The sequence below is a fragment of the Haliotis rufescens genome, unplaced genomic scaffold (genome assembly GCF_023055435.1).
Source record: "Haliotis rufescens isolate VD_foot unplaced genomic scaffold, xgHalRufe1.0.p SCAF_79, whole genome shotgun sequence".
Taxonomy (NCBI): domain Eukaryota; kingdom Metazoa; phylum Mollusca; class Gastropoda; order Lepetellida; family Haliotidae; genus Haliotis; species Haliotis rufescens.
Genome location: NW_025964371.1, coordinates 583,118 through 871,475, shown reverse-complemented (window position 1 = coordinate 871,475; position 288,358 = coordinate 583,118). Strand labels below are relative to the sequence as shown.

General features: G+C 44.2%; 6 protein-coding genes across 24 annotated transcripts; 3 read left to right on the top strand and 3 right to left on the bottom strand.

Moving 5' to 3' along the window:
- Nucleotides 1-34,922: 34,922 nt before the first annotated feature.
- On the bottom strand, nt 34,923-47,837 carry LOC124121269 (protein PML-like). The gene is made up of 6 exons (XM_048388769.1): nt 47,818-47,837; nt 44,229-45,286; nt 44,034-44,092; nt 43,687-43,768; nt 42,539-42,607; nt 34,923-37,039 (listed from the first exon to the last, which is right to left on the bottom strand). The coding sequence occupies exons 2-6, from the start codon at nt 45,283-45,285 to the stop codon at nt 36,381-36,383; spliced, it is 1,926 nt and encodes a 641-aa protein (XP_048244726.1). The 5' UTR covers nt 45,286; nt 47,818-47,837; the 3' UTR covers nt 34,923-36,380.
- Nucleotides 47,838-58,225: 10,388 nt separating this feature from the next.
- LOC124121275 lies at nt 58,226-89,674 on the top strand. The gene is made up of 7 exons (XM_048388767.1): nt 58,226-58,255; nt 61,420-62,477; nt 62,622-62,680; nt 62,970-63,074; nt 63,386-63,455; nt 64,483-64,551; nt 88,939-89,674. Exons 2-7 carry the CDS (start codon nt 61,421-61,423, stop codon nt 89,598-89,600), a joined length of 2,022 nt encoding a protein of 673 aa, XP_048244724.1. The 5' UTR covers nt 58,226-58,255; nt 61,420; the 3' UTR covers nt 89,601-89,674.
- A 23,049-nt stretch (nt 89,675-112,723) lies between these two features.
- Nucleotides 112,724-219,192, top strand: LOC124121278 (transcription intermediary factor 1-alpha-like). 15 transcript variants are annotated; one of them, XM_048388749.1, is made up of 8 exons: nt 135,796-135,833; nt 140,383-141,440; nt 141,749-141,807; nt 142,094-142,198; nt 191,318-191,422; nt 191,729-191,801; nt 193,129-193,197; nt 204,763-205,611. In XM_048388749.1, the coding sequence occupies exons 1-8, from the start codon at nt 135,811-135,813 to the stop codon at nt 205,428-205,430; spliced, it is 2,160 nt and encodes a 719-aa protein (XP_048244706.1). In that variant the 5' UTR covers nt 135,796-135,810; the 3' UTR covers nt 205,431-205,611. The 15 variants fall into 15 exon arrangements, with proteins under 15 accessions (XP_048244717.1, XP_048244712.1, XP_048244711.1 ...); XM_048388750.1 differs by lacking the exon at nt 135,796-135,833 and adding an exon at nt 139,356-139,376; XM_048388760.1 differs by lacking the exons at nt 135,796-135,833; nt 140,383-141,440; nt 141,749-141,807; ... (2 more) ...; nt 191,729-191,801; nt 193,129-193,197 and adding exons at nt 112,724-112,837; nt 115,468-116,525; nt 116,834-116,892; ... (1 more) ...; nt 117,608-117,677; nt 119,545-119,613 and having other exon boundaries at nt 204,763-205,613.
- LOC124123805 (transcription intermediary factor 1-alpha-like) lies at nt 165,388-179,319 on the bottom strand. Of its 3 annotated transcripts, none has more exons than XM_048388764.1 (7): nt 179,218-179,319; nt 172,489-173,546; nt 172,286-172,344; nt 171,900-172,004; nt 171,522-171,594; nt 169,977-170,045; nt 165,388-166,253 (listed from the first exon to the last, which is right to left on the bottom strand). In XM_048388764.1, exons 2-7 carry the CDS (start codon nt 173,543-173,545, stop codon nt 165,595-165,597), a joined length of 2,022 nt encoding a protein of 673 aa, XP_048244721.1. In that variant the 5' UTR covers nt 173,546; nt 179,218-179,319; the 3' UTR covers nt 165,388-165,594. The 3 variants fall into 3 exon arrangements, with proteins under 3 accessions (XP_048244721.1, XP_048244723.1, XP_048244722.1); XM_048388766.1 differs by having other exon boundaries at nt 169,977-170,048; nt 171,534-171,594; XM_048388765.1 differs by lacking the exon at nt 179,218-179,319 and adding an exon at nt 178,843-179,179.
- An 11,189-nt stretch (nt 219,193-230,381) lies between the features above and the next one.
- Nucleotides 230,382-271,794, top strand: LOC124121271. Its single transcript, XM_048388813.1, has 33 exons — nt 230,382-230,438; nt 232,287-232,412; nt 233,074-233,191; nt 233,935-234,082; nt 235,558-235,621; nt 237,083-237,188; nt 238,172-238,260; nt 241,123-241,246; nt 241,539-241,676; nt 242,631-242,903; nt 243,294-243,509; nt 244,342-244,461; nt 244,643-244,752; nt 245,317-245,438; nt 248,162-248,283; nt 249,761-249,893; nt 250,285-250,409; nt 250,940-251,065; nt 252,160-252,333; nt 252,890-253,046; nt 253,765-253,868; nt 255,236-255,361; nt 255,637-255,777; nt 256,721-256,903; nt 260,860-261,067; nt 261,767-262,070; nt 262,515-262,698; nt 263,494-263,695; nt 264,476-264,779; nt 267,394-267,593; nt 268,665-268,897; nt 270,994-271,058; nt 271,729-271,794. Exons 1-33 carry the CDS (start codon nt 230,382-230,384, stop codon nt 271,735-271,737), a joined length of 4,911 nt encoding a protein of 1,636 aa, XP_048244770.1. The 3' UTR covers nt 271,738-271,794.
- Nucleotides 271,795-274,665: 2,871 nt separating this feature from the next.
- LOC124121272 (monocarboxylate transporter 14-like) lies at nt 274,666-284,999 on the bottom strand. Of its 3 annotated transcripts, XM_048388800.1 has the most exons (6): nt 284,640-284,828; nt 280,507-280,637; nt 279,538-279,801; nt 278,223-278,612; nt 276,315-276,440; nt 274,666-275,271 (listed from the first exon to the last, which is right to left on the bottom strand). In XM_048388800.1, exons 1-6 carry the CDS (start codon nt 284,678-284,680, stop codon nt 275,120-275,122), a joined length of 1,104 nt encoding a protein of 367 aa, XP_048244757.1. In that variant the 5' UTR covers nt 284,681-284,828; the 3' UTR covers nt 274,666-275,119. The 3 variants fall into 3 exon arrangements, with proteins under 3 accessions (XP_048244757.1, XP_048244755.1, XP_048244756.1); XM_048388798.1 differs by lacking the exon at nt 280,507-280,637 and having other exon boundaries at nt 284,640-284,997; XM_048388799.1 differs by lacking the exons at nt 276,315-276,440; nt 280,507-280,637 and having other exon boundaries at nt 284,640-284,999.
- Nucleotides 285,000-288,358: the final 3,359 nt, after the last annotated feature.

Here is a 288,358-nt window from a genome sequence, read left to right as displayed (position 1 = left end):
TACACAGGCACATACACGTACAGCACAGGTACATCACACGTACAACGCAGGTACAACACAGGTAAAACTCAGGTACAGCACAGGTACAACACAGATAGAACAAAGGTACAGCAAAGGTACAGCACAGGTAAAACACAGGTACATCACACGTACAAAGCAGGTACAGCACATGAATAACACAGGTACAACACAGGTACCTCACAGGTACATCACACGTACAACGCAGGTACAATACAAGTACAACACAGGTACAACACAGGTACAACACAGGTACAAGACAGATACAACACACGTACAACACACGTACATCACACGTACAACGCAGGTACAACACATGAATAACACATGTACAACACATGTACAACACAGATACAACACAGGTTCAACACAGGTACAGCACAGGTACAGCACAGTTACAACACAGGTACATCACACGTACAAAGCAGGTACAACACAGGAATAACACAGGTACAACACAGGTACCTCACAGGTACATCACACGTACAACGCAGGTACAACACAGGTACAACACAGGTACAACGCAGGTACATCACACGTACAACGCAGGTACAACACATGTACAACACAGGTACATCACAGGTACAACACAGGTACAACACAGGCACAACACAGGTACAACACAGATACAACACAGGTACAACACAGGTACAACACAGATATAACACAGATACAACATAGGTACAACTCAGGTACAACACAGGTACAACACAGGTACAACACAGGTACAACACATGTAGAACACAGGTACATCACACGTACAACGCAGGTACAACGCAGGTACAACACAGGTACAACACAGGTACAGCACAGGTACAACACAGGTACAACACAGGTACAACACAGGTACAACACAGGTACAGCAGGAGTACACTGACTGACGGACTTGTAAAGGAACGTCGTATCATGTCGGGATGCTGGAGGGTCCTGCTGCTGGTCGCGTGTCTTTGTGAGTAACTGCAACGTCTTTGCCTGCATCTACGACCTACATAGAGAGGGGAGAGGGACCTGGAGTTGGGATGGCAGACTGTAGGGGATCTGTGGACGTCAGGTAGGTGTTTGGGTAAAGGGCGGAGCCTTGTGACTAGGTTTCTCTGGGTTCGGTACTCGTGACGGGTGGGTAGGATTTGTTTGTTTGTTTGTTGTTTAACGACGCACTCACCAATATTCCAGCTTCATGACAGCGATCAGTAGATAGTCGATTGACATCTTGTGATTGACATTTTTAAAAACCTTATCCCGACGCCTCTCTGTTTTATCCCGCGGAAGCAGGTTTTAAATATCATAAACATCCACGGACGTGCTTTATCCTACACATGGAGTGTAATTATTCACCTTTATTCTAAATAAATCTAACTTTGATCAAAGTGATTCTCTCTATTTCCTGTATTTCCTCAGCCCGGCTTGAAACAAGAGTAGGAATTATATAAGAGTAGCTGAACCCACAAAGTCAGTCAAGGTGGATCGGGGACTCTTGTTTAACGTGGAAACAACGCCACCATCTCCACTACCGCACATGGAGCACTATTATAAGTTTTCTTTTTGTTTTATTAAAGTCCTTACTGAATAGCACTAAAACAGCTGGTCCACGGAGGAGGCCAAGTCGTCTAGTGAGTGAGTGAGTTGGGTTTTACGCAGCTTTTAACAATAATCCAGTTATATCGCGGCGTGTCATCTCAATGTGGGAGGAAAGCCCGAAGTGATGCAGGTCTCAGACGTTTACCACTTCGGTGAAACCCACGAGCACGGGTATGGTGCTGACAAACCTAGAAACATAATCGGGGGCCGAACCGGGATTCGAACCCTTAATTATTGGTTTCTGGCGTGCCCAAGGGACGCAACTCTGCACAGCGAATCGCGGCTCCTCAGACGGCTGGGCCACCCTTGCCCCCGCGATTCTCTGTGTAGAGTTGCACCTTGCTGCCAATAGTAGTGGGTTCGAATCGCAACTTTCGCTGCAGTTATAATCCTTTGTTTGTCAGCATATACCCTGTTCGGGGGTTTCACCATATATACTGCTGAAAGCTGCGTAACAATCTCACTCACACAAAACCAGGGAGTCTGGTTACTTCACTGAATTGTCTCCCTTTGTCCACAGCATCCCCTCCCACCATCTCCTCCACGACATGGCATGACGTCAGCTGCAGCACTGACGTCGACCTCCTCTTCCGCGAAGCAGATGACTACATTAGGGTTAAGATGTGGTGAGGTGATATTGGGTTTAACGTCGCGTCCAAGATTATTGTACTTATATAGCAACGTGCATGGACGTTTTAGCCCCTTAATGCTGAGCGCCAGACAGGGTAACAACAATTACCATATTTTGACGTCTTTTGGTATGACGCGGCCGGGGATCGAACCCCGGACCTTTCGCTCTCCGGGCGGACGCTTTACCCCTAGACAACGGAGGCGGTACATTTTGGTTAAGACGAAATGCAGCTGCGAGTTGGTACATGATAGTGTGTGTTTATCTGAATACACCGGTTGCATTACAACTGTAGTCTTGATACTACCTGTAGTAATGATTGTAAACATTTCGCTTCTGACAAGGTTTCTACAGTGTTCAAACGAGATCAAAACGCGAGGGGAACGGGTGGCCCAGTCGTCTTAGGCGCCGCGATTCGCTGTGCGTAGTGACGTCCCTTGAACATGCCAGAAACCTATGATTGTGGGTTCGAATACCGGTTCGCCCCGATTATGTTTCTAGGTTTGTCAGCACCATACCCGTGCTCGTGGGTTTCACTGTACACAGGTGTCCCGACACTGCCCACAAGTACACAGGTGTCCTGACACTGCCCGAAAGTACACAGGTGTCCTGACACTGCCCGCAAGTACACAGGTGTCCCGACACTGCCCACAAGTACACATGTGTCCCGACACTGCCAACAAGTACACAGGTGTCCTGACACAACCCGTAAGTACACAGTTGTACTGACACTGCCCGCAAGTACACAGGTGTCCTGACACTGCCCGCAAGTGCATAGGTGTCCTGACACAACCCGTAAGTACACAGGTGTCCCGATATTGCCCGCAAGTACACAGGTGTCCTGACACTGCCCGCAAGTGCATAGGTGTCCTGACACAACCCGTAAGTACACAGGTGTCCCGACATTGCCCGCAAGTACACAGGTGTCCTGACACTGCCCGCAAGTACAAAGGTGTCCCGACACTGCCTGCAAGTACACAGGTGTCCCGACATTGCCCGCAAGTACAACGGTGTCCCCACACTGCCCACAAGTGCAAAGGTGTCCCCACACTGCCCGCAAGTACACAGGTGTCCTGACATTTCCCGCAAGTACAAAGGTGTCCCCACACTGCCCACAAGTACACAAGTGTCCCGACATTGCATGTAAGTACACAGGTTTCCCGACACAGACCACAAGAACACAGGTGTCCCGACACTGCCCACAAGTAGACAGGTGTCCTGACACTGCCCACAAGTACACAGGTGTCCCAACACTGCCTGTAAGTACACAGGTGTCTTGACACTGCCCACAAGTACGCAGGTGTCCCAACACTGCGCACAAGTACACAGGTGTCCCGACATTGCCTGTAAGTACACAGGTTTCCCGACACAGCCCACAAGAACACAGGTGTCCCGACACTGCCCACAAGTACACAGGTGTCCCGATACTGCCAACAAGTACACAGGTGTCCCGACACTGCCCACAAGTACACAGGTGTCCCGATACTGCGCACAAGTACACAGGTGTCCCGACATTGCCTGTAAGTACACAGGTTTCCCGACACAGCCCACAAGAACACAGGTGTCCCGACACTGCCCACAAGTACACAGGTGTCCCAACACTGCCCGTAAGTACACAGGTGTCCTGACATTGCCCGCAAGTACACAGGTGTCCGGACATTGCCAGCAAGTACACAGGTGTCCCGACATTACTCACAAGTACTTAGGTGTCCTGACACTGCCCGCAAGTACACAGGTGTCCTGACATTGCCAGCAAGTACACAGGTGTCCCGACATTGCCCACAAGTACTCAGGTGTCCTGACACTGCCCGCAAGTACACAGGTATCCTGACACTGCCCACAAGTACACAGGTGTTCCGACATTGCATGTAAGTACACAGGTGTACCAACACTGCCCGCAAGTAGACAGGTGACCTGACACTGCCCACAAGTACACAGGTGTCCCAACACTGCCCACAAGTACACAGGTGTCCTGACACTGCCCACAAGTACACAGGTGTCCTGACATTGCCTGTAAGTACACAGGTGTCTTGACACTGCCCACAAGTACAAAGGTGTCCCCACACTGCCTGTAAGTACACAGGTGTCCACACACTGCCTGTAAGTACACAGGTGTCCTGACATTGCCTGCAAGCATACAGGTGTCTCGACATTGCCCGCAAGTACACATGTGTCCCGACACTGCCCACAAGTACACAGGTGTCCCCACACTGCCCGCAAGTACACAGGTGTTACCCACACTGCCTGTAAGTACACAGGTGTCCTTACATTGCCCGCAAGTACACAGGTGCCCCCACACTGCCAACAAGTACACAGGAGTCCCGACACTGCCCGCATGTACACAAGTGCCTCGACACTGCCCACCAGTACACAGGTGTCCCGACACTGCCCACAAGTACACAGGTGTCCCGATACTGCCAACAAGTACACAGGTGTCCTCACATTGCCCGCAAGTACACAGTTGTCCTCACACTGCCCGCAAGTACACAGGTGTCCTGACACTGCCCGCAAGTACAAAGTTGTCCCCACACTGCCCACAAGTACATAGGTGTCCTGACACAACCCGTAAGTACACAGGTGTCCTGACATTGCCCGCAAGTACACAGGTCTCCTGACACAGCCCTTAAGTACACAGGTGTACCCACACTGCCCGCAAGTACACATGTGTCCAGACACTGCCTGTAAGTACACAGGTGTCCTGACATTGCCTGCAAGCATACAGGTGTCCGGACATTGCCCGCAAGTACACAGGTGTCCCGACGAAGCCCGCAAATACACAGGTATCCCGCGACTGCCCGTAAGTACACCGGTGTCCCGACACTGCCCGCAAGGACAGAGGCGTTCCGACACTACCCGCAAGGACACAAGTGTCCCGAAACTGCCCACAAGTACACAGGTGACCTGACACTGCCCACAAGTACACAGGTGTCCCAACACTGCCCACAAGTACACAGGTGTCCTGACACTGCCCACAAGTACACAGGTGTCCTGACATTGCCCGTAAGTACACAGGTGTCCCAACACTGCTCACAAGTACACAGGTGTCCTGACACTGCCCACAAGTACACAGGTGTCCTGACATTGCCCGTAAGTACACAGGTGTCCTGACATTCCCCGCAAGTACACAGGTGTCCTGACACAGCCCTTAAGTACACAGATGTACCCACACTGCCCGCAAGTACACAGGTGTCCAGACACTGCCTGTAAGTACACAGGTGTCCTGACATTGCCTGCAAGCATACAGGTGTCCCGACATTGCCCGCAAGTACACAGGTGTCCTGACATTGCCCGCAAGTACACAGGTGTCCGGACATTGCCAGCAAGTACACAGGTGTCCCGACATTGCCCACAAGTACTCAGGTGTCCTGACACTGCCCGCAAGTACACAGGTGTCCTGACATTGCCAGCAAGTACACAGGTGTCCCGACATTGCCCACAAGTACTCAGGTGTCCTGACACTGCCCGCAAGTACACAGGTATCCTGTCATTGCCAACAAGTACACAGGTGTCCCGACATTGCATGTAAGTACACAGGTGTACCAACACTGCCCGCAAGTACACAGGTGACCTGACACTGCCCACAAGTACACAGGTGTCCCGACATTGCCTGTAAGTACACAGGTGTCCCGACACTGCCCACAAGTACACAGGTGTCCCAACACTGCCCGTAAGTACACAGGTGTCCTGACATTGCCCGCAAGTACACAGGTGTCCGGACATTGCCCGCAAGTACACAGGTGTCCTGACATTGCCCGCAAGTACACAGGTGTCCGGACATTGCCAGCAAGTACACAGGTGTCCCGACATTGCCCACAAGTACTCAGGTGTCCTGACACTGCCCGCAAGTACACAGGTGTCCTGACATTGCCAGCAAGTACACAGGTGTCCCGACATTGCCCACAAGTACTCAGGTGTCCTGACACTGCCCGCAAGTACACAGGTATCCTGTCATTGCCAACAAGTACACAGGTGTCCCGACATTGCATGTAAGTACACAGGTGTACCAACACTGCCCGCAAGTACACAGGTGACCTGACACTGCCCACAAGTACACAGGTGTCCCGACATTGCCTGTAAGTACACAGGTGTCCCGACACTGCCCACAAGTACACAGGTGTCCCAACACTGCCCGTAAGTACACAGGTGTCCTGACATTGCCCGCAAGTACACATGTGTCCGGACATTGCCAGCAAGTACACAGGCGTCCCGACATTGCCCACAAGTACTCAGGTGTCCTAACACTGCCCGCAAGTACACAGGTATCCTGACATTGCCAACAAGTACACAGGTGTCCCGACACTGCCCGCATGTACACAGGTGCCTCGACACTGCCCACCAGTACACAGGTGTCCCGACACTGCCCACAAGTACACAGGTGTCCCGATACTGCCCACAAGTACACAGGTGTCCTCACATTGCCCGCAAGTACACAGGTGTCCTGACACTGCCCGCAAGTACAAAGTTGTCCCCACACTGCCCACAAGTACATAGGTGTCCTGACACAACCCGTAAGTACACAGGTGTCCTGACATTGCCCGCAAGTACACAGGTCTCCTGACACAGCCCTTAAGTACACAGGTGTACCCACACTGCCCGCAAGTACACATGTGTCCAGACACTGCCTGTAAGTACACAGGTGTCCTGACATTGCCTGCAAGCATACAGGTGTCCGGACATTGCCCGCAAGTACACAGGTGTCCCGACGAAGCCCGCAAATACACAGGTATCCCGCGACTGCCCGTAAGTACACCGGTGTCCCGACACTGCCCGCAAGGACAGAGGCGTTCCGACACTACCCGCAAGGACACAAGTGTCCCGAAACTGCCCACAAGTACACAGGTGACCTGACACTGCCCACAAGTACACAGGTGTCCCAACACTGCCCACAAGTACACAGGTGTCCTGACACTGCCCACAAGTACACAGGTGTCCTGACATTGCCCGTAAGTACACAGGTGTCCCAACACTGCCCACAAGTACACAGGTGTCCTGACACTGCCCACAAGTACACAGGTGTCCTGACATTGCCCGTAAGTACACAGGTGTCCTGACATTCCCCGCAAGTACACAGGTGTCCTGGATCAGCCCTTAAGTACACAGATGTACCCACACTGCCCGCAAGTACACAGGTGTCCAGACACTGCCTGTAAGTACACAGGTGTCCTGACATTGCCTGCAAGCATACAGGTGTCCGGACATTGCCCGCAAGTACACAGGTATCCTGACATTGCCCGCAAGTACACAGGTGTCCGGACATTGCCAGCAAGTACACAGGTGTCCCGACATTGCCCACAAGTACTCAGGTGTCCTGACACTGCCCGCAAGTACACAGGTGTCCTGACATTGCCAGCAAGTACACAGGTGTCCCGACATTGCCCACAAGTACTCAGGTGTCCTGACACTGCCCGCAAGTACACAGGTATCCTGTCATTGCCAACAAGTACACAGGTGTCCCGACATTGCATGTAAGGACAGAGGCGTTCCGACACTACCCGCAAGGACACAAGTGTCCCGAAACTGCCCACAAGTACACAGGTGACCTGACACTGCCCACAAGTACACAGGTGTCCCAACACTGCCCACAAGTACACAGGTGTCCTGACACTGCTCACAAGTACACAGGTGTCCTGACATTGCCCGTAAGTACACAGGTGTCCCAACACTGCCCACAAGTACACAGGTGTCCTGACACTGCCCACAAGTACACAGGTGTCCTGACATTGCCCGTAAGTACACAGGTGTCCTGACATTTCCCGCAAGTACACAGGTGTCCTGACACAGCCCTTAAGTACACAGATGTACCCACACTGCCCGCAAGTACACAGGTGTCCAGACACTGCCTGTAAGTACACAGGTGTCCTGACATTGCCTGCAAGCATACAGGTGTCCGGACATTGCCCGCAAGTACACAGGTATCCTGACATTGCCCGCAAGTACACAGGTGTCCGGACATTGCCAGCAAGTACACAGGTGTCCCGACATTGCCCACAAGTACTCAGGTGTCCTGACACTGCCCGCAAGTACACAGGTGTCCTGACATTGCCAGCAAGTACACAGGTGTCCCGACATTGCCCACAAGTACTCAGGTGTCCTGACACTGCCCGCAAGTACACAGGTATCCTGTCATTGCCAACAAGTACACAGGTGTCCCGACATTGCATGTAAGTACACAGGTGTACCAACACTACCCGCAAGTACACAGGTGACCTGACACTGCCCACAAGTACACAGGTGTCCCGACACTGCCCACAAGTACACAGGTGTCCCAACACTGCCCGTAAGTACACAGGTGTCCTGACATTGCCCGCAAGTACACATGTGTCCGGACATTGCCAGCAAGTACACAGGCGTCCCGACATTGCCCACAAGTACTCAGGTGTCCTAACACTGCCCGCAAGTACACAGGTATCCTGACATTGCCAACAAGTACACAGGTGTCCCGACACTGCCCGCAAGTACACAGGTGTCCCAACATTGCCCACAAGTACACAGGTGTCCTGACATTGCATGTAAGTACACAGGTGACCTGACACTGCCCACAAGTACACAGGTGACCTGACACTGCCCACAAGTACACAGGTGTCCTGACATTGCCTGTAAGTACACAGGTGTCTTGACACTGCCCACAAGTACAAAGGTGTCCCCACACTGCCTGTAAGTACACAGGTGTCCACACACTGCTTGTAAGTACACATGTGTCCACACACTGCCTGTAAGTCCACAGGTGTCCTGACATTGCCCGCAAGTACACAGGTGTCCCCACACTGCCCGCAAGTACACAGGTGTCCCCACACTGCCTGTAAGTACACAGGTGTCCTGACATTGCCCCCAAGTACACAGGTGTCCCCACACTGCCAACAAGTACACAGGTGTCCTGACATTGCCTGCAAGCATACAGGTGTCCGGACACTGCCCGCAAGTACACATGTGTCCCGGCACTGCCCGCAAGTACACAGGTGTCCCGACATTGCCCGCAAGTACACAGGGGTCCAGACACTGCCAAAAAGTACACATGTGTCCCGACACTGCCCGCAAGTACACAGGAGTCACGACACTGCCCACAAGTACACAGGTGTCCTGACATTGCCCGCAAGTACACAGGTGTCCGGACATTGCCCGCAAGTACACAGGTGTCCCGACATTGCCCACAAGTACTCAGGTGTCCTGACACTGCCCGCAAGTACACAGGTGTCCTGACATTGCCAGCAAGTACACAGGTGTCCCGACATTGCCCACAAGTACTCAGGTGTCCTGACACTGCCCGCAAGTACACAGGTATCCTGTCATTGCCAACAAGTACACAGGTGTCCCGACATTGCATGTAAGGACAGAGGCGTTCCGACACTACCCGCAAGGACACAAGTGTCCCGAAACTGCCCACAAGTACACAGGTGACCTGACACTGCCCACAAGTACACAGGTGTCCCAACACTGCCCACAAGTACACAGGTGTCCTGACACTGCTCACAAGTACACAGGTGTCCTGACATTGCCCGTAAGTACACAGGTGTCCCAACACTGCCCACAAGTACACAGGTGTCCTGACACTGCCCACAAGTACACAGGTGTCCTGACATTGCCCGTAAGTACACAGGTGTCCTGACATTTCCCGCAAGTACACAGGTGTCCTGACACAGCCCTTAAGTACACAGATGTACCCACACTGCCCGCAAGTACACAGGTGTCCAGACACTGCCTGTAAGTACACAGGTGTCCTGACATTGCCTGCAAGCATACAGGTGTCCGGACATTGCCCGCAAGTACACAGGTATCCTGACATTGCCCGCAAGTACACAGGTGTCCGGACATTGCCAGCAAGTACACAGGTGTCCCGACATTGCCCACAAGTACTCAGGTGCCCTGACACTGCCCGCAAGTACACAGGTGTCCTGACATTGCCAGCAAGTACACAGGTGTCCCGACATTGCCCACAAGTACTCAGGTGTCCTGACACTGCCCGCAAGTACACAGGTATCCTGTCATTGCCAACAAGTACACAGGTGTCCCGACATTGCATGTAAGTACACAGGTGTACCAACACTACCCGCAAGTACACAGGTGACCTGACACTGCCCACAAGTACACAGGTGTCCCGACACTGCCCACAAGTACACAGGTGTCCCAACACTGCCCGTAAGTACACAGGTGTCCTGACATTGCCCGCAAGTACACATGTGTCCGGACATTGCCAGCAAGTACACAGGCGTCCCGACATTGCCCACAAGTACTCAGGTGTCCTAACACTGCCCGCAAGTACACAGGTATCCTGACATTGCCAACAAGTACACAGGTGTCCCGACATTGCCCGCAAGTACACAGGGGTCCAGACACTGCCAAAAAGTACACATGTGTCCCGACACTGCCCGCAAGTACACAGGTGTCACGACACTGCCCACAAGTACACAGGTGTCCTGACATTGCCCGCAAGTACACAGGTGTCCGGACATTGCCCGCAAGTACACAGGTGTCCCGACATTGCCCACAAGTACTCAGGTGTCCTGACACTGCCCGCAAGTACACAGGTGTCCTGACATTGCCAGCAAGTACACAGGTGTCCCGACATTGCCCACAAGTACTCAGGTGTCCTGACACTGCCCGCAAGTACACAGGTGTCCTGTCATCGCGAACAAGTACACAGGTGTCCCGACATTGCATGTAAGTACACAGGTGTACCAACACTGCCCGCAAGTACACAGGTGACCTGACACTGCCCACAAGTACACAGGTGTCCCGACATTGCCTGTAAGTACACAGGTGTCCCGACACTGCCCGTAAGTACACAGGTGTCCCAACACTGCCCGTAAGTACACAGGTGTCCTGACATTGCCCGCAAGTACACATGTGTCCGGACATTGCCAGCAAGAACAAAGGCGTCCCGACATTGCCCACAAGTACTCAGGTGTCCTAACACTGCCCGCAAGTACACAGGTATCCTGACATTGCCAACAAGTACACAGGTGTCCCGACACTGCCCGCAAGTACACAGGTGTCCCAACATTGCCCACAAGTACACAGGTGTCCTGACATTGCATGTAAGTACACAGGTGTACCAACACTGCCCGCAAGTACACAGGTGACCTGACACTGCCCACAAGTACACAGGTGTCCTGACATTGCCTGTAAGTACACAGGTGTCTTGACACTGCCCACAAGTACAAAGGTGTCCCCACACTGCCTGTAAGTACACAGGTGTCCACACACTGCCTGTAAGTACACATGTGTCCACACACTGCCTGTAAGTCCACAGGTGTCCTGACATTGCCCGCAAGTACACAGGTGTCCCCACACTGCCCGCAAGTACACAGGTGTCCCCACACTGCCTGTAAGTACACAGGTGTCCTGACATTGCCCGCAAGTACACAGGTGTCCCCACACTGCCAACAAGTACACAGGTGTCCTGACATTGCCTGCAAGCATACAGGTGTCCGGACATTGCCCGCAAGTACACATGTGTCCCGGCACTGCCCGCAAGTACACAGGTGTCCCGACATTGCCCGCAAGTACACAGGTGTCCAGACACTGCCAAAAAGTACACATGTGTCCCGACACTGCCCGCAAGTACACAGGTGTCACGACACTGCCCACAAGTACACAGGTGTCCTGACATTGCCCGCAAGTACACAGGTGTCCGGACATTGCCAGCAAGTACACAGGTGTCCCGATATTGCCCACAAGTACTCAGGTGTCCTGACACTGCCCGCAAGTACACAGGTGTCCTGACATTGCCAGCAAGTAAACAGGTGTCCCGACATTGCCCACAAGTACTCAGGTGTCCTGACACTGCCCGCAAGTACACAGGTATCCTGTCATTGCCAACAAGTACACAGGTGTCCCGACATTGCATGTAAGTACACAGGTGTACCAACACTGCCCACAAGTACACAGGTGTCCCAACAATGCCCGCAAGTACACAGGTTTCCCGACAATACCTGCAAGGACACAGGTCTCCCGACACTGCCCGCAAGTACACAGGTGTCCCGACATTGCCCACAAGTACACATGTGTCCCGACATTGCAAAAAAGTACACATGTGTCCCGACACTGCCCGCAAGTACACATGTGTCCCGACACTGCCCACAAGTACACAGGTGTCTCGACATTGCCAGCAAGTACACAGGTGTCCCGACATTGCCCGCAAGTACACAGGAGTCCTGACACTGCCCGCAAGTACACAGGTGTCCTAACACAGCCTGTAAATACACGGGTGTCCTCACATTGCCCTCAATTACACAGGTGTCCCGACAATGCCCGCAAGAACACAGGTGTCCGGACATTGCCCGGAAGTACACAGGTGTTCCGGCACTGCCCGCAAGTACAGAGGTGTCCCGACATTGCCCGCAAGTACACAGGTGTCCAGACACTGCGAAAAAGTACACATGTGTCCCGACACTGCCCGCAAGTACACAGGTGTCACGACAATGCCCACAAGTACACAGGTGTCCCGACATTGCCCGCAAGTACATTGTGTCCCGACACTGCCCACACGTACACAGGTGTCCCGACACTGCCAACAAGTACACAGGTGTCCTGACACAACCCGTAAGTACACAGTTGTCCTGACACTGCCCGCAAGTACAACGGTGTCCCCACACTGCCAACAAGTGCAAAGGTGTCCCCACAATGCCCACAAGTGCACAAGTGTCCCGACATTGCATGTAAGTACACAGGTTTCCCGACACAGCCCACAAGAACACAGGTGTCCCGACACTGCCCACAAGTACACAGGTGTCCGGACACTGCCCACAAATACACAGGTGTCCCAACACTGCCTGTAAGTACACAGGTGTCTTGACACTGCGCACAAGTACACAGGAGTCCCGACACTGCTCGCATGTACACAGGTGCCTCGACACTGCCCACCAGTACACAGGTGTCCCGATACTGCCAACAAGTACACATGTGTCCTCACATTGCCCGCAAGTACACAGTTGTCCCCACACTGCCCGCAAGTACACAGGTGTCCTGACACTGCCCGCAAGTACAAAGTTGTCCCCACACTGCCCACAAGTACATAGGTGTCCTGACACAACCCGTAAGTACACAGGTGTCCTGACATTGCCCGCAAGTACACAGGTGTCCTGACACAGCCCTTAAGTACACAGGTGTACCCACACTGCCCGCAAGTACACAGGTGTCCAGACACTGCCTGTAAGTACACAGGTGTCCTGACATTGCCTGCAAGCATACAGGTGTCCGGACATTGCCCGCAAGTACACAGGTGTCCAGACACTGCCCACAAGTACACAGGTGTCCCTACACTGCCCACAAGTACACAGGTGTCCCGACACTGCCTGTGAGTACACAGGTGTCCCGAAACTGCCCGCAAGTACACAGGTGTCCCGACACTACCCGCAAGTACACAGGTGCCCTGACACTGCCCGCAAGTACACAGGTGTCTCGACAGTGCCCACAAGTACACAGTTGTCCCGACACTGCCGGGAAGTACACCTGTGTCCTGACAAAGTCCATAAGTACACAGGTGTCCCGACACTGTTTGTAAGTACACAGGTGTCCAGACACAGCCCACAAGTACACAGGTGTCCTGACGAAGCCCGCAAATACACAGGTGTCCCGCGACTTCCCGAAAGTACACAGGTGTCCCGACACTGCCCGCAAGGACAGAGGCGTTCCGACACTACCCGCAAGGACACAGGTGTCCCGAAACTGTCCGCAAGTACACAGGTGTCCCGACATTGCCCACAATTACACAGATGTCCCGACAATGCCCGCAAGTACACAGGTGTCCCGACACTGCCCTCAGGGACACAGGTTTCCCGACAATACCTGCAAGGACAAAGGTCTCCCGACACTGCCCACAAGTACACAGGTGTCCCGACATTGCCCACAAGTACACATGTGTCGAAACATTGCAAAAAAGTACACATGTGTCCCGACACTGCGCGCAAGTACACATGTGTCCCGACACTGCCCACAAGTACACAGGTGTCCCGACATTGCCAGCAAGTACACAGGTGTCCCGACACTGCCCAGAAGTACACAGGTGTCCTGACACAGCCTGTAAATACACGGGTGTCCCGACATTGCCCACAATTACACAGGTGTCCCGACAATGCCCGCAAGAACACAGGTGTCCTGACATTGCCCGGAAGTAGACAGGTGTTCCGGCACTGCCCGCAAGTACTCAGGTGTCCCGACATTGCCCGCAAGTACACAGGTGTCCAGACACTGCCAAAAAGTACACATGTGTCCCGACACTGCCCGCAAGTACACAGGTGTCCTGACATTGCCCGCAAGTACACTGTGTCCCGACACTGCCCACAAGTACACAGGTGTCCCGACACTGCCAACAAGTACACAGGTGTCCTGACACAACCCGTAAGTACACAGTTGTCCTGACACTGCCCGCAAGTACAAAGGTGTCCCGACACTGCCTGCAAGTACACAGGTGTCCAGACACTGCCCGCAAGTACAACGGTGTCCCCACACTGCCCACAAGTGCAAAGGTGTCCCCACACTGCCCGCAAGTACACAGGTGTCCTGACATTTCCCGCAAGTACAAAGGTGTCCCCACACTGCCCACAAGTGCACAAGTGTCCCGACATTGCATGCAAGTACACAGGTTTCCCGACACTGCCCTCAAGAACACAGGTGTCCCGACACTGCCCACAAGTACACAGGTGTCCTGACACTGCCCACGAATTCACAGGTGTCCCAACACTGCCTGTAAGTACACAGGTGTCTTGACACTGCGGACAAGTACACAGGAGTCCCGACACTGCCCGCATGAACACAGGTGTCTCGACACTGCCCACCAGTACACAGGTGTCCCGACACTGCCCAGAAGTAAACAGGTGTCCCGATACTGCCAACAAGTACACAGGTGTCCTCACATTGCCCTCAAGTACACAGTTGTCCCCACACTGCCCGCAAGTACACAGGTGTCCTGACACTGCCCGCAAGTACAAAGTTGTCCCAACACTGCCCACAAGTACATAGGTGTCTTGACACAACCCGTAAGTACACAGGTGTTCTGACATTGCCCGCAAGTACACAGGTGTCCTGACACAGCCCTTAAGTACACAGGTGTACCCACACTGCCCGCAAGTACACAGGTGTCCAGACACTGCCTGTAAGTACACAGGTGTCCGGACATTGCCTGCAAGCATACAGGTGTCCGGACATTGCCCTCAAGTACACAGGTGTCCTGACATTGCCCGCAAGTACACAGGTGTCCGGACATTTCCAGCAAGTACTCAGGTGTCCCGACATTGCCCACAAGTACTCAGGTGTCCTGACACTGCCCGCAAGTACACAGGTGTCCTGACATTGCCAGCAAGTACACAGGTGTCCCGACATTGCCCACAAGTACTCAGGTGTCCTGACACTGCCCGCAAGTACACAGGTATCCTGGCATTGCCAACAAGTACACAGGTGTCCCGACATTGCATGTAAGTACACAGGTGTACCAACACTGCCCGCAAGTACACAGGTGACCTGACACTGCCTGTAAGTACACAGGGTGTCCGGACATTGCCAGCAAGTACAGAGGCGTCCCGACACTGCCCACAAGTACACAGGTGTCCCCAGACTGCCCGCAAGTACACAGGTGTCCTAACACTGCCTGTAAGTACACAGGTGTCCTGACATTGCCCGCAAGTACACAGGTGTCCCCACACTGCCACCAAGTACACAGGAGTCACGACACTGCCCGAATGTACACAGGTGCCTCGAAACTGCCCACCAGTACACAGGTGTCCCGACGCTGCCCACAAGTACACAGGTGTCCCGACACTGCCAACAAGTACAAAGGTGTCCTCACATTGCCCGCAAGTACACAGTTGTCCCCACACTGCCCGGAAGTACACAGGTGTCCGGACACTGCCCGCAAGTACAAAGTTGTCCCCACACTGCCCACAAGTACACAGGTGTCCTGACATTGCCCGCTAGTACAGAGGTGTCCTGACACAGCCCTTAAGTACACAGGTGTACCCACACTGCCCACAAGTACACAGGTGTCCCGACATTGCCCGCAAGTACACAGGTGTCCTGACACTGCCCTCAAGGACAAAGGTGTCCCGACAATGCCTATAAGTACACAGTTGTCCCGACACTGCCCGCAAGTACAACGGTGTCCCCACACTGCCCACAAGTGCAAAGGTGTCCCCAAACTGCACGCAAGTACACAGGTGTCCTGACATTGCCTGTAAGTACACAGGTGTCCCGACACTGCCCACAAGTACACAGGTGTCCCAACACTGCCCGTAAGTACACAGGTGTCCTGACATTGCCCGCAAGAACACGGGCGTCCGGACATTGCCAGCAAGTACATAGGTGTCCCGACATTGCCCACAAGTACTCAGGTGTCCTGACACTGCCCGCAAGTACACAGGTATCCTGACATTGTCAACAAGTACACAGGTGTCCTGACACTGCTCGCAAATACACAGGTGTCCAAACATTGCCCACAAGTACACAGGTGTCCTGACATTGCATGTAAGTACACAGGTGTACCAAAACTGCCCGCAAGTACACAGGTGACCTGACTCTGCCCACAAGTACACAGGTGTCCTGACACTGCCCACACGTACACAGGTGTCCTGACACTGCCCACAAATACACGGGTGTCTTCACTTTGCCTGTAAGTACACAGGTGTCTTGACACTGCCCACATGTACAAAGGTGTCCCCACACTGTCTGTAAGTACACAGGTGTCCACATACTGCCTGTAAGTACACAGGTGTCCTGACATTGCCTGCAAGCATACAGGTGTCCTGACATTGCCCGCAAGTACACAGGTGTCCCCACACTGCCAACAAGTACACAGGAGTCCCGACACTGCCCGCATGTACACAGGTGCCTCGACACTGCCCACCAGTACATAGGTGTCCCGACACTGCCCACAAGTACACAGGTGTCCCGACACTGCCAACAAGTACACAGGTGTCCTCACATTGCCCGCAAGTACACAGTTGTCCCCACACTGCCCGCAAGTACACAGGAGCCTCGACACTGCCCACCAGTACACAGGTGTCCCGACACTGCCCACAAGTACACAGGTGTCCCGACAATGCCAACAAGTACACAGGTGTCCTCACATTGCCCGCAAGTACACAGTTGTCCCCACACTGCCCGCAAGTACACAGGTGTCCTGACACTGCCCGCAAGTAACAAAGTTGTCCCCACACTGCCCACAAGTACACAGGTGACCTGACATTGCCCGCAAGTACACAGGTGTCCTGACACAGCCCTTAAGTACACAGGTGAACCCACACTGCCCACAAGTACACAGGTGTCCCGACATTGCCCGCAAGTACACAGGTGTCCTGACACTGCGCGCAAGTACAAAGGTGTCCCGACAGTGCCTACAAGTACACAGTTGTCCCGACACTGCCCGCAAGTACAACGGTGTCCCCACACTGCGCACAAGTGCAAAGGTGTCCCCACACTGCCCGCAAGTACACAGGTGTCCTGACATTTCCCGCAAGTACAAAGTTGTCCCCACACTGCCCACAAGTACACAAGTGTCCCGACATTGCATGTAAGTACACAGGTTTCCAGACACATCCCACAAGAACACAGGTGTCCCGACACTGCCCACAAGTACACAGGTGTCCTGACACTGCCCACAAGTACACAGGTGTCCTGACATTTCCCGCAAGTACAAAGGTGTCCCCACACTGCCCACAAGTGCACAAGTGTCCCGACATTGCATGCAAGTACACAGGTTTCCCGACACTGCCCTCAAGAACACAGGTGTCCCGACACTGCCCACAAGTACACAGGTGTCCTGACACTGCCCACGAATTCACAGGTGTCCCAACACTGCCTGTAAGTACACAGGTGTCTTGACACTGCGGACAAGTACACAGGAGTCCCGACACTGCCCGCATGAACACAGGTGCCTCGACACTGCCCACCAGTACACAGGTGTCCCGACACTGCCCAGAAGTACACAGGTGTCCCGATACTGCCAACAAGTACACAGGTGTCCTCACATTGCCCTCAAGTACACAGTTGTCCCCACACTGCCCGCAAGTACACAGGTGTCCTGACACTGCCCGCAAGTACAAAGTTGTCCCAACACTGCCCACAAGTACATAGGTGTCTTGACACAACCCGTAAGTACACAGGTGTTCTGACATTGCCCGCAAGTACACAGGTGTCCTGACACAGCCCTTAAGTACACAGGTGTACCCACACTGCCCGCAAGTACACAGGTGTCCAGACACTGCCTGTAAGTACACAGGTGTCCGGACATTGCCTGCAAGCATACAGGTGTCCGGACATTGCCCTCAAGTACACAGGTGTCCTGACATTGCCCGCAAGTACACAGGTGTCCGGACATTTCCAGCAAGTACTCAGGTGTCCCGACATTGCCCACAAGTACTCAGGTGTCCTGACACTGCCCGCAAGTACACAGGTGTCCTGACATTGCCAGCAAGTACACAGGTGTCCCGACATTGCCCACAAGTACTCAGGTGTCCTGACACTGCCCGCAAGTACACAGGTATCCTGGCATTGCCAACAAGTACACAGGTGTCCCGACATTGCATGTAAGTACACAGGTGTACCAACACTGCCCGCAAGTACACAGGTGACCTGACACTGCCTGTAAGTACACAGGGTGTCCGGACATTGCCAGCAAGTACAGAGGCGTCCCGACACTGCCCACAAGTACACAGGTGTCCCCACACTGCCCGCAAGTACACAGGTGTCCTAACACTGCCTGTAAGTACACAGGTGTCCTGACATTGCCCGCAAGTACACAGGTGTCCCCACACTGCCACCAAGTACACAGGAGTCACGACACTGCCCGAATGTACACAGGTGCCTCGAAACTGCCCACCAGTACACAGGTGTCCCGACGCTGCCCACAAGTACACAGGTGTCCCGACACTGCCAACAAGTACAAAGGTGTCCTCACATTGCCCGCAAGTACACAGTTGTCCCGACACTGCCCGCAAGTACACAGGTGTCCGGACACTGCCCGCAAGTACAAAGTTGTCCCCACACTGCCCACAAGTACACAGGTGTCCTGACATTGCCCGCTAGTACAGAGGTGTCCTGACACAGCCCTTAAGTACACAGGTGTACACACACTGCCCACAAGTACACAGGTGTCCCGACATTGCCCGCAAGTACACAGGTGTCCTGACACTGCCCTCAAGGACAAAGGTGTCCCGACAATGCCTATAAGTACACAGTTGTCCCCACACTGCCCACAAGTGCAAAGGTGTCCCCAAACTGCACGCAAGTACACAGGTGTCCTGACATTGCCTGTAAGTACACAGGTGTCCCGACACTGCCCACAAGTACACAGGTGTCCCAACACTGCCCGTAAGTACACAGGTGTCCTGACATTGCCCGCAAGAACACGGGCGTCCGGACATTGCCAGCAAGTACATAGGTGTCCCGACATTGCCCACAAGTACTCAGGTGTCCTGACACTGCCCGCAAGTACACAGGTATCCTGACATTGTCAACAAGTACACAGGTGTCCTGACACTGCCCGCAAATACACAGGTGTCCAAACATTGCCCACAAGTACACAGGTGTCCTGACATTGCATGTAAGTACACAGGTGTACCAAAACTGCCCGCAAGTACACAGGTGACCTGACTCTGCCCACAAGTACACAGGTGTCCTGACACTGCCCACACGTACACAGGTGTCCTGACACTGCCCACAAATACACGGGTGTCTTCACTTTGCCTGTAAGTACACAGGTGTCTTGACACTGCCCACATGTACAAAGGTGTCCCCACACTGTCTGTAAGTACACAGGTGTCCACATACTGCCTGTAAGTACACAGGTGTCCTGACATTGCCTGCAAGCATACAGGTGTCCTGACATTGCCCGCAAGTACACAGGTGTCCCCACACTGCCAACAAGTACACAGGAGTCCCGACACTGCCCGCATGTACACAGGTGCCTCGACACTGCCCACCAGTACATAGGTGTCCCGACACTGCCCACAAGTACACAGGTGTCCCGACACTGCCAACAAGTACACAGTTGTCCCCACACTGCCCGCAAGTACACAGGAGCCTCGACACTGCCCACCAGTACACAGGTGTCCCGACACTGCCCACAAGTACACAGGTGTCCCGACACTGCCAACAAGTACACAGGTGTCCTCACATTGCCCGCAAGTACACAGTTGTCCCCACACTGCCCGCAAGTACACAGGTGTCCTGACACTGCCCGCAAGTAACAAAGTTGTCCCCACACTGCCCACAAGTACACAGGTGACCTGACATTGCCCGCAAGTACACAGGTGTCCTGACACAGCCCTTAAGTACACAGGTGAACCCACACTGCCCACAAGTACACAGGTGTCCCGACATTGCCCGCAAGTACACAGGTGTCCTGACACTGCGCGCAAGTACAAAGGTGTCCCGACAGTGCCTACAAGTACACAGTTGTCCCGACACTGCCCGCAAGTACAACGGTGTCCCCACACTGCGCACAAGTGCAAAGGTGTCCCCACACTGCCCGCAAGTACACAGGTGTCCTGACATTTCCCGCAAGTACAAAGTTGTCCCCACACTGCCCACAAGTACACAAGTGTCCCGACATTGCATGTAAGTACACAGGTTTCCAGACACATCCCACAAGAACACAGGTGTCCTGACACTGCCCACAAGTACACAGGTGTCCTGACACTGCCCACAAGTACACAGGTGTCCCAACACTGCCTGTAAGTACACAGGTGTCCCAACACTGCGCACAAGTACACAGGTGTCTCGACATTGCCTGTAAGTACACAGGTGTCCCGACACTGCCCACAAGTACACAGGTGCCCCACCACTGCCCGTAAGTACACAGGTGTCCTGACATTGCCCGCAAGAACACAGGTGTCCGGACATTGCCAGCAAGTACACAGGTGTCCCGACATTGCCAACAAGTACGCAGGTGTCCTGACACTGCCCGCAAGTACACAGGTATCCTGACATTGCCAACAAGTACACAAGTGTCCTGACACTGCCCGCAAGTACACAGGTGTCCTGACATTGCATGTAAGTACACAGGTGTACTAACACTGTCCGCAAGTACACAGGTGACCTGACACTGCCCACAAGTACACACGTGTCCCGACACTGCCCACAAGTACACAGGTGTCCTGACACTGCCCACAAGTACACAGGTGTCCTGACATTGCCTGTAAGTACACAGGTGTCTTGACGCTGCCCACATGTACAAAGGTGTCCCCACACTGCATGTAAGTACACAGGTGTCCACACACTGCCTGTAAGTACACAGGTGTCCTGACATTGCCTGCAAGCATACAGGTGTCCGGACATTGCCCGCAAGTACACAGGTGTCCCGACACTGCCCACAAGTACACAGGTGTCTTGACACTGCCCGCAAGTACAAAGTTGTCCCCACACTGCCCACAAGTACATAGGTGTCCTGACACAACCCGTAAGTACACAGGTGTCCTGACATTGCCCGCAAGTACACAGGTGTCCTGACACAGCCCTTAAGTACACAGGTGTACTGACAATGCCCGCAAGTACACAGGTGTCCCGACATTGCCTGCAAGCATACAGGTGTCCGGACATTGCCCGCAAGTACACAGGTGTCCCGACACTGCCCACAAGTACACAGGTGTCCCCACACTGCGCGCAAGTACACAGGTGTCCCGACACTGCCTGTAAGTACACAGGTGTCCTGACACTGCCCGCAAGTACACAGGTGTCCCCACAATGCCAACAAGTACACAGGAGTCACGACACTGCCCGCATGTACACAGGTGTCCCGACACTGCCCACCAGTACACAGATGTCCCGACACTGCCCACAAGTACACAGGTGTCCCGACACTGCCTGTAAGTACACAGGTGTCCTGACACTGCCCGCAAGTACACAGGTGTCCCCACAATGCCAACAAGTACACAGGAGTCACGACACTGCCCGCATGTACACAGGTGCCTCGACACTGCCCACCAGTACACAGATGTCCCGACACTGCCCACAAGTACACAGGTGTCCCGACACTGCCAACAAGTACACAGGTGTCCTCACATTGCCCGCAAGTACACAGTTGTCCCCACACTGCCCGCAAGTACACAGGTGTCCTGACACTGCCCGCAAGTACAAAGTTGTCCCCACACTGCCCACAAGTACACAGGTGTCCTGACATTGCCCGCAAGTACACAGGTGTCCTGACACAGCCCTTAAGTACACAGGTGTACCCACACTGCCCACAAGCACACAGGTGTCCCGACACTGCCTGTAAGTACACAGGTGTCCCAACACGGTCCTTTACTTTGTAATCAGGTGTCCCGACACAGGCGAGCCTCCTGTCGTCCAGAGGTCATCACAGTCAAGTAATCAGCCATGACACAAGGACTTCAGCCTGCAGAGGCCTGCAAAAAGCAGTGATTACTCAGGTAAATTAAAACCACTTTTGAGATATATAAATATACATTTGAGTGGGTAATGCGTCACTACCTTGGTTGAGATTATATTATATTTGTTTCAGGGGATCAGACCTCAAGCTGAAGTTCAGTGTCAAAACAGCATAGTAGTAGGTCACAGCTTGATGTTTCACCCGTAGACAAAGTCAAACCTGAAACCAGAGGCATGTTGTCCACCGGTTTCTGGAAGCTGAAGAACAGTTAAGTTCATACAGCCCTTATGGATGTAGGAGGACAGATGCCAGATTTAGTTCTCAAGCCTAAGGCCCCAGAGACAGTCAATAAGTATGATAGATCTTATGACAGGTATAAACAATGGAGTTCAAAATTTAGAAAGATTACATGTTTGCCTGCTCATCCATTTCATGTTGCTTTGTATCTTACATCACTTGTTCAGGGAGCTCCATCTGTCATGGAAGCTTGCATGTCATGTGCAAACATGATTTGATTCTGAACATCAGAGAAGCGGCTTTAAGAACTTGTAGAACTCCAAACAAGAAAAAAGAACCTGTTAATTGTGACATGTTGAAGAAGTTGGGTGTTATATTTGGTAAAACTCCCTCTACTTGATTTAAGGTTTTTAACAGTGTCACTTTTATCTTTCGCTAGGTTTTTCAGAGTTTCTGAAGTGGTAAATATCAGACGGTCCAACAAGGATGGCTTCATGAGTATTTTTGTTGAAAACAGTAAAACTGACGTTTATAGGAATGGGCGTCATGTTTTGATCGCTGCTACAGGCTCAGATCTGTGTCCTGTAAATATGCCTAACAGGCACCTGATTGCTGGGAATGTTACTGCAATTTCCAAGAATATATTTTACGTCAACTTTCCTTCAGTAAATATGTAAAAAGTATGTTCTTAAATGTCATAAACCTTATCATGTACCAGAGCGAGGGAAATCTTTGTTGAGAAATTCAAACTAACTGTTAGTAACAAAAGTGGGTTTTCACAGTTTTCAATCAGGTGGAGCGACTGCTGCAGCTAAGGCCAAAGGCCAAAGACGGTTATGTCAAAGACAATATATCTGAACTGTTGTGTGTGTCATCAATGTTGGTATAGTAAATAGTTGAAATAAATCTGCTGCATGGACCCGTTCTTTTAATTCGAGCAGCGGTAGGTATTACCCATGACCGGAGTATGTTGTCATAGTAAATATTTTATGTTCGTTTGAAGATAGTGAATTAGAACAAAAATGTATTTACAATGGGGTAAATATGGTGACGAATGTAATTTGAAGATGCTGTGCACGTGAAAGTGGTGGCGTCACGTGCTTAAGGTGCAGAGGAGAGGGAAAGGTGTATGAAACACCACTCGAGGCCTTCGCGCCTCACAGGCGAGCTGTCTTTGTCTTTCTTAAAATGTATTCATACAAAGGTAATCAGTCTTTTGGTGTAAAGCTCGACTGTGTTGGACCGGCTGTTATTGCAGTGTTGCCGAATGGCAGGAAAAACCTTATGGAAAATTGCCGCAGGGCATTGAGTGCTGTTTAGCACGGAGAAGGGTGTTGCTTTCTTTCAGTGAGTGATCCCACAGAGGTGATTCAGGAGTCGGGACATGGATTTGGATACACAAGAAGACCCAGCGGCCAGATTAAGTTATCTTTATATTTTCCAAAAGTAGATTTCGCAGTAATTTTTCAAATCAATAGTTCAAGCGAGATATTACACTGATATTGCAGTATTATTTCGTAACGATTTAATGTGCCCAAAATATTATAACGTAGTTTTTGTTACAGAAAGAATACCATAGAGAATACGAAGTGTGGGTGTTTGACATGGAATATAACATTACAGTCGCGTGTCTACATGTATGATTCTGTAAATAAACACGCTCGCCTCTCACCAGCGATAGGCATTTTCCATGAGTGGAGTATGTTGTCATAGTAAATGTTTTATGTTCGTTTGAACATAGTGATTTAAGACATAAGTCCACAGGTGTCCCGATATTGCCCTCAAGTTCATAGGTATCCTGACACTATCTTAAGGTATACAGGTGACAGTCACACCGTAAGTGTGATATTTTGAACACTAACTTGTATCATATTTATACACTGGTATCGAGCTTTAACCTCAGGGAACATCGATTCACACAGTCGGGGTGAATGACGAACGTAGAAAATGAGAATGAATTAGCTGCTGATAACAAGTGAATGTTCCGTGGTTTGTTTCAGTCAGATGGACAGTGTTCTCACCTGTATGAGGCAGCGACTACTGAGGTGCCCAGATGATGACTATGTACAGACCAAGGTCGCGGGGGTCAGAGTGTGGCTAATCCAACTTGGGAAAGATTGTCAGTTGTGGAGGTATGGGTGTGGCGACTCCAGCTTGGGGAACACTGAGTTGTGGGGGTCAGGGTGTGCCGACACCAGCTTCGGGAACACTGTGAGTTGTGGAGGTCAGGATGTGGCGACTATAACTAGGGGAACACTATGATTTGTGGGGATCAGGGTGTGGCGACTGCAGCTTGGGGAACACGCTGAGTTATGGGGGTCAGGGTGTGGCGACTATAACTTGAGGAACATTGTGAGTTGTGGGGATCAGGGTGTGGCGACTGCAGCTTGGGGAACACTGTGAGTTATGGGGGTCAGGATGTGGTGACTATAAGTTGGGGAACATTGTGAGCTGTGGGGGTGAGGGTCTTACGACTATAACTTGGGGAACACTATGATTTGTGGGGGTCGGGATGTTTCGACTCCAGCTTGGGGAACACTGTGAGTTGTTGGGGTCAGGGTCCTGCGACTATAACATTGGGAACACAGTGAGTTGAGGAGGTCAGGGTGTGGCGATTATAACTTGGGGAACACTGTGAGTTGTGGGGGTCAAGGTGTGGCGACTATAACTGAGGGAACATTGTGAGTTGTGGGGATCAGGGTGTGGCGACTGCAGCTTGGGGAACACGGTGAGTTGTGGGGGTCAGCATGTGTCGACTATAACTTGGGGAACACTGTGAGTTGTGAGGGTCAGGGTGTTGCGGCTCCAGCATTGGGAACACTGTGAGGTGTGGAGGTCAGGGTGTGGCGATTATAACTTGGGGAACACTGTGAATTGTGAGGGTCAGGGTGCGGCGACTGCAGCTTGGGGAACACTGTGAGTTGTGGGGGTCAGGATGTGGCGACTATAACTTGGGGAATACTTTGGGTTGTGGGGGTCAGGGCGTGGCGACTACAGCTTTGGAAACACTGTGAGTTGTGGGGGTCAGGATGTGGCGACTATAACTTGGGGAACACTGTGGGTTGTGGGGGTCAGGGTGTGGCGACTGCAGCTTGGGGAACACTGTGAGTTGTGGGGGTCAGGGTGTGGCGACTATAACTTGGGGAACACTGTGAGTTGTGGGGGTCAGGATGTGGCGACTATAACTTGGGGAACACTGTGAGTTGTGGGGGTCAGGATGTGGCGACTATAACTTGGGGAACACTGTGAGTTGTGTGGGTCAGGGTCAGACGACTATAACTTGGGGAACACTGTTGGTTGTGGGGGTCAGGATGTGGCGACTACAGCTTCGGAAACACTGTGAGTTGTGTGGGTCAGGATTTGGCGAAACCAGCTTGGGGAACACTGTGAGCTGTGGGGGTCAGGGTGTGGCGACTATAAATTTGGGAACACCGTGAGGTGTGGAGGTCAGGGTGTGGCAGCTATAACTTGGGGAACACCGTGAGTTGTGGGGGTCAGGGTGTGGCGACTCAAGCTTGGGGAACACCGTGAGTTGTGGGGGTCAGGGTGTGGCGACTCCAGCTTGGGAAACACTGTGAGTTGTGTGGGTCAGGGTGTGGCGACTCCAGCTTGGGGAACACTGTGAGTTGTGGGGGTCAGGGTGTGGTAACTCCAGCTTGGGAAACATTCAGAGTTGTGGGAGTCAGGGTGTTGCGACTATAACTTTGGGAACACTGTGAGTTGTGGGGGTCAGGATGTGGCGACTATAACTTGGGGAACACTGTGAGTTGTGGGGGTCAGGATGTGGCGACTATAACTTGGGGAACACTGTGAGTTGTGGGGGTCAGGATGTGGCGACTATAACTTGGGGAACACTGTGAGTTGTGGGGGTCAGGATGTGGCGACTATAACTTGGGGAACACTGTGAGTTGTGGGGGTCAGGATGTGGCGACTATAACTTGGGGAACACTGTGAGTTGTGGGGGTCAGGATGTGACGACTATAGCTTGGTGAACACTGTGAGTTGTGGGGGTCAGGATGTGGCGACTATAACTTGGGGAACACTGTGAGTTGTGTGGGTCAGGGTCAGACGACTATAACTTGGGGAACACTGTTGGTTGTGGGGGTCAGGATGTGGCGACTACAGCTTGTGAAACACTGTGAGTTGTGTGGGTCAGGATTTGGCGAAACCAGCTTGGGGAACACTGTGAGCTGTGGGGGTCAGGGTGTGGCGACTATAAATTTGGGAACACCGTGAGGTGTGGAGGTCAGGGTGTGGCAGCTATAACTTGGGAAACACCGTGAGTTGTGGGGGTCAGGGTGTGGCGACTCAAGCTTGGGGAACACCGTGAGTTGTGGGGGTCAGGGTGTGGCGACTCCAGCTTGGGGAACACTGTGAGTTGTGTGGGTCAGGGTGTGGCGACTCCAGCTTGGGGAACACTGTGAGTTGTGGGTGTCAGGGTGTGGCAACTCCAGCTTGGGAAACATTGTGAGTTGTGGGAGTCAGGGTGTTGCGACTATAACTTGGGGAACACTGTGAGTTATGGGGGTCAGGATGTGGCGACTATAACTTGGGGAACCCGCCATGTTGAGCGAACCACCCAGGAGGTATATAGACGCAGCCAGGTAGAAGGACGCGACATACCTGCCTGTTAAGTCAAACGGGGAACCTGGAAACAAGTAAACGTTGAAAATATACGCGACAGGCAAGACATATTCACAAGGAACCTGTTACATTTAAAACATAAACATGAAAGTCGGGATAGAGTTAAGTTATAATTCGGTTAACCGGAAGTCATCTGGATCTGGATCACTATGCTGAGTTGCGTCCCCTAGGCGTACACGGATCTTCTAATGTAGTATAAAGTTTCAATGTGTTAACACACCGTATTCATGGCTTTTCCCATGCTGGTAAATGTTTACGAGTCGATTAAAGAAACAAGATCCATAACCATGTAGCCAGAACAATATATTGACAACGAATCCCATCGAAACAAACTGAAATATGTTATAAAATTTCACGGAAAGGCACATTTTATAGATTTTGTGGCTTTTCAATCACACCCTGACCCCTCAATCCACATTGTTCCCCAAGAAAAAGTCGCCACACCCTGACCCCAACAACTCACAGTTTTTCCCATGTTATAGTCGCCACACCCTGACCCCCACAAGCCACAGTGTTCCCAATGCTGGAGTTGCCACACCCTGACCCCCACAACGCAGAGTGTTTCCAAAGTAATAGTCACCACACCCTGACCCCCATAACTCACAGTGTTCCCAATACTGGAGTCGCAGCACCCTGACCCCCACAAATTACAGTGTTCCCCAAGTTATAGTCGCCGCACCCTGACCACCACAAATCACAGTGTTCCCCTAGTTATAGTTGCCACACCCTGACCCCCACAACTCACTCTGTTTCCCAAGCTGGAGTCGCCACACCCTGACTCCAACAACACACAGTGTTTCCGAAGTTATAGTCGCCGCACCCTGACCCACACAACTCACAGTGTTCCCCAAGTTATAGTCGCCAGACCCTGATCCCAACAACTCACAGTGTTCCCTACGTTATAGTTGCCACACCCTGACCCCCGCAACTCACAGTGTTCCCCAAGCTTGAGTCGCCTCACCCTGATCCCCACAACTCACAGTGTTCCCGTAGTTATAGTCGCCACACCCTGACCTCCACAACTCACAGTTTTCACTAAGGTATAGTCGCGGCAACCTGATCTCGACAAACCACAGTGCTCCCCAATCTCGAGTCGCCAAACCCTGACCTCCACAACTCACAGTGCTCCCGAAGTTATAGTCGCCACACCCTGACATCCACAACTCACAGTGTTTCCGAAGTAATAGTCGCCACACGATGACCACCACAACTCACTGTGTTCCCCAAGCTGGAGTCGCCACACCCTGACCTCCACAACTCACAGTGCTACCGAAGTTATAGTCGCCACACCCTGACCTCCACAACTCACAGTGCTCTCGAAGTTATATTCGCCACACCCTGACCTCCACAACTCACAGTGCACTCGAAGTTATATTCGCCACACCCTGACCTCCACAACTCACAGTGCTCACCAAGCTGGAGTCGCCACACCCTGACCTCCATAACTCACAGTGTTCCCCAAGCTGGTGTTGCCACACCCTGACCCCCACAACTCACAGCATTGCCCAAGCTTGAGTCGCCACACCATGACCCCAACTCACAGTGCTCCCCAAGCTGGAATCGCCACACCCTGACCTCCACAACTGACAATGTTCCCCAAGCTGGAGTCGCAACACCCTGATCCCCGCTGTACGTAGTCATCATCTGGGCACCTCAATAGTCGCTGCCTCATTGTTGGTTTGGAAGTGGTGTTTTCCAAGGTTGAAAACAAAAGGGCTGGTTCTGCTGAACCCGAGGAGCCTGCTTAGGTAATTCGCTGTTAGGGTTGGGGGAAGTTGCAGAATAAGGACTATGGCCTCCACCACGAGAGTTGAAAGAAGTAGGGCGGTTTCTGCGCTGTGCCTTAATTTCTGCTCTCTCAAAACGTCTCTCTTCATCCGAGTTTGAAGCCAGCTCATCCCCTTCCAACTCCGAGACTACTGCCTAAACGACTGGAGATCTGTCTGCAAGTCTGATGTGCTTGTTTATTTTACTTATCTTAGAGCTAATTTCTCTCAAGACATGCACACAATCACCTGTGTTATCCCGATTAAGAAATCGAATAGCAGAGTCAACCTGATCCAAAATAACCTGCTTTCATGTGGTATGTTTCTATTTACCCAATTTTCAAATCTCAAAAGCAGGAGGTGTTTAAAGGCTTACTTAGAACAGATGATGACGTCATCCCTCTGCACCTATTTGGGTCAGACTTGATCTTATCATGGCCCTCCTGAACTGGTAAGATCCTACCTGATGAGAAGATGGTAAGCATTCATATTAAATTGTAGCGTTGAACATTTTGGTTAAATGGCCAAATACTGATTTACCAGCTTGTTTAAGGTGCTCGTTAGTTAGGCAATCTGGGGCAGGAAATTTCCAGATTTCTATGATTTTACAGTGCACCAAATATCCCGGGAGGTAAAAGGAACACCTAGAGGTGAATCAAGCATGCCCGAAACAGAAGTTATATTAAAAAAACCGAAAATCTTTTCTTTTCACCAGTAGCACACTATTTGTCAAAACAATCAGACATTTAAGGCGTAGCCGAATCAGTAAAATAATGACAAACAATGAGCAGTTATTCTCTGGTATGGTTGAAGTAATCCCATTAAAAGGTCGTTTTGACATTTGTCCGCCATTATCCGTTGTCCACTTCGTTAATTTACACTTCACCAGCTTTCAAAATTCAAGAGAGCAATGTTTTGATCTGTCATGTTGTTTGTGGAATTCGCGTCTTGCTTTGTTCTTTCTCTTGTGTTCATCGTCGATGTTGTGAGATTTTCCCTAGTGACGCCAGAGTCTACGACATCTTCTCATTATGGAGAGGTTTTAATCCGTCTTTTTACCAATATTGTTTAAGGTACGAGGGATATCTGGAGCACAGTATTCTGTTGTTTGAGGAGTCTCTCAGTTGTAAGAGTTTATCTGTTCTTCAAGAAGCACCTCAACACATGTCTCCCGAAGACGGTTCTCGATCTCATACCGGTATAGCATCAAGTCAAGGTCGCTTGCTTTGTTTCAGGTTATCTTGTCACCAGTGTGTTTACTGGACGCGGCGACGTTAAGATACACTACTATAGGCAAGTGATCAGAGTCCATCATATGGTCAGTTACACAAGGAGGTAATCTACATGTCCAAGCACATCATCAGTGAGCGTTCTTGAAGTATTAAACTTTGTTAAGAACGTATATTGAGTCTGCTCGTCTAAGGTGAGGTGAAATGGGGTTTAACGTCGCGTCCAAGATTATTGCACTTCTATAGCGACGTGCATGCACGTGTGTGTGTGGCTGCTTGTACTAGTCCGGACTAATGCCGATTTATAGTGCTAGCACACTGAGATACCATGCCGCAGTTTAACATGAATACCCCACTCAGACACAGTATACTGACTCCGAGCCGACCAGTCCTTGTTTTAACCCCTTAATGCCGAGCACCAGACAGGGTAGCAACATGTACCATCTTTTAACGTCTCCGGGCGGACGCTCTACTAGACCGCGGAGGCGATCTACTGCTCGTCTAAAGGAAGAACATAAATGATATTTCTTTCATGGAGTGATCTCTGTAAACATGACGTACGTTTTCTAGTGAGTTGAAGATGGGTACGCAGATCTGCATTGCAATCTCCCAGGTGAATAGTGTCACCTCCATGTGAATATAAGTCATGCGTCGCCATGGTAAAGTCCTGAGCTTCTATACACACACACTGTCCAGAACATTTGAAGATGGCAGATGTGTTCCCAGGATCGGTTCTTGATAGTGAATGTTCAGTCCTGATATACGGTCCTTGGCATTTGTTCCCAGTTGTGTGACATCGGACTGTTTAGATTTTCTGACGAATATCGCCACGCCTCCTACACTTCTGGGACCTGGCGGGTGTCTTGGCATAAACGGGGCGTCACCGGGGCAAAATCACCGGTCATTGATATAGCCAGTGGTATGTGATGTGAATGGGGAATAATTGGTGTAGATACGAGATAACTTTATACGAATAGAGACCAGCTTGTGAAAACTTGTTTTATGCTAATATTTCTACTGAATCCGCTATTCACAACTTACGACTTGAATGTTTTCGCGTCATTTAACAAAACTGTGTGTAGACAATACCCTGGATGGTATTGCCAGAATGTCCAAACTAAACCACACACAGACATTACGTAGTAAAACCAATGTTAGCGCGAACTTATCTTTGTAACTGAACGTAACTATTAGTACCTTACTATCACGAAGGACAGTATTAACCTATCCCTGATTAAAGAAAGCATTTCATGTTTTAATTCACTGTCCAACTCAGCTTATCAAGATGTAACTCAAAAGGATGTTTTCAGTTGTTGAAGGAGAAGCTTTGATAGAGTTCTGCGATGCGCTAAATCCCCAGAACAATGTCCCCAGCCATGCGACGATACAAATGTTGCTGATGCCGATGTGTGATGAAAATAAGTGAGAGTTTAAGACATTCTTACCAGATTTACACCCGAGACCAGTTGCACTTCAATGGATAAACTGTAACATGCTACTTTCTGAACCACGCATGGCATTTTTGCAGCAGGGTCCTTGTGATAAACATTCACCTCTGGTGGCACTCACTGGCGTTAAAAACCCCATCTGACACTATTGTTTAAATTAACGACCCCTTCCTGTCAAAGGCAATCTGTTGATTATATTACAACTATGTTGGTTTTCCCTCATCCAGTGGTCATAATATTTAACAAATGAGACAAATATTCAGAAATACTGATTATGCAAACATTTATCATTGTAAAGGGAAAAGTTAACCTGATATACATGTACCAAGCGGTCATTGTAAATCGAAATGAGTCATGTAAAGTTAAACTCACACCTTAACCCAAATGACTACGTCCGAACTTTGGAGTCGCCACGCCCTGACCCTCACAACTCACATTGTGCCCCAGTCCTGCATCTGGACGCCATGCCCCGACCCTCACAACTCACACTGTGCCCCAGTCCTGCATCTTGACGCCACGCCCTGACCCTCACAACTCACATATTGCCCAAGTCCTGCATCTGGACGCCATGCCCCGACCCTTACAACTCAAATTGTGCACCAGTACTGCATCTGGACGCCACGCCCTGACCCTCACAACTCACATTCTGCCCCGATACTGCATCTGGACGCCATGTCCCGACCCTCACAACTCACATTGTGCCCAAGTCCTGCATCTGGACGCCACGCCCTGATCCTTACAACTCACATTGTGCCCCAATACTGCATCTGGACGCCATGCCCTGACCCTCACAACTCACATTGTGCCCCCACACTGCATCTGGACGCCACGCTCTGACCCTTACAACTTCCATTGTGCCCCAGTACTGCATCTGGACGCCACGCCCTGACCCTCACAACTCACATTGTGCCCCCACACTGCATCTGGACACCACGCCCTGACCCTTACAACTCACATAGTGCCCCCACACTGCCTCTGGACGCCATGCCCTGACCCTCACAACTCACATTCTGCCCTAATACTGTATCTGGACGCCATGCCCCGACCCTCACACCTCACATTGTGCCCAAGTATGGATCTGGACGCCACGCCCTGATCCTCACAACTCACATTGTGCCCCAGTACTGCATCTGGACGCCATGCCCTGTCCCTCACAACTCACATTGTGCCCCAGTACTGCATCTGGACGCCATGCCCTGACCCTTACAACTCACATAGTGCTCCCACACTGCATCTGGACGCCACTGCCTGACCCTAACAACTCACATAGTGCTCCCACACTGTATCTGGACGCCACGGCCTGACCCTTACAACTCACATAGTGCCCCCACACTGCATCTGGACGCCACGCCCTGACCCTTACAATTCTTATAGTGCTCCCACACTGCATCTAGACGCCACGCCCTGACCCTTACAACTCACATAGTGCTCCCACACTGCATCTAGACGCCACGCCCTGACCCTCACAACTCACATTGTGCTCCCACACTGCATCTAGACGCCATGCCCTGAACCTCACAACTCACATAGTGCTCCCACACTGCATCTGGACGCCACGCCCTGACCCTCACAACTCACATAGTGCTCCCACACTGCATCTAGACGCCATTCCCTGACCCTCACAACTCACATAGTGCTCCCACACTGCACCTAGACGCCATTCCCTGACCCTCACAACTCACATAGTGCTCCCACACTGCATCTGGACGCCACGCCCTGACCCTTACAATTCACATAGTGCTCCCACACTGCATCTAGACGCCACGTCCTGACCCTTACAAATCATATAGTGCTCCCACACTGCATCTAGACGCCAATCCCTGACCCTCACAATTCACATAGTGCTCCCACACTGCATCTAGACGCCACGCCCTGACCCTTACAAATCACATAGTGCTCCCACACTGCATCTAGACGCCATGCCCTGACCCTCACAACTCACATAGTGCTCCCACACTGCATCTGGACGCCACGCCCTGACCCTTACAATTCTTATAGTGCTCCCACACTGCATCTAGACGCCACGCCCTGACCCTTACAATTCACATAGTGCTCCCACACTGCATCTGGACGCCACGCCCTGACCCTCACAACTCACATAGCGCAACAAATGTTATAAGTGGGATAACACTTTCTGTGTTAAGTACAGGTTCGTCTAATCGTGGAGGCCTGCGTCATTCTGCACATTTTGATTCCTATGCGATGCCCCACCAACAAATCATCCCCGGTTCACGGCAAACACACATGATGTGTACAATATTAGGGGTCCCAATCAAGACAGCACTGCGGCAACGAAACAGGGGGAGTTCCTGAAGTTGCACTTCCACTCCGCAGCTGGTTCGGTGCCCTGCTGCTACTGTGACATGACATGAACAATTGGCAAACACATCTACAAGGATCTTCACGAGTCTGACCCTCATGTGTCTTGTGGAAAGATAAAATTGTCACATTGTCTGTGACGTATGCTGGAGTTTTCCCTGAGTATCACGGCGGGGGTCACCAGAAAGGGGCTTCACACATTGTACCCATGTTGGGAATCGAACACGGGTCTTCGGCGTGACGAGCGAACGCTTTAACCACTAGGCTTGCTATTTATCGATGCACTCAGCAATATTCTAGCTTTATGATAGGGGTCTGTTAATGATCGAGTCTGGATCAGACAATACAGTGATTGTCATCATGAGCATCAATCCACGCAATTGGTACATGATGACATGCATCAACCAAGTCAGCGAGCCTGACCACCTGATCCCGTTAGTCGCCTCTTACGACAAGCATAATCGCCTGGTACGACTAACGGGATCAGGTGGTCAGGCTCGCAGACGTTGTTGAACCAAATGTGAGAACAGCTTTGCCGGTAATAATCCAGTGATGACATGCATGCACTGCACACAAGTTGATGGTGATGCACATCATCGACATCTAACCGCTCATAATTCGGTATACTTTTGCCAGGAACACAGCAGAAGTAGCAAAACAGTCGTTGTGGACTTAAGGTTAATAAAACTCGACCTTTACAAACGATGCTGTCTAAATCCGTGGAAAATGAAAGTGAAGTGAATTGGTTAAATTTATTCATTAACAGGCACTTTACTAGGTTCATCTGTATACGCAAATGGCGAAGGAGTTTGATATATATGTACAAGTCCTTCTAAAGCAGTTATACATAAGAATATATACCTGTATAGATGACTCACATTTAAATCTAAGCTGAGATCTAACAAATAAAGGTATAAACGAATTGATCTTAATTTGCTATGAGAAAGACTGAAAGGTTTATAACCTCGGTATGGAACACGATCCATGCCTTCCGTCAGTTAACAACAGTGTATTAAGTATACAACTTGCCACAAGTCAATAAATATAAAACAACTATTGAGTTATTCAACCCTACAATTCCATTTCAAGTCTGTTGCCATGGAGACAAACGATTTCAACATTAAGAATATAATATTGTAATAAAATCATAGATTTTCGTAGAGCTATAGGTGATGTTTGTTGTTTAACGCCCCACACAGCAATATTCCACCTATATGACGGCGGTCTGTAAATAAGCGATTCTTGACCAGACAATCTAGTGATTTACAACTCGAGCGTCCATCCACGCAATTGGGATCGATGACATGCAACAACCAAGTCAGCAGGCCTGACCACCCGATCCCGTTAGTCGCCTTTCACGACAGCATAGTCGCCGTTCACGGCAAGCCTATTCTACCCCGGATCTTCACAGGTCAGGTATGTGCATACATGTTATACAATCGCTGTGCATTCATAAGTCTTATAAGGAACAGGTGTAGAACATTACAGGAAAGTTAACCATTATTTCCACAATAACTAGGGGTGGTGGGGTGGTTTAATGGTAAGAACATTCACTCGTCAGGCCACTGACCCTGGTTCGATTCCACACATGCATGGGTAAAATCTTGGAAGTAAATTTCTGGTGTTCCCTGGTGTGATTTTGCGGAAATGTTGTTTCAAGACGCGTAAAACTACACTCGCAGACACATCAGTAATCATTGAAGCATGGTTAAACTATGTTCGGGAGTTTCCTCCGTGGAAGCGAATGCAAGGAAACAAAGTCTCAATCTCCCTGTTGTTGCAAAGTGCCCTAAAGAAATGCTGAAGGCGTCTTTAAACATACATTCGATGTTTTTCCTAAATACACGCATTGCATACAACATATTTTATATATAAAAAAAAAGACCTCGCTCAATTACCCGCAGTTCAAAAGTGAGTGAGTGAGTGAGTGAGTGAGTGAGTGAGTGAGTGAGTGAGTGAGTGAGTGAGTGAATGGGTGAGTGAGTGAGTGAGTGAGTGAGTGAGTGAGTGAGTGAGTGAGTGGTCTTCGGCCACCATCAATGTCACCATCACGACAATGCCTTGACTATTATTGTTACCATCACGACAGTGTCTTGACAACCATTGTCACCATAACGACAGTGCGTTGGCAATCAGTGTCGCCACAATGCCTTAACAATCATTGTCACCATGACGACAGTGCCTTGACAATCATTGTCACCATGACGACAGTGCCTTGACAATCATTGCTTTCTTCTCCTCTGTCATGTTTATGTCTCTGCCCACTACAAGTGTCATGATGACAGTGGGGCCAGGTTGGCTATACACCCCCAACATCGGCCACAGTGGCTGACTGGAGTCTACATTGCCTAACGTCGACATCACTTTATTCTCCTTTACATCAATGAAGACAATCTTCTTCCTAGCGTCATCATAGACGACACCGTAATGTAGTGTGTGTGATGCCCCTGCTGTGTTGGGGAGAGTGTCAGGCTGATGCAGTACACACTCCCACTCCTTCCATGTCATCCTGCATATCCCGCCGTGTGTAGGACAGTGGGCGACGGTCAAGCTGTAGGAGCCGGGACGTCCACCTATCCAATACACGTCCCTCTGCTCCTCCCTGCACACACCAACCTCCAGGATGACCCAGCCCCACGGGAGTGTTTCATCCAGGCTGACCCTAGATTTCATCTCCCAGTACTGGGGACAGCCAGCCCGGGGGAGGGGGGCAGTGCTACATGTGCCACTGTACTTCTTCAGTCTCCCCTCCCCTGCAGGTCTGGTGTCCGACTTCCTGTTGACCAGGTCTCCTTCTGTGTTGATGTGGACCCAGGCGAGATTGGCTCTGTCTTTGTCATACTTTAGGTGTACACCTACAAAATACGAATGTAGTTTACATGCGAATAAACATGAGACAAATATAGTGACAGTTTGGGTCTATAATGATATTTACATGCTCGGAATTCACAGCTAAGTACGTTGTCCTAATATATATAAATAGTGTTATATAATCACATTGCAGTTGTACGAAAATAAAACTTTATGTGTGTTATATTTGGATCAATGATTTGTGTTTATATTGGACTAACTGACACTACTTTTAACCCGAATGTAAATGTAGTTCTTAATGGGTCTGGTGTATTCTTGTTTGTTTGTTTGTTTGTTGTTTAACGCCTCACTCCGCAATATTGCAGCTATATGATGGTGGTCTGTAAAAAAATCGATTGCGGGCCAGACAATCCACTGATTGACATCATGAGCATCAATCCACGCAATTGCGATTTGATGATGTGTATCAATCAAGTCAGAGAGCCTGACCACCAAGTCGCCTCTCACGACAAGCATATTCGCCTTTTACGGCAAGCATGGGTGTGTTGCTGAAGACCTATTCTTCCCCGAGATTTAGTGAATGGTTCGTAAGTTATTAAATGAATCAGAGCGGTAGACACAAGACATCAACATTCAGTGATCAGACTTGATATAAATCTGAAAAAATCAACAACTAAAAAAACAGGGATAAACAGACACGATAAACATTCAGAGGTCGAATAATCGCAATCACAGGCTTATACCGTCTTATACGAGTCAACGTGGTATAACGAGGGACATGTAGATTGCATGTCAAACAATGATAAGATTACAGTGTCACGTGACCTGGTGTCGCAATGTCGGAGCTGGTGAACCCACGTGTCTCGGCGGGTTGACGTTGGGAGATATGTAGTAGACAGGCAGCATTATCAGTACAGGACTCAACCCATAACACAATAAACAAGGGACATTCTGTTAATTATGAGGAAGATCAGCTCTACACTAAAATGAAAACAATGTCATCACTCCCTGCCATAGGCCACAATAGAATTGTGTTTGTTCATACAGTAGTAGTGACTATTTAGCATAAGAAGACACATAAAGCCTAAAGAAGACAGAGCCACTTAAGCCGCTATATGTCATCAGAAAAATGAATTAAATGTGAAATTAATATACGCAAAAGACCCCTCTAGAAAAAAATAACCCGGCCAGCACATATGTCTTGTACTTTACTGTTTTCTTATACAGCCGAATTTTCTCCATGAGTTGAACTTTCGTTTCATTTGGTCTGAAGTCGACAATGTCATATATTCCTGTATGGTCGTCTTCAGACTATTCAAGGTTTGGGCGACAGTATCTAATTCCCGGACGCTATATTAACTGGCGTTATCCATGACAATGACACTGAAGTTGTTGTTTAAAATTGGCAATAGCTGAAGATCCAACCAGTCTATGAACACATAACCACCTATAATTTCCTTATGAAAATCTCCAGAAAATTAGCACACATCCACCAATAAGCCCCATATCATGGGTTGTGGCTAGCAAACAATGACACGGTTACTTTACCTGATGGCACTATGAGGGCTTTTTGTCCATCTGCCAATAGCCACATGTAGTCAGTGGAATGATTCATCAAGGTAAATTATCTTGACATCCTGACTGTGATAGTTATGAATGATCCGGAGATAGCAGGGACAGGTCGGTAATTCACACTATCTAAATTCGTAAATGTTTTTTCTCCATCTCTCTAAAGTGTAAAGAACTTGTGTACATTTCCCAGTACATACTCCACACCCTGTACCTTGGCTGTGGCTATGCAAGTGTAATGTAACATGCATCATGGGATCAACGAAACACAGCATCATTTTGTCACATCTAGAAGTTTATCCAAATGATTTGTGTGTGGGGGTGTTTTAGGAAGAATACATTATTATCATTATAACGGAGTCACTTGCATATAATTCTACTGTCCGTTTATCCTGTTTTCGTTTGAATTTGTCTCCTGTTAACTTGTCGATAGGGCGGATTCCTTATGACTAAAATACTTCAAACTACTTCGTGGCGGTGGATAATAAACCTCTGTGACATCATCCTATCGTCAATGTTCAGGAAAGCCTGCACGTAGCTAGGTTTGCATTTGCTAGTGAGACCCCCTGGGTTTTTTATGAAAATATATGATCAATAGATTTATTTAAAAATACATGTCTTCTTAATACCATCTTTACCTCTTCTGAAAACAGGGGCACGGGAGGCCCAGTCGGCTAAGGCGCCACGATTCACTGTACAGAGTTGCTTCCCCTGGGAATGCCAGAAACCTATGGGTGTGGGTTCGAATCCCTGTTCGCCCCGATTATGTTTCTAGGTTTGACAACACCATACCCGTGCTCACGGGTTTCATCGAAGTGGTAAACGTCTGAGACCTGCATCACTTCAGGCTTTCCTCCCACATTAGGCTGACACGCCGCGATATAACTGGAATACTGTTAAAAGCGGCATTAAACCCAACTCACTCACTCTTCTGAAACATTGATCCTTATTTTGTATTCGAACCCTCATATGACGAGACAATGTCTAACTCTGCTTGTCATGGTAACCCGATGCACGTTAGTTGCCCCATTTCCACCCAGATCGGATAACATTCATTCGTTATTGAATTGCTACCACATGTCAAGATTGACAAGAAATCAGAGAAACGAAGCCCTTGGACGATTGCAGGATGGACAAACCACCCGGCAAGTAGCCAATGCCTTTCAAGTCCAAGTAAGTACCAGTTACAGGCTCCAGCAACGGTACCAGACCACCAACACTACAGATGACCAACCACGTATTTGAAGATCAAGGGTCACCACCCTACGTCAGGAATGTCAGATTGTGCGACAGCATCTTAAGATCGCTTTGTAACTGCTGCGGAAACTGCCCGACAGACCATCGGGACACATCAGCAACACATTAGTGCGGACACCGTGCGTCGACGATTGACGAGCAGACACCTCCACTGGCGACGGCGTGGGGAACGTTATTCGGATGCTTGTGTTGTTGAGAGAGACTCATTGGCTGATCCGAGCATCATGGTGTGGGATGGAATTGGTCTTCCAAAACATCGGTCCAGGGAAAGGGAATGGGAGAGGCAATGGTGTCACAGCAGCTCGGTACATTGTTCAAATCTTGAGACCACATGCCATACCTCATTTGGCACGTCGCCGCAACCACGAGTTTCAGCATGATAACGCCCGTGCCCACACTGCGAGAGCAACGAGATACCTCCTCCGGCAGAATGGCATCAGAACCATGCAGTGGCCTGGCCTCAGTCTCGATTTAAATCCCATTGAGCACCTGTGGGACGAGAATCCAAAGACGGCTGAATGACAAGGCCGACAACTGCAGCTGAACAGCGTCAGGCGTTCCTCAGAGTGTGGGCTCAAGTGCCTATGGCCTTTATCAACCGCCTCATCCATTCCATGTATCAACGTTGCACGGCAGTCATCAATGCACATGGCGGACACACGAGATACTGATTTGTGATGCCATTTTCTCAGAGACTAGAGTTGTGTTTCACTTTGAGAACATTTGACACTTTCATTTCAACATTGATGATCAGTCTTGCCAAGTTTCATCTTTTTAATATGTCTCAAAGTATGTTTACAGTGTTTGGTCAAATAAAGTTTCTCATAATAGTCTATCATGGTGACGTTTCTTTTGCGGCTCAGTATATATGACTGCTGTCATTTAGTACCTTATGTGATTTTTTGAAATTTTGCTGCTCATTTCGCTATGTGTAGAAATTGCGTACCTGAGAATTTGCTTGCTATATTTAAAATGTTATGTATATATTTAGATTTATTTGGAACACACAGGCTCCCATACAAGCAGTTAACATTAAAAACTAAAATGTAATATTATAATTGGAATACATGTATGTTTCGAAATGTCTTTTTGTTGTTTGTTATGACAGGAAGCTTCGTGCTACACATGCTAAATATATTAAACGATTGTCTCGCACGTGTAACTCGTGGTCGTTTGGAAAGCAGATGCGAGCGGGCGACCAGTTGTTGAAAATTTCATTCAAGTCATTGCTGAAAGTTATTTTCGAAAATTATCAGTTTTGTGAAAGTTGGATCCGATGTGCTCATGTCATGACGTGGACATTTTTTTTGTTCGATTTCGATTTTGTCAATGAGAACATCAACAAGCTGTAGTATGTCCAGTCGTGCTACCGCATGTATCCTCAGTTATTCCAACACACTTTGCAGTGTCACTGGTGTCGGCATAATGTTTTTATAATAATTATGTTGAATATAATAAGTAAGAAATGTTTTGAACAGTCCCTTCCAATGGCATCTTCCTGAGGCAAGGGAGTTCACTGATTGAAAAGTCCAGTTTCCACCCTTGCCGAACCAGGCTGGAATCTCTGGGCCTGATGTAGCGCCACCAGTGGCTATAACGAGTTATGTCCCGTCTATGTCCCTCCTATTGACCAATCGGATTCCACCTCTCATAGCACTTACATTTGCTTCAAACAAAATGGCGGCACCCAGTCAAGACCATCAGATCGATAATCAAGATCTACGTTGTAATAAAACGTGTCTTACTTTGCAAAGTGCATCAAATCACGTGTGCACCTTGATTAAAGACATGAAAGATTTGGAAAATTTCTGTTGACGGGAAAGTTGACGGTACACATGTTTTGCCAATCCTGCAATCCACAGAAATCTGCACTACAGTATGGGAACTGGATGTCGATTTTGTAACGCGATTTTGATTGGACGATGCATAGACTCGTTAGTCCAGCCATTTTATGAGTCCATAATTCCTGTCTTGTTTGGCAAGGATGGAAACTGGACTTATAAAAGTCCGCCAACTCCCTTGCATCGGGAAGATGAAGCAAACAAGAAATAGCTAAATATAATCATTAAATGCTTACAAATAACACTATGAACTGTGGTTTCACGACATGCACAGGCTATGAATATTGAAGAAGTGATAAAATATTAAGCGGTCGCTAGAGAAGGTTTTTTGTAAGAAATCAAAGAAAGATTGTACATATAATCTGGTCCTCCGCCCCACATCATGAGACCACGACCTTCGTGGGGATCTTGAATACAGCCAGGAGTCATTCTTTTCCCCCTGTGGCGATAAATACGGAATAGGTTGAACCTGCTCTCATCGGTAAACAAGACACCTTGCCATTCGCGCCGCTGCCAACGCTGTAGACGTCGGTCCGACCGTAGTCAATCTTGGCGATGTTGTGGACCCAACACCATCCCGGGGAGCGCTCTGTATGAGGTGTTTTTGGTTCATGTGAATGTGTCTGACACTTTCGGTCGACTTTTATACAGGTACCACCTGCACGGATGCTCAATGCAGAACCGAAAATCCTGTTTGTCTTTTTGTCAGAGCAGGTGCATCGACAGCTGCATGGTTTTGGTTCTTTGGAAGCGAGTGTGCTGCGTTTGGGGCAATTGTTTACATCATGTTACAAACATTTGACTGCATGCATTTTGGGGGGTCATTCAACATTTTCTTATGTGAACTTTCTTTTGATCTTTGCTTTAGGTACTCACAATGCAGGACCATGCGTCTGTCTGCTACACCTGTCTTCAGCAGATGAACACAGCCTCCAGTTGTGAATCCTGCAAGACAACAACAGCTTAGAGTTAGTGGAATTGTCCTTGTGTGTAGACTCGGTCCAGGGGTCGCATACCAGGTCACATACATCTTCCCGAGGCAAGGGTAGAAACTGGACTTTTTACATTCATTTAACTCCCTTGCCTCGGAAAGATGGGTCACATACTGCTGGGTCCTTTTATTTGGAGCGAAAGATATAATTGGTATATTTAGGCAATTGTCTAAAGTGTGCGTCATAATGTTCCACAGACAGGAAGTCAAACAAGACTATATCAAGGAACAGACCACTAACAGGGTGTGAAAACGGAACCAGTACCAGGAACAAACCACAGACAGAAAGTGAAAACAGGACCAGAACCTGGAACAGACCACAGACAGGAAGTGAAAACAGGACCAGTACCAGGAACAGACCACAGACTGGAAGATAAAACAGGACCAGTGCCAGGATGAGACCACACACAGGAAGTGAAAACAGGACCAGTACCAGGAACAGACAGACCACCGACAGGAAGTGAAAACAGGACCAGTACCAGAAACAGACAGACCACAGACAAGAAGTGAAAACATGACTAGTACAAGGAACAGACAACAGACAGGAAGTGAAAACAGGACCAGCACCAGGAACAGACAACAGACAGGAAGTGAAAACAGGGCCAGTACAAGGAACAGACCACAAACAGGAAGTGAAAACAAGACCAGTACCTGGAACAGACCACAGACAGGAAATGAAAACAGGACCAGTACCTGGAACAGACCACAAACCGGGATTGAAACCAGGACCAGTACCAGGAACAGACCACAGATAAAAAGTGAAAACAGGACCAGTACCAGAAACAGACCACAAACAGGAAGTGAAAACAAGACCAGTACCTGGAACAGACCACAGACAGGAAATGAAAACAAGACCTTAACCCGGAACAGACCACAGACAGGAAGTGAAAACAGGACCAGTACCAGGAACAGACCACAGACAGGAAGTGAAAAGAGGACCATAACCCGGAACAGACCACAAACAGGAAGTGAAAACAGGACCATAACCAGGAACAGACCACAAACAGGAAGTGAATACAGACAGTGTACATACCAATCAGGGTTTGTAGACGATCAATGGTTTCTAAGGCGACCTGGCAGTTTTTGTCTTTCTTTGACTCCAGCTTTGCAAGCTCCTGAAAGGTAAAATATATTTTACCTTTGGGTCGGAGTTGGAGGCTGTACATGAACTCTTATTAATCAAACAGTATCAATATATTCTATCAATCATATCATTATTGTGAGACTAAGATACATCAGTTGACTGGACCTGCAAAGTCTTTGTGGTACTACTTTGATCAGTTCAGTTGTTCTGATATTGACTTCTAAGATATTTAGACAATATGAATGAAATATAAAACAATTGATTTGGTAAATGTATCCCTATATAACTAGACTTACCATTTCGTGTTTCTGTTCAAGGTCCGCCAAATAGTCATCATCAGTTTGTGTTTGCTTATCTGTAATTGTAGAAGCAAATTGTGAATCCCGAGTGACAGAACACTGCTTTAATTGAAATAACACCACGAAACACGTGAATTAGGTTTTTGGGCACATATCATCAATAAAACACAATAGCTGTTTTGATATGCATACCCTCAGATGTTCCCCCTTCTGAATCTTCTTTCAAGGTAGTGATGTTCCCAAATCCAGACATATCTGATTTCAGTTTGGACAAGCCATTGATGTTGAAGACAGCTTCAGGTACATCATGTGTTTCAGGTGAAGCAGTTTCTAGGCAGATCCGAGTCATCCCCTCAACAGTAGTCTCCAGCTGCACGAGGACCGATGTTGAAGCATAGAGAAAACATTTTCGGATGTAACCTGAAATGTCGGTGCATCTTGCATGATGCTCTTCGCATGAGGTTTCAAGAGCATGTAGAGTTGCCTTGGTTTCCCTCGTCTGACTTTCAAGATCAATCAGGAGTTCCTTCTCCCTTTGGTCAAGGTGTGATCTTAAAGACCGGAAAGTATGTTCTATTGTCTTCCTCAATGTGTCCTGTGTCCTGTTGGTCAACTGAGTTTCTTGTCTGATGCTCTGAAGGTGTGTTTGCTGACGAGACAGTAACGCTGACAGATCTTTCCCGTGTTGTTCAATCCGCTGTGTCACTCCTTCAGCAGCTTCATCCAGGTAACAAACCTCGTGATCCGCGTGCTCTCCTCTCCTACATTGGCAACAGATACACATGTTGCAGCTTTTGTCGAACAAATCAAGTGGATACCGTTCGTGAATACTGCAATTGGTTTTATTTTCAAGTTTTGTGGGGGTTATATCCCCAAAGTTGTGCACAGCATGATTTCTGGAAACTTTGACGCTGCTGTGCATGTTCTGGCAGTATTCACAGAGGAACTCTTCACACTCCTGACACCAACACACAGCCTGGTTCCCGTCATCGTCATTTGTACAGAGGGGCTCTGTGGTGCGATGTTTGACGGTCAGGTGGAATATTTCCTTCTGTCTGACTGCATCCTTCTGGAGACTTGTTTCTGTGAGGTTGACCTCCCTCTGACATGTGGAGCATGATATCACACCGCCAGCCGGAGATGTCACACACGTCCCACACAGAGCGTGTAGACAGGGCAGTAAGTAGGGGACTGGACCTTTTAGTGTCAACTCCTGATGACAGACGGAACACTTCGGGAAGGTGTCCATTCTGAAAGACACAAATCAATACTGAGATACACATGTCAAGTGTATGTGTGTAAGATCCATAACCATGCGACGTTTGTGGTGTGAAGCATCCACTTGAGTGTCTCTGAATATGTAGTATTTTTATCAAATTGCCTAAAAACAGGTTTTCTGAGACCATCTGTGCAACAAGGAACAATATTTTAATTATGTGGCCACTTGCTGATCCAAAAGACAAGCATTTGATTTCTGTTGAGCTATTCATCCTCACTCTAGTAGACTTGTTTCTCGGTCATTTATAGACAATTTTATTATTGATAAAAATACAAATTGTTACCTTAAATAAAAACATCTACTTTTTAATTAAATTTCTCCTGTCACAATCAACCCAAATCACATGTTCATATCAATCCAATATCACACATAATTAAGGCCAGTGAAAATACATATCGTTTTTCAAAGGAACAGGAAGGGATTTTAAGATGTTATTTTTTATAAGTTTACACATATAAAGCAAATATGAACTTGATTGATAAATGCTTCAGTTAATTTGAATTGAGTGAACAATGAATGAGTAAACATGCGTGAGTAAACAGTGCCAACATGTTGCTCGCAAGAGTGAGTGAGTATGGTATTACAACGCTTTAAGCAATATTCCAGCTATATCAAGGTGGGGGGACACTGGAAAATGGGCTTCACACATTTCATCACGTTGGAAATCGAACCGGATCTTCGGCGTGACGAGCCAACGATTTAACCACTAGGCTACTCCTACGCCCCTTCTCGCACAAGATGACGTCATGTAGGACAAATGTTAAATGTAGCACACAACTACTTTAATCCGTGTCAAGCGTAGAATTAAACCCACATAATGATCATGCGTCCATAGAACAATGTCTGTATACTAGATGGTTACCCCTGACTACATACTCGACGATTTAACACGAACATTTATATCCAATACAAATATAAAAAAAAAATCCAACTACATCAAACATCGCACTATTGTACTTAGCATATTTGACATATTCTTGATCACTGCTCAATAAGCTCCTACTAACCAGAAATGCGTACAAGCCAGGTGAGGGGAAATTGGGTTAAACATCGCGTCCAAGATTATTGCACTTATATAGCGACGTGCATGTACGTGTGTGTGTGTGGCTGCTTGTACTAGTCTGAACTGATGCCGATTTATAGTGCTAGCACACTGAGATACTATGCCGCAGTTTGACATGACCCCACTCAGACACAGTATACTGACTCCGAGCCGACCAGTCCTTGTTTTAACCCCTTAATGCCGAGCGCCAGACAGGGCAACAACAAGTACCATCTTTTAACGTCTTTTGGTATGACGCGGCCGGGGATCGAACCCCAGATCTTCTCCTCTCCAGGGGGACGCTCTACCTCTAGAGCACGGAGGCGATGTACAGTTCCAGAAACCCTCACTATACATGTACATTCAGATACAACATAAACCAATATTCCTGATAAAGCAGCACTAATTCTTTCAGCATGCATTTGTGATCACAATAATAGGATTTTATAAATTATATTCAACTATGTAGTGGCCCCTGTGGTCTTGTGGTAGAGCGTCCGCTCCGGGGGCGGAAGGTCGTGGGTTTCATTCCCGTCATTCATACCAAAAGGCGTTAAAAATGGTATTTGTTGTTACACTGCCTGGCGCTCGGCATTAAGGGGGCAAAACAATTAGTCGAGTAAGTGGAGTATTCGTGTTTAACTTTGTCATGGTATCTCAGTTGGTGAGAACTATAAAATCGGCATAAGTATAAGCACACACACACCACACCACACCACACCACACCACACCACACCACACCACACACACACACACACACACACACACACACACACACACACACACACACACACACACACACACACACGTGCATGCACGCGACGTTTAACCTCTTCTCCCCTCACCACACCCAATATTAACAAAATAATTCAACACTCTTTTTGTACTCCTGGATACACAACGACAATGTATACAGTACACGGGCCATTAATTACATACATACAGTAACCCTACCCTACCACTGAGAGATCACTATACCTGTACTATCAGCAGCAACATTACACCAGTAAGTGTCTTCTTGATAAGCATCACAACTTCATGACTCACGATAACAAAGTGACAAAAGACCTTACTCCTATCTCACACAGTAGGTTCGGGGAACCGGTGTTTGTCGTGTAGTGTTGAACGTTGCGTTCAAGATTATTGCACTCATATAACGACTGGCATGCACATGTTCTACCTCTATCACACACGGCGACACCATATTTTTCTATACATTATTGAAGGCGTTTCATGACTTGTATGAATGAAGCCCGACCTCGTTGTAAAACGAAATTAGGTATGTGTGTCAGTCAGCTAACACTAATATCATGTCTATAACTTGTAGAATAAAGGTACATGTACAACCTTCAGCATCCTGGTAGTATCTTGACATATACATGTACGTTTTGACCTGAATATCAAACAGTTTTCTGTGTGTAGAAGGACAGAGAGAGCGAGAGAGACGAGAGACAACACACCCACCTGGACTGTAGACTTCCATCACTGTTGACACGCAGGTCACTTCCGGGCGATAACGCAGGAAAACTCACTTATTACAAGCGTGTTAGAACTGATAGAAATATTTGAGTTCACAATAATAATGAGAGTGTCCATTTGTTTTACTTGTGATTACTGTGCATGTAGTAACGTGGGGAACATGTACAAAGTTTACAAATGTTTTATCACGTTACATTCCACATGTTAAGGATTGGAAATTGTGAAATAAATATAGAATACTGAACTCGCTCCCATGTTATGCCGATGTTTTTCAAACCAGTGAACAGTTCTCATATCTGACCTATTCCGGAGTTTCATAAGATTGGTCTGAGACGGGAGCGAGTTTAGTATTTTAATTATTTAACTTGCGCTTATATCTTATTTTTTTAATTTTCACGGTCGTTTGTGAATAGGCAGACATCTTCGCGTTCCAGATCATATTGTTTGTTTGTTGTTTAGTGAGTGAGTGAGTCAGTTGGGTTTACCGCCGCTTTCAACATGGATATAATGTGTGAAGCCCATTTCTGGTGTCCCCCGCCGTGATATAGCTGGAATATTGCTAAAAGCGGTGTAAAACTATACTCACTCACTCACTCATGAGATGATCTTTATTATATGAGTGTTCATATCACATGAAGAGGAGGTCGACGTCAGAGCCGCAGCTGTCCAACATGACGTCATGCCATGTCGTGGAGGAGATGGTTGGAAGGGATGGTGTAGACAGAGAGAGACAATCAGTAAAGTAACCAGCATCCCTGTTTTATGTGAGTGAGTTTGTGCCAGGCGACTTTGAACAGTATATCAGTTATATCAAGACGGTTCAGCTGTATATTTGGAGAAAAGCCCAAAGTAATGCAGGTCTTATATTTACTACTTTGGTGAAACCCCCGAGTACGGGGTGCGCTGAAAAACCAAGGATCATAACTGCAGCGAAAGTTGGGATTCGAACCCACTACTATTGGTATCAAGGTGCAACTCTTCACAGAGAGTCGCGGCGCCTTAGACGACTTAGCCTTCTCCAAGGTCCAGCTGATTGAGTGCTATTCAGTAACGACTAATAAAACAAAATGAAAACTTATAATAGGGCTCCATGTGCGGTAGTGGAGATGATGGCGTTGTTTCCACGTTAAACATGAGTCCCCGATCACACCTTGACTGACTTTGTGGGTTCAGCTACTGGCATATAATTCTTACTCTTGTTGCAAGCCGGGCTGAGGAAATACAGGAAACAGAGTGAATCACTTTGATCAAAGTTAGATTTATTTAGAATAAATGTGAATAATTACACTCCATGTGTAGGATAAAGCACGTCCGTGGATGATTAGGATATTTAAAACCTGCTTCCGCGGGAAAAAACACAGAGGCGTCAGTAAGGGTTTTAAAAATGTCAATCACTAGATTTGTCTGGTCCAGACTCGAGTAGTTACAGATCACCGTCATTTTGCTAGAATATTGCTGTTTGTGTTGTCAAACAGCAAACAAACAAAACACTTGCAGACACTAACATTTAAATATAGTAACTTCCATACTCCTGCTTACATCAAATAGTACTACACTTTTGACAACTGGTTATTCTCAAAACACAATTCTATGAACTTCTACTGAATCTCAGCAGAAACAATGTTTAACAACAAATTACATTGCCATATAACAGTAGTAAGCTATTTTCGGATGCGTGTGCTGTACGTGTGTTGTACCTGTGTTGTACGTGTGTTGTACCTCTGTTGTACCTGTGTTGTACCTGTGTTGTACCTGTGCTGTACCTGTGTTGTACCTGTGTTGTACGTGTGTTGTACCTGTGTTGTACCTATGTTGTACCCGTTAAGTATCTGTGTTGTACATGTGTTGTACGCGTGTTGTACGTGTGTTGTACGTGTGTTGTACGTGTGTTGTACCTGTGTTGTACCCGTGAAGTATCTGTGTTGTACGAGTGTTGTACGTGTGTTTTACGTGTGTTGTACCTGTGGCGTACCTGTGTTGTACCTGTGTTGTACCTGTGTTGTATGTGTATTGTACGTGTGTTGTACGTGTGTTGTACGTGTGTTGTACGTGTGTTGTACCTGTGTTCTGCGTGTGTTGCATATGTGGTGTTCGTGTGTTGTACGTGAGTTGTGCGTGTGTTGTACCCGTGTTGTAAGTGTATGTACCTGTGTAGTATCTGAGTTGTACGTGTGTTGTACGTGTGTTGTACGTAAGTTGTACCTGTGTTGTACGTATGCTGTACGTGTGTTGTACGTGTGCTGTTCGTGTGTTGCACTGTGCTGTACGTGTGTTGTATCTGTGTTGTACCTGTGCTGTACGTGTGCTGTACGTGTGCTGTACCTTTGTTGTACGTGTGTTGTACCTGTGTTGTATCTATGTTGTACCTGTGTTGTACGTGTTGTACGTGTGTTGAACCTGTGTTGTACGTATGTTGTACGTGTGCTGTACGTGTGTTGTACGTGTGTTGTAAGTGTGTTGTACGTGTGTTGTACCTGTGTTTACGTATGTTGTACCTGTGTTGTACCTGTGTTGTACCCGTTAAGTATCTGTGTTGTACGTGTGTTGTACCTGTGTTGTACGTGTGTTTTACGTGTGTTGTACATGTGTTGTACCTGTGTTGTACCTGTGTTGTACGTGTGTTGTACATGTGTTGTACCTGTGTAGTATCTGTGTTGTACGTGTGTTGTACCTGCGTTGTACCTGCGTTGAACCTGCGTTGTACGTATGTTGTACCTGCGTTGTACGTGTGTTGTACGTAAGTTGTACCCGTATTGCACTGTGCTGTACGTGTGTTGTACCTGTGCTGTACGTGTGCTGTGCCTGTGTTGTACCTGTGTTGAACGTGTGCTGTGTGTGTGTTGTACGTGTGTTGTACGTGTGTTGAACGTGTGTTGTACCTGTGTTGTACCTGCGTTGTACCTGCGTTCAACCTGCGTTGTACGTATGTTGTACGTGTGTTGTACCTGTGTTGTACCTGTGATATACCTGCATTGTACCTGCGTTGTACCTGTGTTGTACCTCCTTTGTACCTGTGTTGTACGTGTGTTGTACGTATGTTGTACGTATGTTGTACCTGTGATGTACGTGTGTTGTACCTGTGTTGAACCTGTGCTGTACGTGTGTTGTACCTGTGATGTACGTGTGTTGCACTGTGTTGTACCTGTGTTCTACCTGTACTGTACGTGTGCTGTACCTGTGTTGTACCTATGTTGAACGTGTCCTGTATGTGTGTTGGACGTGTGTTGTACGTGTGTTGCACTGTGTTGTACCTGTGTTCTACCTGTACTGTACGTGTGCTGTACCTGTGTTGTACCTATGTTGAACGTGTCCTGTATGTGTGTTGGACGTGTGTTGTACGTGTGTTGTACGTGTTTTGTACATGTGTTGTACGTGTTTTGTACGTGTGTTGTACGTGTGTTGTACATGTGTTGTACGTGTTTTGTACGTGTGTTGTACGTGTGTTGTACCTATGTTGAACGTGTCCTGTATGTGTGTTGTACGTGTTTTGTACGTGTGTTGTACGTGTGTTGTACCTATGTTGAACGTGTCCTGTATGTGTGTTGTACGTGTTTTGTACGTGTGTTGTACGTGTGTTGTACCTATGTTGAACGTGTCCTGTATGTGTGTTGTACGTGTTTTGTACGTGTGTTGTACGTGTGTTGTACCTATGTTGAACGTGTCCTGTATGTGTGTTGTACGTGCTTTGTACGTGTGTTGTACGTGTGTTGTACCTATGTTGAATGTGTCCTGTATGTGTGTTGTACGTGTGTTGTATGTGTGTTGGACGTGTGTTGTACGTGTGTTGTACATGTGTTGTACGTGTGTTGTACGTGTGTTGTACCTGTGTTGTACGTGTTTTGTACGTGTGTTGTACGTGTGTTGTACCTATGTTGAACGTGTCCTGTATGTGTGTTGTACGTGTTTTGTACGTGTGTTGTACGTGTGTTGTACCTATGTTGAACGTGTCCTGTATGTGTGTTGTACGTGTGTTGTATGTGTGTTGGACATGTGTTGTACGTGTGTTGTACATGTGTTGTACGTGTTTTGTACGTGTGTTGTACGTGTGTTGTACCTGTGTTGAACGTGTCCTGTATGTGTGTTGTACGTGTGTTTTACGTGTGTTGTACCTGTGGCGTACCTGTGTTGTACCTGTGTTGTACCTGTGTTGTATGTGTATTGTACGTGTGTTGTACGTGTGTTGTACGTGTGTTGTACGTGTGTTGTACCTGTGTTCAGCGTGTGTTGCATATGTGGTGTTCGTGTGTTGTACGTGAGTTGTGCGTGTGTTGTACCCGTGTTGTAAGTGTATGTACCTGTGTAGTATCTGAGTTGTACGTGTGTTGTACGTGTGTTGTACGTAAGTTGTACCTGTGTTGTACGTATGCTGTACGTGTGTTGTACGTGTGCTGTTCGTGTGTTGCACTGTGCTGTACGTGTGTTGTATCTGTGTTGTACCTGTGCTGTACGTGTGCTGTACGTGTGCTGTACCTGTGTTGTACGTGTGTTGTACCTGTGTTGTATCTATGTTGTACCTGTGTTGTACGTGTTGTACGTGTGTTGAACCTGTGTTGTACGTATGTTGTACGTGTGCTGTACGTGTGTTGTACGTGTGTTGTAAGTGTGTTGTACGTGTGTTGTACCTGTGTTTACGTATGTTGTACCTGTGTTGTACCTGTGTTGTACCCGTTAAGTATCTGTGTTGTACGTGTGTTGTACCTGTGTTGTACGTGTGTTTTACGTGTGTTGTACATGTGTTGTACCTGTGTTGTACGTGTGTTGTACATGTGTTGTACCTGTGTAGTATCTGTGTTGTACGTGTGTTGTACCTGCGTTGTACCTGCGTTGAACCTGCGTTGTACGTATGTTGTACCTGCGTTGTACGTGTGTTGTACGTAAGTTGTACCCGTATTGCACTGTGCTGTACGTGTGTTGTACCTGTGCTGTACGTGTGCTGTGCCTGTGTTGTACCTGTGTTGAACGTGTGCTGTGTGTGTGTTGTACGTGTGTTGTACGTGTGTTGAACGTGTGTTGTACCTGTGTTGTACCTGCGTTGTACCTGCGTTCAACCTGCGTTGTACATATGTTGTACGTGTGTTGTACCTGTGTTGTACCTGTGATATACCTGCATTGTACCTGCGTTGTACCTGTGTTGTACCTCCTTTGTACCTGTGTTGTACGTGTGTTGTACGTATGTTGTACGTATGTTGTACCTGTGATGTACGTGTGTTGTACCTGTGTTGAACCTGTGCTGTACGTGTGTTGTACCTGTGATGTACGTGTGTTGCACTGTGTTGTACCTGTGTTCTACCTGTACTGTACGTGTGCTGTACCTGTGTTGTACCTATGTTGAACGTGTCCTGTATGTGTGTTGGACGTATGTTGTACGTGTGTTGCACTGTGTTGTACCTGTGTTCTACCTGTACTGTACGTGTGCTGTACCTGTGTTGTACCTATGTTGAACGTGTCTTGTATGTGTGTTGGACGTGTGTTGTACGTGTGTTGTACGTGTTTTGTACATGTGTTGTACGTGTTTTGTACGTGTGTTGTACGTGTGTTGTACCTATGTTGAACGTGTCCTGTATGTGTGTTGTACGTGTTTTGTACGTGTGTTGTACGTGTGTTGTACCTATGTTGAACGTGTCCTGTATGTGTGTTGTACGTGTTTTGTACGTGTGTTGTACGTGTGTTGTACCTATGTTGAACGTGTCCTGTATGTGTGTTGTACGTGTTTTGTACGTGTGTTGTACGTGTGTTGTACCTATGTTGAACGTGTCCTGTATGTGTGTTGTACGTGTGTTGTACCTATGTTGAACGTGTCCTGTATGTGTGTTGTACGTGTTTTGTACGTGTGTTGTACGTGTGTTGTACCTATGTTGAACGTGTCCTGTATGTGTGTTGGACGTGTGTTGTACGTGTGTTGTACATGTGTTGTACGTGTGTTGTACGTGTGTTGTACCTGTGTTGTACGTGTTTTGTACGTGTGTTGTACGTGTGTTGTACCTATGTTGAACGTGTCCTGTATGTTTGTTGTACGTGTTTTGTACGTGTGTTGTTCGTGTGTTGAACCTATGTTGAACGTGTCCTGTATGTGTGTTGTACGTGTGTTGTATGTGTGTTGGACATGTGTTGTACGTGTGTTGTACATGTGTTGTACGTGTTTTGTACGTGTGTTGTACGTGTGTTGTACCTATGTTGAACGTGTCCTGTATGTGTGTTGTACGTGTGTTGTATGTGTGTTGTACGTGTGTTGTATGTGTGTTGGACGTGTGTTGTACGTGTGTTGTACTTGTTTTGTACATGTGTTGTACGTGTTTTGTACGTGTGTTGTACGTGTGTTGTACCTATGTTGAACGTGTCCTGTATGTGTGTTGTACGTGTTTTGTACGTGTGTTGTACGTGTGTTGTACCTATGTTGAACGTGTCCTGTATGTGTGTTGTATGTGTGTTGGACGTGTGTTGTACGTGTGTTGTACGTGTTTTGTACATGTGTTGTACGTGTTTTGTACGTGTGTTGTACGTGTGTTGTACCTATGTTGAACGTGTCCTGTATGTGTGTTGTACGTGTGTTGTACCTATGTTGAACGTGTCCTGTATGTGTGTTGTACGTGTGTTGTATGTGTGTTGGACATGTGTTGTACGTGTGTTGTACATGTGTTGTACGTGTTTTGTACGTGTGTTGTACGTGTGTTGTACCTATGTTGAACGTGTCCTGTATGTGTGTTGTACGTGTGTTGTATGTGTGTTGTACGTGTGTTGTATGTGTGTTGGACGTGTGTTGTACGTGTGTTGTACTTGTTTTGTACATGTGTTGTACGTGTTTTGTACGTGTGTTGTACGTGTGTTGTACCTATGTTGAACGTGTCCTGTATGTGTGTTGTACGTGTTTTGTACGTGTGTTGTACGTGTGTTGTACCTATGTTGAACGTGTCCTGTATGTGTGTTGTATGTGTGTTGGACGTGTGTTGTACGTGTGTTGTACGTGTTTTGTACATGTGTTGTACGTGTTTTGTACGTGTGTTGTACGTGTGTTGTACCTATGTTGAACGTGTCCTGTATGTGTGTTGTACGTGTTTTGTATGTGTGTTGTACGTGTGTTGTACGTGTGTTGTACGTGTTTTGTACATGTGTTGTACGTGTTTTGTACGTGTGTTGGACGTGTGTTGTACCTATGTTGAACGTGTCCTGTATGTGTGTTGTACGTGTTTTGTACGTGTGTTGTACGTGTGTTGTACCTATGATGAAGGTGTCCTGTATGTGTGTTGTACGTGTGTTGTATGTGTGTTGTACGTGTGTTGTACCTATGTTGAACGTGTCCTGTATGTGTGTTGTACGTGTTTTGTACGTGTGTTGTACGTGTTTTGTACCTATGTTGAACGTGTCCTGTATGTGTGTTGTACGTGTTTTGTACGTGTGTTGTACGTGTGTTGTACCTATGTTGAACGTGTCCTGTATGTGTGTTGTACGTGTGTTGTATGTGTGTTGGACGTGTGTTGTACGTGTGTTGTACATGTGTTGTACGTGTTTTGTACGTGTGTTGTACGTGTGTTGTACCTATGTTGAACGTGTCCTGTATGTGTTTTGTACGTGTGTTGTATGTGTGTTGTACGTGTGTTGTATGTGTGTTGGACGTGTGTTGTACGTGTGTTGTGCGTGTTTTGTACATGTGTTGTACGTGTGTTGTACGTGTACTGTACCTGTGTTGTACCTATGTTGAACGTCTCCTGTATATGTGTTCTACGTGTGTTGTATGTGTGTTAAACGTGTGTTGTACGTGTGTTATATGTGTTTTGTACGTGTGTTGTACGTGTTTTGTACGTGTGTTGTACGTGTGTTGTACCTGTGATATACCGGCATTGTACCTGCGTTGTACCTGTGTTGTACCTGTGTTGTACCTGTGTTCTACATGTGTCGTACCTGTGATCTACCTGTGCTGTACCTGTGTTTTACCTGTGTTGTACCTGCTTTGTAGCTGTGTTGTACATGTGTTGTACGTGTGTTGTACCTGCGTTGCACCTGTTTTGTACGTGTGTTGAACCTGTGTTGTACCTGCGTTGTACCTGTGTTGTACCTGTGTTGTACCTGCGTTGTACCTGCGTTGTACCCGTGTAGTACCTGCGTTGTACCTGTGTTGTACGTGTGTTAGACCTGCGTTGTACCTGTGTTGTACCTGCGTTGTACCTGTGTTGTACGTGTACCTGTGTTGTAGTTGTGTTGTATATGTGTTGTACCTGTCTTGTACGTGTGTTGTACATAAACCTGTGTTGTACCTGTGTTGTACGTGTGTTGTACCTTTGCTGTACCTGTGTTGAACCTGTTTAGTACCTGTGTTGTACCTGTGTAGTACCTGCGTTGGACCTGTGTTGTACGTGTGTTGTACCTGTGTTGTAGATGTTCCTGCGTCGTACCTGTGTTGTACTTGTGTTCTACCTCTGTTGTACCTGTGTTGAACCTGTTTAGTACCTGTGTTGTACCTGCCTGTACCTACTTGCAACTACACCTGCCTCAGGTAGGTGTCTGTGTGTTCAGATTGGTTGACAGATTACCGTAGTTACCTGAAATGATTCAACCCACAACAGGTTGTTGGTGCAGATTGTGTTCTTTGTTCTATACGACTGGTGCTGTAAACATGTAAGCAAATAAAGTCACACCATCCTATTCTCATATCCCCCAATGATGCAGGGAGCCGCGAATCGTTGTCACTCTTTTCCTGACTGACGGATAAGACGAAAGTTTAGCTGAAAGAGTACGGTAGATAGTGTTGTTGACAAAACTGTCAACTTCCTGGTAGAGGGGTTGCGATAAGTCGGGAAGGTGTACCTCAGAAATAGTTCTTTATTGAGTAATACGCGCACTTCATTCTTCCGTGACATGCGTTTCCAGTCTATTTAGCAGGTCAGTTTTATACACTGACGAATCTAGAGAGGGTTTAGGGGTGCACACCCAACCCCATCCCACTCGACTTCACCCCACCCCACCTCATCCTGCACCACCACATTTCACTCCACCCCAACCCACACCACACCATTTCATTCCACCCCACCCCACCCCAACCCACACCACACGATTTCATTCCACCCCACCCCATTTCACTGCAAAGTGCTTCGAAAGACCTGCACATTTACGCCAAAAACGAAGGTTGCCACGTTTCTCAAACACACAATGCCAAACTCACTTACTTATTCCGAGTCATGTACATGCCTCAGGTTGTGAGTTGGTGTTCATTTCCAGTATAAGCCTGATTTTTGCGGAAAGCATTTTATTGCTTACATTCTATTTTTTTTCTAAAATAACTAAATATTGAAGGCAACTGTGTACTACTGTCGAAGAGTGCGATTCACATGCATCATGTGTGTTCAGTAGGGCCACGTGTGTGGAGTATTTCATCAAGTAAAGAAAGTAGGAACGCACATATTAGCGATATTTCTAATTCTATGAACTTGGAGGCAACTAAATAATGTAAGGCGGGATGTTTTGTTGTCAGAGGGAGCGGATAAAATCTATTACTTAATTTTATGTGGCCTCAAGTAGCGAATATGGTGTCGTGTAAAACATCGGACAAGCTAATTTTAGCCAAATATTAATTTTGCTCCAAATGAATATGCTAGCCGTGTATTATATTATTTATGGAGAAACTCACTGGCCTGGTTTTATTTCTGTAACTGACGGTGTAGCCGCGAATAGCTGCAATCCTGCTGATGCGTCTACAAGCAATAGTTTTGGACCCGTGAAGATCCGGGATAGAATAGGTCTTCAGCAACCCATGCTTGCCGTAAAAGGTGACTATGCTTGTTGTAAGAGGCGACTAACGGGATCGTGTGGTCAGGCTCGCTGACTTGGTTGATGCATATCATTATGTCCCAATTGCGTGAATCGATGCTCATGATGTCAATCACTGGATTGTCTGGTCCAGACTAGATTATTTACAGACGGCCGTCATATCGCTGAAATATTGCTGAGTGCGGCGTTACACAACAAACAAACAATATGATTTAGAACGCGAAGATGTCTGCCTATTCACAAATGACCTTGAAATTATTTTTCAAAAAAGATATAAGCGCAAGTAATAAATAAAATACTAAAATCGCTCCCGTCTCAGACCAATCTTATGAAACTCGTGAATAGGTCAGATATGATAACTCTTCCCTGGTTTTAAACAAATTGGCATAACACGGGCGCTCGTTTAGTATTCTATATTTATTTCACAATTTCCAATCCTTAATATGTGGAATGTAACGTGATAAAACATTTGTAATCTGTGTACATTTTCACCACGTTACTACATGCACAGTAATCACAAGTAAAACAAATGGACACTGTCATTATCATTGTGAACGTAAATAGTTATATCAGTTCTAACACGCTTGTAATAAGAGAGTTTTCTACGTCATCGCCCGGAAGTAACCTGCGTGTCAACAGTGAAGGAAGTCGACAGTCCAGGTAAGGGTGTGTTGTCTCTCGTCTCTCTCACTCTCTTTGTCCTTCTACACACAGAAAACTGTTTGATATTCAGGTCAAAACGTACATGTATATGTCAAGATACTACCAGGATGCTGAAGGTTGTACCTGTACCTTTATTCGACAAGGTATAGACATGATATTAGTGTTAGCTAACTGACACACATACCTAGTTTCGTTTTACAACGAGGTCGGGCTGAAACGCCTTTTCTGTCATGAGTATTGTATAGAAATCGCTCGGTCGTGTCGCCGTGTGTAATAGAGGTAGAGTACGTGCAGACATGTACTTGCTCACACCACACCGACAAGTTTGTTTGTTTGTTTTTGTGTTTAACGCCGCACTCAGCAGTATTCCAGCTATATGACGGCGGTCTGTAAATAATCGAGTCTCAGGTCTTTTTGTCACTTTTTTATTGTGTTTCTTTGTTGGGTTGTTGTTTAACGCCGCATTCAGCAATATTCCAGCTTTATGACTTGGTCTGTAAATAATCAAGTCTGGGCCAGACAATCCAGTGATTGACACCATATGCATCGATTCACGCAATTGGGATACGATGACATTCATGAACCAAGTCAGCGTGCCTGACCACCCGATCCCGTTAGTCGCCTCTTACGACAAGCATAGTCGCACACTTATATAACGATGTGCGTGTGTGCGTGCGTGCGTGCGTGCGTGCGTGCGTGCGTGCGTGCGTGCGTGCGTGTGTGTGTGTGTGTGTGTATGTGTGTGTGTGTGTGTGTGTGTGTGCTGAAAGTACAGTTATAGTGAACTGGTGTGTGTGTGTGTGTGTGTGTGTGTGTGTGTGCGTGCGTGCGTGCGTGCGTGCGTGCGTGCGTGCGTGTGTGTGTGTGTGCTGAAAGTACAGTTATAGTGAATTGGTAGGGTGGGGTTACTGCCTGTGTGCTATTTGGCTTGTGTGATGCAAAGATTGTCGTTGTTTATCTGGTAGTACATAAAGTGAGGTGAATTATTTTGTTGATATTAGAGGTGAGCCGAGGTTAAACGTCGCGTTCAAGATGATTGCACTTATATAACGACGTGTGTGTATTTGTGTGTGTCTGTGTGTTTGTGTGTTTGTGTGTGTGTGTGTGTGTGTGTGTGCGTGCGTGCGTGCGTGCGTACGTGCGTGCGTGCGTGTGTGTGTGTGTGTGTGTGTGTGTGTGTGTGTGTGTGTGTGTGTGTGTGTGTGTGTGTGTGTGTGTGTGCTTGTACTCGTCCGAACAAATGCCGATTTAATAGTCCTAGCCAACTGAGAGACCATGCCGCAGTTTAACATGAAAACCCCACTTGGAAACAGTATACTGACTCCGAGCCGACTAATTGATTTGGTCCCTAAATGCCGAGCACCAGACAGGGTAATAACAAGTACCATCTCTTAACGTATGACAAGACCGGGAATAGAACCCCGACGGTCCCCCGATCGCGGAGGCGGTCCTAATATTAGGTTCTACATAGTGGAATATAGTGCGATCCTGCGATGATGATAATAAAATATGGCTTTATTATTGTGATCACAAATGCATGCTGAAAGAATTAGTGCTGCTTTATCAAGAGTAAATGTTTCAGGGCTTGTGTGCATTAATGGGTTCCTTAAGGTGAATAGGTGAATAGGAGTTCATCGAGCAGTAGATCAAGAATATGTCAAATATGCTGCGTAATATACTGCGATGTTTGATGTATTTGGATTTTGGTTGTTTGATTTTGTGGTTATTTGTAGTGTAATTTAAATGTAGTTGTTAAATCGACGAGCAACCATTTCACAAAGAATGTGTATTGGTTGTAGGTTGTATCTGAATGTACATGTATGGGGAATGTTTCTGGACCTGTGCGCACCATGTGGGCTTGTGTGCATTAATGGGTTTCATAAGGTGAATATGTGCTTATTAAGCAGTAGATCAAGAATATGTAAAATATGCTGCGTAAAATAGTGCGATGTTTGATGTATTTGGATTTTGGTTGTTTTATTTTGTGGATATTTGTATTGAATGTACGTGTTAAATCATCCAGTTTGTAGTCAGGGATAACCATTTTAGAACATCTGTTCGTATACACACATTGTTCCATGGACGCATGATCATTATGTGGGTTTAATGTCACACTCGACACAGATCAAATTGGTTGTGTTCTACATTAAAACATTTGTCCTATGTGTCGTTGTCATCAATATTGTGTAGATGAGTGGACTTCACACAGTGATTCCATGTTGGAAATCGAAACCGGGTCATGAACCCAACGTCATTAGCGAACGCTTTAACCACAGGACCATCTCACCACCCCAGTGTGGATAAGACGTCTTATAGAGAATATTTTTATTGACCCGCCCCCACTAGTATGTGACCCTTATTTTCTAATCACTGTTAAGGAGAACCTTTCTAAACTCAAATTTGAAACATATTCGCATTGTGTACCCACGCATTACAACTAAAGCATTTATCAATCAAGTTCATATTTGTTTTATATTTGTTAGCTAATAAAAAATACAATCTTAAAATCCCTTCCTGTTTGTTTTGAAAAACGATATGTATTTTAACTGGCCTTAATTATTTGTAAGTGAGTGAGTTTGGCTTAACGCCGCTTTTAATAGTATTCAAGTTATATCGCGGCGTGTCAACTTAATGTGGGAGGAAAGCCCGAAGTGATGGAGGTTTTAGACGTTAACCACTAAGGTGAAACCCACGAGCATGGGTATGGTGCTGACAAACCTTGAAACATAATCGGCGCGAACAGAGATTCGAACCCACAATCATAGGTTTCTGCCGTGCCCAAGGGATGCAACTTTGCACAACGAATCGCGGCCACCCGTGCCCCTAATTATGTGTGACATAGGATTGATATGATTTGGGTTGATTGTGATAGGAGAAACTTACAAAGTAGATGTTTTCAGGCAACAGTTTGTGTTTTAATCAATAATAGAACCAAAATGATAGCCTTCCAGATGAACGCATCAAGTGGCCATATAATTTAAATATTGTTCCTTGTACTGCACAGATGGTCTCAGAAAAACATGTTTTAAGCCAATTCGATAAAAATACTACATATTCAGAGACACTCAATTGGATGCTTCACTATACAAACGTCGCATGGTTATGCATCTTACACACATACAATTGACATGTGTATCTCAGTATTATTTTGTTTCTTTTAGAATGGACACCTTCCCGAAGTGTTCCGTCTGTCATCAGGAGTTTACACTAAAAGGTCCAGTCCCCTACCTACTGCCCTGTCTACACGCCGTGTGTGAGAAGTGTGTGACATCTGCGGCTGGCGGTGTGATATCATGCTCCATGTGTCAGAGGGAGGTCAACCTCACAGACACAAGTCTCCAGAAGGATGCAGTCAGACAGAAGGAAATATTCTACCTGACCGTCAAAGAACGCCCCACAGAGCTCCTCTGTACATATGAAAATGACGGGAACCAGGCTGTGTGTTGGTGTCAGGAGTGTGAAGAGTTACTCTGTGAATACTGCCAGAACATGCACAGCAGCGTCAAACTTTTCAGAAATCATGCTGTGCACAACTTTTGGGATATAACCCCGCAAAACCTTGAAAATGAAACCAATTGCAATATTCACGAACGGTATCCACTTGATTTGTTTGACAAAAGCTGCAACATGTGTATCTGTTCCCAATGTAGGAGAGGAGAGCACGCGGATCACGAGGTTGGTTACCTGGATGAAGCTGCTGAAGGAGTTACACAGCGGATTGAACAACACGGGAAAGATCTGTCTGCGTTACTGTCTCGTCAGCAAACACACCTTCAGAGTATCAGACAAGAAACACAGTTGACCAACAAGACACAGGACACATTGAGGAAGACAATAGAACATACTTTCCGGTCTTTAAGATCACACCTTGACCAAAGGGAGAAGGAACTCCTGATTGATCTTGAAAGTCAGACGAGGGAAACCAAGGCAACTCTACATGCTCTTGAAACCTCATGTGAAGATCATCATGCAAGATGCACCGACATTTCAGGTTATATCAGGAACTGTCTTCTCTATGCTTCAAAATCGGTCCTCCTGCAGCTGGAGAACACTGTTGAGGGGATGACTCGGACTTGCCTAGAAACTGTTTCACCTGAAACACATGATGTACCTGAAGCTGTCTTCAACACCAATGGCTTGTCCAAACTGAAATCAGATATGTCTGGATTTGGTAACATCACTGCCTTGAAAGAAGATTCAGAAGGGGGAACACCTGAGGGTATGCATAGTAAAACAGTTATTGTGCTTTATTGATGATATGTGCCCAAATTCCTCTAAACCTAATTCATGTGTTTCATGGTGTTATTTTAATTAAAGCAGTGTTCTGTCACTCGGGATTCACAATTTGCTTCTACAATTACAGATAAGCAAACACAAACTGATGATGACTATTTGGCGGACCTTGAACAGAAACACGAAATGGTATGTCTAATTATATAGGGATACACGTAGGCATCGGCCCTCAGTCATTCATCCCATCAATTGTTTTATATTTCATTCATATTGTCTAAATATCTAAGAAGTCAATATCAGAACAACTGAACTGATCAAAGTATAGTACCACAAGGACTTTGCAGGTCAAGTCAACTGATGTATCTTGGTCACACAATAATGATATGATTGATAAAATATATTGATACTGTTTGATTAATAAGAGTTCATGTACAGCCTCCAACTCCGACCCAATGGTAAAATATATTTTACCTTTCAGGAGCTTGCAAAGCTGGAGTCAAATATTGCTTCACACAATGAAAGAACTGAACAACTTCAGCAGCTAACAGACAAGCTGAATGCCGAAGCAAACAACATGAAATTGGTTTGTATATCATTTTGTCACACTTATTGAGAAGAGAATGGTGAGATTATATAGTTGTTGATACTTTAGATTTGTCAGATAGAGAAAAGAAAGATAGAGAAGGGATTGGTTTAAGTACATCATAAAGACATTACCAGCTATTACCCTATTGCTTGTCTTGTCCAGATTTGATATTGTTGAAGTTCCTGTCACAAGTTGAAGAAGTTTGCAACGTCAACACAACTATTTTGCATGTATGCTTACTACAAATAAACAATCTTATTTGGCCTATATTTATTACATGAGCAGCTATCCCCTTTACTTATTTGTAGATGCTAGATGAGAAAGACAAAAGCTGCCAGGATGCCTTAGAAACCATTGATCGTCTACAAACCCTGATTGGTATGTACACTGTCTGTGGTCTGTTCCGGGTTATGGTCCTGTTTTCACTTCCTGTTTGTGGTCTGTTCCTGGTACTGGTCCTGTTTTCACTTCCTGTCTGTTGTCTGTTCCTGGTACTGGTTCTGTTTTCTCTTCCTGTCTGTGGCCTGGCTGTTCCTGGTACTGGTCCTGTTTTCACTTCCTGTCTGTGGTCTGTTCCTGGTACTGGTCCTGTTTTTACGTTCTGTCTGTGGTCTGTTCCTGGTACTGGTCCTGTTTTCATTTTCTGTCTGTGATCCGTTCCTGGTACTAGTTCTGTTTTCACTGCCTGTCTGTTGCCTGTCTGTTCCTGGTACTGGTCCTGTTTTCGCCTCCTGTCTGTGGCCTGTTCCTGGTGCTGGTCCTGTTTCAACTTCCTGTCTGTGGCCTTTATGTTCCTGGTACTGGTCCTGTTTTCACTTTCTGTCTGTGGTCTGTTCCTGATACTGTTCTTCTTTTCACTTCCTGTATGTGGTCTGTTCCTTGTACTGGTCCTGTTTTCACTTCCTGTCTGTGGTCTGTTCCTAGTACTGGTCCTGTTTTCTCTTCCTGTTTGTGGTCTGTTCCTGGCACTGGTCCTGTTTTCACTTTCTGTCTGTGGTCTGTTCCTGGTACTGGTCCTGTTTTCACTTCCTGTCTGTGGGCTGTCTGTTCCAGGTTCTGGTCCTGTTTTTACTTTCTGTCTGTGGTTTGTTCCTGGTACTGGTTCTGTTTCCACACCCTGTTTGTGGTCTGTTGCTTGATATAGTCTCGTTTGACTTCCTGTTTGTGGAACATTATGACGCACACTTTAGACAATTGCCTAAATATACCAATTTTATCTTTCGCTCCAAATAAAAGTACCCAGCAGTATGTGACCTATCCTTCCGAGGCAAGGCAGTTAAATGAATGTAAAAAGTCCAGTTTCCACCCTTGCTTGGGAAGATGTATGTTACCTGGTATGTGACCCCTGTACCGAGTCTACACACAAGGACAATTCCACTAACTCTAAGCTGTTGTTGTCTTGCAGGATTCACAACTGAAGGCTGTGTTCATCTGCTGAAGACAGGTGTAACAGACAGACGCATGGTCCTGCATTGTGAGTACCTAAACTGAAGATCAAAAGAAAGTTCAGGAAAAGGAAATGTTGAATAACCCCCCAAAATGCATGCAGTCAAATGTTTGTAACATGATGTAAACAATTGCCCCAAACGCAGCACACTCGCTTCCAAAGAACCCAAACCATGCAGCTGTTGGTGCACGTGCTCCGACAAAAAACCCCAGGTTTTTCGGTTCTGCATTGAACATCCGTGCAGGTACCTGTAAAAAAGTCGACCGAAAGTGTCAGACACAATCACATGAACCAAAAACACCTCATACAGACCGGTCCCCGGGATGGTGTTGGGTCCACAACGTCGCCAAGATTGACTACGGTCGGACCGACGTCTACAACGTTGTCAGCGGCGCGAATGGCAACTTGTCTTGTTTACCGATGAGAGCAGGTTCAACCTATTCCGTATTTATCGCCACAGGGGGAAAGAATGACTCCTGGCTGTATTCAAGGTCCCCACGAAGGTCGTGGTCTCATGGTGTGGGGCGGAGGACCAGATTTCATGTACAATCTTTCTTTGATTTCTTACTAAAAACCTTCTCTCGCAACCGTTTAATATTTTATCACTTCTTCAATATTCATAGCGTGTGGAAGTCTTGAAACCACAGTACATAGTGTTATTTGTAAGCATTTAATGATTATATTTAGCTATTTCTTGTTTGCTTCATCTTCTCGATGGAAGGGAGTTGGCGGACTGTTATAAGTCCAGTTTCCATCCTTGCCAAACAAGACAGGAATTATGGACTTATAAAATGGCTGGATCAACGAGTCTATGCATCTTCCAATCAAAATCGCGTAACAAAATCGACATCCAGTTCCCATACTGCAGTGCAGATTTCTGTCGATTGCAGGATTGGCAAAACATGTGTACCGTCAACTTGCCATCAAGAGAAATTTTCCAAATCTTTCATGTCTTTAATCAAGGTGCACACGTGATTTGATAAATAACACCTGTTTTATTACAATATAGATCTTGATTATCAATATGTTGGTCTTGACTGGGCGCCGCCATTTTGTTTGAAGCAAATGTAAGTGCTATGAGAGGTCGAATCCGATTGGTCAATAGGAGGGACATAGACGGGACATAACTCGTAATAGCCACTGGTGGCGCTACATCAGGCCCAGAGATTCCAGCCTAGTTCGGCAAGGGTGGAAACTGGACTTTTCAATCAGTTAACTCCCTTGCCTCAGGATGATGCATTGGTAGGGACTGTTCAAAACATTTCTTAATTATTATATTCAATATAATTAATATAAAAACATTATGCGAACACCAGTGACACTGCAAAGTGTGTTGGAATAACCCAGGATACATGCGTGATCACGACTGGACATGCTACAGCTTGTTGATGTTCTCATTGACAAAATAGAAATCGAACAAAACTTTTTTCCACGTCATGACATGAGCACATCGGATCCGACTTTCACACACGTAAGATACTAAATGATACAGCAGTCATATATGCTGAACCGCAAAAGAAACGTGACCATGATAGACATATTATGAGAAACCTTATTTGACCAAACATATTTTGAGACATATTAAAAAGATGAGACTTGGCAAGACTGATCATCAATGTTGAAATGAAAGTGTCAAATGTTCTTAAAGTGAAACACAACTTTAGTCTCTGAGAAAATGGCATCACAAGTCAATATCTCGTGTGTCCGCCACGTGTGCATTGATGACTGCCGTGCAACGTCGATACATGGAATAGATGAGGCGGTTGATAAAGGCCATAGGCACTTGAGCCCACACTCTGAGAAACGCCGAACGCAGTTCAGCTGCAGTTGTGGGCCTTGGCCGGACGTCATTCAGCCGTCTTTGAATTCTCGTCCCACAGGTGCTCAATGGGATTTAAATCGGGACCGAGGCCAGGCCAGTGCATGGTTCTGATGCCATTCTGCTGGAGGAAGTCTCTCGTTGCTCTCGCAGCGTTGGCACGGGCGTTATCATGTTGAAACTCGTGGTTGCGGCGACGTGCCAAATGAGGTATGACGTGTGATCTCAAGATTTGATCAATGTACCGAGCTGCTGTGACACCATTGCCTCTCCCTGGACCGATGTTCTGGAAGACCACAGGGCCAACCCTCTGTGCAAGACCAATTCCACCCCACACCATGATGCTCGGAAAACCCCACGAGTCTCTCTCAACAACACACGCATCCGAATAACGTTCCCCATGGCGTCGCTAGACGGTCCCGGCGATGACGTGGTGTCAGAATGGGTACTCGATGTGGCCTGTAACAGTGGACGTATCTGCTCGTCAATCGTCGACGCACGGTGTCCTCACTAAAGTGTGGCTGGTATGTCCCCATGGTCTGTCGGGCAGTTTCCGCAACAGTAACAAAGCGATCTTAAGATGCTGTTGCACAATCGGGTGGTGAACTTCCAACACGTGTGCGGTCATCTGTAGTGTTTGTGGTCTGGTACCGTTGCTGGAGCCTGTATATGGTCCTGACGTTGACTTGAAATGCATTGGCTACTTGCCGGGCGGTTTGTCCAGCTTGCAATCGTCTAAGGGCTTGGTGTCGCTGATTTCTTGTCAATCTTGACATGAGGTAGCAATTCAAAAACGAATGAATGTTATCCAATCTGGGAGGAAATGGGGCAAGTTACGTGCATCGGGTTACCATGGCCGTTGCCGTGGTGCGTTTGGGCGATCGGTTTTATTGTCATCTGCTTTGTTTTTTTAAATTTCATTTTTCCGGACAAAGTAATGTCAAATTTTAGAAACTTTGCCAAAAATTACCCAGATATTTAAATGACAACTGTTTATGCAATGTTACTTGGGGTGACGTTTCTTTTGCGGTTCAGCATACTTCATTCTGAATATCAGTTTCTACCTTCTGGCTGTCGACTGCGCATGCCTATGGTGAAAACAAACAGGACCCGGAAATCATTCATGCCAGCCAGTATTAGTCTTTTAAATGATTATCTGTTCAATACTGTTAAACAGTTCGCTGAACACAAATCTTATCCTGTCATTATCCCTTTTTTCAAAGTTTCCTTTTGCTGTCATATGCATGTAAATACAAATAATATAAAATACCATTACTTGTCGTCACATTGATAGTGATTTACTTTCTACATGTTTTTACTTGTGGTTATATTACTTAGTGTCTTATTTTCTTATGTACATATTTTAATATTGTAATAAAAAAACAATTAATCTATCCCGGACTGCACTAACTATAAGTATCCAAGAGATGGGATTTCGATACACTGCGCGTAGCGATGACAAGGCAGTTTTCAAGGGAAAATATTTCATCCTGTCTATGAGGTCACAGTATCTCCGGACCATTCATAACTATCACAGTCAGGGCGTCCAGATATTTTACCTTGATGAATCATTCCACTGACTACATGTGGCTATCGGCAGATGGTCAAAAAACACTCATGGCACCATCAGGTAAAGTTAATCGTGTGATTGTTTTGCCCGCTGCAACCCATGATATGGGGCTTATTGATGGATGTGTGCTAGTTTTCGAGGCGAAAAAGAAAACTGGTGATTTTCATACGGAAATTATAGAAGGTGATGTGTTCATAGACTGGTTTGAACTTCAGCTATTGCCCATTTTAAACAACTTCAGTTTCATTGTCATAAATAACGCCAGTTAACATAACGTCCGGGAAAATAAACTCCTGGAGAAATTCCTGGAGAGGAGGGGTCTTTTGCTTATATTAATTTAACATTTAATTATTTTTTTCTGATGACATAAAGCGGCTTAAGTGGCTCTGTCTTCTTTAGGCTTTATGAGACTTTTTATGCTAAATATTATGCTAAATATTATGCTAAACAAACAAAATTCCATGGGGGGGGGGGGGGGGGGGGGGAGAGAGTGATGACACTGTTTTCATTTTAGTGTAGAGGTTACCTTCCTCATAATTAACAGATATCCCTTGTTTATTATGTTATGGTTTGTGTCCTGCACTAATAATACTGCCCGTCTACTATCTCCCAACGTCAACCCGCCGAGACACGTGGGTTCGCCAGCTCAGACATTGAAACACCAGGTCACGTGACACTGTGATCTAATCATTGTTTGACATGCAATCTACATGTCCCTCGTTATACCACGTTGACTCGTATAAGACGGTATACGCCTGTGATTGTTTTTTTCGACCCCTGAATGTTTATCGTGTCTGTTTATCCCTGTTTTTTTAGTTGTTGTTATTTCAGATTTTTATGAAGTCTGATTACTGAATGTTGATGTCTTGTATCTACCGCTCTGATTCATTTAATAACTTACGAACGATTCACTAGATCCCGGGGAAGAATAGGTCTTCAGCAACCCATGCTTGCCGTAAAAGGTTACTATGCTTGTCGTGAGAGGCGATTTACGGGATCGCGTGGTCAGGCTCGCTGACTTGATTGATGCATGTCATCGAATCGCAATTGCGTGGATTGATGCTCATGATGTCAATCACTGGATTGTCTGGCCCTAAATCGACTTTATTACGGACCACCGTCATATAGCTGCAATATTGCGGAGTGAGGCGTTAAACAACAAACAAACAAGAATATACCAGCCCATTAAGAACTACATTTACATTCGGGTTAAAGTGTTATCGGTTAGTCCAATGTAAACACAAATCATTGATTCAAATGTAATACACATAAGGTTATATTTACGTACAACTCCAATGGATTATATTAAGCTAGTCATATATCAGGACAGCGTACTTAGCTGTCAATTCCAAGCATGTGAATACCATTATAGACCGAAACTGTCACTATATTTGTCTCATATTTTATTCGCATGTAAACTACATTCATATTTTGTAGGTTTACATCTAAAGTATGACAAAGACAGAGTCAATCTCGACAGGGTCCACATCAACACAGAAGGAGACCTGGTCAACAGTGAGTCGGACACCAGACCTGCAGGGGAGGGGAGACTGAAATACTACATTGGCACATGTAGCACTGCCCCCCTCCCCAGGGCTGGCTGTCCCCAGTACTGGGAGATGAAATCTAGGGTCTGCCTGGATGAAACACTCACATGGGACATGCTCATCCTGGAGGTTGGTGTGTGCAGGGAGGAACAGAGGGACGTGTACTGGCTAGGTGGAAGTGCCTGCTCCTACAGCATGTCCGTCTCCCACTGTACTACACACGGCAGAATATGCAGGACGACATGGAAGGAGGGGAAGTATGTGCGGTGTCTGCCTGACACTTTCCCCAACACAGCAGGGACATCACACACACTACATTACGGTGTCGTCTATGATGACGCCAGGAAGAAGATTGTCTTCATTGATGTGAAGTTGAATAAAGTGATATCGATGTTAGACAATGTAGACACGAGTCAGCCACTGTGGCCGATGTTCGGGGTGTATAACCCAGATGACGTCACTGTCAGCATGACACTTGTAGTGGGCAGCGACATCAACATGACAGAGGAGAAGAAAGCAATGATTGTCAAGGCACTGTCGTGATGGTGACAATGATTGTCGAGGCACTGTCGTCATGGTGACAAGGATGGTGATTATGAACACATTGTGAATGTCAAGGAGTTGTTTTTTTTAATGATAGTTATCAAACTGAATAAAATAAACTCAGTAAATAAAATATCTCGGAATTGATACAAGTGATTATTTAGAGAATTTCTGAAAATAGTTGGGCCGTGGGGTAGCCTAGTGGTAAATGTGTTCGCTCGTCACGCCGAAGACCTTGGTTTGATTCCCCACATGGGTACAATGTATGATGCCCATTTCTGTGTCCCCCCTCCGTGATATTGCTGGAATATTGCGGCGTAAAACCATACTCACTCACTCACTGAAAATAGTGCCACAATCAACAGTGCCACGCCATGTGTATTAAGAGCCTTTGGCGTTGATAATTTTAAACTACAGGTAAATGAGTGAGGTCTTTTTTGTTTGATATGAAATATGTTGTATTCATTGACTGTATTTAGGAAAAAACATCGAATGTATGTTTAAAGACGCCTTCAGCATTTTTTTAGGGCATTTCGCAACAACATTGAGAGTGAGACTTTGTTTCCTTGGATTCGCTTCCACGGAGAAAATTCCTGATCATAGTTGAAGCATGCTTCAATAATTACTGATGTGTCTGCGAGTGTAGTTTTACGCGTCTTGAAACAACATTTTCGCAAAATCACACCAGGGAACACCAGAAATTTACTTCCAAGATTTTACCCATGCATGTGTGGAATCCAACCGGGGTCACTGGTCTGACGAGTGAATGCTCTCACCACTGAACCACCCCACCGCCCCTGGTTATTGTGGAAATAATGATAAACTATCCTGGAATGTTGTACACCTGTTCCTTATAAGACTTATGAATGCACAGCGCTTGTATAACATGTATGCACATATCTGACCTGTGAAGATCCGGGGTAGAATAGGTCTTCAGCAACCGATGCTTGCCGTAAAAGGCGGCTATGCTGTCGTATGAGGCGACTAACGGGATCGGGTGGTCAGACTCGCTGACTTGGTTGATACATGACATCGATCCAAATTGCGTGGATCGATGCTCATGATGTCAATCACTGGATTGTCTGGTCCAGACTCGCATATTTACAGACCGCCGTCATATAGGTGGAATATTGCTGAGTGCAGCGTTGAATACCAAATATCAGATATACATCTACGGTTTTCTATGATTATATTACAATATTATTTTCTTAATGTTGAAATCGTTTGTCTCCATGACAAAAGGCTTGAAATGGAATTGGAGGGTGGAATAACCCAATAGTTGTTTTATATTTATTGACTTCTTGTGAAAAGTTGTGTAATAATTAAACTGTTGTAAGCTGACGGAAGGCATGGATCCTGTTCCATGCCGAGGTTATAAACCTTTCAGTCTTTCTTTTAGAAAATTAAGATCAATTCGTTTATACCTTTATTTGTTAGGTCTCGGGTTAGATTTAAATGTGAGTCATGTATACAGGTATCTATTCTTATGTATAACTGCTTTAGAAGGACTTGTACATAAATATCAAACTCTTTCGCCATTTGCGTATACAGATGAACCTAGTAAAGTGCCTGTTAATAAATAAATTTAACCAATTCACTTCAATTTCATTTTCAACTAGACGACTTGGCCTCCTCCGTGGACCAGCTGTTTTAGTGCTATTTAGTAAGGACTTTAATAAAACAAAAAGAAAACTTATAATAGTGCTCCATGTGCGGTAGTGGAGATGGTCCCCGATCACACCTTGACTGACTTTGTGGGTTCAGCTACTCTTATATAATTCCTACTCTTGTTGCAAGCCGGGCTGAGGAAATACAGGGAATAGAGAGAATCACTTTGATCAAAGTTAGATTTATTTATAATAAAGGTGAATAATTACACTCCATGTGTAGGATAAAGCACGTCCGAGGATGTTTATGATATTTAAAACTGCTTCCGCGGGATAAAACAGAGAGGCGTCAGGATAAGGTTTTCAAAAATGTCAATCACAAGATTTCAATCGACTATCTACTGATCGCTGTCATGAAGCTGGAATATTGCTGAGTGCGTTGTTAAACAACAAACAAACAAACAAATCCTACCAACCCGTCACGAGTATCTGTGTTGTACCTGTGTTGTATCATTGTTGTATCTATGTTGTACCTGGATTGAACCTGTGTTGTACGTGTGTTGTACGTGTGTTGTACGTGTGTTGTACCTCTGTTGTACGTGTGTTGTACCTCTTTTGTACCTCTGTTGTTCCTCTCCAGTACCTGTGTTGTACGTGTGTTATAACTGTGTTGTACGTGTTTTGTACCTGTGTTGTACCTGTGTTGTAACTGTGTTGTACCTGTGTCGTACCTGTGTCGTACCTATGTTGTACGTGTATGTACCTGTGCTGTACGTGTGTTGTATCTGTGCTGTACGTGTGTTGTACCTGTGTTGTTCCTATGTTGTACGTGTGTTGTATCTATGTTGTACCTGTGTTGTACCAGTGTTGTACCTCTGTTGTACCTGTGTAGTACCTGTGTTATACCTGTGCTCTACGTGTGCTGTACCTGTCCTGTACGTGTGTTGTATCTGTGTTGTTCCTGTGTTGTACCTGTTTTGTACCTGTGTTGTCTCTGTGTGGTATCTGTGTTGTACGTGTGTTGTACCTGTGCTGTACGTGTGTTGTACCTGTGTTGTCCCTGTATTGTACCAGTGATGTACCTGTGTTGTACCTGTGCTGTACGTGTGTTGTACGTGTGCTGTACCTGTGTTGTACCTTTGTTATATATGTGCTGTACGTGTGTTGTACCTATGTCGTACCTGTTTTGTACCTTTGTTTTACCCGTGTTGTACCTGTGTTGTACGTGTGTTGTACATGTGTTGTACCCGGGCTGTACGTGTGTTGTACCTGTGTTGTACTTGTGTTGTACCTGTGTTGTACCTGTGTTGTACCTGTGTTGTACCTGCGTTGTACCTGTGCTGTACGTGTGTGTTGTACCTTTGTTATATATGTGTTGTACGTGTGCTGTACGTGTGCTGTACCTGTGTTGTACCTGTGTTGTACCTGTGTTGTACCTGTGTTGTACCTGTGGCGTATCTGTGTTGTACCTGTGTTGTACCTGTGTTGTATCTATGTTGTACATGTGTTGTACATGTGATGTACCTGTTGTATATGTGTTGTGTATGTGTTGTACCTGTGTTGTACCTATGTTGTACCTGTGCTGTACGTGTGTGTTGTACCTTTGTTATATATGTGCTGTACGTGTGTTGTACGTGTGCTGTACCTGTGTTGTACCTGTGTTGTACCTGTGTTGTACCTGTGTTGTACCCGTGCTGTACCTGTGTTGTACCTGTGTTGTACCTGTGTTGTACCTGTGTTGTACCTGTGCTGTACGTGTGTGTTGTACCTTTGTTATATATGTGCTGTACGTATGTTGTACGTGTGCTGTACCTGTGTTGTACCTGTGTTGTACCTGTGTTGTACCTGTGTTGTACCTGTGTTGTACCTGTTGTGTATCTGTGTTGTACCTGTGTTGTACCTGTGTTGTACCTGTGTTGTACCTGTGTTGTACCTGTGTTGTACCTATGTTGTACCTGTGTTCTACCTGTTATGTACATGTTGTATATGTGTTGCATATGTGTTGTACCTGTGTTGTACCTGTGTTGTACGTGTGTTGTACCTGTGTTGTACCTGTGTTGCATCTGTGTTGTACCTGTGTTGTACCTGTGTTGTACCTGTGTTGCATCTGTGTTGTACCTGAACTGACTGGCAACACAAGTTATGTAACTATACGTGACTCCGGTATGTATCAGTGTGTTCAGATTGGTTGACAGATTACCGTAGTTACCTGAAATGATTCAACCCACAATGCCTAGAAACTGGTGAAACTAGGACTGGTGCTGTAAACATGTAAGCAAACAAAGTCACACCAACCTTCCCTCATGCCCCCGATTGATACAGGGAATCGTTGTCACTCTTTTCCCGACTAATGGATAAGACGAAAGATTAGCTGAAAGAGTACGGTAGATAGTGTTGTTGACAAAACTGTCGTAATCCCTGGTAGAGCAGTTGCAGGTAGGTGTATCTCAGAAATAATTCTTTATTGAGTAATACATGCACTTCATTCTGAAGTTTTATACACTGGCGAATCTGGAGAGGGTGCAGGGGATGCACCCTACCCCATCCAAATCGAGTTCACCCCACCCATCACACGCCACTCCATTTCAATCTACCCACCCCATTTCAAAACACCCCACACAACCCTATTTCACACCACACCACACCACACCACACCACACCACACCACACCACACCACACCACACCACACCACACCACACCACACCACACCACACCACACCACGCCACGCCACGCGACGCCACGCCACGCCACGCCACACCACACCACACCGACCCATTTTACTCCAACCGACACCATACCACACCACACCATTTCACTCCACACCACAACATCCCATTCCACCCCACCCAACACCACACCATTTCACTCAAATCGACACCCCACCGCACGACACCATATCACTCCACCCCATTTCACTCCACCCGACCCCACACCACACCATTTCACTCCAGCTCACCCCACCCCACACCACACCACCCCACCCCATTTCACTACAACCCACCCACCCCACCCCGCACCACACGACACCATTTCACTTGACACCACAACATCCCACGCCACATCACACCACAACATCCCACGCCACATCACACCACACCATTTTGCTCCACCCTACACCAAACCCCACACCACACAACCGACCCCATTTCACCCCGTCCCACCCCACACCAAACCACACCACCACAAAATCCTACGCCACATCACACCACACCATTTAACTCCACAGCACCCAACACCACACCACCGAATTTTACTCCACCACACACCACACCCCACACCACACCACCCCATTTCACTCCACCCCACACCACACCACACAAAACACACTATTTCACACCACACCACACCACACTACACCACCCCAGCCCATTTCACTCCCCCCACCCTACCCCACACCACAACATTTCACTCTACCCCACCCCACCCTACACCACACCACCCAATTTCACTCCACCCCACCCAACAGCACATCACATCCCACCAACCCACACAACACCACACCACGCCACACAACGCCACACCACATAACCCCACACAACCCTACAACACACCACACAACACCACGCCACACCACACCTTTTCAATCCACCCCACACCACGCCACATCACACCATTTCACTCGACCCCAACCCACACCACACCACACCACACCCATTTCACTCCAACCCCCCCCACACCACACCACACCACACCACACCATTTCACTCTACACCATCCCTTACCACAAGACACCACACCACACCACACCACACCACACCACACCACACCATTTCACTCCTCCCCACATCACAGCATTTCACAACACCCCAACTCGCTTTCACTCGTTAGATATGTTTTGAAACAAAAAGTTCCAGGACAAAAAGGATCATAAATTATAGCTCATAAAATATTATAAATTTAACATCTTTTTGTGCACTCAAAAGCGCGACATTCACATAAACATAATATGAGTATCATTTCCATGTTGTATTAATAAAAAATCTTAATGGAATGTAAGGTGATAAAACTTTTGTAAACTTTGTACATTTTCACCACGTTAATACATGCACAGCAATCACAAGTAAAACAAATGGACACTGTCATTATTATTGTCAACGTAAATATTTATATCAGTTCTAACACGCTTGTAATAAGTGGGTTTTCCTACGTTATCGCCCGGAAGTGACCTTCGTGTCAACAGTGATGGAAGTCTACAGTCCAGGTGGGTGTGTTGTCTCTCGTCTCTCTGTCCTTCTACACACAGAAAACTGTTTGATATTCAGGTCAAAACGTACATGTATATGTCAAGACACTACCAGGATGCTGAAGGTTGTACCTGTACCTTCATTCTACAAGATACAGACATGATATTAGTGTAAGCTGACTGACACACATTCCTATTTTCCTTTTACACTGGCGAATCCCAACCCATCCCACTCGATTTTACCCAACCCCAACCCACGCCACTCCATTTCAATCCAACTCACCCCACTCAACCCCACCCCACACCACCCTATTTCCCTCAACCCCACCCCCAACCCACCCCACACCACACCACATCATTCCACTCCACACAACCCCACACCACACCATCTCACTCAACACCACCCCACCCCACACCAAGCACACCACACCATTTCAATCCACACCACCCACACCACACCACACCACACAATCTCACTCCACACCACCCCACCAAACACCCAGCACACCACACCATTTCACTCCACAGCACAGCACACCACGCCACACCACACCACACCATCTCACTCCGAACCACCCCACACCCACACCCACCACACCACACCATTTCACTCCACACCACACCACACCACACCACACCACGCCATCTCACTCCACACCACCCCACCCCACACCCACCACACCACACCATTTCACTTCACACCATCCCACATCATCCCATACCAAAACACACCAGACCACGCCATCTTACGCCACCCCTTTTCACTCCATCCCACCCCACCCGAAACCACACCACACCACACCACACCACACCATTTCACTCCACACCACCCGACCCCACACCACTTCACACCACACCCAACACCACACCACACCCACCACACCACACCATTTCACTCCACACCATCCCACATCATCCCATACCAAAACACACCACACCACCCAAAATACACAATACCAGACCGCACCATCCCAGGCCTCCCCTTTTCACTCCACCTCACCCCACCCGACACCACACCATTTCACTACACCCCAACCCACCCCACCCCACCCCACCCCTTTCCGCCCCACACCACCCCACCCCACACCACACCACCCCTCCCAACCCCACCCCATCCCACACCACACCACCCCATTTTACACCACCCCACACCACACCACACCACACCACACCACACCACACCACACCACACCACACCACACCACACCACACCACACCACACCACACCACACCACACCACACCACACCACACCACACCACACCACACCACACTATTTCACTCCACACCATCCCACCCCACACAACACCTTTTCACTCCACACCACACCACACCACTCCACCCCACATCACACCACACCACACCAAACCACACCACACCACAACATTTCACCACACACCACACCACACCACACCATTTCACTCCTCCCCACACCACACCATTTCACCACACCCCAACTCGCTTTCACTCGTCAGATACGTTTTGAAACAGCTAGTTCCAAGATGAATGGAATCTGACAGACACACCTGTGGTAATCTCTATAGGACAAAAAGGATTATAAATTATAGCTCATACAATATTATAAACTTAACATCTTTTTGTGCACACACAAAAGCGCGACATTCACACAAGCAGTATTAGAGCATCATTTCCATGTTGTATTAATAAAAAATCTTAATGGAATGTAACGTGATAAAACATTTGTAAACTTTGTACCCTTTTCCCCAAGTTAATACATGCACAGTAATCACAAGTAAAACAAGTGGACACTGTCTTTATTATTGTGAACGAAAATATTTATATCAGTTCTAACAGGCATGTATTAAGAGAGTTTTCCTACGTTATCGCCCGGAAGTGATCTGCGTGTCACCAGTGATGGAAGTCTACAGTCCAGGTGGGTGTGTTGTCTCTCGTCTCTCTCACTCTCTCTGTCCTTCTACACACAGAAAACTGTTTGATATTCAGGTCAAAACGTACATGCATATGTCAAGACACTACCAGGATGCTGAAGGTTGTACCTGTACCTTTATTCTACAAGTTATAGACGTGATATTAGTGTAAGCTGACTGAAACACATTCGTATTTTCGTTTTACACTTACGAATCTGGAGAGGGTGCAGGGGATGCACACCCTACCCCATCCCACTCGATTTCACCCAACCCAATCCCTCGCCACTCCATTGCAAGCTACCCCACCCCCTCAAAACCACCCCACACCACCCTATTTCACTCAACCCCAACCAACCACCACACCACACCACACCACACCACACCACACCACACCACACCACACCACACCACACCACACCACACCACACCAAACACACCACACCTCACCACACCACACCACACCACACCACACCACACCACACCACACCACACCACACCACACCACACCACACCACACCACCACACCACACCACCACACCACACCACACCACACCACACCACACCACACCACACCACACCACACCACACCACACCACACCACACCACACCACACCACACCACACCACACCGCCCAACCCCTTTTCCCTCCAAAACACCACACCCTACACCACACCACACTTTTTCACTCCACACATCCCACCCCACCCGATTTAACTCCAACCCACACGACCCCATCCAACACCACACCACCCCACCCCATCCCACACTACACCATTTCACTTCACCCCACCCCACCCAATCACACCCTACCCCACCCTACCCAACCCAACACCACACCATCCCATTTCACTCCACTCACACCAGACCACACCAGACCACACCACACCACACCACACCACACCACACCACACCACACCACACCACACCACACCACACCACACACACCACAACACACCACACCACACCATTTCACTCAACACCACCCCACCCCACCCAACAACACACCATTTCAGTCCACCGCACCCCTCCCGGCCCCACCCCACACAACACCATCCCATTTCACTCCACCTCACCCTACACCACACGACACCACACCTCATCATTTCACTCCAAACCACACCACACAAAAAACAACCCAACAGAACAGCACACTTTTTCACTCAACACCAAACCACCCCACACCACAGCACACCACACCACACCACAGGGCACCACACCACACCACACCACACCACACCACACCGCCATGTCATTCCGTCCCGCACCACATCACATCACACCACACCATCCCTTTCACTCCACCACACACCACACCATAACACACCATTTCACTCCAAACAACCCCACACCACACCACACCATTTACCACAGCATTTAACACCTACCTACCCCACCCCACATAGCACTACACCACGCCATTTCACTCCACCCCACCCCACACCACACCACACCACCTCATTTCACTCCACCCAAACCCCACCCCACCCCATCCCACCCCACCCCACACCACCCCACCCCACCATTTCACACCACACCACACCGCACGATTTCACTCCAGACCACACCACCCTACCCCACACCACACCACACCACACCACACCATTTCACTCCACACCACCCAACACCACACCGCACGATTTCACTCCAGACCACCCCACCCTACCCCACACCACACCACACTAAACCATTTCACTCCACACCACACCACACCACACCAGACCATTTCACTCCACACCACCCTACACCACCAAACAACACACCGCACCATTTCACTTCATAACCACACCACAACACAACACAACACAACACAAACACCTGAACATACTGTGTGAGATAGGAGTAAGGTATTTTTGTCACTTTGTTATCGTGAGTCATGAAGTTGTTATGCTTATCAAGATGACACTTACTGGCGTAATGTTGCTTCTATATGTACAGGTATAGTGATCTCTCACTGGTAGGGTAGGGTTACTGCATGCATGCAATTAATGGCCCGTGTACTGTTTAAATTGTCGTTGTTTATCCTGTGTGTGTGTGTGTGTGTGTGAGTGTGTGTGAGTGTGTGTGTGTGTGTGTGTGTGTGTGTGTGTGTGTGTGTGTGTGTGTGTGTGTGTGTGTGTGTGTGTGTGTGTGTGTGTGTGTGTGTGTGTGTGTGTGTGTGTGTGTGTGTGTGTGTGTGTGTGTGTCTGTGTGTCTGTGTGTGCTTGTACTAATGCCGATTTTATAGTTCTGGCCAACTGAGATACCATGCCACAGTTAAACACGAATAGCCCACTTAGGAACAATATACTGACTCCGAGCCAACTAAATGTTTTGGCCCCTTAATGACGAACGCCAGGCAGGGTAACAACAAATACCGTTTTTAACGCCTTTTGGTATGAAACAGTAATGAAACCCACGACCTTAAGCCCCCGGAGCGGACGCTCTACCACAAGACCACAGAGGCCACTACATAGTTGAATATCATTTATAAAATCCTATTAATGTGATCACAAATGCATGCTGAAAGAATTAGTGCTGCTTTATCAGGAATATTGGTTTATGTTGTATCTGAATGTACATGTATAGTGAGGGCTTCTGGAACTGTACATCGCCTCCGTGGTCTAGAGGTAGAGCCTGCGCACGGAGAGCGGAAGATCCGGGGTTCGATCCCCGGCCGTGTCATACCAAAAGACGTTATAAGATGGTACTTGTTGTTACCCTGTCTGGCGCTCGGCATTAAGGGGCTAAAACAAGGACTGAGTGGGTCTGGGTGGGGTAGTCATGTTAAACTGCGGCATGGTATCTCAGTGTGCTAGCACTATACATCGGCATCAGTTTGGACTAGTACAAGCAGACACACACACACACACGTGCATGCACGTCGCTATATAAGTGCAGTAATCTTGGACGCGACGTTTAACCCAATTTCATCTCACTTGGCTTGTACGCATTTCTGGTGAGTAGGAGTTTATCAAGTAGAACAGTAGATCAAGAATATGTCAAATATGCTAAGAACAATAGTGCGATGTTTGATGTAGTAAATGTTCGTGTTAAATCGTCGAGTATGTAGTCATTTGTCCTACATGACGTCATCTTGTGCGAGAAGGGGCGTAGGAGTAGCCTAATGGTTAAATCGTTGGCTCGTCACGCCGAAGACCCGGTACAATCTGTGAAGCCCATTTTCCAGTGTCACCCGCCTTGATATTGTTCATATTCATTGTTCACTCAATTCAAATAAACTTAAGCATTTATCAATCAAGTTCATATTTGCTTTATATGTGTAATCTTATAAACAATAACATCTTAAAATCCCTTTCCTGTTCGTTTTGAAAAACGATATGTTTTTTCACTGGCCTTAATTATGTGTAATATTGAATTGATATGAATATGTGATTTGGGTTGATTGTGACAGGAGAAATTTCATTAAAAAGTAGATGTTTTTATTTAAGGTAACAATTTGTATTTTTATCAATAATAAAATTGTCTATAAATGACCGAGAAACAAGTCTACTAGAGTGAGGATGAATAGCCCAACGGAAACTAAATACTTTTCTTTTAGATCAGCAAGTGGCCACATAATTAAAATATTATTCCTTGTATTGCACAGATGGTCTCGGAAAAACATGTGTTTAGCCAATTTGATAAAAATACTACATATTCAGAGACTCTAGTGGATGCTTCACACCACAAACGTCGCATGGTTATGGATCTTACACACATACAATGGACATATGTATCTCAGTATTGTTTTGTGTCTTTCAGAATGGACACCTTCCCGAAGTGTTCCGTCTGTCATCAGGAGTTCACACTAAAAGGTCCTGTCTACACGCTGTGTGTGAGAAGTGTGTGACATCTGTAGCTGGCGGTGTGATATCATGCTCCAAATGTCAGAGGGAGGTCAACCTCACAGACACAAGTCTCCAGAAGGATGCAGTCAGACAGAAGGAAATATTCTACCTGACCGTCAAACATCGCCCCACAGAGCTCCTCTGTACATATGAAGATGACGGGAACCAGGCTGTGTGTTGGTGTCAGGAATGTAAAGAGTCCCTCTGTGAATACTGCCAGAACATGCACAGCAGCGTCAAACTTTTCAGAAATCATGCTGTGCACAACTTTGGGGATATAACACCGCAAAACCTTGAAAATAAAACCAATTGCAGTATTCACGAACGGTATCCACTTGATTTGTTTGACAAAAGCTGCAACATGTGTATCTGTTGCCAATGTAGGAGAGGGGAGCACGCGGATCACGAGGTTAGTCACCTGGATGAAGCTGCTGAAGGAGTTACACAGCGGATTGAACAACACGGGAAAGATCTGGCAGCGTTACTGTCTCGTCAGCAAACACACCTTCAGAGTATCAGACAAGAAACACAGTTGACCAACAGGACGCAGGACACATTGAGGAAGACAATAGAACATACTTTCCGGTCTTTAAAATCACAACTTGACCAAAGGGAGAAGGAACTCCTGATTGATCTTGAAAGTCAGACGAGGGAAACCAAAGGCAACTCTACATGCTTTTGAAACCTCATGTGAAGATCATCACGCAAGATGCACCGACATTTCAGGTTATATCCGAAAATGTCTTCTCCATGCTTCAACATCGGTCCTCCTGCAGCTGGAGAACACTGTTGAGGGGATGACTCGGACCTGCCGAGAAACTGCTTCACCTGAAACACATGATATACCTGAAGCTCTCTTCAACACCAATGGTTTGTCCAAACTGAAATCAGATATGTCTGGATTTGGTAATATCACTACCTTGAAAGAAGATTCAGAAGGGGGAACACCTGATGGTATGCATATCAAAACAGTTATTGTGCTTTATTGATGATATGTGCCTATATTCTGCTTAAACTTTATTCATGTGTTTCCTTTTTTGTTTGTTTGTTTGTTGTTTAACGCCATACTCAGCAATATATTTCAGCTATATGACGGCGGTCTGTAAATAATCAAGTCTGGACCAGACTATCCAGTGATTGACATCATGAGCATCGATCCACGCAATTGGGATTGATGACATGCATCTGATATGTTTCGTGGTGTTATTTTAATTAAGCATTGTTCTGTCACTCGGGATTCACAATTTGCTTCTACAATTACAGACAAGCAAAGACAAACTGATGATGACTATTTGGCGGACCTGGAACAGAAACACGAAATGGTATGTCTAATTATAAAGGGATACACGTAGGCATCGGCCCTCAGTCATTCATCCCATCAATTGTTATATATTTCATTCATATTGTCTAACTATTTAAGAAGTAAATATCAGAACAACTGAACAGATCAAATTATAGTACCACAAGGACTTTGCAGGTCCAGTCAACTGATGTATCTTGGTCACACAATAATGATATGATTGAAAGAATATCTTGATACTGTTTGATTAATAAGAGTTCATGTACAGCCTCCAACTCCGACCCAAAGGTAAAATATATTTTAACTTTAAGGAGCTTGCAAAGATGGAGTCAAATATTGCTTCACACAATGAAAGAACTGAACAACTTCAGCAGCTAACAGACAAGCTGAATGCCGAAGCAAACAACATGAAATTGGTTTGTATATCATTTTGTCACACTCATTGAGGAGAGAATGGTGAGATTGTATAGTTGTTGATACTTCAGAATTGTCAGATAGAGAAGGGATTGGTTAAAATACCACATACATGTGCAACCCGTAGAGACATCTAAAACCTATTTCCCTATTGCTTGACTTGTCCAGACTTGATATTGTTGAAGTTCCTGTCACAAGTTGAAGGAGTTTACAACGTCAACACAACTATTTGCATGTTTCCTTACTATGAATAATAAAATCGTATTTTGCTAATATTAATTTTATGAGCTATTCCATTTACTTATTTGTAGATGCTAGCTGAGAAAGATCAAACCTGCCAGGTCGCCATTGATTGTCTATAAACATCCTTGATAGGTATGTACACTGTCTGTATTCTGTTCCTGGTACTGGTCCTGTTGTCACTTCTTGTCTGTGGTGCGTTCCTTGTACTGGTCCTGTTGTCACTTCCTGTCTGTATTCTGTTCATGGTACTGGTCCTGTTTTCACTTCCTGTTTGTGGTCTGTTCCTGGTACTTGTCTGTTTTCACTTCCTGTCTGTGATCCGTTCCTGGTACTGGTCCTGTTTTCACTTCCTGTCTGTTGTCTGTTCCTTTTACTGGCCCTTTTTCACTTCCTGTCTGTTGTCTGTTCCTTGTACTGGCCCTGTTTTCACTTCATGTCTGTGGTCTGTTCCTAATACTGCTCCTGTTTTCACTTCCTGTCTGTAGTCTGTTCCTGGTACTGGTCCTGTTTTCAATTCCTGTCTGTGGTCTGTTCCTAATACTGCTCCTGTTTTCACCTCCTGTCTGTGGTCTGTTCCTGGTACTGGTCCTGTTTTCACTTCCTGTCTGTGGTCTGTTCCTTGTACTGGTCCTGTTTTCACTTCCTGTCTGTGCTCTGTTCCTGGTAATGGTCTTACCTCCTATAGGACGTACATTTTAGACAATGGCCTAAATGTACCAGTTATATTTTTCGCTCCAAATAAGAGGACCCAGCAGTATGTGACCCACCTTCACGAGGCAAAAGCATTAACTGAATGTAAAAGTCCAGTTTCCATCCTTGCCGAACTAAGCTGGAAATTCTTGGCTCGATCGTAGCGCCACCAGCGGCTTTTACGGGTTATATCCCCTCTATGTCCCTGGCCTCCTTCTGACCAATCGGATTTAACATATCACTACATTTGCTTTAAAAATGGCGGCGCCAAATCAAGACGATTTGATCGATAACCAAGATCTTTCTTGTAATAAAAAGGGTCTTACTTTGCGAAGTGCTTCAAATCACGTGAGCACCTGAACAACATGAAACGATTTGGAATATTTCTGTTGACGGCATGTTGACAGTACACATGCTTTGTTTATGAACTGGATGTTGATGTTGTTACGTAATTTGATTAGATTTTGCGTAGACGTAGTTAGTACAGTTATTTCATAACTCCATAATTCCAACCTAGTTCGGCAAGGGTGGAAACTGGACGTATATAGTCCGTTAACTCCCTTGCCTCGGGAAGATGTATGTGACCCAGTATGACACGGTATGTGACCCAGTATGGGACCCGGTATGTGAGTCTCCTCACAAGGACAACTCTAAGCTGTTGTTGTCTTGCAGGTTTCCCAACTGGAGGCTGTAGTTATCTGCTGAAGACAGGGGTTGCAGACAGACGCATGGTCCTGCATTGTGAGTACCTAAACTGAAGATCAAAAGAAAGTTCACAGAAGAAAATGATGAATAACCCCCTATAAATGCATGCAGTCAAATGTTTGTAACATGATGTAAACAGTTGACCCAAACGCAGCACACTCGCTTCCAAAGTACCAAAACCATGCAGCCATCGATGCACGAGTTGCGACCAAAAAAAACGTAAACATGTTTTTTGTTGCTGTATGGTACCTGTGTAAAAGTCGACCGAAAGTGTCGACACACTCACATGAATCAAAAACACACCGAACAGATGCCACGTTTAAATGCAGAACTGAGAGAGAGAGAGAGAGGGGGGGTCATTGGTATGGCCATGGTGGGGACTCAACAAGGTCAGGTTGGCAACACTCGGTTGCTCACGTCAGACCATCAACAAACTGATCACACAGTACAACAAGACTGGCCACACCACCGACAGGCCTCGGAGTAGCAGACCACGTGTAACCACGCCCTTAGAAGATGTATATCTGCAAAGCTTGCATCCACGCCATCGGCAGCAACGGCGTATGGCCACCGTGTCAGCCCCCACACTGTGAGAAGACGACTGCTTGCTGTTGGCATTAGGGCATACAGACCGCTCCGTGGGATGGTGTTGGGTCCACAACATCGCCAAGATAGACCACGGTGGGCCCGACGTGTACGACGATGGCTGCGGCACGAATGGCAACGTGTCTTGCTCACCGATGAGAGTAGGTTAAACCTATTCCATGCAGACGGGAGGGTCCGTATCTATCGCCGTAAGGAGGAAGGGCTGGCTCCTGGCTATATACAAGATGTCCATCCCCATGGAGGTCGTAGTCTTATAGTGGTGGGCGGAATGTGTGACGACCAGAAGACACCAATCGTTGTTATCCATGGCAACCTCAATGCACAACAGTACGTTGACGAAGTCCTGAGGCGAGTAGTGGTGCCATTTCTGCAGCGACATAATCAACCAAGCGATGGGGGAGGGGTCCTGCTGCAACAGGACAAGGCCCGACCACACACCGCCCGGTTCACGCAGGACTTTCTAAACAACGTCAACGTGCCTGTACTGAGTGAGTGAGTGAGTGAGCTTGATTTAACGCCGCTTTTAGCAATATGCCAGCAATATCACGGCGGGGGACACCAGAAATGGGCTTTATTGTATTGTACCCATGTCTGGAATCGAACCCGAGTCTTCTGCGTGACGAGCGAACCCTTTAACCACTAGGCTACCAGACAAATGTCATCTTTTTTTATCTTCAGTTTACATCATCCGTTAAGTGGATATATACCCACACATTCAGTCTACTGAATCACTGCACAGGCACAAGTTACCAAGGATACATCGTAGTAACAATCATTGAGGAAGTGGCATTGCTGTCATCATCACAAACACCTTTGACACACATTTAGAAATATATCTTCCCTTAAGGAAAATGTGAAACAGGCACCTTATAACTGTCCATGTCTATTTTGTTTTTAACTTGGGTAGACAAATCTCACACCCAAATAATTCATAAGAGCCTCAGTTCAGACATTGCTTAAAATCGTTCAATGGACTCTGCTTTTATGATTATGGAAAGGGTTTGTGGCTTTTATTTACATTCTTTCATTGATTTTTTACTGCAAATCCTCTCTCGCGACCGCTTAATATTATACCACTGGAAACAAACAGGGCCCGGAAATCATTCACACCAGCCAGTATTAGTCTTTCAAATGATTATATGTTTAATACTTTTGAACAGTTTGCTGTACACAAATCTTATTCTGTTATTATCCCTTTTATTAAAGTTTACTATTGCTGTGTTATAAATACATATACTTTAAAAAAACAATTATTGTCGTCACATTGAGAGCGAATAATTTTCTACATGTTTTTACTCGTGGTTATATTAGTAAGTGTCTTATTTTCTTATGTACATACTAGTATTGTAATATCATATATTTTCTTTTTTGCATATTTAGGACTAATCAACTGTGCAAAACAGATTTCCCTTGGGATAATGAAGTCTTATCTTATCTTGTCTTATAATATGCTGGAAAACTTAAGTTGTTTCTGATATGTTGACAAATAATACAAGCAGAGTAAGACATTGTCTCGTCATATGAGGGTTCGAATACAAAATAAGGATCAATGTTTTCAGAAGGGGTAAAGCTGGTACGAGGAAGGGTAGGGTGGGGGATATTGGAACGGAGCCCGTCCGTCCGTACGCTTCTCAAAGGGGACACAGTTTCTCAAAAACCATTTAAGACAGAGAAAAGAAATTTATACACTGATTATACTGGTCATAACCTCAGATGGTTTCAAAAATTGGTGCCGTAAATTCATTTTTTACAAAGTTATGGCCCTTGCTCCAAGCTTTTCAACTTTGTGCATACTGCGTGAATTGGGACACGTTTTCTCAGAAACTACAGACCTTATATGAATGAAACTTTGCAAGTGTCTAAAGACTGAGTTCGAAAATGTGTCTACTCATTAATACTTTTAGAGAGTCATGGCCCAAGCTCCGTGTTTTGTTCAACTAAGTGCATACTTAGTGCAATGGGGAAAAATTTTCACAGACACTTCTGAAGTCACTCGAATGAAAGATTGCAGCCTTATCTAAAGGAAACTTGTCAAGGCTGAGTTCGAAAGTTGGTCCCATAAATTATCTGTTTACAGACTTCTGGCCCTTGATCCAGGTTATTTTACTTGGTGCACAGTGCGTGCTATGGAGACATGTTTTCTCAGAAAATACTGGAGTTAGCTTATTTGTTGCTTAACGCTGCACTCAACAATATTCCAGCTATGTGACGGCAGTCTGTAAAGAATCGAGTCTGGATCAGACAATCCACTGATTGACATCATGAGCCTCGATCCACACAACGGAGATACGATGACATGCATCAACCAAGTCAGGGAGCCTGAATCCCCGGTCCCGTTAGTCGGGTCCAAAGATATACTTATCAAGACCGAGTTATGTTTTCTAGAGATGTGGCCTTTTGTGTGTATCAATTTCACATGTAATAAATATTCTGATGACATAAAGCGGCGTCAGTGACCATCTCTTCTTGAGGCTTCATGTGACTTTTTTATACTTAATATTTACTACTGTATGAACAAACAAAATTCTATTGTGCCCCATGGCGAGGAGTGATGACATTGTTTTCATTTTAGTGTAGAGGTGATCTTCCTCATAATTAACAGAATGTCCCTTGTTTATTGTGTTATGGTTTGTGTCCTGTACTGAAAATGCTGCCTGTCTACTATCTCCCTACGTCAACCCGCCGAGACACGTGGGTACACAAGCCCCGACATTGCGACACCAGGTCACGTGACACTGTGATCTTTTCATTGTTTGACATGAAATCTACATGTCCCTCGTTATACCACGTTGACTCGTATACGACGGTATACGCCTGTGATTGCGATTATTCGACCTCTGAATATTTATCGTGTATGTTTATCCCTGTTTTTTTAGTTGGTATTTTTTTTTAGATTTATATGAAGTCTGATCACTGAATGTTGATGTCTTGTGTCTACCGCTCTGATTCATTGAATAACTTACGAACCATTCACTAGATCTCGGGGAAGAATAGGTCTTCAGCAACCCATGCTTGCCGTAAAAGGCGACTATGCTTCTCGTGAGAGGCGACTTACGGGATCGGGTGGTCAGGCTCGCTTACTTGATTGATGCATGTCATCGAATCGCAATTGCGTGGATTGATGCTCATGATGTCAATCAGTGGATTGTCTGGCCCTGAATCGATTTTTTTACAGACCACCGTCATAAAACTGCAATATTAAACAACAAACAAACAAACATATACCAGACCCATTAAGAACTACATTTACATTCGGGTTAAAGTGTTGTCAGTTAGTCCAATGTAAACACAAATCATAAATAAGGTTTTATTTTCGTACAACTGCAATGTGATTATATTACGCTATTTATATATCAGGACAGCGTACTTAGCTGTCAATTACAAGCATGTAAATACCATTATATCTCGCGAAACTGTCACTATAGTTGTCTCATGTTTCGTTCGCATGTAAACTGCATTCATATTTTGTAGGTTTACACCTAAAGTATGACAAAGACAGAGTCAATCTCGACAGGGTTCACATCAACACAGAAGAAGACCTGGTCAACGGGGAGTCGGACACCAGACCTGCAAGGGAGGGGAGACTGAAGAAGTACAGTGGCACATGTAGCACTGCCCCCCTCCCCCGGGCTGGCTGTCCCCAGTCCTGGGAGATGAAATCTAGGGTCAGCCTGGATAAAACACTCACAGAGGGCTGGCTCATCCTGGAGGTTGTTGTGTGCCAGGAGGAGCAGAGGGACCTGGGTCATTGGCTGGGTGGAAGTCCCGGCTCCTACAGCATGACCGTCGCCCACTGTTCTACACACGACGGGATATGCAGGATGACACGGAAGGAGGGGAAGCGTGTGCTGTGTCTGCCTGACACTCTCCCCAACACAGCAGGGGCATCACACACACTACATTACGGTGTCGTCCATGATGACGCCAGGAAGAAGATTGTCTTCATTGATGTGAAGGAGAATAAAGTGATATCGACGTTAGACAATGTAGACTCTAGTCAGCCACTGTGGCCGATGTTCGGGGCGTATAACTCACGTAGCCTCACTGTCAGCATGACACTTGTAGTGGGCAGCGACATCAACATGACAGAGGAGAAGAAAGCAATGATTGTCAAGGCACTGTCGTGGTGGTGACAATGATTGTCAAGGCACTGTCGTGATCGTGACAATGATTGTCAAGGCACTGTTGTGATGGTGACAATGATTGTCAAGGCACTGTCACGATGGTGACAATGATTGTCAAGGCACTGTCGTCATGGTGACAATGATTGTCAAGGCACTGTTGTGATGGTGACAATGATTGTCAAGGCACTGTCACGATGGTGACAATGATTGTCAAGGCACTGTCGTCATGGTGACAAGATTGGTGATTATGACACATTGTGAATGTTAAGGAGTTGGGTTTTTTTAATGATAGTTATGAAACTGAATAAAATATACTCAGTAAATAAATTAACTGGGAATTATATTTGATACAAGGGATTATTTGGAGAAGTTCTGGAAATAGTGGGGCAGTGGGGTAGCCTAGTTGTAAATGTTTTTGCTCGTCACGCCGAAGACCTTGGTTCGATTCCCCACATGGGTACAATGTATGACGCCCATTTCTGTGTCCCTCCTCCGTGATATTGCTGGAATATTGCGGCGTAAAACCATACTCACTCACTCACTGGAAATAGGGCCACTCAACAGTGCCACACTATGTGTATTTAGAGCCTTTGGCGTTGATAATTTTGAACTACGGGTAATTGAGTGAGGTCTTTTTTGTTTGATATGAAATATGTTGTATTCAATGCGTGTATTTAGGAAAAACATCGAATGTATGTTTAAAGATGCCTTCAGCATTTCTTTAGGGTATTTCGCAGCAACAGTGAGAGTGAGACTTTGTTTCCTTGCATTCGCTTCCACGGAGGAAACTCCCGAACATAGTTTAACTATGCTTCAATGAATACTGATGTGTCTGCGAGTGTAGTTTTACGCGTCTTGAAACAATATTTTCGCAAAATCACACCAGGGAACACCAGAAATTTTCTTCCAAGATCTTACCCATGCATTTGTGGAATCGAACCAGGGTTAGTGGTCTGACGAGTGAATGCTCTGAACCACTGAACCACCCCACCGCCCCTGGTTATTGTGGAAATATTGGTTAACTACCCTGTAATGTTGTACACCTGTTTCTTATAAGACTTATGAATGCACAGCGCTTGTATAACATGTATGCACATATCTGACCTGAGAAGATCCAGGGTAGAATAGGTCTTCAGCAACCGATGCTTGCCGTGAACGGCGACTATGCTGTCGTGAGAGGCGACTAACGGGATCGGGTGGTCAGGCCTGCTGACTTGGTAGATGCATGTCATCGATCCCAATTACGTGGATCGATGCTCGAGTTGTAAATCACTAGATTGTCTGGTCAAGAATCGCTTATTTACAGACCGCCGTCATGTAGCTGGAATATTGCTGTGTGCGACGTTAAACAACAAACATCACCTATAGCTCTACGAAAATCTATGATTTTATTACAATATTATATTCTTAATGTTGAAATCGTTTGTCTCCATGGGAACAGACTTGAAATTGAATTGAAGGGTTGAATAACTCAATAGTTGTTTTATATTTATTGACTGTTGGAAAGTTGTATACTTAATATACTGTTGTTAACTGACGGAAGGCATGGATCGTGTTCCATACCGAGGTTATAAACCTTTCAGTCTTTCTCATAGAAAATTAAGATCAATTCGTTTATACCTTTATTTGTTAGATCTCAGCTTAGATTTAAATGTGAGTCATGTACACAGGTATCTATTCTTATGTATAACTGCTTAAGAAGGACTTGTACATACATATCAAACTCCTTCGCCATTTGCGTATACAGATGAACCTAGTAAAGTGCCTGTTAATGAATAAATTTAACCAATTCACTTCACTTTCATTTTCCACGGATTTAGACAGCATCGTTTGTAAAGGTCGAGTTTTATTAACCTTAAGTCGACAACGACTGTTTCGCTACTTCTACTGTGTTCCTGACAAAATTATACCGAGTTATGAGCGGTTAGATGTTGATGACGGGCATCACCATCAACTTGTGTGCAATGCATGCACGTCGTCACTGGATTATTAGCGGCAAAGCTGTTCTCACATTTGGTTCAACAACGTCTGCGAGCCTGACCACCTGATCCCGTTAGTCGTACCATGCGATTATGCTTGTCGTAAGAGGCGACTAACGGGATCAGGAGGTCAGGCTCGCTGACTTGGTTTATGCATGTCAGCATGTACCAATTGCGTGGATTGATGCTCATGATGACAATCACTGTATTGTCTGATCCAGACTCGATCATTAACAGACCCCTATCATAAAGCTAGAATATTGCTGAGTGCATCGATAAATAGCAAGCCTAGTGGTTAAAGCGTTCGCTCGTCACGCCGAAGACCCGTGTTCGATTCCAAACATGGGTACAATGTGTGAAGCCCCTTTCTAGTGACCCCCGCCGTGATACTAAGGGAAAACTCCAGCATACGTCACAGACTGTTCATGTGACAATTTTATCTTTCCACAAGACACATGAGGGTCAGACTCGTGAAGATCCTTGTAGATGTGTTTGCCAATTGTTCATGTCATGTCACTGTAGCAGCAGGGCACCGAACCAGCTGCGGAGTGGAAGTGCAACTTCAGGAACTCCCCCTGTTTCGTTGCCGAAGTGCTGTTTTGATTGGGACCCCTAATATTGTACACATCATGTGTGTTTGCCGTGAACCGGGGATGATTTGTTGGTGGGGCATTGCATAGGAATCAAAATGTGCAGAATGACGCAGGCCTCCACGATAAGACGAACCTGTACTTAACACAGAAAGTGTTATCCCACGTATAACATTTGTTGCGCTATGTGAGTTGTGAGGGTCAGGGAATGGCGTCTAGATGCAGTGTGGGAGCACTATGTGAATTGTAAGGGTCAGGGCGTGGCGTCTAGATGCAGTGTGGGAGCACTATGTGAATTGTAAGGGTCAGGGCGTGGCGTCTAGATGCAGTGTGGGAGCACTATAAGAATTGTAAGGGTCAGGGCGTGGCGTCTAGATGCAGTGTGGGAGCACTATGTGAATTGTGAGGGTCAGGGAATGGCGTCTAGATGCAGTGTGGGAGCACTATGTGATTTGTAAGGGTCAGGGAATGGCGTCTAGATGCAGTGTGGGAGCAGTATGTGAATTGTAAGGGTCAGGGAATGGCGTCTAGATGCAGTGTGGGAGCACTATGTGGTTTGTAAGGGTCAGGGCGTGGCGTCTAGATGCAGTGTGGGAGCACTATGTGAGTTGTGAGGGTCAGGGAATGGCGTCCAGATGCAGTGTGGGGGCACTATGTGAGTTGTGAGGGTCAGGGAATGGCGTCTAGATGCAGTGTGGGAGCACTATGTGGTTTGTAAGGGTCAGGGCGTGGCGTCTAGATGCAGTGTGGGAGCACTATGTGAGTTGTGAGGGTCAGGGAATGGCGTCCAGATGCAGTGTGGGAGCACCATGTGAGTTTTGAGGGTCAGGGAATGGCGTCTAGATGCAGTGTGGGAGCACTATGTGGTTTGTAAGGGTCAGGGCGTGGCGTCTAGATGCAGTGTGGGAGCACTATGTGAGTTGTGAGGGTCAGGGAATGGCGTCCAGATGCAGTGTGGGAGCACTATGTGAGTTGTGAGGGTCAGGAAAATGGCGTCCAGATGCAGTGTGGGAGCACTATGTGAATTGTAAGGGTCAGGGCGTGGCGCCTAGATGCAGTGTGGGAGCACAATGTGAGTTATGAGGGTCAGGGAGTGGCGGCCAGATGCAGTGTGGGAGCACTATGTGAATTGTAAGGGTCAGTGCGTGGCGCCTAGATGCAGTGTGGGGGCACAATGTGAGTTATGCGGGTCAGGGAGTGGCGGCCAGATGCAGTATTGGGGCACTATGTGAGTTATGAGGGTCAGGGCGTGGCGTCCAGATGCAGGACTTGGGCACAATGTGAGTTGTGAGGGTCAGGGCGTGGCGTCCAGATGCAGGACTTGGGCACAATGTGAGTTGTGATGGTCGGGGCATGGCGTCCAGATGCAGTACTGGGGCACAATTTGAGTTGGGAGGGTCAGGGCATGGCGTCCAGATGCAGGACTTGGGCAATATGTGAGTTGGGAGGGTCGGGGCGTGGCGTCCAGATGCAGGACTTGAGCACAATGTGAGTTGTGAGGGTCAGGGCGTGGCGTCCAGATGCAGTATCGGGGCAGAATGTGAGTTGTGAGGGTCGGGGTAATGGCGTCCAGATGCAGGACTGGGGCACAATGTGAGTTGTGAGGGTCAGGGCGTGGCGACTCCAAAGTTCGGACGTAGACATTTGGGTTAAGATGTGAGTTTAACTTTACATGACTCATTTCGATTTACAATGACCGCTTGGTACATGTATATCAGTTTAAATTTTCCCTTTACAATGATAAGTGTTTGCATAATCAGTATATCTGAATATTTGCTCTCATTTGTTAAATATTATGACCACTGGATGAGGGAAAACCAACATAGTTGTAATATAATCATTTGTATCGTCGCATGGCTGGGGACATTGTTCTGTGGATTTAGCGCATCGCAGAACTCTATCAAAGCTTCTCCTTCAACAACTGAAAACATCCTTTTGAGTTACATCATGATAAGCTGAGTTGGACAGTGAATTAAAACATGAAATGCTTTGTTTAATCAGGGATAGGTTAATACTGTCCTTCGTGATAGTAAGGTACTAATAGTTACGTTCAGTTACAAAGATAAGTTCGCGCTAACATTGGTTTTACTACGTAATGTCTGTGTGTGGTTTAGTTTGGACATTCTGGCAATACCATCCAGGGTATTGTCTACACACAGTTTTGTTAAATGACGCGAAAACATTCAAGTCGTAAGTTGTGAATAGCGGATTCAGTAGAAATATTAGCATAAAACAAGTTTTCACAAGCTGGTCTCTATTCGTATAAAGTTATCTCGTATCTACACCAATTATTCCCCATTCACATCACATACCACTGGCTATATCAATGTTTTTACACCGGTGACGCCCCGTTTATGCCAAGACACCCGCCAGGTCCCAGAAGTGTAGGAGGCGTGGCGATATTCGTCAGAAAATCTAAACACTCCGAGGTCACACAACTGGGAACAACCAAGGACCGTATATCAGGACTGAAAATTCACTATCAAGAACCGATCCTGGGAACACATCTGCCATCTTCAAATGTTTTGGACAGTGTGTGTGTATAGAAGCTCAGGACTTTACCATTGCGACGCATGACTTATATTCACATGGAGTTGACACTATTCACCTGGGGGATTGTAATGCAGATCTGCGTACTCATCTTCAACTCACTAGAAAACGTACGTCATGTTTAAAGAGATCACTCCATGAAAGAAATATAATTTCTGTTGTTCCTTTAGACGAGCAGTAGACCGCCTCCGTGGTCTAGTAGAGCGTCCGCCCGAGACGTTAAAAGATGGTACATGTTGCTACCCTGTCTGGCGCTCGGCATTAAGGGGTTAAAACAAGGACTGGTCGGCTCGGAGTCAGTATACTTTGTCTGAATGGGGTATTCATGTTAAACTGCGGCATGGTATCTCAGTGTGCTAGCACTATAAATCGGCATTAGTCCGGACTGGTACAAGCAGCCACCCACACACGTGCATGCACGTCACTATAGAAGTGCAATAATCTTGGACGCGACGTTAAACCCCATTTCACCTCACCTTCGACGAGCAGTCTCAATATACTTTCTCAACAAAGTTTAATCCTTCAAGAACGCTCACTGATGATGTGCTTGGACATATAGATTACCTCCTTGTGTAACGGACCATATGATGGACTCTAGTCTGCCCTACAGTGTGTCTCATCACTTGCCTATAGTAGTGTATCTTAACGTCGCCGTGTCCAGTCAACACACTGGTGACAAGATTACCTGAAAGAAAGCAAACGACCTTGACTTGATGCTATACCGGTATGAGATCGAGAACCGTTCCTTTTACCTCCCGGGATATTTGGTGCACTGTAAAATCATAGAAATCTGGAAATTTCCTGCCCCAGATTGCCTAACTAACGAGCACCTTAAAGAAGCTGGTAAATCATTATTTGTCCATTTAACCAAAATGTTCAACGCTACAATTTAATATGAATGCTTACCATCTTCTCATCAGGTAAGATCTTACCAGTTCACGAGGGCCATGATAAGATCAAGTCTGACCCAAATAGGTGCAGAGGGATTACGTCATCATCTGTTCTAAGTAAGCCTTTAAACACCTCCTGCTTTTGAGATTTGAAAATTAGGTAAATAGAAACATACCACATGAAAGCAGGTTATTTTGGATCAGGTTGACTCTGCTATTCGATTTCTTAATCGGGATAACACAGGTGATTGTGTGCATGTCTTGAGAGAAATTAGCTCTAAGATAAGTAAAATAAACAAGCACATCAGACTTGCAGACAGATCTCCAGTCGTTTAGGCAGTAGTCTCGGAGTTGGAAGGGGATGAGCTGGCTTCAAACTCGGATGAAGAGAGACGTTTCGAGAGAGCAGAAATTAAGGCACAGCGCAGAAACCGCCCTACTTCTTTCAACTCTCGTGGTGGAGGCCATAGTCCTTATTCTGCAACTTCCCCCAACCCTAACAGCGAATTACCTAAGCAGGCTCCTCGGGTTCAGCAGAACCAGCCCTTTTGTTTTCAACCTTGGAAAACACCACTTCCAAACCAACAATGAGGCAGCGACTATTGAGGTGCCCAGATGATGACTACGTACAGCGGGGATCAGGGTGTTGCGACTCCAGCTTGGGGAACATTGTCAGTTGTGGAGGTCAGGGTGTGGCGATTCCAGCTTGGGGAGCACTGTGAGTTGGGGTCATGGTGTGGCGACTCAAGCTTGGGCAATGCTGTGAGTTGTGGGGGTCAGGGTGTGGCAACACCAGCTTGGGGAACACTGTGAGTTATGGAGGTCAGGGTGTGGCGACTCCAGCTTGGTGAGCACTGTGAGTTGTGGAGGTCAGGGTGTGGCGAATATAACTTCGAGTGCACTGTGAGTTGTGGAGGTCAGGGTGTGGCGAATATAACTTCGAGAGCACTGTGAGTTGTGGAGGTCAGGGTGTGGCGACTATAACTTCGGTAGCACTGTGAGTTGTGGAGGTCAGGGTGTGGCGACTCCAGCTTGGGGAACACAGTGAGTTGTGGTGGTCATCGTGTGGCGACTATTACTTCGGAAACACTGTGAGTTGTGGATGTCAGGGTGTGGCGACTATAACTTCGGGAGCACTGTGAGTTGTGGAGGTCAGGGTTTGGCGACTCGAGATTGGGGAGCACTGTGGTTTGTCGAGATCAGGTTGCCGCGACTATACCTTAGTGAAAACTGTGAGTTGTGGAGGTCAGGGTGTGGCGACTATAACTACGGGAACACTGTGAGTTGTGGGGATCAGGGTGAGGCGACTCAAGCTTGGGGAACACTGTGAGTTGCGGGGGTCAGGGTGTGGCAACTATAACGTAGGGAACACTGTGAGTTGTTGGGATCAGGGTCTGGCGACTATAACTTGGGGAACACTGTGAGTTGTGTGGGTCAGGGTGCGGCGACTATAACTTCGGAAACACTGTGTGTTGTTGGAGTCAGGGTGTGGCGACTCCAGCTTGGGAAACAGAGTGAGTTGTGGGGGTCAGGGTGTGGCAACTATAACTAGGGGAACACTGTGATTTGTGGTGGTCAGGGTGCGGCGACTATAACTTGGGGAACACTGTAATTTGTGGGGGTCAGGGTGCTGCGACTCCAGTATTGGGAACACTGTGAGTTATGGGGGTCAGGGTGTGGTGACTATTACTTTGGAAACACTCTGCGTTGTGGGGGTCAGGGTGTGGCAACTCCAGCATTGGGAACACTGTGGCTTGTGGGGGTCAGGGTGTGGCGACTATAACATGGGAAAAACTGTGAGTTGTTGGGGTCAGGGTGTGGCGACTTTTTCTTGGGGAACAATGTGGATTGAGGGGTCAGGGTGTGATTGAAAAGCCACAAAATCTATAAAATGTGCCTTTCCGTGAAATTTTATAACATATTTCAGTTTGTTTCGATGGGATTCGTTGTCAATATATTGTTCTGGCTACATAGTTATGGATCTTGTTTCTTTAATCGACTCGTAAACATTTACCAGCATGGGAAAAGCCATGAATACGGTGTGTTAACACATTGAAACTTTATACTACATTAGAAGATCCGTGTACGCCTAGGGGACGCAACTCAGCATAGTGATCCAGATCCAGATGACTTCCGGTTAACCGAATTATAACTTAACTCTATCCCGACTTTCATGTTTATGTTTTAAATGTAACAGGTTCCTTGTGAATATGTCTTGCCTGTCGCGTATATTTTCAACGTTTACTTGTTTCCAGGTTCCCCGTTTGACTTAACAGGCAGGTATGTCGCGTCCTTCTACCTGGCTGCGTCTATATACCTCCTGGGTGGTTCGCTCAACATGGCGGGTTCCCCAAGTTATAGTCGCCACATCCTGACCCCCATAACTCACAGTGTTCCCCAAGTTATAGTCGCAACACCCTGACTCCCACAACTCACAATGTTTCCCAAGCTGGAGTTGCCACACCCTGACACCCACAACTCACAGTGTTCCCCAAGCTGGAGTCGCCACACCCTGACCCACACAACTCACAGTGTTCCCCAAGCTGGAGTCGCCACACCCTGACCCCCACAACTCACGGTGTTCCCCAAGCTTGAGTCGCCACACCCTGACCCCCACAACTCACGGTGTTTCCCAAGTTATAGCTGCCACACCCTGACCTCCACACCTCACGGTGTTCCCAAATTTATAGTCGCCACACCCTGACCCCCACAGCTCACAGTGTTCCCCAAGCTGGTTTCGCCAAATCCTGACCCACACAACTCACAGTGTTTCACAAGCTGTAGTCGCCACATCCTGACCCCCACAACCAACAGTGTTCCCCAAGTTATAGTCGTCTGACCCTGACCCACACAACTCACAGTGTTCCCCAAGTTATAGTCGCCACATCCTGACCCCCACAACTCACAGTGTTCACCAAGCTATAGTCGTCACATCCTGACCCCCACAACTCACAGTGTTCCCCAAGTTATAGTCGCCACATCCTGACCCCCACAACTCACAGTGTTCCCCAAGTTATAGTCGCCACATCCTGACCCCCACAACTCACAGTGTTCCCCAAGTTATAGTCGCCACATCCTGACCCCCACAACTCACAGTGTTCCCCAAGTTATAGTCGCCACATCCTGACCCCCACAACTCACAGTGTTCCCCAAGTTATAGTCGCCACATCCTGACCCCCACAACTCACAGTGTTCCCAAAGTTATAGTCGCAACACCCTGACTCCCACAACTCTGAATGTTTCCCAAGCTGGAGTTACCACACCCTGACCCCCACAACTCACAGTGTTCCCCAAGCTGGAGTCGCCACACCCTGACCCACACAACTCACAGTGTTTCCCAAGCTGGAGTCGCCACACCCTGACCCCCACAACTCACGGTGTTCCCCAAGCTTGAGTCGCCACACCCTGACCCCCACAACTCACGGTGTTCCCCAAGTTATAGCTGCCACACCCTGACCTCCACACCTCACGGTGTTCCCCAAGTTATAGTCGCCACATCCTGACCCCCACAACTCACAGTGTTTCCAAAGCTGTAGTCGCCACGCCCTGACCCCCACAACCCAAAGTATTCCCCAAGTTATAGTCGCCACATCCTGACCCCCACAACTCACAGTGTTCCCCAAGCTGCAGTCGCCGCACCCTGACCCTCACAATTCACAGTGTTCCCCAAGTTATAATCGCCACACCCTGACCTCCACACCTCACAGTGTTCCCAATGCTGGAGCCGCAACACCCTGACCCTCACAACTCACAGTGTTCCCCAAGTTATAGTCGACACATGCTGACCCCCACAACTCACCGTGTTCCCCAAGCTGCAGTCGCCACACCCTGATCCCCACAACTCACAATGTTCCCTCAGTTATAGTCGCCACACCTTGACCCCCACAACTCACAGTGTTCCCCAAGTTATAATCGCCACACCCTGACCTCCACAACTCACTGTGTTCCCAATGTTATAGTCGCAGGACCCTGACCCCAACAACTCACAGTGTTCCCCAAGCTGGAGTCGAAACATCCCGACCCCCACAAATCATAGTGTTCCCCAAGTTATAGTCGTAAGACCCTCACCCCCACAGCTCACAATGTTCCCCAACTTATAGTCACCACATCCTGACCCCCATAACTCACAGTGTTCCCCAAGCTGCAGTCGCCACACCCTGATCCCCACAACTCACAATGTTCCTCAAGTTATAGTCGCCACACCCTGACCCCCATAACTCAGCGTGTTCCCCAAGCTGCAGTCGCCACACCCTGATCCCCACAAATCATAGTGTTCCCCTAGTTATAGTCGCCACATCCTGACCTCCACAACTCACAGTGTTCCCGAAGCTGGTGTCGGCACACCCTGACCCCCACAACTCAGTGTTCCCCAAGCTGGAGTCGCCACACCCATACCTCCACAACTGACAATCTTTCCCAAGTTGGATTAGCCACACTCTGACCCCCGCGACCTTGGTCTGTACATAGTCATCATCTGGGCACCTCAGTAGTCGCTGCCTCATACAGGTGAGAACACTGTCCATCTGACTGAAACAAACCACGGAACATTCACTTGTTATCAGCAGCTAATTCATTCTCATTTTCTACGTTCGTCATTCACCCCGACTGTGTGAATCGATGTTCCCTGAGGTTAAAGCTCGATACCAGTGTATAAATATGATACAAGTTAGTGTTCAAAATATCACACTTACGGTGTGACTGTCACCTGTATACCTTAAGATAGTGTCAGGATACCTATGAACTTGAGGGCAATATCGGGACACCTGTGGACTTATGTCTTAAATCACTATGTTCAAACGAACATAAAACATTTACTATGACAACATACTCCACTCATGGAAAATGCCTATCGCTGGTGAGAGGCGAGCGTGTTTATTTACAGAATCACATGTTATATTCCATGTCAAACACCCACACTTCGTATTCTCTATGGTATTCTTTCTGTAACAAAAACTACGTTATAATATTTTGGGCACATTAAATCGTTACGAAATAATACTGCAATATCAGTGTAATATCTCGCTTGAACTATTGATTTGAAAAATTACTGCGAAATCTACTTTTGGAAAATATAAAGATAACTTAATCTGGCCGCTGGGTCTTCTTGTGTATCCAAATCCATGTCCCGACTCCTGAATCACCTCTGTGGGATCACTCACTGAAAGAAAGCAACGCCCTTCTCCGTGCTAAACAACACCCAATGCCCTGCGGCAATTTTCCATACGGTTTTTCCTGCCATTCGGCAACACTGCAATAACAGGCGGTCCAACACAGACGAGCTTCACACCAAAAGACTGAATATCTTTGTATGTCTACATTTTAAGAAAGACAAAGACAGCTCGCCTGTGAGGCGCGAAGGCCTCGAGTGGTGTTTCATACAAATTGCCCCCTCCTCTGCACCTTAAGCACGTGACGCCACCACTTTCACATGCACAGCCTTCATCTTCAAATTACATTCGTTACCGTAATTTACCCCATTGTAAATACATATTTGTTCTAATTCACTATCTTCAAACGAACATAAAACATTTACTATGACAACATACTCCACTCATTGGTAATGCCTACCGCTGCTCGAATTTAAAGAACGGGTCCATGCAGCAGATTTATTTAAACTATTTACTATACCGATATTGATGACACACTCAACAGTTCAGATATATTGTCTTTGACATAACCCTCTTTGGCCTTATCTGACGCCAAGCATCCGTGTTGCTTGAAATGTCTGTGTAACTCCGGCGTTAGCTGCAGCAGTCGCTCCACCTGATTGAAAACTGTGAATACCCACTTTTTTACTAACAATTAGTTTGAATTTCTCATTAAAGATTTCCCTAGCTCTGGTACATGATAAAGGTTTATGACATTTAAGTACATAATTTTTACAGAAGGAAAGTTGACGTATAATATATTCTTGGAAGTTGCAGCAACATTTCCAGCAATCAGGTGCCTGTTAAGCATATTTACTGGACACAGATCTGAGCCTGTAGCAGCGATCCAAATATGACGCCCATTCCTATAAATGTCAGTTTTACTGTTTTCAACAAAAATACTCATGAAGCCATCCTTGTTGGACCGTCTGATATTTACCACTTCAGAAAATCTGAAAAAAAACCCAGCGAAATATAAAAGTGACAATGTTAAATATCTTAAAACAAGTAGAGGGAGTTTTACCAAATGTAACATCCAACTTCTTCAACATGTCACAATAAACAGGTTCTTTTTTCTTGCTTTGAGTACTACAAGTTCTTAAAGCCGCTTCTCTGATGTTCAGAATCAAATCATGTTTGCACATGACATGCAAGCTTCTATGACAGATGCACCTCCCTGAACAAGTGATGAAAGATACAAAGCAACATGAAATGGATGAGGAGGCAAACATGTAATCTTTCCAAATTTTGAACTCCATTGTTTCCACCTGTCATTAGATCTTTCATACTTATTGACTGTCGCTAGGCTTGATAACTAAATCTGGCATCTGTCCTCCTACATCCATAAGGACTGTATGAACTAAACTGTTCTTCAGCGTCCAGAAACCAGTGGAGAACATGCATCTGGTTTCAGGTTTGACTTTGTCTACAGGTGAAACATCAAGCTGTGACCTACTACTATGCTGCCTTGACACTGAACTTCTGCTTGAGGTCTGATCCCCTGAAAAAAATATACTTTAATCTCAATCAAGTTCGTAACGCATTAGCCACTCAAATATATATTTATATATCTCAAAAGTATTTTTGATTTACCTGAGTAATCACTGCTTTTTGCAGGCCTCTGCAGGCTGAAGTCCTTGTGTCATGGCTGATTACTTGACTGTGTTGACCTCTGGACGGCAGGAGGCTCGCCAGTGTCGGGACACCTGATTACAAAGTAAAGGACAGTGTTGGGACACCTGTGTTCTTGCGGGCAGTGTTGGGACACCTGTGTACTTACAGGCACTGTTGGGACACCTGTGTACTTGCAGGCAGTGTTGGGACACCTGTGTACTTGCGGGCAGTGTTGGGACACCTGGTTACAAAGTAAAGGACAGTGTTGGGACACGTGTACTTGCGGCCAGTGTCGGGACGCACGTGTACTTATGGGCAGTGTCGGGACACCTGTGTACTTGCGGGCAATGTCGGGACACCTGTGTACTTGTGGGCAATGTCGGGACACATGTGTACTTGCGGGCAGTGTCAGGGCACCTGTGTAATTGTGGGCAGTGTCGGGACACCTGAGTGTTTGCGGGCAGTGTCGGGACACCTGTGTACTTGTGGGCAGTGTCGGGACACCTGTGTACTTGTGGGCAGTGGCAGGACACCTGTGTACTTGTGGGCAGTGTCGGTACTCCTGTGTATTTGCGGGCAGTGTCGGGTAACCTGTGTACTTGCGGGCAGTGACGGGACACTTGTGTCCTTGCGGGCAATGTCGGGACACCTGTGTATTTACAGGCTGTGTCAGGACACCTGTGTACTTACGGGCAGTGACAGGACACCTGTGTACTTGTGGGCAGTGTCAGGGCACCTGTGTACTTGCGGGCAGTGTTGGGACAACTGTGTACTTGTGGGCAGTGTCAAGACACCTGTGTACTTACAGGCAATGTAAGGACACATGTGTACTTGCGGGCAATGTCGGGACACCTGTATACTTGCGGGCAGTGTCGGGACACTTGTGTACTTGCGGGCAGTGTCGGAACACATCTGTACTTGCGAGCAGTGTCAGGACCCCTGTGTACTTGCGGGCAGTGTTAGTACACCTGTGTACCTGCGGGCAGTGCCAGGACACCTTTGTTCTTGTGGGCAGTGTCGAGACACCTGTGTACTTGCGGGCAGTGTCGGGACACCTGTGTACTTGCGGGCAGTGTCGGGACACATTTGTACTTGCGGGTAGTGTTAGAACACCTGTGTACTTGCGGGCAGTGTCAGGACACCTGTGTACTTGCGGGCAGTGACGGGACACTTGTGTCCTTGCGGGCAATGTCGGGACACCCGTGTATTTACAGGCTGTGTCAGGACACCTGTGTACTTACGGGCAGTGACAGGACACCTGTGTACTTGCGGGCAGTGTCAGGGCACCTGTGTAATTGTGGGCAATGTCGGGACACCTGTGTGTTTGCGGGCAGTGTCGGGACATCTGTGTACTTGTGGGCAGTGTCAAGACACTTGTGTACTTACAGGCAATGTCAGGACACATGTGTACTTGCGGGCAGTGTCGGGACACCTTTATACTTGCGGGCAGTGTCAGGACACATGTGTACTTGTGGGCAGTGTCGGGACACCTGTGTACAGTGAAACCCACGAGCACGGGTATTGTGCTGACAAACCTAGAAACATGATCGGGGCGAACCGGTATTCGAACCCACAATCATAGGTTTCTGGCGTGTTCAAGGGTCGCAACTACGCACAGCGAATCGCGGCGCCTAAGTCGACTGGGCCACCCGTGCCCCTCCCGTTTTGATCTCGTTTGAACACTGTAGAAACTTTGTCAGAAGCGAAATGTTTACAATCATTACCACTAGTAGTATCAAGGCTACAGTTGTAATGCAACCGGTGTATTCAGATAAACACACACTATCATGTACCAACACGCACCTGCATTTCGTCTTAACCAAAATGTACCGCCTCCGTTGTCTAGGGGTAGAGCGTCCGCCCGGAGAGCGGAAGGTCCGGGGTTCGATCCCCGGCCGCGTCATACCAATAGACGTCAAAAGATGGTAATTCTTGTTACCCTGTCTGGCGCTCAGCATTAAGGGTCTTAAACGTCCATGCACGTTGCTATATAAGTGCAATAATCTTGGACGCGACGTTAAACCCAATATCACCTCACCACATCTTAACCCCAATGTAGTCATCTGCTTCGCGGAAGAGGAGGTCGACGTCAGTGCCGCAGCTGACGTCATGCCATGTCGTGGAGGAGATGATGGGAAGGGATGATGTGGACAAAGGGAGACAACTCAGTGAAGTCACCAGACTCCCTGGTTTTGTGTGAGTGAGATTGTTACGCAGCTTTCAGCAGTATATCAGTTATATAAGGGCTTTCAGCTTAATGTTTGGAAAAGCTCAATGTTATGCAGGTCTTATATTTACTACTTTGGTGAAACCCCCGAACAGGGTATATGCTGACAAACCAAGGATCATAACTGCAGCGAAAGTTGCGATTCGAACCCACTACCATTGGTATCAAGGTGCAACTCTACACAGAGATTCGCAGAGCCTTAGACGACTTGGAAGGGGGCACGGGTGGTCCAGTCGACTAAGGCGCCGCGATTCGCTGTGCAGAGTTGCGTCCCTTGGGCACGCCAGAAACCTATGATTGTGGGTTCGAATCCTGGTTCGTCCAGATTATGTTTCCAGGTTTGGCAGCATCATACCCGTGCTCGTGGGTTTCACCGAAGTGGTAAACGTCTCAGACCTGCATCACTTCGGGCTTTCCTCCCACATTAAGCTGACACGCCGCGATATAACTGGAACATTGTTAAAAGCGGCGTAAAACCCAACTCACCCACACACTAGACGACTTGGCCTCCTCCGTGGACCAGCTGGTTTAGTGCTATTCAGTAAGGACTTTAATAAAATAAAAAGAAAACTTATAATAGTGCTCCATGTTCGGTAGTGGAGATGGTGGCGTTGTTTCCACGTTAAACAAGAGTCCCCGATCACACCTTGACTGACTTTGTGGGTTCAGCTACTCTTATATAATTCCTACTCTTGTTGCAAGCCGGGATGAGGTAATACAGGACATAGATAGAATCACTTCGATCAAAGTTAGATTTATTTAGAATAAAGGTGAATAATTCCACTCCATGTGTAGGATAAAGCACGTCCGTGGATGTTTTTGATATTTAAAACCTGCTTCCGCAGGATAAAACAGAGAGGCGTCAGGATAAGGTTCTTAAAATTGTCAATCACAAGATTTCAATCGACTATCTACTGATCGCTGTCTTGAAGCTTGAATATTGCTGAGTGCGGCGTTAAACAAAAAACAAACAAACACATTCTACCCACCCGTCACGAGTACCCAACCCAGAGAAACCTAGTCCCAAGGCCCCGCCCTTCTCACAAACACCTACCTGACATCCACAGATCCCCTACAGTCTGCCATCCCAAGCCCAGATCCCTCTTCCTCCTACATACATCAACGCCCTACACAACCTCGCTATATAGGTCGTAGATGCAGGCAAAGACGTTGCAGTTACTTACCGAGACACTCGACCAACAGCTGGACCCTCCAGCGTCCCGACATGATGCAACGTTCCTTTACCTGTCCGTCAGTCAGTGTACTCCTGTTGTACCTGTGTTGTACCTGTGTTGTACCTGTGTTGTACGTGTGATGTACCTGTGTTGTACCTGTGTTGTACATGTGCTGTACCTGTGTTGTACCTATGCAGTACCTGTGTTGTACGTGTGTTGTACACGTGTTGTATGTGTGTTGTACGTGTGTTATACCTGTGCTGTACGTGTGTTGTACATGTGTTGTACGTGTGTTGTACCTCTGCTGTACGTGTGTTGTACCTGTGTTGTACGTGTGTTGTACCTGTGTTGTACCTGTGTTGTACCTGTGTTGTACGTGTTTTGTACCTCTGGTGTACGTGTGTTATACCTGTGTTCTACGTGTGTTATACCTGTGCTGTACGTGAGTTATGCCTGTGTTGTACGTGTGCTGTACGTGTGTTGTACGTGTGGTGTACGTGTGTTGTACCTGTGTTGTACCTGTGTTGTACGTGTGTTGTACCTATGCTGTACGTGTGTTGTACATCTGCTGTACGTTTGTTGTACATGTGTTGTACGTGTGTTCTAACTGTGGTGTACGTGTGTTGTACCTTTGTTGTACCTGTGTTGTATGTGTGTTGTACCTGTGTAGTACCTGTGTTGTGCCTGTTTTGCACCTGTGCTGTACGTGTGTTGTACGTGTGTTGTACGTGTGTTGTACCTGTGCTGTACGTGTGTTGTACCTTTGTTGTACCTGTGTTGTATGTGTGTTGTACCTGTGTAGTACCTGTGTTGTGCCTGTTTTGCACCTGTGCTGTACGTGTGTTGTACGTGTGTTGTACGTGTGTTGTACCTGTGCTGTACGTGTGTTGTACCTGTGTTGTATCTGTGTTGTACGTGTGTTGTACGTGTGTTGTACGTGTGTTCTAACTGTGTTGTACGTGTGTTGTACATTTGTTGTACCTGTGTTGTACCTGTGTTGTACCTGTGTAGTACCTGTGTTGTGCCTGTTTTGCACCTGTGCTGTACGTGTGTTGTACCTGTGTTGTACCTGTGTTGTACGTGTGTTGTACCTATGCTGTACGTGTGTTGTACATCTGCTGTACGTTTGTTGTACATGTGTTGTACGTGTGTTCTAACTGTGGTGTACGTGTGTTGTACCTTTGTTGTACCTGTGTTGTATGTGTGTTGTACCTGTGTAGTACCTGTGTTGTGCCTGTTTTGCACCTGTGCTGTACGTGTGTTGTACGTGTGTTGTACGTGTGTTGTACCTGTGCTGTACGTGTGTTGTACCTTTGTTGTACCTGTGTTGTATGTGTGTTGTGCCTGTGTAGTACCTGTGTTGTGCCTGTTTTGCACCTGTGCTGTACGTGTGTTGTACGTGTGTTGTACGTGTGTTGTACCTGTGCTGTACGTGTGTTGTACCTGTGTTGTATCTGTGTTGTACGTGTGTTGTACGTGTGTTGTACGTGTGTTCTAACTGTGTTGTACGTGTGTTGTACATTTGTTGTACCTGTGTTGTACCTGTGTTGTACCTGTGTAGTACCTGTGTTGTGCCTGTTTTGCACCTGTGCTGTACGTGTGTTGTACCTGTGTTGTACCTGTGTTGTACGTGTATGTACCTGTGTAGTACCTGTGTTGTGCCTGTATTGTACCTGTGTAGTACCTGTGTTGTACGAGTGTAATACCTTTGTTCTACGTGTGTTGTACTTGTGCTATACGTGTGTTGTACCTGTGTTGTACCTGTGTTGTACTAGTGCTGTACCTGTTTTGTACCTGTTTTGTATCTGTGGTGTACGTGTGTTGTACCTGTGTTGTACCACACCATAACACAGCACACCACCCCACACCATTTCACCCCACCCCAGACCACACCACACCACACCATTTCACTCCACCCCACACCACACCTAACCATTTCACTCTACCCCACCCCACCTCACACCACACCACACTTCCCCACACCACCAAACAACACACAACACCATTTCACTTCAGACCACGCAACAACAAATCTCAACACAACACAACACACCATTTCATTCCTTCCCACACCACACCACACAACAGCATTTCACTCAACCCCACACGACACTTCACACCATTTCACCCAACACCACCCAAAACCACACCATCCCACAACACACAACACCAAACAACGCTACACCACCCGATTTCACTCAACCCCGACCCACACACCACACCACACAACGCTATTTCACTCAAAACCCACCTCGCCCCACCCGACACAACACCATCCCATTTCACTCCACATCACACCACTCCACCCCACCCCACAATACAACACACCACACCACACCAGAAAACTGTTTGATATTCAGGTCAAAACGTACATGTATATGTGAAGATACTACCAGGATGCTGAAGGTTGTACCTATACCTTTATTCTACAAGTTATAGACATGATATTAGTGTTAGCTGACTGACACACATTCCATTTTCGTTTTACACTGGCGAATCTGGAGAGCGTGCAGGGGATGCACACCATAACACATCCCACGCCACGCCACGCCACGCCACGCCACGCCACGCCACGCCACGCCACGCCACGCCACGCCACGCCTGTTTACACCACACCACGCCACGCCACGCCACGCCACACCATGCCACGCCACGCCACGCCACGCCACGCCACGCCACGCTTCGCCACGCCACGCCAGTTTACACCACACCACGCCACGCCACGCCACACCATTTCACGCCACGCCACGCCACGCTACGCCACGCCACGCCACTCCTCCCCACTCCAAACCATTTCACCCCAACCCAACTCGCTTTCACTCGTTAGATACGTTTTGAAACAATCACCCCATACCACACCACACCACACCATTTCACTCCACCCCCCCCCCCCCCCCCCCCCACACACACACACACCATACCATACCATTTCACTCCACCCCACCCCACACCACACAACCGAACACCACACCAATTCATTCAACACCACCCCACACCATCCCACACCACCCCACCCCACACCACCCCACAATACACCACACCACACCACGCGATCCCACCCCACCCCATTTCACTCTACGACACCCTACCCCATGCCACTCGACTTCACCCAACCCCATCAAACTCCATTTCATTCCACCCTAGCGAATTCAAAACCACCCCACACCACACTATTTCACACCCCACCTCACCACCCCACCCCACATCACACCATTTCACTCAACCCCACCCCACACCACCCCACACCACACAACCGAACCACACCATTTCACTCCACACCACACCATTTGACTCCTTCCAACACCCCACCATCTCGACTCCACACCAACTCGCTTCACTCGTTAGATACGTTTTGAAACAACTCGTTCCAAGATAAATGGAATCTGACAGACACACCTGTGGTAATCTCTATAGGACAAAAAGGATTATAAAGTATAGCTCATACACTATTATAAATTTAACCTCTTTTTGTGCACACACAAAAAGCGCGACATTCACACAAACAGAATGAGAGTATCATTTCCATGTTGTATTAATAAAATATCTTTATGGAATGTAATGTGATAAAACAGTTGTAAACTCGACCCCACCCCACCCCAACCCACCCCACCCCACCCAAAACCACACCACACCACAACACCACAAGACACCACACCACATCACACCATTTCATTCTACCCCACCCCAAACCAAACCACAACACAACACAACACCACACCACACCACCCCACACAACACCACACCATTTCACTCCACCCCACCCTACAGCACACCTCACCACAACACAACACAACACAACACAACAACACACCAACACAACACCGCACCACACCACCCGACACCACACCACACCATTTCACTCCACCCAACCCCACCCCACAGCACACCACACCACACCACACCACAACACCACACAACCACACCGCACCACACCACACCACACCACACCATTTCAATCCACACCACACCACCCCACACCACACAATTTCACTCCACCCCGCACCACACCACACCACACCACAACACCACACCGCACCACACCACCCGACACCACCCGACACCACACCACACCATTTCACTCCACTCCACCCCACCCCACCCCACCCCACAGCACACCACACCACAACGCAAAACAACACAACACAACACCGCACCACACCACACCACACCACACCATTTCACTCCACCGCACCCTAGAACACACCACACCACACCACACCACACCACAACACAACACAACACAACACAACACAACACAACACAACACAACACAACACAACACAACACAACACCGCACCACCCCACCCCACACCACACCATTTCACTCCACCCCACCCTACACCACACCACAACACATCATTTCACTCAGCACAACCCCAAACCACACCACACCATTTCACCCAACACTACCCAACCCCTACCCACACCACACCACACCATTTCACTCCACCCCACCCCACCCCACACCTTTTCACTCCACCCCACCCTACCCCACACCTTTTCACTTCACACCACACCACACCACACCACACCACACCACACCACACCACACCACACCCCATGTGCAGACATGTAGTTGCTAACGCTACACCGATACTGGCTGTATTTAGAATACAAATACCTATAGAAGTTTTTTTTAGTCACTTGGTTTTTGTGTTTGTTTGTTTGTTTGTTTGTTTGTTGTTCAACGCCGCACTCAGCATTATTCCAGCTATATGACGGCGGTATGTAAATAATCGAGTCTGGATCAGACGATCCATTTATTGACATCATGAGCATCGATCAATGCAATTGGGATACGATGGCATGCATCAACCAAGTCAGCGAGCCTGGCCACCCGATCCCATAAGATCCCTTTTACAGTAAGCACCATTTCACTCCACCCCACCCCACCCCACCCCACACCTTTTCACTCCACATCACCCCAAACCACTCCACACCACATAACCGAACACCACATCACACCACACCATTTCACTCCACCCCACCCTACCCCACACCTTTTCACTTCACACCACCCTACACCATACCACACCACACCACACAACACCCCATTTCACCCCACCCCACCCCACCCCACACCACACCACACCACACCACAAAACACCACACAACCCTTCCCTATTTCGCTCCACCACACACCACACCATACCACACCATTTCACTCCACACAACACCACAATACACCACACAACACCACACCACCCAACACCACCAAACACCACACCATTTCACTCCACACCACCCCACACCACACCACATAACGCCATTTCATACCATACCACCCCACACCACCCAATACCATCCCACACCACCCTAAAATACGCCACACCACACCATTTCACTCCACCCCACCCCACACCTTTTCACTCTACCCCAACCTACCCCACACCTTTTCACTTCACAACACCCCACACCACGCCACACCACACCACACCACACCACACCACACCACACCACACCACACCACACCACACCACACCACACCACACCACACCACACCACACCACACCACACAACACCATTTCACGCAACCCCACCCCACACTACAGCACACAATCCCCAACCAAACCACACCACACAAAAAAACAACAACACCACACCACACTATTTCACTCCTCACCACCCCACATCACACCACACTTTTTTAACTCCACACAACACCACACCACTCCACTCCACCTCACACCACACCACACCACACCACACCACACTCCAACATTTCACAACACACCACCCCACACCACACCACATCACTCCACAACACTTCACCCCACACCACACCATACCACTCCACAACATTTCACCCCACTCCACCCCACCCGACCCCAGACCCATCCCCATCCCCATCCCCCCAAACCCGACCCCACCCCACCCCACAGCACACCACACCGGAACGCAAAACAACACAACACAACACAACACAACACAACACAACACAACTCCGCACCACACCACAACACACCACGCCACACCACATCATTTCACTCCACCGCACCCTAGAGCACACCACAACACAACACAACACAACACCGCACCACCCCACCGCACACCAAACCACACCATTTCACTCCACCCCATCCCACACCACAACACCACACTACACCACGCCACACCAGACCATTTCAATCCACACCACCCCACACCAAAACACAACACAACACCACACCGCACCACCTGACCCCACCCCACCCCTCCCCGCCCCACCCCACCCCACCCCAACCTACACCACACCACACCACACCACCCTACACCACACCACTCCACACCACACCACACCACACCACACCACACCACACCACACCACACCACACCACACCACACCACACCACACCACATTTGTAAACTTTGTACATATTCCCCACATGCACAGATATCACAAGAAAAAAAATGGACACTGTCATTATTAATGTGAACGTAAATATTTATATCAGTTCTAACACGTTTGTAATAAGAGAGTTTTCCTACGTTATCGCCCGGAAGTGACCTGCGTGTCAACAGTGATGGAAGTCTACAGTCCAGGTGGGTGTGTTGACTCTCGTCTCTTTCGCTCTCTCTGTCCTTCTACACACAGAAAACTGTTTGATATTCAGGTCAAAACGTACATGTGTATGTCATGATACTACCAGGATGCTGAAGGTTGTACCTGTACCTATATTCTACAAGTTATAGTCATGATATTAGTGTTAGCTGACTGACACACATTCCTATTTTCGTTTTACACTGGCGAATCTGGAGAGGGTGCAGGGGACACCCTACCCCATCCCACTCGACTTCACCCAACCCCATCACACGCCACTCCATTTCAATCCACCCAACCCCATACAAAACCATCCCACACCACACCACACCACACCACACCACACCACACCACACCACACCACAGCACATTTGTAAACTTTGTACATATTCCCCACATGCACAGATATCACAAGAAAAAAAATGGACACTGTCATTATTAATGTGAACGTAAATATTTATATCAGTTCTAACACGTTTGTAATAAGAGAGTTTTCCTACGTTATCGCCCGGAAGTGACCTGCGTGTCAACAGTGATGGAAGTCTACAGTCCAGGTGGGTGTGTTGACTCTCGTCTCTTTCGCTCTCTCTGTCCTTCTACACACAGAAAACTGTTTGATATTCAGGTCAAAACGTACATGTGTATGTCATGATACTACCAGGATGCTGAAGGTTGTACCTGTACCTATATTCTACAAGTTAAAGTCATGATAATAGTGTTAGCTGACTGACACACATTCCTATTTTCGTTTTACACTGGCGAATCTGGAGAGGGTGCAGGGGACACCCTACCCCATCCCACTCGACTTCACCCAACCCCATCACACGCCACTCCATTTCAATCCACCCAACCCCATACAAAACCATCCCACACCACACCATTTCACTCCACACCACACCACACCACACCACACCATTTCACTCCACACCACCCCACCCCACACCACACCATTTCACTCCACCCCACCCCACACCTTTTCACTCCACACCACCCCACACCACACAACCGAACACCACATCACACCACACCATTTCACTCCACCCCACCCTAACCCACACCTTTTCACTCCATACCACCCCACAAGACATGAAACGCCTTTACTTTCAATAATGTCTAGAAAAATATCTTGTTGCCGTGTTTGATAGAGGTAGAACATGTGCAGACATGTAGTTGCTAACGCTACACCGATACTGGCTGTATTTAGAAGACAAATACCTATAGAAGTTTTTTTTAGTCACTTGGTTTTTGTGTTTGTTTGTTTGTTTGTTTGTTGTTCAACGCCGCACTCAGCATTATTCCAGCTATATGACGGCGGTATGTAAATAATCGAGTCTGGATCAGACGATCCATTTATTGACATCATGAGCATCGATCAATGCAATTGGGATACGATGGCATGCATCAACCAAGTCAGCGAACCTGGCCACCCGATCCCGTTACATCCCTTTTACAGTAAGCATGGGTTGCTGAAGACGTATTCTAACCCGAATCTTCACAGGCCGGGTCTTGTGATAGAGGTAGAACATGTGCATGCCAGTCGCTATATGAGTGCAATAATCTTGAACGCAACGTTTAACACTACACGACAAACACGTCAAGATACTGTGTGAGATAAGAGTAAGGTCTTGAAACCCTAAACTGTCAACAGTGTGTATAAATGATCGTGTCGCCGTGTGTAATAGAGGTACGTGCAGACATGTACTTTTGTTATTTTTGCTTGTTCTTTAACGCTGCACTCAGCAATTTTCCAGCTATATGACGGTGGTCTGTAAATAATCCAGTCAGGGCCAGACAATCCAGCGATTGATATCATGAACATTGATCCACGCAATTGGGATCGAGGACATGCATTAACCAAGTCAGCGAGCCTGACCGCCCGATCCCGTTAGTCTCTTACAACAAGCATAGTCGCCTTTTAGGGCAAGCATGGGTTGCTGAAGACATATTCTACCCCTGATCTTCACGGGTCGTGTGATAGAGGTAGAGCATGTGCAGATATGTACCTGCTAACACTACACCGATAGTGGCTGTATTTAGACGACACACTTCTGAACCTACTGTGTGAGATAGTAAGGTTTTTTTGTCACTTTGTTATCGTGAGTCATGAAGTTGTGATGCTTATCACGAGGACACTTACTGGTGTAAGGTTGCTGCTGAAAGTACAGGTATAGTGATCTCTCTCTGGTAGGGTAGGGTTACTGCATGTATGCAATTAATGGCCCGTGTACTGTATAAATTGTCGTTGTTTATTCAGGAGTACAAAAAGAGTGTTGAATTATTTTGTTAATTTTGGGTGTGGTGAGGTGAGAAGAGGTTCAACGTCGCGTTCAAGATTATTATGTGGGTTTAATTCTACGCTTGACAAGGATCAAATTAGTTGTGTGCTACATTTAACATTTGTCCTATGTGACGTCATCTTGTGCGAGAAGAGGCGTAGGAGTAGCCTAGTGGTTAAATCGTTGGCTCGTCACGCCGAAGACCCGGTTCGATTCCCAACGTGGGTACAATGTGTGAGGCCCATTTTCCAGTGTCCCTCTCCTTGATATTGCTGGAATATTGCTTAAAGCATCGTTATTCCATACTCACTCACTCTTGCGAGCAACATGCTGGCACTGTTTACTAACGCATGTTTACTCATTCATTGTTCACTCAATTCAAATTAACTTAAGCATGTATCAATCAAGTTCCTATTTGCTTTATATGTGTAATCTTATAAAAAATAACATCTTAAAATCTCTTCCTGTTCGTTTGAAAAACGATATGTATTTTCACTGGCCTTAATTATGTGTGATATTGGATTGATATGAACATGTGATTTGGGTTGATTGTGACAAGAGAAAGGTAATTAAAAAGTAGATGTTTTTATTTAAGGTAACAGTTTGTATTTTTATCAATAATACAATTGTCTATAAATGACCGAGAAACAAGTCTACTAGAATGAGGATGAATAGCTCAACAGAAACCAAATGCTTGTCTTTCGGATCAGCAAGTGGCCACATAATTAAAATATTGTTCCTTGTATTGCACAGATGGTCTCAGAAAAACATGTTTTTAGCCGATTTGATAATAATACTAAATATTCAGACACTCAAGTGGATGCTTCACACCACAAACGCCGTATGGTTATGGATGTTAAACACATACAATTGACATATGTATCTCAGTATTGTTTTGTGTCTTTCAGAATGGACACCTTCACGGAGTGTTCCGTCTGTCATCAGGAGTTTACACTAAAAGGTCCAGTCCCCTACTTACTGCCCTGTCTACACGCTCTGTGTGGGACGTGTGTGACATCTGCGGCTGGCGGTGTGATATCATGCTCTACATGTCAGAGGGAGGTCAACCTCACAGACACAAGTCTCCAGAAGGATGCAGTCAGACAGAAGGAAATATTCCACCTCACCGTCAAACATCGACCCACAGAGCTCCTCTGTACAAATGACGATGACGGGAACCAGGCTGTGTGTTGGTGTCAGGAGTGTGAAGAGTTCCTCTGTGAATACTGCCAGAACATGCACAGCAGCGTCAAACTTTCCAGAAATCATGCTGTGCACAACTTTGGGGATATAACCCCGCAACACCTTGAAGATGAAACCATTTGCAATATTCACGAAAGGTATCCACTTGATTTGTTTGACAAAAGCTGCAACATGTGTATCTGTTCTCAATGTAGGAGAGGAGAGCACGCGGATCACGAGGTTGATTACCTGGATGAAGCTGCTGAAGGAGTTACACAGCGGATTGAACAACACGGGAAAGATCTGTCAGTGTTACTGTCTCGTCAGCAAACTCACCTTCAGAGTATCAGACAAGAAACACAGTTGACCATCAAGACTCAGGACACATTGAGGAAGACAATAGAACATACTTTCCGGTCTTTAAAATCACAACTTGACCAGAGGGAGAAGGAACTCCTGATTGATCTTGAAAGTCAGACGAGGGAAACCAAGGCAACTCTTCATGCTCTTGAAACCTCATGCGAAGAGCATCATGCAAGATGCACCGACATTTCAGGTTACATCCGAAAATGTCTTCTCTATGCTTCAAAATCAGTGCTGCTGCAGCTGGAGACCACTGTTGAGAGGATGACTCGGACCTGCCTAGAAACTGCTTCGCCTGAAACACATGATGTACCTGAAGCTATCTTCAACACCAATGGCTTGTCCAAGCTGAAATCAGATATGTCTGGATTTGGTAACATCACTACCTTGAAAGAAGATTCAGAAGGGGGAACACCTGAGGGTATGCATATCAAAACAGTTATTGTGCTTTATTGATGATATATGCCTACATTCCGCTGAAACTTAATTCATGTGTTTCGTTTTTTGTTTGTTTGTTTGTTGTTTAACGCCACACTCAACAATATTCCAGCTATATGACAGCGGTCTGTAAATAATCGAGTCTGGACCAGACAATACACTGATTGACATCATCAGCATCGATCCACGCAATTGGGATCGATGGCATGCATCTCATGTGTTCCGTGGTGTTATTTTAATTAAAGCATTGTTTTCTCACTCGGGATTCACAATTTGCTTCTACAATTGCAGACAAGCAAACACAAACTGATGATGACTATTTGGCGGACCTGGAACAGAAACACGAAATGGTAAGTCTAATTATATAGGGATACATAAGGGATACGTAAGGATCGGCCCTCAGTCATTCATCCAATCAATTGTTATATATTTCATTAATATTGTCTAAATATCTCAGAAGTCAATATCAGAACAACTGAACTGATCAAAGTATAGCACCACAAGGACTTTGCAGGTCCTGTCAACTGATGTATCTTGGGCACACAATAATGATATGATTGAAAGAATATATTGATACTGTTTGATTAATAAGAGTTCATGTACAGCCTCCAACTCCAACACAAAGGTAAAATATATTTTACCTTTCAGGAGCTTGCAAAGCTGGAGTCAAATATTGCTTCACACAATGAAAGAACTGAACAACTTCAGCAGCTAACAGACAAGCTGAATGCCGAAGCAAACAACATGAAATTGGTTTGTATATCATTTTGTCATACTCATTGAGGAGAGAATGGTGAGATTATATAGTTGTTGATACTTTAGATTTGTCAGATAGAGAAGAGAAAAATAGAGAAGGGATTTGTTAAAATACGTCAAACAGACATTTACCAGCTATTACCCTATTGCTTGTCTTGTCCAGACTTGATATTGTTGAAGCTCCTGTCACAAGTTGAAGAAATTTGCAACGTCAACACAACTATTTTGCATGTATCCTTACTACAAATAAACAATCTTATTTGGCCAATATTTATTTCATGAGCAGCTATCCCCTTTACATATTTGTAGATGCTAGCCGAGAAAGACAAAAGCTGCCAGGACGCCTTAGAAACCATTGATCATCTACAAACCCTGATTGGTATGTACACTGTCTGTATTCACTTCCTGTCTGTGGTCTGTTCCTGGTTATGGTCCTGTTTTCACTTCCTGTTTGTGGTCTGTTTCTGGTACTGGTCCTGTTTTCACTCTCTATCTGTGGTCTGTTCCTGGTACTGGTCCTGTTTTCATTTCCTGTCTGTGGTCTGTTCAGGGTTATGGTCCTGTTTTCACTTTCTGTATGAGGTCTGTTCCTGGTACTGGTCCTGTTTTCACTTCCTGTCTGTGGTCTGTTCAGGGTTATGGTCCTGTTTTCACTTCCTGTCTGTGGTCTGTTCCTGGTACTGGTTCTTGTTTCACTTCCTGTTTGTGGTCTGTGTCTGGTACTTGTCCTGTTTTCACTCTCTATTTGTGGTCTGTTCCAGGTACTGGTCCGGTTTCCACTGCCTGTCTGTGGCCTGTCTGTTCCTGGTACTGGTTCTGTTTTCGCTTCCTGTGTGTGGTCTGTTCCTGGTACTGGTCCTGTTTTCACTTCCTGTCTGTGGTCTGTTCAGGGTTATGGTCCTGTTTTCACTTCCTGTCTGTGGTCTGTTCCTGGTACTGGTCCTGTTTTCATTTCCTGTCTGTGGTCTGTACCTGGTACTGGTCATGTTTTCACTTCCTGTCTGTGGTCTGTTCCTGGTACTGGTTCTGTTTTCACTTCCTGTTTGTGGTGTGTGTCTGGTACTGGTCCTGTTTTCACTTTTTATCTGTGGTCTGTTCCTGGTACTGGTCCGGTTTTCGCTTCCTGTGTTTGGTCTGTTCCTGGTACTGGTCCTGTTTCAACTTCCTGGCTGTGGCTTTTATGTTTCTGGTAATGGTCCTGTTTACACCTTTTGTCTGTGGCCTGTTCCAGGTACTGGTCCTGTTTTCACTTCCTGTCTGTTCCTGGTACTAGTCCTGTTTCTCACTTCATGTATCTTGTCTGTTCCTGGTACTGGTCCTGTTTTCATTTCCTGCCTGGGTTTGTTCCTGGTACTGGTCCTGTTTTCACTTTCTGTCTGTGGTCTGTTCCTGGGGCTTGTTCTGTTTTCACTGCCTGTCTGTGGCCTGTCTGTTGCTGGTACTGGTCCTGTTTTCGCCTCCTGTCTGTGGCCTGTTCCTTTTACTGCTCCTGTTTCAACTTCCTGTCTGTGGCCTTTATGTTTCTGGTACTGGTCCTGTTTGCACTTTTAGTCTGTGGTCTGTTCCTGGTACTGGTCCTGTTTTCACTTCCTGTCTGTGGACTGTCTGTTCCTGGTACTGGTCCTGTTTTCGCTTCCTGTCAGTGGCCTGTTCCTGGTACTGATCCTGTTTTCACTTTCTGTCTGTTGTCTGTTCCTGATACTGTTCTTGTTTTCACTTCCTGTATGTGGTCTGTTCCTTGTACTGGTCCTGTTTTCACTTCCTCTCTGTGGTCTGTTCCTGGTACTTTTCCTATTTTCACTTCCTGTATGTGGTGTGTTCCTGATACTGGTCCTGTGGTTTCACTTCCTGTCTGTGGTCTGTTCCAGGTACTGGTCCTGTTTTCACGTCCTGTTTGTGGTCTGTTTCTCGTACTGGTACTGGTCCTGTTTTCACTTCCTGTCTGTGGTCTGTTCCTGGTACTGGTTCTTGCTGCTTGATATAGTCTTGTTTGACTTCCTGTCTGTGGAACATTATGATGCACACTTTAGACAGTTGCCAAAATATACCAATTATATCTTTCGCTCCAAATAAAAGGACCCAGCAGTATGTGACCCATCTTTCCGAGGCAAGGGACTGAAATGAATGTAAAAAGTCCAGTTTCCACCCTTGCCTCGGGAAGATGTATGTGACCTGGTATGTGACCCCTGTACCGAGTCTACACACAAGGACAATTCCACTAACTCTAAGCTGTTGTTGTCTTGCAGGATTAAAAACTGAAGGCTGTATTCATCTGCTGAAGACAGGTGTAGCAGACAGACGCATGGTCCTGCATTGTGAGTACAAAGAAATTTCACAAAAGAAAATGTTGAATAACCACCCAAAATGCATGCAGTCAAATGTTTGTAACATGATGTAAACAATTGCCCCAAACGCAGCGCACTCGCTTCCAAAGAACCCAAACCATGCAGCTGTTGATGTACGTGCTCCGACAAAAAAAAACAGGTTTTTCGGTTCTGCATTGAGCATCCGTGCAGGTACCTGTAAAAAAGTCGACCGAAAGTGTCAGACACAATCACATGAGCCAAAAACACCTCATACAGACCGCTCCCCGGGATGGTGTTGGGTCCACAACATCGCCAAGATTGACTACGGTCGGCCCGACGTCTACAACGTTGGCAGCGGCGCGAATGGCAACGTGCCTTGTTTACCGATAAGAGCAGGTACAACCTATACCGTATTTGTCGCCACAGGGGGGAAAAGAAGGATTCCTGGCGGTATTCAAGATTCCCACAAAGGTCGTGGTCTCATGGTGTGGGGCAGAATATGTGAAGACCAGATTTTATGTAGAATCTTTCTTTGATTTCTTACTTAAAACCTTCTCTCGCGACTGCTTAATATTTTATCACTTCTTCAATATTAAAAGCCTGTGCATGTCGTGAAACCACAGTACATAGTGTTCTTTGTAAGCATTTAATGATTATATTTCGCTATTTCTTGTTTGCTTCATCTTCTCGATGCAAGGGAGTTGGCAGACTTTTATAAGTCCAGTTTCCATCCTTGCCGAACAAGACAGGAATTATGGACTTACAAAATAGCTGGACTAAAGAGTTTATGCATCGTACAATCAAAATCGCGTAACGAAATCGACATCCAGTTCCCATACTGCAGTGCAGATTTCTGTCGATTGCAGGATTGGCAAAACATGTGTACCGTCAACTTGCCGTCAACAGAAATTTTCCAAATCTTTCATGTCTTTAATCAAGGTGCACACGTGATTTGATGCACTTTGCAAAGTAAGACCCGTTTTATTACAATATAGATCTTGATTATCGATCAGATCGTCTTGACTGGGCGCGCCATTTTGTTTGAAGCAAATGTAAGTGCTGTGAGAGGTGGAATCCGATTGGTCAATAGGAGGGACATAGACGGGACATAACTCGTAATAGCCACTGGTGGCGCTACATCAGGCCAAGAGATTCCAGCCTGGTTTGGCAAGGGTGGAAACTGGACTTTTCAATCAGTTAACTCCCTTGCCTCACGAAGGTGCCATTTGTAGGGACTGTTCAAAACATTTCTCACTTATTATATTCAATATAATTAATATAAAAACATTATGCCGACACCAGTGACACTGCAAAGTGTGTTGGAATAACTGAGGATACATGCGGGATCACGACTGGACATGCTACAGCTTGTTGATGTTCTCATTGAGAAAATAGAAATCGAACAAAACTTTTTTCCACGTCATGACATGAGCACATCGGATCCGAGTTTGACACACGTAAGATACTAAATGATACAGCAGTCATATATACTGAACCGCAAATGAAACGTCACCATGATAGACATATTATGAGAAACCTTATTTGACCAAACACTGTAAACAAATTTTGAGACATATTAAATGATGAGACTTGGCAAGACTGATCATCAATGTTGAAATGAAAGTGTCAAGTGTTCTTAAAGTGAAACGCAACTCTAGTCTCTGAGAAAATGGCATCACAAATCAGTATCTCGTGTGTCCGCCACGTGTGCATTGAGGCTGCCGTGCAACGTCGATACATGGAATGGATGAGGTGGTTGAATAAGGCCATAGGCACTTGAGCCCACACTCTGGGGAACGCCTAACGCAGTTCAGCTGCAGTTGTGGCCTTGCCCGGACGTCATTCAGCCGTCCTTGAATTCTCGTCCCACAGGAGCTCAATGGGATTTAAATCGGGACCGAGGCCAGGCCACTGCATGGTTCTGATGTCATTCTGCTGGAGGAAGTCTCTCGTTGCTATTGCAGCGTCGGCACGGGCGTTATAATGATGAAACTCGTGATTGCGGCGACGTGCCAAATGAGGTATGGCGTGTGGTCTCAAGATTTGATCAGTGTACTGAGCTGCTGTGACACCATTGCCTCTCGCTGGACCGATGTTCTGGAAGACCACAGGGCCAACCCTCTGTGCAAGACCAATTCCACCCCACACCATGATGCTCGGACAACCCCACGAGTCTCTCTCAACAACACACGCATCCGAATAACGTTCCCCATTGTCGCTAGACGGTCCCGGCGATGACGTGGTGTCAGAATGGGTACTCGGTGTGGCCTGTAACAGTGGACGTATCTGCTCGTCAATCGTCGACGCACGGTGTCCTCACTAATGTGTCGCTGGTATGTCCCCATGGTCTGTCGGGCAGTTTCTGCAGCAGTAACAAATCGATCTTTAGATTCTGTTGCACAATCGGGTGGTGACCCTTGATCTTCCAACACGTGGGCGGTCATCTGTAGTGTTCGTGGTCTGGTACCATTACTGGAGCCTGTTTATGGTCCTGACGTTGACTTGAAATGCATTGGCTACTTGCCGGGCGGTTTGTCCAGCTTGCAATCGTCTAAGGGCTTGGTGTTGCTGATTTCTTGTCAATCTTGACATGAGGTAGCAATTCAAAAACGAATTTATGTTATCCGATCTGGGTGGAAATGGGGTAAGTTACGTGCATCGGGTTACCATGGCCGTTGCCGTGGTGCGTTTGGGCGATCGGTTTTATTGTCATCTGCTTTGTTTTTTAAAATTCCATTTTTCCGGACAAAATAATGTCAAATTTTAGAAACTTTGACAAACATTACCCAGATATCTAAATGACAACTTTTCATGCAATGTTACTTGGGGTGACGTTTCTTTTGCGGTTCAGCATACTTCATTCCGAATATCAGTTTCTACCTTCTGGCTGTCGACTGCGCATGCTGATGGTAAAAACAAACAGGACCCGGAAATCATTCATGCCAGCCAGTTTTAGTCTTTTAAATGATTATCTGTTCAATACTGTTAAACAGTTCCGTGAACACAAATCTTATCCTGTCATTATCCCTTTTTTCAAAGTTTCCTTTTGCTGTGATATACATGTAAATACAAATAATATAAAATACCATTACTTGTCGTCACATTGATAGTGATTAACTTTGTACATTTTTTTACTCGTGGTTATATTACTTAGTGTCTTATTTTCTTATGTAAATATTTTAATATTTTAATAAAGAAACAATTAATCTTTCTCGGACTGCACTAACTATTACTATCCAAGAGATGGGGTTTCGATACACTGCGCGTAGCAATGACAAGGCAGTTTTCAAGGGAAAATATTCCATCCTGTCTATGATGTCACATTATCTCCGGACCATTCATAACTATCAGTCAGGGCGTCCAGATATTTTACCTTGATGAATCATTCCACAGACTACATGTGGCTATCGGCAGATGGACAAAAAACACTCATGGTACCATCAGGTAAAGTTAATCGTGTCATTGTTTGGCACGCTGCAACCCATGATGTGGGGCTTATTGATGGATGTGTGCTAGTTTTCGAGGCGAAAAAGAAAACTGGTGATTTTCATACGGAAATTATAAGAGGTGATGTGTTCATAGACTGGTTGGATCTTCAACTATTGCCCATTTTAAACAGCTTCAGTGTCATTGTCATGGATAACGCCAGTTAATATAACGTCCGGGAATTAGATACTGTCGCCCAAACCATGAGTAGTCTGAAGGCGATTATACAGGAATATATGACATTGTCGACTTCAGACAATATGAAACGAAAGGTCAACTCATGGAGAAAATTCGGCTGAATAAGAAAACAGTAAAGTACAAGACATATGTGCTGGCCGAGTTATTTTTTTCTAGAGGAGGGGTCTTTTGCGTATATTAATTTCACATTTAATTCATTTTCTGATGACATAGAGCGGCTTAAGTCGCTCCGTCTGCTTTAGGCTTTATGTGACTTTTTATGCTAAATATTCACTACTGTATGAACAAACAAAATTCTATTGTGCCCCATGGCGAGGGGTGATGACATTGTTTTCATTTTAGTGTAGAGGTGATCTTCCTCATAATTAACAGAATGTCCCTTGTTTATTGTATTATGGTTTGTGTTCTGTACTGATAATGCTGCCTGTCTACTATCTCCCATCGTCAACCCGCCGAGACACTGGGTACACAAGCCCCGACATTGCGACACCAGGTCACGTGACACTGTGATCTTATCATTGTTTGACATGCAATCTACATGTCCCTCGTTATACCACGTTGACTCGTATAAGACGGTATACGCCTGTGATTGCGATTATCCGAGCTCTGAATGTTTATCCTGTCTGTTTATCCCTGTTGTTTTAGTTGTTTTATCAGATTTATATCAAGTCTGATCACTGAATGTTGATGTCTTGTGTCTACCGCTCTGATTCATTTAATAACTTATGAACGATTCACTAGATCTCGGGTAAGAATAGGTCTTCAGCAACCCATGCTTGCCGTAAAAGGCGACTTACGGGATCGGGTGGTCAGTCTCGCTGACTTGATTGATGCATGTCATCGAATCGCAATTGCGTGGATTGATGCTTATGATGTCAATCAGTGGATTGTCTGGCCCTGGATAGATTTTGTTACAGACCACCAAATAGCTGCAATATTGCGGATTGAGGATTGCGGATTGAGGCGTTAAACAACAAACAAACATATACCAGACCCATTAAGAACTACATTTACATTTGGGTTAAAGGGTTGTCAGTTAGTCCAATGTAAACACAAATCATTGATCCAAATGTAATACACATAAGGTTTTATTTTCGTACAACTGTAATGTGATTATATTACGCTATTTATATATCAGGACAGCGTACTTAGCTGTCAATTACAAGCATGTAAATACCATTATATCTCGCGAATTTGTCACTATAGTTGTCTCATGTCTCGTTCGCATGTAAACTGCATTCATATTTTGTAGGTTTACACCTAAAGTATGACAAAGACAGAGTCAATCTCGACAGGGTTCACATCAACACAGAAGGAGACCTGGTCAACGGGGAGTCGGACACCAGACCTGCAAGGGAGGGGAGACTGAAGAACTACTGGGGCACATGTAGCACTGCCCCCCTCCCCCGGGCTGGCTGTCCCCACTACTGGGAAGTGGAATCTAGGGTCTGCCTGGATGAAACACTCAGAGGGAACAAGCTCATCCTGGAGGTTGGCGTGTGCAGGGAGGAGGAGAGGGACGTGTGGAATTGGCTAGGTGGAAGTCCTGGCTGCTACAGCATGACCGTCGTCCACTGTACTACACACGGCGGGATATGCAGGGAGACACGGAAGGAGGAGAAGTGTGAACTGCATCTGCCTGACATTCTCCCCAACACAGCAGGGACATCACACACACTACATTACGGTGTTGTCTATGATGACGCCAGGAAGAAGATTGTCTTCATTGATGTGAAGGAGAATAAAGTGATATCGACGTTAGACAATGTAGACTCCAGTCAGCCACTGTGGCCGATGTTCAGGGTGTATAACCCACGTGGCCTCACTGTCAGCATGACACTTGTAGTGGGCAGCGACATCAACATGACAGAGGAGAAGAAAGCAATGATTGTCAAGACACTGTCGTGATGGTGGCAATGATTGTCAAGGCACTGTACATGGCGTGATCGTGACAATGATTGTCAAGGCACTGTCGTGATGGTGACAATGATTGTCAAGGCACTATCGTGATGGTGACAAGGATGGTGATTATGAACACAATGTGAATGTCAAGGAGTTGTTTTTTTTAATGATAGTTATTAAACTTAATAAAATAAACTCAGTAAATATAATCACTTGGAATTTTAATTGATACAAGTGATTATTTAGAGAAGTTCTGAAAATAGTGGGGCGGTAGGGTAGCCTAGTGGTAAATGTGTTTGCTTGTCACGCTGAAGACCTGGGTTCGATTCCCCACATGGGTACAATGTGTGACGCCCTTTCCGGTTTCCCCCCCTCTGTGATATTGCTGGAATATTGCAGCGTAAAACCATATTCACTCACTCACTGAAAATAGTGCCTCTCAACAGTGCCACGTCATGTGTATTTAGAGCCTTTGGCGTTGATAATTTTTTAACTATGGGTAATTGAGTGAGGTCTTTTTGTTTGATATTAAATATGTTGTATTCAATGCCTGTATTTAGGAAAAACATCGAATGTTTCTTTAAAAACGCCTTCAGCATTTCTTTAGGGCATTTCGCAACAACAGTGAGAGTGGGACTTTGTTTCCTTGCATTCGCTTCCACGGAGGAAACTCCCGAACATAGTTTAACCATGCTTCAATGATTACTGATGTGTCTGCGAGTGTAGTTTTACCCGTCTTGAAACAACATTTCCGCAAATTCACAAAAGGGAACACCAGAAATTTACTTCCAAGATTTTACCCATGCATGTGTGGAATCGAACCAGGGTCAGTGGTCTGACGAGTGAATGCTCTTACCACTGAACCACCCCACCGCCCCTGGTTATTGTGGAAATAATGGTAAACTATCCTGTAATGTTGTACACCTGTTTCTTACAAGACTTATACACAGGGATTGTATAACATGTATACACCTATGTCTGACCCGTCAAGAGCCGGGGTAGAATAGGTCTTCAGCAACCGATGCTTGCCGTAAAAGGCGACTATACTGTCGTGAGAGGCGACTAACGGGATCGTGTGGTCAGGCTTGCTGACTTGGTTGATGCATGTCATCGATCCCAATTGCGTGGATCGATGCTCATGTTGTAAATCACTGGATTGTCAGGTCAAGACTCGCATATTTACAGACCGCCGTCATGTAGCTGGAATATTGCTGAGTGCGGCGTTAAACAACAAACATCACCTATAGCTCTACGATGATCTATGATTTTAGTACAATATTATTTTCTTAATGTTGAAATCGTTTGTCTCCATGGCAAAAGGCTTGAAATGGAATTGAAGGTGGAATAACTCAATAGTTGTTTTATATTTATTGACTTCTTGTGGAACGTTGTATACTTATTATACTGTTGTAAACTGACGGAAGGCATGGATCGTAATCCATACCGAGGTTATAAACCTTTCAGTATTTCTTTTAGAAAATTAATTAGTTTCTACCTTTATTTTTAAGAACAGGGCTTAGATTTAAATGTGAGCCATGTCTATAGCTATCTATCCTTATGTATAACTGCTTTAGAAAGACTTGTACATACATAGCAAACTCGTTCGCCAATTGCACATATACATGAACTTAGTAAAGTGTTTATCAATGAATAAATTTAACCAATTCACTTCACTTTCATTTTCCACGGATTTAGACAGCATCGTTTGTAAAGGTCGAGTTTTATTAACCTTAAGTCCACAACGACTGTTTTGCTACTTCTGCTGTGTTCCTGGCAAAATTATACCGAATTATGAGCGGTTAGATGTTGATGACGTGCATCACCATCAACTTGTGTGCAATGTATGCATGCCATCACTGGATTATTACTGGCAAAGCTGTTCTCACATTTGGTTCAACAAAGTCTGTGCGCCTGACCACCTGATCCCGTTAGTCGTACCAGGCGACTATTCTTGTCGTAAGAGGCGACTAACGGGATCGGGTGGTCAGGCTCACTGACTTGGTTGATGCATGTCATCATGTACCAATTGCGTGGATTGATGCTCATGATGTCAATCACTGTATTGTCTGATCCAGACTCGATCATTTACAGACCGCTATCATATAGCTAGAATATTGCTGAGTGCAGTGTTAAATCACAAACAAACAAAGAAACAAACAAACAAACAAACGTGTATCGCCTCTTATGACAAGCATGATGCTGAAGACCAATTCTATCCTGGTTCTTCACAGGTGTTTTCCAAACAAGAGCAGAACTTGTTTATGTCTGAATGCTAATAAGATATGGACTATCTAATACAACTTGTCTTGATGTAAGCTCTGTTCTTTTTCACTGAAGTAGCGCTGTGGTGTTTCCAGCAATTCATACTTTCTGCCAGTACGTTGCACCCAAACACTGCTGATTACATCTTCTCAAATCCATCAGTTTTATGTATAAATAACCCGCCATGTTCAGCGAACCACCCAGGAGGTATATAGACGCAGCCAGGTAGAAGGAAGCGACATACCTGCCTGTTAAGTCAAACAGGGAACCTGGATACAAATAAACGTTGAAAATATATGCTACAGGCAAGACAGATTCACAAGGAACCTGTTACATTAAAAACATAAACATGAAAGTCGGGATAGAGTTAAGTTACAATTCGGTTAACCAAAGTCATCTGGATCTGGATCACTATGCTGAATTGCGTCCCCTAGGCGTACACGGATCTTCTAATGTTGTATAAAGTCTCAATTTGTTACCATACCGTATTCATGGCTTTTCCCATGCTGGTAAATGTTTACGAGTCGATTAAAGAAACAAGATCCATAACCATGTAGCCAGAACAATATATTGACAACGCTGATCTTAACTCTGTTAGCGGCATCACATCGAAACAAATTGAAATGTGTTATAAAACTTTCACGGAAAGGCACATTTTGTAGATTTTGTGGTTTTTCAATCACACCCTGACCCCTCAACCCACAGCGTTCCCCAAGTTGAAGTCGCCACACCTTGACCCCCACAACTCAGTGTTCCCCAAGTTATAGTCACCACACCCTGACTCCCACAACTCAGTGTTCCCCAAGTTATAGCCGCCACACCCTGACCTCCAAAACTCAGTGTTCCCCAAGTTATAGTCGACAGACCTTGACCCCCATAACTCAGTGTTCCCCAAGTTATAGTCGCCACACCCTGACCCCCACAATTCAGTGTTCCCCAAGTTATAGTCGCCACACCCTGACCCCCACAACTCAGTGTTCCCCAAGCTTGAGTCGCCACCCTGACCCCCACAACTCACGGTGTTCCAAAGGCTGGAGTCGCCACACCATGACTCCCACAAATTACTGCGTTCCCCAAGTTATAGTCGTCACACCCTGACCCCCACAACTGACAGTTTTCCCCAAGCTGGATTTGCCACAACCAGACCCCCACAACTCACAGTGTTCCCCAAGCTTGAGTCGCCACACCCAGACCCCCACAACTGACAATCTTCCCCAAGCTGGACTCGCCACACCCTGACCCCCGCGACCTGGGGCTGTACGTAGTCATCATCTGGGCACCTCAGTAGTCGCTGCCTCATACAGGTGAGAACACTGTCCATCTGACTGAAACAAACCACGGAACATTCACTTGTTATCAGTCGCTGTTATCGATGTTCGCTAAGGTTAAAGCTTGATACCAGTGTATAAATATGATACAAGTTAGTGTTCAAAATATCACACTTACGGTGTGACTGTCACCTGTATACCTTAGGATAGTGTCAGGACACCTATGTACTCGCGGGCAATGTCGGGACACCTGTGTACTTACGGCAATATCGAGACACCTGTGGACTTTTGTCTTAATTCACTATGTTCAAACGAACATAAAACATTTGCTATGACAACATACTCCACTCATGGAAAATGCCTATCGCTGGTGAGAGGCGAGCGTTTTTATTTGCAGAATCATTCATGTAGACACACGACTGTAATGTTATATTCCATGTCAAACACCCACACTCCATATTCTCTATGGTATTCTTTCTCTAACAAAAACTACGTTTTAATATCTTGGGCACATTAAATCGTTACGAAATAATACTGCGATATCCGTGTAATATCACGCTTGAACTATTGATTTGAAAAATTACTGTGAAATCTGCTTTTTGAAAATATAAAGATAACTTAATCTGGCCGCTGGGTCTTCTTGTGTATCCAAATCCATGTCCCGACTCCTGAATCACCTCTGTGGGATCACTCACTGGACGAAAACAACACCCTCTCCATGCTAAACAGCACTCAATGCCCTGCGGCAATTTTCCATACGGTTTTTCCTACCATTCGGCAACACTGCAATAACTGGCGGTCCAACACAGACGAGCTTTACACCAAAAGACTGATTACCTTTGTATGAATACATTTTAAGAAAGACAAAGACAGCTCACCTGTGAGGCGCGAAGGCCTCGAGTGGTGTTTCATACACCTTTCCCTCTCCTCTGCACCTTAAGCACGTGACGCCACCATTTTCACGTGCACAACATCTTCAAATTACATTCGTCACCATATTTACCCCATTGTAGAAACATTTTTGTTCTAATTCACTATGTTCAAACGAACATAAAACATTTACAATGACAACATACTCCACTCATGGGTAATGTCTACCGCTGCTCGAAGAACGAGTCCATGCAGCAGATTTATTTCAACTATTTATAGTACCAACATTGATGACACACACAACAGTTCAGATATATTGTCTTTGACATAATCGTCTTTGGCCTTATCTGACGCCCAGCGTCCGTGTCGCTTGAAAAGTCTGTGTTACTCTGGCGTTAGCTGTAGCAGTCGTTCAACCTGATTGAAAACTCTGAAAACCCATATTTTTTACTAACAATTAGTTTGAATTTCTCAATAAAGATTTCCCTCGCTCTGGTACATGATAAAGGTTTATGACATTTAAGTAGATACTTTTTACAGATATACAGAAGGAAAGTGGACGTAAAATATATTCTTGGAAATTGCAGCAACATTCCCAGCAACCAGGTGCCTGTTAAGCATATTCACTGGACACAGATCTGAGCCTGTAGCAGCGATCCAAACATGACGCCCATTCCTATAAATGTCAGTTTTACTGTTTTCAACAAAAATACTCATGAAGCCATCCTTGTTGGACCGTCTGATATTTACCACTTCAGAAAATCTGAAAAACCCAGCGAAAGATAAAAGTGACACTGTTAAAAACCTTAAATCAAGTAGAGGGAGTTTTACCAAATATAACATCCAACTTCTTCAACATGTCACAATTAACAGGTTCTTTTTTCTTGCTTGGAGTACTACAAGTTGTTACAAGTCTGATGTTCAGAATCAAATCATGTTTGCTCATGACATGCAAGCTTCCATGACAGATGGAGCTTTCTTACCTCCCTGAACAAGTGATGTAAGATACAAAGCAACATGAAATGGATGAGCAGGCAAACATGTAATCTTTCTAAATTTTGAACTCCATTGTTTCCACCTGTCATAAGATCTATCATAATTATTGACTGTCGCTAGGGCCTTAGGCTTGATAACTAAATCTGGCATCTGTCCTGCTACATCCATAAGGACTGTATGAACTAAACTGTTCTTCAGCTTCCAGAAACCGATGGAAGACATGCCTCTGGTTTCAGGTTTGACTTTGTCTACAGGTGAAACATCAAGCTGTGACCTACTACTATGCTGTTTTGACACTGGACTTCAGCTTGAGGTCTGATCCCCTGAAACAAATATAATAAAATCTCAATCAAGGTAGTGACGCATTAGCCACTCAACTATATATTTATATGTCTCAAAAGTAATCACTCATTTTTGCAGGCCTCTGCAGGTCCTTGTGTCATGGCTGATTACTTGACTGCGATGACCTCTGGACAACAGGAGGCTCGCCAGTGTCGGGACACCTGACTACAAAGTAAAGGACAGTGTTGGGACACCTGTGTACTTGCGGCCAGTGTCGGGACACCTGTGTACTTGCGGCCAATGTCGGACTCCTGTGTACTTACAGGCAATGTCGGGACACACGTGTACTTGCGGGCAATGTGGGGACACAAGTGTATTTGCGGGCAATGTGGGGACACACGTGTACTTGAGGGCAGTGTCAGGACACCTGCGTAGTTACGGGCAGTGACGGGACCCTTGTGTACTTGCCGGCAGTGTCGGGACACCTGTGTTCTTGCCGGCAGTGTCGGGACACCTGTGTACTTGCGGGCAGTGTCGGGACACCTGTGTTCTTGCGGGCAGTGTCAGGACACTTGTGTACTTACGGGCAGTGTCGGGACACCTGTGTACTTGCGGGCAGTGTCGGGACACCTGTGTACTTACAGGTAATAGGGACACCTATGTACTTGTGGGCAGTGTCGGGACACCTGTGTACTTGCGGGCAGTGTCGGGACACCTGTGTACTTACAGGTAATAGGGACACCTATGTACTTGTGGGCAGTGTCAGGACACCTGTGTACTTGCGGGCAATGTCAGGACACCTGTGTACTTGTGGGCAATATCGGGACACCTGTGTACTTGTGGGCAGTGTCGAGACACATGTGTACTTGTGGGCTGTGTCGAGACACCTGTGTACAGTGAAACCCACGAGCACGGGTATGGTGCTAACAAACCTAGAAACATAATTGGGGCGAACCGGTATTCGAACCCACAATCATAGGTTTCTGGTGTGTTCAAGTGAAGCAACTCTGCACAGCGAATCGCGGCGCCTAAGACCACTGGGCCATCCGTGCCCCATCTCGTTTGAACACTGAAGAAACCTTGTCAGAAGCGAAATGTTTATAATCATTATTACAGGTAGTATTAAGGCTACAGTTGTAATGCAACCGTTGTATCCAGATAAACACACACTAGCATGTACCAACACGCACCTGCATTTCGTCTTAACCCCAATGTACCGCATCCGTGGTCTAGGGGTAGAGCGTCCGCCCGGAGAGCGGAAGGTCCGGGGTTCGATCCCCGGCCGCGTCATACCAAAAGACGTTAAAAGATGGTAATTGTTGTTACCCTGTCTGGCGCTCGGCATTAAGGGGCTAAAACATGGACTGGTCAGCTCGGAGTCAGTATAATGTGTCTGAGTGGGGCATTCATGTTAAACTGCGGCATAGTATCTCAGTGTGCTAGCACTATAAATCGGCATCAGTCCGGACTAGTACAAGCAGCCACACACACACACACACACACACACACACACACACACGTCCATGCACGTTGCTATATAAGTGCAATCATCTTGGACGCGACGTTAAACCCAATATCACCTCACCACATCTTAACCCCAATGTAGTCATGTGCGGAAGAGGAGGTTGACGTCAGAGCCGCAGCTGTCCAACATGACGTCATGCCATGTCGTGGAGGAGATGGTGGGAAGGGATGATGTGGACAAAGGGAGACAATTCAGTAACGAGCATCCCTGGTTCAGTGTGAGTGAGTTTGTATTACGCAGCTTTCCGCTGTATATCAGTTTTATAAGGTTGTTTCAGCTTTATGTTTGGAAAAGCTCAATGTTATGCACGTCTTATATTTACTACTTTGGTGAAACCCCCGAACAGGGTATATGCTGACAAACCAAGGATCATAACTGCAGCGAAAGTTGCGATTCGAACCCACTACCATTGGTATAAAGGTGCAACTCTACACTGAGAATCGCGGCGCCTTAGACGACTTGGAAGGGGGCACGGGAGGTCTAGTCGTCTAAGGCGCTGCGGTTCTCTGTGCAGAGTTGCGTCCCTTCGGCACGCCTGAATACAATGATTATGGGTTCGAATCCTGGTTCGCCCCCCGATTATGTTTCTAGGTTTGTCAGCACCATACCCGTGCTCGTGGGTTTCACCGAAGTGGTAAACGTCTGAGACCTGCATCACTTCGGGTTTTCCTCCCACATTAAGATGACACGCCGCGATATAACTGGATTATTGTTAAAAGACGCGTAAAACCCAACTCACTCACTCACTAGACGACTTGGCCTCCTCCGTGGACCAGCTGATTTAGTGCTATTCAGTAAGGTCTTTGATAAAACAAAAAGTAAAGTTATAATAGTGCTCCATGTGCGGTAGTGGAGATGGTGGCGTTGTTTCCACGTTAAACAAGAGTCCCCGATCACACCTTGACTGACGTTGTGAGTTCAGCTACTCTTATATAATTCCTACACTTGTTGCAAGTCGGGCTGAAGAAATACAGGAAATAAAGAGAATCACTTTGATCAAAGATAGATTGACAAAGGTGAATAATTACACTCCATGTAAAGGATAAAGCACGTCCGTGGATGTTTCTGATATTTAAAACCTGCTTCCGCGGGATAAAACAGAGAGGCGTCAGGATAAGGTTCTTAAAATTGTCAATCACAAGATTTCAATCGACTATCTACTGATCGCTGTCATGAAGCTTGAATATTGCTGAGTGCGGCGTTAAACAAAAAACAAACAAACACATCCTACCCACCCATCACTAGCATCCAACCCACCCATACCTAATCCCAAGGCCCCGTCCTTCTCACAAACACCTACCTGACGTCCACAGATCCCCTACAGTCTGCCATCCCAAGTCCAGATCCCTCTCCCTCCTACATACATCAACGCCCTACACAACCTCTCTATCCAGGTCGTAGATGCAGGCAAAGACGTTGCAGTTACTCACCAAGACACGCGACCAGCAGCTGGACCCTCCAGCGTCCCGACATGATGTGACGTTCTTTTACCTGTCCGTCAGTCAGTGTACTCCTGCTGTACCTGTGTTGTACCTGTGTTGTACCTGTCTTGTACCTGTGTTGTACGTGTGTTGTACGTGTGTTGTACGTGTGTTGTACCTGTGTTGTATTTGTGTTGTACCTGTGTTGTACCTGTGTTGTACCTGTGTTGTACGTATGTTGTACGTGTGTTGTACCTGTGCTATACCTGTGTTGTACCTGTGTTGTACGTGTGTTGTACATGTGTTGCACGTATGTTGTACGTGTGTTGTACCTGTGTTGTACGTGTGAGGTACCTGTGTTGTACCTGTGCTGTACGTGTGCTGTACCTGTGTTGTACGTGTGTTGTACCTGTGCTGTACGTGTGCTGTACCTGTGTTGTCCATGTGCTGTACCAGTGTTGTACCTCTGTAGTACCTGTGTAGTACCAGTGTTGTACGAGTGTTATACCTTTGCTCTACGTGTGGTGTACCTGTGCTATACGTGTGTTTTACCTGTGTTGTACGTGTGTTGTACCTGTGTTGTACCTGTGCTGTACATGTGTTGTATCTGTGTTGTACGTGTGTTGTACGAGTGTTGTACCAGTGTTGTACCTGTGCTGTACCTGTGTTGTACCTGTGTTGTACCTGTGTTATACCTGTGGCGTACCTGTATTGTACCTTTGCTGTACCTGTGTTGTGCCTGTATTGTACGTGTGTTGTACGTGTGTTGTACCTATGTTGTACCACACCACACCACCAAACATCACGCCACACCATTTCACTTCAGACCACGCAACAACACACCTCAACACAACACAACACACCGTTTCATTCATTCCCACACCACCCCTCTCGACACCACACCACACCACACAACACCATTTCACTCGACCCCACCCGACACCACTTCACACCATTTCACCCAACACCACCCCAAACCACACCACCCCAGAACACACCACACCAAACAACGCCACACCACCCACTTTCACTCAACTCCGACCCACACACCACACCACACCACACCACCCTTTCACTCCAACCCACTCCACACCACCCCAAAATACATCACAAGGCACCACACCACCAAATAACACACCACATCTCACCATTTCACTCCACACCACACCACCCCACACCACACCACACCATTTCACTCCACACCACCCATTACCACCTCACACCACACCACCCCACCCAACCCCATTTCACTCCACCCCATCCGTCACTAGACCACCCCACACAACCCTACAACATACCACACCACACCATTTCAAGCCACACCACACCACACCACACAACACCACACCATTTCACTCCACCCCACCCCACCACACACACCCTACAACACACCATATCACACCACCCACATCAAACCATTTCAATCCACCCCACACCATACCACACCATTTCACTCCACCCCACCTTACACCACACCATCCCATTTCTACCAATCCCACACCTCACCACGCCACACCACACCATTTCACCCCACACCACCCCTGACCACCTAACACCACATCACACCACACCACACAAAACCATTTATATCCACCCCACCCCATCCCACCCCACACCACACCACACCACCCCACACCATAGTAAAAATCACATCATATCACATTACACCACACCACTCCACACCACACCACACCACACCACACCACACCACACCACACCACACCACACCAAACCACACCACACCACACCAAACCACACCACACCACACCACACCACACCACACCATTTCACTCCACCCCACCCCACCCCACCCACACCCCACCCCACCCCACCCCACCCACATCCCCACGTTAATACATGCACAGTAATCACAAGTAAAACAAATGGACACTGTCATTATCATTGTGAACGTAAATATTTCTATCGGTTCTAACACGCTTGTAATAAATGAGTTTTCCTACGTTATCGCCCGGAAGTGACCTGCGTGTCAACAGTGATGGAAGTCTACAGTCCAGGTGGGTGTGTTGTCTCTCTTCTCTCTCACTCTCTCTGTCCTTCTACACACAGAAAACTGTTTGATATTCAGGTCAAAACGTACATGTTTATGTCAAGAAACTACCACGATGCTGAAGGTTGTACCTTTACTTTTATTCCACAAGTTATAGACATGCTATTAGTGTTAGCTGACTGACACACATTCCATTTTCGTTTTACACTGGCGAATCTGGAGAGCGTGCTGGGGATGCACACCATAACACATACCACGCCAAGCCACGTCACGCCACACCACGCCACGCCACGCATTTTCACACCACACCACAACACGCCACGCTACGCCACACCATTTCACGCCATTTCACCCCAACCCAACTCGCTTTCACTCGTTAGATACGTTTTAAAACAATCACCCCACACCACACCACACCACACCATTTCACTCCACCCCAGCCCACACAATACCACTCACTCCACACCACACCACACCACACAACCAAACACCACATCAATTCATTCAACACCACCCCACACCAGGTGTGTTGTCTCTCGTCTCTCTCGCTCTCTCTGTCCTTCTACACACAGAAAACTGTTTGATATTCAGGTCAAAACGTACATGTATATGTCATGATACTACCAGGATGCTGAAGGTTGTACCTGTACCTATATTCTACAAGTTATAGACATGATATTAGTGTTAGCTGACTGACACACATTCCTATTTTCGAATCTGGAGAGGGTGCAGGGGACACCCTACCCCATCCCACTCGACTTCACCCCACCCCATCACACGACACTCCATTTCAATCCACTCAACCCCATACAAAACCATCCCACACCACCCCATCCCACCCCACCCCACCCCACCCCACCCCACCCCACCCCACACCACCCCACACTATACCACACCACACAATTTCACTCCACCCCATCCTACACCACACCACACCACATCATTTCAGTCAGCACAACCCCAAACCACACCACACCACACCATTTCACCCCACCCTACCCAACCCCTACCCACACCACACCACACCATTTCACTCCACCCCACCCCACCCCACACCTTTTAACTCAACACCATTTCACTCCACCCCACACCACACCACACAACCCCACACCACACCACACCCCATTTTACACCATCCCACACAACACCATGCAACACCCCACAAATCACCACACCACCCCACCCTATTTCATTCCATTCCGCCCCACACCACCCAACACCATCCCACACCACCCCATAATACGCCACACCACATCACGCCATCCCACCCCACACCACCCCATTTCACTCTACCCCACCCCACCCCACCCCACACTACACCACACCACACCACACCACACTACACCACACCATTTCACTCCACACCACCCCATACCACACCACATCACCCCATTTCACTCCACACCGCCCCACCCCACCCCACCCTACCCTACCCCTACCCAGACCACAAAATTTCACTCAACACCACTCTACCCCACACCACCCCAGCCCACCCCACCCCACGGCACCCCACACCACACCACACCACACCACACCACACCACACCACACCACACCATTTCACTCCACACCACACCACACCATTTCACTCCACACCACCCTACACCACACCACATCACACCATTTCAATCCACACCGCCCCACCCCACCCCACCCCAGCCCAGACCACACAATTTCACTCCACACCACTCCACCCCACCCCACACCACCCTACACCACATCATCCAGCACAACACCATACTACACCATTTCATTCCACACAACCCTACACCATCCCACACCACCCAAAACCATCCCACACCACACAACCCCACACCACCCTACAATACACCACACCACACCACGCCAACCCATCCCATCCAATTTCACTCCACCCCACCCCACCTGACCCGACACTACAACACCACACCAAACCACACCACACAACACCATTTCACTCAACGCCATCCCGCACTACAGCACACACTCCCCAAACAATCCACACTACCCCACACCATACCAAACCAAACCACCCAGCACCACAACACACCTCGCCATTTCATTCCATACCACCCCACACCACCCCACAATACACCACACAACACAGCACCACCAAACACCACACCATTTCACTCAACACCACACCACAATACACCACACAACACCACACCACCCAACACCACACCATTTCACTCAACACCACCAAACCCCACCCCACACCACATCATTTCACTCCACCCCACCCCACACCATACCAAACGAAACCACCCAGCACCACACCCCACCACGCCATTTAATTCCATACCACCCCACACCACCCCACAATATCCCACCCCACCCCACACCACCCCACAATACGCCACACCACACCACGCCATCCCACCCCCCGCCACCCCATTTTACTCTACCCCAACCCACCAAGATACTACCAGGATGCTGAAGGTTGTACCTGTACCTTTATTCTACAAGGTATAGACATGATATCAGTGTAAGCTGACTGACACACATTCCTATTTTCGTTTTACAACGAGGTCGGGCTTCATTCATACAAGTCATGAAACGCCTTTACTCTCAATAATGTATAGAAAAATATCGCCGTGTTTGATAGAGGTAGAACATGTGCAGACATGTAGTTGCTAACGCTACACCGATACTGGCTGTATTTAGAAGACAAATACCTATAGAAGGTTTTTTTAGTCACTTGGTTTTTGTGTTCGTTTGTTTGTTTGTTTGTTGTTCAACGCCGCACTCAGCATTATTCCAGCCAAATGACGGCGGTATGTAAATAATGGAGCCTGGATCAGACGATCCATTTATTTACATCATGAGCTTCGAGCAATGCAAATGGGATACGATGCACGCATATAGCGACTGGCATGCACATGTTCTACCTCTATCACAAGACCCGGCCTGTGAAGATTCGGGTTAGAATACGTCTTCAGTAACCCATGCTTACTGTAAAAAGGATCTAACGGGATCGGGTGGCCAGGCTCGCCGACTTGGTTGATGCATGCCAGTCGCTATATGCGTGCAATAATCTTGAACGCAACGTTTAACACTGCACGACAAAAACCTGAAGATACTGTGTGAGATAAGAGTAAGGTCTTGAAACCCTAAACTGTCAACAGTGTATATAAATGATCATGTCGCCGTGTGTAATAGAGGTACCTGCAGACATGTACTTGGTCTGTAAATAATCAAGTCAGGGCCAGACAATCCAGTGATTGATATCATGAGCATTGATCCACGCAATTGGGATCGAGGACATGCATTAACCAAGTCAGCGAGCCTGACCGTTAGTCTCTTACAACAAGCATAGTCACCTTTTACGGCAAGCATGGGTTGCTGAAGACATATTCTACCCCTGATCTTCACGGGTCGTGTGATAGAGGTAGAGCATGTGCAGATATGTACCTGCTAACACTACACCGATAGTGGCTGTATTTAGACGACACGCTTCTGAACCTACTGTGTGAGATAGTAAGGTATTTTTGTCACTTTGTTATCGTGAGTCATGAAGTTTTGATGCTTATCAAGAAGGCACTTACTGGTGTAAGGTTGCTGCTGAAAGTACAGGTATAGTGATCTCTCTCTGGTAGGGTAGGGTTACTGCATGTATGCAATTAATGGCCCGTGTACTGTATAAATTGTCGTTGTTTATCCAGGAGAACAAAAAGAGTGTTGAATTATTTTGTTAATAATAGGTGTGGTGAGGTGAGAAGAGGTTAAACGTCGCGTTCAAGATTATTATGTGGGTTTAATACTACGCTTGACAAGGATCAAAGTAGTTGTGTGCTACATTTAACATTTGTCCTATGTGACGTCATCTTGTGCGAGAAGAGGCGTAGGAGTAGCCTAGTGGTTAAATCGTTGGCTCGTCACGCCGAAGACCCGGTACGATTCCCAACGTGGGTACAATGTGTGAAGCCCATTTTCCAGTGTCCCTCTCCTTGATATTGCTGGAATATTGCTTAAAGCATCGTTATTCCTCACTCACATGTTGGCACTGTTTACTCACGCATGTTTACTCATTCATTGTTCACTCAATTCAAATTACTTTAAGCATTTATCAATCAAGTTCATATTTTCTATATAGGTGTAATCTTATAAAAAATAACATCTTAAAATCCCTTCCTGTTCCTTTGAAAAACGATATGTATTTTCAATGGCCTTAATTATGTGTGATATTGGATTGATATGAATATGTGATTTGGGTTGATTGTGACAAGAGAAATGTAATTAAAAAGTAGATGTTTTTTATTTAAGGTAACGGTTTGTATTTTTATCAATAATACAATTGTCTATTAATGACCGAGAAACAAGTCTACTAGAATGAGGATGAATAGCTCAACAGAAACCAAATTTCTTGTCTTTCGGATCAGCAAGTGACCACATAATTAACATATTGTTCCTTGTATTGCACAGATGGCCTCAGAAACACATATTTTTAGCCGATTTGATAATAATACTACATATTCAGAGACACTCAAGTGGATGCTTCACTCCACAAACGCCGTATGGTTATGGATGTTACACACATACAATTGACATATGTATCTCAGTATTGTTTTGTGTCTTTCAGAATGGACACGTTCCCGAAGTGTTCCGTCTGTCATCAGGAGTTTACACTGAAAGGTCCAGTCCCCTACTTACTGCCCTGTCTACACGCCGTGTGTGAGAAGTGTGTGACATCTGCAGCTGGCGGTGTGATATCATGCTCCACATGTCAGAGGGAGGTCAACCTCACAGACACAAGTCTCCAGAAGGATGCAGTCAGACAGAAGGAAATATTCTACCTGACCGTCAAACAACGCCCCACAGAGCTCCTCTGTACATATGAAGATGACGGGAACCAGGCTGTGTGTTGGTGTCAGGAGTGTGAAGAGTTCCTCTGTCAATACAGCCAGAACATGCACAGCAGCGTCAAACTTTTCAGAAATCATGCTGTGCACAAGTTTGGGGATATAACCCACAAAAACCTTGAAAATGAAACCAATTGCAGTATTCACGAACGGTATCCACTTGATTTGTTTGACAAAAACTGCGACATGTGTATCTGTTGCCAATGTAGGAGAGGAGAGCATGGGGATCACGAGGTTGATTACCTGGATGAAGCTGCTGAAAGAGTTACACAGCGTATTGAACAACACGGCAAAGATCTGTCAGCGTTACTGTCTCGTCAGCAAACACACCTTCAGAGTATCAGACAAGAAACACAGTTGATCAACAGGACACAGGACACATTGAGGAAGACAATAGAACATACTTTCCGGTCTTTAAGATCACACCTTGACCAAAGGGAGAAGGAACTCCTGATTGATCTTGAAAGTCAGACGAGGGAAACCAAGGCAACTCTACATGCTTTTGAAACCTCACGCGAAGAGCATCATGCAAGATGCACCGACATTTCCGGTTATATCCGAAAATGTCTTCTCTATGCTTCAAAATCGGTCCTCCTGCAGCTGGAGAACACTGTTGAGGGGATGACTCGGACCTGCCTAGAAACTGCTTCACCTGAAACACATGATGTACCTGAAGCTGTCTTCAACACCAATGGATTGTCCAAACTGAAATCAGATATGTCTGGATTTGGTAACATCACTACCTTGAAAGAAGATTCAGAAGGGGGAACACCTGAGGGTATGCATATCAAAACAGTTATTGTGCTTTATTGATGATATGTGCCTACATTCCACTGAAACATAATTCAGGTGTTTCGTTTTTTGTTTGTTTGTTTGTTGTCAAACGCCGCATTTAGAAATATTCCAGCTATATTACGGCGGTCTGTAAATAATCGCGTCTCGATCAGACAATCCACTGATTGACATCATGAGCATCGATCCACGCAATTGGGATTGATGACATGCATCTAACGTGTTCCGTGGTGTTATTTTAATTAAAGCATTGTTCTCTCACTCGGGATTCACAATTTGCTTCTACAATTACAGACAAGCAAACACAAACTGATGATGACTATTTGGCGGACCTGGAACAGAAACACGAAATGGTAAGTCTAATTATATAGGGATACACGTAGGCATCGGCTCTCAGCCATTCATCCCATCAATTGTTATATATTTCATTCACAGTGTGTAAATATTTTAGAAGTCAATATCAGAACAACTGAACTGATCAAGTAGTACCACGAGGACTTTGCAGGTCCAGTCAACTGATGTATCTTGGTCACACAATAATGATATGATTGAAAGAATATATTGATACTGTTTGATTAATAAGTGTTCATGGACAGTCTCCAACTCCGACCCAAAGGTAAAATATATTTTACCTTTCAGGAGCTTGCAAAGCTGGAGTCAAATATTGCTTCACACAATGAAAGAACTGAACAACTTCAGCAGCTAACAGACAAGCTGAATGCCGAAGCAAACAACATGAAATTGGTTTGTATATCATGTTGTCACACTCATTGAGGAGAGAATGGTGAGATTCAATAGTTGTTGGTACTTCAGAATTGTCAGGTAAAGAAGGGTTGGTTTAAATATCACTTACATGTGCAACCCGTTGAGACATCTACCCCCTATTACCAAATTGCTTGACTTGTCCAGACTTGATATTGTTGAAGTTCCTGTCACAAGTTGAAGGAGTTTACAACGTCAACACAACTATTTGCATGTATCCTTACTATGAATAATAAAATCAATTGGCATATATTTATTTTATGAGCTATTCCATTTACTTATTTGTAGATGCTAGCTGAGAAAGATCAAACCTGCCAGGTCGCCTTTGAAACCATTGCTCGTCTTCAAACATCCCTGATTGGTAAGTACACTGTTCCTGGTGCTGGTCATGTTTTCACTTCCTGTCTGTGGTGTGTTCCTGGTACTGGTCATGTTTTCTCTTCCTGTATGTGGTCTGTTCCTGTTTTCACTTCGTGTCTGTGGTCTGTTCCTTGTTCTGGTCCTGTTTTCACTTCCTGTCCGTGGTCAGTTCCTGGTACTGTTTTCACTTCCTGTCTGTGATCCGTTCCTGGTACTGGTCCTGTTTTCACTTCCTGTCCGTGGTCTGTTCCTGGTAATGGTCTTACTTCCTATAGGACGTGCATTTTAGACAATGGCCTAAATGTACCAGTTATAATTTTCGCTCCAAATAAAAAGACCCAGCAGTATGTGACCCATCTTCCCGAGGCAAGAGCGTTAACTGAATGTAAAAAGACCAGTTTCCATCCTTGCCGAATTAGGCTGGAAGTTAAGGCTCGATCGTAGCGCCACCGGCGGCTATTACGGGTTATATCCCCTCTATGTCCCTTGCATCCTATTGGCCAATCGGGTTTGACCTCTCATATCGATACAGTTGCTTTAAACAAAATGGCGGCGCCAAGTCGAGACGATTTGATCGATAACCAAGATCTTTCTTGTAATAAAAAGGGTCTTACTTTGCGAAGTGCTTGAAATCACGTGAGCACCTTGGTTAAAAGCATGGAATATTTCTTTTGACGGCATGTTGACAGTACACATGTTTTGTTTATGAACCGGAGGTTGATGTCGTTACGCGATTTTGATTGGGCTATGCATAGACATAGTTAGTCCAGCTATTTCATAACTCCATAATTCCAACCTAGTTCGGCAAGGGTGCAAACTGGACTTTTATAGTCCGTTAACTCCCTTGCCTCGGGAAGATGTACTTGTATGTGACCCAGTATGACACGGTATGTGACCCAGTATGTGACCCGGTATGTGACCCAGGTACTCCTGAGTCTACACACAATTCTAAGCTGTTATTTTCTTGCAGGTTTCCCAACTGAAGGCTGTGTTCATCTGTTGAAGACAGGTGTAGCAGACAGACGCATGGTCCTGCATTGTGAGTGCCTAAACTGAAGATCCAAAAAAAGTTCACAAAATAAAATGTTGAATAACCCCCCAAAAATGCATGCAGTCAAATGTTTGTAACATGATGGAAACAATTGCCCCAAACGAAGCACACTCGCTTCCAAAGAACCAAAACCATGCAGCAATCGATGCACGTGCTGCGACCAGGAAAACGTAAACATGTTTTTTGGTGTTGTATGGTATCTGTGTAAAAGTAGACCGAAAGTGTCCGACACAATCACATGAACCAAAAACACACCGAACAAATGCCACGTTTAAATCCAGAACTGAGAGAGAGAGAGGGGGGGCATTGGTATGGCCATGGTGGGGACTCACCAATGTCAGATTGGCAACACTCGGTTGCTCACGTCAGACCATCAACAAACTCATCACACGGTACAACAGGACTGGCCACACCACCGACAGTCCTCGGAGTAGCAGACCACGTGTAACCACGCCCTTAGAAGATGTATATCTGCAAAGCTTGCATCCACGCCACCGGCAGCAACGGCGTATGGCCACCGTGTCAGCCCCCACACAGTGAGAAGACGACTGCTTGCTGTTTGCATTAGGGCATACAGACCGCTCCGTGGGGTGGTGTTGGGTCCACAACATCGCCAAGATAGACCACGGTGGGCCCGACGTGTACGACGATGGCAGCGGCACGAATGGCAACGTGTCTTGCTCACCGATGAGAGTAGGTTCAACCTATTCCATGCAGACGGGAGGGTCCGTATCTATTGCCGTAGGGAGGAAGAGCTGGCTCCTGGCCATATACAAGATCTCCATCCCCATGGAGGTCGTAGTCTCATGGTGTGGGGATTTAACGCCGCTTTAGCAATATCACGGCGGGGGACACCAGAAATGGGCTTTATTGTATTGTACCCATGTCGGGAATCGAATCCGAGTCTTCGGCGTGACGAGAGAACGCTTTAACCACTAGGCTACCCGACCGTCCCGTGCCCGTACTGCTTTGGCCCCCACGTTCTCCCATCGCGCACTTGTGGGATTATCTGGGTAGAGAGCTGAGGAGACGACCCAACCATCCAAACAACTTACAGGACCTGCAACACATTCCGGCAATCGTCATCTGACGTTTGACCCCATCCATGAGACATTGAGGCGTCCATCCTCGCCAGGGGGGGGGGGGGGGGGGGGGGGGGGGGGGGGGTCATACGCTGTATTGATGACGTCGATCCAATGGCACCTTAGTACTCGCTGATGTTTCCACCCATTTATTGGCCACAGCCTTTGTCACGAACATCTTTGGGTCTTTCATTATACATTTGATCAAATTCAATGTCAACTCTCTGTTGATCCTCAGTTTACATCATCCGTTAAGTGGATATATACCCACACATTCAGTCTACTGAATCACTGTACAGTCAAAACTTACCAAGGATGCAGCGTAGTAGACATCATTGAGGAAGTGGCATTGCTGTCATCATCACAAATACCTTTGACACACATTTGGATATATATCTTCCCCTAAGGAAAAAGTGAAACAGGCACCTTATAACTAGGGACAAGTGAAACATTAGAGTTGTGTACTATAAGTCCATGTCTATTTTGTTTTTAACTTCGGTAGACAAATCTCACACCCAAATAATTCAAAAGTGTCTCAGTTCAGACCTTGCTTAAAATCGTTCAATGGACTCTGCATTTATGATTATGGAAAGGGTTTGTCGCTTTTATTTACATTCTTTCATTGATGTCTTACTGCAAATCCTCTCTCGCGACCGCTTTATATTATACCACTGAAAACAAACAGGGCCCGGAAAACATTCACACCTGCCAGTACTAGTCCTTTAAATGATTGGATGTTTAATACTTTATCCTGTTATTATCCCTTTTATTAAAGTTTACTATTGCTGTGTTATAAATTCATAAACTTTAAAATACCAATCCTTGTCGTCACATTGAGAGCGTATGATTTTCTACATGTTTTTACTCGTGGTTATATTATTTAGTGTCTTAGTTTCTTACGTACATACTAGTATTGTAATATCATATCTTTTCTTTTTTGCATATTTAGTACTAATCAACTGTGCAAAACAGATTTCCCTTAGGATAATGAAGTTTTATCTTATCTTAACTCATAATATTCTGGAAAACTTAAGTTGTTTCTGATTTATTGACAAATAATACAAGCACAGGTAGACATAGTGTCGTCATATGAAGGTTCGAATACAAAATAAGGATACATGTTTTCAGAAGGGGTAAAGCTGGTATGAGGAAGATATGTATTTTAAAAAAATCTGTTAATCATATATTTTCATAGAAGACCCGGGGGTCTCACGAGCAAATACAATCCTTGCTCCATACAGTTTTTATAGACGATAGGATGATGTCAAGGGAGTGTATTATCCCCCGCCACAAAGTGGGGTGTGCATACTGCGTGAATTGGGACACGTTTGCTCAGAAACTACAGACCTTAATGAATGAAACTTTGTAAATCTCTAAAGACTGAGTTCGAAAATGTGTCTCCTCATTAATACTTTTTAGAGAGTCATGGCCGAAGCTCCGTGTTTTGTTCAACTAATTGCAAACTTTGTGCAATGGGGGAAAGTTTTCACAGAAACTTCTGAAGTCACTCGAATGAAAGATTGCAGCCTTATCTAAAGGATACTTGTAAAGACTGAGTTCGAAAATTGGTCCCATAAATTATCTGTTTACAGACGTCTGGCCCTTGATCCAGGTTATTTTACTTGGTGCACAATGGAGACATGTTTTCCAGAAAATCCTGGAGTTAGCTTATTTGTTGTTTAACACCGCACTCAACAATATTCCAGCGATGTGACGGCGGTATGTAAAGAATCGACTCTGGATCAGACAATCCAGTGATTGACATCATGAGCATCGATCCCACAACTGAGATACGATGACATGCATCAACCAAGTCAGGGAGCCTGAACCCTCGATCCCGTTAGTCGGGTCCAAAGATATACTTATCAAGACCGAGTTATTTTTTCTAGAGATGTGGCCTTTTGTGTGTATTAATTTCATATGTAATTAATTTTTCTTATGACATAAAGCGGCGTCAGTGACCATCTCTTTTTGAGGCTTCATGTGACTTTTTTATACTTAATATTTACTACTGTATGAACAAACAAAATTCTATTGTGCCCCATGGCGAGGAGTGATGCCATTGTTTTCATTTTAGTGTAGAGGTGATCTTCCTTATAATTAACAGAATGTTCCTTGTTTATTGTGTTATGGTTTGTGTCCTGTACTGATAATGCTGCCTGCCTACTATCTCCCAACGTCAACCCGCCGAGACACGTGGGTACACAAGCCCCGACATTGAAACACCAGGTCACGGGACACTGTGATCTTATCATTGTTTGACATGCAATCTATATGTCCCTCGATATACCACGTTGACTCGTATAAGATGGTATACGCCTGTGATTGCGATTATTCGACCTCTGAATGTTTATCGTGTCTGTTTATCCCTGTTTTTTAAGTTGTTGTTTTTTCAGATTTATATCAAGTCTGATCACTGAATGATGAAGTCTTGTGTCTACCGCTCTGATTCATTTCGTAACTTACGAACCATTCACTAGATCTCGGGGTAGAATAGGTCTTCAGCAACCCATGCTTGAGGCGACTATTCTTGTCGTGAGATTCGACCTGATCGGGTGGTCAGGCTCGCTGACTTGATTGATGCATGTCCTCGAATCGCAATTGCGTGGATTGATGCTCATGATGTCAATCAGTGGATTGTCAGGTCAATCGGTTATATACAGACTGCCGTCATATAGCTGCAATATTGCGGAGTGAGGCGTTAAACAACAAACAAAACAAACATATACCAGACCCATTAAAAACTACATTTACATTTGGCTTAAAGTGTTGTCAGTTAGTCCAATGTAAACACAAATCATTGATCCAAATGTAATACATATAAAGTTATATTTTCGTACAACTCCAATGGATTATATTATGCTAGTCATATATCAGGACAGCGTACTTAGCTGTCAATTCCAAGCATGTAAATATCATTATAGACCCAAACTGTCACTATATTTGTCTCATGTTTATTCGCATGTAAACTACATTCATATTTTATAGGTTTACACCTAAAGTATGACAAAGACAGAGCCAATCTCGACTGGGTCCACATCAACACAGAAGGAGACCTGGTCAACAGGAAGTCGGACACCAGACCTGCAGGGGAGGGGAGACTGAAGAACTACTGGGGCACATGTAGCACTGCCCCCCTCCCCCGGGCTGGCTGTCCCCAGTACTGGGAGATGGAGTCTAGGGTCTGCCTGGATGAAACGCTCACAGAGTACACACTCATACTGGAGGTTGGTGTGTGCAGGGAGGAGCAGAGGGACGTGTATCATTGGCTAGGTGGAAGTGCCTGCTCCTACAGCATGACCGTCGGCCACTGTACTACACACGGCGGGATATGCAGGACAACATGGAAGGGGAAGAAGTGTGTACTGCATCTGCCTGACACTCTCGCCTCCACAGCAGGGGCATCACACACACTACATTACGGTGTCGTCTATGATGACGCCAGGAAGAAGATTGTCTTTATTGATGTGAAGATGAATAAAGTGATATCCACGTTAGACAATGTAGACTCCAGTCAGCCACCATGGCCCATGTTCGGGGTGTATAGCCCAGATCTCTTCACTGTAAGCATGACACTTGTAGTGGGCAGCGACATCAACATGACAGAGGAGAAGAAAGCAATGATTGTCAAGGCACTGTCGTGATGGTGACAATGATTGTCAAGGCACTGTCGTCATGGTGACAAGGATGGTGATTATGAACACATTGTGAATGTCAAGGAGTTGTTTTTTAAATGATACTACCTGAATAAATAAACTCGGTAAATAAAATCACTTGGAATTATAATGGATACAAGTGATTATTTAGAGAAGTTCTGAAAATAGTGGGGCAGTGGGGTAGCCTAGTTGTAAATGTGTTTGCTCGTCACGCCGAAGACCTGGATTCGATTCCCCACATGAGTACAATGTATGATGTCCATTTCTGTGTCCCCCCTCCGTGATATTGCTGGAATGCTGCGGCGTAAAACCATACTCACTCACTCACTGAAAATAGTGCCACAATCAACAGTGCCACGCCATGTGTATTAAGAGCCTTTAGCGTTGATAATTTTGAACTATGGGTAATTGAGTGAGGTATTTTTTGTTTGATATGAAATATGTTGTATTCAATGCGTGTATTTAGGAACAACAGTGAGAGTGAGACTTTGTTTCCTTGCATTCGCTTCCACGGAGGAAACTCCCGAACATAGTTTAACAATGCTTCAATGATTACTGATGTGTCTGCGAGTGTAGTTTTACGCGTCTTGAAACAACATTTCCGCAAAATCAAACAAGGGAACACCAGAAATTTACTTCCAAGATTTTACCCATGCATGTGTGGTTGATACATGTCATCAATCCCAATTGCGAGGATCGATGCTCATGATGTCAATCACTGGATTGTCTGGTCCAGACTCGCATATTTACAGACTGCCGTCATATAGCTGGAATATTGTTGAATGCAGCGTTAAATAACAAATATCACATATACCCCTATGGTTTTCTATGATTATATAACAATATTATTTTCTTTATGTTGAAATCGTTTTTCTCCATGGCAAAAGGCTTGAAATGGACTTGAATGGTGGAATAAGTCAATAGTTGTTATATATTTATTGACTTCTTGTGAAACGTTGTGTAATAATTAAACTGTTGTAAACTGACGGAATGCATGGATCGTGTTCCATGCCGAGGTTGGAAACCTTTCAGTCTTTCTTTTAGAAAATTAAGAGCAATTCGTTTATACCTTTATTTGTTAGATGTCGGCTTAGATTTAAATGTGAGTCATGTATACAGGTATCTATTCTTGTGTATATCTGCTTTAGAAGGACTTGTACATACATATCAAACTCCTTCGCCATTTGCGTATACAGATGAGCCTAGTAAAGTGCGTGTTATTGAATAAATTTAACCAATTCACTTAACTTTCATTTTCCACGGATTTAGACAGCATCGTTTGTAAAGATCGAGTTTTATTAACTTTAAGTCCACAACGACAGTTTGGCTACTTCTGCTGTGTTCCTGGCAAAATTATACCGAATTATGAGCGGTTAGATGTTGTTGATGTGCATCACCATCAACATGTGTGCAATGTATGCATGTCATCACTGGATTATTACCGGCAAAGCTGTTCTCACATTTGGTTCAACAAAGTCTGCGAGCCTGACCACATGATCCCGTTAGTCGTACCGGCGACTATGCTTGTCGTAAGAGGCGACTACCGGGATCGGGTGGCGAGGCTCACTGACGTGGTTGATGCATGTCATCATGTACCAATTGCATGGATTGATGCTCATGATGACAATCACTGTATTGTCTGATACAGAATCGATCATTTACAGACGGCTATCATAAAACTAGAATATTGCTGAGTGCAGCGTCAAACAAACAAACAAACGTGTATCGCCTCTTATGACAAGCATGATGCTGAAGACCAATTTTATCCTGGTTCTTCACAAGTGTTTTCCAAACAAGAGCAGAACTTGTTAATGCCTGAATGCTAATAAGATATGGACCATCTAATACAACTTGGCTTGATGTAAGCTATGTTCTTTTTCACTGAAGTAGCGCTGTGCTATTTCCAGCAATTCATACTTTCTGCCAGTACGTTTCACCCAAACACAGAATTCAAATAGCGCACATGGCAAGATAACTCTTAGCAGTATTTGAACAGCTGCTATCGAATTCAACCGGCCGAAATACAAATGTAAAATGTTCTACGCAACAATTTAGTATGAATGCTTACCATATTCTTATCAAGTAAGATCTTACCAGTTCAATAGGGCCATGATAAGAGCAAATCTGACCCAAATGGTAGCCTAGTGGTTAAAGCGTTCACTTGTTACGCCGAAGACCAAGTTTCGATTCCCGACATGGGTACAATGTGAGAAGCCCATTTTTGGTGTCCCCCGCCCTGATATTGCTGGAATATTGCTAAAAGCGGCGTAAAACCATACTCACTCATTCACTCACTCACATACTCACTCACTCAATGGATCCAAGGTTCAGACCTGTATCTTCCTCAAGTTCAGCAATTGTAATACGTCTGTCAGTTTAATCTTTTCTTTTTTCTCCTTGATTTAATCTTCACTGATTGAAGTTGAGGGATGTCCAGACCTAGGGTCATCATCAAGGCTTGTTCTCCCAGCCTTAAACATAGCTACCCAACATTTAACAGTGGAATAACTGGGGCACTTATCCCCATACACTTGTGACATGCGGTCATGACATTCTTTGGGAGTACTTTTCTCTAGAGTAAAAAACTTGATGACTGCTCGGTACTCGTGTCCATTTGGACCTCTATCCCGTCTATTGACTGTCAGTAATATACAAACAGCTTCAACAGACCAAATGCACTTGCAATGAACAATCCAAACGATGTACTACATTGACTAGTTTACTTTGATTGAAAGACTTAGAACTTTTTGACAGTTTTTGTTTTGTTTGTTGTTAATGCACTCCGCAATATTCGAGCTATAAGACGGCGGTCTGTAAATAATCGAGTCTGGACCTGACAATCTACGATCTCGCCAGTCGCTCAGTGGGTGTAAAACAACAAACCAACCAACATGGTCGGTTTACTCAGACACCGTATTCACATCCGGTTCCTCACGTCTGTCACTGTCGATAACTCCACTCACTCACTCACTCACTCATGTTACAAGATGCAGAAACTTTAGTTAATTGACAGAAGAAGGTCAAATACAACATCAAATACAGTTAAACATTAAGACCTCTTATTATCATAGCCGTCTCCGTGGTGGTGTTGTAGAGCGTCCGGCATAAATCGGCATCAGTCCGAACTAGTACAAGCAGTTACACAAACACGTGCATGCACGGAGATCGCTATATAAATGCCATGATCTTGGACGCGTGTGTAGGTGACTTGATATTTTGTCTATCAATTTATTTATCTAGAACCTTTGTGACTGATTATTGTCAGTGGCTGCTATCAACTTGTTGTGATCTGATATCATTGTTTTTGATGTAATTCTAGTAAATAATACTGAAGTAAATTTATTTCGTTCGTTGATTGTTTCCTTATTTTGATGGTAAAAAATTAATGTGCATAAAATTAATACGACCTTCCGTCACTCGCATTTTTCGCATTAATATTCTGTTTTACAGTAATCTTGGGCGCAGCGTTAAACCCAATTTCACCTCACCTCACCTATTATCATACGATTGAGTGAGTATCGTTTTACGCCGCTTTTAGCAATATTCCAGCAATATCACGGCGGGAGACACCAGAAACTGGCTTCACACATTGTACCAATGTCGGAAATCAAACCCGGGTCTTCGGCGTGACGAGCGAACGCTTTAACAACTAGGCTACTCGACCGTCCCCTATCATACGAAGTGTAATTAATAAGCGAACCTGCGAGTGGCAAGGAGAAAAGAGACGGAAGACCTCTGAAGAAGACAAGAAGGGCGAATCCTTTGTCTGAATCTCGCACACCCAGAATGTCTGCCACCAGAACACTCAGGAACGATCCGTACACGCCTACACACGGAACAGAGAGTAGAACATTGTACATGATCATGACGCTGGTTTAATTGTTTGTTTGTTTGTTTGTTTGTTTCACGCCGCACTCAGCAATATTCCAGATGTATGACATGCATCAACCAAGTCAGCGAGTCTGACCACCCGATCCCGTTAGTCGCATTTTACGACAAGCATAGTCACCTTTTACGGTAAGCATGGGTTGCGCAAGACTTATTCTGCCCCGGATCTTCCCGGATTCTACCACGGATAATCCTGTGATTGACATCATGAGCACCAATCTACGCTGACCACCAGATCCCTTGTGTCCCCCTTTTAGGACAAGCATAAGTTGCTGGGGACATATATTCTTCTTCGGAATCCCCAATGAACCGATCATTTTTGCCAATTTGAAGACAAATATTCAAACAATGCAGAACAATATTAAAAAAGCAGTGTCTGACCATCACTATAATAATAACAACGTGGTATAAGGATGGATGCATGCATCGTGACACACGTGAACGTGACTTGCAATAAACCGTGAAAGCAACAATGTGATCAGTACAACATCCTATATCTGTTTAGAGAGGCATTTAGAACGGTGTTACAACCTCCATCGAAACGTCTCTCCTAAATGTAACAAAGAAGGTGTTTATCTATATATATGACCAACATGTATATGAGATACGGGACTATTGGGTGAACACTCACATTTTGACTTTTCATTATATAATAAAACTTCAGCATCTTCGGAACCCCAAAACACAATTCTCAAGCTTCAGTTCATCTCATACAGAGATACATGACATAACACAAGGCTATCTTCACTAAAGTGAGCAATAGCACATAGCACATTTATATACATGTAGTACAATTGTTTACTATAATAGTACAATTGTATCCTTGCACCCATAAGGTCTCTTTTCTCCTGGTGGGTCACATATCTTATCCTTCCTTAATATTCTATATGATGGAAAATAATTTGTGAAACGTAATCGTGTTGTAATTTATGATTATGACATCCTGCATCTCACACCTTGCTGCAATATCGAGACGCCCTGTTCGGAATTTAACCCTGAATTTTGTACTGATTCAAATAGCCACAAGTTAACTTATATTATGCAGCAAGGTCGTTTACTGACGCTTCTATCAGATCCTCTCGCTGATAATACTTTGATTGGTGCTTGACGCATCCGCCAATACACATTAAGTACAAATCTAGTGACTGTAGAAAATGTATGTATTTTACCGTACTGATACATATCATTGTTTGGTGGGTTCAAATATCATTTTCATATACTCAACAACAAAAGTTCCTGTGACACCAATATTTCAGTGTATTTTTCAAACAAGTACAGTTTGGTTTTCATTATTGTAGTACATGTATGGAATCAAGTCACAAAAACGCAACTGCTACAGAAAAGCATGCATTTCATTCAAAAGTTGACTTTTATGCAAGCCCCATCAATTTCACTACCCAAGAATGGGTATAAAAACATGTGCGCTAATGGGATTCGATATGCATTGTTTAGCATTGTGCTGACAACAACCACACAGAAAAGCAACCAAATTACGCAATTATTCAACATCACGAAATGCCACGCCTGTCCGAAAATGAGCGTCTGCGAGCCATTGGTATGCTTGAAGCAGGATCGTGAAGCGTGAAGCGTGATGTTGCAAGACAATTTAACGTCAACAGAAACACATTTTGGTGTTTATGGCAACGTTGGCAACAGACGAATGCAGTCAGAGACCATCCTCGGAATGGCAAGCCACACGTAACCAATAATCGACAAGACAACTGGTTTCGAACAACACACCAACGAAATCGATTCAAACAACACACCAACGAAATCGATTCCAGCCAGCAACAGTGACTGCAAAAAGCATCCCTGGCCTTCGACGAATATCTTCACAAACCGTACGTCGTCGCCTCAGATGTGCAGGGATTGTCGCAAGAGGACCCACCAGACGTCCCATTTTGACAGGAAACCATCGTCAATCATGTCTACAGCGCTGCAGACAGCGTCTTCGCTGGACGGCCATGCAGTGGGGACAAGTTCTATTCACTGACGAGTCTCGTTTTCACCTCAGCCACAGCGATGGACGGATTCGAGTGTACCGACGTCGAGGTGAACGTTACGTCAATCATTGTGTCATGGAAGAAGATCGGTTCGGGGGCGGCGGCGTTTTGGCATGGGGTGGGATTACAGCAAGACCGAGGACCCGTTTGATAGTGGTAGAGGGAAATCTCAATGGATAGCATTATATCAATACACAGAAGATTAAAGAAAAGTAGAAATATATGATACCTAAATCAGTTTGTTGTGCAAGATACAGCCACACCATGGTTTCTCTTGGGATTATTTACACACTGTCCGTATATTTGAGTTGATATTTCGTCTCTGTATTCATAAGGTCATGGGTCACTGACAGTCTTGAAGCGTTACTGCACAGACAATATCATGAGCATATGAGAATGAATCACTACCATATAGTGATGATAACACGTGTTCACGAAACTGAGACATGGAGTTTTGTCGCTTCTTTCAACTGATAATTCTTGCATCTGCAAACTGTTATTATTTCATATGTATGTTGGCCTTTGCCAAATTCTTGTATCCTGCAAACTGTTATTATCCTGCCTGAGACATCACCTCCAGATAATTCTTGCCTGATAAAAACCTACACAAGCAGTTTTTCCCGAAGTGGCATTACCTGCAGACAATGGTCGTCCTGCAAATCTGTCATGCCACATTAAACAACAAATAATGATTGCGTCCACAGATCTGTTATCATTCCCTGTGCGTTATTTTCTATAGACAACGTTTGCAACCGACAAACCTGTCATTGTTCCCTATGTGTTATTTACTATAGATCGTGTTGACACCTATAAACCTGTTATTATTGTCTGATTTATGATAGACAATATTTGCACCTACAAACCTGTTTTTATTGTCTTTGTGTTATTTATGATAGACAATGTTGCCACCAACAAACCTGTTACTACTGGCTATATGTTATTTTCTATAGATAATGTTGCCACCTACAAATCTGTTATTATTGTCTATGTGTTATTTACGATAGACAATGTTGCCACCAACAAACCTGTTATTACTCGCTATGTTTCATTTTCTATAGACAATGTTGCCACCTACAAACCTGTTATTATTGACTTTGTGTTATTTATGAGAGACAATGTTGCCACCTACATACATGTTATTATTGTCTAAGTTTTGGTTATTTTCTATTGACAATGTTGCTGCCTTCACACATTATATTATTGTCTTAGGGTTATTTTCTATAGACAATGTTGCCTCTTACAAACCTGTTATTATTGTATATCTGTTATTTATGATAGACAATGTTGCCACCTACAAACCTGTTATTATTGTTGAAGTGTTATTTATGACAGACAACGTTGCCACCAACAAACCTGTTATTACTCGCTATGTGCCATTTTCTATAGACAATGTTGCCACCTACAAACATGTTATTATTGTCTAAGGGTTGGTTATTTTCTACTGACAATGTTGCCGCCTACACACATTATATTATTGTCTTGGGGTTATTTTCTATTGACAATGTTGCCTCCTACAAACCTGTTATTATTGCCTAAGTGTTATTTATGACAGACAATGTTGCCACCAACAATCCTGTTATTAGTCGCTATGTGTTTTTTACTAAAGACAATGTTGCCACCTACAAACAAGTTATTATTGTCTATGTGTTATTTATGAGAGACAATGTTTCCACCTACAAACATTTTATTATTGCCTAGGGTTGGTTATTTTCTATTGACAATATTGCCGCCTACAAACCTCTTATTATTGTCTTGTGTTTATTTTCTGAACACAATGTTGCCGCCTACAAACCTGTTATTAATCCGTAGGTTAGACACAGTGACGTCATGCTGTTTGAGAACCAGCTGGCAAACAGCCCCACAGATGTGACACATGGCCTAGTGATGGTCGGCACACGGCACCCATAGCGCTCCGTCATCCACCCAGACAGTGGCGACACAGGACCCAGTGATGGTCGGCACATGGCACCCATAGCGCTCCGTCATCCACCCAGACAGTGACGACACGTGACCCAGTGATGGTCGTCACACGGCACCCATAGCGCTCCGTCAATCACCCAGACATTGACGACACATGACCCAATGATGGTCGTCACACGGCACCCATAGCGCTCCGTCATCCACCCAGACAGTGGCGACACGTGACCCAGTGATGGTCGTCACACGGCACCCATAGCGCTCCGTCATCCACCCAGACAGTGGCGCTGTGGGAAGATTAAGCCACTGGTACATTGTCACGTATGTGACAGTTTTAGCACAGCCGAACCTGGTCAGACAAGCAAGAGGTTAATATCATGAGCCATCTGGGAATTATTTCACACAAGCAGTGTCACTATATATAACAACCCGGTCCTCGTTGCATTCGGCTGTGACGTCAATCGTTGGGGACAGTGAACCCTGCCTGTCCCTAGGGTAGCGGTACACTATAACATGCACAGTTCCATATTGTCGGGGTAGGTGACATGACACTTAAACAAAGTGACAGCGCCTAAGGAACGACTCCGTGGTCTAGAGGATAGAGCATCTGTCCGGCCGCGTCATACCAAAAGACTTTTAAAAATGGTAGTTGTTGCTTCCCTGCCTGGTTCTCAGTACTAAGGGAATTAAACAAGAACTGGTTCGATCGGAATCGTTATACCGGCAAAGATAAAGTTACGAGGAAGAGGTCGATACGTGACCAACTCGTATTATTCCGGGACAAGACGAATAGCGACTCGTGCCCCTCTTGTGGTCATTTTTACGACTGGGTTCCGACCAAGCGCAGACGAGCACAGCTACAAGAATTTGCTCTATATGTCATATACATTCCAGATGCTATTCAAAACACACCGGGACTTGCAGTAATTAATAGTATGATTGAACACATTTCACAGTATCTTGGGTATATTTATAAACGCAAGACATACGTAAAATCAAATATTATTCCTCAGGCATTCTTTGACCTTTCACATGCGCATTCTGATTGGTTTGTTGTATTTTCGCACATGGCATTCATCGATAGGGGGACGAAACCTAGACACATAATCGGGGCGAACCGGTATTCGAACCCACAATCAGAGGTTTCTGGCGTGCCGAAGGGACGCAACTCTGCACAGCGAATCGCGGCACCTTTGACGACTGGGCCCCGGGAAGATGCGTTCGACCCAATTTCACCTCACCTCCAACTCACGTCCCCACGGGAAAAGTCCATGGACCAATGGCCGCGGATCTCTGTGAGTAGTAGGAAGATCCTGTGTGGAGGATGTATAACGGAAGCTTACCAATCAGCAGAATCAGCCCGCTCGCGATGGACCCCACCCACGCAGTTTCAGCTCTGTTGCCATGGAAATAGTGGAGAAGTTCAATATAGATGATGCCTAAAGTACTCTCCATCCCAATAATGAGGAAGTGGATTTAGAACCGCCCAAGGACGCACCACCATCCCCATCCTCCATCCGGGACCTTGGGCTCTCGTCAATCAGGTCGCCCAAGCTTTCGTCAACTTCAGGAGGCATTTTCACATTGCTGGGTATCCGATGTCGACATGGGGGCCGTGTTCAGTGTGTGGAGTGTACTGATTGATGTTTTGAAGGATTTTTACATGGCACACAAACAAAGAAAAGTATCAATGACTGAACCTGAGATCGTGATACGTAACAAAGGATGTCAGAAGGATGTAGCATGCAAGCATTCAAAACGTTGTCAAAAATAGCTGATGTTTAACGTGCGTAGGTTTTGCAGTGCTCCCAAACTGACATGCTTGTATCTATCTGAAATATTTTTGTTTGTTGTTTAACGCCGCACTCAGCAACATTCCGACTATATGACGGTGGTATGTAAATAATCGAATCTGGACCAGACAATCCAGTGATTGACATCATTAACATCAATTCACGCAAATGGGATCGATGACATGCATCAACCAAGTCAGCGAGCCTGACCACCAGGTCCCGTTTGTCGCCTCTTACGACAAGCATGGTCGCCTTTTATGACAAGCATGGGTTGCTCAAGACCTAGTCTAACCCAGACCTTCACGGGTCTTGTCTGAAAGAGGTTGGTGCGTATGGCTGTCCATGTGAACGGGATGACAACAATAGAACGTGACTAGGCATCAAAGGAAACATTGTAAAGGACCACCATATACTGTTGAGTAGGGGTGCGGGGCTTCTGCGGAGACAAACAGATGTCCCCCGACACCATCAACAACATGCCCGCCAACAAACCCACCATCACCCATACCGAAAATAGTCGTCCCTAAAAGACTTGACAGAAACGAACCATACAACCATACGACGAGGTCGGGGCTAACAAATAGATACAGCTGCGCAATAATATTGTCAATGATATTCTGTCTAGAAACAAATTACGGACACAATACACCAAAATACGTTTATAACGAACACGCTTATAACGAACTGACAATGCTGGGACATAATTTACCTAAGGCCGATGTCTGGCGAATGCGTACATATGGCAAAGTCGGGACACCTGTGTAATTACGGGCAATGTCAGGACACCTGTACACTACGGCAATGTGGGGACACCTGTGAAGTTACTGAGAAGCGTTGGGACACCTGGGTAGTAACATGCAATGTTGGGACACCTGTGTACTTGCAGGCAATGTCAGGACACCTGTGTAGTTACGGGCAGTGTCGGAACACCTGTGCAGTTACGGGCAGTGTCGGGACACCAGTGCAGTTACGGGCAATATCTTGACACATATTTTCCTACGGCAATATCTTGAATGCTGTCTATGGAAGGCAATGTCGGGACACATGTATACAGGAAGGCAATGTCGGGACACCTGTGTGTGTACGGGCAATGTCGGGACACTTGAGCACTTATGGGCAATGTCAGGACACCTGTGTACTCAAGGCAATGCCAGGACACCTGTGTACTAACGGGAAGTAATGGGACACCTGTGCACTAACGGACAATGTTAGGACACCTGTGTACATACGGGCAATGTCGGGACACATGTGTACTTACAGGCAATGTTAGGACACATGTGCACTTACGGGCAATGTCGGGACACATGTGTAGTTATGGGCAGTGTTGGGACACCTGTGTTCTTACGGGCAATATCTGGACACATGTTTTCCTGCGGCAATATCTTGAATCTTGTGTACGGAAGGCAATGTGGGGACACCTTTGTGTGTACGGGATAGTCGGGACACCTGTGTACCACGGGCAGTTTCAGGACACCTGTGTTCTTACGGGCAATGTCGAGACACCTGTGTTCTTATGGGCAATGTCGGGACACTTGAGTACTTACGGGCAATGTCAGGACACCTGTGTACTTACGGGCAATGGCGGGACACCTGTGTTCTTACGGGCAATGTCGGGACACATGTTTTCCTGCGGCAATATCTTGAATCTGGTGTACGGAAGGCGATGTCGGGACACCTGTGTACAAACGGGAAGTTACGGGACACCTGTGTACTTACGGACAATATTGGGACACCTGTGTACTTACGGGCAATATCGGGACACTTGTGAACTTACGGGAAATGTTAGGACACCTGTGCATTTATTGGCAGTGTCGGGACACCTGTGTACTTACGGACAATGTCGGGACACCTGTGTCGCTATGGGCAGTGTCCGGACACCTGTGTAGTTATGGGCAGTGTCGGGACACCTGTGTAGTTATGGGCAGTGTCGGGACACCTGTGTACTAACGGGCAATGTCGGGACACCTGTGTGCTTACAGACAATGTCGCAACACCTGTATATGTACATGCAATGTCTGGACCTCCATGTAGTGATTGGCAGTGTCGGGACACCTGTGTACTTATGGTCCCCGTAAATGAGTTTGTCAATATCAAAGTTGTTGTTTCAGTGCACAAGACACTGAACTCATGTAAGGGTATTGTCCGTGAGAGAGCACGCTGCCTGGTCGACATGACCGAAGATGACATTGCCAAGGAACTTGACCAACAGTCCGCCACAGCTGTCAAATGAATCACTGTAAAGAAGGATGGTGTGGTCCAACCGACTAACACCTACCTCTTCTCATTCAACAGAACGTATTTCCCTCAATCGATCAAACCTGGTTACTGTAACAGGAGTGGAGGTATATATCCCTAATCCACTCAGGTGCTACACCTGCCAAGCGTTTGGACATGGATCCAAGTCCTGCCATGCCTCTGCTGTTTGTTACCGCTGCGGTGACAAGCACGAGGCCACTGACTGCAGGAAGGATGTGAAGTGTGCAAACTGCGATGGGAACCTTATGGCTTCTGCAAAATCCTGTCCTGTGTGGAAACGTGAATCAGTAATGATAAAAATCAAAACCGAACAGAATCTCTCGTACCACAAAGCAAAGAAGAGGGTTGTAGGTCTTACCACAACGACTTCTGCTTTATCCTTCTCTGCCGCTGTCTCTCGTCCTCCTGTGACCACTGTCTCTATCGACTGCCAGACTCATCTGACATGGGTCAAGTCTGTCCAGCCACTTCCTACTGCTTCACTCCAAAAACCAGCTGTGACACCTCCAAAACACAAAACTGTAAAAGGTGTTGAGTCTCAGACTACTCAACAAACACCTGAACCAGAACCAGAACCAGAAATTGCTAAACTTACAAAAAAAGCAGCAAAAACAACAGCCGCAAACACAAAATTTAGAGGTCGATAACTCCTTTGGTCCTCTGAAGATGATGGTAACGCCATCTCTACATGAAACCGATAGGAGTACTACAAAGTCTCTCTCACGTTTGAAAAAAAGGGTGACATTTCTCAAGTGGAAGCATCACCATGAATCCACAACAAATTATTCAATGGAATTGCAAAGGTCTTAAGAAGAACTTTAATGAAATACAACTTTTAATCCAAGAATTTAAACCATTGGCTTTTTTTCTCAAAGTAACATATCTAAAAAACACAGATCTATTTGATATCCGTCAGTACAATTCTTACCACTCGTTTTCCCCTCCTGGTGATTAGGCACAGGTGGTTCCTCTATCCTGGTGAAGCAGAGCATAATCCATAGCCCTGTTCCACTCAATACTACTCTACAAGCTGTTGCTGTCCGTGTTACTTTGAACATAGTGTTTACATTATGTTCATTGTATCTTCCGTCTTCCTAAACTAACCCCCAATCAGATCTTCAGACTTTGTACGATCAGGTCCCGAAGCGCTGTATCATCATGGGCGATTTAAACGGTCATAATCCCCTATTGGGGAGAACTGATACATATAATAATAAGGGAAAATTCCTTGAAGATTTTATTTCAAACAATGATTTATGCATCTTTAATGATGGTAATTACACATATCTGCATCCTGCCATTGGCACATACTCTACGCTAGATCTTTCATTGAAAGATTCCAATATTTTAAATGAATTTGAATGGTCGGTCCATGATGTCCTTTGTGGAAGTGACCATTTTCCAACAATTCTAGCAACCATTAATCCGTCTGACGAACCACCTTCAACAAGGTGGAACTTTACTCTCATGATACTGCAGCAGGAGCCGACAACATCCACTATCAGCTCCAGAAACACTTGCCCGATTCATGTTTGGAAACGTTACTTTGTATATTTGATGAAATACGGACAACCGGACATTTCCCTCCTTCGTGGCACAATGCTATTATTATTCCTTTTCCAAAGCCAGGACGGGATCATACAGATCAATCCAATTACCGTCCAATATGATTAACTAGCTGTGTTTGTAAAACCATGGTGTGCATGGTCAACAGTTGATTAGTCTGGTACCTACTCAGTGACATCCAGTGTGGTTTACGAAAGAACAGAAGTAACATTAACCACTTGGTGCGTTTAGAATAATTTATTAAGAATTCCATTGTCAACAAACAACATACTTTATCAATCTTTTTCGACCAAGAGAAGGCATATGATACAACGTGAAAACATGGTATTTTAAAAGATATGCATGAATTTGGATTGAGGGGCAGATTACCTCAGTTCATATCTCAATTTTTAAACAACAGACAATTTCAAGTACGTGTGGGCTCTACCTATCTGATCATTTCGACCAAGATCAGGGCGCCCCTCAAAGCAGCATAATATCAATCACACTTTTTAGCATCCAAAGTTATAGTCACTTTTTGTGGACGATTTCAACATTTCCTGTTGTGTTAAGAATATGAATACAATAGAAAGACAGCTTAACAAAATTCAAAAATGGGCGAACGAAAACGGCTTCAAATTCTCAAAACCCGAGAAAATCTGTATTCATTTCTATCGTCAATACAAACCGATTAAGGATCCAGATTTATTTTTAGAAGGTACTCAAATATATTAGGGCAAAGTGTCTGAAGGCTCTCGACTTGTTAAAAGTCGTTTCAAATTCCGAGTGGGGAGGGGATCAGACCACACTCCTTCACTTGTATAGATCGTTAATACGCTCCAAACTAGACTATAATTCCATTGTCTATGGTGGAGCTTGCAAAGGCAATTTAGAAAAATTAGACACAATACACCATAAGGGCTTAAGGCTCTGTCTTGGAGCATTTAGGACCTCTCTATGGACAGTGTGTTTGTGGAGGCTAATAAACCTTCACTCGAACAACGCCGCATTACGCCTTAACTGCAATATATCACTAAATTGCACTCAAATAATTCTAATCCAGCATACAATTGTGTTTTCCACCCTCAATATGAAAACCTGTTTCGAAATCTATCAAACCTGGTTCACCACATCACTGCAGTTAAAATATTATCATATCACCTTACCGTCTTCTGTCTTCTCCTCCCTGGCAGATGTAAAGCCAGAAGTAGACCTCACTCTAACCATCTAAAAAAGTCAGATACCAATCATTTGGTTTATCAACAATCATACAACCAATTACGCTCCAAATATAATTCTCACAGGTCCATTTTTACAGACGGGTCCAAGGGTGTTGGCAAAGTCGCAAAGTTGATAGTGCCACCGTCATTGGATCCAGAACTGTCTCCACAAGAATCCCAGATTCTAGTTCTATCTTTACTGCTGAGACCAAAGCAATCCTAACAGCTATATCAAGCAGCAAACCAATCTAAACACTTCATCATCTTCTCTGATTCGTTGTCTTGCCTTCAGGCACTTAAAAGTGTCTCATCATATCACCCTTTCCGACATTTTAGAAATCTGTAATGATTTTTTTACTGGCATTACTTTTACAACATCATCTTTTGCTGGTTACCAAATCATGTAGGCACAGCAGGTAACTCAAAAGCGATGCTGCAGCTTTTCTCCTCTACTGATCCCGTACAGCGATTTCAAAACAACCATCATGAGTTCTACTCGGGATCTAATGCAAAAGAGGTGGGACACCCAGGTCGGAAGCAATACACTTCACGAATAAAAAGCAACAATCGGTCATACCTACATGAGTTACTTAAATTACTTAATTGGTCTGCATAATACATTTTAAATATTTATGTGAATAATTAAATGTTTGTTTTTGTGATGCTATTATCAACTGACATTATTAAAGGCTCTGTCCAGAGGGTTGAAGTGGCGAAAAGTTATTGTCTTCCTGTGAGACACGTAATCCTTTCATAATCGATGTAACTATCATCAACCAGTGTTTTTAAGCCAACTCATTGATGAGTATTTTTTAATATTGACTAGTATTGTGCGCAACCACTATCAGCCAAAGTGATGACGTAAATCCTGCGGGGCATCATGCAGGATGCCGAGGTACTGTAAGTCCCCATGATGCCCATGATGCTGATGCGGCGTTAAATTTAAACTCACTCACTAGGTTCATATATAGACGCAAATGACGAAGGAGTTTGATATGTATGTACAAATCCTAATAAAGCAGTTATACATAAATATAGATAGCTACAGACATGACTCACATTTAAATCTAAGCCCAGTTCTAAAAAATAAAGGCATAAACTAATTTATCTTAATTTTCTATGAGAAATACTGAAAGGTTTATAACCTTGGCATGGAACACGATCCATGCCTTCCGTCAGTTTACAACAGCATAAAACAACTATTGGGTTATTCCAAGCTTCAATTCCATTTCAAGTCTGTTGCCATGGAGACATGATTTCAACATTAAGAAAATAAATCATAGATTATCGTAGAGATATATGTGATGTTTGTTGTTAACGTCACAATGAGCAATATTCCAGCTATATGACGGCGGTTTGCAAATAATCGAGTCTGGACCAGACAATCCAGTGATTGACATCATGAGCATTGATCCACGTAATTGGGATACGATGACATGTATCAATCTAGTCAGCCAACCTGACCACCCGATCCCGTTAGTCGCATCTCACGACAGCATAGTCGCCTTTTACGGCAGGCATCGGTTGCTGAAGACCTTATCTACCCCGTCTCTTGACGGGTCAGACATAGGTGCATACATGTTATATAATCGATGTGCATTCATAAGTCTTATAAGAAACAAGTGTAGAACATTACGAGAAAGTTAACCATTATTTCCACAATAACCAGGGGCGGCGGGGTGGGCCAGTGGTAAGAGCATTCACTCGTTAGAACACTGACCCTGGTTCGATTCCACACACACATGGGTAAAATATTTGAAGTAAATTTCTGCTGTCCCAAGGCGTGATTTTGCAGAAATGATGTTTCAAGACGCGTAAAACTACACACGCAGACGCATCAGTAAACAATGAAGCATGCTTCAACTATGTTCAGGAATTTTCTCCCTGGAGGCGAATGCAAGGAAACAAAGTCTCTCTCTCACTGTTGTTGCGAAATGCCCTAAAAAAATTCTGGAAGCGTCTGTAAAATTTGATGATTTTCCTAAATGTACTCATTGAATACAACATATTCATATCGAACAAAAACCTCACTTAATTACCCGTAGTCCAAAATTATCAACGCCAAAGGCTCTAAATACACAGAGTGTGGCACTGTTGATTGTGGCACTTTTCTCAGTGTGTGAGTGAGTATGGTTTTACGCCGCAGTATTCCAGCAATATCACGGAGGGGGGACACCAGAAATGGGCTTCACACGTTGTACCCATGTGGGGAATCGAACCCGGGTCTTCGACGTCACGAGCGAACGCTTTAACCACTAGGCTACCCCACCGACCCCTATTTTCAGAACTTCTCTAAATAATCACTTGTATCATATATCATTTCAAGTCATTATATTTACTGAGTTTATTTTTTTCAGTTTCATAACTATCATTAAAAACAAAACCGATTTGACATTCACATTGTGTTCATAATCACCATCATCAAGACAGTGCCTTGACAATCATTGCCACCATGACGACAGTGCCTTGACAATCATTGTCACCATCATGACAGTGCCTTGACAATCATTGCCACCATGACGACAGTGCCTTGACAATCATTGTCACCATCACGACAGTGCCTTGAAAATCATTGCCATCATCACGACAGTGCCTCGACAATCATTGTCACCACCACGACAGTGCCTTGACAATCATGGCTTTCTTCTCCTTTGTCATGTTGATGTCGCTGCCCACTACAAGTGTCATGCTGACAGTGAGGAGACGTTGGCTATACACCCCGAACATCGGCCACAGTGGCTGACTGGAGTCTACATTGTTTAACGTCGATATCACTTTATTCTCCTTCACATCAATGAAGACAATCTTCTTCCTGGCGTCATCATAGACAACACCGTAATGTAGTGTGTGTGATGCCCCTGCTGTGTTGGGGAGAGTGTCAGGCAGACACCGCACATACTCCCCCTCCGTCCATGTCCTCCTGCATATCCCACCGTGTGTAGTACAGTGGGCGACGGCCATGCTGTAGGAGCTGGAACGTCCACCTCTCCAATACCAGTCCATCTGCTCCTCCCTGCACACACCAACCTTCAGGATGTGCTCGTTCCTTGTGAGTGTTTTATCTAGGCTGATCCTTGATTCCATCTCCCAGTACTGGGGACTGCCAGCCCGGTGGAGGGGGCCAGTGCTACATGTGCCCCAGTAGTACTTCAGCATCCCCTCCCCTGCAGGTCTGGTGTCCGACTTCCTGTTGACCAGGTCTCCTTCTGTGTTGATGTGGACTTTGTCTAGATTGACACTGTCTTTGTCATACTTTAGGTGTAAACCTACAAAATATGAATGTAGTTTACATGCAAATAAAAAATGAGACAAATATAGTGACAGTTTCGCGAGATATAATGATATTTGCATGCTTGTAATTGACAGCTAAGTACGCTGTCCTGATATATAAATAGCGTATATAATCACATTGCAATGTAAGAAAATAAAACCTTATGTGTGTTATATTTGGATCTATGATTTGTGTTTAGTCCTTAGCGGGTAAAGTATATGTTTGTTTGTTGTTTAACGCCACACTCTGCAATATTCCAGATACATGACGGTGGTCTGTTAAAAGAAGTTGAGTCAGGACCAGACAATCCAGTGATTAGGGATTGCCTAAAAGTGGGGTCGGGCCGGGCCAGCGGGTAATACTAAAAATGGATTGCAGAATAATAAAACGAAACGTGCATATCTAGGCAGATCTCAATTGTCCAGACACGTATAGTTTTGCTCATTTAATTGAGTTTGAATCAAAATGCATCTTCAGCAATGTAGTAAACTGTTAATTATAGCTACATACCGAGAGTCCATACCGAAAAGTCAGTGTCTTGACTGTGTCTTTTCTTTGATGAGAAGGTTTCTCACCGACCTTAGCATGTAGGGGTGTAATGTCCTGGGCAGGAATTGACGGTGTTTTGACTACTCTTCTGTTATTAATTAACGTGTTTGGCATCCCTCATTAACCTTTACTAATTCATATTAAACCAACACAGGATGTCTGCTTCAAGTGGATATTCGCGAATGTCATAGGACTGACATGACACCTGTTAATAACTGTCAAAGTGCTTCTAAAATTACAACACATATTTTACATCTATAGACTAGTATTATATAAACCTATATAACTCTTTAGTGTCTCATATTGCGGTAGAAAACACGGTGCTCAAAGTGAAGCCCTTTTCCTTTACATTCTCTCTAACAGAAGTGTTTGCCTTGTGTTGGGTCCGACTTGGCCCCGGCGGTCAAAATCCACTTTAAACACACAGATGTATTTTCAAATGTGTTTACATCTATAGATTAGTGTTCTATCTACCTATACACCACTTTATAATGTCACGGTACATCGTATTTCAAGAAAACAAGGGGATCAAAGTGAAGCATATTTACTGTAATTGCTTAAGAAAATCTATGTTAGAAGTGTTCGATCCGACTTGGCCCAGGCGGTCAAAATCAACTTCAACGGCCTGACTTTTTGGCAATAAGCGTCACTGACGCCGCTTTATGTCCTCAGAAAAATTAATTTCATGTGAAATTAATACACACAAAAGGCCACATCTCTAGAAAAATAACTCGGTCTTTATAAGTATATCTTTGGACCCGACCGACAGGATCTGGGGTTCAGGCTCCCTGACTTGGTTGATGCATGTCATCGTATCTCAATTGTGTGGATCGATGCTCATGATGTCAATCAGTGGATTGTCTGATCCAGACTCGATTCTCTTAGAGACCGCCGTCAAATAGCTGGAATATTGTTGAGTGCAACGTTAAGCAACAAATAAGCTAACTCCAGGATTTTCTGAGAAAACATGTCTCCATAGCACACACACTGTGCACCAAGTAAAATAACCTGGATCAAGGGCCAGAAGTCTGTAAACAGATAATTTATCGGACCAATTTTCGAACTCAGTCTTGACAAGTATCCTTTAGATAAGGCTGCAATCTTTCATTCGAGTGACTTCAGAAGTTTCTGTGAAAACTTTTCCCCATTGCACTAAGTGTGCACTTATTTGAAAAAAAACACGGAGCTTGGGCCATGACTCTCTAGAAGTATTAACGAGGAGACATAACTTTACTGCACCAATTTGTAAACCCATCTGAGGTCATGACCAGTAAAATCAGTGTATAAATTTGATTTCTCTGTCTTAAATGGTTTTTCAGAAACTGTGTCCGCTTTGTGAAGCGGACGGACGGACGGTCGGACGGACGGGCTCCGTTCCAATATCCCTCACCCCACCTCGTGGCGAGGGATAATACATCATCCTATCGTCAATTTTCAGTAAAAACTGCATGGAGCAAGGATTGTATTTGCTGGTGAGACCCCAGGGTCTTCTATGAAAATATATGATTAACAGATTTTTTTTAAATACATATCTTTCTCATACCAGCTTTACCACTTCTGAAAACATTAATCCTTATTTTGTATTCGAACCCTCATATGACGACACAATGTCTAACTCTGCTTGTATTACTTGTCAACATATCAGAAACAACTTAAGTTTTCCAGAATATTATAAGACAAGATAAGATAAGACTTCATTATCCCAAGGGATGTTTTGCACAGTTGATTAGTACTAAATATGAAAAAAAGAAGAAAATATACGAAATTTCAATACTCGTATGTACATAAGAAAATAAGACACTTACTAATTTAACCACGGGGGAAAACGGGGAAAATTAAACGCTTCCTATGTGACGACAAGGATTGGTATTTTAAAATATATGTATTTATATCACAGCAATAGTAAACTTTAATAAAAGGGAAAATAACAGGAAAAGATTTGTGTCCAGCGAACTGTTCAAAAGTATTCAACATATAATCATTTAAAAGACTAATACTGGCTGGTGTGAATGATTTCCAGGCCCTGTTTGTTTTCAGTGGTATAATATTAAGCGGTCGCGAGCGAGGATTTGCAGTAAGAAATCAATGAAAGAATGTAAATAAAAGCGACAAACCCTTTCCATAATCATAAAAGCAGAGTCCATTGAACGATTTTAAGCAAGGTCTTAACTGAGGAACTTTTGAAATATTTGGGTGTGAGATTTGTCTACCCAAGTTAAAACGAAAATAGATATGGACTTATATTATACATGTTTCACTTGCCCCTACTTATAAGGTGCCTGTTTCACATTTTCCTTAAGGGAAGATATATTTCTAAATGTGTGTCAAAGGTGTTTGTGATGATGACACCAACGCCAGTTCCTCAATGATGTCTACTACGATAAATCCTTGATAACTTGTAACTATGCAGTGATTCAGTAGACTGAATGTGTGGGTATATATCCACTTAAGGGATGATGTAAACTGATCATAAAGATCAACAGAAAGTTGACATTGAATTTAATAAAATGTAAAATGAAAGCAAAGACCCAAGATGTTCGTGACATGGGCTGTGGCCAATAAGTGGATGGAAACATCAGCGGACACTAAGGTGGCATTGGGGCGACGTCATCAATACCGCGTATGACCTCCCCTGGCGAGGATGGACGCCTCAATGTCTCATTGATGGGGTCAAACGTCAGATGACGATTGCTGGAAGGTGTTCCAGGTTCTGTAAGTTGTTTGGTTGGGTCGTCTCCTCAGCTCTCTACCCAGATGATCCCACAAGTGCTCGATGGGAGAACGTGAGGGTTAAAGCAGTACGGGCACGGGGCAGTCGGGTAGCCTAGTGGTTAAAGGGTTCGCTCGTCACGCCGAAGACTCAGGTTCGATTCCCGACCTGGGTACAATACAATACAATTCGGTGTGTTTTTGGTTCATGTGATTGTGTCGGACACTTTCGGTCGACTTTTATACAGGTACCATACTGCACCCAAAAGCATGTTTACGTTTTTTTTGGTCGCAGCACGTGCATCGATGGCTATATGGTCTTGGTTCTTTGGAAGCGAGTGTGCTGCGTTTGGGGCAGTTGTTTACATCATGTTACAAACATTTGACTGCAATCATTTTTTTGGGTGAATCAACATTTTCTTATGTGAACTTTCTTTTGATCTTCAGTTTAGGTACTCACAATTCAGGACCATGCGTCTGTCTACTACACCTGTCTTCAGCAGATGAACACAGCCTTCAGCTGGGAAACCTGCAAGAAAATAACAGTACAGAGTTGTCCTTGTGTGTAGACTCAGGAGTACTTGGGTCACATACCGGGTCGCATACTGGGTCACATACCGTGTCATACTGGGTCACATACATCCTCCTGAGGCAAGGGAGTTATCGGACTATATAAGTCTAGTTTCGATCGAACCGAACTAGGTTGGAATTATGGAGTTATGTAATGGCTTGACTAACTATGTCTATGCATAGTCCAATCAAAATCGCGTAACAACATCAACATCCGGTTCATAAACAAAGCATGTGTACTGTCAACATGCCGTCAAAAGAAATATTCGCAATCGTATCATGTTTTTAACCCAGGTGCTCATGATCACGTGATTTGAAGCACTTCGCAAAGTAAGACCGTTTTTATTTCAAGAAAGATCTTGGATATCGATCAAATCGTCTTGACCTTGCGCCGCCATATTGTTGAAAGGAAATGTAGCGATACGAGAGTTTAAATCCGATTGGTCAATAGGAGGCCAGGGACACAAAGGGGATATTACCCGTAATAGCCGCTGGTGGCACTACGATTGAGCCCAGAAATTCCAGCCTAGTTCGGCAAGGATGGAAACTGGACTTTTTATATTTAGTTAACGCTCTTGCCTCGGGAAGATTGGTCACATACTACTGGGTCTTTTTATTTGGAGCGTAAAATATAACTGGTATATTTAGGCCATTGTCTTAAATGTACGTCCTATAGGAAGTAAGACCATTACCAGGAACAGACCACACACAGGAAGAGAAAACAGGACCAGTACCAGGAACAGACCACACACAGGAACAGAAAACAGGACCAGTAACAGGAACGGATCACAGACAGGAAATGAAAACAGGACCAGTACAAGGAACGGATCACAGACAGGAAGTGAAAACAAGACCAATACAAGGAACGGATCACAGACAGGAAGTGAAAACAGGACCAGTACCAGGAACAGACCACAGACAGGAAGTGAAAACGGGACCAGTATCAGGAACACACCACAGACAGGAAGTGAGAACAGGACGCGTATCAGGAACAGACCACAGACAGGAAGTGAAAACAGGACCAGTATCAGAAACACAACACAGACAGGAAGTGAAAACAGGACCATTATCTGGAACAGACCACAGACAGGAATTGAAAACAGGACCAGTACCAGGAACACACCAGAGACAGGAAGTGAAAACAGGACCAGTACCAGGAACACACCACAGACAGGAAATGAAAACGGGACCAGTACCAGGAACAGACAACAGACAGGAAGTGAAAACAGGACCAGAACAAGGAACACACCACAGACAGGAAGGGAAAACAGGACCAGTACCAGGAACAGACCACAGACAGGAAGGGAAAACAGGACCAGTACCAGGAACAGACCACAGACAGGAAGTGAAAACAGGACCAGTACCAGGAACACACCACAGTCAGGAAGTGAAAACAGGACCAGTACCAGGAACTGAATACAGACAGTGTACAAACCTATCAAGAATGTTTGTAGACGATTAATGGTTTCTAAGGCGACCTGGCAGGTTTGATGTTTCTCAGCCAGCATCTACAATCAGTAAATAGAAAAGCTCATAAAATAAATATAAACCAAATACGATTTTATTATTCATAGTAAGGATACATGCAAATAGTTGTGTTGACGTTGTAAACTCCAACTTGTGACAGGAACTTCAACAATATCAAGTCTGGACAAGTCAAGCAATAGGGTAATAGGTTTTAGATGTCTCTACGGGTTGCACATGTAAGTGGTATTTTAACCAATCCCTTCTCTATCTGACAATTCTGAAGTATCAACAACTATATAATCTCACCATTCCCTCCTTAATGAGTGTGACAAAATGATATACAAACCAATTTCATGTTGTTTGCTTCGGCATTCAGCTTGTCTGTTAGCTGCTGAAGTTGTTCAGTTCTTTCATTGTGTGAAGCAATATTTGACTCCAGCTTTGCAAGCTCCTGAAAGGTAAAATATATTTTACCTTTGGTTCTGAGTTAGAGGCTGTACATGAACTCTTATTAATCAAACAGTATCAATATATTCTTTCAATCATATCATTATTGTGTGACCAAGATACATCAGTTGACTGGACCTGCACAGTCCTTGTGGTACTACTTTGATCAGTTCAGTTGTTCTGATATTGACTTCTTAGATATTTAGACAAGATGAATGAAATATATAACAATTGATGGGATGAATGACTGAGGGCCTACGTGTATCCCTTTATAATTAGACATACCATTTCGTGTTTCTGTTCCAGGTCCGCCAAATAGTCATCATCAGTTTGTGTTTGCTTGTCTGTAATTGTAGAAGCAAATTGTGAATGCCGAGTGACAGAACAATGCTTTAATTAAAATAACACCACGAAACACATGAATTAAGTTCAGCAGAATTTTGGCACATATCATCAATAAAGCACAATAACTGTTTTAATATGCATACCCTCAGGTGTTCCCCCTTCTGAATCTTCTTTCAAGGTAGTGATGTTACCAAATCCAGACAGATCTGATTTCAGTTTGGACAAGCCATTGGTATTGAAGACAGCTTCAGGTACATCATGTGTTCCAGGTGAAGCAGTTTCTAGACAGGTCCGAGTCATCCCCTCAACAGTGGTCTCCAGCTGCAGGAGGACTGATGTTGAAGCATAGAGAAGACATTTCCGGATGTAACCTGAAATGTTGGTGCATCTTGCATGATGCTCTTCGCATGAGGTTTCAAGAGCATGAAGAGTTGCCTTGGTTTCCCTCGTTTGACTTTCAAGATACATCAGGAGTTCCTTCTCCCTCTGGTCAAGGTGTGATCTTAAAGACCGGAAAGTATGTTCTATTGTCTTCCTCAATGTGTCCTGTGTCCTGTTGGTCAACTGTGTTTCTTGTCTGATACTCTGAAGGTGTGTTTGCTGACGAGACAGTAACGCCGACAGATCTTTCCTGTGTTGTTCAATCCGCTGTGTAACTCCTTCAGCAGCTTCATCCAGGTAAACAACCTCGTGATCCGCGTGCTCTTCTCTCCTGCATTGGCAACAGATACACATGTAGCAGCTTTTGTCAAACAAATCAAGTGGATACCGTTCGTGAATATTGCAATTGGTTTCATTTTCAAGGTTTTTGGGGGTTATATCCCCAAAGTTGTGCACAGCATGATTTCTGGAAAGTTTGACGCTGCTGTGCATATTCTGGCAGTATTCACAGAGGAGCTCTTCACACTCCTGACACCAACACACAGCCTGGTTCCCGTCATCTTCATGTGTACAGAGGAGCTCTGTGGGGCGATGTTTGATGGTCAGGTAGAATATTTCCTTCTGTCTGACTGCATCCTTCTGGATAATTGTTTCTGTGAGGTTGACCTCCCTCTGACATGTAGAACATGATATCACACCAGCAGCCGCAGATTTCACACACTTCTCACACACAGCGTGTAGACAGGGCAGTAAGTAGGGGACTGGACCTTTCAGTGTAAACTCCTGATGACAGACGGAACACTTCGGGTAGGTGTCCATTCTGAAAGACACAAAACAATACTGACATACACATGTCAATTGTATGTGTGTAAGATGCATAACCATGCGACGTTTGTTTAGTTAAGCATCCAATTGAGTGTCTCTGAATATGTAGTATTTTTATCGAATTGGCTAAAAACATGTTTTTTTCTGAGACCATCTGTGCCATACAAGGAACAATATTTAAATTATGTGGCCACGTTGATCTGGAAGGCAAGCATGTTGGTTCCGTTGAGCTTATTCATCCTCACTCTAGTAGGATCGTTTCTCAATACTATATAGACACCTTTATTATTGATGAAAACACAAACTGTTGCCTGAAAACATGTACTTTTTAAATTTCTCCTATCACAATCAACCCAAATCATATTAATCCTATGTCACACATAATTAGGGGCACGGGTGGCCGCGATTCGTTGTGGAAAGTTGCGTCCTTTCGGCATGCCAGAAACCTATGATTGTGGGTTCGAATCCCTGTTCGTGCGGATTATGTTTCAAGGTTTGTCAGCACCATACCCGTGCTCGTTGGTTTCACCGTAGAGGTAAACGTCTAAGACCTCCATCACTTCGGGTTTTTCTCCCACATTAAGCAGGCATGCCGCGATATAACTTGAATACTGTTAAAAGCGGCGTTAAACCAAACTCACTCACTTACAAATAATTAAGGCCAGTTAAAATACATATCGTTTTTCAAAACAAACAGGAAGGGATTTTAAGATTGTATTTTTTATTAGCTTACAAATATAAAACAAATATGAACTTGATTGATAAATACTTTAGTTATAATGCTTGGGTAAACAGTGCGAACATGTTTCAAATTTGAGTTTAGAAAGGTTCTCCTTAACAGTGATTAGAAAATAAGGTTTACATACTAGTGGGGGGTCAATAAAAATAATCTCTTTTTGACGTCTTATCTACACTGGGATGGTGAGGTGGTCTTGTGGTTTAAGCGTTCGCTTATGACGTTGGGTTCATGACCCGGGTTCGATTTCCAACATGGATACACTGTGTGAAGTCCACTCATCTACACAATATTGATGACAACGACACATAGGACAAATGTTTTAATGTAGAACACAACCCATTTGATCTGTGTCGAGTGTAGCATTAAACCCACATAATGATCATGTGTCCATGGAACAATTTTGTATACTAAATGGTTACCCCTGACTACATACTCGACGATTTAACACGTACATTAAATACAAATATCCACAAAATAAAACAACCAAAATCCAAATACATGAAACATCGCACTATTTTATGCAGCATATTTTACATATTCTTGATCTACTGCTTAATAAGCACTTTTTCACCTTAAGGAATCCATTCCTGCACACAAGCCTACATGGTGTCCAGAAACATTTCCCATACATGTACATTCAGATACAACGTACAACCAATAATCCAGGTGTTGTGAAATGGTTGCTCGGCGATTTAACAACTACATTTAAATTACACTACAAATATCCACAAAATCAAACACCGAAATCCAAATACATCAAACATTGTAGTATATTACGCGGCATATTTTACATATTCTTGATCTACTGCTCAATGAGCACCTATTCACCCATTCACCTTAAGGAACCCAACGCACACATCCCAGAAACATGTACTCCTGATTAAGCAGCGCTAATCCTTTAAGCATGCATTTGTGATCACAATAATAAAGTCATATTATATTATCGTCATCGCAGGATTTTGTACACTATATTCCAAAATGTAGAACCTAATATTAGGACCGCCCCGCCCCGGGGGCGGAAGGTAGGGTTCTATTCCCGGTCTTGCCATACGTTAAGAGATGGTACTTGTTATTACCCTGCCTGGCGCTCGGCATTAAGGGACCAAATCAATTAGTCGGCTCAGAGTCAGTATACTCCATGTGGGGTATTCACATTAAACTGCGGCATGGTCTCTAAGTTGGCTAGGACTATTAAATCCGCATTTGTTCGGATCAGAACAAGCACCCCTCCACAACCCACTCCCTCCCCCACCCCCCACCCTCCACACACAAGTCGTTATATAAGTGCAGTCATCTTGAACGCGACGTTTAACCTCGGCTCACCTCTAATATCAACAAAATAATTCGACTTACTTTATGTACTACAAGATATACAACGACAATCTTTGCAACACACAAGCCAAATTGCACACAGGCAGTAACCCCTACCAGTTCACTATAACTGTACTTTCAGCACACACACACACACACACACACACACACACACACACACACACACACACACACACACACACGTCGTTGGTTAATGCATGTCATCGTATCCCAATTGCGTGGATCGATGCATAGGGTGTCAATCACTGGATTGTCTGGTCCAGACTTGATTATTTACAGACCAAGTCATAACACTGGAATATTGCTGAATGCGGCGTTAAACAACAAACCAACAAAGAAACCCAATAACAAAGTGACAAAAAGACCCAAGACTCGAATATTTACAGACCACCGTCATATAGCTGGAATACTGCTGAGTGCGGCGTTAAACACCAAGCAGAAAAACACAAAAACAATCAAACAAACTTGTTGGTGTGGTATGAGCAAGTACATGTCTGCACGTACTCTACCTCTGTTACACACGGCGACACGACCGAACGTTTTCTATACACTACTGACAGTAAAGGGGTTTCATGGCTTGTATGAATGAAGCCCGACCTCGTTGTAAAACGAAAATAGCAATGTGTGTCACTAATATCATATAAATAACTTGTAGAATAAAGGTACAGGTCAAGAGAGAGAGAGAGAGAGAGAGAGAGAGAGAGAGAGAGAGAGAGAGAGTTTCTTAAAATTGGTCCGACCCGGGAGCGAGTTTAGTATTTTATTTATTACTTGCCGCTTATATCTTTTCTTTTTACAAAAAAAATCACGGACGTTTGTGAATAGGCATACATCTTCGCGTTCCAAATCATATTGTTTGTTTGATGTTTAACGCCGCACCCAGCAATATGCCAGCTATATGACGGCGTTCTGTAAATAATCGAGTCTGGACCAGGCAATTCGGCAATTGACATCATGAGATCGATACACGCAATAGGGATATGGTGACATGCATCAACCAAGTCAGCGATCCTGACCACCCGATCTTGTTAGTCGCCTCTTACCGCAAGCATGGGTTGCTGAATACCTATTCAACCCCGGATCTTCATGGGTCCAAAACTATTGCTTAAAGCCGCATTAGCAGGATTGCAGCTATTCGCAGCTACACCGTCAGTTATAGAAATAATCACAGGCCAGTGAGTTTCTCCATGAAAAATATTAAACATGGCTGTTGAAGCAAAATTCTCACAAACCAATTTGAAGCATTTGGCTAAAATGAGCTTGTCCGATGTTTTACACGACACCATATTCGCTGCTTTAGACCATATAAAATGAAGTGATACATTTTCATCCGCTCCCGCCTGGCGACGAAACATCCCGCCTTACATTATTTTGTTGCATCCAAGTTAATATAATAATAATTTCTCTAATATGTGTGTTTCTACTTCCTTTATTTGATGAAATACTACACACCCTTCGACAGTAATTGTACACAGATGCCCTTATTACACATGTAGTTGGTGGGGTGGGGTCGGGTGGGGTGGAATGAAATTGTGTGGGATGGTGTGGGATGGTATAGTGTGGGTTGGGTTGATTGAAAATGAGTGGCGAGTCGAGTGGAATTGGGTGGGGTTTGCACCCCCTGCACCCTCTCTAGATTCGCCAGTGTATAAACTGATCTGCTAAATAGACCGCACATGTATGCCACGGAATACGACTCAGAGTAAAGTGCATGTAGTACTCAGTAACGAACTATTTCTGAGGTACACCGACCTGACTTATCGCAACCCCTCTACCAGGATTTACGACAGTTTTGTCAACGACGCTATCTACCGTACTCTTTCAGCTAATCTTTCTCCTTATCCGTTAGTCAGGAAAAGAGTGACAATGATTCGCGACTGTATCATTGGGGGACATGAGGGTAGGTTGGTGTGACTTTGTTTGCTTACATGTTTACAGCACCAGTCGTATAGAACAAAGAACACAATGTGCACCAACAACCTGTTGTTTCTAGGCTTTGTGGTTTGAATCATTTCAGGTAACTACGGTAATCTGTGAACCAATCTAAGTGAGTGAGTTAATATTTAACGTCACCTCGGCAATATTTCAGCCATATCGTGACGAGAATTAATACATTATTAACAAATAAGTATATATACTTTATAAAAAAAAACGTCAGCAAAGGACAGTACAATAACTAGAATATCACATAGTGTATTAAAACTAGTTGAGGAACATATAAAAGCAGAAAGAATTAACAACACAATATAAAAATGGGCTAGAGATCGTCAGTAACTAAAGGGAGAACACCATACCAGGGACCATGGGGACTTACAGTGCCTTTGCTTCCTGCATGGACCCTGGCTGGATTTATATCATTCCTTCAGTCACTGGCGATAGTTTACCAGTTAAGCCTTAGATTAAAATGACGTGAACCAATCTAAACACAAAGACATATACAAAGGTACAGCACACGTACAATACAGGTACAACACAGGTACAACACAGGTACAACACAGGTACAACACACGTACAAAAAACGTACAACACACGTACAACACAGGTACAGCACAGGTACAGCACACGTACAACACACGTACAACAAACGTACAACACAGGTACAACACAGGTACAGCACACCCACAACACAGGTACAACACAGGTACAGCACACCTACAACACAGGTACAACACACCTACAACACAATAAAACACACCTACAACACAGGTACAACACAGGTACAGCACACCCACAACACAGGTACAACGCAGGTACAACACAGGTACAACAAACGTACAACACACCAACAACACACGTACAACACACGTACAACACACGTACAACACACGTACAACACAGGTACAACACACCCACAACACAGGTACAACACAGCTACAGCACACCTACAACACAGGTACAACACACCTACAACACACGTAAACCACACCTACAACACAGGTACAGCACACCTACAACACAGGTACAGCACACCTACAACACAGGTACAACGCAGGTACAACACAGGTACAACAAACGTACAACACACCAACAACACACGTACAACACACGTACAACACACGTACAACACACCCACAACACAGGTACAACACGGCTACAGCACACCTACAACACACGTGCAACACAGGCACAGCACACGTATAACACACGTACAACACACGTACAACACACATTACAACAAACAAACACAATAACGAAGTGACTTAAAATACCTTACTCTTACCTCACACAGAATGTTCCTTCTGTATGTGTTTGTCGTCTAAATACAACCAGTATCGGTGTAGCGTTAGCAACTACATGTTTTCTACCACTATCAAACACGGCGACACGATATTTTACTGTACACTGCTGACGGTAAAGGTGTTTTATGACTTGTTTCAATGAAGCCCGACCTCGTTGTAAAACGAAACTAGGTATGTGTGGCAGTCAGCTAACACTAATATCATGTCTATACCTTGTAGAATAAAGGTATAGGTACAACCTTCAGCATCCTGGTATTATTTAGACATATACATGTACGTTTTGACCTGAATATCAAACAGTTTTCTGTATGTAGAAGGACAGAGAGAGTGAGAGAGACGAGAGACAACACACCCACCTGGACTGTAGACTTCCTTCACTGTTGACACGCAGGTCACTTCCGGGCGATGACGTAGGGAAACTCACTTATTACAAGCGTGTTAGAACTTATAGAAATATTTACGTTCACAATAATAATGACAGTGTCCATTTGTTTTACTTGTGATTACTGTGCATGTATTAACGTGGGGAAAATGTACAAAGTTTACAAATGTTTTATCACGTTACACGCCAATAATTAAGGATTGGAAATTGTGAAATAAATATAGAATACTAGACGAGCTCCTGTGTAATACCATTTTTTTCGTTCGTCAGATACCAGACCTATTCACGGTTTTCATAAAATTGGTCTCACACAGGAGCGATTTTAATATTTTATTTATTACTTGCGCTTATATCTTTTTAAAAAAATAATTTCAAGGTCATTTGTGAATAGGCAGACATCTTTCGCGTTCTAAATCATATCGTTTGTTTGTTGTGTAATGCCACACTCAGCAATATTTCAGCGATATGACGGCCGTCTGTAAATAATCTAGTCTGGACCAGACAATCCAGTGATTGACATCATGAACATCGATCCACGCAATTGGGACATACTGATATGCATCAACCAAGTCAGCGAGCTTGACCACCGGATCCCGTTAGTCGCCTCTTACAACAAGCATAGTCGCCTTTTACGTCAAGCATTGGTTGCTGAAGACCTATTCTAACCCGGATCTTCACGGGTCCAAAACCATTGCTTAAAACTGTATCAGCAGTATTGCAGCTATTTGCGGCTACACCGTCAGTTAAAGAAATAATCGCATGCCAGTGAGTTTCTCCATGAATAATATAATACACGGCTAGCATATTCATTGGAGCAAAATTAATATTTGGCTAAAATGAGCTAATCCAATGTTTCACATCCGCTCCCGCCTGACAACAAAACATCCTGCCTTACATTAGTTAGTTGCCTCCAAGTTCATAGAAATAGAGGTTATCACGCGAGTGTGTTTGGGGACGGTAAATATCCTGCATTAGGAATAAATATTGTATTAAGGGAGCCTCGCTATCCCTCTCTCACAAACATTACCGAAACATTGCGAGTTTTCCTGGAATGCGCGCATTAATATTTATTACGTCACAGGGTAAGTGATGTGTCAGTCGGACAGTGACAGTAGCCAATATAGTTCCAACTGAAATCTGTTTCTTATACAGTGGCGAAGCAACATATACGCAAAACCACAGTTGTTTTTAATTGCCTTTCGCGGCAATCCATCGGTCTGTCCGCTAGAGTAACTGCCCTTTGTCAAAGGGAAGCTACTCTAACCCTAGTCTATGAGACGTCACGGGCACGGTCAGACGTTGTTGACAGTCGGTCTGTCCTGTCATAAGGTTAAGAAGTGTAGTCAGATGTACACACAGCGACAAAACCAAACAAGGTAACAATTCAAACATATTTCGGCCAAATCGAACTATTTTAATTTGTGGAGAAGGTTTCAAGTCGCAGAGGTCTACAAGCACAGAAAATCCTACTGATCCCGCTTGGCTAGGCCTCGCGCCCTCGCAAAATTGTTTCGAAATTTATACCTCCAAAGTAGCCAAAACTTATAAAATGCCTTAGCTACGTCACAGTTAGACACTGATTTTCAGTATATTGGACTGTTCTTTTGATAATGATAGCAATTATCCCTGTTGTTTATCCAGAATCCCGATGGTTAATTTTGACTCGTTCGCCGAATGACGAGGACGACGCCATGTTTGTTTATAATCAGTGAAAGTAGTCCTACTTGACCTTTGATATTTGCATCTCTATCCGCATATGACCCCAACGGATATCGTTTTTATCCGTTGGCTTTATCCTGCCGAGAAACCTGCCCATTATATGATAATTAGCAATATCGCTAATATGTGTGGTCCTACTTTCTTTACTTGATGAAATACTCCACACACGTAGACCTACTGAACAGGCATGATGCATGTGAATTGCACCCTTCGACAGTAGTTGTACACAGATGCCTTCAATATATAGTTATTTTAGAAAAGAATAGAATGTAAGCAATAAAACGCATCCCCCAAAAATCATTCAAACTGTAACTACTAATTTATTGCGTTGTAATTTATTGACATCCGCATGCTAGGCAGGCTTATACTGGAAATGTACACCAACTCACAACCTGAGGCATGTGCATGACTCGGAATAACTGAGTGAGTTTGGCATTGTGTGTTTGAGAAACATGGCAACCTTCGTTTTTGGCGTATATGTGCAGGTCTTTTGAAGCACTTTGCAGTGAAATGGGGTGGGGTGGGGTGGGGTGGAATGAAATGGAGTGGTGTGGTGTGTGGTGGGGTGGGGTGGAGTGAAATGGGGTGGTGTGGGATGAGGTGGGGTGGGGGGAAGTCGAGTGGGATGGGGTTGGGTGTGCACCCCCTGCACCCTCTCTAGATTCGCCAGTGTATAAAACTAACCAGCTAAATAGACCGCACACATATGTCACGGAATGCGCTTCAGAATAAAGTGCATGTAATACTCAGTAAATAAACTATTTCTGAGGTACACCGACCTGACTTATCGCAACCCCTCTACAAGGAAGTACGACAGTTTTGTCAACAACGCTATCTACCGTACTCTTTCAGTTAATCTTTTGTCTTTTCCGTTAGTCGGGAAAAGAGTGACAACAATTCGCGACTCCCTGCATCATTGGGGGACATGAGGGTAGGTTGGTGTGACTTATTTTGCTTACATGTTTACAGCACCAGTCCTAGTTTCACCAAAGAACACAATCTGCACCAACAACCTGTTGTTTCTGGGCTTTGTTGGTTGAATCATTTCAGGTAACTACGGTAATCTGTGAACCAACCTGACCACAGACACATACACAGGTAGGTACAGGCAGGTACAACACAGGTACAACACAGTTACAACACAGTTACAACACAGTTACAACATAGGTACAACACAGGTACAACATGTACAACACAAGTACAACACGTACAACACACGTACAACGCAGGTACAACCCACGTACAACACAGGTACATGTACATCACAGGTACAACACAGGTACAACACAGGTACAACACAGGTACAACACAAGTACAACGCAGGTACAACACAGGCACATGTACAAAACTCGTACAACACACGTACAACGCAGATATAACGCAGGTACAACGCAGGTACAACACAGATATAACACGGGTACAACGCAGGTAGAATGCAGGTCAAGACAGGTACAACACAGATACAACACAGGTACAAGACAGGTACAACGCAGGTACAACACAGATATAACGCAGGTACAACGCAGGTACAACATAGGTACAACACAGGTACAACGCAGGTACAATACAGGTAGAATGCAGGTCAACACAGGTACAACACAGATACAACACAGGTACAAAACAGGTACAAAGCAGGTACTACGCAGGTACAACACAGGTAGAATGCAGGTCAACACAGGTACAACACAATGTTCAAGGCTTGAGTTGGATTCATTTCGTAATTCATTCTCTTTGGTCTTGGAGACACTAAAATACAGTAGGGAAATAGTGAGTGAAATATGACTGTAGATGTGTGCACAGGCAACTCGGGGCAATAGGAGACTTACATTGTCGTGTGTAAGTGCTTTTAGTTCAGAACGGCATCCGATCTGTCCGAAAATAGCTTACTACTGTTATATGGCAATGTCATTTGTTGTTAAACATTGTTTCTGCAGAGATTCAGAAGAAGTTCATAGCATTGTGTTTTGAGAATAACCAGTTGTCAAAAGTGTAGTACTATTTGATGTAAGCAGGAGTATGGAAGTTACTATATTTAAATGTTAGTGTCTGCAAGTGTTTGTTTGCTGTTTAACAACACAATCAGCAATATTCCAGCAAAATGACGGCGATCTGTAACTACTCGAGTCTGGACCGAACAATCTAGTGATTGACATTTTTAAAATCCTTATCCTGACGCCTCTCTGTTTTATCCCGCGGAAGTAGGTTTTAAATATCAGAAACATCCTCGGACATGCTTTATCCTGCACATGGAGTGTAATTATTCACCTATATTCTAAATAAATCTAACTTTGATCAAAGTGATTCTATCTATTTCCTGTATTTCTTCAGCCCGACTTGCAACAAGAGTAAGAAGTATGTGCCAGTAGCTGATCCCACAAAGTCAGTTAAGGTGTGAACGTGCACTCTTGTTTAACGTGGAAACAACGCCACCATCTCTACTGCAGCACATGAAGCTATTATAAGTTTACTTTTTGTTTGATTAGTCGTTACTGAATAGCACTAAATTAGCTGGTCCACGGAGGAGGCCAAGTCGTCTAAAGCTCTGCAATTCTCTGTGTAGAGTAGCACCTTGTTACCAATGGTAGTGGGTTCGAATCCCATCTTTTGCTGCAGTTATGATGCTTGGTTTGTCAGCGCACCCCGTACTCGTGAGTTTCACCAAAGTAGTAAACATAAGTCCTGCATTACTTTTGGCTTTTCTCCAAATATACAGCTGAACCGCCATGATATAACTGATATACTGCTCAAAGTCGCCTGACACAAACTCACTCACACAATACCAGGTATGCTGGTTACTTCACTTAATTGTCTCCCTTTGTCCACAGCATCCCTTCCTAAGATCTCCTCCACGACATGGCATGACGTCATGTTGGACAGTTGCGGCTCTGACGTCGACCTCCTCTTGCGCGAAGCAGATGACTACACTGGGGTTGAGACGGAATGCAGTGTTGTTACATGATAGTGAGTGAGTGAGTATGGTTTTACGCCGCTTTCAGCAATATTCTAGCAATATCACGGCGGGGGGACACCAGAAATGGGCTTCGGACATTGTATCCATGTCTGGAATCGAACCCGGGTTTTCGGCGTGGCGAGCGAACGCTTTAACCATTAGACTACCCGACCGCCCATGGTACATGCTCGTTTGTGTTTACCTGAATAGAACGGTAGCATCCCAATTGTAGCCTTAATACTACTAGTAATAAAGATTCAAACATTTCGCTTCTGTTACGGTGATCAAACGAGTTCAAAACGCAAAAGTCGTGCTGGTCAAAACTGTTCTCTGAAATACTAATACAGTCTGCAATCAATACAGTCTGAAAACGATAAAAATATTTAATCTTTTAATCATGCAGTCAAGCTTCAATGCGTAATGGGTTTATGTATTTTTCATCAGGCCCTAGATCAATTCAAAAATAGAGCAAGAAACTAATCTTGATTTCCCTTTGGGTAATGGCTTTCTCACTTACTCACGAGCCCCGTGAAGATTCCGGGGTAGAATAGGTCTTCAGCAACCCATGCTTATTGTAAAACCCGACTATGCTTGTCGTAAGAGGCGACTAATGGGATCGGGTGGTCAGGCTTACTGACTTGGTTGATGCATGTCATCGTATCCCAATTGCGTGGATCGATGCTCATGTCAATCACTGGATTGTCTGGCCCAGATTCGATTATTTGCAGACCGCCGTCATATGTAGCTGGTATATTGCTGGGTGCGGCGTTAAACAACAACAAACAAACAATATGATTTGGAACGTGATGATGTCTGCCTATTCACAAACAACTGTGAAATTTAAATAACAAGATATAAGCGCAAGTAATAAATAAAATACTAAACTCGCTCCCGTCTCAGACCAATCTTATGAAACTCGTGAATAGGTCAGATATGATAGCTATTCACTGGTTTTAAACAAATTGGCATCACACGGGAGCGAGTTTAGTATTCTATTTTTATTTCACAATTTCCAATCCTTAATATGTGGCGTGTAACGTGGTAAAACATTTGTAAACGTTGTATATTTTCCCCACGTTAATACATGCACATTAATCACAAGTAAAACAAATGGACACTGTCATTATTATTGTGAACGTAAATATTTATATCAGTTCTAACACGCTTGTAATAAATGAGTTTTCCTACGTCATCACCCGGAAGTGACCTGCGTGTCAACAGTGAAGGAAGTCTACAGTCCAGGTGAGCGTGTTGTCTCTCGTCTCTCTCACTCTCTCTGTCCTTCTACACACAGAAAACTGTTTGATATTCAGGTCAAAACGTACATGTATATGTCAAGATACTACCAGGATGCTGAAGGTTGTACCTGTACCTTCTACAAGGTATAGACATGATATTAGTGTAAGCTAACTGACACACATTCCTATTTTCGTTTTAAAACGAGGTCGGGCTTCATTCACACAAGTCATGAAACGCCTTTACTTTCAATAAGGTTTAAACAAATATCGTGTCGCCGTGAGTGATAGAGGTAGAGCATGTGCAGACATGTGGTTGCTAACGCGACACCGATACTGGCTGCATTTAGACGACAAACACCGATAGAAGGAACATTCTGTGAGATAAGAGTATGTGTACAGGTACAGGTACGTGTGCTGTACCTGTGTTGAACGTGTGATGTACGTGTGCTGTACGTGTGTTGTACGTGTGTTGTACGTGTGTTGTACGTGTGTTGTACGTGTGTTGTACGTGTGTTGTACATGTGTTGCTCCTATGTTGTACCTGTGTTGTACGTGTGTTGTACGTGTGATGTACGTGTGTTGTACATGAGTTGTAGTGAGCTGTACCTGTGTTGTACGTGTTCTGAACCTGTGTTGTACGTGTGTTGTACGTGTGTTGTACCTGTATTGTACGTGTGTTGTGCCTGTGTTGTACGTGTGCTGTACCTGTGTTGTACGTGTGTTATACCTGTGTTGTACGTGTGTTGTACTTGTGTTGTACGTGTGTTGTACGTGTGTTCTACCTGTGTTGTACGTGTGTTGTACGTGTGTTGTACTTGTGTTGTACCTGTCTTGTAAATGTGTTGTACGTGTGTTGTACCTATGTTGTACGTGTGCTGTACCTGTGTTGTACGCGTGTTCTACCTGTGTTGTACGTGTGTTGTACGTGTGTTGTAGTGAGCTGTACCTGTGTTGTACGTGTTCTGAACCTGTGTTGTACGTGTGTTGTACGTGTGTTGTACCTGTATTGTACGTGTGTTGTGCCTGTGTTGTACGTGTGCTGTACCTGTGTTGTACGTGTGTTATACCTGTGTTGTACGTGTGTTGTACTTGTGTTGTACGTGTGTTGTACGTGTGTTCTACCTGTGTTGTACGTGTGTTGTACGTGTGTTGTACTTGTGTTGTACCTGTCTTGTAAATGTGTTGTACGTGTGTTGTACCTATGTTGTACGTGTGCTGTACCTGTGTTGTACGCGTGTTCTACCTGTGTTGTACGTGTGTTGTATGTGTTGTACGTGTTGTACGTGTGTTGTTCCTGTGTTGTAGGTGTGTTGTACCTGTGTTGTACGTGTGTTGTACCTGTGATGTACCTGTGTTGTACGTGGTGTACGTGTGTTGAACCTGTGCTGTACGTGTGCTGTTCCTGTTTTGTACCTGTGTCGTACGTGTGTTGTACGTGTGCTGTTCCTGTGTTGAACCTGTGCTGTACCTGTGTTGTACGTGTGCTATACGTGTGCTGTACCCGTGTTGTACGTGTGTTGTACGTGTGATGTACCTGTGTTGTACGTGTGCTGTACCTGTGTTGTACGTGTGCTATAAGTGTGCTGTACCTGTGTTGTACGTGTGTTGTACGTGTGTTGTACGTGTGTCGTACGTGTGCTGTACCTGTGTTGTACGTGTGCTAAACGTGTGTTGTACCTGGGCTAAACTGACTGGCAACACAAGTTATGTAACTACACCCGACTCGGGTATGTGTCTGTGTGTTCAGATTGGTTCACAGATTACCGTAGTTACCTAAATGATTCAACCCACAAAGCCTAGAAACAACAGGCTGTTGGTGCAGATTGTGTTCGTTGTCCTGTAGGACTGGTGCTGTAAACATGTAAGCAAACAAAGTCACACCAACCTACCCTCATGTCTCCCAAGGATGCAGGGAGTCGCAAATTGTTGTCACTCTTTTCCCGACTAACGGATAAGACAAAAGATTAGCTGAAAGAGTACGGTAGATAGTGTTGTTGACAAAACTGTCGTACTTCCCTGTAGAGGGGGTGCGATTAGTCAGGTCGGTGTACCTCGGTAATGCGTGCACTTTTTTCTGAGTCGTGTTCCGTGTAACAGATGTAGAGCATGCGCAGACATGTACCTGCTAACACAACACCGATAGTGGCTGTATTTAGAACACCTGAACATACAGTGTGAGATAGGAGTAATGTCTTTTTGTTGCTTTGTTATCGTGAGTCATGGAGTTGTGATGCTTATCAAGAGGACACTTACTGAAGTAATGTTGCTTGTAGGGTAGGGTTACTGTGTGTATATCCAATTAATGGCCTGTGTGCTGCATAGATTGCCGTTGTTTATCCAGTAGTACATACAGAAGGATGAGTTATTTTGTTAATGTTAGGTGCGGTGAGGTGAGCTGAGGTTAAACGTCACATTCCAGATTATTGCACTTATTTAGCTATGCGTGTGTGTGTGTGTGTGTGTGTGTGTGTGTGTGTGTGTGTGTGTGTGTGTGTGTGTGTGTGTGTGTGTCTCCTTGTACTAGTCCGGACTAATGCCGATGTTATAGCACTAGCCAAATGAGATACCACGCTGCAGTTTAACACGAATACCCAACTTAGAACAAATATACTGCCTCCGAGCCGACTAATTGTTTTGGTCTCTTAATGCCGAGCACCAGGTAACAACAAGTACCGACTTTAACGTCTTTTGGTATGAAAGAGGGGAACGAAACCCCCAATCGTCCGCCCCCGTGGCGAACGCTCTACCACTAGACCACGTAGGCGGTCCTAGTATTAGGTTCTACATAGTGGAATATAATTCAATTTGATAAAATAGTGTATAAAATCCTGTGGTGATGATAAGATATGGCTTTATTGTTGTGATCACAAATGCATAAGTGCACGCTGAAAGGATGTGGGCTGCTTTATGAGGAGTATTAGGTTGTATCTGATTGTACACATATGGGGAATGTTTCTGGATCTGTGCGCACCACGTGGGCTTGTGTGCATTAGTGGGTTCCTGAAGGTGAATAGGTGAATAGGTGCTTATTAAGCAGTAGATCAAGAATATGTAAACATGCTGCGTAAAAAAGTGCGATATTTGATGTATTTGGATTTTGGTTGTTTTATTTTGTGGATATTTTAGTGTGATTTTAATGTACGTGTTATATCGTCGAGTTTGTAGTCAGGGGTAACCGTCTGGTATACACATTTTGTTGTATGTACGCATGATCATTATGTGGGTTTCATGCTACGCTCGACACAATTCAAATTAGTTGTGTACTACATTTAACATGTGTCCTACGTGACGTCATCTTGCGAGAAGGGGCGCTGGGGTAGCCTAGTGGATAAAGCGTTGGCTCGTCATGCCGAAGACCCGGTTCGATTCCCCACATGGGTACAATGTGTGAAGCCCATTTTCCAGTATCCCCCGCCTTGATATTGCTGGCATATTGTTTAAACTTGCGTAAAACCATACTCACTAACTCTTGCGAGCATATTGTGTAGATGAGTGGACTTCACACAGTGTATCCATGTTGGAAATCGAACCCGGGTCATGAACCCAACGTCATTAGCGAACGCTTTAACTACAAGACCATCTCACCATCCCAGTGTAGAAGCAGTCTAAAAGAGATTATTTTTATTGAACCGCCCCAACTAGTATGTGACCCTTATTTTCTAATCACCGTTAAGGAGGACCTCTCTAAACCCAAACTTGAAATATGTTCGCACTGTTTACCCACGCATTATAACTAAAGCATTTATCAATCAAGTTCATATTTGTTTTATATTTGTAAGCTAGTAAAAAATACAATCTTAAAATCCCTTCCTGTTTGTTTTGAAAAATGATATGTATTTTAACTGGCCTTAATTATTTGTAAGTGAGTGAGTTTGGTTTAATGCCGCTTTTAACAGTATTCAAGTTATATCACGGCGTGTCAGCTTAATGTGGGAGGAAAGCCCGAAGTGATGGATGTCTCAGACGTTTACCACTACGGTGAAATCCACGAGCACGGGTATGGTGCTGACAAACCTTGAAACATAATCGAGGCGAACCGGGATTCGAACCCACAATCATAGGTTTCTGCCGTGCCCAAGGGACGCAACTTTGCACAACGAGTCGCGGCCACCCGTGCCCCTAATTATGTGTGACATAGGATTGATATGATTTGGGTTGATTGTGATATGAGAAATTTAAAAAGTACATGTTTTCAGGCAACAGTTTCTGTTTTCATCAATAATAAAAGTGTTTATAGATTAAAGAGAAACGACTCTACTAGGGTGAGGATGAATAGCTCAACAGAACCAAAATGCTTGCCTTCCAGATCAACGCATCAAGTGGCCATATAATTTAAATATTGTTCCTTGTATTGCACAGATAGTTTCAGAAAAAACATCTTTTTAGCCAATTCGATAAATATACTACATATTCAGAGACACTCAATTGGATGATTCACAATACGTCGTATGGTTATGGATCTTACACACATACAATTGACATATGTATCTCATTATTATTTTGTGTCTTTCAGAATGGACACCTTCCCGAAGTGTTCCGTATGTCATCAGGAGTTTACACTAAAAGGTCCAGTCCCCTACTTACTGCCCTGTCTACATGCCGTGTGTGAGAAGTGTGTGACATCTGTAGCTGGCGATGTGATATCATGCTCCAAATGTCAGAGGGAGGTCAACCTCACAGACACAAGTCTCCAGAAGGATGCAGTCAGACAGAAGGAAATATTCTATCTGACCGTCAAACATCGCCCCACAGAGCTCCTCTGTATATATGAAGATGACGGGAACCAGGCTATGTGTTGGTGTCGGGAGTGTGAAGAGTTCCTCTGTGAATACTGCCAGAACAAGCACAGCAGCGTCAAACTTTTCAGAAATCATCCTGTGCACAACTTTGGGGATATAACCCCCCAAAACCTTGAAAATGAAACCAATTGCAATATTCACGAACGGTATCCACTTGATTTGTTTGACAAAAGCTGCAACATGTGTATCTGTTCCCAATGCAGGAGAGGAGAGCACGCGGATCACGAGGTTGGTTACCTTGATGAAGCTGCTGAAGGAGTTACACAGCGGATTGAACAACACGGGAAAGATCTGTCAGCGTTACTGTCCCGTCAGCAAACACAAATTCGCAGTATCAGACAAGAAACACAGTTGACCAACAGGACACAGGACACATTGAGGAAGACAATAGAACATACTTTCCGGTCTTCAAGATCACAACTTGACCAAAGGGAGAAGGAACTCCTGATTGATCTTGAAAGTCAGACGAGGGAAACCAAGGCAACTCTACATGCTATTGAAACCTCATGCAAAGAGCATCATGCAAGATGCACCGACATTTCAGGTTATATCCGAAAATGTCTTCTCTATGCTTCAACATCAGTCCTCGTGCAGCTGGAGACCACTGTTGAGGGGATGACTCGGACCTGCCTAGAAACTGCTTCACTGGAAACACATGATGTACCTGAAGCTGTCTTCAACACCAATGGCTTGTCCAAACTGAAATCAGATATGTCTGGATTTGGTAACATCACTACCTTGAAAGAAGATTCAGAAGGGGGAACACCTGAGGGTATGCATATCTAAACAGTTATTCTTCTTTATTGATGATATGTGCCTACATTCCGCTGAAACTTGATTCATGTGTTCCGTTTTTTGTTTGTTTGTTTGTTGTTTAACGCCGCACTCTGTAAATAATCGAGTCTGGACCAGACAATCCAGTGATTGACATCATGAGGATCGATCCACCCAATTGGGATCGATGACATGAATCTCATGTGTTGCGTGGTGTTATTTTAATTAAAGCATTGTTCTGTCACTCGGGATTCACAATTTGCTTCTACAATTACAGACAAGCAAACACAAACTGATGATGACTATTTGGCGGACCGGGAACAGAAACACGAAATGGTATGTCTCATTATATAGGGATACACGTAGGCATCGGCCCTCAGTCATTCACCCCATCAATTGTTATATATTTCATTCATATTGTCTAAATATTTAAGAACAACTCAACTGATCAAAGTAGTATGACAAGGACTTTGCAGGCCCAGTCAACTGATGTATCTTGGTCACACAATAATGATATGATTGATAGAATATATTGATACTGTTTGATTAATGAGTTCATGTACAGCCTCAAACTCAAAATATTTTAACTTACAGGAGCTTGCAAAGCTGGAGTCAAATATTGCTTCACACAGTGAAAGAAGTGAACGACTTCAGCATCTAACAGACAAGCTGAATGCCGAAGCAAACAACATGAAATTGGTTTGTATATCCTTTTGTCACACTTGAGAAGAGAATGGTGAGATTGTATAGTTATTGATACTTCAGAATTGTCAGATAGAGAAGGGATTGGTTAAAATACCACAGTCATGTGCAACCCGTAGATACATCTTAAACCTATTACCCTATTGCTTGACTTGTCCAGACTTGATATTGTTGAAGTTCCTGTCACAAGTTGAAGGAGTTTACAACATCAACACAACTATTTGCATGCATCCTTACTATGAACAATAAAATCGTACTTGGTTTATATTTATTTTATGAGCTATTCAATTTATCTATTTGTAGATGCTAGCTGAGAAAGATCAAACCTGCCAGGTCGCCTTAGAAACAATTAATCGTCTACAAACATCCTTGATAGGTATGTACACTGTCTGTATTCTGTTCCTGGTACTGGTCCTGTTTTCACTCCCTGTCCATGGTGTGTTCCTGGTACTGGTCCTGTTTTCAATTCCTGTATGTTTTGTTCCTGGTACTGGTCCTGTTTTCAATTCCTGTCTGTGGTCTGTTCCTGGTAGTGGTCCTGTTTTCACTTCCTGTCTGTGTTCTGTTCATGGTACTGGTCCTGTTTTCACTTCCTGCCTGTAATCCGTTCCTGGTACTGGTCCTGTTTTCACTTCCTGTCTGTGGTGTGTTCCTGGTACTGGTCCTGTTTTCACTTCCTGTCTGTGGTCTGTTGCTGTTACTGGTCTTGTTTTCACTTCCTGTCTGTGATCTGTTCCTGGTACTTGTCCTGTTTTCACTTCCTGTCTGTGGTGTGTTCCTGGTACTGGTCATGTTTTCATTTCCTGTCTGTGATGTGATCCATGTACTGGTCCTGTTTTCACTTCCTGTCTGTGATGTGATCCATGTACTGGTCCTGTTTTCACTTCCTGTCTGTGGTCTGTTCCTGGTACTGGTCCTGTTTTCACTTCCTGTGTGTGGTCTGTTCATGGTACTGGTCCTGTCTTTACTTTCTGTCTGTGATTCGTTCCTGACACTGGTCCTGCTTTCACTTCCTGTGTGTGGTCTGTTCCTGATAATGGTCTTACTTCCTATAGGACGTACATTTTAGACAATGGCCTAAATGTACCAGTTATATTTTTCGCTCCAAATAAAAAGACCCAGCAGCATGTAAAAAGTCCAGTTTCCATCCTTGCCGAACTAGGCTGGAATTTCTGGGATCGATCGTAGCGCCACCAGCGGCTTTTACGGGTTATATCCCCTCTATGTCCCTGGCCTCCTATTGACCAATCGGATTTATCCTCTCATATCGCTACATTTGCTTTAAACAAAATGGCGGCGCCAGGTCAAGATGATTTGATCGATAACCAAGATCTTTCTTGTAATAAAAAGGGTCTTACTTTGCGAAGTGCTTGAAATCACGTGAGTACCTGGGTTAAACATGAAACGATTTGGAATATTTCTGTTGACGGCATGTTGACAGTACAAATGCTTTGTTTATGAACCGGATGTTGATGTTGTTATGCGATTTTGATAGGACTATGCATAGGCATAGTTAGTCAAGCCATTACATAACTCATTAGTCATAAGCGATAACATTATATAGTCCGTTAACTCCCTTGCCTCAGAAAGATGTATGTGACCCAGTATGACACAATATGTAACCCAGTATGTGACTTGGTATGTGACCCAAGTACTCCTGAGTCTACACACAAGGACAACTCTGTACTGTTATTTTCTTGCAGGGTTCCAAACTGAAGGCTGTGTTCATCTGCTGAAGAAACGTGTAGTAGACAGACGTATGGTCCTGAATTGTGAGTACCTAAACTGAAGATCAAAAGAAAGTTCACAGAAGAAAATGTTGATTAACCCCCAAAATGCATGCAGTCAAATGTTTGTAACATGATGTAAACAATTGTCCCAAACGCAGCACACTCGCTTCCAAAGAACCAAGACCATGCAGCCATCGATGCACAGGCTGCGACCAAATAAAAATGTAAACATTGTTTTTGGTGCGGTATGGTACCTGTATAAAAGTCGACCGAAAGTGTCCGACACAATCACATGAACCCAAAAGACACCGAACAAATGCCACGTTTAAATGCAGAACTAAGGGAGAGAGGGCCATTTGTATGGCCATGGTGGTGACTCAACAAGGTCAGATTGGCTTTTTAAACAACGTCAACGTGCCTGTACTGAGTGCGTGAGTGAGTGAGCTTGATTTAACGCCGCTTTTAGCAATCTCCAAGCAATATAACGGGGACACCAGAAATGGGCTTTTGTATTGTACGCAGGTCGGGAATCGAACCCGAGTCTTCGGCGTGACGAGCGAACACTTTAACCACTAGGCTACCCGACTGTCCCGTGCCCGTACTGCCTTGGCCCTCACGTTCTCCCATTGAGCACTTGTGGGATCATCTGGGTAGAGAGCTGCGGAGACGACCCAACCATCCAAACAACTTACAGGAACACATTCCGGTGTCACGAAATATATTCGCCCCCAGAATAAAGTCTCCCCCCGGCGAATTTATACCGGTACAGTTCCGCCCCTCTCGAAATAAACTCTCCCCCACCCTACGAAATAAAGTCTCCCCCCAGAATATTTCCTCCCCCGGTCGTTTTATAAATACTTGCCATGCAGTTAAATAGTTGATGTTATTTTGGGTTAGGTAATGTTGTAATCTATTTTTAGCCATTGATTCCATTACTTTGCATAAGTTTGAAGTTGAGATTTTGGTTGATATGAGTTAGCTTGATTAGCTGGTTTATTAGGTTTAGGGATTGTATGACTAGGGCCTGTTTCCAGGGAGTAGGATATAGTTTTAGGTTGTTTTTTTTAATTATTTGTTCAGAAGTTAGGTCTAATCCTGGGGCTGTGCCCTTTTTCCTGTTTTGGATTACGTAGAGGAGCTCCTCCATTTTGTAGGGTTGGTTTATTTCTAGATTGTTATTGTTTGGTTCTTTTGTGGGTTTGTTTTTTGTTTTAAGTTTATCTTGGAATTTTTGGCTGAAGTTGGTGCTACTGCTAACGGCCGAAAAGTGGTTGGCGAGATTATTTGCTTTTTGGGCGGGGTTGGTTGAGTTGTTAATGTTAGTTTTTTATGTCGTTTTAAGCCTCTAATGGCGTGGATTTTGCGCCAGACCGTTCTGGCATCTGTACGGTTATTTATACATTCGCAGAATTTTTTCCAGTCTCTACTTTTGGCTATTTGGACTAGTTTTTGAACCTGGTGGTTTAGTTCGTGGGCTAAGTTTAGAAGTGTGTAGTCGCGTTTTGCTTTATTGAAGGCTGATTTACGTTTTCGTCTAGTCTGTTCTATTTCCTCATTCCACCATGGTACCGTGGGTTTGCCTGATGTTTTGAAGTGGATGGAGGTTTTGGCTGCCTTTATTATATATTAGTCTGTTAGGTTTTTACAATAGGTTTCTGGGTCATTATTTTCTATTTCGTTTAAGTTAGCTTCGTTGCAGATATCTTGGGATTGGTCCCATTTAGCTTATTGTAATAGAATTTTGGTTCTTGGTTTTCTGTTTGGATTGGTATGTTTGTATTTACTATGGTTATGTTTATCGGGAAGTGGTCACTACCTAGCGGGACGTCGTGCACTTCCCATTGAGTACTTTGAGATAGATCTGCGGTGCATATGGTTAGGTCGATCGCCGACATTTTTTGGTTTATCTTATCGTAACTCGTGGGTTGGTTGTTATTTAGGAGTACTAGGTCGTTTGTTTCTATCCATTCGGAGATTAATTTGCCATGATTATCTATTTTATCATCTATGCTCCATGTAGGATGGTGAGCGTTAAGTTTCCTAGGAATATAGTAGATTTATCGCTTATTTGAAGTAGTTTGTTTAGATCCTCAGGTTGGACTTTTTGTTCCGCCCAGTGGTATATATTTATGATGTTTATTTTTCGGTTATTTAATGTGATTTTAATGCAGTTGGCTTCTAGGTTTGGCGTGTCTATTTTTATTTCTTCGTAATTTATATCTTCCCTGATAAATATGATTAGTCCTCCTGCGGCTCTTCTTGTTTTTGGTTTAGCTCTGTCAGTTCTAACTTAGTTGTAGTTAGGTAGCGTGGATTTGGATTTTTTAAGAATTTGGTTTCCTGGATACAAGCAATGTGAGGGCCTTTATTTAGTTTAAATTTAGTTTTTAGTTCATGGCCGCGGGAGGTGAGTCCGTTGGCGTTCCACTGAAAAATATTTAGTCCTTCCATTATTGGGTTCGGGTGATAGGTGATTTTATTTTTAGTTTTTATTTTATTCGGTGACTTCTTTTAGGTGGAGGTTAAAGAGGAAGAAGGAAAGATCGGTTAATTTTATATTGAAAGCTACTTTAATTTGTGGAAGGATTTCATGCTAGCTTTTGGTTAGTTTTGACTATGCATGTATACTAGGAGTATTTAGGAGGTTATTTAGGTTTTGGGTGTTGGCTGTTTGGGGAGTTTTGCGGTTTAGTTATTTCTTCCTTTTTGGGGCTGAGAGGGAATTTTGGTTTGTTTTAGTTGGAGTAGTGTCTATTGTTTCCTCAGTAGTGGAGAAATCTTCATCATCGGTTAGATTAGGTTTAGCTGTTTGAGTTTCCATAGGACGAAAACACATTAAATGGCCTGGCCCGTGTGCGAAATACGCATCAGTCGGAATGCGCACGTTGAATCTCAAAAGTAAGTAAGTAAGTAAGTCAATAGTTGAGGGTATTGCCTAAAAGTCGGGCCAGCCGGGCCAAGACGGACCAAAGTGTTATTGGCTAATTTCTTCATTATCGGTGATCATACCTACATATCATTGATGCAACATAGACACATGAGATTTATGAACAAGCACCAACCAAAAATGAGATGTAAGCGTCGCTGATCTAGGTAACATGTATAAAATCAATCGTTAAACGAAATAAGATTTGAAACGTATCAAATACTTCCAGCTATCCTGATACAAATTTCCATCTGTCGGCGTGGCGTTTATATTTATAGGAACGTACTATTGCTAAGTAAATACCACTTTATAATGTCACTGTTGATCGTATTTAAAGCAGACACGTTTGTTATAGTAGACCTCTTCTCCCCATACTCTCAACTGTCTCACAAGTGTTCGGTCCGACTTGGCCCGGGCTGTCAAGATCAATTTAAACCTCACAGATGTAAGATGAAATGGACTCACACCTATAGACTAGTATTATATCTACCTTAATACCACTTTATAGTGTCTCAGATTGCGGTATTTAAAAAAAGTGAAGCGCTTTTCCCTCTACATTATCAACAGTCTCTATCAGAAGTGTTTGTGTTCCGTCCGACTTGGCCCGGGCTGTCAAAATCAACTTTAAACACACAGATGTATCATCAAATGTGTTTACATCTATAGACAAGCAAATCACTTCTGATAGAGACGATGTTTAGTTTATATGCTAGTCGTTAGGTACAAAGATTGTTTAGTAACTTTAGAAGTTATTAACACGTGTCGTGTCAGCCCTATGACATTCGCGATTGTCCACTTCCAGAAAACATCCTGTGTTGGTTTAACATGAATTAGTAAAGGTTCATTAGGGATGCCCAACACGTTAATTAATGAAAGACGAGTAGTCAAAACACTGTCATTTCCTGCCCAGGATATCACACCCCTACACACTAAGGTCGGTGAGAAACATTCTCATCAAAGAAAACAGTCAAGACTATAGATTCCCGTCGTCTAGCTACACATCCTGTGATGAATTAAAGTTTATATCTAAAATTTTGGAATTGGATACAGTGATAAAGTCTTATATACTCATAAATATTGGTTTTATGTTTTAACGGAGATATGATATTTTCTTATGAAATATCGCGTATTAGTGTAAAATGCATGCTTAACCATTCATTGTACCGTTCTAAACCATGTAATATCAGTCAATCGGGTGGGAAAACAAGCCTATCCTCGCTCTATAAAGGACTATGTCAATCATTTTGCAAGTTGAAATGACCCCTGATACTTTATGAATACTTTATGACAGTTTATGGAGTCAAAATCAATGCTGATTTTTCATAAACTTAATGCTTCGTACTATAGGCATGGTGCCTCTTCAGTGCTGAATAAAGATTGAAAATACATCAGTCAGTCAAAGATGAAGGAGTTCTTGAGAATTAGTTCATGTTTTGTTCTTAGACTTACATTTCAACCATCGATTGTGTTCACATGTAGAATCAAACTGGTATATTAAAAAACTGTATACAGACAACAAAAACTGTATTAGAAACAACAAACTCTGTATTTATGGATAGCACTTTCATAAGCATGATAGCATATTTTGGAAAACAAATTCAAGTTCAATTGCTTCAATACATCATGTTCATTGGACATAATTTCTAGTTTAAATATGTCAGTGTTAGGTTAGTATTTACAGTACAACTTTCGGTTACACAACTATAGCGTGATGATCTTTGACTTCGGCGGGCGTCCACGCGTCACAGTCTTTGGAAAAGGACTGACGTCGTGTGCGATCAGGCACTGCACTAGGTGGGGTCTCATCTTTGCAATGTCGTATCTGCAGGAGTGCAAACTGTTACCTAGGGAAAGTTCAACTGCATTAGCAATGGCAAAGATGCCACAGTCTGAACCATTTGTCTGCAACTGGCAAGGAAGCAGTTCAACTGTAAGGTTACCACTACTGTCACGTTTATTTTGGAAGATCTGCTTCAACTGTTTATTGATGTGTTCGCTAACAGCTCTCTTCGTGCTGTCAGCATACATCACGCCACGGTCGTTGCTTGATACCGTCACCCAGTGGTCACTGTCATGGAGGATCTGCACGGTGTCGCGATGGATGGGCTTAAATTCTGTCTGTGAGAGAAGAGACGACTGGTTCACTAGCCCGGTGCTGGATGTCACAAGTTTAGATGCAGCGTCAATGACTCGGTCATTTACCCACTGCCCGGACTCAATGTCATCTCTGTCTGACAATCGTAGGTTTAAGTCCTTCACCCAGAACGTATCTGCAGAGTCCTCCTTAGCTGTAACGTCTGTAGCAGCGTCATCAGTTGTAACGGGGACTGTGTCGCCTTCGGCAGGGGCATCTGTGACGAGCGGATCATGCCATATCTTAAGGTGAGTGGCGTTGTAGCGTGACTTGAGGACTTTCTCGCCGCTTCTAAGTAGATACACCCCCTTGCCAAGGGACTCGTGAATGACGTACGGGCCGAAGTACCGGGGAGCGAGCTTGTCTCCCATCCTTGTGTCTCGTCTCCTGTTGATGATGGTGACTCTTTGCCCGACCTGTAACACAAAGAAACTTTCAGCACCACTGATTTCTAATAACCTAATATCATAAGAATATATCTGCATTCAAAAAGAATATATTTCTTAAGAAAGTAATTATTCTAAAATAACGCAGTCCCATACTTGTTTTGTTAGTTTGTAACCATTAGTTTTACACACGCTAGGCTTTCTCCCAAATTGCTACTGCTACTAACAGATGATTGTTTTGAAATAGAGACTAAAAATCCTACCTGGAAACCGGGCGAGCTGTGTTTAAGATCGTATCGCCTCTTCTGTTTTGACTGTGCCTTCTCGATGTTGTCTCTAGCTGTTGCACGGCTTGAGGGCATCACGTCAGCAAGTTTCGTCATGCGGTCAGCGACGGCTTCGACGTCAACATCCCAGACAGCTTTGTCATCCTTCGCTTCTTCAAGGTCGATGGGAAGTCTTGCTTTCTGGCCATACAGGAGCTCAAACGGAGACGTCTTAGTAGACGCCTGGATGTTGGTCCGGTAGGCAAACGCAACGGGTTGAAGGAACTTGTCCCAGTCGTCTGCGTCCTTGTTAACCATCTTCATCAGCTGGGTGATCATGGTCTGGTTAAATCTTTCGGTGAGACCATTGGACTGGGGGTGATACGGGGACGTCGTGGCTTGGTCAGTAGCTAAAATGTCACAGAGATCCTTCACAAGAAAATTGCAAAATTCCCTTCCCTGGTCGTGCAGGAGTACTTGACTGGCCCCGTATCTGTACACTAGCTGCATCAGAAACTGATGAATGCTGATGGCCTTCTTGTCTGGAAGTGCAGCAACCTCCACCCATCTGGTAAGGTACTCAGTGGCAACGATGATATACCTGAACCCATCTACAGTTTCTTTAAGTGGTCCAATAAGGTCAATACCCCATCGATGAAAAAGTTCCTTAACAGGGACAGGGTGTAAGCTTGCCACTTGGGGTCTGTTGTTGGGGTTCGCTTTCTGGCAAGCAGGGCAATGCTTACAGAACTCACGGACGTCATTACTCATACTGCGCCAGGAGTCTGTAATTAAAATGTTTAAGGTAAAAAAGCTTTTACATAAAAGAGCAAAATACATGGGGGAGAGTAATTATATAATTCTATATAACTTTTCTTGAATGGAGCACATTTGAAAAAAAAGATAATCCAAGAATATTCGATATTACCGTGTATAAAGAATTTATATCAGTCATATATTTCTAACTTAGATCACCCGTATGTAGCCCAGGTAAAGCATGCACATCGGGGAACATTGTCATGTTGGTACAGTTTATCGTGTCTTCTTGCTTTAGTATTACACATTGGCTTTTCATATTCCTCAAGGTTTGAATGTTTATTTGTTTAATAAAAAAATGTATTTTTTATTTATTTTTTTCTCTCCTTTATTTGTTCTGGGTTATATATTTATCTAAATATACATTTAGTTACTTGTGTGTGTGTGGTTGTTTCCTTTTATTTGTTGATTTTGATATTGATTGATTGTGCGGGGTATTTTTCTTTCTTTCCTTTTGGGGGGGGGGGGGGCACTTTTCCTTTCGTTTTTCATAATATTATTTTTTTAAGTTGTATATAACGTATGAATCCCTTCTCAGATTACTTTATCTCATTTCTATATGACGTGCTATTTTACTTCTCTGTGTTTTTCTTGTTTTCTCTTCAGTATGAGGTTTACTGTATCATTTTTACTATTTTGATGGTTGTGGTCATCAGTTATGCAAATCAGTTTCGGTGTGTCTTTTTAACAAGGTGTTCTTCATTAAGATTCACGGCCAGCCCGATTGTAACAATTAGATGTACACTTTGCTTTGACGATGCCGGTTGATGTTAAATACAGGCTGGGGTGGGTTTTTTTAAAAATCTATTCTACTAATTATCATTTCGGGAAGATGATACACATTTCTCTATATTTTGGGTTACTTTGCTTATCTAATTTCCGATTATCATTCTTAGTTTTACTTTTTCTCTTCGGCTGCGGTGATATCCATCCGAATCAAGGACCTTTGCATAGTCCAGATTTAAAGATTATATATCTAAACGTACGCAGTCTTAAAGACAAAGTAGATTTTATCAGTGCTGAATTAGATAGTTATGATGTTGTATGTTTAACAGAAACCTGCTTGCACCATGATATTCTAGCCACTGATATTACACTGATACCATTTTCAAATCGTAGCCTGTATTAAGGAATATATTTTAGATCTTAAATCAGAGTATAACGGACAGCCTGAGCTGGAGGCGCGCGTGGATATGTTGACAGTTTTTACGTAGTTAGTGGTAAAACCGAATGTTTGCGAGGATTAATAAGATTTCTGAATTCTGTTACAACAGTAACCGTACATGTATTTGTTACATTAAGTCATTTCATTCAAATTTGTTTGGTATGATTATGTCTTATAATTATTTTAGGATGGAAGGTACAGTTACCAAATAAAATATGCTGAAATATCAATTCATTATGACCATATTTCATAATCTATTTTTTAAAGTAACCCTCCTTACATTAAAGATAACTATTTAAAGAATATAATACTGAAAGACATTGCAACAAACCGAATAATCAGGGGGGAGACTTTATACTGAGGGGGGCGCGAAACATATCCGCCCGGGGGAGATTTTATTTCAGAACAGATTCTCCGGGGGAGAATCTGTACCGGTATAAACTCTCCGGGGGGAGAATTTGTACGGGGGAGAGTTTATACCGGGACACCGGCAATCGTAATCTGACGTTTGACGCCATCCATGAGACATTGAGGCGTCCATCCTCGCCAGGGGAGGTCATACGCGGTATTGATGACTTTGGCCCAATGCCACCTCAGTGTCCGCTGATGTTTCCACCCATTTATTAGCCACAGCTTTTGTCACGAATTTCTTTGGGTCTTTGCTTTCATTTTACATTTGATCAAATTCAATGTCAACTTTTTTGATCTTCAGTTTACATCATCCATTAAGTGGATATATACCTACACATTCAGTCTACTGCATCACTGCACAGGCACAAGTTACCAAGGATACATTGTCGTAGACATCATTGAGGAAGTGGCATTGCTGTCATCACCACAAACACCTTTGACACACATTTAGAAAAATATCTTCCCTTAAGGAAAATGTGAAACAGGCACCTTATAACTACAGACAAGTGAAACCTTAGAGTTGTATTATATAAGTCCATGTCTATTTGTTTTAAACTTGGGTAGACAAATCTCAAACCCAAATAATTCAAAAGTGCCTCAGTTCAGACCTTGCTTAAAATCGTTCAATGGACTCTGCCTTTATGAGTGAGTGAGTGAGTGAGTGTGGTTTTACGCCGCTTTTAGCAATATTCCATCAATATCACGGTGGGGCACAAGAAATGGGCTTCACACATTGTACCCATGTCGGGAATCGAACCTGGGTCTTCGGCGTGACGAGCTAACGCCTTAACTACTAGGCTACCCGACCGCCCCTCTGCCTTTATGATTATGGAAGGGTTTGTCACTTTTATTTACATTCTTTCATTGATTTCTTACTGCAAATCCTCTCTCGCGACCACTTAATATTATACCACTGGAAACAAACAGGGCCCGGACATCATTCACACCAGCCAGTATTAGTCTTTTAAATGATTATATGTTGAATACTTTTGAACTGTTCGCTGTACACAAATCTTTTCCTGTTATTATCCCTTTTATTAAAGTTTACTATTGCTGTGACATAAATACATATATTTTAAAATACCAATCCTTGTCGTCACATTCAGAACGTTTCATTTTCTACATGTTTTTACTCGTGGTTATATTAGTAAGTATCTAAGTTTCTTATGTACATACTAGTATTGTAATATCATATACTTTCTTTTTTGCATATTTATTACTAATCAACTGTGCAAAACAGATTTCCCTTGGGATAATGAAGTCTTATCTTATCTTGTCTTATAATATTCTGGAAAACTTAAGTTGTTTCTGATTCAGTGACAAATAATACAAGCAGAATTAGACATTGTCTCGTCATTTGAGGGTTCGAATACAAAATAAGGATCAATGTTTTCAGAAGGGGTAAAGATGGTATGAAGAAGACATGTTTTTCTTAAAAAATCTGGTAATCATATATTTTCATAGAAGACCCGGGGGTCTCATCAGCAAATACAAGCCTAGCTACATGCAGTTCTTCCTGAAAATTGACGATAGGATGATGTCACGGAGTGTATTATCACCCGCAACGAGGTGGGTTGGGGGATATAGGAACGGAGCCCGTCCGTCCGTCCGTCCGCCCGCCCGCCCGCTTCTCAAAGGGAACACAGTTTCTCAAAAACAATTTAAGACAGAGAAAAGAAATTTATACACTGATTTTACTGGTCATAACCTCAGATGGGTTCAAAAATTGGTGCCGTAAATTCATTTTTTACAAAGTTATGGCCCTGGCTCTATGCTTTTCAACTTTGTACATACTGCGTGAATTGGGACACGTTTTCTCAGAAACTACAGACCTTAATGAATGAAACTTTGCAAGTCTCCACAGACTGAGTTCGAAAATTTGTCTCCTCATTAATACTTTTAGAGAGTCATGGCCCAAGCTCCGTGTTTTGTTCAACTAAATTCATACTTAGTGCAATTGGGAAAAGTTTTCACAGACACTTCTGAAGTCACTCGAATGAAATACTGCAGCCTAATCTAAAGGATACTTGTCAAGACTGAGTTCGAAAGTTGGTCCCATAAATTATCTGATTACAGACTTCTGGCCCTTGATCCAGGTTATTTTACTTGGTGCACAGTGTGCGCAATGGAGACATGTTTTCTCAGAAAATACTGGAGTTAGCTTATTTGTTGCTTAACGCCGCACTCAACAATATTCCAGCGATGTGACGGCGGTCTGTAAAGAATCGATTCTGGATCAGACAATCCAGTAATTGACATCATGAGCATCGATCCACGCAATTGAGATACGATGACATGCATCAACCAAGTCAGGGAGCCTGACCACCTTATCCCGTTAGTTGGGTCCAAAGATATACTTATCAAGACCGAGTTATTTTTTCTAGAGATGTGGCCTTTTGTGTGTATTAATTTCATATTTAATTAATGTTTCTGATGACATAAAGCGGCGTCAGTGACCATCTCTTTTTGAGGCTTCATGTGACTTTTTTATACTTAATATTTACTACTGTATGAACAAACAAAATTCTAATGTGCCCCATGGCGGGGAGTGATGCCATTGTTTTCATTTTAGTGTAGAGGTGATCTTCCTCATAATTAACAGAATGTCCCTTGTTTATTGTGTTATGGTTTGTGTCCTGTACTGATAATGCTGCCTGTCTACTATCTCCCAACGTCAACCCGCCGAGACACGTGGGTACACAAGCCCCGACATTGCGACACCAGGTCAGGTGACACTGTGATCTTATCATGGTTTGACATGCAATCTACATGTCCCTCGTTATACCACGTATAAGACGGTATACGCCTGTGATTGCGATTATTCGACCTTTGAATGTTTATCGTGTCAGTTTATCCCTGTTTTTTTAGTTGTTGTTTTTTCAGATTTCTATGAAGTCTGATCACTGAATGTTGATGTCTTGTGTCTACCGCTCTGATTCATTTAATAACTTACGAACCATTCACTAGATCTCGGGGTAGAATAGGTCTTCAGGAACCCATGCTTGCCGTAAGAGGCGACCATGCTTGTCGTGAGAGGCGACTAACGGGATCGGGTGGTCAGGCTCGCTTACTTGATTGATGCATGTCATCGATTCGCAATTGCGTGGATTGATGCTCATGATGTCAATCAGTGGATTGTCTGGCCCTGAATAGATTTTGTTACAGACCACCAACTAGCTGCGATATTGCGGATTGGGGATTGCGGATTGAGGCGTTAAACAACAAACAAACAAACATATACCAGACCTATTAAGAACTAAATTTACATTCGTGGTAAAGTATTGTCAGTTAGTCCAATGTAAATACAAATCATTGATCCAAATGTAATACACATAAGGTTTAATTTCGTACAACTGCAATGTGATTATATTACGCTATTTACAAATCAGGACAGCGTACTTAGCTGTCAATTACAAGCATGTAAATACCATTATATCTTGCGAAACTGTCACTATAGTTGTCTCATGTTTCATTCGCATGTAAACTACATTCATATTTTGTAGGTTTACACCTAAAGTATGACAAAGACAGAGTCAATCTGGCCGAAGTCCACATCAACACAGAAGGAGACCTGGTCAACATAGGGTCGGGCACCAGACCTGCAGGGGAGAGGAGACTGAAGAAGTACTGGGGCACATGTAGCACTGCCCCCATCCCCCGGGCAGGCTGTCTCCAGTACTGGGAGATGAAATCTAGGGTCAGCGTGGATGAAACACTCAGAGTGTACACGCTCATCCTGGAGGTTGGTGTGTGCAGGGAGGAGCAGAGGGACGTGTGTCCTTGGCTAGGTGGAAGTCCCGGCTCCTATAGCATGACCGTCTCCCACTGTCCTACACACGGCGGGATATGCAGGAGGACACGGAAGGAGGGGAAGTATGTGCTGTGTCTGCCTGACACTCTCCCCAACACAGCAGGGACATCACACACACTGCATTACGGTGTTGTCTATGATGACGCCAGGAAGAAGATTGTCTTCATTGATGTGAAGGAGAATAAAGTGATATCGACGGTAGACAATGTTGACTCTAGTCAGCCACTGTGGCCGATGTTCGGGGTGTATAACGAACCTGGCCTCACTGTCAGCATGACACTTGTAGTGGGCAGCGACATCAACATGACAGAGGAGAAGAAAGCAATGATTGTCAAGGCACTGTCGCGATGGTGGCAATGATTGTCAAGGCACTGCCGTGATGGTGGCAATGATTGTCAAGGCACTGTCGTGATGGTGACAATGATAGTCAAGGCACTTTCGTCATTGTGACAATGATTGTCAAGGCACTGTTGTGATGGTGACAATGATTGTCAAGGCACTGCCGTGATGGTGACAATGATTGTCAAGGCAATGTTGTGATGGTGGCAATGATTGTCAAGGCACTGCCGTGATGATGACAATGATTGTCAAGGCACTGTCGTGATGATGACAATGATTGTCAACGCACTGCCGTGATGGTGGCAATGATTGTCAAGGCACTGAAGTGATGGTGGCAATGATTGTCAAGGCACTGTCGGGATGGTGACAATAATTGTCAAGGCACTGTTGTGATGATGGCAATGATTGTCAAGGCACTGTCGTGATGGTGATAAAGATTGTCAAGGCACTGTCGTGATGGTGACAATAATTGTCAAGGCACTGTTGTGATGATGGCAATGATTGTCAAGGCACTGTCGTCATGGTGACAATGATTGTCAAGGCGCTGTCCTGATGGTGACAATGATTGTCAAGGCACTGTCGTGATGGTGACACTGATTGTCAAGGCACTGTCGTGATGGTGACAGTGATTGTCAAGGCGCTCTCCTGATGTTGACAATGATTGTCAGGGCACTGTTGCGATGGTGGCAATGATTGTCAAGGCACTGTCGTGATGGTGGCAATAATTGTCAAGGCACTGCCGTGATGGTGAAAATGATTGTCAAGGCACTGTCGTGATGGTGACAATGATTGTCAAGGCACTCCCGTGATGGTGGCAATGATTGTCAAGGCACTGAAGTGATGGTGGCAATGATTGTCAAGGCTCTGTCTGGATGGTGACAATGATTGTCAAGGCACTGTTGTGATGGTGGCAATGATTGTCAAGGCACTGTCGTGATGGTGACAATGATTGTCAAAGCACTGTCGTGATGGTGACAATGATTGTCAAGGCGCTGTCCTGATGGTGACAATGATTGTCAGGGCATTGTCGTGATGGTGACAATGATTGTCAAGGCACTGTCGTGATGGTGACAATGATTGTCAAGGCGCTGTCCTGATGGTGACAATGATTGTCAAGGCACTGTCGTGATGGTGACAATGATTGTCAAGGCACTGTCCTGATGGTGACAATGATTGTCCAGGCTCTTTCGTGGTCGTGACAATGGTTGTCAAGGCATTGTCGTGATGGCGACAATGATTGTCAAGGCACTGTCGTGATGGTGACAATGGTTGTCAAGGCACTGTCGTGATGGTGGCAGTGATTGTCAGGGCACTGTCGTGATAGCGACAATGATTGTCAAGGCACTGTCTTCATCGTGACAATGATTGTCAAGGCACTGTCGTGATAGCGACAATGATTGTCAAGGCACTGTCTTCATCGTGACAATGATTGTCAAGGCACTGTCGTGATGGTGGCAATGATTGTCAAGGCACTGTCGTGATGGTGACAATGATTGTCAAGGCACTGTCGTAATGGTGACAAGGATGGTGATTACGAACACAATGTGAATGCGAAGGAGTTGTTTTCTTTTTAATGATAGTTATCAAACTGAATAAGATAACCTCTGTAAATAGAATCACTTGCAGTTTTATTTGATGTAAGTGATTATTTGAAGAAGTTTTGAAAATAGTGGGGCGGTGGGGTAGCCTAGTGGTAAATGTGTTTGCTCGTCACGCTGAAGACCTGGTTTCGATTTCCCACATGGGTACAATGTGTGACGCCCATTTCTGGTGTCCCCCCTCTGTGCTGGAATATTGCAGCGTAAAACCATACTCACTCTCACTGAAAATAGTTGCCACTCAACAGTGCCACGCCATGTGTATTTAGAGCCTTTGGCGTTGATAATTTTGAACTACGGGTAATTGAGTGAGGTTTTTTGTTTGATATGAAATATGTTGTATTCAATGCTTGTATTTAGGAAAAACATCAAATGTATGTTTAAAGACGCCTTCAGCATTTCTTTAGGGCATTTCGCAACAACAGTGAGAGTGGGACTTTGTTTCCTTGCATTCGCTTCCACGGAGGAAACTCCCGAACATAGTTTAACCATACTTCAATGATTACTGATGTGTCTGCGAGTGTAGTTTTACGCGCCTTGAAACAACATTTCCGCAAAATCAAACAAGGGAACACTAGAAATTTACTTCCAAGATTTTACCCATGCATGTGCGGAATCGAACCAGGGTCAGTGGTCTGACGAGTGAATGCTCTCACCACTGAACCACCCCAACGCCCCTGAGGAAATAATGGTAAACATTCCTGTAATGTTGTACACCTGTTTCTTATAAGACTTATGAATGCACAGCGCTTGTATAACATGTATGCACATATCTGACCTGTGAAGATCCGGGGAAGAATAGGTCTTCAGCAACCGATGCTTACCGTGAACGGCGACTATGCTGTCGTTAGAGGCGACTAACGGGATCGGATGGTCAGGCTTGCTGACTTGGTTGATGCATGTCATCGTATCCTAATTGCGTGGATCTGTGCTCATGATGTCAATCATTGGATTGTCTGGTCAAGACTCGCTTATTTACAGACCGTCGTCATGTAGCTGGAATATTGCTGTGTGTGGCAACAACAAACATCACCTATAGCTCTACGATGATCTATGAATTTATTACAATATTATTTTCTTAATGTTGAAATCGTTTGTCTCCATGGCAAAAGCCTTGAAATGGAATTGAAGGGTGGAATAACTCAATAGTTGTTTTATATTTATTGACTTCTTTTGGAACGTTGTATGCTAATTAAAACATCTGAAAAGGCAACCGCCATTGAATTGGTTGACCAGTGGTTGATTGAGCATAGTGACTTAAACTGTGAGGTCATCATCTGTGGGGACCTGAATGCCCGTCTAGGCGGGGGAAATAACCCACCTGAGACACTAACTCAACGTGGCCTCAACAATGCAGCATTCCCTGATGAACCACCCGTTCCAGTAGAAAAGAGACAGTCGTGTGAAAGTTTTGTAAACGCTTTTGGTCGTAAGCTACTGGAACTGTGTTTCACTCATGATTTATATATCTTCAACGGCAGGACAACTGGAGACAAAGAGAGTAGTTTCACTTACATAGCAGATGTAGCGTAATCGATTATTCTATAGGTTCAGTTAATGTTCACAATTGTTGTCAATCCATGTTTGTGGATACAAGAGATGAATCAAAACATATGCCTGTATGCCTACATTTTGACATATTTCTCCCTAAAGTATCTCCAGGTGATGATTATCTTTCCACCAAAACACACAAATATAAATGGAACCCTCGTAAGCGTGATGTGTTAATAAGAAGTATAACAAATCTATGTCCATCCTTCAACGAGCTTATTGATCTTTTAACTTTTGACTTCAATCTTGCCCTCGAAAAATTTGTTAATGTTGTTCTTTGTGCCGCTGACTGTATGAAGGTACCTTGTGTTAAAAGTTCACCCCGAAATACGGGGTTTTATAATAGTGAATGCAGACGAGCAAAACGGGAAGCGAGGCGATACATGAGGAAATTCAAAGAGAAGAAATCTAACGAAAATAAGTTAATGTTTTGTAAAATGAGAAACAAGTATAAACATGTTTGCAGAACAGCAAAATCAAACTATCAATTTATGACACGAACAAAACTAAAGCTATCTCTATCTGATTCAACCACATTTTGGAAAGAGTTACGGAGTATATCAGGTCGTAGGGAAACAAAGAATAACATAAGTAAAGAGTGCTGGTTTGATCATTTTACAAACGTTTTTCAGTGCACAGATGTATTACATGCTGAAGTCGAATGTCAATGTGATGAAGATTTTATACCTGTTGAAATTGACCAGTGTATTTTGGAGTCGCCGATAAAAGACTCAGAAATCCACAAGCCTATAAATCGTTTAAAGAATGGCAAATCCCCTGGTGTTGACGACGTGGTTATTGAAATGTTAAAATGTTGTGAAAATGTAATAACTCCTTTCCTACGAAATGTGTTCAATAAGTTATTTGATTCTGGATTATTTCCTGAGAACTGGACGAAAGCTATTATCCTTCCACTACATAAGAGGGGTAACAAAAATAATCCAGATAACTTTAGAGGGATATCTCTATCGTGTACAATTAGTAAGGTTTACACAAGTGTCTTAAACTCTAGACTTACAAACTGGGCTAATATAAGAAGTAAATTACCCGAGACACAAGCAGGCTTTAGACAGGGATATTCTCCTGCTGACCACATATTCACGTTGAATGCAATTGTTAACAAATGTTTATCGAAAAGAAAAGGGAAATTATACGTTGCTTTAGTGGATTTTAAAAAAGCCTTTGATTCAGTAAATCATCTTAAGCTATGGGAGTGTCTGTACGATGTAGGCTTGGGTGGAAAGATGATGAGAGCACTTAAGGGAATCTATGCCTCCGTGAAAGCGTGTGTGAGATGTAATGATAACATTTATACAGAATATTTTGATTGTCCTAACGGAGTTAAACAAGGCTGTATATTAAGCCCTCTATTATTTTCCTTTTTCATCAATGAACTGTCAGATGATGTTTCATCACATGGGAAACACGGCGTACAATTATTTCCTGACTTGTTTGAAATATTATTATTATTGTTTGCCGATGATGTTATTCTTGTTTACAGAACCAACTTAATATTCTTGAAAAGTTTGCAGATTCACATGGATTAACGGTAAATTTAGATAAAACGAGTGTTGTTGTATTTAGACGAGGAGGGGGGTTATCTGTTCATGAGAAATGGTTCTATAAAGGCAAACGTGTTTCAACCGCCAACTCCTATAGATATCTTGGGTTTGTATTCTCATATACATCAAAGATGAACCAATGTGTTTCAGATCTAGCATGAAGGGGCAAACGAGCTTTAATGGAAATATTTCGCAATCTACGGAAGATTGGTATTGTTGACACTTCAGTGTTCTTTAAAATATTTGATACTCAGATTCAACCTAATGTTTTATATGGTGCCGAAATATGGGGTGTAGACAGATTTGAAAAAAATAGAACAAGTGCATATTATGGCTTGTAAGAAGTTTCTTAACGTTGGTTTGCAAACCCCAAATGCTATTGTGTATGGGGAATGCGGTCGGTACCCACTACATGTAAATGCTATGTGTCGTTCTGTAAAGTATTGGCTAAAAGTGATTGAAATGGACGATGATAGGATACCAAGAAAAGCTTATAATATGCTTGTATATAACAACAAGTGTGGTCGTCATAACTATGCTTCTTCTATTCGTTCCATATTATTTTCTCACGGATTTGGAGTAGTTTGGCTCAGTCCAGCTGTTGGCGACAAACCATTATTCATGAATAGTTTTAAAAACGTTTTGATAAATATGTTCTACCAATCATGGAATAGTACTATCAAGGATAGTTCTAGGTACATTCTGTATAAAGAATTTAAAAGTCTCCTGGAACCAGAAAAATACCTTTCCATTATTACTGAAATAAAGTATCGAAATGTTTTGATAATAAGGCTTAGCGCCGGGCTACTAAGACTTAAGGTAAACGAAGGTAGATGGGCTGATATTGACTTACGTTTACGACTCTGGCCCATATGTGAAACAAGTATAGAGAATGAACGTCATTTTACTTTAGAATGTGAATATTACAACGATATTAGACAACTGTATTTACCAACAACATTTTGCCATAATCCAAATATGCATAAATTTAAAACGCTACTGTCATCTTCGTGTAAACAATTACTTGGAAAACCATGTAAATACATGTATTACAGCTACGAAAGAAGACGTAACTATGAAAAGCCTGTAAATCTGTTAATTTGTACCTGACATTAATTTTTTCATGTACCACACTATTTCAAATGTATGTATTGTATATGGGCCAGTGGCCTTGGTACAAATAAAGACTTCTTCTTCTTCTAGATAGAGAAGGGATTGGTTTAAATACAACATAAAAGACATTTACCAGCTATTACCCTATTGCTTGTCTTGTCCAGACTTGATATTGTTGAAGGCCCTGTCACAAGTTGAGGAAGTTTGCAACGTCAACACAACTATTTTGCATGTATCCTTACTACAAATAAACAATCTTATTTGGCCTATATTTATTTCATGAGCAGCTATCCCCTTTACTTATTTGTAGATGCTAGCTGAGAAAGACAAAAGCTGCAAGGACGCCTTAGAAACCATTGATCGTCTAGAAACCCTGATTGGTATGTACACTGTCTGTGGTCCGGTTTTCAATTCCTGTCTGTGGTCTGTTTCTGGTACTGGTCCTGTTTTCACTTCCTGTCTGTGGTCTGTTCCTTGTACTGGTCCTGTTTTCACTTCCTGTCTGTGGTCTGTTCCTTGTACTGGTCCTGTTTTCACTTCCTGTCTGTGGTATGTTCCTTTAATGGTCCTGTTTTCACTTCCTGTCTGTGGTCTGTTCCAGGTACTGGTCCTGTTTTCACTTCCTGTCTGTGATCCGTTCTTGGTACTGGTCCTGTTTTCACTTCCTGGCTGTGGCTTTTATGTTTCTGGTAATGGTCCTGTTCACACTTTTTGTCTATGCCCTGTTCCTGGTACTGGTCCTGTTTTCACTGCCTGTCTTTGGCCTGTCTGTTCCTTGTACTGGTCCTTTTTCAACTTCCTGGCTGTGGCTTTTATGTTTCTGGTAATGGTCCTGTTTACACTTTTTGTCTATGGTCTGTTCCTGGTACTGGTCCTGTTTTCACTTCCTGTATGTGGTCTGTTCCTTGTACTGGTCCTGTTTTCGCTTCCTGTCAGTGGCCTGGTCCTGATACCGGTGCTGTTTTGACTTTCTGTCTGTGGTCTGTTCCAGGTACTGGTCCTGTTTTCACTTCCTGTCTGTGGCCTGTCTGTTCCTGGTACTGGTCCTGTTTTCGCTTCCTGTCAGTGGCCTGGTGCTGATACTGGTCCTGTTTTCACTTCCTGTCTGTGGCCTGTCTGTTCCTGGTACTGGTCCTGTTTTCGCTTCCTGTCAGTGGCCTGGTCCTGATACTGGTCCTGTTTTCACTTTCTGTATGTGGTCTGTTCCTGGTACTGGTCCTGTTTTCGCTTCCTGTCAGTGGCCTGGTCCTCATACTGGTCCTGTTGTGACTTTCTGCATGTCGTCTGTTCCAGGTACTGGTCCTGTTTTCACTTTCTGTATGTTGTCTGTTCCTTGTACTGGTCCTGATTTCACTTCCTGTCTGTAGTATGTTCCTGGTACTGGTTTGGTTTTCACACCCTGTTTGTGGTCTGTTGCTTGATATAGTCTTGTTTGACTTCCTGTCTGTGGAACATTATGACTCACACTTTAGACAATTGCCTAAATATACCAATTATATCTTTCGCTCCAAATAAAAGGACCCAGCAGTATGTGACCCATCTTTCCGTGTCAAGGGAGTTAAATGCATGTAAAAAGTCCAGTTTCCACCCTTGCCTCGGGAATATGTATGTGACCTGGTATGTGACCCCTGGACCGAGTCTACACACAAGGACAATTCCACTAACTCTAAGCTGTTGTTGTCTTGCAGCATTCACAACTGAAGGCTGTGTTCATCTGCTGAAGACAGGTATAGCAGACAGACGCATGGTCCTGCATTGTGAGTACTTAAACTGAAGATCAAAAGAAAGTTCACAAAAGAAAATGTTGAATAGCCCCCCAAAATGCATGCAGTCAAATGTGTGTAACATGATGTAAACAATTGCCCCAAACGCAGCACACTCGCTTCCAAACAGCCCAAACCATGCAGCTGTCGATGCACGTGCTCCGACAAAAAAAACAACAGTATTTTCGGTTCTGCATTGTGCATCCTTGCAGGTACCTGTATAAAGGACGACCGAAAGTGTCAGACACAATCACATGAACCAAAAATACCTCATACAGACCGCTCCCCGGGATGGTGTTGGGTCCACAACATCGCCAAGATTGACTACGGTCGGACCGACATCTACAACGTTGGCAGCGGTGCGAATGGCAACGTGTCTTGTTTACCGATGAGAGCAGGTTCAACCTATTCCGTATTTATCGCCACAGGGGGAAAAGAATGACTCCTGGCTGTATTCAAGGTCCCCACGAAGGTCGTGGTCTCATGGTGTTGGGCGGAGGACCAGATTATATGTACAATCTTTCTTTGATTTCTTACAAAAAACCTTCTCTCGCGACCGCTTAATATTTTATCACTTCTTCAATATTCATAGCCTGTGCATGTCGTGAAACCACAGTTCATAGTGTTATTTGTAAGCATGTAATGATTATATTTAGCTATTTCTTGTTTGCTTCATCTTCCTGATGCAAGGGAGATGGCGGACTTTTATAATTCCAGTTTCCATCCTTGCCAAACAAGACAGGAATTATGGACTCATAAAATGGCTGGACTAACGAGTCTATGCATCGTCCAATCAAAATCGCGTAACAAAATCGACATCCAGTTCCCATACTGTAGTGCAGATTTCTGTGGATTGCAGGATTGGCAAAACATGTGTACCGTCAACTTTCCCGTCAACAGAAATTTTCCAAATCTTTCATTTCTTTAATCAAGATGCACACGTGATTTGATGCACTTTGCAAAGTCAGACCCGTTTTATTACAATATAGATCTTGATTATCGATCTGATGGTCTTGACTGGGTGCCGCCATTTTGTTTGAAGCAAACGTAAGTGCTATGAGAGGTGGAATCCGATTGGTCAATCGGAGGGACATAGACGGGACATAACTCGTAATAGCCACTGGTGGCGCTACATCAGGCCCAGAGATTCCAGCCTGGTTCGGCAAAGGTGGAAACTGGACTTTTCAATCAGTGAACTCCCTTGCCTCAGGAATATGCCATTGGTAGGGACTGTTCAAAACATTTCTTACTTATTATATTCAATATAATTATTATAAAAAACATTATGCCGACACCAGTGACACTGCAAAGTGTGTTGGAATAACTGAGGATACATGCGGGAGCACGACTGGACATGCTACAGCTTGTTGATGTTCTCATTGACAAAATAGAAATCGAACAAACAAAAATTCCACGTCATGACGTGAGCACATCGGATCCGACTTTCACAAAACTAATAATTTTCGAAAATAACTTTCAGCAATGACTTGAATGAAATTTACAACAACTGGTCGCCCGCTCGCATCTGCTTTCCAAACGACCACGAGTTACACGTGCTAGACCAGCATTTAATATATTTAGCACGTGTAGCACGAAGCTTCTTGTCATAACAAACAACAAAAAGACATTTCGAAACATACATGTATTCCAAATATAATATAACATTTTAGTTTTTAATGTTAACTGCTTGTATGGGAGCCTGTGTGTTCCAAATAAATCTAAATATATACATAACATTTTAAATATAGCAAGCAAATTCTCAGGTACGCAATTTCAACACATAGCGAAATGAGCAGCAACATTTAAAAAAATCACATAAGATACTAAATGACAGCAGTCATATATACTGAACCGCAAAAGAAACGTCACCATGATAGACATATTATGAGAAACTTTATTTGACCAAACACTGTAAACATACTTTGAAACATATTAAAAAGATGAAACTTGGCAAGACTGATCATCAATGTTGAAATGAAAGTGTCAAATGTTCTTAAAGTGAAACACAACTCTAGTCTCTGAGAAAATGGCATCACAAATCAGTATCTCGTGTGTCCGCCATGTGCATTGATGACTGCCGTGCAACGTCGATACATGGAATGGATGAGGCGGTTGATAGAGGCCATAGGCACTTGAGCCCACACTCTGAGGAACGCCTGACGCAGTTCAGTTGCAGTTGTCGGCCTTGTCATTCAGCCGTCTTTGGATTCTCGTCCCACAGGTGCTCAATGGGATTTAAATCGAGACTGAGGCCAGGCCACTGCATGGTTCTGATGCCATTCTGCCGGAGGAGGTATCTCGTTGCTCTCGCAGTGTGGGCACGGGCGTTATCATGTTGAAACTCGTGGTTGCGGCGACGTGCCAAATGAGGTATGGCATGTGGTCTCAAGATTTGAACAATGTACCGAGCTGCTGTGACACCATTGCCTCTCCCATTCCCTTTCCCTGGACCGATGTTTTGGAAGACCAATTCCATCCCACACCATGATGCTCGGATCAGCCAATGAGTTTCTCTCAACAACACACGCATCCGAATAACGTTCCCCACGGCGTCGCCAGTGGAGGTGTCTGCTCGTCAATCGTCGACGCACGGTGTCTGCACTAATGTGTCGCTGATGTGTCCCGATGGTCTGTCGGGCAGTTTCTGCAGCAGTTACAAAGCGATCTTAAGATGCTGTCGCACAATCTGACATTCCTGACGTAGGGTGGTGACCCTTGATCTTCAAATACGTGGTCGGTCATCTGTAGTGTTGGTGGTCTGGTACCGTTGCTGGAGCCTGTAACTGGTCCTTACGTGGATTTGAAAGGCATTGGCTACTTGCCGGGCGGTTTGTCCAGCCTGCAATCGTCCAAGGGCTTCGTTTCTCTGATTTCTTGTCAATCTTGACATGTGGTAGCAATTCAATAACGAATGAATGTTATCCGATCTGGGTGGAAATGGGGCAACTAACGTGCATCGGGTTACCATGACAAGCAGAGTAAGACATTGTCTCGTCATATGAGGGTTCGAATACAAAATAAGGATCAATGTTTCAGAAGAGTGAGTGAGTTGGGTTTAACACCAATTCCAGTTATATCGCGGCGTGTCAGCCTAATGTGGGAGGAAAGCCTGAAGTGATGCAGGTCTCAGACGTTTACCACTTCGATGAAACCCGTGAGCACGGGTATGGTGTTGTCAAACCTAGAAACATAATCGGGGCGAACAGGGATTCGAACCCACACCCATAGGTTTCTGGCATTCCCAGGGGAAGCAACTCTGTACAGTGAATCGTGGCGCCTTAGCCGACTGGGCCTCCCGTGCCCCTGTTTTCAGAAAAGGTAAAGATGGTATTAAGAAGACATGTATTTTTAAATAAATCTATTGATCATATATTTTCATAGAAAACCCAGGGGGTCTCACTAGCAAATGCAAACCTAGCTACGTGCAGGCTTTCCTGAACATTGACGATAGGATGATGTCACAGAGGTTTATTATCCACCGTCACGAAGAAGTTTGAAGTATTTTAGTCATAAGGAATCCGCCCTATCGACAAGTTAACAGGAGACAAATTCAAACGAAAACAGGATAAACGGACAGTAGAATTATATGCAAGTGACTCTGTTATAATGATAATAATGTATTTTTCCTAAAACACCCCCACACACAAATCATTTGGATAAACTTTTAGATGTGACAAAATGATGCTGTGTTTCGTTGATCCCATGATGCATGTTATATTTCACTTGCATAGCCACAGCCAAGGTACAGGGTGTGGAGTATGTACTGGGAAATGTACACAAGTTCTTTACACTTAAGAGAGATGGAGAAAAAACATTTATGAATTTAGATAGTGTGAATTACCGACCTGTCCCTGCTATCTCCGGATCATTCATAACTATCACAGTCAGGATGTCAAGATAATTTACCTTGATGAATCATTCCACTGACTACAAGTGGCTATCGGCAGATGGACAAAAAGCCCCCATAGTGCCATCAGGTAGAGGTTACCGTGTCATTGTTTGCTAGCCACAACACATGATCTGGGGCTTATTGGTGGATGTGTGCTAGTTTTCGAGGAGAAAAAGAAAACTGGAGATTTTCATAAGAAAATTATAGGCGGTGATGTGTTCATAGACTGGTTGGATCTTCAGCTATTGCCCATTTTAGACAACTTCAGTGTCATTGTCATGGATAACGCCAGTTAATATAACGTCCGGGAATTAGATACTGTCACCCAAACCATGAATTGTCTGAGGGCGACGATACAGGAATATATGACATTGTCGACTTCAGACCAAATGAAACGAAAGTTCAACTCATGGAGAAAACTCGGCTGTATAAGAAAACAGTAAAGTACAAGACATATGTGCTGGCCGAGTTATTTTTACTAGAGGAGGGGTCTTTTGCGTATATTAATTTCACATTTAATTCATTTTTCTGATGACATAGAGCGGCTTAAGTGGTTCTGTCTTCTTTAGGCTTTATGTGACTCCTTATGCTAAATATTCACTACTACTGTCTGAACAAACAAAATTCTGTTGTGACCTATGGCGGGGATGAGTGATGACATTGTTTTCATTTTAGTGTAGAGGTGATCTTGCTCATGATTAACAGAATATCCCTTCTTTATTGTGTTATGGTTTGTGTCCTGTACTGATAATGCTGCCTGTCTACTATCTCCCAACGTCAACCCGCCGAGACACGTGGGTACACAAGCCCCGACATTACGACACCAGGTCACCTGACACTGTGATCTTCTCATGGTTTGACATGCAATCTACATGTCCCTCGTTATACCACGTTGACTCGTATAAGACGGTATACCCCTGTGATTGCGATCATTCGACCTCTGAATGTTTATCGTGTCTGTTTATCCCTGTTTTTTGAGTTGTTGTTTTTTCAGATTTATATCAAGCCTGATCACTGAATGTTGATGTCTTCTGTCTACCGCTCTGATTCATTTAATAACTTACGAACCATTCACTGGATCTCGGGGAAGAATAGGTCTTCAGCAACCCATGCTTGCCGTAAAAGGCGACTATGCTTCTCGTGAGAGGCGACTTACGGGATCGGGTGGTCAGGCTCGCTTACTTGATTGATGCATGTCATCGAATCACAATTGCTTGGATTTATGCTCATGATGTCAATCAGTGGATTGTCTGGCCCTGAATCGATTTTTTTACAGACCACCGTCATAAAGCTGCAATATTGCGGAGTGAGGCGTTAAACAACAAACAAACAAACATATACCAGACCCATTAAGAACTACATTTACATTCGGGTTAAAGTGTTGCCAGTTAGTCCAATGTAAACACAAATCATTGATCAAAATATAGCACACATAAGGTTTTATTTTCGTACAACTGCAATGTGATTATATTACGCAATTTATATATCAGGACAGCGTACTTAGCTGTCAATTACAAGCATGTAAATAGCATTATATCTCGCGAAACTGTAACTATATTTGTCTCATGTTTCGTTCGCATGTAAACTGCATTCATATTTTGTAGGTTTACACCTAAAGTATGACAAAGACAGAGTCAATCTCGACAGGGTCCACATCAACACAGAAGGAGAGCTGGTCAACAGGAAGTCGGACACCAGACCTGCAGGGGAGGGGAGACTGAAGAACTTCAGTGGCACATGTAGCACTGCTCCCCTCCCCCGGGCTGGCTGTCCCCAGTACTGGGAGATGGAATCCAGGGTCAGCCTGGATAAAACACTCCCATGGGACTGGGTCATCCTGGAGGTTGGTGTGTGCAGGGAGGAGCAGAGGGACATGTATTGGCTAGGTGGACGTCCCGGCTCCTACAGAATGATCGTCGCCCACTGTCCTACACACGACGGGATATGCAGGATGACTTGTCAGGAGGGGAAGTATGGGCGGTGTCTGCCTGACACTCTCCCCAACACAGCAAAGACATCACACACACTACATTACGGTGTCGTGTATGATGACGCCAGGAAGAAGATTGTCTTCATTGATGTGAAGGAGAATAAAGTGATATCGACGTTAGACAATGTAGATTCCAGTCAGCCACTGTGGCCGATGTTCGGGGTGTATCACCAACATCTCCTCACTGTCAGCATGACACTTGTAGTGGGCAGCGACATCAACATGACAGAGGAGAAGAAAGCAATGATTGTCAAGGCACTGTTGTGATGGTGACAATGATTGTCAAGGCACTGTCGTGATGTTGACAATGATTGTCAAGGCACTGCCGTCATGGTGACAATGATTGTCAAGGCACTGCCGTGATGGTGACAATGATTGTCAAGGCACTGTCGTGATAGTGACAATGATTGTCAAGGGCTGTCGTGATGGTGACAATGATTGTCAAGGCACTGCCGTGATGGTGACAATGATTGTCAAGGCACTGTCGTGATAGTGACAATGATTGTCAAGGGCTGTCGTGATGGTGACAATGATTGTCAAGGCACTGTCATGATGGCGACAGTGATTGTCAAGGCACTGTCGTGATGGTGACAATGATTGTCAAGGCACTGTCGTTATGGTGACAATGATTGTCAAGACAGTCGTGATGGTGATAATGGATGTCAAGGCACTGTCGTAATGGTGACAATGATTGTCAAGGCACTGTCGTGATGGTGACAATGATAGTCAAGGCACTGTTGTGATGGTGACAATGATTGTCAAGGCATTGTCGTGATGGTGACAATGATTGTCAAGGCACTGTCGTGATGGTGACAATGATTGTCAAGGCACTGCCGTCATGGTGACAAGGATGGTGATTATGAACACATTGTGAATGTCAAGGAGTTGTTGTTTTTAATGATAGTTATTAAACTTTATAATATAACTTTATAATATAAACTCATCTAACTGAATAAAATAAACTCAGTAAATAAAATCACTTGGAATTATAATTGATACAAGTGATTATTTAGAGAAGTTCTGAAAATAGCGGGGCGGTGGGGTAACCTAGTGATAAATTTGTTTGCACGTCAGGCCGAAGACCCGGGTTCGATTCCCAACATGGGTACAATGTGTGAAGCCCATTTCCGGTGTCCCCCCTCCGTGATATTGCTGGAATATTGCAGCGTAAAACCATACTCACTCACTCACTCACTGAAAATAGTGCCACCATCAACAGTGCCTCTCTATGTGTAGTTAGAGCCTTTGGCGTTGATAATTTTGAACTACAGGTAATTGAGTGAGGTTTTTTTTGTTTGATATGAAATATGTTGTATTCAATGCGTGTATTCAGGAACAATTGAGAGTGAGACTTTGTTTCCTTGCATTTGCTTCCACGGAGGAAATTCCCGAACATAGTTTAACCATGCTTCAATGACACTGATGTGTCTGCGAGGGTAGTTTTACGCGTCTTGGAACAACATTACCGCAAAATCACACAAGGGAACACCAGAAATTTACTTCCAAGATTTTACCCATGCAAGTGTGGAATCGAACCAGGGTCAGTGGCCTGACGAGTGAATGCTTTCACCACTCAACCACCCCACCGCTCCTGGTTATTGTGGAAATAATGGTAAACTGTCCTGTAATGTTGTACACCTGTTTCTTATAAGACTTATGAATGCACAGCGATTGTATAACATGTATGCACATATCTGACCTGTGAAGATCCGGGGTCTTCAGCAACCGGTGCTTGCCGTAAAAGGCGACAATGCTGTCGTGAGAGGCGACTAACGGGATCGGGTGGTCAGACTCGCTGACTTGGTTGATACATGTCATCGATCCCAGTTGCGTGGATCGATGCTCATGATGCCAATCACTGGATTGTCTGGTCCAGACTCGCATATTTACAGACCGCCGTCATATAGCTGGAATATTGCTGACTGCAGCGTTGAATACCAAATATCACATATACCTCTACGGTTTTCTATGATTATATTACAATATTATTTTCTTAATGTTGAAATCGTTTGTCTCCATGGCAAAAGGCTTGAAATGGAATTGAAGGGTGGAATAACCCAATAGTTGTTTTATATTTATTGACTTCTTGTGAAACGTTTTGTAATAATTAAACTGTTGTTAACTGACGGAAGGCATGAATAGTGTTCCATGCCGAGGTTATAAACCTTTCAGTCTTTCTTTTAGAAAATTAGGATCAATTCGTTTATACCTTTTTTGTTAGATATCGGCTTAGATTTAAATGTGAGTCATGTATACAGGTATCTATTCTTAGGTATAACTGCTCTAGAAGGACTTGTACATACATATCAAACTCCTTCGCCATTTGCGTATACAGATGAACCTAGTAAAGTGAGTGTTAATGAATAAATTTAACCAATTCACTTCACTTTCATTTTCCACGGATTTAGACAGCATCGTTTGTAAAGGTCGAATTTTTTATTAACCTTAAGTCCACAACGACTGTTTCGCTACTTCTACTGTGTTCCTGACAAAATTATACCGAATTATGAGCGGTTAGATGTTGATGACGTGCATCGCCATCAACTTGTGCCCAATGTATGCATGTCATCACTGGATTATTAACGGCAAAGCTGTTCTCACATTTGGTTCAACAAAGTCTGCGAGCCTGACCACTGAAGTAGCTTGATGACTGCTCGGTACTCGTGTCCATTTGGACCTCTATCACGTCCATTGGCTGTCAGTAATATACAGCTTCAACAGACCAAGTGCACTTACAATGAACAACTCAAACAATGTACTACATTGACTAGTTAACTTTGTTTGAAAGACTTAGAACTTTTTGACAAACCCGCGTAAAGTTTTTGTTTTGTTTGTTGTTTAACGCACTCCGCAATATTTCAGCTATATGACGGCGGTCTGTAAATAATCGAGTCTGGACCAGACAAACCACTGATTGACATCATGAGCACCGATCCACGCAATTGGGATAGGATCACATGCATCAGCTAAGACAACGAGCCTGACCACCCGATCCCGTCAGTCGCTCAGTGCGGCGTAAAACAACAAACCAACCAACATGGACGGTTTACTCAGACACCGTATTCACATCCGGTTCCTCACGTCTGTAACTGTCGATAACTCCACTCAGCAATATTTCAGCTGTGTGGAGCCTGGCCGGCACTCCTGGACCAGACAATCCAGTGATTGATGTTGTGAACAACGATCCAGGGGATACATGGACACGTCATCAAGCAAGCTGACCAGTCGCTCCATTAAGAGGTCTCTAACGACCAGCATACGTTGCTAGGGAACTGTTCTAACCCGGAATTCCCCCGAGTTGCCAATTTACTACTGTCACTCACTCACTCACTCACTCACTCACTCACTCACTCACTCACTCACTCACTCAGATGTTACAAGATGCAGGAACTTGAGTTAATTAACAGTAGAAGGTCACATACATCGTCAAATACAGTTAAACATTAAGACCTCCTATTATCATAGCCGTCTCCGTGGTGTTGTGGTAGAGCGTCCGCCCGGAGAGCGGAAGGTCCGGGGTTCGATCCCCGGCCGCGTCATACCAAAAGACGTTTGAGGATGGTACTTGTTGTTACCCTGTCTTGCGCTCGGCTTAAAGGAACTAAAACAAGGACTGGTCGGCTCGGAGTCAGTATACTGTGTCTGAGTAGGGCATTCATGTTAAATTGCGGCATGGTATCTCAGTGAGCTAGCACTATCAATCGGCATCAGTCCGAAACTAGTACAAGCAGCCACGCAAACACGTGCATGCACTTCGCTATATAAGTGCAATAATCTTGGACGCGACGTAAAACCCAATTTCACCTCACCTCACCTCACCTATCATCATACGATTGAGTGATTATCGTTTTCCGCAGCTTTTAGAATATTCCAGCAATATCACGGCGGGGGACACCAGAAATTGGCTTCACACATTGTACCCATGTCGGAAATCGAACCTGGGTCTTCGGCGTGACGAGCGGACGCTTTAAATACGAGGCTACCCGACCGTCCCCTATCATACGAAGTGTAATTAATAAGTGAACCTGCGAGTGGCGAGGAGAAAAGGGACGGAAGACCTCTGAAGAAGACAAGAAGGCGAATCCTTTGTTTGAATCTGGCACACCCAGAATGTCTGCCACCAGAACACTCAGGGACGACCCGTACACGCCTACACACGGAACAGAGAGAAGAACATTGTACATGATCATGACGCTGGTTTAATTGTTTGTTTGTTTGTTTGTTTGTTTGTTTCATGCCGCACTCAGCAATATTGCAGCTGTATGACATGCATCAACCAAGTCAGCGAGCCTGACCACCCGATCCCGTTAGTCGCTTCTTACGACAAGCATAGTCACCTTTAAGTTGCTGGGGAGATATATTCTTCTTCGGAATCCCCAATGAACCGATCATTTTTGCCAATTTTAAGACAAATATTCAAACAATGCAGATATATATATTGTAAAAGGAGTGTCGGACCATCGCTACAATAACAACGTTGTATAGGTATGGATGCATGCATCGTGACACACGTGAACGTGACTTGCAATAACCCGGGCAAGCGAAGATGTGATTAGTTCAACATCCTATATCTGTATAGAGAGGCATTCAGAACGGTGTTAGAACCTCAACCGAAACGTAGCTCCTAAATGTAACAAAGAAGTTGTTTATCTATATATATATGACCAACATATATATGAGATAAGGGACTATTGGGTGAAAACTCACATTTTGACTTTTCATTATATTATAAAACTTCAGCATCTTCGGAATACCAAAACACAATTCTCAAGCTTCAATTCATCTCATACAGTGATACATGACATGACACATGGCTATCTTCACTGTTCAAGTGAGCCATAGCACATAGTACTGTTGTATCCTATAATAGTACAATTGTATCCCAGCACCCATGAGGTCCCTTTTCTCCTGGTGGATCACATATCTCATCCTTCCTTAATACTCTATATGATGGCAAATAATTTGCGAAACGTAATCGTGGTGTAAACCTGGTCTTAAAAGCAAGAGGTTAATATCATGAGCAATCTGAATTATTTCACACAAGCAGTGTCACTATATTTAACAACCCAGTCCTCGTTGTATTCGGCTGTGACATCAATCTTTGGGGACAGTGACCCTGCCTGCCCCTAGGGTAGCGGTACACTATAATGAGGTTGCAAACAAACGTTTTAGTGTCTGTTTTAATACCATACTGACATACACATGGATTGTTTGATTGTTTGTTTGTATTTAAACGCCACACCTGTATAGCTGTTGTAAATATGCTTATAACGAACTACGGTTATAACGAAATACAATTTGTGGTCCATTTGCATGAGTTCGTTATAATCATAGTTTACTGTAAATCATTCATGATACACAATACTAACCTGTACTTGGTATCTGCTACAGCCTGCTACAGACTGCTACAGCCTGCTACAGCCTGCTACAGCCTGCTGGGTCTCCCTGTATATGCATCCCTGAACGTAACATTAACCCTATTGTAGTCTGAACGTAGTATTAACCCTTGAGTAGTTGCCCGATGACGCCACCTAACTGAAACACGAATCAATGTAGACATGTCAAGAACACAAGACACTACAGTAAAATACGTTTATAACGAACTGACGGATATAACGAACTTCATTTTGGTCCCTGCCACTTGCTGTATAGATGTTGTATATATGCTTATGACGAACTACGGTTATAACGAACTAAAATTAGTGGTCCATTTGAGTTCGTTATAACCGTAGTTTACTGTACTTCTATTGCTGAAGAGTCAAGAAGTAGCTCTTATCATGAAACGCTATAACGAACAAACAGGAAGTTTTTATTTTTAGAAACTTTTGGGTTAAAATATACGTGAATTGAATTAATGCTTCATTACCCAGGCTGTTATCAACGGAAATGCGGGAACTCGGTTGTGTGTGAAATGAAATGACCATCGCCGTTACACCGCATAAGTGCATGGGAGCATGTAGATGTATACTGGTAGTTAACTACACCTAATCTGTCAGCTGTTGGGTTGATGCATGTTGAATCTACCGTACATCCTCAAATAAGCGCCTTGCATGTAATTGTTTGAGAAGGTCCAGGCGTTTGTTTGAGGTTATTATTTCAGAGATACGTGTACATCCATATTGTTTCACGTGCCTCTTTTCGATATTTGTCCAAGGTTCAAATGGAGGTCAATATAACGTCAGCTTCAGAGAGTAGCCAGTTTCGATGATCCGCCAAAACAGATTCCGCCGCATACCCCCTCAGAACTTTTCTTCGTGAAAGACCGCCTCCGTGGTCTAGTGGTAGAGCGTCCGCCCGAAGAGCGGAAGGTCAGGGGTTCGACCCCCCTCCCGACCGCGTCATATTAAAAGACGTTTAAAGAGGGTACTTGTTGTTATCCTGGCTGGCCCATTAAGACCCATGCCTATTGAAATCAAAGACATTTAAGATTTTTTTTTATATACCTTCACACTGTGTTTCGGTATTCTTCTGGACATTCATGGACGCCCTTTGTTAAGGACTAAGCCTCTGTGCATAGCGGCATTATTGTTGATGCGGAGTTAAGTAATGATCACTCACTCACTCACTCACTCATCGCAGTTTTGATTGGTACAAACTGCATTATCACATATATTTACATATTCAAAGGCACAGGCGAATCAATTCTCGATTTGAGAGTATAATACTTGATATTGCATTGGTACTCATATTGATAACGTTTGACCAAACCATCAACAGTCTCCACTAAATCAACGAATACATGTTCTTGAATTTGAAATTTGCAAATAAGAGAATTGATGCCTTTAAATTTAAGTAACATTCCAAGCAGAAAAACAGTTTCCCAAAATGTCCGACAATATTTCAAATATTAGGAACCACCAACAATTTCATGTTCCTATACGAACACCATTTCAGCCAGAATGTTCAGTTATAGAAAACGTGTTGAACAACTCGACTGCCAACTGCTCATATAAGAACATGTGTCTTTTCTATTACTGACGATAACAACCTTCGTCGTTATTCAAATATAGACAACAATATCGTCGGCAGCTATAACTATACAATCATTATGGATGCTGTCAAAGCATATGCCACACAATGGACCAAAGAGAAGGGGAACATGTTGCTTGTCTTAATAAGTGAGTGAGTGAGTTGGGTTTAACGCCACTTTTAACAGTATTCCAGTTATATCGCGGCGTGTCAGCTTGATGTGAGAGGAAACCCGAAGTGATGCAGATCTCAGACGTTTACCACTTCGGTGAAACCCACGAGCACGGGCATGGTGCTGACAAACCTAGAAACATAATCGGGGCGAACCGGGATTCGAACTCACAATCATAGGTTTCTGGCGTACCCAAGGGACGCAACTCTGCAGAGCGAATCGCGGCGCCTTAGACGATTTGGCCACCCGTGCCCCCTCTTAATAATTGAGTGCGTGATGGCGCCATTTGTAGAATGCACAAACTTAAAAAGCACAATTAAATTCACACATACTTAATCTTTGAAGATAAAGTATAAATGCGTGATTCTTTTTAACTTTGCCAAACTATTTTGATAATCTTTTTCACAATGGTTTACGATTCAAACTATATCAAAAGCATGTATTAATAAAAAAAATAGCATGCATTCCGCGAATCTAGGCATCGCCCATTGGTAAATATAACGGAAATAGGCCCCGTATCGCCGATCAGTATTTAATCGCCGATAACAATGCACATGTTCTGCTACAACACATATGTCGCGCGACCCATCAGTGATTAGATTACTGATAATCATATCGAGCTGGAACAAGTGGGTATTTGTACCAGTTATCAAAATAATTGACCAATACCCGCGGTTCATTAAAACATTTCCCCCAATGGATATCCGGCTGAATATTATACAAATGATTAATCTTGTCCAGGATCCGAGCCCTGAGGGGTCAAGTCCAATGGCCCTTGTTGGCCTCGTCAGGTGCAGTCATTCCTTTTGTTGTACCGGAGTTCATATTAAAGTTGAAGAAGCCTCTAAATTATTTGTTCATCCAAGTAACAGGATAACCGTGAAATGTTACTACCAGACGGAGAGCACGGTTGGCCCTGCCGCCTGAGGCGCGTCCCCTGGGCACGCCAGAAACCTATGATTGTGGGTTCGAATCCGGGTTCGCCCCGATTATGTTTCTAGGTTTGTCAGCACCATACCCGTGCTCGTGGGTTTCACCGAAGAGGTAAACGTCTGAGACCTGCATCACTTCGGGCTTTCCTCCCAAATTATAAAAATAACTTAATTTTTCAGTGGAACATGAGTCATAAATGTATGCACAAAAACAAGTAACCATGATCCATTAAAGAGTATGATATCTGGCAACTAATCCTGATTGATATAGACTATCATACAGATTAGAACAGATTGTGATATGTTCGCTTGAACCATATGTTCCTGTGTGTTTGTAGGTAAACAATTGACTTCCCTTTGCATGTGTTTGTGACCAGTTGGGCAGGATACGCTGACCCTTTTGCGAACACATGGTGTCATCACTATTTGATGATAATGCATAAACACATGCATATTATGATACAGTTGGAATCGTACAGTGCTTAAGGCAGATATTAATTATGTTAATGGAAATGGTATATCTATTTTGGAAAAACAGTATGACTCAATGCACTCTGCATCTTCCCGAGGCAAGAGAGTCAACTGGCTATAAAAGTCCAGTTTCCATCCTTGCCTAACTAGGCTGGTATCATGGAATTACTTTTTGGCTAGACTAAAATAACGAGTCTATGCATAGTCCAATCAAAATCGCGCAACGAAATCGAAATCCGGGTCCTAAACTTTCATGCAGATTTCGGTCGATTTCAAGATTGGCAAAGCATGTGCACCACCAACTCGTTGCTAACATATATTTTCCAAATATTTTCATGTTTATAATCAAGGTGCTCACGTGATTGGATGCACTTCGCGATGTAAGACCCTTTTATCACAATATAGATCTTGATTATCGATCAGATCGTCCTGACTCGGCGCCGCCATTTTGTTTGAAACAAATGCAAGTGATACGAGAGGTTGAATCTGATTGGTCCAGCGGAGAGACTTAGAAGGGACATACTCGTAATAACCACTGGTGGCGCTACGATCGGGCCCAGGAATTCCAGCCTAGTTCGGCAAGGGTGGAAACTGGACTTTTAAAATCATTTAACTCTCTTGCCTATGGAAGATGTGCTCTCTGAGGCGCAGTAAAAGTTTATTAAACATTGAAATACTTTAGATCGGTGATTAAAAAGAGACATATGTATAATGTACTGCTGTGGATGCAATGAAAATTATTTTTTGAATTATATTTAGTGTGGTCAATTGCTTCAAATACATATGCCTGATAAGTGATAAACATCTAGGTATAGCCTTGTCTACAAACAAACATTGTGCCTGTGAACATTCAGTTTTCACAAACATGACTACATGTATTTTGACCAGTAATTTACTTCATTGCGGCAATATGGTCGCTCGGGTAGCCTAGTGGTTAAAGCGTTCGCTCGTCACGTCGAAGACCCGGGTTCGATTCCGACATTGGTAGATTGTGTGAAGCCATTTCTGGTTTCCCCCGCCGTGATAATGCTGGAATATTGCTAAAAGCGGCGTAAAACTATACTCACTCACTCACTCGCGGCAATACGTTATACAAGGCCTGCAAGTCAAGTGCTTCGTACAACGGCAATACAGCCAACAGCCATACTCATAAAGACACTGTAATGGTCGATTGTGATATTAAACAAAAGTAATGCGACTGGGAAAGGAAAGGGAAGCTATTAGAGGTAATTAGTGTATAACGCGGGACCATTGAATAGAAATGTGCTGAGTGTCTGAACTAATAGAGCGTATCTATCTGGTATAGGATTCATCTTGTGCTGTATATATTATGTCCTCTGATACCATCTGTCCCGTGAAACCGGTATTATTTATTTGGATCTGTGCAAACAGGAAAGAGAACTGATATGAGGATAAGGACCGGCTATATATAGCTTTGTTCTTTGGTTTGCTAACTGTTTTGGCTTGCTGTGCTTCAAGGTAAGTGAGCTGCGCCTGTTTATTTCCCATTTTACTTTATCTCGAAAGTGCGTCTACATTTCAATTATTTAATTGTCTGAACAAACGGACAATTACATCTGTTCATGTTGATTACTTGATGTAAGTACTGCACTATAGGTCGTTGACTTCACAAGCTGCCTTCTTGAAAACGCTATGTGACTCACTCACTCACTCACTCACTCACAGTTACAAACAGTTACGAAATTGCCAATTTTTGCCGACTTCTTGAGGTTTCCATTTTGTTGTCTCGAATATCTTACGAGAGGAGAGGCCTCGAGACTATGAGGTCATCAATCCATAACGAAAATAAAAAAATCCTATGATGATGACATAGATCATATTCTATCAAAGTAAACTATTTGGCAAGTGTAGTTTCTGTGAGTGGAAGATGGCTATGTCAGGAATATGTGAGAACAGGGGACACTAGAGTGACACGATGAGGCCACGTGATCTCCTATCACGGAGATTCCATTCCGAAGTAGCCGTGGAAGCTGGAAGCTGTTCTAACACAAAAACACTTCCCCAATATGATTAAAAGATGAACACTACTTTATGTTTTAGCTGTACACAGGCTTTAGCATTCTTTTTTAGCTCGCGCCTCAGTTGACTTCTTATAAAACAACGCAGCCAATATAATTGTTCTCCACGTGATCAAATGGCAGTCCGTAAATACAGGGATTTATTCAGGGAATTTCAAGGACGTCAAACAGAAAACTTACAAGAGCAAATAATCGGAAGATAAATATTCTGCGAAACAAACCCAGTTTCACCTCGCGTTGTTGTCGGGCGTGAGGGGGAGTGCCGGGGGAGGGGGTATATTTATCACCGGATAATGTACTACCACTCGATCAGTCACTGGGCATCTGTCGAGGCGGTTGCCATTAACAGCACCAGGCTCTAATGAGCAATGACAGTACACACATCGATCTAGCTGCTTGAATGACTATGGTATGTTGTTATAGCTCCACATGTTGCCATGGTGGACAACGGTTATTACATATTGAGGTATAACGTTTTGTACACAGTTTAACATGAATGTCCCACTCAGACACAGTATACTGACTCCGAGCCGACCAGTCCTTGTTTTAGCCCCTTAATGCCAGCCCCTTAGTAACATTTTTTAACGTATTTTGGCATGACCCGACCCAGATGTAAACCTTTAGTGATAGAAGTAGCCCCCTTTCCCAAGCTGACTGCAGAAACTATTTTATTTGAGTTAGTAAAGTTGTGTTAGTGTCAACACACACGTATATAAGGGAATAAATATGAAATATTTAGGTTCATATTAGTATCAATTTAATTTGACATAACTTATAACATTTTTTAATAACCCCACAAAATACTGTTTATAAAGATACGAACATCACGTAGCAACTTTTACACGGATCCGTAAACTTTGCAACACTGTATTATTTTGTAATTTTATAATTTTCTAAACTTTGTGTGTACACAGCTACAGACGATGATGCGGACCTGGCTGGTGTTAGCAGTGTTTATTGCGTGGGGGACGTCCTACTCGGTAAGTAACATTGTGGAGGGTCGTTCTACTCGGTAAGTAACAGCGTGGGGGACGTTCTACTCGGTAAGTAACAGCGTGGCAGTGTATATGGCGAGGGGGACGTCCTACTCGGTAAGTAACAGCGTGGCAGTGTTTATGGCGTGGGGGACGTCCTACTCGGTAAGTAACAGCGTGGCAGTGTTTATGGCGAGGGGGACGTCCTACTCGGTAAGTAACAACGTGGGGGACGTCCTACTCGGTAAGTAACACCGTGGGGGACGTCCTACTCGGTGAGTAACAGCGTGGGGGACGTCCTACTCGGTAAGTAACACCGCGGGGGACGTCCTACTCGGTAAGTAACAGCGTGGCAGTGTATATGGCGAGGGGGACGTCCTACTCGGTAAGTAACATCGTGGGGGACGTCCCACTCGGTAAGTAACACCGTGGGGGACTTGTTTGACAGGCATTACCGTGGGGGATGTTCTACTCGGTAAGTAACACCGTGGGGGTTCGTTCTACTCGGTAAGTAACGCCGTACGGGACGTCCCACTCGGTAAGTAACACCGTGGGGGACTTGTTTGACAGGCATTACCGTGGGGGATGTTCTACTCGGTAAGTAACACCGTGGAGGGTCGTTCTGCTCGGTAAGTAACATTGTGGAGGGTCGTTCTACTCGGTAAGTAACACCGTGGGGGTTCGTTCTACTCGGTAAGTAACGCCGTACGGGACGTTCTACTCGGTAAGTAACACCGTGGGGGACTTGTTTGACAGGCATTACCGTGGGGGATGTTCTACTTGGTAAGTAACACCGTGGAGGGTCGTTCTGCTCGGTAAGTAACATTGTGGAGGGTCGTTCTACTCGGCAAGTAACACCGTGGGGGTTCGTTCTACTCGGTAAGTAACGCCGTACGGGACGTTCTACTCGGTAAGTAACACCGTGGGGGACTTGTTTGATAGGCATTACCGTGGCGGACGTTCTACTCGGTAAGTAACATTGTGGAGGGTCGTTCTGCTCGGTAAGTAACATTGTGGAGGGTCGTTCTACTCGGCAAGTAACACCGTGGGGGTTCGTTCTACTCGGTAAGTAACGCCGTACGGGACGTTCTACTCGGTAAGTAACACCGCGGGGGTGTTCTACTCGGTGATTAACACCATGGGGGTCGTTCTACTCGGTAAGTAACACCGTGTATGTCCATGCTCAGAAGTTGTCAAGGCCTCAGTAAAGCTTTCAAAATGTTGTATGGTCGACATGTGCAGGGCATTTCGACATTTGACGCAACAGTGACATATATGATGTCCGATTCAATTCCCTATTTTGACTCGTATCATATGTTCCCGTGTTTTTAGGTGAACACTTGACATGCCTTTGCATGGGTTTGTGACGGGTGCCACTGGTGAGGCAGGATACGCTTACCTTACGAACACCTTGGATCATCACTATGTGATAGTGATTCAGAAACGCATTCTCATGAGTCGGAATTGTACAACTGGCTCTGTTTTGGACGGAGATTTCTTTTAAATATGGAATAGATTTTTTCGCTTTTATTAATGTTAAAACCCTATAGAATCCGCTCATTCATAGTTGTCACTGTACGAATAAGGGAGACTATTCTCACTCATCTCAAGGAGGCCTACATACTTCCGGCTTGAAAATTAAAGGTCCCCATTAACCTACGCTGCTCGTAAGAGACGACCCTATGGATGACGTGGTCTGTTCAGAAACGTTGTTTAATATGTGCCATTGTACGCCGGCGGTTTGTCTTCATATATATAGAATATTGCTGAGTGCGGCTTTAAACAACAAACAAACAAACAAACTATGCGCAGTGCATCGGCCTTCACATCTCCTGAGTCTGTTTCTAATTCCAGAGTGCGTCTTCAGCCACAGTCGTTGTTACTAACGGCGTCGTCAACAACGACGGATCAGGCAACTCGGATGAGGCCAGCGGGGAAACGGAGGATGCATCCCATTTCAATAACACGAACTCAGAAAAGGTTTGTATTTCGACGATCGTTTATTAATCCCTGACAACGTTAGTGTCAGTTTACTCTGCGAGGAGGCTTAACCTGCCGTAGTGAGTGAGTTATATCCACAACTGAGACCCCGGTTCGATTCCCGATTTGGGAAAATGCGTGTGATATTGGTGAAATACTGCTTACTGTGTGTTATATGTCCTCGAATGTAAACCTTCGTATGATACAGTCTGGTCAGTCCTGTAAGAGTGGCTCCATCCTCTAATATCTGCCAGTTGAGATCAGACAGTCATCCGGGTTCTCTTAGCATACAGGGTCACGGGTGGTCCAGTCGTCTAAGGCGCCGCGATTCGCTTTCCAGAGTTGGGTTCCTTGGGTACGCCAGAAACCTATGAGTGTGGTTTCGAATCCCGGCTCGCCCCGATTATGTTTCTAGGTTTTTCAGCACCATACCCGTGCTCGTGGGTTTCACCGAAATGGTAAACGTCTGAGACCTGCATCACTTCGGGCTTTCCTTCCACATTAAGCTGACGCGCCGATGTAACTTGAATACTGTTTAAAGCGGCGTTAAACCCAACTCAGTCACTCACTACTCGGGATTGAAGCATGGTTGGCTATGGCGTAAAACATCACTCACTCACTTACTGTTGAACGTGACCGTGTTGGGGTTTGTTTACTACAGGGAGAAAGTGGAAGCGCCGGATCCAGCAGTGGTTCAAGGTCACGTCGACTTATATCCAAGGACGAAGACGATCAGTGGCCAAAGGGCATCGTCCCGTACATCTTCATGGACGACCTAGGTATGTAACGTCGGCACGACAACGACATCCATTCACGGAATATATTTCCACCAGAAAGCCTTGGTCCGTGTGACAGTGTTGATTCCTTACTTGCAGCGATAAATATATATGCTACTCAATGTTACAATGAGGTTGATATTGTCATGATTAATAGTATAATGTGCCTTACACAAATTGGACATTGTCTCTTAGCTCTAGGTATATTGTACTTCCTTCCTATGCAATCAGCAAAGTATGACCAGAACATCTAAATTTACTCAAAGCAATGCGATAGGCACTTACTGAAATACAATCTAGATAATTTTCAAATACATTATATTGCTTAATACAAGAATAAAAAAAGAAAGTTTTGAGCAAGTTCTTAAACTACTTGACTACTGTTGGTTATCTTTATTAATACGTCTTATATTTAAATTATCAATAAAACCAATATGATTTAATCCTTGACTACCCCAGACATGGCCAAAACCATATGAATAAAGAATGGCTGATCAAGAAAGCAATACTCTTCAGAGACATTATTTTCATAATTATTTGATAATAAATATCTGTATTTAGTTTACTGATTTGGAGACGAGATAGTTTTCGGCCACTGCGCTAACATATCAGATGCCTTGGGTCACGAGGTCAGTATACAATGACCGCCGTCATATAGCTGGAATATTTCTGAGTGCGGCTTTAAACAACAAACCAACAAACCAAGTATACAATGTGATGATTTCACAGATTGTGTTTTGTTGAAGGCGACGACGCCCGCTATGAAATCTCCATTACCCACAAGCGGATCGAGAAGTACACCTGCATCCGGTTTGTACCGTGGGTCAAGAACGTCACCATGGCAACGTATGACCTATCACACGAGGGTCATCTGAACTACGTCAATGACCCCGGGTACGACATCTAGATCTACCACGTTGTTATATTCGTGATCCGCAAAAGTAACCGAAACTAAAATTATGTCGAATATTACTTGTATTAATACAACTTGTATCAAGGCATTCATCACACTCAGTCCTATGTATTGCAGGGGACACGGGTGGCCCGACCGTCTAAGGCGCCGCGATTCGCTGCGCAGAGTTGCGTCCCTTGGGCACGCAAGAACGCTATCTGTACACCAATTCAAATTATTATGGGTTCGAATCCCGGTTCGCCCCGGTTATGTTTCTCGGCTTGTCAGCACCATTTTCACCAAAGTGGTAAACGTCTGAGACCTGCATCACTTCGGGCTTTCCTCCCACATTAAGCTGACACGCCGTGATGTACCTAGAATACCTTTAAAAGCGGCGTTATACCCAATTCATTCGCTCACTATACATTGTAGCCACTGTGTTACTGACAAGCGTTACCCATCCTGTCAAACGAAGCGTTACTTTTAGAACCAACCGCTAATATTTCCTTGAGGGGTGCTGGGAGTTTTGTTTGGGACGAAATATCTGCCCAGGTAGCAATTCAAAACATGGAGTGGTTACTCTGTAAGATGGAGCCAAGCAGGTTTTCTCATTGATCGTGCATGCACGATTTATTTTCGATGCAGAAGACAAGACTGGCAACAGCTTACCAAAGGAACCAGTCGTATTCTTGATCAGCAAGGATTGTGCATGTTATGATGATAAGCTATACGTTGAAGACATTTTCATCAGCTACTAATAAGTTCAAGACATTTTCATTGGGTACTGTTCAGTTCAAGATATTTTCATTGGCTACTATAAAGTGTTCAGGTCATTTCGTTGGCTACTGTTATGTTTGCTAGAAATTTAAATCAGATCAGGGCGTCAGACGTTTGGAAATTTTCGGTTTACGGAAATAGTTTTTTTTCGATTGCTCCCTCGATGATTTGGCCAATAACAAGAGGCAAATAAAAAATAGTTGATCACATGCATTGGTTATAGTTGTGTATAGTATTGTCTCTACACACATGCTTAATGAGAACAAGCCTTCTCGAACCGACGTATATAAATGTACGTGGTATTACACATATCACACTCAGATATATGCTCTCATTATAATCTAGCAACCGATGCTTGCCGTAAAAGGTGACTATGCTTGTCGTAAAAGGCGACTAACGGGATCGGGTGGTCAGACTCGCTGACTTGGTTGATGCATGTCATCGATCCCAATTGCGTGGATCGAAGCTCATTATGTCAATCACTGGATTGTCTGGTCCAGACTCGATTATTTACAGACCGCCGCCATATAGCTGGAATATTGCTGAGTGCGGCGTTAAACAACAAACCAACCAACCAAATCATTATACTCTATATCATTATACATTATAACCTTTCTTTTAGTGCATTTTTTGTCAGAAGAAAATCAGTAAACAATGAACAAATATTTAAGGTCCACATGTTCTTCTTTCATTGCTTCAGCTGCTGGTCAAATATCGGGTTCGGGCCCAGCGAGGGTGGCAGAAACATCGCTTGCTGCTCCAGGGTATGGGCCTCCGCATCTTTCGGATTCCAGATTAGAGATGGTCCAAGCATCCTTTGGTTGTCATGGGGGCAGCTCATGGATCGGAGACCGCCTCCGTGGTCTAGTGGTAGAGCGTCCGCCCGGAGAGCGGAAGGTCCGGGGTTTGATCCCCGACCGCGTCATACCAAAAGACGTTAAAAGATGGTACTTGTTGTTACCCTGTCTGGCGCTCGGCATTAAGGGGCTAAAACAAGGACTGGTGGGCTCGGAGTCAGTATACTGTGTCTGAGTGGGGTATTCATGTTAAACTGCAGCATGGTATCTCAGTGAGCTAGCACTATAAATCGGAATCAGTCCGGAGAAGTACAAGCAGCCACACAAACACACATACACGTGCATGCACGTCGCTATATAAGTGCAATAATCTTGGACGAGACGTTAAACCCCATTTCACCTCACCTAATGGATCGGAGGGGCGGTCGGGTAGCCTTGTGGTTAAAGCGTTCGCTCGTCACGCCGAAGACCCGGGTTCTATTCCTGACGTGGGTACAATGTGTGAAGCCCATTCTGGTGTCCCCCGCCGTGATATTGCTGGAATATTGCTAAAAGCGGCGTAAAACTATACTCACTCACTCATGGTTTGGATGGTGGTCATTCTGGCTGACTTTGTTGATTGCGTGGTTTCTCATGACCCCGCCACTATTTTGTGTTACCTTTGAAAAACTTTTTTTTTCACATCGGTACATGACGCAAAATATGCCAACAAGTTGTCCAGAACATGACGGTCATATCGGAAAGGGTAGTGACTTAAATCAGAGAAAATGCAAGAGGAATAAAATAAACCAATTTAATTAAAATCAGATCTTAGTTCTCGCTCTCGCGAAACAAAGATCTAAGAACATCCCATTACGGGTCACGTCAGAACGACCTTTCATCCGACCAATCAAAGCGTCTCTTACCGGGTCATGAAAGCGATAGTCGGAATTTTTTTCTAATCATGCAACCTCGGAAACGTTAACAAGGGGTATTCCGAACGACAGTTACGACCCGTACGACTGATTCCAGCAAAATTATCGTCTATCTCTCGTTTTTAAACGGAGGAGGCGTTGCACAGTACGTGGGAAGCACTGCCATACAATCGCAACCATAAATTAGAAATTTTGGAATGTTCCTTTGTTCAGTATTTAAAATTTTAATCCAGAACTGTGTCGACATATATTTCAAGCATAGTCTGAAATTGAAGTCGCCAGGTTGAAACGATTGCCGTAAAGCTCGAGAAAGCTGCTTTCTAACTGGTTGATGTCGATTTCTTGTTAATCGCTTCAATGGTCGGTCAAATGTCGCGAAAGGTCGTTCAGACGTGACCCGTAATGGGATGTCCTCAGATCTTTGTTTAGCGGCAGCGAGAACTTAGATCTGATTGTAATGAGATTGAAAGTAAACCGTCGGTTATGTAGTTGGCACATCTCCCTACATTTCCAGCACTACTGCACGCACGAGGTGGGCCACGCTCTTGGATTTCCTCACGAGCACATCAGCCCAAAGCGAGTTGGATATGTCCGTCCCAATTTCCAAAACGTTGATTCGTGTGAGTAATTTAAGTGATATGCGAAATAATGAATTTTGAAGGAGTGCACATGGTGCATGTTGCAATGGGTTGGAATTCTGGTCCAATCTGCTTATTGTTCAATTACACACATGATTTCACTGAAAACAGCATACCGACCAATCCTTCCGGAAGTATATGTTTGTTTGCTTGTTGTTGAACGCCGCACGTAGCAATATTGCATCTATATGCCGGCGGTCTGTCAATAATCGAGTCTGTACCAGACAATTCAGTGATTGAAATCATGAGCATCGATCCACGCCATTGGGATCGATGACATGCATCAACCAAGTCATCGAGCCTGACCACCCGATCCCGTTAGTTGCCTATTACGACAAGCATAGTCACCTTTAACGGCAAGCATGGGTTGCTGAAGACCTATTCTACCCCGGATCTTCACGGGTCCCTTCCGCAAGTAGTTCGGGCATACACTGGGTGCATGTATTGCTGTCGTACAACATTAGTGAAAGGTTTGTGATGTGATAGTCACTGTTACGAGTGGACCAGATTGCTATATCAAGCTCACCTTCCTCCCATGGCGAGGCCATTGAGGAGTGAGGTAATATTGTTTAACGCCACACTCAGAACTATTCAACCTGTATCACCAATTAAAAGATATCCCGGGTTCGAATCCCGGTTCGTCACGATTATTTTTCTAAGATTATCAGCACCATACCCGTGCTCGTGGGGTTCACCGAAGTGGTAAACGTCTGAGACCTGCATCACTTCGGGCTTTCCTCCCACATTAAGCTGACAAGCAGTATTATATCTTGAATATTGTTAAAAGCGGCGTTAAACCCAACTCACTGATGTTTTTCCTATCACCAGGAAAGCAATCTCTTTCATAACGTCCATGCATTCTGCGATTTGTGTTTCTTACTTATCTGTGGCATCGGGATGGCAATAGGAATGTTTTACACGTCACTTGATTTATGTTGAGATTTTGTTTTTGTTGGTTTCCACAGCAAACTGGGGAATATACATAAAGAAAAGTCCGAGCAAATATGAAGACCTGAGATTCGACATGACCAGCCACATGCATTATGACGATACAGTATGTGTACTCTACTCTTTTCTTCTTCCTACAAAGGGCGGTCGGGTAGCCTAGTGGTTAAAGCGTTAGCTCGTCACACAGAAGACCCGAGTTCGATTCTAGACATGGGTACAATTTGTGAAGCCCATTTTTTGTGTTTCCCGCCGTGATATTGCTGGAATATTGCTAAAAGCGGCGTAAAAGCATATTCACTCCCTCTTCTTCCTACAATGCGGAGCGGGGGGGTAACCTAGTGGTTAAAGCGCCAAAGACCTGGGTTCGATTCTCCACCTTGGTACAATGTGTGAAGTCAATTTCTGATGTCCCACGCCATGATATTGCTGGAATTCTTCTAAAAGCGGCCTAAAACCATAATCACATTGACCGGTAATCCAGTAACACATGGTTGCTTTCTTTAAATAATACAGGGGCATAGATCGCTAATCCAATAACACATGGTTGCTTTCTTTAACTAATTCAGGGGCATAGATCGCTAATCCAATAACACATGGTTGCTTTCTTTAACTAATACAGGGGCACAGATCGCTAATCCAATAACACATGGTTGCTTTCTTTAACTAATACAGGGGCACAGATCGCTAATCCAATAACATACGGTTGCTTTCTTTAACTAATACAGGGGCATAGATCGCTAATCCAATAACACATGGTTGCTTTCTTTAACTAATACAGGGGCATAGATCAGTAATCCAATAATGCATGGTAGCTTTCTGGTTCTAATACAGGGGCATAGATAGGTAATCCAATAACACATGGTTGCTTTCTTTAACTAATGCAGGGGCATAGATAGGTAATCAAATAACAAATGAATACTTCTTTTAACCAATACAGAGGCATAGATCGGTAATCCAATAACACATGGTTGCTTTCTTTAACTAATACAGGGGCACAGATCGCTAATCCAATAACACATGTTTGCTTTCTTTAACCAATACAGGGGCACAGATCGCTAATCCAATAACACATGGATGCTTTCTTTAACTAATACAGGGGCACAGATCGTTAATCCAATAACACATGGTTGCTTTCTTCAACCAATACAGGGGCACAGATCGTTAATCCAATAACACATGGTTGCTTTCTTTAACTAATACAGGGGCATAGATAGGTATTCAAATAACAAATGAATACTTCTTTTAACCAATACAGGGGCACAGATCGCTAATCCAATAACACATGGTTGCTTTCTTTAACTAATTCAGGGGCATAGATCGCTAATCCAATAACACATGGTTGCTTTCTTTAACTAATACAGGGGCACAGATCGTTGATCCAATAACACATGGTTGCTTTCTTCAACCAATACAGGGGCACAGATCGTTAATCCAATAACACATGGTTGCTTTCTTTAACTAATACAGGGGCATAGATAGGTATTCAAATCACAAATGAATACTTCTTTTAACCAATACAGGAGCACAGATCGCTAATCCAATAACACATGGTTGCTTTCTTTAACTAATACAGGGGCATAGATAGGTATTCAAATAACAAATGAATACTTCTTTTAACCAATACAGGGGCACAGATCGCTAATCCAATAACACATGGTTGCTTTCTTTAACTAATTCAGGGGCATAGATCGCTAATCCAATAACACATGGTTGCTTTCTTTAACTAATACAGGGGCACAGATCGTTGATCCAATAACACATGGTTGCTTTCTTCAACCAATACAGGGGCACAGATCGTTAATCCAATAACACATGGTTGCTTTCTTTAACTAATACAGGGGCATAGATAGGTATTCAAATCACAAATGAATACTTCTTTTAACCAATACAGGAGCACAGATCGCTAATCCAATAACACATGGTTGCTTTCTTTAACTAATACAGGGGCATAGATAGGTATTCAAATAACAAATGAATACTTCTTTTAACCAATACAGGGGCACAGATCGCTAATCCAATAACACATGGTTGCTTTCTTTAACTAATACAGGGGCACAGATCGTTAATCCAATAACACATGGTTGCTTTCTTCAACCAATACAGGGGCACAGATCGTTAATCCAATAACACATGGTTGCTTTCTTTAACTAATACAGGGGCATAGATAGGTATTCAAATAACAAATGAATACTTCTTTTAACCAATACAGGGGCATAGATCGCTAATCCAATAACACATGGTTGCTTTCTTTAACTAATACAGGGGCATAGATCGCTAATCCAATAACACATGGTTGCTTTCTTTAACTAATACAGGGGCACAGATCGCTAATCCAATAACACATGGTTGCTTTCTTTAACTAATACAGGGGCACAGATCGCTAATCCAATAACATATGGTTGCTTTCTTTAACTAATACAGGGGCATAGATCGCTAATCCAATAACACATGGTTGCTTTCTTTAACTAATACAGGGGCATAGATCAGTAATCCAATAACAAATGAATACTTCTTTTAACCAATACAGAGGCATAGATCGGTAATCCAATAACACATGGTTGCTTTCTTTAACTAATACAGGGGCACAGATCGCTAATCCAATAACACATGGTTGCTTTCTTTAACCAATACAGGGGCACAGATCGCTAATCCAATAACACATGGATGCTTTCTTTAACTAATACAGGGGCACAGATCGTTAATCCAATAACACATGGTTGCTTTCTTCAACCAATACAGGGGCACAGATCGTTAATCCAATAACACATGGTTGCTTTCTTTAACTAATACAGGGGCATAGATAGGTATTCAAATAACAAATGAATACTTCTTTTAACCAATACAGTTGCATAGATCGGTAATCTATTAACAATTGGTTGGTTCCTTTTGCCAACACTGTCATGTCCTAGATGTTGGTGTACACAGTTTTGTAGAACATGGACCAATAGTTCTTCTACGATTCTTTCAGGGTTTCTCCAAGAATGGCTGGTACACGCAGACAGTGTTGTTCCGAGACCTGCAGCCTATGCTGCAGAACAGGGGCAACGTCTACTACTCCTGGCACACCCTGGCCCACGCCTACAGCTGCACGGGTACGTCCACACATCACCCCTTGGGGTTCCAGGTCATGATCGGCACCAGCTGGTGAGCTGAAGACTTATATAATAGTTTGAAAATATACATCTGTACCTGAAAATACAAATAAATTTATTATAAGCTTCTGTAATCAAATTGCGTATGTTTTGAAGCACTGACTGAAAATATATTCTGCCTCCATCAATGCAATGCATGCGATGGCCAAGATGATGTCTCTGTGATATGAGTCTTCCAACACAACATTTAGATGCCTTGTGTCGTGTGTTCTAATTGTGTTCTGTTTTTCAGAGGAGAAGTGTCCAAGTGGGGCAGCTGTGACGTGCGTCAACGACGGCTTCGTCTCCTACATCGACAACAGCACGTGCGCCTGTATCTGCCCACCAGGCCTGGATCCAGCCACGGGCTGCTCTGACGTCATAAAACAGGGTGAGTAGGGGATCGAGGGCTCCTGTGACGTCATTTAACAGTGAGTAGGAAAGCAAGGGCTGTTATGACGTCATAAAACAGGGTGAGTCGAGGATTGAAGGCTGATGTGACGTAATAAAACAGTGAGTAGGGAAACAAGTGCTGCTATGACGTCATAAAACAGTAAGTGGGCATCGAGGGGTTTTGCTGTGACGTCATAAGACAGGATGAGAAGAAAAGCAAGGCCTGCTATGACGTGAAAGAACAGGTGAGTTGGAGATAGAGTGCTTCTAGGACGTCATAAAACAGTTAGTAGGAAATCAAGAGCTGCTATGACGTCATAAAACAGTTAGTTGGGATCGAGGGGTTTTGCTGTGACGTCATAATACAGGATGAGAAGAAAAGCAAGGCCTGCTATGACGTGAAAGAACAGGTGAGTTGGAGATAGAGTGCTGCTAGGACGTCATAAAACAGTTAGTAGGAAATCAAGAGCTGCTATGACGTCATAAAACAGTTAGTGGGGATCGAGGGGTTTTGCTGTGACGTCATAAGACAGGATGAGAAGAAAAGCAAGGCCTGCTATGACGTGAAGAACAGGTGAGTTGAAGTTGCTTCTAGGACGTCATAAAGCAGTTAGTATGAAGAGTTGCCATGACGTCATCATACAGTGAGAAGGGAAGCATGTTCTGCTATGACGTCATAGAACATTTAGTTGGGATGGAGGGATTTTGTTGTAACGTCATAAAACAGGGTGAGTAGAAAGGCAAGGCCTGCTATGATGTCAAAGAACAGGTGAGTTTGTGATAGAGTGCTGCTATGACGTCATAAGACAGGGTGAGTAGAAGATCAAGGGCTGCTATGACGTCATAAAACGATCGAGTGTGTTTGCTAAGACGGCATAAAACAGGGTGAGTAGGGGAATAGGGAGTAAGTGTTTTTAAGGAATTATTACCACGCTGTCTCTCTTCTCTGTAGTGCCCGCTCCCACTAAATGGCCTGTAGGGACGTACGCCATGCCGTCAGCTACTGACGGATGTCCCGGTGACGTATTCCTGGACGGCTTTGTACAACACACCAGTGATGGGGGCAGCACACAGAGCGACATCGTGCACGTCAAGGGGGAGTTCACACCCAGCAGCTACACGTACCACTTCTGTGTGAAGGACAGTTCCACCAGTGATGACGCTGACACAGCAGAATGGGGACCCGGTAGATACTGCATACTCAAGAAAGGAGATTGTCCTACTGGTAAGTGTGACGTATATATCTACTTGTAATATACAGTGAAGACATCTGGTGCATGTATGGCGGTGATCATGGGGTCTCGTCCCCTTGCTTAGATCTACAAGGACTACATCCGTGCTCAAGGGTTCTACCAAAGAGGTAAAACGTCAAAGGCTTGTGTAACTTCGGGATTTCCTCTCACATTAAGCTGACACGCAGTCATAAATCAGAAGCTGTATACAATACAGAAAACGTCAGGCACTCAATTAAATGAGGTCTGCATCATGAACGATGTACCCTACGCCCCTATACTGTTCCATGTGATAACAGTGCCTTATTCAAGCTAGAATAAGGGCTTAATTGGTTTTATGACTTGTATGATAAAAAATCTTACTTCCACTATTCCTGTTCCAGGTTTTGAAAGCGGATACGTCAAATACGACAACCTTGCGGGAACCGCAACAAACGCATCTGGATCCCTACCCGACGGCGTTTACGATGCAGACACTCGATTCGATTTCTGTTGCCGTGACGACGGCTTCCCTATTGTCCCGCTCAAGCTCCCCAACACGGAACCCTTCATCTTGTTCCTTCACAATGGAGAAGCCGAGACCTGTCAAGAAGTTGATGGTAAGACGGTTTCTGATTCATCTTTGTGAGTTTCTTTGCGTCATATGATCGTGATTGAGCTGCCACGTCACAGAATCAGTATCGAAATATCCGATTATTTTTTGTGGTCATTAATCTTACTTCCGGCAAATGTAGGACACGTTTGTAAGTAGGATCAGGCTTTACTAAAAGCAAAGATGTCGCAGCTCACAGGAAGACGGGAACCAGTCTACAAGGACTATAATGCAGTCTGCGATGTTCTTGGAGGGCAATGGGACTTCAATGTGATGAACCGGATGCCTTTTTATTGTGACACCGTAATATATTCAATATTATCAATTAGGGTTTTCTTTGAAACAAATATAGCTTGCAGCAGCTGTGTAAAACAGATGCAAGACTGAGTCGAAGAAATATGCACTGAACCCCAATTTTCATAAATTAACTACATTTTTACAATTACTTCACTTTCCATTTTTGAATATACATATTAATTTCTTCTTATGCTTAAATATTTCCATTTGCTGCGTGTCAGCTTTTATATTTATGTAACATATTGTCATTATTATTGTATTTTCAACACTAATATTCAAAACCGTCGTGTCCAACAAAATCTTACAGTTATTTGCAACCACCAATAAAATACATATGAAATATGAAATCATATTCACTGAAATGAGCATGAAAATGTAGACCTTAAATAAAAAGAAAAAGAATACCGTAAATATTTGTACTTTGACAGAGTACACCGTCAAAGAATTTGTTCGTTTTCATAATATCAAAGTAACAAATTAGAAAAGTATGAATGTTTTCTTAAAACTATACGGTTCACATTCAACGATGAACTCTCCCGCAGGGATGTTGGCCTTTCCTGAGTTCCTGAACTTTGACGATGACAACGAAGGCCAGGCAGCCTATAGCCCTAGCTTGCTGGCAAAGAAGTTTATTTACTGCTACTATGTGCCTGCTGTAAAAGGTTTGTAATGTTCTTTCATTAAACTTTCGATCACGACTAAATTGAACTCTTTGGCTGTGAGTTTTCTCCTTTCCGCTATGAATCGTATTTTTCAATCCATAAATAGTGAATTCTCACGGTATTGAGGGACGAAGTATGATAGTGTTCGCGGATATACATACCTTTCTCCACTACTCCACAGATTGTGGTGGCCTGTATGCCTTGACTAAAGAGAATCCCACACAGACAATCACATCCCCTGGCTATCCCAGCTTGTACCCAAACAACCTCGACTGTTTCTGGATTTTTACGGTAAGAAACAACTGACGCCGTAATATGAATATAATACTGTTTGTAACCGGCACTCACTCACTCACTCACTCACTCACTCACTCACTCACTCACTCACTCACTCACTCACTCACTCACCCACCCACCCATCCACTCACTCACTCACTCACTCACTCACTCACTCACTCACTCACTCCATGTCCATCAGATTATTTCACTTTGGCCCTAAACTTCTACATTGTGGATGCGAATCCCGGTTCGCCCTGATTAAGTTTCTGGGTTTGTCGGTTTGTTTCACCAAATTGGTAAACGTCTCAAAACTTCATCACTCCAGGCTTTCCCCGACTCCAACCAGATCGGTTGTTGTGATTAGTTTGTAGGGTAACGGTATTTGACTGTACAGGGTTCCTGTTACTGGGTACAGTTTTTCTTTAAATTTCCTCCCACTCCAACCTGATCTGTTTGTTGTGACTAGTTTGTAGGGTAACGGTATTTGATTGTAAGGGGCTCCCGTTCCTTTAAATGAAGTCTGATGACATCAAATGAGCATATCATTCGCGACATGTTGATGATTGATTTAAACAGGCGCCAGAGGACTCAACTATTTTGCTGAATTTTGATGACTTCGACATCGCTACTTCATCAACATCGGAATGTGAGGATGAGCTCCGTGTTAGATCTGTACTGCTCGGGGAAAACCCCTTCACGTAAGTTATACAGCCAGTTACTATCACCAACAAACTGCAGAACTCCCATCTTCCCGAAGCAAGAGAGTTAACTGACTTTAAAAGTCAAGTTTCCGTCCTTGCCGAACTAGGCTGGAATTCCTGGACTCGATCGTAGCGCCACCAGTGGCTATAACGAGTAATGTCCTTTCTATGCCCCTCCTATTGACCAATCAGATTCAACCTCTCGTATCACTTGCATTTGCTTCAAACAAAACGGTGGCGCCCAGTCAAGACGATCTGATCGATAATCAAGATCTATCTTGTGATCAAACGAGTCTTACATCGCGAAGTGCATCAAATCACGTGAGCACCTTGATTAAAAACATGAAAAGATATAGAAAATATCTGTTGACAACGAGTTAGCGATGCACATGCTTTGCAAATCCTGCAGTCGACCGAAATCTGCATGACACTTTACGAACCGGATTTCAATTTCGGTGCGCGATTTGGATTGGACTATGCATAGACTCGTTGCCAAAATGTAACTCCATAATACCAGTCTTGTTCTGCAAGGGTCGAGACTGGACTTTTATAGTCAGTTAACTCACTTGTCTCGAGAAGATACAGAACTCCTTGGAGGGTGTGTTCCTCATTGTATTGCCGATAGGGGGCATGGATGGCCCTGGCGTTTATGGCGCTAGGCAGAGTTGCGTCCCTTAGGCGTGCCAGGAGCCAACGATCGGATTCTCCTTGATTATGATTCTTGGTTCTTGGGCACTATGCTCGCCAATGGGGTCATCGTTATTTGTTCGTGATTCATAAACATATGTTATAAAGGATACAATAGATAGAGATTTCTTATGATTATGGAAGTAATTTGTCCTTTCATTCCGTCAAAGGCGCCGCGATTCGCTGTGCAGTGTTCCGCCCCTTGGGCATGCCAGAAACCTTTGATTGTGGGTTCGAGTCCCGGTTCGCCCCGATTATTTTTCTGGGTTTGTCAGCACCATACCCGTGCTTGTGGATTTCACCGAAGTGGTAAACGTCTGAGACCTGCATCACTTCGGGCTTTCCTCCCACGTTAAGCTGACACGCCGTGAAGTAACTAAAATACTGTTAAAAGCAGCGTTAAACCCAACTCACTCACTCACTCACAACGTGGCAATAACTACGTCATCACTTTTGTTTTTCTCCCACTTTAAGCCGACGCGCCCTGAATAGTATTTACAAAAAGCGGCGTCAAACAAACTCACTGGTGAAAAGTAAAAAAAAGATCTCGAAACAAAGTCAACTGGTCTTCTTTCGATAAATAAACAACAAAACATCGCCAATAAGTTTCCACTCTCTGTGTATTTATCACATTTAGTTTCAATAACAGTGCCTAAGGTTTGATCATTAAGGATCTGTGTTACATCATCATCTACAAATACCTTGATGTACCGTTATTACTTTAAAGGAATATATGTGGCTTGTCACCTCTCATCCCGACTATATCCACATCACCAGCTCCATCTACATGTACTGTGCTGTACCGTAATTACTGTAAAGGAATATATTACCTTGTCACGTACTCCATCTACAGATTCTGTGGTGTACCGTAATTACTGTAAAGTAATATATTACCTTGTCACGTACTGCATCTACAGATTCTGAGGTGTACCGTAATTACTGTAAAGGAATATATTACCTTGTCACGTACTCCATCTACAGATACTGTGGTGAACCGTAATTACTGTTAAGGAATATATGTACCTCGTCACGTACTCCATCTACAGATACTGTGGTGAACCGTTATTACTGTAAAGAATGTATGTAGCTTGTCACCTCCGTCTACAGATACTGTGGTGTACTGTAATTACTGTAAAGGAATATATTACCTTGTCACGTCGTCCGTCTACAGATATTGTGCTGTACCGTAATTACTGTAAAGAATGTATGTAGCTTGTCACCTCCGTCTACAGATACTGTGCTGTACCGTAATTACTGTAAAGGAATATATTACCTTGTCACCTGCTTCTACAGATACTGTGCTGTACCGTAATGACTGTAAAGAATGTATGTAGCTTGTCACCTCCGTCTACAGATACTGTGGTGTACCGTAATTACTGTAAAGGAATATATTACCTTGTCACCTGCTTCTACAGATACTGTGCTGTACCGTAATGACTGTAAAGGAATATATGTACCTTGTCACCTCCGTCTACAGATACTGTGATGTACCGTAATTACTGTAAAGGAATATATTACCTTGTCACCTCCGTCTACAGATACTGTGATGTACCGTAATTACTGTAAAGGAATATATTACCTTGTCACCTCCGTCTACAGATACTGTGATGTACCGTAATTACTGTAAAGGAATATATTACCTTGTCACCTCCGTCTACAGATACTGTGGTGTACCGTAATTACTGTGAAGGAATATATTACCTTGTCACCTCCGTCTACAGATACTGTGGTGTACCGTAATTACTGTAAAGGAATATATTACCTTGTCACCTGCTTCTACAGATACTGTGGTGAACCAAAATTACTGTAAAGAATGTATGTAGCTTGTCATCTCCGTCTACAGATACTGTGGTGTACCGTAATTACTGTAAAGGAATATATGTACCTTGTCACGTCCTCCGTGAACAGATACTGTGGTGTACCGTATTTACTGTAAAGGAATATATTACCTTGTCATGACCTCCGTCTACAGATACTGTGATGTACCGTAATTACTGTAAAGGAATATATTACCTTGTCACCTCCGTCAACAGATACTGTGGGGAGTCCCTGCACCGCACTATCCGGACTGTGAGGAACACGCTGTCTCTCAATCTGCGGACAACACCCGAGGGTCAGAGGAAGGGCTTCCAGGCCCGAGTCAGTCTGGTCACCCGTACGTTTGTTTGTTTGTTTATTTGCTTATGTGTTTGTTTGCTTGCTTGTTTAACACGCACAAGTAATTGTCCATACATATTAGTACGACCGTTAAACTACTGATCCATCGACCCATGCCCTCTATGAACGATGACACCCAGTCAACCAAGTCAGCGAGTCTGACCACCGACATCCTACGACAACAATAAGTTGCCAGGGACCAGTATTCTCATCCAAAATCCCCGCGAAGTATGACACGTACGATCGTGTCTCCGTCGTCATCTGTACTGTGTTTCTGTAATCTGCAAAGACGTTGAACGGAGCCGCGCGCATAAAGAACGAAATATGAGTGAGTAAGTGAGTGTGGTTTTACGCCGCTTTTAGCAATATTACAGGGGGACACCAGAAATGGACTTCACACTTTTTACCCATGTCGGGAATCGAACCCGGGTGTTCGGCGTGACGAGCGAACTCTTTAATCACTAGGCTACCCGACCGCGCCAACAAAATATGAGAAAATCAGTATAACAATAAATAATGGATGAATCGGGTTTTTCTGGTAACGGAGACGATATTTTAGAATGTCGTTTGTCGCAAATGTTGGACTCATAGGAAGTGCATCTGTTCAAAGCGGCGTAAAACCCAAGTAACTGACTAACTAGTAAATATCCGCGTGGGAAGTCAGGGCTCTAACACGTTCCCAGCAACCTGTGCTTGTCGTAAGAGGCGACCTCAGATGGGCAGGCTTGTACTCTGTTTACAAAGAAGCCATACCGTCGATGTCTTGGTGGCTTTTATTGTGTGTCATCATACCCCGACGGTGTGGTACGTTGTTCATGATATCAGTCACTCGGTCGTTACAGGCCGCCGTCATATAACTTAAATATAATCTAATGCGCGCTTATCTAACAAGGAGTAGTCTCGTGGTTAAAGCGTTCGATTCCCCACACTCGTACAATGTGTGAAGCCCATTTCTGGATATTGCTCGCTGTGCAGAGCTGCGTCCCTTGGGCACGCCAGAAACCTATGATTGTGGGTTCGAATCCCGGTTCGCCACAATTATGTTTCTAGGTTTGTCAGCACCATACCCGTGCTCGTTGGTTTCACCGAAGTGGTAAACGTCTGATACCTGCATCACTTCGGGCTTTCCTCCCACATTAAGCTGACACGCCATGATATAACTGGAATACTGTTAAAAGTGGCGTTAAACCCCAACTCACTCACTCACTCACTCTGGATATTGCTGGAATATTCCTGAAAAGGGTGTTAAACCCAACTCACTCACCCACTTACTTAAACAACAAACAAACATTTGCCTAATGCATGCACGGAATCTCTATTTCAATACTTTACTTCTATAATTGAAGTGCAAGAACAAGATATGTGGAAAAGTAACTTTACAGTTTCCAAAACACCATCAAACATAACGATGTCAAGGACATTGACGTCTTCCAGTCAAACGTTCGTATCATGTATTCCTCCTTTGAATTCTTCAGCCGAAAACCACTGCTACAAGATGGATGACAATGGCGTCACGTACAACGGGAATGTCTCGTTCACGCGAGATCGCAAGATCTGTCTTCCTTGGCGTGAAACTACCACGTGTCCTCATCACCTGTTTAATCCAAGGTAAAACTGTCAGGGCAGTCTCTCTTTGAACTGAAGATGAAAATATTTACAGTCACAACCGAATAGGAGCCAAGTGGCTAAATGGTGCGCTCGTGAAGTACGGCTTCGATCCTCACATATGTACAGTGTGTGAAGCCCATTTCGAATAAAGTTAGAATATTGCTGAATAAATCCACATAAGGCAAGTCACCTTGTTCAACATTGCCTTTTGTCCCCCAGCAGCTAATGGGTACCCGATGGAATATATATGAACACTGATCCGTAGATTTGTGTAATATTGTTAGCAGTGGTAGATGGAGTAGTGGTGGTAGTAGTAGAAGTTTCGTCATTTTCGTTGTTGTTATCATCATCATCATCATCATCATCATCATCATCATTATAATTTTGTCAGTGACTTCGATGCCAATTTGGAAGAGAACTATTGCCGTAACCCTGACAACACGTTCCGGCCGTGGTGCTACACGGGAGTGTACGAGGGGCAGTGCGACAGGGACTACTGTGATGTGTGCCAGCTGGGTGAGTGTCCAGTGTCTGTCCATCAGTGTGATGTGTGTCAGCTGGGTGAGTGTCCAGTGTCTGTCCATCAGTGTGATGTGTGTCAGATGTAGGTACTAGTATTTGCGCAAATGCGGAACAAAAGCCTTACTAAACACATACCGAAGACCATTAGTTTGTTTAGCTGCGCGTGCTCAAACACAGATATGGAGAATACCTATCCGAGAAGAATTTTGGAAACGTATCTGAAAGATCAGACCATCCGCCAAGACACTATTGAAACCGGAAGATATCATCCAGAACACAGGGAAAATAAAAAATATTCAGAAACATATATAAGATGATAATGTCCTGTGTTTAGTGATCTCGGCAAACTTTATATCAGAACCTGTGAGTCTACATGAACAGCATGTCCACCAACTGTGTAATTAAGGTAAATGTATTCTGATGATACTGTTCTTCAATCTCATACTGCATCATGTCCCACCTGTATCATTAATCTATCAAAACTGATTAATTAAATTGATATATCGAGTGTGATTCTCGTCCAGAGAACAAGTTCGACAACTACCCTGACTGTGCGGAACTGAAGGAAGCAGGCTTCTGTGAGGATCTGACGAAGGCGAGGGCCGGCTGTGCCAGAACGTGTGACACGCCCAATGTACCTGTAACCCAAGGTAATATTTACCTGTACATGTGTCACACCTGTGTGTCCGTACGCCACTGATATTTATCTGTTAATGCAAATCATGTATGTGGCCATACTCTGCTGATATTTATCTGTTAATGCATCACATCTGTGACTCCATAGATATTTACCTGAACATGCGTAAAAAGAACTGAGTGTGAAACCAACAAACACATGGTATACAATAAACAAATGTATCACTAAACTCACTCAGTTTACAAATCAACTGAAATTACTGCACAGCAATTACAATAGCAGTACACAATAGAATGGTAGTACAATATTCAATGCAATATATGATATGTTGGCAGTGGTCAGTATAATTCAGTGGTCAAGCTTCCGAGATGTGCCAAGGCAGGGAATCCAAGATGATGTGTGATCCTCACACGAAACCTGATCTTGATAATGTTTCAGAGATACGAGAGGCACGCTCTTGTCCCCTTATATGCAGTCAAACAAGCTTCTGGAAATTTCCACACAGTGTCAACACACCACAACATATTCCACGTTTTTCTACAGTGCTCTTTTTCAATCCACGGTATTCAGAAAGTTGACACATCGCACTAGCACCTAAATATAGTAACTACAACTTCCTCACCACTACTTACATTAAATGGTACAACTAATCATTGTCCAAATGCAATGCAATGAGCTACAAAACAGAAAATATGTAATGCCGTTACAAGCATTGTTTAACGATAATATACACTGCCATATAACAACACAAATATTACACTGCAACAAAATCATGTAATTTGGAAACTCGTATTCAATACACATCATTGTTAAATATATTACAAAATCAAGTGCTCGCTATTCCATGTAAAGAGATCTTTCATTCTTGATGCTTTTATAAAATACCTTGAGAATGCAAGCACACAAAGTCTAGCAAACATGCTTGATAATGCAAGCACACAAAGTCTAGCAACATGCTTGATAATGCAAGCACACAAAGTCTAGCAAATATGCTTGAGAATACAAGTACACACATTCTAGCAAATATGCTTGTCTATGCAAAGCGAATTGTGTCCCCTTAGACGACAGGCCAGATGATGCTCGTCATATCTAATATCTGTTTGCCAGTGACGACGTGCTCCGCACCCGACGTTGTTGCTGATGCTGACCCCGTGACGACGCTGAGCTCCAGCTACGACCTCGGGGATACCGTCCAGTTCCAATGTAAATCTGGTACGGACACCCTGACCAGGACATGTTTGACAGACGGGACGTGGTCCCCCGGAGGATATGTGTGTGGAAGTGAGTAGAACTGTGTGTCAGCCAACTATGCTGTGTAATGTCATAGTGAAATAGGGGCGGTCGGGTAGCCTAGTGGTTAAAGCGTTCGCTCATCACGCCGAAGATCCGGGTTCGATTACCGACATGGGTACAATGTGTGAATTGAGTCTGGGCCAAACAGTACTTGACTGCTGGTATGAGCAACTATCCACACCATCAACGTACGACAACGCGTAATAAGCCACCGATGCTTAAAGTCGTCTTTGCAACTTGACATAAACTACTTGTCATTTAAGAAAAATCGACACGCCACAATATAAAATCATGTAGTTTGAACAGACATAACCGGAACGATTGATTGGTTTGTTGGTTGCTTGGCGGCGTGGATCCTTGGAAAATAGGAATCACGGGTCTGCCAACATATTGCCTTTATCTCGTTGGAAAATTTCTCAGTGTGGCGTTCAAAAAGAAACATGTGGAAAATATAATTTGCTTTTGATCATTTTCACCACAACCTTGAACTGTGGAGGCGCAGCATAACACCAACTTTCACTCACTCATTCACTGACTTCTCCAGGTTGTCCCAGTGGCTGGTCTGGCTACAACGGCGACTGTTTCGTGTACGTCAATGTGGAGAAGAACTATGCTGATGCCGAGTCCCACTGTCAGGCGCTGGGAGCTATAGTTGCCCCGACCAAGGACATGGGGGAACTAGAATTTGTATCGGCCTTTCGGTAAGAATTGACCTTTGATGAGTATGATGGTATACTACTCAAAAAGAAGTTAAGGATCACCCGATTCTTTCATATTGGTAATGTTAATCTGTCATGGCATGAGAGATTAACTATTGTAATATGAAATAATCAGGTGATCCTTAACTTCTTTTGAGTAGTATATTTCATTGTACATACGTCTTGTAGGATTGATCCAATGGGCTATTACCCATACAGTTGTTGTCACCATATATTCGCTATTTATTGACGATCTTGTCGTGATCAGTTGGCGATCTTGTAGATGACAAATGTGGTGCTGTGATGTGTATGTCGTGGGAAAATAACTGTATTTATCTAAAAAGATAAATTCGATGTCTCTCACACGAGAGGAATGACGTGTTGTTTCACCCGAGTCATAAACCACATTATACCGGATCAACTCTCGGTCTGTCTCAATGGCGTTTGGGGTTTCAGAGAAATATCGTGAAGAGCAGTAAAACATTACCAAATATGGAACAATCGCCTTTCCTGTCAAATAACTTCCTGGCCATGAGATTACCATTGCTCAACCTATTAAGCGTGAAGATATTGCCGCCATTATTGTAAATACGAAACCCAACGAGCTTCAGTTGGCAATAAGTGTGAGTCACAGTCACTGGTTATGTTCATTTCTACAGGATTATATACAACTGATGAAATGTTGTCGTCACATAAAACAGGTATGGCACGTGTGTTTCAGTGAAAAGGGGCAATACATTTGGATTGGTGGTACAGACATTGACACTGAAGGGACGTTCACATGGTCTGATGGTACCCCCTTTAACTGGACAAACTGGGGCAATGGTACGTCAATCGATCTCTATCCATCTTAAGGATAATATTCATGTGTACATTCCAAAATCACGAACATTAATTTAAGCTCCTGTCTTGATCACATCACACGTTTTGATATCACTGAAATACTGCACAAAGCGGCGTTAGGGGAAGAGGAAGTGTTGATTGTGTTTAAGAGTGAGTCAGGTCAGTGCGTGATGTTGTCATTGGTGGAATGGTGAACTGGAATTCATCCAATCTGCCCAACCAGCTGTCATCAAAACTCTGACTGCCCAACATAAAGACGTTGTACTTGCTCCCATAGGCAAGGCTCCAAATAACATCACCATGATATGTAAGAATTATATTAATTGATCAAAGATATTTGTACAAGTGACACATCAAGCAATGACCAATATTCGTTACAAAGCACGGTAACCATAGAGCAGTTACATATCTATCTTCAGGGATTCAGGACAATTTGTCAAAAATGAATCAAATGTCAGCTGTAGTTTAGTGAGAAGAACAATACGTGAAAACGTAAATTTTTGGGGGTAAGTCATTTAGACAAGAAGCAGGCATCCCCATGGGCACAAACGGTGCTCCCCTTCTTGCGGATCAGTTCCTTTATGCATATGATTCGGAATTTCTACTCGGATTAGCAATTAATGTACCCGTCAAAATCAGGATTATAACTGGTCTTCAGCAACACATCATTTACAGGTTGACCTCATACTGCTTGAGTACTGGTGAGTGCGGCGTAAAACAAGTAAAAGGCAAAGTCATACTTAGATCTATGCTTAAAGATTCAGAGTGACAAAACACTCTCCACGTGAATGAATGACAAGAGGGATGACAACGACTTTCCAGTAGTCAAATAGCACTTCATGTCGAGCAATATTCTAGCAGCTCCAGCCCTTGGTGATTACATTTCACAACTTTTGAGGTACAATCAACCATGCTCTTTTTACCAAGATTTCAAGAGCGTCATACGACTGTTGCTCAGAAGTTGTTTGATCAAGGCTACAACATTCAAGGCCTCAGCAAAGCCTTCAAAAAGTTTTATGGTGCCCCTGTTGAGAACATTTCCAAATTTGACGCACCATTGACAATTTAATGCCTCATGCCATTGCCTATTTTGACCATATGTTCCCGTGTTTTTTTAAGGTGAGATATTGACTTGCCTTTGTGTTTGTGATGCTTGCCACCGATTGGGCAGGATACACTCACCTTTTCACGAACACTATTTGATAGTGATTCATAAACACATGCTTGTGACATAGTCAGAATCGTACGATGGATCCTGCTTTCAGTGGTGGAGATTTTTATGAATATGGAAAGGATTGTGTTGCTTTTATTTATAACTAAATACTCACTCACCCACTACTTCCGTTCAGATCAACCCAACAACTACGCCAACCAGGACTGTATAGAATCCTATGATGAGACTAACCAGTATCAGTGGAATGACCAAGACTGTACATTTGAGCTTACGTTTGTCTGTAGAAGGTCAAAGGAAGACAGTGAGTACATAACACCTTGTTTTAACCCTGTACCATAAACATATGAACTAGCGAAACAGGATTGAATATACATTTAGAATTTTCAGGAGAGAGAGCAATTCCTTTTTTTCAATCAGACATAATCTACACAATATGTATCTTTGTCAAAGTTTTGTGTCTGTGTTATTGGAAGTAGTCTGGTGAACAATCGCCTCAGGGGATTTGCGATCAATCAAATCGTTTACACTGTATTCAGTAATTGTGTTGTTTGCTACTGGTGAAGTTGTTGCCCTCAGATCGTTCAATCTGTGTGGACCGGAGACAGGACTGTGAGAAAATCCTGGAAGCTTCGCCTAAAGCTTGTGTGGAGTATGAACAGTTTGCAGAGGAACAGTGCCCTCTAACGTGCGGAGTTTGTGAAGAAAGCACCTCACCACGTATGTGTTATTTACGTCTAAATTAGTTTCATTTCAAATGTTCATTGCAGTATAGGACTGCCCTTTCATCTGACTAGTTTCTCCCGGGACAGGGGGCACGAGTGGCCCAGTCGTCTAAGGCGCCGCGATTCGCAGTGCAGAGTTGCGTCCCTTCGGCACACGAGAATCCTATGATTGTGGGTTCGAATCCCGGTTCGCCCCGATTATGTTTCTAGGTTTGTCAGCACCACACCCGTGCTCCTGGGTTTCACCGAAGTGGTAAACGTCTGAGACCTGCATCACTTCGGGCTTTCCTCCCACATTAAGCTGACTCGCCGTGATATAACTGGAATACTGTTAAAAGCTGAGTTAACCCCAACTCACTCACTCACACTCTACCGGGACGAAACACTAAATGCATTTATAAAACTACAATGTGTCAGATTTATTCTGACTATTTATAAATGTTGCAACCAGCATTCCGCACCTACCATCTGGTCATGTTCATATTTCGTGGAGATGTTACATCAGTAAACAACTTGTGGGCCTTATTACACGTCCAATAGAATGCATAACACTTTGCAGATTTTGCTTGTGACTATTTTTATACTACTAATTGAGTTATTCAAGGCCAATCATATAGAATAGTGCTGACTGAAAACTTAAACCACAAGACACTCACTAACTCAAAAAGGTTATATATACGGCGGATGCTACCAGTAGGGAAGGACATGATTACCCTGTTCACGAACACCTGGTGTCATCACTGGCTCTCGGTGGTTCATTCGTGTAGGTCCCTTTGGGTCGGATGCAGATTGTTTCGGCGCATAGTCGGGACTGATTGTAAGCTTGCATTGGCAATTTATGTTAAGAAGTATAAAAGTGTAACAAGGGGGAGAAATTGTCTTCACTATACTTCAATGCCCTTCACTGTACTTCACTATACTCTCTATCTCTATTCCAGCACTCACCTGTCTGGCAGCCGCAGCCACGACTAACGTCATCCTGGAGACGGCTACTGACCAGGTGTCACGTGGCCAGGTGGTCCAGTACAGGTGTATGGATGGTCATATACGAGAGAGTGGTCATCCAGACAGGGCGTGTCTTGCTAGTGGTCAGTTGAGTGGGGAAGACCATGTGTGTGAAGGTACGTAAACATACAATCATGATAAAGATATAAAACTGTCTTTATAAGACTTAATAATGGGCAAGAGGCAGACCTGAATTGTCTCCGTGAGACCTGATAAGGGACATTAGCAATGATTAGAGAGAAGATATTCGTCAGCTACAGCTACAAAATCAGATATTTTTTCCAGGAAAAACACCTTGCTACAACGTAATGTTTTGTAACCTTTTCGGTAACAATTAATTTTTTTCGATAATGTCCCAGGCCCCTAATAAGGCCTAACACTGGATGACTCAAATAAATACTGACGTCTACATCCAGGCCGATTTCTCTCAGTGGAGCCGTTTCGTGACAGATATGGGGTCAATTGTGCAAGTGTGATTTGTGCAAGCTAAATATATAAAGAAATACAAACATTTTGGAATATATTTACCAAACACTACATCTGTGAAGTAAATAATTTTATCATAAAAGACTATTTATGTTGATTTAGGTCATCTAACGTATAAAAACATATTACAAATATATTAATTTATCACTTTTTTGGCATATCTTTAAGACATACTACATGAAGGCCAATTTACAATACCAATATTGAATACTCATATGGCGAATACAATGACAACAACAGCATATTTAAAGAACAAACTTTGTATTATTTTAATATGCTGTTAATGACGAATGGTTTTGGTTAGTGAGGGACAATTAATTGTTATCACTGTTTCCACCACATTAGCAAAGTTGTTCACCAAATACTACATCACAAAAGGTCTTCGCATGACTGAGAAGGTTGTGGTAGTGTAGTCCACAGAGGCTCACAGCCATGTGATTCTGATATTACCCATCCTCTCTCAGGTGGTGTGGAAAGGTCTGTTTCAGCCCCGAGATCTCAACTGATCTACCGTTCTCAGTGAATAAGTCTGTGCGTGCCATTAACTCTTATACAAAAATACTGGCCCAATCATTCATTGAGACCACAAGACGCTGAATGACTGGCATCCTGTTCTTCACATCCTGTTCAGTTGGTACATCATCAATGATATTGAAAGCCTCTGTTGCTTCATCATACACATTCCATGTTTCCCACGCTGTTTGTTTTTGGCCTTGTCCCGCACATAGAGATATCTTGTCACAGACAGTGAAGGGCGAAGTGAACAGGCTTTCTCTGGCCCATGGAATACTGCAAGGACATAAGCCGCCAAGATATCTGAATTGTTTGCTAGTTCCAAAGGCTATCCAGGTGTGAGACGCATCTATTCTGCAATGGCCAGGACAATGACACCGGTATCAATTGTTTGAATCAAAATCCTATCATGACCATCTCTGGCAGCATCAGAAATGTGCAGACATAAAAGTCTTGTGTCAGTCTTGTGTCTGAACATCGATGCAGCTTATTGACAAATTCTGACCCTTTGTTGCACAGAGCCTGTTTATTGTAAGTGTATATAATGTTCCTCTCCAAACCCGTTGAACTGTGTTTCTCTACATTTTTCTACTTTTCGAATTGTGTCTGCTGTGGTATTTGCAACGATGTCGTTCATATCTAACACCGATAGCTTACTGCTTTCCTCCTGAGACGGGTCACAAATATCAAATATATCACAAAGTGATTGGACCTGTCTTTTGAAGATTTGTGAAACACATCTCACATGTTCATGCCTTCTAACATCTAGTTCTGATTTCCTTCTTAGTAAATCTTGTGAAGTCTCAAATTCGCCAAAAACATGTACCATCTCTGTCTGAGTAGCTGGGATAAATTCTGTTAACCCTACACATAAGATATGTTTGTTCCTGTGCTTAATCGATGGGAATTGATGAAAAAACGATGTTACCTTCTTGAATTCCTCTCCAAAAGAAGGATGTTTGGAAAGATTCCAAACCAGTGGCCACTGTAAATAAATTAAACACAAACAAAATCAAAACGACACGGAATGATAAGTTTTGAAAAAGAGTTGTATCCTTATATTAGATTGTATAGACCTTTTCCAACATCATACCATTGCCAATACCACTGTCAATGCACTTGGTGTTGCACATACTGCACGTGAAGCACAATACCCATGACACGTCTAAAAAACATATTGGTCGTGAACATTTCTCACCACAGGCTGCATGCTCATTAGAAAGCGTTAAGATGACATATCAGTGGAATCAATTTGCAGGAATGTCTTATAAGGAAATTGGACGTCACCATACTGTAGTTTAAGTTTCACCAAACAAAAAGTGAAGTGAAGGCCAGGTCCACCCAGGTCAGCCTCCCAGACATCCAGGAGAGAAGATGCAGTATTAGCATAGCTCGTTAGACTCAATTTGACAACAGTAGTTTGCACATTGGCTGCCAAATACAGCGATTTCAACCAGACCTATCAGAAATCAGCTGAAAACAACAGGCTACACAGCCACGAGACCATCCCAACGCCGCTTCTTAACTGAGGCCCGTAAAGCAGCCCGTTTGGTATGGTCTAATCAACGTCAAAACTGGAATATGGAATCATGTCTGAGAGACACGGTTACTGTACATGGTAGATGGTCGTACTCAACTCTGGAGGCAAATACAGCCATAGCAGAATACAACATGGCACAGAACCAACCATACATTATATGGGGGTCCATAATTGTATGGGGATGTGTTTCATTTAATTGTAAATCTGACTTGATCACTGTGCAGGGTAATCTGAACGGCCTCCAGCATGACACCCTGGTGACGGCAGTTATCCACCATTTTGACAAAATGGCCACTAGATCGGTCTCTATGAAGTATAATAGACATCAGGGATCAAGTGTTCTTCTGGAATGCTACGTCAGAATGTCATCCATGCCACTGCCTTTTACCAGCAAGTCCAATGAACATCTTGGGTCATTTTATGCAGTTAAGTTCAACAGAGAGACCAATATGTTCCAAAAGTACTGAACTTGCATGCTGCGGAATGAGCTAGACCACCTCGACGTCACGTGCAACATCTGATTTATGGATTGAGGAGGCGCCTGGTGGCAGTCGTTTCACCAAGTATTACCTGACATTGGTTTAGAATTCCGTTGATACAGACTGATTTCATTCAGTTCAGTATTTATTGTGCGACTACAATAGTAATTTCCACTTTCGTTTTGTTTCTTCGTCATTATATCGCCTATACACAAAATGCCAACACTTCAGAGTAAATGTGACTGTACCTATCCACACCCTTGTTTTTCTTCATAATTGATGACTCTGGTAAGCTGTAATATCATTGGATACTGTTTTGCAAACGCATTTTGCACTTGGCCACAAATAACTCGACTCATTCATGAGAAAATGGATAGTGCTTATAAACCTATTCATTGGGATCGCTATCAATTAAGAGACCTCTTTCTATAGGCATTAAAACCAATTGTGAGGTTTTACTTTCCTGTCGGGTTAAATCTCATAAACAGCGACGTTGTAATGTCCCTGGGATTTTATATAATATCCCTGGGATTTTATAGGATATTCAAGTCATATTTGCTATAATATCCCAGGGATTTTGTATAAGGTCCTGGGTATTTTATTAATGTTACTTCCGTTCAGATTGTAACATGTAATGAAATATAAAATCAAGCGATAAATGTTTTCTTTATATTCCCGAGGATCGAACCTTCATATCTGTAGCCCAGTGAGTGTACCACGAGGCTACAGAGGTGTTGGTGAGCCACACTGGTTTTCAGAATGTCCTTTTCAAGATCCGTACGCCAGCAACAGATGTTTTACGCGCGTTTCCTAAGGTTCATGGAAAGTATGTTCGAAACATTAATATGTTGATAAATGTTGTTTTAAGTTTCTTTTTTCGGTTTATAAGTATGGAAAACACACTTTCCCTTGGTTTTGGTAGACAGAGCATGCACTGGGGAGAGGGAAAAACCAAGGGGGCGAAGTGTTTTCTCCAATACTTAATAAATGTTCAGGTGTACAAATGTGTAGGTGTTATGTACTTCACTTTAACGCCGTTACATTGAACTTACAGCTTTTGCAGCGTCAGTAACCCCCATCAACAACGTGGACCTCGTTGCCCGGTTAAAATATGGTGATATGTACTGGGCTTACCTCGGCGACAATGACCACATGAGGATCACCAGAGAAGGAGAGATCACGCACTGGCAATATTATGCGACAACAGCAGGAAAGGCAATGCTCCAGGTGTGGCGGCCAAGAAGCGACGCTGGAGAAAGGATGTAAGACAATCAAAAACTGTATTTTGTTTCTGTGTCCTGAAGGTGCTTCGACAGCCGCATCTCACACAGTGTTCAAAGGATGCAAGGGGACATTCCTCTCCGTATCGCCTCATTGCTGTTTACAGACTATTATTATTGGTTCAGTGTTTCCCAATGAGAGGCGGTTTTGCAGTCGCTCAGACAATGCCCTAAACGAAGCCGTCTTAATGCTAAGATCAGAACTCCCATTAACTTTGTGGAAAAGAGCCCTGAGCCGGTCTCATCATTGAAAGGGAAGCTGTTCGTTACAGTTATGGTCATCTGAAAACATCACTTTAGATTCCAGCTTAGTAATTCTATATTTATCAATTCATGTTTGTGTCCTTGTTAGAAAGTAACCCTCAACCCAAATCTTTTCAATTCCAACAATTTGTCTTGTGAAACGTGGACTCAAGATGACAAGACCAATGGGGGGAGCATATGTGAGAATGGGGGTAGCGTATGCGAGGATGGGGGTAGCGTATGTGAGGGTGGGGGTAGCGTATGTGAGGAAGGGGGTAGCCAAATGGTTAAGGTGAAAGCGGTCGCTTGTCACACCGAAGGGGTCATCACGCGCTCTCCCCAGGTACAACGTGTGAAGATCAATTGTTGTGTCCCCTGCCCTTATGTTGGTGGAACACTTATATAATATGTCTTTGATGATGTAATTCGTGTGTGTAGGTTTGAGTTCATTGGTCAGAACCTGCTGGACACCAACACAACTGGACGTATGGAGGTCCTGAACGTCCCCGTCAGCGACCGCATCCCTGTTAAACCCGGCGATGTGATTGGCATCCACTACTTTAACCCTCTGATAGGTATAACCTACACTGAATGCAATAACGAACTGACGCCGGAGGCAGCCAACATGTCGTGGATCGAGACGAGAATTACAGACATGGACTACCTCACTCCCGGCCAACTCTACACGCAGGCAGACCAGAACAGGTGCTACATCATGTCCTTCAGAGCCCGGGTTGGCCCTGTAAGTATTCCGGGATTGAATAGATTGTGAGATATCCACGTTCACAGAAACAGCCCAGTTGAGACTATGTTTTAATGTCATAGATTAAATATTACAATCATCCCGGGATTTAGTATGGAGACTGGATATTGCTGAAACTGCACAAGGAGCAAGAAGAAGCTCTGACATGTCGTACAAAGAATGAAAGACTTTGCTGTTCATTAAAAAGTGTCATGTGTTCATATTCTCCCAACCAAATGCCAATCAAAGACTTCAACTGAAAAACCAGATTTTATTAGCCTGAATAAGAAAATAAACATAAAACTTTGCAACAGATTTATTTCCTTTATTGCTACCATCGAAAGCGTAATTATTTTTAAAAGTCTTTTCTGGGACAATATTTGCTCCGATATTAGCTTTGTGAACGATGACACTTTTCGCTCACTGTGTTGTTTTTTTACGAAGGTGGTCACGTGTGATGTTCCTCCTGCCTCATCTAACGCCATTTTGGAGACCACGATCAACCCTGTCGGGTTTAATACAATAGTCAGGTATGCTTGCAAAGATGGCTTTGACCAACTGAGCGGTGACGAGCAGAGGAAGTGCCTTGTGAGTGGTCAACTGGACGGCGAGGAACTCATCTGTGCAGGTTAATATCCATATATGTGTGTGTGTGTGTGCGTGTGTGCGTGCGTGCGTGCGTGCGTGCGTGTGCGTCTGCATGCATGTGCGTGCGTGCGTCTGTGTGTGTGTTCTGGGTGTTTTGTTTTAGGAAGATTAGTTAGGGGTTTTCAGTCAACATGTATTTTATTTCTCTGAAATGAGGCGTCAAATAATTTCACAGAGTGAAATCCAGCATCCAGCATGTCCACTGAACGATATTTTCATAAAACCTAAGGGCAAATACAGAACTTCCTATTTATCAAGACGCTATAAGATTTCAGGGCTTCCGAGGAATCCTAAACTTTTATCGACGAGTTCTGACATATTTTAAAAAAGCAAACGACACAGGGGTATGATTCTATGTATCACACATAATCAACCTTCTTCGAACCATTTCAGTAATAACAAGTGTCGTGAGTGTAGAAGTCAAATATTTGTTTCGTAATGGTTACAAATGACGACCCAATGGACAGCAAAGCAAGATGCAAAGGTATCCAAGCAATATCTCCTGTGGAAGCCAGTTTTGGATGATAAAGTATTTACTCAGCATTTTAGGGAACAGATTATTTATGTTTTGTATATATATTTGGCCTGCCAGAATGCGTCAATGATCTGCTTGCATTATCTTAGTGGTCATCACAGTAAGGATATAAAGATCGCAGGTTCGAATCTCAGATTCGTTCAGATAATGATCCATTGTCTTGTCATTGTCATCATGCGAAACAACGCACTCACTTCCACACACAATGTAACAATGTAATTCCGATTAATTCTATTTAAGATACATCAGTAACGCCCAGTAACAACGTGGACCTGATAGCGCGTCCGACCGACGGTATTCAGTACAGGAGCTACGTGGGCGACAACGACCTGATGAGAATCAACAGAGATGGCGAGGTTGTGCAGTGGCAGTTCTTCTCGTCGAGACCAGGGAGAGCACTCCTGCAGGTCTGGAGACCACGATCTGATGCCGGAAGTCGAAAGTAAGTTTGCTGTTCATGCATTTGAATTCGTGTTATGACCATTTCCGCTTCCGATTTACAATCCGATCTCATTTTATCCCAGATACTCCATTGTATCTTATATCTATTCTTACCATCACAACTTTGACAAATTGCGATCATCATTGATTATTCTGTATATTTAATTGGAAAACTCCATTTTGTTAGAATCAATACCCTGGATCCGGTCTACGCCATAGCTTCGTTTTGAGCATACAAAACAGACCTAATGCTATAAATAGTGGTCCACTCAAAATACACTTAATGAAAATGTAAAATAAAAGTGACAAAACTCTTTCCATTTTCATTGAACTCCAAGCCTCTGGTCAAACCAGATGTGATTGTATGTTTCCGAGTATAATGAGCCTGTGTTTATGAATCACAATCAAATGGTGATGATACGAAATGTTCTCGAAAAACGACCTTGAAGCCAAAGTTAAGTATATTGTTGGCAGGACTAAATATGTTGCTGTTCAAGACTGAAGACTGTCCTTGTTTTCCTGGGATTGTACTCTTTCAGGACTTAAGAGAAGATATGTTCGGCCGCTTCATCAGCTGCAGATTAATGATAAAGTTGAAAGAGATATCCTTGAAACATCGTTCCAAAACAATAAAGACGTTGTCATCCCTAATGTTCTTTCTCTTTCAACTTCTAGATGTCTATCAGAGACATATTTCAGTTATCATTTTCAGGTTATTTTGCTATTCAAATTCTGGTTCACTGCCTACTTCAAGTAATATTTTTACGTATCTTCTGACTAGATTCGAGTTCAAAGGCCACAACCTGGTGGACAGTAAGGTGACCGGCCAGGTGGACACATTCAACGTCCCTGAGTATGAGCGTATCCAGGTGAAGACTGGAGACCTGATCGGTATCTACTACTATGACCCTCTCCCAGGGATAGCCTTCACTGTGTGCAGTTCAAGCCAGCACCCCGAGGCTTCACAGATGTCCTGGATTAACACCAAAGTGAAGAAGCCCTCCTACTTTGTAAGTGGGGAGATATACGACCAGGCGGACAGGAACAAGTGCTACATCATGTCCTTCAGAGCAATGGTTGGACCGGTAAGTATCTTGCACCACGGTTTGAGGGAGTTAGTGAATGGGGAGTTTTACGCCGCCTTTAGGGACACCAGAATTGCGCTTCACTCGTTGTAGCATTGTAGAATAGAACCTGGGACTTAGGGGTCATGAACAAATGCTTTTACCAAGAGACGGTTGAGAGAGAAGGGATTTACACTGCTTTCGCGGGACCCCAGACTTCACGTATTGTTCCCATATCAGTGAGTGAGTGAGTGATTTTGGTTTTATGCCGCTTTCAGCAATATTCCAGCAATATCACGGCAGGGACACCAGAAATGGGCTTCACACATTGTGCCCATGTCGAGATTCGGTACCCATATGAGAATCTATTCCGGATTTGGAGGAGTTTCCGTTCCATTTCATCCCAGACACCTTCGAGTGATGTGCAGTTGTGATCCATAGGTCTTGGCGAGGGGTTGTCATGGTTAGGTGGTTTCTGACGTGGCCGTTCCGTTGATACCGTCATCATAGGTGCAGTGTGGTGTGCGTGTTATCTATATACTGTTTTTTCAACAAAAGTAATAGGCGTTAAGGTATATTATGAAACAGATCATCATCGGTGTTTCGATCAAAACACATGCAGTATGACCTCTCAATATTATATTTTTTCTCAAATTCGTCAGATTAAATAAACCATGTTCATCACAGCAATCCTTTATCCAGCCCTTGTCTCTGTCATAGTATTTTTGTATTGTTAAATTCTTGTTTTGGAGAAGATTAATAATCCAACGTGGCTGGAAAAGAATATCTTGAATATTTTACTTGTATTTATGTAATCAAGACTTCAAAACATATTGCCAGTAGGGACAACTGCAAATTCTGTGTTTAGCAACAATTGCACCTAATCTGAATTTTGTCTCTGAAAATCACTTGGACTTTTGAAGTGTTTAGATTACACACAACCTGAAAGATGGGAGATTTGTAGGACCTCAAAAAAGATTTTTAGGTCAATCATTTTGAGGCCACCTTTTTATCAAGTTGGTTCTTTGATTTTTTTCATTTTAACCTATCGAAAATAAAATGTTTTATTTAGATATTGATCAGGAAGGTTGGATAAAGCTGATACTATGTGTACTTGAGTTAATAACGCTGGTGCTTTAATATAGGCGTAAATGTTTCAGTTTGCCAGCAATCCATTGACTATTTCTTGCCTTGTTAAATACTATAGATCGTGTACAGGTGCATAGAGGGGCAATCCAAAAACTTCAACATTGCCATAGTTCCAGTCCAGGTCAAGTTCTTAACAATTTTTTTACCTTTCTGTGAATCATAAGAAATTCTTCAGATGCAGTGTCAAAAGCCTTTTCAAAATCAGTATTCTGCCTGTGGTTTGCTTCTTACTTTTCAAACAAAACATCACAGACTAATATTGTCACTTATTATTTGCCTGGAATGAATCCTGCAGTCAACTTTGCTTGTGTAACATCTGTTTTCAAGATGGCAAAAGTACTTGGGAGGCTTTTCACCTTCTTTGTTTTATTGAATGCCTATTCTAATATCGTTTCATCTGACTTGTTCCTCTTTTATAGTTTGTATAGTTTTTATAGTGTTGTCTCTAATAGATCTGCTAAAGGTTCCTCGTTTATGTTTGGAAGCTTGGGTTGATGTTAGTTTCAGTTTCGTGTTTTTAGTGTCTAATCATGTATTTGCCTTTTTCTATTTGTTTTATGATACGTAGCAAAGGAAATAGTCTTACCTCTAACTTTCATAAGTCCCTAAAAATAAAGTATCCTTAACACTTAGTCCTAAATTAGAATCCTCATTTAGATTTATTTCATCTTGACATTGTATATCCCTATTTGGTTTCTAACCATAGCAATAAAGTCTCCATTCCTCAATAACGACTAGTTAAGTTTTCAGTACCCTTCACCCCTGTGTTTGGTGAAAGAAGTGACAGAGCCATGGCAGTAACAGAGTGCTAGGTTACACGTACCTCTTGGACTGCTGCCGTAGATCATTCTTCCACCAGTTTTTTTTTTATTATTGATGGATTTAGACCTATCCATGGATTTGGGTCAGCTGTGTCATTAGTTTCTTATTTGACAATCATGCTTTTGAGGTATTTATATTAATTTTATTTTTCCAAATCAACCGATTGGTTTAAAACAAGGTTCCAATCCTCACAACTAGCTAGTGAGGCATTATGAAAATAATCACTATCACGAAACTTCTCAAATGAACTTTGATCTTAATGTAAACAACCAGGCCGCAGACTGCAATTCAAATCTGGCCAGGACACCGATAGTATTTTTACCAGAAGGTAAATCAGTTGCTGTTACTGATAATTACTGCAAATATATTTAAAACAGTTTCTACAGCCACTGATATTTCTTACACATTCTTAGTAATGGGATACTGTTTAAAGACACCATAATAACTCACTTACAACGGAGAATGAATCCGATGGATCCGATGGATCCGATGGATCAGATACGAATAACCATCAAATTATCCCACTTAATATCTCAACGAACTTTGGGCTACGACTTTCGGTTGATCTATATATTCTGAAGTGGTATCAAACACTGAACAATGGCATCCCTTCGTATGGAAGATGTTGACACGAACCTATGACTTTTTATGCTTGCAATTTTAGGAAAGGAAATACAAGCTGTACCCTACCAACTGGCTTCCACTGATAAGTCGTGGGAAGGTAGGTTCCAAGAAGCATGTGTATTCCGGCATCGACGCCAACTTCCGTATCCAGCATGATGGCGAGATCATCCAGTGGAAGTTCTTCTCCAAATTCGTGGGAGACATCGCGCTGCAAGTGTGGCGGGAAGTGGGGACAAATCAGTGAGTCCTGTTGAATATATCATCCAATTCTGGGTAGCTGTTTCTCGTTTTGTAAATTTGAAAACGAGTGTCACGATAAATCGAAATATCAATATGTTGCTATTGGTAAGCACTTAAAGGCAATAAATCGATTGTTAAATCAGTTTCCGATCAATAATATCGATTTCAGTTAGGAATATAGATAGTATTGATTGGATTTACTATATCTATAAAATACATGCAATGCTTTTCAAATTTGTTTTTCTTTTGATCATGAATGGTAGTAATTTACATATGGTAATTTAGAAGTTTCTTTTTCTTAAATCATTAGGGAAAAGAAAAAAAACAAATCACTCATAGCTCAAACTTTACTTTTTAATTGTTGTTATGTTTATCACATTCAAAGGAAACTTCAGTTCCAAGGTTTAATACAACTCTATAATCCATCTAAAATGATACTCTGAAAACTATCAATATTTAATTACCGCAATAGTTTCTTTCAATATCAATAGTTATCGCAATAGTGATTTCCAGACCAATAGTTACCCCTATATTTGAACAGCCAAATATTGCAGCCTAAACAACGACAATCCCATGTCTATAGTCCTTTGTATATCTCTATTTTCGCTCTGACATGGTCTCTCTTCCAGGTTCTTTAATTGCCTGATAACAACTTAATGAGCTCGGTTACTGGAGTATAACACCGTTTACGTGGCTGAGTTAAAAAAGTTACAAATATCTTTCATATTATGATACAGTACAGGCAAAAGACAATGAACTGACTAGATAATGTCAGACTGGATGCTAACTATTTAAATGAATGGTTCTCTTCGCCCTGTGTGTATTAAGCTGTAGATAAGTTCCGCAGTGTAAACTTTGCTTGTAGTTAGGGGCGATTTCATAGATCGAATGGTCAGGCTCGCTGACTTATGAATGCGTGCCATTGTACTCCGACGGCCTGGAACAGTGCTCATGGTATCAACCACTGGTCTGTTTGTACAGACTCAATTATTTACCTGGCCGCCGTCAGATAGATGGATCTTCCTGAGTGCGATGATAAACAAATAACGAACACGTTCCCTTTTACTCCAGGTTCAGTCTTGTTGGGCAGAACATAGTGAAGACCATCGACAACGCGGTACAGGTGGTCAACGTCAGCGCCAGCGACCGCATCAGCGTGGAGGCTGGTCAGCTGATAGGGTTGCACTACGGCAAGAACAGGGGCGGCCTATGTTACAACAACTGCAAGGCCAACAAGAACCCAGAGGCTATGGACGTCAGCTGGATGGAACCCGCTATACCCAATTCTGAGGATATCACACCAGGTAAATGTGATAGAAAGAATGTGGCCAGGTAAATGTGGTTGAATGAATGTTGTTTTATGTTAATGTCTGCACTATTCTAGCTATATGATGCTGTCAGGTAAATGTGATTGAGTGAAAGTTGTTTTATGTTAATGTCTGCACCATTCCAGCTATATGATGCGGTCAGGTAAATGTGGTTGAATGAATGTCATTTTACGTTAATCTCTGCACCATTCCAGCTATATGACGCGGTCAGGTAAATGTGGTTGAATGAATGTTGTTTTACGTTGATGTCAGCACCATTCAAGCTATATGACGAGGTCAGGTGAATGTGGTTGAATGAATGGTGCTTTAAGTTGATGTCAGCACCATTCCAGCTATATGACGAGGTCAGGTGAATGTGGTTGAATGAATGTTGCTTTACGTTGATGTCAGCACCATTCCAGCTATATGACGCCATCAGGTAAATGTGGTTGAATGAATGGTGCTTTAAGTTAATGTCAGCACCATTCCAGCTATATGACGCGGTCAGGTAAATGTGATTGAGTGAATGTTGTTTTACGTTAATATCTGCACCATTCCAGCTATATGACGCAGTCAGGTAAATGTGGTTGAATGAATGGTGCTTTACGTTAATCTCTGCACCATTCCAGCTATATGATGCGGTCAGGTAAATGTGATTGAGTGAATGTTGTTTTATGTTGATGACAGCACCATTCCAGCTATATGACGCGGTCAGGTAAATGTTGTTGAATGAACGGTGCTTTATGTTGATGTCTGCGCTATTCTAGCTATGTGACGCAGTCAGGTAATGTGATTGAGTGAATGTTTTATGTTGATGTCAGAACCATTCCAGCTATATGACGTGGTCAGGTAAATGTGGTTGAATGAACGGTGCTTTATGTTGATGTCTGCACTATTCTAGCTATGTGACGTGGTCAGGTAAATGTGATTGAGTGAATGTTTTACGTTGATGTCAGAACCATTCCAGCTAAAGGACGCAGTCAGGTAAATGTGATTGAGTGAATGTTGTTTTACGTTAATGTCTGCACTATTCCAGCTATATGACGCGGTCAGGTACATGTTGTTGAATGAATGTTGTTTTACGTTATTGTCTACACCACTCCAGCCATATGACGCGGTCAGGTAAATGTGGTTGAATGAATGTTGTTTAACGTTAATGTCTACACCACTCCAGCCATATGACGCGGTCAGGTAAATGTGGTTGAATGAATGTTGTTTTACGTTAATGTCTGCACCATTCCAATTCCAGCCATATGACGCGGTCAGGTAAATGTGGTTGAATGAATGTTGTTTTACGTTAATGTCAGCACCATTCCAGCTATATGACGAGGTCGGGTGGATGTGGTTGAATGGATGTTGTTTTACGTTAATGTCAGCACCATTCCAGCTATATGACGAGGTCGGGTGGATGTGGTTGAATGGATGTTGTTTTACGTTAATGTCAGCACCATTCCAGCTATATGACGCCGTCAGGTAAATGAGGTGGAGTGAATGTTGTTAACGTTAATGTCAGCACCATTCCAGCTTTATGACACGGTCAGATAAATGTGTTTGAGAGAATGTTGTTTTACGCATCATTTTAGCCTTGAGGAAAGAAAACAGGTTATATGAGGATATGTCTTTTTTCAACTTATTTCAATTTGTTTTGGGATTTGTGTGTAACAGGATATTTTGTCATGTCCAAGGACGTTTTACGAAAAGCAGTGCTGACGTTCAGATATGGCTACGTTTTCGTCAGTGAGGTGCGACTACATGTGTGGCCTGGTTGGTTGGTTGTTTGTTTACGGCGCACTCAGGAATATTCTAGCTATAAGACTGCGGTCTGTATATAATCGAATCTGGACCAAACAATCCAGTGATTGACATCATGAGCATCAATCCACTCAATTGGGATCGATGACGTGCTTCAACAAAGTCTGCGAGCCTGACCATCCGATCCCATCGGTCGCCTCTTACGACAAGCATAGTCGCCGTTTACGACAAACATGGGTTGCTGAAGACCTATTCTACCCCGGATCTTCACGGGTCTGGGGTAGGGCTACATGGTTACGTGTTACATGAGTAATGAACTTGTGCACTGTTTATTGTTACAGACATGGTGTTCACCTTCCAAAGGAGGGGTTGTAAAATTTTCTCCCTCACTGCCTTCATCAAACCAGTAAGTACATTGTCCAGGTTGGCTGATTGTATTCCAATGACATTACTTAACCTTTTGTCATTGTGGTCCTGTCAGATATTCCTGGTTATAGAACCTTGGGTATTTGTAGGCCAGGCATGTAGTATTGGTCATAGAACCTTAGGGCATTGTAGTCCAATCATATATTTCTGGTTATAGAACCTTGGGTATTTGTAGACCAGGCATATAGTATTGGTCATAGAACCTTAGGGTACTGTAGTGCAATCATAGATTTCTGGTTATAGAACCTTGGGTATTTGTAGACCAGCCATATAGTATTGGTCATAGATCCTCAGGGCACTGTAGTCCAATAATAGATTTCTGGTTACGGAGCCTGTGTTTGTGCATTGTCGCCCAGACATGTATTCGAGGTTACAAGATGTTTCGTCATTGTCATTCAGTCATATAAGTTACATAATTTTGTCGTTTTTCTTTGGCCAGAATGATGTCTGTTATATCCATCGTTACAGTTGTAACAGTTGTTGTATACGTTATACTGAAAGTCAGTTTATATTCTATTGAGTTATACAATGAGGAAGGAGAGAATAACACAAACAGTCCGTTTGTATATTGCAAATATCACCATTAGAAATGTGTTCATGAAAACGTTAAGGCAGATGTCCAAATTTCCAAATGTGTTTATTGTTTGTAGGTGGAGTGATCTGACGATGCTTCCGACTGACTATCAGGAAAGTTTCAAGAATAAACAAATCTTAAAGCACTTCCGTGTTACTGTGTTTTGTTGACCCTCAACGCATTCTCGACTTGTTGGATGTCCGTGAAGGAAGGAGTTGTAAGGATTTGCTATTGTTACGTTATACGTCTCTGTCCATAGTGTGAGTGAGTGATGATGTTTAACGCCGCTATTAACAGTATTCCAGTTATATCGCGGCGTGTCAGCTTAATGTGGGAGGAAAGCCCGAAGTGATGCAGGTCTCAGACGTTTAACACTTCGGTGAAACCCACGAGCACGGGTATGGTGCTGACAAACCAAGAAACATAATCGGGGCCAACCGGGATTCGAACCCACAATCATAGGTTTCTGGCATGCCGAAGGGACGCAACTCTGCACAGCGAATCGCGGCGCTTTAGACGACGGGGCCACCCGTGCCCCCTTTCTCTGCCTATATGTCAGGACAGCTTGTCGGATAGAAGTGGGAGGATAGCGCCAACTGCTGCAGATCTGAATAACAAGACGTTTACTAGTTTGGTGAAATCTACGAACATGGGAATTGTTGCTAACAAAACTAGAAACATAATCAGGGCGAATCTCTGTTTGTTTGTTTGTTGTTTAACGCCGCTCTCAGCAATATACCAGCTATTTACCAGCTATGTGACGGCGGTCTGTAAATAATCGAGTCTGGATCAGACAATCCAGTGATTGACCTCATGAACATCGATCCACGCAATTGGGATGGAATGACATGCATCAACCAAGTCAGCGAGCCTGACCACCCGACATTAGTCGCTTCTTACGACAAGCATAGTCTCCTTTTACGGTAATCATGGTTTGCTGACGACCTATTCTACCTCGGATCTGGCACACCTAAGGGACGCAACTTTGCAGAGCAAATGGCGGCGCCTTAGACGACAGGGCAACCCGTGCCCGAACTATCAGTTATGATTAGCACATACGTACGTTTATCGGGTGATCAGGCTCGCTGACCTGGTTGATGCATGTCATCGATCCCACTTGCGTGGATCGATGCTCACGATGTCAATCACTGGATTGTCTGGTCCAAGCTCGATTATATACAGACCGCAGTCATATAGCTGGAATGTTGCGGAGGGCGGTGTAAAAACAACAAACAAAACAAAACCAAAACCAATGTAGTAAACGTTTAATATATGCATCACTTGGAAATTGACTCGTACGCCTGGCGGACATGACGTGATATGGCTCACATACGTGTAAAAGTTCAAAGCGATCTTAAACTCAACTACTCATTCACGCAGTGTGTTGTTGGATAAACAAATCAGAAAAATAAATAAAGGGAAGGCCTGGTCGACTATTAACAGTGCAGAATGGCGTCTCTTATTCATTCCGATAACGGTATGACTTCCAAGAGTTGTGTTTTGTTTGGATCACAAAAGATTTGTGTCACCTGTGTGACCTTCGGCTTTCCTCCCGCACAAAGTTGGCACGCCGTCAGATAACAAGATAAACTCTTCTAAGCAGCAGAAAAGTCAAATCACTCACTCATCCTTAATCCAATCACTCGACTACATGAGCACAAACTACACTCCAAATGACCTTTATTCCAAATGCACTTGTGAAATGCCGTTGAAACCTTATACTTTGAGAGCTTTTACAATTGCTGACCTCTGTTTGTCTCCAACTGTTAGGGTCAAAGGGTCCTGTCGCCGCCGAGGATATAAGCTGGATCCTAAATGGTATCAGGGTCTCAACATTTAATAGTCAGGTGGTTCGGTTGGTGTGGGATTAAAGGCAGGTTTTACCCACTTGTAAGGAGGCTAGTGTGTTGTTACAGACAGGATTAACGCACTTGTAAAGAGGTTGGCGTGGAGTTATAGACAGGATTTACCCACTTGTAAAGAGGTTGTGTGGAGTTACAGACAGGGTTTTCCCACTTGTAAAGAGGTTGTGTGGAGTTACAGACATGATTTACCCACATGTAAAGATGTTCGTGCGTAGTTACAGACATGATTTACCCACTTGTAAAGATGTTCGTGCGTAGTTACAGACAGGATTTACCCACTTGTAAAGTGGTTCATGTGGAGTTACAGACAGGATTTACCCACTTGTAAAGAGGTTGATGCGGTGATACAGACAGGATTTACCCACTTGTTAAGAGGTTGGTATGGAGTTATAGACAGGATTTACCCACTTGTAAAGATGTTCGTGCGTAGTTACAGACAGGATTTACCCACTTGTAAAGTGGTTCATGTGGAGTTACAGACAGGATTTACCCACTTGTAAAGATGTTCATGCGTAGTTACAAACAGGATTTACCCACTTGTAAAGTGGTTGATGTGGAGTTACAGACAGGATTTACCCACTTGTAAAGAGGTTGATGCGGTGATACAGACAGGATTTACCCACTTGTTAAGAGGTTGGTATGGAGTTATAGACAGGATTTACCCACTTGTAAAGATGTTCGTGCGTAATTACAGACAGGATTTACCCACTTGTAAAGAGGTTGGTGTGGAGTAACAGACAGGATTTACCCACTTGTAAAGAGGTTGTGTGGAGTTACAGACAGGGTTTACCCACTTGTAAAGAGGTTGGTGTTTAGTTACAGACAGGATTTACACACTTGTAAAGAGGTTGGTGTGGAGTTACAGACAGGATTTACCCACTTGTAAAGAGGTTGGTGTGGAGTTACAGACAAGATTTACCCACTTGTAAAGAGGTTGGTGTTTAGTTACAGACAGGATTTACACACTTGTAAAGAGGTTGGTGTGGAGTTACAGACAGGATTTACCCACTTGTAAAGAGGTTGGTGTGGAGTTACAGACAGGATTTACCCACTTGTAAAGAGGTTGGTGTTTAGTTACAGAAAGGATTTACCCACTTGTAAAGAGGTCGGTGTGGAGGTACAGACAGGATTTACCCACTTGTGAAGATGTTGGTGTGGGGTTCTAGACAGGATTTACCAACTTGTAAAGAGGTTGGTGTGTAGTTACAGACAGGATTTACCCACTTGTAAAGAGAATCTGCAGAAGACTTGCTCACACGTTCTTTTCAGGACCATTCAGCAATGGGAAAACAATGAAGACAAATGATGTTTTTCAATATCAAATCATTGGTCCTCAACGTGTACAGGGGCTTTGGGTGTAGAATCTTGCTGTAGATGCCTGTATAGGTTGAGGTCACAGGTACAAGGTGATCCAATCATTAGTCCCCATTAGTCCGCTATGGGCATAGAATCTTGCTGTAGATGCCTGTATACGTTGAGGTCACAGGTACAAGGTGATCCAATCATTAGTCCCCATTAGTCCGCTATGGGCATAGAATCTTGCCGTAGATGCCTGTATACGTTGAGGTCACAGGTACAAGGTGATCCAATCATTAGTCCCCATTAGTCCGCTATGTGTGTAGAATCTTGCTGGTAGATACGTTGACGTGTCCGATGTAGAATGAGTCCAACGTAGACAAGACCACAGATTAAAAACACGACTCCAGTGAAGTAGAAAGACGTCAGGTAACTCCCGGTTGTGTCGTACAGAAATCCTGAAACATCGCCACTGAACATTATTGCTTGTTTGTTTGTTTGTTTGTTTGGTGTTTGACGCTGCAGTCAGCAATAGTCCAGCTATATGACAGCAGTCCGAAAAGAATCGAGACTGGACCAAGCAATCCCGTGATTGACATCATGACCATCAGCGACCCTGACCAACCGATCCCGTTAGTCGCCAATAACGACAAGCACGGGTTGCTGAAGACCTTTTTCCAACCCGAATCGTCGCGGGTCCCAATGAAATTTAAGGCAAATATGTTATATTAATATCCGAAAAAATCACCATTGTACCATTTGAGTCCATTTCAAATAATTTGTCAGTTCCACGATGTTCGTGTTACAGATGCCCTTGTGTGTGTGTGTGTGTGTGTGTGATTCCATGTTTATATACTGAAACACTTTGCAAACGCTTATTCAACTTGAACTCGAAATCAGAACAAATGAATAGCTTTTTGTGTGCTCAAACCCAGTGTTGTGTTTCATTATTTCATGCCAACATACACAGAACATTTTTATTTATTTTTTGTGGCCATTTTGCAATATAATATTAAAATAATCATTATTCGGATGCGGTAGGGTAACCGAGAGAATAAAGTGTCCGCTCGACACGCCGAAGGCCCGGGTTCGAGTCCACACTTGAGTACAATGTGAAGCCCATTGTGATTCCTTCGCCATAACATTTCTGTAAACAATCAAGTCTTGATCAGACAATCAAGTGATGGACCAGACAATCCAATAAATGTACTGATTTTGTTGAAACGAACATGCCAGCGGTCTCCTTACCAGTGAGTGAATATGGTTTTACGTCGGTTTTAGCAATATTCAAGCAATATCACGGCGGTGACACCACAAATGGGCTTCACACATTGCACCCATGTCGGGAATCGTAGCCGGGTCTTCGGCGTGACGAGCGAACTCTTCATCCACTAGGCTACCCAACCGCCCCGTATGCTGAGAACTGCCCCAGTAAGTCAGTCACAATGAAAGCGCGTCGTAACACATTTACATCAAGTACAATACCGCCCGGTCTGCTTACCAGCTAGAGGCGATGCCAGCATTATAAAAATCCCTCCGAGAAAGGTCAGCATACCCAGAGCATTTGCGGTCTGATGCAAGCCAACTATCTCCGTTATGACGACCGCTATGAAGCCGGTGTAGCTACCTGCAGTTATTCTCTAATGTAACAACCTTATGATCTCAGCATGACTATTACACAACCATCGACGTGATCATTTTCCTGTTTGGGGGGATCGTTATATTTATCGCCACATATTAATAATCCAGTCTGGATCAGGTTGGTTGGTTTGTTGTTTAACGCCACACTCAGCAATATTCCAGCTATATATCTGCGTTCTGTAAATAATCCAGTCTGGATCAGGTTGGTTGGTTTGTTGTTTAACGCCGCACTCAGCAATATTCCAGCTATATAACTGCGTCCTGTAAATAATCCAGTCTGGATCAGGCTGGTTGGTTTGTTGTTTAACGCCGCACTCAGCAATATTCCAGCTATATAACTGCGTCCTGTTAATAATCCAGTCTGGAACAGGTTGGTTTGTTTGTTGTTTAACGCCGCACACAGCAATATTCCAGCTATATAACTGCGTCCTGTAAATAATCCAGTCTGGATCAGGTTGGTTGGTTTGTTGTTTAGCGCCGCACTCAGCAATATTCCAGCTATATAACTGCGTCCTGTAAATAATCCAGTCTGGATCAGGTTGGATGGTTTGTTGTTTAACGCCGAACTCAGCAATATTCCAGCTATATGACGGCGGATTGTAAATAATCGAGTCTGGACCTGACTATTCAGTAATTTAAATCATGAGCATCGATCCACGCAATTGGGATCGATGGCATGCATCAACCAAGCCTGACCACCCAATCTCGTTAGTCGCTTCTTACGACAAGCATAGTCGCCTTTTACCTCAAGCATGGGTTGCTGAAGATCGGATCTTCACGGGTCTCATATGTGAGTGACTTTGACTACATAAATCTGTACGATGTGTTCATTTGCGAATAGACCAAGTGCTTCTCGTTCACACTTTTCTTATCGGTATACCGCAAACGTATTATTTATAACATTTATACGAGCTCGTATGTATAGTTACATCTTATGAAATAACACAGTATCAAAATCAAAAGCTGTGCACATAAAAAAGAAACCTGTTTTTTTTTATCTTTTACTGGGCACGGGTAACTAAAGATGAATTACCATAAGCAAGAAAATAATTTTGCTTGCCATATTAATGCAAACAAGCGTGAGAGGAAAACATGAATGGACATGACATCTTCATAACGATGTTCAGTGTGTATAGTATTTATTTGAACAAAACGTTCCCATTAGGTTATTGAGATGGTCCCCATAAAGAGGCCGCCATATGGATGGGAGGGCCAGGCTTCATTCGTCACCACTCGCCCCTTTCCGTAACCTGCAAGAAGACTCGTCCCTCTATCGATGAATGTTATGTGCGGAAATACGACAAACCAATCAGAATGCGCGTATGATTTCGAGTTCTTTGTCACATAATCCCTCAGAAATAATTGTTGATTTTACATATGTCTTGCACCTAAAAATATACCCAAGACACAGTTAAATGTGTTCAACCATACTGTATAATTCCGCACGTCCCGATGTGTTTTAAATTGCATCTGAAATATATATAATATATGGGAAATATATGTGAACCATTACGCAACGAGTTGACAACTGTTTTAGGTATGCCCGTTTGCGCTAAGACGGAACCCAGTCGGAAAAATGGCCACGAGAGGGGCACAAGTCGCTATTCGGCTTGTCCCGGAATAGCACGAGTTGGTCACGAATGGGCCAGGCATGTCATCGTACCCCCATGAGCGTTGCTCATAATATATTATACATACTTATATGATTCTCGATCCAGAGACCCATGAAGATCCGGGGTAGACTATTTTTTAAACAAACAATACTCACCTATGAAAGCGCCATGCACGGTTGCATAAACGGCAAACAAAGTGTACGTCTTTATCAACGTGCACAGCAGTGTCGCTACACCACAGACAAGGAGCATACAAGCGTGACATGATAAGATGCTGACACAGTCGAAGGTGGAGACGAAACCAAAGACCAGCCTCCCTGCAATGCCAGCTATCCCCATGATGGACACAAGGAAGGATGCGTTGCCCTTGGTTACCCCCGTGAGGCGAGCCAGGTCGGGGAGGTGGACGAAGGGGACGATGTACACGAGGTATGTCGTTGTGATGGTGGCGAGGATGACGGTGAAGGAGACGTTGTGTATGACGGTAAAGAAGTCTTTGAATAGTCGGGTGAATCGGGAACCAAAACCGGCTTCCTGGACATGTTCTGTAAAATGCCACGAAGTGTATTAGGTGACGTGAGTAAGAGAGTTCGGTTTTACAACGCTTTTAGCAACATTCCAGCGATATCACGGCGGGGTACACCAGTAATGGGCTTCACACATTTTACCCATTTCGGGAATCGAACCCGGGTCTTCGGCGTGACGAGCGAACGCTTTAACCACTGGGCTACCCGACCGCCCCAAAGTGAGTATGGTTTTACGCCACTTTTAGCAATATTCCAGCTATATCACGGCAGGGGACACCAGAAAATGGGGTCCAGGTTAACCCGAGTAGTCGTGTACTGCCGAGCGCCAGGCAGGGATACAACAAGTACCATCTTTTAACGTCTTTTAGTATGACGTAACTCCCATTTCATTCAAAGTATTTTTCATCTCTCTGTGATTTTAATCGTAGAATACTTGTTGGTTTTAAATGCTTTGGCTTGAACTTTACTGACAATCACCAGTAGCCAGAGGGATGGTGTTAATCCTGCTGGGGTACCATGCAGGAAGCAGATGTACTCTCAGGCCCCATGTTCCCTAGTATGGTGGCCTAACTTTGGTTGCTGATAATCTCTTGCCCAGTTTTATAATGTAATTATTTAAATGTCAGGCCGCTATCGATTCCAACGGGGGACATACGCGGTATTGATGGTATATATTTGAGATGACTACAATCACCAAGTGTTCTCTCCACAACATTCTGGCTCAATACCTTGAACGGTTTCTCGTATAAATGTATTTTCCTACCTTACACAAATCTGTGTTTGCGTTTCTATTTGTGAAGAGTATATTACGCAGGTCATTGACATGATGATGACAGAAAACAGATCGAAACGGGGCAAAGTTTCTTAGTTTCTTGGTCGGGAGACAACAGTACATGTGTGTAATGGCTAAGTCAATCACATTAACTTAACAATGTTTACAAACCTTTCGATTCCAAATTCTTTTTAAGTTGAGCTGGCATCCTAAAGAGTGCCCCACAGACGACGAGGTTCAGAGCTACCCCTGACAACACCAGCATAAGACCCCGCCACCCATATGCCTCTATCAGGACCCTGAACAGCTGGGGGAAGCACATTGTCCCCACCCCAGCACCGACCGAGGAGAGGGACAGGGCGAACCCCCTCCTCTTCCGGAAGTAGCTGGACACAGCCACCACGGCGGGTACCATGGCCAGACCGAGACCAGTGCCTGAAATAGCAGATTCACAACACCGTTTTTTATCTCTGATATTTAAGATTTTGGTTGATTGATTGGTTTGTTGTTTAACGACGCACTCAGCAATATTCCAGCTTTATGACGGCGGTTTGTAAATAATCGAGTCTGGACCAGACAATCCAGTGATTGATATCATGAGCATCGATCAACGCAATTGGGATCGATGACATGCATCAACCAAGGCAGTGAGTCTGACCACCCGATCCCGTTAGTCGCCTTTTACGACAAGCATAGTCACCTTTTACGGCAAGCATGGGTTCCTGAAGACCTATTCTACCCCGGAATCTTCACGGGTCTGATATTTAAGAAACAAAGGAGGAGTGGGAGTTGTTTATCGTACAATAAAACACTACAGTGAGCATAGTGAGTGAGTGAGTTGTGTTTAACGCCGCTTTTAACAGTATTCCAGTTATATCACGGCGTTTCAGCTTAATGTGGGAGGAAAGCCCGAAGTGATGCAGGTCTCAGACGTTTACCACTTCAGTGAAACCCACGAGCACGGGTATGGTGCTGACAAACCTAGAAACATAATCGGGCCTTCCGGGATTCGAACCCACAATCATAGGTTTATACTGGTTTCCAGTGAGTAAATCAACGTACGGCTCAAGTATCACATGAGAAAGTACAGTCACAAACAACATTCATCCAAAAACGGCCAAGTATTAAAACAGCACGTACCTCCCACTAGCCCGAAACTGAGATAGAGGAAGTGCAAGCTTGGAGCGAAGGAGCTTGCAAAGAAACCAATCGAAGCCACACCCCCTGCGATGATTGACGTCACACGGCAGCCGTAGCGACCAATCAGCAGGCTGGATAGCGGTCCACATGTGGAAACACAGAGATAGAAAAAAGCTACAGGCATCTATTGATGTAGACCCATGTGAGTAGAGTGAGTGAGTGAGTTGGGTTTAACACCGCTTTTAACAGTATTCCAGTTATATCACTGCGTGTCAGCTTAATGTGGGAGGAATGCCCGAAGTGATGCAGGTCTCAGACGTTTACCACTTGGGTGAAACCAACGAGCACGGGTATGGTGCTGACAAACCGAGAAACATAATCGGGGCGAACCGGGATTCGAACCCACAATAATAAATTTCTGGCGTGCCCAAGGGACGCAACTCTGCACAGGGAATCGCGGCGCCTTAGGCGACTGGGCCATCCGTGCACCCCATTTGAGTAGAAGTGCATGGTTGTGGTCTAGAATTCATTGAACGTTTCATTCTGTTATAAGAACAACAACAAACATGACGTAAGCATTATTCGTTGATGAGCCCACGGGCTAACACTTCACGATAGGGCATCCATTACACACGTAACGAGTAACATGCATGTAGAAGAACAAAATATTCTTTAAAAACAAATGTACAACATTAATGAGTGAGTGGGGTTTTACGATGCTTTTAGCAATATTCCAGCAATATCACGGCAGGGGACACCACAAATGGGCTTCACACATTGTACCCTTGTCGGGAATCGAACCAAAGTCTTCGGCGTGACGAGCGAACGCTTTAACCACCAGGCTACCCGACCGCCCCGCAACATTAAAGAAATAACATTTCATGTCTTAGAGTCAAAGACATTAAACAAATATTATCCATATTAAATAACATGTTATGAATGAATATATTGTTAGTCTGCCGACATCGATCCAACAACAAAAAGTTACCATAAATCTTTCAAAACGTATCATGGTCATTTCCAAATTGTACGCATCAGTTACCAGAATAATGACCGATGCAATTCCCTATTTGGATTTGTACATTCAGTTCCCGTGTTATTGCAGGTTGTTTGTTTGTTGTTTAACGCCGCACTCTTCCAGCTATATGACGACGGTCTGTGAATAACCGTAAATAACCGTGATTGATATCATGAGCATCGATTCACTCAACTGGGATGACATGCATCAACCAAGTCAGCGAGCCTGACCACCCGATCCCGTTAGTCGCCTCTTACGACAAGCATAGTCGCCTTTTACGTCAACCATGGGATGCTGAAGACCTATTCTACCCCGGATCTTCACGGGTCTGTTATTGCAGGTGAGTAGCATATTATGATTATTGAAAATGAAAGCAAATCATATGAGATTTGATAATCCATACGGTATAAATCCCATTTGTATCAAATACCTTTTGTGAATATATCAGAGCTTGGCCTTGATACTATTCTATGGACTTGCTACATAATAACTTCAAGCCATGCATCAGTGAATATACAACTTGCGATACCGATAATGATGCTTTGGTCAAACTTGAATCCATCGATAGCTGATATAAAACAGTTTGAGATGTCAAACCATGTTGTGTTTTAAAAGCAGACCCCGTGGAGATTCAGGGTTAGAAACAGTCCCCAGCACCCTATAGGATATATATGTCAGTCCACAAACACACTAGCGGTACCAACAGGGGTTGACCAATTATTACTTGCCTTATTTTAATATGTACTTGCCCAAAATCAAACTAATATATTCAGTAAAATACTACATCAACAGAACTGAGAATACGAGATGCGTCCTCCCTCGCTATTGCGCCCCGCAATATAGCGTTATCTCGGTTATAGCGCATGGCTCCCCAAATTTACTTGCGCATTTAATAAACATAAGTTTTACACTGACATGATGTTGTCCCCCCTTCTCAAAAAAACATTATCAGCTGATCACCGCGAGCACGTCACGCAATACTCACATTTACAGCAACAACGGTCAGATTACCGCTATGTATGCCTTGAAACGAACTTAAGTTGCCAGAGAATGGATAAATATATCCATGTAGGTGTCAACAAAGTTTTCGCGATCGAGAGCGATCGTGACTTGTGTGTTCCCTCACTATTGTACTCCTCTATATAGCGCCAACTCGGTTATAGCGCGCGGCAAAGCATGGCTCCAAAAATTTACTGACATTTATAATAAACTCAAGTTTTCCAATGACTTCTTTGAGTGGCATTTAGAAGTTGGAGTGATAAAGTAAGACGAGTTCTATGAAACGTCGCACCAATTGTAATAAAGAAGTTGTTCATCCATAGAACTCGTCTTACTTTTCCAATGACACCATGTTTTCCCCCATTTCAGAAAACATAATCAGCGGATCACCGCTATCACGTAACACCGGAAATACCAGTCAACAAATCTCTTATGATACAAATCTGGTCATAAAGAAATTGTTCATTGATTATCTGGACTAATGTTTGCAATATATTTTATTAATTATATTCAAAATTTTATTCAATAACTATAATAATGTTTACAATAATTTCGGCGAAATCGTATGCGAAGTGTAGATCGCACAACTCATTATTTACAGCAACCACGGTCAGTTTACCGCTATTGACGTTTTGAAACGAACTTTAGTTGCAAGAGAAAGGACACACATATCACATATGCCGTACCCTGACTCGATAAAAGTCATATTTGAGGCAGTTGGTCTATCCAATGTCAACATAACGCTGTCACAATCGAAATACATGTAGCGCAAGAAGTCCCTACGGTGACTGGTCAAATTGTTCCATACGTAAAAAAATATCCTTCATACCACCTGTACCAAAGTGCTAAGCTTATGAATGTTATAATTTTAAGTATATATATATATATATATATATATAGTGGAAACTGGTACTAAAATAACACGACATATGAATATATCATTTCTGATAAAAATAATAATTCCAGATACAATTTCTTCCGACCATTGCATCAACATTCTTTGAAGTTGTATCATTAGGTACTTTTTAACTGAATCACCGGAAGATTGGGAGGAAACGTGTGCACAGCTGATTGCCATTTCCGGCTTAGTTTAGGAGAAAACATGGATACGATGTGTGTTTTTTAAAGCGCTTATTAATACCTGATAAATCTTTTTTACACTATGAATCATGAACAACTCCTATTCTAATCTTTTTTTTAAACGTAGACCGTGTTAGGTAGGCAGAGCATGTATACTGTTTTGTTTGTCATCTACCACCTCCGACTCGACTTCCGTTAAACCGCTGATCATCTAAAACGCTCATCAATTATTTGGACCCCGAAGGTGGCGTTGTAGCGAGGGATCACTGTAAAATATTTCACCAAAGCTAGGCCGGGCGAATCTTCTAAAGTCGGCACTAGACCTACCTCGCATTACAAATTCCAAGAAATGTCGTCAACTGCCCATCATTCAGTTTCCAAGAAGCATGTGCCATATATGGAAGTGTTACTATGATTTATCAATTCTCCTATCCTGGTTCTCATGTTGCTGACCGCCTGACATCGTAGTGTATTAATGCCATTGGTTGACTGGTGTAACTGAATGCAAATTAGATAGCCATTTTGTGACACTAGCAAAATATAAGCCAATGAAATATCGTAAAATGATCACATGATTACATTCTTGTGAAACTTGACCGAGCTCATTTTGTATGCTCTACTTGTCCACGGGCATGCTAGAAAACGTTTATTACTCGCCCGACATATAAACCTTACTTGGCACGGGCGTCGTGCAATGGTATTTTTCAACCCCTGTACCACGTATCTTCTCGCTTCCTTTATAACGGTGGCGGTCGGGTAGTCTAGTGGTTAAAGCGTTCCCAAGCCACGCCGAAGACCCGGGTTCGATTCCCGACATGGGTACAATGTGTGAAACCCATTTCTGGTGTCCCCCGTCGTGATATTGCTGGAATATTGCTAAAAGCGGCGTAAAACCTCACTCACTCACTCCTTTATAACGTAGCAGTCACCGATTCGACGTTAATTTTAATTCACTCATTCATTTGGTTACAATGAAGCAATATACTTGCAAAGTAAGTGTTCCCAATATGGCCGCAGCATACAAAGAGTTAATTACCTGTAAAATGCAAAGCTCCGGTAGCGACAGACCCCACCCATGCAGCCTCGGTCCTGGAGGTCTCGAACACATCTACCAGCTCCACATAGACGACTCCGAAGCCATACATGATGCCGAACACGATGCCCATCATGACAGCCCGTGCGGTGACACACACCCAGCCCCACCCTCCCTCGGGGGACTGGGGAACGTCCTCGTTGTCTTGTTGGACAGCTTCAGTCAATCGTTCTCCAGGGTCAAGAGTCAGTTCCAGTTTTTGTTCTGTAGGGTGTTCACCAAGGAGCTGGTCTCCGACCTGTGCCATTGCTGACACGTATCTCTCCCTTGCCTGTCTGACGCCTCACCGAGATGTGGCCGGACGTGTTGTTGCATATGCGAGTCTAAAAATAGACATAAGGTCATAAGGTCGATCTTTTGTTGTTACATCCGTATGCTGTTGGGTGCGCTCATGACATATGCACGATAGCCCATTAATAGACAAAGTTTTGCATGACGTCGGGACTACAAAAGGAAGAGACGCTTGTTTTTTTCTGAAAAGAACCAAATAGCCGTTCGACCTTCGACGAAAGTAGAACAAGGGAAAGTAATGTGTTGCCATATAAGGAAGAACTCACTGATGCCTCGGAGAGGAAATGACATTTTGAAAATCCTGCGCCCTAACCTTGCTTCAAAGATCACCCCTGATTCCCCGCCAAGCCCAATCTCGGAAGTTTGACCACGTGCACTGTCGCAGTTGAGTGAATATTCTATTATCACTGACTTTTGCTATCTCCACTGGATTTGTGTATTTGATACTGAAAACTACAATGATATCATATACTGCCATTGGATATTGTACTACCACTTTATTGTGTACTGCTATTGTAATTTGTATTGATTTGCAAACCTAGTTAAATTGGGTAATACAGTTGTTAGGTGTATACCAGTTGTTGGTTGGTTTCAAACGAAGGGCTATTACGTACATTCCTGGGTTAACATATTGTTTCAATTAAGGAATCGACCATTATTAAACCATTTTTATCAGATTATTGCATTAATATCAGAATGGTGCAGTTAATGGACGCGGTTTCGCCGCAGGGTAGGGGGAAGGTCACAGGCATAGAGGTGGTGCAGACAGATCCACGATCATGAGTGGTGCGAACCTGGGTTTCGAGCCTTCCTGTCTTAAATATATATAACGCATGTATAATGCACTTGCCAACTATTAAGTGTACAAAATTTATCGGGTGGTCAGGTTCGTTGACAGGTCACCCTTACCCTTACGATGTGAGGCGTTGCTCAGTCACTGGTTTGTCTGGTTGAGGCTCGATTGTTTTCAGATCGCCATCACACAACTGGAGTGAGTGAGCCGTGAGAAAAAAACAAATATAAAAACTAACTAACACACAGAGGTTTCAAAAGAAAATATATTAGGATGTCCTCTACAAAATTGTGGCTGTAAGCATTTCAATTCAAAGGACAGTATGTATTTTAAGTAAGTAATTTGTTAACCTATTCTCATGACAAAGTCGAATTCTTATAATGGTCTGCTTCGTGAAGAGTTTCTCTCTGTCGCTTTTATTGAACAATCAGCCTGGTTCTTCTTTTGGATAGAATATAAACACATTTTATTATGGCTTGATCTTTGTACTATTATCCACATATGAAGAACTTCCAGGAACACTGTTACCATATCAGCATGTGAAGAATGTCCAGGAACAGTGTTTCCATATAGAAGTGTGAAGAACTTCCAGGAACATTGTTACCATATCAACATGTGAAGAACTTCCAGGTACCGTGTTTCCAAATCAACACGTGAAGAACTTCCAGGAACATTGTTACCTTATCAACATGTGAAGAACTTTCAGGTACCGTGTTTCCAAATCAACATGTGAAGAACTTCCAGGTACATTGTTTCCATATCAACATGTGAAGAACTTCCAGATACCGGGTTACCATATCAACATGTGAAGAACTTCCAGGAACAGTGTTTCCATATCAACATGTGACGAACTTCCAGGAACATTGTTTCCATATCAACATGTGAAGAACTTCCAGGTACCGTGTTTCCAAATCAACATGTGAAGAACTTCCAGGTACATTGTTTCCATATCAACATGTGAAGAACTTCCAGATACCGTGTTACCATATCAACATGTGAAGAACTTCCAGGAACATTGTTTCCATATCGATATGTGAAGAATTTCAAGATACAGTGTTTCCATATCAACATGGGAAGAACTTCCAGGTACCATGTTTCCATATCAACATGTGATAAGAACTTCCAGGGACATTGTATCCATATCAATATGTGAAGAACTTCCAGGAACAGTGTTTCCATATCAACATGTGAAGAACTTCCAGGTACAGTGTTTCCATATCAACACGTGAAGAACTTCCAGATACAGTGTTTCCATCTCAACATGCGAAGAATTTCCAGGAACAGTGTTTCCATATCAATATGTGAAGAACTTCCAGGGACAGTGTTTCCATATCAATATGTGAAGAACTTCCAGGAACAGTGTTTCCATATCAACATGTGAAGAACTTCCAGGAACAGTGTTTCCATATCAACATGTGAAGAACTTCCAGGAACAGTGTTTCAATATATGTCTATGAACCTTGTCAGCGTTCAACTCACTACACCCAAGCCTGAGGCGACGGGTATTTAGTAGTGAGGGGAGGGTTTGCATGATAGTGAGGCTAGCGTTTTGTATTGAGTGAGTATGGTTTTTACGCCGCTTTTAGCAATATTCCAGCAATATCACGGCGGGGGGCACCAGAAATGGGCTTCACACAATGTACCCATGTCGGGAATCGAACCCGGGTCTTCGGCGTGACGAGCGAACGCTTTAACCACCCGCCCCTACAGACACAAGAACAGAACACATACATTTAATAGTTCTACTATTTATACTGTACAAAGTTGTGTCTTTCGATAACAGTTCATTCACAAAGTCATGTTTGTCATATTTGTTTTGTTAAACGCCGCACTGAGAAATATTCCAACTATATGACGGCGGTCTGTAAATAATCGGACCAGACAACCCAGTGATCGATATCATGAGTATCGGTCCACGAAATTGGGACACGATGACACGCATCAACCAAATCAGCGATCCTGCATTCAGTAGGCAATCGGTTGTTCATGACAAGTTTTCTCTGCTAAACTGAGAAACTTTACCTCTCAGTTGATTGTACCATGTTGATTTCCGGTTGAAAATATCTTAAGTTAGCTATATTACATAAGAAATAAACTGTAAGGGTGCTTAGTCAGCACACAAAGAATACTTCTACATGCTTTAATATTTTAAAATATGATTTGATTTAAAGCTGTTACTTAACACTTCTTTACCCCACAATACACATCTGCCCATGGGCATCTTCGACATCTTTGAAAATCCATAAATTTTATATTTTCGGAACAACATTTACATTTCAAACTTGGTAGGATTGGGGTCATATTGGGTCATATTGGTCACATTCATTTCTTACTCCAGTTTACATTGAACCGACGTAGTTTTACACAAAATTACCTATATAGCTGATTCAGTGCTGAGTGCGGGGTTAAACAACAAACAAACAAAAATCGGCCATATAGCGACGCAATCATATTGGAAATTTGACACACCGTTGCCCCCGACAACCTATATGTGTGTTGCTTTTGGCAGTTTTACCCACCTCAGACTGAAGCACCTGTCTACAGTCAGTTTAAGTCTTATAACCAGGCCAAGGCCGCT

Coding starts and splice junctions, on each gene's coding strand:
- LOC124121278 (XM_048388749.1), top strand. CDS start 135,811: ATGGAAGTCTACAGTCCAGGTGG. Junction 141,808..142,093: donor TGGAACAGAAACACGAAATG/GTAAGTCTAATT, acceptor TTTACCTTTCAG/GAGCTTGCAAAGCTGGAGTC. Junction 191,802..193,128: donor TCTACAAACATCCTTGATAG/GTATGTACACTG, acceptor ATTTTCTTGCAG/GGTTCCAAACTGAAGGCTGT.
- LOC124123805 (XM_048388764.1), bottom strand. CDS start 173,545: ATGGACACCTACCCGAAGTGTTCCGTCTGTCATCAGGAGTTTACACTG. Junction 170,046..171,521: donor TCTACAAACATTCTTGATAG/GTTTGTACACTG, acceptor ATTTTCTTGCAG/GTTTCCCAGCTGAAGGCTGT. Junction 166,254..169,976: donor CAGACGCATGGTCCTGAATT/GTGAGTACCTAA, acceptor CATATTTTGTAG/GTTTACACCTAAAGTATGAC.
- LOC124121272 (XM_048388798.1), bottom strand. CDS start 284,943: ATGGCACAGGTCGGAGACCAGCTCCTTGGTGAACACCCTACAGAACAA. Junction 276,441..278,222: donor CGTGCATGGCGCTTTCATAG/GTGAGTATTGTT, acceptor GAATAACTGCAG/GTAGCTACACCGGCTTCATA. Junction 275,272..276,314: donor GCTGGCATCGCCTCTAGCTG/GTAAGCAGACCG, acceptor GCGATGTTTCAG/GATTTCTGTACGACACAACC.
- LOC124121269 (XM_048388769.1), bottom strand. CDS start 45,285: ATGGACACCTTCCCGAAGTGTTCCGTCTGTCATCAGGAGTTGACACTA. Junction 42,608..43,686: donor TCGTCTACAAACCCTGATTG/GTATGTACACTG, acceptor GTTGTCTTGCAG/GATTCACAACTGGAGGCTGT. Junction 37,040..42,538: donor CAGACGCATGGTCCTGCATT/GTGAGTACCTAA, acceptor CGTATTTTGTAG/GTGTACACCTAAAGTATGAC.
- LOC124121271 (XM_048388813.1), top strand. CDS start 230,382: ATGATGCGGACCTGGCTGGTGTTAGCAGTGTTTATTGCGTGGGGGACG. Junction 241,677..242,630: donor CTCTGACGTCATAAAACAGG/GTGAGTAGGGGA, acceptor TCTTCTCTGTAG/TGCCCGCTCCCACTAAATGG. Junction 256,904..260,859: donor GGAAGACCATGTGTGTGAAG/GTACGTAAACAT, acceptor TTGAACTTACAG/CTTTTGCAGCGTCAGTAACC.
- LOC124121275 (XM_048388767.1), top strand. CDS start 61,421: ATGGACACCTTCCCGAAGTGTTCCGTCTGTCATCAGGAGTTTACACTA. Junction 62,478..62,621: donor AGAAGGGGGAACACCTGAGG/GTATGCATAGTA, acceptor CTACAATTACAG/ATAAGCAAACACAAACTGAT. Junction 62,681..62,969: donor TTGAACAGAAACACGAAATG/GTATGTCTAATT, acceptor TTTACCTTTCAG/GAGCTTGCAAAGCTGGAGTC.